The sequence below is a fragment of the Rhinatrema bivittatum genome, chromosome 11 (assembly GCF_901001135.1).
Source record: "Rhinatrema bivittatum chromosome 11, aRhiBiv1.1, whole genome shotgun sequence".
NCBI classification, from domain to species: Eukaryota; Metazoa; Chordata; class Amphibia; order Gymnophiona; family Rhinatrematidae; genus Rhinatrema; species Rhinatrema bivittatum.
Genome location: NC_042625.1, coordinates 96,691,440 through 96,947,737, shown reverse-complemented (window position 1 = coordinate 96,947,737; position 256,298 = coordinate 96,691,440). Strand labels below are relative to the sequence as shown.

General features: G+C 46.4%; 2 protein-coding genes across 7 annotated transcripts; both read right to left on the bottom strand.

Annotated features, from left to right (window-relative positions):
- Nucleotides 1-28,258: 28,258 nt before the first annotated feature.
- On the bottom strand, nucleotides 28,259-30,600 carry SMIM12 (small integral membrane protein 12). 4 transcript variants are annotated; one of them, XM_029571720.1, is made up of 2 exons: nucleotides 30,295-30,316; nucleotides 28,259-29,546 (listed from the first exon to the last, which is right to left on the bottom strand). In XM_029571720.1, exon 2 carries the CDS (start codon nucleotides 29,539-29,541, stop codon nucleotides 29,266-29,268), a length of 276 nt encoding a protein of 91 aa, XP_029427580.1. In that variant the 5' UTR covers nucleotides 29,542-29,546; nucleotides 30,295-30,316; the 3' UTR covers nucleotides 28,259-29,265. The 4 variants fall into 4 exon arrangements, with proteins under 4 accessions (XP_029427580.1, XP_029427579.1, XP_029427577.1 ...); XM_029571719.1 differs by lacking the exon at nucleotides 30,295-30,316 and adding an exon at nucleotides 29,939-30,245; XM_029571717.1 differs by lacking the exon at nucleotides 30,295-30,316 and adding an exon at nucleotides 30,470-30,600 and having other exon boundaries at nucleotides 28,260-29,546.
- An 8,958-nt stretch (nucleotides 30,601-39,558) lies between these two features.
- Nucleotides 39,559-253,793, bottom strand: DLGAP3 (DLG associated protein 3). 3 transcript variants are annotated; one of them, XM_029571884.1, is made up of 13 exons: nucleotides 253,264-253,793; nucleotides 131,066-131,207; nucleotides 98,564-98,657; nucleotides 91,788-92,855; nucleotides 73,779-73,984; nucleotides 73,056-73,170; nucleotides 65,376-65,598; nucleotides 50,843-51,183; nucleotides 49,291-49,376; nucleotides 46,481-46,908; nucleotides 44,982-45,073; nucleotides 41,909-42,052; nucleotides 39,559-40,794 (listed from the first exon to the last, which is right to left on the bottom strand). In XM_029571884.1, the coding sequence occupies exons 4-13, from the start codon at nucleotides 92,796-92,798 to the stop codon at nucleotides 40,576-40,578; spliced, it is 2,865 nt and encodes a 954-aa protein (XP_029427744.1). In that variant the 5' UTR covers nucleotides 92,799-92,855; nucleotides 98,564-98,657; nucleotides 131,066-131,207; nucleotides 253,264-253,793; the 3' UTR covers nucleotides 39,559-40,575. The 3 variants fall into 3 exon arrangements, with proteins under 3 accessions (XP_029427744.1, XP_029427743.1, XP_029427745.1); XM_029571883.1 differs by lacking the exon at nucleotides 98,564-98,657; XM_029571885.1 differs by lacking the exons at nucleotides 39,559-40,794; nucleotides 41,909-42,052; nucleotides 44,982-45,073; ... (2 more) ...; nucleotides 50,843-51,183; nucleotides 98,564-98,657 and adding an exon at nucleotides 57,247-58,468 and having other exon boundaries at nucleotides 253,264-253,785.
- Between the last annotated feature and the right edge of the window lie 2,505 nt (nucleotides 253,794-256,298).

Below are 256,298 nucleotides of genomic sequence, written 5' to 3'. Positions count from 1 at the left end.
CACGGCTCACACTCCCATACTGATGATAGACGCCGTCCTTCAGGTGCCCGCAGCAGTATGAAGCAGGGCTCACACTCCCATACTGATGGTAGACGCCTTCCTTCAGGTGCCCGCAGCAGTATGAAGCAGGGCTCACACTCCCATACTGATGGTAGACGCCTTCCTTCAGGTGCCCGCAGCAGTATGAAGCACGGCTCACACTCCCATACTGATGGTAGACGCCTTCCTTCAGATGCCCGCAGCAGTATGAAGCACGGCTCACACTCCCATACTGATGGTAGACGCCTTCCTTCAGATGCCCGCAGCAGTATGAAGCACGGCTCACACTCCCATACTGATGATAGACGCCTTCCTTCAGGTGCCCGCAGCAGTATGAAGCACGGCTCACACTCCCATACTGATGGTAGACGCCTTCCTTCAGGTGCCCGCAGCAGTATGAAGCACGGCTCACACTCCCATACTGATGGTAGACGCCTTCCTTCAGATGCCCGCAGCAGTATGAAGCACGGCTCACACTCCCATACTGATGGTAGACGCCTTCCTTCAGATGCCCGCAGCAGTATGAAGCACGGCTCACACTCCCATACTGATGATAGACGCCTTCCTTCAGGTGCCCGCAGCAGTATGAAGCACGGCTCACACTCCCATACTGATGGTAGACGCCTTCCTTCAGGTGCCCGCAGCAGTATGAAGCACGGCTCACACTCCCATACTGATGATAGACGCCGTCCTTCAGGTGCCCGCAGCAGTATGAAGCAGGGCTCACACTCCCATACTGATGGTAGACGCCTTCCTTCAGGTGCCCGCAGCAGTATGAAGCAGGGCTCACACTCCCATACTGATGATAGACGCCGTCCTTCAGATGCCCGCAGCAGTATGAAGCACGGCTCACGCTCCCATACTGATGATAGACGCCGTCCTTCAGGTGCCCGCAGCAGTATGAAGCACGGCTCACACTCCCATACTGATGGTAGACGCCTTCCTTCAGGTGCCCGCAGCAGTATGAAGCAGGGCTCACGCTCCCATACTTATGATAGACGCCGTCCTTCAGATGCCCGCAGCAGTATGAAGCACGGCTCACGCTCCCATACTGATGATAGACGCCGTCCTTCAGGTGCCCGCAGCAGTATGAAGCACGGCTCACACTCCCATACTGATGATAGACGCCGTCCTTCAGGTGCCCGCAGCAGTATGAAGCACGGCTCACGCTCCCATACTGATGATAGACGCCGTCCTTCAGGTGCCCGCAGCAGTATGAAGCACGGCTCACACTCCCATACTGATGGTAGACGCCTTCCTTCAGGTGCCCGCAGCAGTATGAAGCACGGCTCACACTCCCATACTGATGATAGACGCCTTCCTTCAGGTGCCCGTAGCAGTATGAAGCACGGCTCACACTCCCATACTGATGGTAGACGCCTTCCTTCAGATGCCCCGCAGCAGTATGAAGCAGGGCGCAGAGCTAGCCATGGATGCTAGAACAGCCCCAAGGCTGCTTCTAAGGAAGGTGCTGGCTTGCAATTCTCCATAACTCTAGGATTTAATGTTCACATCGGGGATAGGGTATCACAGCAGCTGAATTTATTCTGTATAGTCTTCATTCTGAAGAGCACCCCCTACTGAGCTGCTTCCTGCAGCTCCCCATGCATCATCCTAGCCAGGCTTGGCTTCAGAGATGAGAAAGGCGCAGCGTCCAGGCTGCTGGGGCTCAGGCTACGATGTGACCCAAGTTCAGTCTCCAGTCCGTGCAGTCTTGCTTTTTCCTTGTGCAATGAATATTGCAGGTTCCACCAGGCTGGCAAGAAATCTTCCCTGCAGGAAGCAGCGCCATTGCTTCCGTGATATTCTCTTCATCTCTGGCTTCAGGACTGTTAGGGTTTCGGCTTCGTTTCACAGTCGTGCAGACGTGGGTTCTGGAGGGAGCTTTCATAGGAGCAATGCGTTGCCGTTCTCCATCTTTCTATCTAGGGCAACACAATTAAAGTTAATTTAGTGTCCTATGGTTGGGAAAGCCTTTGTTTCTGTTAGGAAGGGCCTTTCCCCTTCCAGATGCTTGTTACGCTGTTGCTTGAGAACTTGACGATCCACAGCTAATAAAGTACACATTGAGCAGATCTAGCACCTTTCCCAGTTCCTGTGATGGGGGTGGGAGGAATTTCTGACGAGGAGCCATTTGAAAGAAAATCCAGTCTTTCCATTGTGTTCAAGCGGAGACTCATTTGAGCTGTCTCCATAAGAAGTCTGCCCGTGCAGCCTGGAGAGCAGGAGTCAGATCTCCCCTGTCGCACTCCTAGCTCCCACTTTCTAAACATCCTTCCTGCTTCCATAGTGCAAATACTGAGGGTGGCAGGGACTCAGGGCTCCAGCTGCTGGATGCACAGCACGGAGCATCGGACTGCTGGCTTCTTGCAACAAGCCAGTGTTTAAAAATAAGAAAGCAAAACATGTGGCATCAGAAGGACTCAGTTTCCATTAGCGTCACCCATGGCATTTTCTTCTGTAGCTGAAACCCTACAGTAACCAGTGACAGCAAAGAAAAGGATTCAGTTTGTCTGTGTATCATTTCCTGTCCCTATCAGATTTAAAAAAAGATCATCAAAGTGCAAGAAGAGGCTAGAATGCAATTATTTTCCTTTTTAACAGGAAATGTGCTCTCATTCCAGTTAACTGCAGAGTTTGCATGGGAGATCCGTAGAGCACTCGCTGCAGAGGATGTGCTGTCAGTGCTCATCTGCAGGGCTAGATTAAGATATGAAGCTACGTCTAAAGGAGGTAGGAACAAATTCCTAAAACTGGCCTTGCTTCTCTGCCTAGGTCACCCAATGTCCCAGGACAGTGTTAGGGTGCGCAATACTGACCCAGAGCCCTAGCAAGGCACTAGGAGAATGCGCCGTTCTGAGCCAGAATTGACCCAACACAATCTTAGGGGACATGCTTCCCTCTGACCCAGTACTGACCCAGTGTCCAGCACGGTGTTAGGAGCACTCTCCCCTCCGAGCCAGCACGGACCCAGTGTCTAGCATGGTGTTAGGAGCACTCTCCCCTCCGAGCCAGCACTGACCCAGTGTCCAGCATGGTGTTAGAGGCATTCTCCCCTGTGAGCCAGCACTGACCCAGTGTCCAGCATGGTGTTAGGAGCACTCTCCCCTCCAAGCCAGCACTGACCCAGTGTCCAGCATGGTGTTAGGGGCCCTCTTCCCCTCCGAGCCTGCACTGACCCAGTATCCAGCATGTTGTTAGAGGCACTCTCCCCTCCGATTCAGCACTGACCCAGTGTCCAGAATGGTGTTAGGGGCACTCTCCCCTCTGAACCAGCACTGACCCAATGTTCCAGCATGGTGTTAGGGGACATTCTCCCCTCTGATCCAGCACTGACCCAGTGTCCAGAATGGTGTTAGGGGCACTCTCCCGTCCAAGCCAGCACTGACCCAGTGTCCAGAATGGTGTTAGGGGGGACATTCTCCCTCTGATCCAGCACTGACCCAGTGTCCAGAATGGTGTTAGGGGCACTCTCCCCTACCAGCCGGCACTGACCCAGTGTCCAGAATGGTGTTAGGGGGACATTCTCCCCTCTGATCCAGCACTGACCCAGTGTCCAGAATGGTGTTAGGGGCACTCTCCCCTCCGAGCCAGCACTGACCCAGTGTCCAGCATGGTGTTAGAGGCACTCTCCCCTCCGAGCCAGCACTGACCCAGTGTCCAGCATGGTGTTAGAGGCACTCTCCCCTCCGAGCCAGCACTGACCCAGTGTCCAGCATGTGTGTAGAGGCACTCTCCCCTCCGAGCCAGCACTGACCCAGATGTCCCAGCATGGTGTTAGGAAGCACTCTCCCCTCCGAGACAGCACTGACCCAGTGGTCCAGCATGGTGTTAGGAGCACTCTCCCCCTCCGAGCCAGCACTGACCCAGTGTCCAGCATGGTGTTAGGAGCACTCTCCCCTCCGAGCCAGCACTGACCCAGTGTCCAGCATGGTGTTAGGAGCACTCTCCCCTCCGAGCCAGCACTGACCCAGTGTCCAGCATGGTGTTAGAGGCACTCTCCACTCCGAGCCAGCACTGACCCAGTGTCCAGCATGGTGTTAGGGGCACTCTCCCCTCCGAGACAGCACTGACCCAGTGTCCAGCATGGTGTTAGGAGCACTCTCCCCCTCCGAGCCAGCACTGACCCAGTGTCCAGCATGGTGTTAGGAGCACTCTCCCCTCCGAGACAGCACTGACCCAGTGTCCAGCATGGTGTTAGGAGCACTCACCCCTCCGAGACAGCACTGACCCAGTGTCCAGCATGGTGTTAGGGGCCCTCTTCCCCTCCGAGCCTGCACTGACCCAGTATCCAGCATTTTGTTAGAGGCACTCTCCCCTCCGATTCAGCACTGACCCAGTGTCCAGAATGGTGTTAGGGGCACTCTCCCCTCTGAACCAGCACTGACCCAATGTTCCAGCATGGTGTTAGGGGACATTCTCCCCTCTGATCCAGCACTGACCCAGTGTCCAGAATGGTGTTAGGGGCACTCTCCCGTCCAAGCCAGCACTGACCCAGTGTCCAGAATGGTGTTAGGGGGACATTCTCCCCTCTGATCCAGCACTGACCCAGTGTCCAGAATGGTGTTAGGGGCACTCTCCCCTACCAGCCGGCACTGACCCAGTGTCCCAGAATGGTGTTAGGGGGACATTCTCCCCTCTGATCAGCACTGACCCAGTGTCCAGAATGGTGTAGGGCACTCTCCCTTCCAAGCCAGCACTGACCCAGTGTCCAGAATGGTGTTAGGGGGACATTCTCCCCTCTGATCCAGCACTGACCCAGTGTCCAGAATGGTGTTAGGGGCACTCTCCCGTCCAAGCCAGCACTGACCCAGTGTCCAGAATGGTGTTAGGGGGACATTCTCCCCTCTGATCCAGCACTGACCCAGTGTCCAGCATGGTGTTAGGAGCACTCTCCCCTCCGAGCCAGCACTGACCCAGTGTCCAGCATGGTGTTAGGAGCACTCTCCCCTCCGAGCCAGCACTGACCCAGTGTCCAGCATGGTGTTAGAGGCACTCTCCCCTCCGAGCCAGCACTGACCCAGTGTCCAGCATGGTGTTAGGGGCACTCTCCCCTCCGAGACAGCACTGACCCAGTGTCCAGCATGGTGTTTAGGAGCAACTCTCCCCTCCGACCCAGCACTGACCCAGTGTCCAGCATGGTGTTAGGGGGACATTCTCCCCTCTGATCCAGCATTGACCCAGTGTCCAGAATGGTGTTAGGGGCACTCTCCCCTCCGAGCCAGCACTGACCCAGTGTCCAGCATGGTGTTAGGGGGACATTCTCCCCTCTGATCCAGCACTGAGCCAGTGTCCAGAATGGTGTTAGGAGCGCCCGCACCTCTGAGCTGAAAGTGAAAAATGTCACCACATTGCATTACTGCCTGCAGCTGTCATATATTCATTCTTTTATTTTAGTATTCGATATGCTTGATTGAATATTGGTTAGGGTGCAGTAGACAATTTATTTTATAATAATGTAATGGGCTGCATGCGATTATACAGATGATGTGCTGGCTGGGTTTGTGTGATGATATTTTGGTGTTATTTTATAATTATTGTATTTCTTAATATTAAATTGTTGGGGGTGACTTTTTTTTTCACTATTTTTAACTTTTGTCAATTATATTATAATTGGCCTTTGAGTGGTTTTGGCTATGTAAGGGGGAATATAAATTGCTTAATTAAAATTAAATTATATCGCATTAATTGAAATGGTAATCATTTTCAAGTTAGTGCTTAGGATCCCCACAGCTGCCAGCAAGCTGGTGCTACTGGTGAAGGCCTGCAGCGCCTCACGTGTGACATAAAGGTGCTGGGATGGCAGGAGAGCTGCCCTTCCTTTGATTTAGTGCAGTCACAGGCAGCGTTGGAAGTACAAGGCCGCGAGGCGGTTTCTGTGCTCCGCCCACCGCTGCAAGCTCGGAGTCTTCTCTGCCTGCTGCTGCTAAACTCTTGGGCATCTCTTCATGGCCTTTCGTGATTACTGGAAACCTGTGTGCTGACCCTGAGCCGCCCTGTCCAGTTTACACAAGTCTCTTACAGATGGACCTCTGAAAGGTGCGAACACATTGTGGGGGACTGGGATGAGGAGGCCCAAACTCCAGTCATCTCCTCTGGGGTTGGAGGGCCTGATCTCCCATCCTGCCTACGAGTGCCCAGATCTGACGTGCAGCCCTGGGGACGGAGCTCGCCCTGAATCCCTACGTGGTGCGTTTGCTGTGTTTGCTCTCTGTCAGAGCTCCTCCAGGAGAGGAGCTTGGCTGTAAAAGTTGAAGAAACAGATGCTCCCTCACCTCATGGCCAGATCTCTTTCAAATGCTTATTTTGCAGTTTTCCTGGTGTTTTCAATACATCTCTCGCAGCAGAGCTAATATTTTCATTGGCGAAGTAGCTGTGGCCCCCTAATGCCTTCCCAAATCCCTCTGGCATGATAAAAGCACAGGAGGTCTGGGTAGCCTTCCTCTGGAAGCAGTCAGGGGCTGCCAGCTCATGCCAAGTTGCAATAACACTGCACTATTGTTTGGCTGTTTTTGTAAGATTGCCTCTCGCTGGCAGTGCAGGAGCCGGCGCTGTCCTGGGCTTCCTATTGTGCTTGGACAGCTGGAGGAAGCTGCCCTCTTGCCTCTCCAAGAACAACACACGCGATTCTCCGGAGCCTGCAGCGGAGCTGTAGGGCACAGGGGGCAATTCTTGCCCTGTAACCCCTCTGCTTCGAGAACTGCTGGCAAAGCAAAACCACTTGGCTTTCTTTTCCCAGGCGGAGGTCACAGAAGCGGCAGCCGTAGCCTTTATGCATTCAGTCCTGAGAGCTGCCGCCATTCTGTGCAAGCAATCAGGCCTCCTCCTTGCTAGCTGGAGCCACGTAACGGGCACCTGCTATAGGAATTCCCATAAGGATTATTTTCTTATCCGTATCCCTGTAGCAAAGGACAGTGACCACTCCCCCTACTGCAAGGCAAAAGAGTGGCCTGGGAATCCTTCTTCAGGCGCAGGTGGCAGCCATGGAAAAGGCTGAGAGTTAACTCTCAAACCTGGGTGAATAGGGAGATGTGGCTTCCCTTCCTGCTCCCTCTACCCTGGGCGCGAATATCTCCGTAAAGGATGTCCTATCAACCTTGGGGGGTCAATCAGATTCTAGATGTTTTGTCATTGGTGCCAAATTCCTTGTCTTCCTTGAGATTCATCGAAGAGTGAAGCCTTGCCTTGAAATGCAGGATGTTAGATTTACTGCCTCATCCTGCTTTAGCATTTGACGATTGGACTATAAATACTGCAATTCCTCTTACCTGGGTTTGCCTCTTAATCGGTTAAAATGGTTACGACTCCCCCAAGATACGGCTGCCGAATTCATCAATGGTTTGTGGAAAGTTGCTGGGATTTTGCAGGATTAAGCTGAACATTCTTTGCCTCCGAGATGTCCGAGAGGGGTGGGAGAGGAAGGTTTAAGCCTCGGTATCTGCCTGGTGTCCCCCGCAGAAAGAGCTGGAAGGCAAACAAAGGTTTGGACCCGAGGGATCTCTGGCCTTCTTTCAAGCTGATCTTCCGGTCGTCTATGAAAATAACTATTGGGTCGAACAGGACATGAAGAGAGATTCTGCTGCAAACTTAAAACAAAAACCCCTAAAAGAATATTTAGTCTTTATTAAAATTCTTCATTACTTAAATTGCTTGAAGGTATTTCTAATTGGCCTCTCATATTGTATTTTTAACCCTTATGTGGCCCAGGGGGTCCCCAACTAGAAATCATAGATTTTATGTAAAGCCTTGGTCTGATCATGGAGACCCTGTTCTTGAAGAACTGAAGGACTACAAGTCCCAGAATTCAGTGAGGTGGAAGCAGAATGGCACAGCTTTTCCTGCTGATCTGGAGCCAGGTTGTAACTTTACCCCAAATCCAACACACTTTGGCCTGCAATTATCACAAATAAACCAGAGATCCTTGTCTACCGTAAAGCAATGCACAGATATTATCAAACTCATTTCCTGAGCTCTAAGGGTTTCATTTAAAGAATATAAGGGGTATTCCCATGACTGCAGCTTCCCATAAGAAAAGAGCAGGTTTCCTGTGTCAGTGCAGCTGATGATCGCCAGACCAAAGGAAAACAATAGACTAATTAATCTGAGAAGTTCAGGAGACATAAATAATCCAAAGAAAAATGGATCATTAGACCCTACGTGGGATGTCACAAAACCATAATGCTACCTTCATCCCTCAGTATTTATGATCATGTTGTAAGAGTCTAACCTTTAAATTCCTATTTGCCATTTCTCAGACATTTTTGGCAGTATATAATTTACCACAATGTCTTCTCCTAATTAACCCGCCCGATCAGGGCTGCGAAACAGCTCGTCCTAGGCTATGCAGTTCCAATAAATGTCATCAGGATGGGCAGGGGAGAAAAGGGGGAGGGGAATTGTCCAGAGCCCAGTACTGGTGGCTCCCAGGAACTTGCAAGCTTCGTTATTCAGGAGGGAGGAGAAGAAAGCTTGAGGGTTAAGCTGGGCTACAACCATTCTTGGGCACTGTAGACAGGAATAACTGGGCAGACTGGATGGCCCAGTCGGTATTTTTCTTCCATCATCTACAACGTAACTATAATTAGTTTAGAAATTCTTTATTAAACTGTTGCACAGAGATAACACCAAACATTATGACAAAAAGAACATCTGGATTACATAGGCACAAGCAGCATATCCTTGTTAAGTTTATTACGTTAATTCTCTGCCCCTGGCTATTTCAGTTCACGAGTTCACACGACCTTGTTTTATTGTAACTTTGCTTCTTCCTCAATGTTAATGTTTTAACTCCCTCGTCCCATGTGAACCGATATGACGTGATCTGTAGCAGGAATGTCGGTATAGAAAAGAGTTACATAAATAAATAAATAGTATTAAACCTTATGCAAGAATAAATGGGTCACAGTATTTGAACATCGTAGCATTGCTCGTTTTTTACATATTTTCTACATATAGGACATCCTCAACATATTGGTAAGGATCTTAGGAACAAGAAGTCAAAGAATTGCCTCCTGACTGGCTGGTTCTGGTCCAGTCATCAAAACCAATATGGATCACCGCCAAAATGCCGGGCGAGCGCCCTCTCGCCACTGCAGAAGCATGTCGCCCTATTTCTGCTTGTGCTCTGGAGGCAGTGTGTGAGGACAGGGAGGCACAGCTTGAACTCAGACATAAGATGAAGGGCTGGGAGCAGCCTGGGCCAGGCCGAGCCAGGCCTGGGCTTATCCCAACGCCTGCACGGACCTGTAGTGTCTCAGAGGTTGAAGGAGAGCCGCACAGACAGAGCCTGCAGGCTGCCGTGCTTGAGGCTCCTTTCTCCTCTGAGAAGGAGGAAATACTCAGCCCAGGCCGGCTCAGCTTCCAGAGCACTGCATGTGCTTTCTTTTTATTAAGTACAACTGGCAACCCCTCCCCCACCAGGACGCCTTCACCCCCAAACTCGTTCCCCCCGGTCAGCAGCAATCCCCGGGCTGATAATAAATTCTCATTCATTCAGCCGAAGCTGGACCTTCGATAACGGCACCGCCCAGACACAATGGGGACCTCGGATCTTCTCCCCCATGAAGGAAAGAATAATACAGTGACATGGGGGCGGGGGGGCGAGCTTTCCTCCAAGGAGGATGACTTTTCTTTCTTTCTTTTTAGTTTTTTTTTCATTTTAAACAAAACAAACACAAAATGAAGCAAAATGTCAGGAAGGGAAGCCCAAAACGAAGAGAGGGCTGTGCAGGCCCGGATTTCAGTTTTTAGTCTGGCTTTTCTCGCTCTTTCTACTTTATTATGTTTACATTTTAGGATTTTGCATTCCTCCTAGAAAGTTCTCCTGCCGCAGCCCCGAGGGATCTGATTAAAGATGAGCGTTGCAGGCCCTCTCTCCTTTTCAGCCAGATTTAGCAGGCGGCATGTGCAGAAGTATTTTTCTTGCAACGATTGGACAATTATTTCTTGGGAATTGCAGGCCGATGTATTAGGACTGAAGGATGTGACCTCTGTTTTATTGTTGCCTCTTGATTTGGATGCTTTCTCGGCGGTGCAGCCGGGAAGCAGTGAGATGGCTGCACATTGCATTCTTATTTGCTGGGATAAAAGCTTGCTCTTCCCTCCTCAGCTTCTGGCCGGGTTTCCAGCGGCTCTTTTCCCTGTGGCCATTGGAATATGAAGGACTGTCTCCTGAGAGCATCTGACAGCTAAGTAAACAGAGCAGGGCAAGGAGGAGATGTCTTAGTTACTGCTGGGTCTCCCAGGCCCTCCTGCCACATGGGAAACATAATAAAAAAGTTAAAAAAAGAGACCATTGCCGGAGGAAGAGGAGCAGCTGCTGCAGCACATCGGGGACGCGCTGGGAACAGCGAGGAATCGGCCGGGCACGTCTGGGAAACACGCCCTCCTTCTTAATGTGCGGCCCGTGGGCCCTCGTCTTTCACACTGCTCCTTAAAATTCCTTTCCACACCAACATTGCAAAAGGAAGACACTTTCTGTTGTCAGAAACACGTGTGCACTTCCCAAGGCTATGGCCTTATTTGTCCGTATCCAGTTCACGGCCTTGGCCCATATTTACCCTGACAAAATTCCAGCCCCGGTCAGCAGTAAAGCGCGGTGGGCTGGCGGGGGATTGTTTTCTCTCCGCAGGGACAAACAAGCACCGTAGGGTAGGGTTCACAGAATAAGGAGAGGGTGCGTGCCAGGAACCCTCTGAAGGGTCACTGCATCTGTCAGACCCTTTTCAGATATAGCCGAGCTGATGATGGGATTTAATTCATGAAACATTTCCGGTAGTCCTGGGGACACTGAGCTCTGCACTTTCTCAGGCTGGCTGGGTCTCTCCGAGGAAGAGCGGGAAGGAGCAGTTTGTCCTCATCTCATTTTTCCTTTTATTGGTTCTTAATTATAAACTGATGTGACACTTCCACGAAGTTAGGACCCCATTCACTCAGCGTTTTCCCATACATACAAAGTAGGAGAAAAGCTTTCCGAAATAGGCTTCTGAGTTTGCAGATTTAGGTTTCTTTGAGGCTGCTCCTGCGCCTCTTATTCTTGTCCAGGTGCTGCGGCCTGGCAGACCATGATAGCTCTCCCCCAATCCTGAGAGGGACAAGTCATTTGTGTTCATTAACAAGGAGCCCTCCTATTAGGTTCTGGCTATCTGCAGTTGGGTGGTGGCCTGATGGCCTTTGTTCTTAGGGAAACAGAGGGATGGCAAAATACCAGAACGCATTGTGACAGGCTGGCATGCATTCTCTGCAGGATAATATTCTCAGATCCCTGACTTCTACATCAGGATGAGAGCTTCAATGGGATCCAAATCATTACCCGAAAGAGCAGGCATCTCACAGCTCGACAGCCTGACGTCAGCCAGGGACCATACAGTCAAAAGGAAACCGAAAATGGGCTCCAATTACTTTTGGACATGAAGAACACCTTGAGGGCATCAAAATCAGCCACACACAGGAGGCTGTTTGCATGTTGATGGAGAAAGTCGCAGAACAGCTGTCGATGCCAGGCTGGAATGGGCGGATCTGCTAAATGTTTACCAGTGGCACGGGCACAGAGGTTCACGCTGTGACGAGGCCTTAAAAGCAGAAGCCTAGCTCAGGACAGGGGAAAACAAAGCATGAAAAGCCAGTCTCTTCCTTCACAGAAGGAAGACAGAAGGCTGAGCCACTTGCAGGACAAAGAAATAGGGCTGTGCACGGAAAGATCTTCGCTTTGCTTTTTCATTGTGTTTTCTAGGTTTTTTTGTGTTGCGTTCCATTATTTTGTGCTTTTGTTCTTGTCTCTCTTTACTATAATTTCTCATGAGAAACAGCCTAAAAGTTAATGCCCTTCCTTTCCAAACTTACAATTCAGGTAGGACCCTTCCCAGAGAGGGCTTAAGATTTAAGTTGTTACCTGGGAGCAATGGAAGGCAAAGTGACTTGCCCAAAGTCACAAGGAGCATCAGCGAGAGAAGAGTACAAGAAGAGTACTGTGTGCAGTACTGGTCGCCACATCTAAAAAAAGGATATAGGTGCACTGGAGAAGGGCAACCAAAATAATAAGGGGCATGGAATGGGTGCCCTATGAGGAAAGGCTAAAGAGGTTAGGGCAGTTCAGCTTGGAGAAGAGATGATTATAGATCTTTAAAATCATGAGAGGTCTAGAATGGGTAAATGTGAATAGATTATTTGCTCTTTCGGATAATAAAAGGACTAGGATGAAGTTAGCACGTAGCACATTTAAGACTAATCGGAGAAAATTATTTTTCACTCAATGCACAATTAAACTTTGGAATTCATTGCCAGGGGATGTGGTTAGTGCAGTTAGCTGAGATGGGTTTAAAAAAGGTTTGGAAAAGTTCCTGGAGAAGTCCATCAACCAGTATTAGTCAAGTTGGTTTAGGGAATGGCCACTGCTATCAATGGCATTAGTAGCATGGGATCTGCTTAATGCTTGGGTACTTGCCAGGTATTTGTGACCTGGATTGGCCACTGATGCTGGGCTTGATGGACCCTTGATCTGACCCAAATGGCAACTTCTTATGTTCTTAAGAGGGATTTGAACCCTGGCTCTCAGGCAGCATTTCTAACCATTAGGCTGCTCCTTCACTCCTGCAGCACATGCCATGTAAATTACTCTCTTATTTCAGGGGATATTTGAAACTGCTGTAGGAAAATATGGAGGTTAAGAGGTTGTGAGGAAGCTGGTGCACAAGCCTGTTCTACCCAGAAAAATCCAAACTCTTCGGTGCACACATGATAATAACCATCACAATAGCCAGAAAGATTTTGCATTGTGCTGCGCACGGGCAGCTGTATACAATAAGATCCAAACATTGAAAAAGAACTTGCTTTTATCTGCGAACAATCCCCTGCTCTACAGCAGGAGTTTTATATAGCTCTCTGCTCAGAGCTTTCAAACAATGCCCCGTCTGTCCAGCACAGCCCCTCTGATAGCCGCTTACAGGCGTGTGTGAACCACTAAGCTGGAGGAAATGGCTTTCAATAGCCTCAATGGCTTCCTGCATCCTGACATTGTCAGTCACCTTGCCACACACTTCCTGCTGCTCTCTGGCCAGGGAATACGCTACTCTTCCACAACACTTTTGGGGTATGGGTGCAAATCATATGCGGTGACAAGGAGCAGATGGGTCCAATCTTCTTGGCTTTCATTTGGTTCTTGACTCCCATTCTGTTGCACTATTGGGGTCGGAACCTCCTTCCCTATGAAAAGCAGGCCTACAAGCCACAGACTGCATTGGGGGCCTGTGCAGAGAATAGTTTGCCACAGGACAGTATAAATCCATGGCAGCACCTCCAAGGACCCTACAGTGTAAATGTACAACGGTACCAAAATAATGCAAAACTAGCACACAGCGTACTCGTAACATCTCAGTAATGCGATTCCTAACGCTACTCCCACACTACTATATTCTAGGGTTACAATAAACTTCCAGCAGAGCTGAGCTTGCTTTAAGAAAGGACCTAAAAATGAGGCTATTTTAATTCCCTGCCACATTATCATGGATCGGAGATGCACAGAGATGTGCATCTCCGATTTTATATTTGACTTTGTACTTTGTGGTTGTTCTGCTGGTTTTACGTATTTTGTTGTTTTGTATGTATTAGGTTGGATGTTGCATCATTATTATTTTCTGGGCTAAATTTTGTTCCATGCCTTGCTGTGATTTTTAATTGGCAATGGTAAGTTACACTTTAAATTAAATTAAATCTAACACACACTCCAGGAAGTTCAGAGGATGAAGCACCTAAAGTCCCAATAAATCGCGCTTTCCTAAGAGATTCCTTGGCTTTACCAGTTCTCAGCTTTCTGGGCAATCACTGCAGGCATTTACTAAAACTTGCATTCCCAAGATTTTTGCTTTCATGCACATTTCACTCCCTGCTTTGTTTGCCTTTTCTTAGTAAGATTCTTATTGAATCTCCTTCTCAGGCAGGAATTGTTCTCGGGTTTCCATGCACAGTGGGTGCAGTCAGGATGGCCAGAGAAGAGACCCAGGCTAGACTGCCTGCATAGTCAGGAGCTTTCATTAATTCACAACAATTCCTGTCATTTATATTTTACTGTAATTGTTAGGTGGATGATGGATGATGGTGAAATAGAGTTTTCATCCTGTGAATATATGTTTTACTCTAACTGATTTGAGTGGAAAACCAGTTAAAACAGACAGATAAAAAATAGCAACCTGGTTTCTGTCTAAAACCTGCCAGGTATCTGATCTCTGCTTTCTCAGCGTGTCTTTTACTCCCTGGGTATGGCATACGGGTAAATTTTAAAAGGAATGCATGCAGCATACTGTTGGCACACATACATCAGAGAGAGAGAGATGGGGATAGGGAGGTGTTGTTACAGCAGATTCAGAGGCATTCATAGTAAAACTGACATCAGTAAAGAATTTTAGACCTTATAAGTGATGAAACGTCTAACAAGAGGAGTTGATTTGTACACTGCAGTGCTTTCAAGACTGACTCCACACAGAGTCTCTCTCACTCACTCTCCCACCCACCCAGGAACTGCCCCTTTTCTGTACGTGCACCTTTCCTGGCTTCTTAAATTTGCATATGTTTTGTGCGAGTAATGCTTTTAAGATCTGCCTCTTATAGCGCAGTCCATGCACCACTTCTTTGAACTGCTTCTGCCTTGTCGATGTCTTTTTGTAGATGTGGTCTCCAGAGCTGAATGTAGTTTTCAAGGTGGGGTTTCAGCAGAGACGTAATGCTGCTTCCCTATTTCTACTAGTGACGCCTCTCTTTGGGGGCTGCACTGACTCTAGCACAGGTTTTAACCCCCACATTTTACTGAAGATATTTTCATGCTAAAACAACCTCTATGTAATGGGGTCCATGGCACAGAAAAACCCCCACAATAGGATTAGCATGTCTGCATGCTAATTCCATGCCTAGGAGCTTCATTATTACCCTGCAGTGCAGGCAGGTGTGCTGGGGTCAGAAAGCTTTCTGTGCATTTCTCTAATGCCTGGCTCTGGGCAGGAATAAAACGTACCAAGATGCTTAAATGTGAGAAGAAGCCGGGAGCATTGGAAACTAGAGCAACTATTCCCCACCATCTACCAATACCGTCCAGTCTCCACGGTTAATAAAAAGGTGTAAAAGTTGTTTTTCTTTTCACTCGAAGGGCATTCGGCATCAGAAGAGCCAGGCTCATCTCCTCCCGTCCTCCCACGAATGCCGCTTTCTCCCTTTTGGTCGCCTACAGATGTCCCTCTTCTCGGCTCCTCTGCAGACAGTGCAGATAGGCAGTTTGATGGCATACGATGGCGTTGAGTAAAAGGAAATGTGCATTTTACTCATGGACCATTTGTAAGTCATTAGCTTACTGCATCCCAGAAGATCACAGATTTCTAATGCCGCCGGAGTAAAGTAAAACTCGCAGCAGGGATCCAACAGGGACCCCAAGCTATGCACACATGGGTTTCCTCTGCTGGATCCCAGTGCTACGGTCATTTCAGATTCTGATCGCAGGCCGTGCAAATGCCTCTGCTCATTGAAAACCATTGCTGTAATCTGCCTGGAAACCAACTTTGGGAAAAGATGCAACGTGAAATGTCTTCAGCAGGGGATTTATTACTTCAGCTCCTTTATCCCCCGAGCATACAATCAGCTTCCCAACTGCTCTGTTACAGTGGCAGCTTTTCTTCAGGTCACCAGAGATGATGCCCAGGTCTCCATCCTGCATGGTGAATGCTAGTGCTTTACCTCCAAGAAGGATTTCTGCACCCAAATGCAGGATTTTACATTTATGGATTAAAGCATAGATACCAAATATCAGTCAGTTTGATGCTTGCACTGCAAACTAAGCCAATGATGACTTTAGAAGCGAGGAATCTTACCCTCTGCAGGCCTTGAACAGCAAGTGAATGAGGTGCGACTTCCTTCAGGTTCCCCCCCCCCTGCCCTTCCTAGTCACTACAATCTTCAGCAAGTTAGCGGACACCTCGATAGATTCAGAAGCTGAGAGGGAAACTGTCCGCACACGTGCGGCTCTCCAGAGTGAAACCTGGCCTTCCTCGCTGCCTCTGCCTGAGTGACCAAGCACTCCCAGGCTGAGTGGGACAATAGGAGCCTGGCTCCTTCCTGCTCTTGTGCCAGCAGAAGGAAGGTTTCCCCTTCCCCGGGCTGAAGCAGATAGTACTCCAGAAAGTGGGATAAATCCTCGATAATTTGTGCGTCTCCGACACACTGCCAAGTGCCTGTAGCATCTCTCCCCCTATCCAAGGCGTCTGCCTGCTGCACCTGTGTAAACCCAAGGTTCACGGGTTCAGAGCTCAGCCTCTGGAGGATGAGAAAATGAGGTGCAGTTTAAACTGGGTAAATAAGGACTGCAGGATGTGTTTGAAGAGCAGTCCGAGCCACAAGGTTATGAAGTGCTGTGTAAATACAATATTATTATTCTACAAAACATTCTTAGCTCTTCATTTGTGTCACAGTACAGAGGGGGAAAAAAGTCTTCCTTGCGTCAGTAACTTTTAAGGAAGTGGTTTGAGCAGACGCCATGGGCCCCACAGCCCTTATCTGCTGTCAAGTTTGATGATTTTGAGGGTTTTTTTTAAGTCCTTCTTATCAATGCCCTTGGAGTTCTGGCTACATTTCCCCTTCCTTGGTTTCCTAAGAATATGCACAGGACCAGATAAAATGTTCTTCTAAGCAGAAGGATCTTACAGCAGGAAATACCGTGACGTACATTTATCTCTTGCTATAGGCATTCAATCTCCAGTCCATATGGAGAGAAAGAGAGGACTACAGGCCAAGAAAAGCCAGAGAGGAGAGGGAGACACTGACAGCTCCCATGATCTCAGCTCAATCATTCTGCCCTGTGGAAACAGCAGCATAGAAGCTGCAAACACTGGGCCAGCCTCACGGAAGCCCTGAATCTCTTGCCAGCAGTCACCTGACGTATTTATACCGTCTTCCTTAGGCTTAGACCCAACCAAAGCAGCTCACTAAACAAAATAACACAGTAAATAGTTCTACACCAACTAGAGGGATCCAGGCGTCTCCAGACGTTGTTGAGGCTTAACTTTCATTATATGTCTCAGGCTGGCAGGAACCCTAGGCAGAACTGTCTTTTGTAGGGTCCTGCGGGAGACCGAGCAGGGTTTCCCAGGCTGGAGGCACAAATTCAGACGGACTCCAGCCTTAAACTTTTATTTGTACAAAAAACCCAGCATAACTCTTGACTGCCTACCTTAGCAGTATTCAGGAACATACTGGGGTTGTAGACTGCCTTGCTTTTGGGCGTTTACTGCTATATTGAATAAATTTTCTTTCCAAGGCATCGGTCTTGTTTTTGTTTTTCTCACATCCGTGGCTACCCTCGACCGATTACCGCTTTGTTTTTTTGGTTGCTTCTGCTCAGTGCACACTTATTTCCTTCTGGTTTGGACAAAATGCTTTACAGGAGCTGCCTTCCTCCTGGAGGCGTAGGGGCCATCCGAATACAGCAGGTCTTACCCTCTCATGCTCCCCAGCTGGTCCCTCCCTCAGGACTCTCCGTGCCCCAGCAGGGTCCTGCCCACAGAGCTCTCTCCCTCTGTGGGATTTAAAGGAGACTAGGTCCCATGCCCGGACCCATGCAGGTTTAGAGGGGGAAAACAGGGTCACTCTGTCACAGGTCCATACACACATTCCAATCACTCCCATAAAACCCCGCAACCAACTTGCAAACGATTCATTAAAAAAAAGATTCCGCTCCACATTAGAGCCATCCATATTTACCAGTATCCCACCCCTCCCTTCCAGGTCAAACACAGATTTAGGAATAAGAAGGGGCAATGGTTTATGCACTCGTGTACATGTACCTCTACTTTTAGAATCGTAGGAGAAAACCAGCCAGCCTACTCATTCACACTTATGCTTAGGTTGCTCCAATTAGTCTACTGAAGTACTTCAACCTGGGTTTTCTGGATTTCAAGAAACTGAAAAGTTCCAAATTCTGTGGGAGTATTGAGAAGAGAATTTTGCTGCTGGCTGAAGAGGATTGGTGAGTACTGCTTTGAAAAATTTTAGAACTTAAAAATATGAAAGGATATCATAAGGGATTGAGTGGGTGGGTGGGGTATTACTATGAAGGAAGTGGCTTGTTTATTTTTAGAAATGTGGAGTAGGCGGGAGGTAACAAAAGATGGTGATATATCTCCTGGTTGTAATATGATTTAGGCAGGTGGTAATACAGAGGTAGTGATGAATATGTTGTATCAGAGTAGCTTGCTTGTTGCAGCGGTTACTACCCCAAACCAATTAAGCCTGATACTTCACTTGGAAAGCATATCCAGTGCAGCTCACTGCTTCAATGGCAAGGGGGGAATGAAAAAAAGAGGATTTATATTCAGACAACAACCAACAAGGACTGAATTACACAGGCTAGGTAAACAAATAAGCGTGGGAGTAGCTTGCTTATTGCGGTGGTTACTACCCCAAACCAATTAGGCTTGTTACTGCACTTTGATGCAGCTCCAGCACTGCTCTCTACATCAATGGCGGGGGTGGAAGGAAATTAGAACCAAAAAGTTACCAATAAGGACCCTAACCTCAGCGGTCAGAGTAACAGATAAGTATGAGAAAAATAAGTATGGGAGCTTGCTGGGCAGACTGGATGGGCCGTTTGGTCTTCTTCTGCCGTCATTTCTATGTTTCTATGGAGATGGAGTAGGTGGGTGGGAACATGAAGGTGGTTAGGTATTTATGTTTTGCTGTGTTTAATGTTCATTTTATTGTTTTTAATGTATGTACATCACTTTGAAAATTATTGTAAAAATTGGAAGGCGATTAACACATTTTTATAAATAAAGATATACGGTAGGCAATTGTTTGGAGTTTGTGTGTGCCTGAAATAAAAAGCTAGCATAAAAAAGGTAATTCTAGTGTCTGTCTTTCCCTCCCCCACCCCAGTTCATTCTTTGATTTATAGGCAAGAGACACTTTCATAGCAAAAATCAATCAGGATTTTATCTAAAACACGGGATTTCCCCAGCCCTTATCAAGATTATCCCCTCCCAGATAAATGTAAAGGACTCTAATTTACTCATCCCTACTCCCTTAGAAACTTAAATTTAACTAAGAACTCAACAATATTACGATAAAGGCAGCAGTCCAGCAGTAAGATAGGGGACTTCCAGTCTTCTGTACCAAGTCTCACATGTATGGTTTTTTACTTGCTGGTGAGAGGTTATATATGTGCACCCTGTGCAAAAAGCTCCTGACTCTCGGAGAAAGATTCCAGTCTCTGGAGTGGCAGACCTGGAGGAGCTGAGGCAGACAGAGAGGTATATAGAAGAGACCTTCAGGAACATAATAGCCAAATCCAAACTCCTGTCTGGCAGCCTCAGAGCTGCCTTGGAGGAGGAAAATCACCTGGTCAGAGATCATCACTCTGGTGTAGCAGGAAGTGATCCTGTAGGAAGGACCTGCTCTCCAGGTAATCTCGTAGGAAGGACCTGCTCTCCAGGTGATCCCATAGGAAGGACCTGCTCTCCGGGTGATCCTGTGGGAAGGACCTGCTCTCCAGGTGATGCATTATCCTTTTGCACCAAGGATGTGTCTCCCAGGAGGAAAAGGTTAGGTTGGCCATCATAGTTGGTGATTCTATTATTAGGAATGTAGATAGGTGGATGGCTGGTGGACGTAAGGATTGCTTGGTAATTTGCCTGCCTGGTGCGGAGGCGGATCTGACGTGCCACCTAGCTAGGATTTTAGACAGTGCTGGGGAGTAGCTGGCTACCATAGTACATGAGGACACCACCGACATAGGACGGTGTAGAAGGAAAGTTCTGGAAGCCAAATTTAGTCTTTTAGGTAGAAAGTTGAAATCCAGAACTTCCTGGGTAGCATTTTCTGAAATGCTCCCTGTTCTACGTGAAGACTGCAGAGGCAGGCAGAGCACCAGAGTCTTATAAGAACATAAGACTTGCCATATCGTGTCAGACCAAGGGTCCATCAAACCCAGTATTCTGTTTCCAACAGTGGCCAATCCAGATCACAAGTACTTAACAGGATCCCAAAAGGTAGATAGATTCCATGATGCTTATCCCAACAATAAGCAGTGAATATCTACAACTCCACCTTAATAATGGTTAATGGACTTTTCCTCCAGGAACTTGTCCAAACTGTTTTTAAACACAGCTACACTAATAGCTTTCACCACATCCTCTGGCATTGAATTCCAGAGATTAGTTATGCATTGAGTAAAAAAATATTTTCTCTTATTAGTTTTAAATGTATTACCCAGTAACCTCATTGTGTATCCCCTGGTCTTTGTACTTTTTGAAAACATAAACAACCGATTTACTCATTCCACTTGTTATTTTATATATCTCTATCATATCTCCCCTCAGCATCTTTTCTCTAAGCTGAAGAGTCCAAACCTCTTTAGCTTTTCCTCATAGGGGAATCATTCCATCCCCTTTATCATTTTAGTCGCCTGTTTCTGTACCTTTCCTAACTCTGCTATATCTTTCTTGAGATATGACCACAACTGCACACAGTACTCAAAATGAGGTCGCACCATAGAGCGATACAGAAGCATTATGATATTCTGTTTTATTTTCCATTCATTTCCTAATAATTCCTAGCATTATATTTGCTTTCTTGGCTGCTGCACACTGAGCAGAAGATTCCAATGTATTTATTTATTATTTATTTATTTTAATTTTTTATATACCGGCATTCGTGATGGGAGTCGCATCATGTCGGTTTACAATTAACAGGGTGTGACAAGAGGAGAAAAACTTAGAACATTAACATGTGATATAAGAAGAAATAGCAGTTACAATAAAACAGGGACATAAAGTAACTTGGAAAGTAAGGAAAGCGATAGAAAATTAACAATGTGATAAAAAGAGTAACAAGGTAATATACCGTATATAATAAATTTATATAATATAATAAAATATAATATATAATATATAACATACCGTATATATAATATACCGTATATAATATACCGTATATAATAAAAGCAACATGTACTATCAACGATCCTTTTCCTGAGTGGTGACTCCTAATGTGGAACCTCACATTGTGCAGCTATAATTGTGTTTCTCTTCCTTAAGTGCATTACTTTGCATTTGTCCACATTAAGGGGCGGATTTTAAGAGCCCTGCTCGCCGGTGAGCCTATTTTACATAGGCTCACCGGCGCGCACAGACCCCGGGACTCGCGTAAGTCCCGGGGTTCTCCGAGGGGGGCGTGTCGGGGGCGGGCCCGAACCGTGCGGCGTTTAGGGGGCGTGCCGGGAGCGTTTCGGGGGCGGACCCGGAGGCGTGGTTACGGCCCGGGGGCGGCCCGGGGGCGTGGCCGCACCCTCCGGACCCGCCCCCAGGTCGCGTCCCGGCGCGCAGGAGGCCCGCTGACGCGCGGGGATTTACGTCTCCCTCCGGGAGGCGTAAATCCCCCGACAAAGGTAAGGGGGGGGCTTAGACAGGGCCGGGTGGGTAGGTTAGGTAGGGGAAGGGAGGGGAAGGTGAGGTGAGGGGAGGGCAAAAGGAAGTTCCCTCCAAGGCCGCTCCGATTTCGGAGCGGCCTTGGAGGGAACGGGGGTAGGCTGCGCGGCTCGGCGCACGCCGGCTATACAGAATTGATAGCCTTGCGCGCGCCGATCCAGGATTTTAGTGGATACGCGCGGCTCCGCGCGTATCTACTAAAATCCAGCGTACTTTTGCTTGCGCCTGATGCGCCAGCAAAAGTAGGCCTATTCGCATAGTTTGAAAATCTACCCCTAAATTTTGCCATTTGCATGCCCAGTCTCCCAGTCTCCATGAATGGATGAGACGATGATGCAGGGAAAAGGAATTCAGCTTTGTAAGGAACTGGGCAACCATTTGGAGATAGAGGAGTATCTACCAAAAGGATGGGCTCCACCTTAACCAGGGTGGAACCAGGCTGCTGGCACTAACCTTTAAAAAGGAGATAGAGCAGCTTTTAAACTAGAACAAAGGGGAAAGTCGACAGTCGCTCAGCATCGCATGGTTCAGAGGGAGTTATCTTCAAAGGATACTAATGAAGCATTAGAGTTAGGGCACCCAACAGTGAGGTTCCAATAATAAGAAAAGTAGTCCAAGTGCCTGTAATTAAAAACTCACTTGAGCTAAAGGATTCCAAATTATCCCTATGAACTGAAAAGAAGTTTGATAATACAAACAAAAAACTCACTTTGAAATGTCTGTATGCTAAGAAGTAAGATGGGAGAGTTAGAGTGTATAGCAGCGAATGATGAGATTGACATAATTGACTTCACAGAGACTTGGTGGAAGGAGAATAGCCAATGGGATAGTGCTATACCAGGTTATAAATTATATCGCAATATTAGGGAGGAGCAACTTGGTGGGTGATAGGGGGTTGGTGCTTTATGTCTGGGATGGCATAGAGTCCAACAGGATAAAGAACCTGCAAGAGACTAAATGCACAATCAAATCTTTATGGGTGAAAATCCCATGTGTGTTGGGGAAGAGTATAGCAATAGGAGTATACTACCATTCACCTGGCCAAAATGATGAGGTGGACAATGAAATGTAAAAGAAATTAGGGAAGTTAACCAAACTGGCAGTGCAGTAAGAATGGGAGATTTCAATTACCACAATGTTGACTGGGTAAATGTATCACCAGTACATACTAGAGAGGTAAAAGTTCCTAGATGACAGCTTTATGGAGCAATTATTTCAGGAAACGACAAGAGAGGAAGCTATTCTAGATCTAATTCTTAGTGGAGAGTGGAAATGATGGTGGGGCCACTTGGTAATAGTGATCATAATATGATCAAATTTGAATTAATGACTGGAAGGGGGACAGTATGTAAATCCACAGCTCTAGCACTAAGCTTTGATAAAATGAGGAAACTAGTTAGAAAAAAACTGAAAGGTGCAGCTACAAAGGTTAATAGCGTACAACAGGCATGGATATTGTTTTAAAAATACCACAAGCGAAGGTACAAACTACCGAGGTTCAATATAAAAAAAACAAACCATTGAAAAATATAAATAAATTACAAAAATGTTTAATATATATAGAAAAATATATCAAATGGCTGTCAATACATTCACAATACCCAAGTTAAATACATTATGGAACTTTGTCCCCAGACTAATTCTAACTCACCAAAAGATGCTGTTACAACTCTGACCTCTTTACTAGAACTTGTCCCTCATATATCCAATGCAACAACATATATTAAAAACAACTGCTACACCACAATAACTGACTCAGCAGCAATTGCTGTTACAACACGGACCTAATACTGTGAAACATCCCTACATTCAAACCCCACACATAGATTTATATTAATTTAAAGATGGACCAAAAAAGGCCCCTAAATTTCTCATCCGTAGGAAAATCTCAAATTTCAAGCCCCTAACAATATACGGCTTTTTTGGGGGAAGTTCGCGAACACTTTTTTCAACGACGACGACATCACAACGCAAGCCTCCACTGATACCGGCTGAATTAGATGGGATCCTGCCAGGTACTTGTGACCTGGACTGGCCACTGTGGGAAAGAGGATGCTGGGCTCGATGGACCCTCAGTCTGACCCAGTACGGTAGCTTCTTATGTTCTTGCTCCTTCCACTGGTGACCCCGACATGGGGAGTGGTTTCGGAATCCTCCTTTTCGTTACGTCAGTGGAACACCGATTTCCTCTGCTGGTCAGCTGACCTTTGTCCTTGCTGTTTTGCTACTGTTTTATTTTTATGTGGCTTGTTGTGTGCATTTGCTATTGTTTTATGGATGAGCATTTTGTACACCACTTAGGGTTTTATATAAGCAGCTTATAAGAAATTTAAAAAAAATAAAAAAGTAAAACACACTAATGTCTTATCATTCTCTAAAAAGACTCCACATTTTGCCAGGTGTTTGAACCTTTATCCCCCAATGTTTTTCCTCACACATGTAATAACTGACTGGCACTATATTTCACAACAAAGCACAATCAGAAGTAGTGAAATTTCACCAGATTTTGTGAAAATTTGTCAAATAAATCACATATTAGGGAGCTAAGGGCAAATGCTGAGCTTGCATCAAGGCTTGGACTTTTACTGCCCCTTCTGCTGATTCCCAGAAAGCAGGCCTGCATCGGGATAAATGGACAGCCTTTGGAGCGGTGTCCAAGGAAGTGTACTGGGACCAGAAATGATCTGGAAAAGAGAGGTTGCAAAACCAAAGCGATGGTGAAGGGTTACAGAATACATGGATAGATGAGTTTAAATGACAGATGTAAAATAATTCATATCTTGAGCTTTTCAGACACAGAAAAAGGCTCCAGCACGGTGATCACTCATTCCAGGGTTTGAAAAATTCACTGGGTGAGGCCTCAATTAGAGGTCTTGAGCCCTAAGCAGGGCAGTGGGTTCCAGCAGGAACTCAAGGGAGTACGGAAGGAAATGCGAGAGGAATGCACGTGTGGGGTGGGGAGGATGGGAAGTGGAGGAGGAGAGAGATCTGCTGTGCTTCTGATAGGATCCTGGTCTCACCACCTCCACTGGGAGCTGTTCCATGCATCTACTCCCCCTTTCTGTAAAGAAATAGTTCCTAATATTACTCTTTTCACCCTCATCCCATGACCCCTGGTTCCATGGCCTCCCTTATGTGCATTCATTCCTTGGAGATATTTAAATGTCTCTATCATCCCCTTCCCCCTGGGGTTTACATGCTTAGATTTTTAAGTCTTCCCCATATACTTTCTGATGTAGACAGCCGACTATTTTAGAAGACTCCCCCCCTGGACTAACTCCATCTTGTTTATCTGCTTTTGAAGGTGCGGTCTCCAGAACTGCACAGTATTGCAAGTGAGGTCTCACCAGGGACTTACACTGGGGCATTATCACTTCCTTTTTCCTGCTGGTTATTCCTCTCCCTATGCTCCCAAGCAGCCTTACAGCTTTCGCCATCACTTTGGCACTTGGTTGACCACATTAAGATCATCAGATGATATCAACCTCAGATCCTGCTCTTGTTTTGTGCACAAAAGAACTTCATTGTATACTGTACCACTCCCTCCCCTGTTTTATTGTTAGCATTAAAGCTTAGCTGCCAGGCTCGAGACCATTTCTCAAGCTTCAGTAGATCTTTCATGTTCTCCATATCTTCCAAGGTGTCTACCTTGCTGCAGATTTTGGAATCATCCACAAAATGGCAAAGCTTTGCTGATAGCCCTTTTGCAATATCGCTGATGACAATGTTGAAGAGAACTGGACAGAGGCCGGATCCCTGTGGCACACCACTAACAACCCCTTTTCCTTGGAGTGAGCTCCACTTACCACTACCCTCTGGCATCTCCTACTCAACCAGTTTCTAGCCTAGGGTCTGTGCCTGAATCTCTATGGACTACAGGTCACTATATTTCCCAGGGAAATTTTCTTTTTTAAATAGAATGGCTAAGGACATGAGTTACTTATAATTTCCAGGTCTCAGCTTTCCTTGGGAGCTCACTAGCAAGAGGAAGAGCAGACTTGCAAACATGACCTGCTTTTTGGCTGTTTTCAGAAAACGCTCGAGTGAGTCAGGGTTTGAAACATTCCTCCAGGATTTGCCCTCCATATCCTCCTGCCACTGCTCCTTCAATAATTTGTTTTAGGTATAAAGGGGGCAGCAGCTGCAGTACATAATACACCCCCCCTCCTCCCATCTATTCTTGTATCAAAGGCTACACTTCCAGTTTTAGCTCAAGCTGGCTTACAATATGTTTGCATTTAACTGCCTTTCAGAACCCATGCTCAAGGTCAGTTACAATTCTTCAAGTACTGATCAAGCATGTCTAATTATCAAGAAAACAACAGGAGCAAGCTCTGTACAACAGAGGAGGGGACAAAAGGGACAGCTCTGTCCAAGATATTAGACTATTATTGTTACAATAAATGTCACAGCCAATAAGGGAGTAGATTGCAGAGGACAGAATATAAAGATGGATGTAACCAGACAACAGAGACAGCTATCTCCTCCCTAGACCAGACCCAGGAGACTGTCACTAAGAACGGAGAACAGTCCTATACTCAGATGCTAGAGAGTTTAGCAGAGCAGATAAAACACCAACTACAGATATTTGTAGAAGAAAGATTCTATCCCAGTGTCACTGGGTGCTCACACAAAGTAAAACAAAGGATTATAATGAGCCAGTACAGCAAATACATGAGAGAGAGATCTGCTTTAAGAGTAACCTGACAGCCTCAGCTTTACACAACTCATCACCTGAGGGATGCTTCAGGCCTAGAGTTGGAAATCCTGCCTGTGCTGCTAGCAGGACGACAGACACAGAAGCGCAGTGCACCTCTCACTGGTCCGATTGGAAAGCCGCTTCTTTACAGATTTAGACTTCACTGTCATTTTCAGTCTTTCATCTTCTGGTATTCTTAGCTAGCGATAGGATGCAGACTTTTAGGAAATCATTGGCATGCTCGGATGCACCCATGACTCTAGCAGCCCAATCTTCACCAGCAAACATCCTAATTTTTTCAGAGCTAACCTTCCAGCTTCATTTCACCAAATTTCTGCGGTGTGGGATAGGCAAACTAAAGGCCTTGAAGAGTCCCAGAATCAGAAAACGTCAGCTGATATTAACATATTTGGAGATAATTGCACGTTAGTAAGTTTATTGCCTTTTAAACTTTTCCTCCACTTACTTTCAAAATAACCTTACTGCATAAGATGAGGGTAAAGGTGATGGCCCTTAAGAACATAAGAATTGCCATCCTGGGTCAGACTAAGGTCCATTGAGCCAAGCTTCCTGTCTCCAACAGTGGCCAATCCAGGTGCCAAGTACCTGGCAGATCCCATAAAGCAGATCTAATTCCTGCTACTCACTCCCAGGGATAGCAGTGGCTTTCTTTAGTCTATCTGGCTAATAAAGTGTGATGGACGTCTCCTCCAGGAACTTCTCAAACCCCGCTATGTTAATCACCTTGACCACGTCCTCTGGCAACGGATTCCAGAGCTTGGCAGTGACAGGAGATCACCCCCGTCCCCTCCTGTCACCTCAGGGCTCCTGGAACTATTCTGTTTAGTCTTGGCTCCAGACACCAACAATAGGAAGTGTCACAGGCACCCAGTGCTGGATCAGAGCATTTCCTGCCAATGTCTAAAAGCCTTTATCTGATCAGAGCATGAAGAGTTTCCTGAATCCCTTCCTGACTACACATTTTCCCTTCCAAAGGCACCAAGGTCAAATTCATCGCCAGTTTCAGTCAAATTTCAAAACTAATCATGCTCTCTGAACACAGGCTTTGTCAATGCCCTGCCTGTTGTACAGATTCACACACACAGTGCATTACACAGCACACTAACTACTAACCTGACAGGAAAAGCTGCCCCGTTGGCCATGGTTACTTAGCTAAACTGAGCAGCATACGGGGAAATAAAGTGTAGTACTGTGTTACACCACATGGCGGCAGCAGCAGCATGCAGTACATAAAAGGGAGCAGAGGGGGCTGACAGCTCACTGTGCTGCCGGGTTTTTCACACAATCAGGTAATAATTTAACTAAAGTTAATGCTTGATAAGTAAAATGAGTTCACAGGCCCGTAGCGGCCCCTCACCTATGGAACAACCTTCCAACTGCTCTCAGAACTGTCTCATCCACCCCTACCTTCCGAAAAAACCTCGAGACCTGGCTCTTCCGGAAAGCTTTCGCACGAGACAATTAATTCCACCACAGTCCCTTCATCCCCATTGTTTCCCTACCCTGCCACTGTACATAGTTAATTAAACTCTTAATAGATTCTGTAATAAGTTATGGTAATACTATCTTGTAAAACAGTTATATGTACGGAGCCAGTTACTCAGTTAAGCTGTTACAAGGTACCAGGTCATTATAAGCTTCGCCTTAGACATCTTGTTATATGTAAACCGATGTGATATGTCAAATCGAATGTCGGTATAGAAAAATAAATAAATAAATGACAAAAGCTGTCATGTCCCAAGAAGAGAGAGCTCCTTCTGTCCACCAGGACTCTGTTGGTAATAGAGTCTCTCTGAGGACATCATTCTGTCCAACAAACGTTGTTACCTCAACATTATCACTGTCCTAGTTTTCTATTAAATTATTTCATTTTAATATACATTATGCAATATTTTATTTTACATGCTCGATTCAGGTATGCCTGGTACTGAAATTCTTCCTACATAGAGACCCAGAGGAAGGAACTCGGCAACAGAGTACGTTATCCTCATAAAGCATCAGAGTTCTGTTAACCATAATGCTTAGAATCCACCACAGAAAAAACAGACTACATAGTTACTGTGAAAACATCTTTACTGGGAACTGAAAGCATCTCAGAGGTTACAGCTCCAGAACAAAAAGTTGCATTATGGACATATTTACAGTGTGACAAGACCCCAGCCCAAGCACGCTGCAGCATGCAGGATCAATGCTTTCACACAGCTAGAAGGGCCAGCTCTACACCAGCATCACATTTATGGGAGAAGCTGGAGTGGGGAAAGTGCTGGCAAGATTGCTTAATTTGAAAGGGACTCCAAATTAATTCTTCTGAAGAGAGGAAAAATGAATGCATGTATGAAAGTCTGAATCTTGGAAAGAGAAGTAATGACAACCTGGAATAAATTGAGCAGGATCTATGCAATGTCTCTGGAAAGCAGTTTCCCCAATACATGTAAAACACTGCAAAGGTCTTATGCACACATGTACAGTATGGCCCCACCCTGGCAGTCTTCCAGAGCAAAATATTGCACATGGTATTAAAGGTAAGATGCTGGAACCCAATCATCTTCTCATTATGTATACAACAATCCAAGTACATTTCCAACTTTCTTTGCCACAGTCCTGCTGTATGTGCACTGGCAATGGCAATCACTTTATCTACCCAGTTCCCTCTGCTGTCTGCGGAAAGCATTATTAGATTTCAGCCTTCTATGAGTTACAGACAAGAATATGCATCTGGTGCAGATCAGCTCAATGAGGCAGAGCCCTTGCCACTCTCCCAGCCTGCTCAAAGTTACAGTTCAGCTTGACAGAACAGCAATGGAAACAGATCTTCTATTGGTCTGGGCACTGTTAGAAAATATAAGGATCATGCTGCAAGATATTGCCCTTTCCTGTTTGTTGTGAGGTGTGCAACACAGCAGTGTGAGATCTTGCATAACTACAGATTCTGAATTTAGGCTGAGAAGAAAAAGATGTCTAAAGAACAGGCCAAATGTCATCATATAAGAAGCTGTAGGAAGAGGTCTCTGCCAAGATTACTGCCCATGAGCCCCTGGATTGCCTCCCTCCTTAGTTTTTCTCAGGTCGATTCCTGTTCAGCACAGCTTTTGGGGTGAACTCTAGTTTCTCTTTCAAGCTGGTTACTTGTGTCAGGTCCTTTCCCATTAGCTCTTTCAGCTTCCGCTCCTCCCGCTGCTCCACAATGCTTTTCTCCTCCACAGCTTGGGGTTGTTCCCCTCGGATAAACCACTCCAAATGGTAGCCTACTGCCCCTACTACAAAGGCTACAGGAAAAGTGATGTAAGGGGCATAGGTACGCACGGCTGTCCAGATCACAGGCCACATGATGCCTAAAAGTCAAAAAGCAGAGTAAGATCCTTTATGATGGGAATGATCAGAAACACTTAGCTCCTTAACCATTACTTAGTTATATCTGAAGGAATAGAATATGATGCCTCATTTTCTTTCAGACCACCAGCCCAAAGAGATAAGTATTTACAATACAGTAACAATTGTCAGATACTATGCCAATTTCTGCAGGCATTGCACCTTGTGTAAGATTTTTGAATTGGACCAATGTCAGGGTAGAAGATCTGTACAGTTCCCACTCCCTCTCCTGAAATGAATGCAGTATTCTGCAGCCAGAATTCAAGGACATACTAAAGTTCTGCAGCCATCGGAGATTTAAAATATCTGTGGAACTCTTGTCATGAGGTTTTATGTCAAACGCCAAATAAATCACCTTCATATTGAACACAAACGTAAGCGTCAGTTATTCGTTTCTATTTATAATTGCAAAAATGAAAAAGCTACAAACTCTGACTGTACGGACAGTGCAGTTTATATGCCCGAAAGGCTTCTGGAAAGCAATGGCGTGGCCCAGCGTGGACGACCATAATGTTTAAACCCAAGCCATGTGTCAATTTCTGGAGCATGGCAGCAAAAAGAGAGCAGACATCGCCCGGCTTTGGAGCTCGGAACCGGGTCGCATGATTTTTTTTGTTTGTTTATCTTAGGTAAAACTGCAACGTTCAAGCTCGCAGACGCCATTGCCCTTCAGAGTTACAGCAGCCAACTGTCCTGCCTCCGGACACGCACACGCCCTCGGGTCAGTAAATGGCGTGGGAGCGGGACTCGACCCCGCAGCGGGGCCAGGTTTTTCACTCCAGCGCCTCCCCGGAGGCTCCGGGATAAAGCCCAGCGCGGCCCCCACCCCATATCCCGCCTACCGGGGGCCCGACGGAGTGCACTGCTGGGGGAGGACGCTTCTTACCCCCTCGGCCTACGCGCACTACCCACGCCTTCCTCTTCCGGCCTGCGCCTGCGTGATTGCGTCACTGCAACGCGACTCGGCGGCTCCCACTCCGATTGGCCGCTTACACCGCGCAGACCGGAAGTGGCAGCTGCCAAAGATGGTGCGCGACTTCCCGGCACTCCCCGCTCACAGGGCGACACCTAGTGGCAGTGAGGAGTTGATCCGCCGCCCAGGAGCAGAGCAGTGGGTTGTGTTTTTATTGGGGGGGGCTCATGCCTCATGGAATTGCAGAGTGGGTTGGGATGCAGAGCAGCAGTGCGGTGCATGGCTCGTGCGTGTGAAGGTCCCAGTACTGGAATAGTAAGGGAGTGCTACAGGGCAGGAGTGAGGTGCAATGGCACAGCTGTATATGAGAGGTCCCAGTACTGGAATAGTAAGGGAGTGCTACAGGGCAGGAGTGAGGTGCAAGGGCACAGCTGTATATGAGAGGTCCCAGTACTGGAATAGTAAGGGAGTGCTACAGGGCAGGAGTGAGGTGCAATGGCACAGCTGTATATGAGAGGTCCCAGTACTGGAATAGTAAGGGAGTGCTACAGGGCAGGAGTGAGGTGCAATGGCACAGCTGTATATGAGACGTCCCAGTACTGGAATAGTAAGGGAGTGCTACAGGGCAGGAGTGAGGTGCAATGGCACAGCTGTATAGGAGAGGTCCCAGTACTGGAATAGTAAGGGAGTGCTACAGGGCAGGAGTGAGGTGCAATGGCACAGCTGTATAGGAGAGGTCCCAGTACTGGAATAGTAAGGGAGTGCTACAGGGCAGGAGTGAGGTGCAATGGCACAGCTGTATAGGAGAGGTCCCAGTACTGGAATAGTAAGGGAGTGCTACAGGGCAGGAGTGAGGTGCAATGGCACAGCTGTATATGAGAGGTCCCAGTACTGGAATAGTAAGGGAGTGCTACAGGGCAGGAGTGAGGTGCAATGGCACAGCTGTATATGAGAGGTCCCAGTACTGGAATAGTAAGGGAGTGCTACAGGGCAGGAGTGAGGTGCAATGGCACAGCTGTATATGAGAGGTCCCAGTACTGGAATAGTAAGGGAGTGCTACAGGGCAGGAGTGAGGTGCAATGGCACAGCTGTATATGAGAGGTCCCAGTACTGGAATAGTAAGGGAGTGCTACAGGGCAGGAGTGAGGTGCAATGGCACAGCTGTATATGAGACGTCCCAGTACTGGAATAGTAAGGGAGTGCTACAGGGCAGGAGTGAGGTGCAATGGCACAGCTGTATATGAGAGGTCCCAGTACTGGAATAGTAAGGGAGTGCTACAGGGCAGGAGTGAGGTGCAATGGCACAGCTGTATATGAGAGGTCCCAGTACTGGAATAGTAAGGGAGTGCTACAGGGCAGGAGTGAGGTGCAATGGCACAGCTGTATATGAGAGGTCCCAGTACTGGAATAGTAAGGGAGTGCTACAGGGCAGGAGTGAGGTGCAATGGCACAGCTGTATATGAGACGTCCCAGTACTGGAATAATAAGGGAGTGCTACAGGGCAGGAGTGAGGTGCAATGGCACAGCTGTATATGAGAGGTCCCAGTACTGGAGTAGTAAGGGAGTGCTACAGGGCAGGAGTGAGGTGCAATGGCACAGCTGTATATGAGAGGTCCCAGTACTGGAATAGTAAGGGAGTGCTACAGGGCAGGAGTGAGGTGCAATGGCACAGCTGTATATGAGACGTCCCAGTACTGGAGTAGTAAGGGAGTGCTACAGGGCAGGAGTGAGGTGCAATGGCACAGCTGTATATGAGAGGTCCCAGTACTGGAATAGTAAGGGAGTGCTACAGGGCAGGAGTGAGGTGCAATGGCACAGCTGTATATGAGAGGTCCCAGTACTGGAATAGTAAGGGAGTGCTACAGGGCAGGAGTGAGGTGCAATGGCACAGCTGTATAGGAGAGGTCCCAGTACTGGAATAGTAAGGGAGTGCTACAGGGCAGGAGTGAGGTGCAATGGCACAGCTGTATATGAGAGGTCCCAGTACTGGAATAGTAAGGGAGTGCTACAGGGCAGGAGTGAGGTGCAATGGCACAGCTGTATATGAGACGTCCCAGTACTGGAATAGTAAGGGAGTGCTACAGGGCAGGAGTGAGGTGCAATGGCACAGCTGTATATGAGAGGTCCCAGTACTGGAATAGTAAGGGAGTGCTACAGGGCAGGAGTGAGGTGCAATGGCACAGCTGTATATGAGAGGTCCCAGTACTGGAATAGTAAGGGAGTGCTACAGGGCAGGAGTGAGGTGCAATGGCACAGCTGTATATGAGAGGTCCCAGTACTGGAATAGTAAGGGAGTGCTACAGGGCAGGAGTGAGGTGCAATGGCACAGCTGTATATGAGAGGTCCCAGTACTGGAATAGTAAGGGAGTGCTACAGGGCAGGAGTGAGGTGCAATGGCACAGCTGTATATGAGACGTCCCAGTACTGGAATAGTAAGGGAGTGCTACAGGGCAGGAGTGAGGTGCAATGGCACAGCTGTATATGAGACGTCCCAGTACTGGAATAGTAAGGGAGTGCTACAGGGCAGGAGTGAGGTGCAATGGCACAGCTGTATATGAGAGGTCCCAGTACTGGAATAGTAAGGGAGTGCTACAGGGCAGGAGTGAGGTGCAATGGCACAGCTGTATATGAGAGGTCCCAGTACTGGAATAGTAAGGGAGTGCTACAGGGCAGGAGTGAGGTGCAATGGCACAGCTGTATAGGAGAGGTCTCAGTACTGGAACTGCAGGGGCTCCTGCAGGGCAGGATCGCAGTGAATGAGCAGTGTAAATTCAAATTCTATTCATCTCATGGAAATCTGACAGCAGAATAAAACAGTATGGTCTATCTCTTCTGCCCATCCACCCATCTAACTCAGTTTTACAACCCCTACCACTCTCACAGAGATTATCTCTGTATATCTCCTGCTTTTTTGAGTTCATGTACTGTCATCATCTTCACCGGAAGGCTGTTCCACTCCTCCATCACCCACTCTGTAAAGAAATATTTCCTTAGATTACTCCTGAGTCTACCCCCTTTCATCCTCATGCCAAGACCCCCTTATTCTATCTAGAGCCTTCTTTCCTTTGAAAGAGACTGTGCATGGAAACTTTGGCAGTATTTAAATGTCTCTATCATATCTCTGCTATACCACTTTTCTTCTACAGCAGTGTTTCCCAACACAAACCAGTTGGGGTTTCAGAATATCCATAATGAATATGCATGAGATAGCTTTGCATATACTGGAGACCTAGGGTATGCAAATATATCTCATGCATATGTTATTATGCAAATCCTGAAAGTGCTGTCTCCAGGAGTGTACACATTATTTCAAATGTGGTCTCACCGAGGACTTATACAGGAGCAGTATCACCTCATTTTTTTTCTGCTGATCATTGCTGTGCCTTTGCAGTCAATGCATCTTTCTGGCTTTTTTGCTTCACCTTATCCACCTATTTGACCACTTTAAACTCATCAGATATGATCACCCCCAGTTCCTGCACTCCTTTTGTGCTTTGAAGAATTTCCTGCCCCATCTTGTACTGCTCCCTGGGGTTTTTGCATCCCAGATGCATGACTCTGCATTTTTCTAACATTAAATCTTTACTGCCAGACTCTAGACCATTTCCTGAGCTTTGCTAGATTCCTTCTCAAGTTTTTTACACTTTTCTGGTTGTCTACCCTGTTGCAAATTATGGTATCATCTGCAAAAAGACAAACCTTTCCCAGCTATTCTTGCACGTCACTTACAAAAATGTTGAAAAGAGCTGGTCCAAGGATCAATTTCCTCGGCATGAACTCCATTTACCAACACCGTTTGTCTCTTCCCACTCAACCAATTTTTAACCCAGTCAGGGCCCATTCCATGGATGCTCAATGTAATTATAGGCTGCCTATGCTGAATCCTGCCCTTTCTAATCACCCAATCAAAGAAATTCATCAGGTTCATCTGACAAGACCTATCTCTGGTAAAATCATGCTGCCTTGAATCTTGTAATCTCTTAGTGATACCTTCTAATTAGTTCTTTCTTCCCCCCACCCTGCCATAACTGTAGTCTGCTTTCCATCTAAGAGATAGGTGACTCTTTCTGCATCATGCAGAGAGATGGGAGGCAGTATAGTAGGGATCTTGTAACTATGGGCTTTGTTTTATACAGTGATAGTATTCTGTAAATAATAAACTTCTGAGCATCACATTTTGCTCAAGATCTTCTTACATGAAAAGACAAGTTCAAACATGAAATCAATGTTCTCCCTTCCATGGGGAACAGTGTGCTTCAGTAATCAAAGAATTGTTTTTATTCCATTACAGCTAAGTCAGAATAATATAAACAGTGGCACATGTCACAGTCACTGTACAGTACTGTCTTACAGATCCTACAGGTGGAAGAAGGTCTCCAGGCACACTGCTAAGTACTGACGAGCGGAGACAGGCAGAGAGGAGGTGAAGACTTTACTGCAATGACAGTAAGAGACCATGGCTAAATGATAAAATGAGGGGGAAAGTCCCTGGCTATGCTGCCTGGACACAGGCTGAATGTGAATGTTTATTCTCTTCTTCAGAGGACTAAACTTGAGTGGTTTTGTTTGGTTTTTCTTTATGCTAAAGAACTACCCTCACACCAAGGAAATTTGTGTAACCCTCAGCATAGCAATGGTTCACATCATGATTTCATCCCAAATCAATTCTAAACAGTGACCAGAAGGAATGGCGGGGATGCTGCTGTCACAGCAGAACTGAGATTGGTCTACATGTGGGTGAAAAGTCCACAACGGAGAAATGCACAAGTTCCTTTATTGGCAAAGTCAAAGTTTTCCCCCTCCCCCCACACTTTCTGCTGCTTCCTCCTTCTCTCAGCAAGTCCCTGCAGGAATGTCCCACTAATACCACTGGCAGGATGTTCTGCTTGCTGCCGGCTTCCTTCCTCTTTCATTCCTTGTCTCGCTCTCTGGTTCATTATATCTTTCCATCTTTTCTTGTGTCAGGAGCCATTCTGGCTTGCAATTGAAGAGGTGGCACGGCAGGGATAAATCCTCCGAGGACTTCACAGTGTTTTAGTAGGAAACAATGGCTCTAGTGAATGAAAATACAATCACGTGAACAGCATTTCTAGAAAACATTTTGGCTACTTCTGGCACCAACCTGTCATACGTCTACACGGGCTCAGAAACCATTCTCTCCTTCAGTATGAGCTCCTGCCCTCGGCAGCAGACAGAGGAGATTCTGCCGCCTGAGCCGAGTCAAGCTTTCCAGCAATCCATGGGTGCACCTTTCTAGAGCCTCTCCCATTGTAGTCTGGTAGGAATGATCTCAGCAATGGAGTGTGAAAGCATCAGGATGCATCTTCATGGTAGTGATAGAGGTGGGATGGGGGCAGGGAGCTGAAGGATGAAGGAGAAGATGGAATGGGTATTTCATGGGGAGCCCTGACAAACACCGGGACAGAGCTCATCATTGGCAGGGCTCAGACCTCCGGCTGATATGGACTCGGTGAAGAACAGTGGCCTAGTTTGTTGCTCCACTCTGTAGAACCTGTGAAAAGAAAAAAAGGGCTTTTTTTGGGGAGTCTGTCATAGTTCTGTGTTTCTGTCCAATTGCATTCAGCCTCTTGTCTTGCTTGAGATCCCAGGGATGGAAGCTCCCCGGGATCTCACAAACCGGCTTGGGAGCAGCTATCTCTTGGGTCCTGTGGCCAGCTGGGCACCCTCACGAATCTGACACATAAACCTAACCCTGACACTCTGGGATGGAGAGGGAGTGCTCTGCCTGCTGCAATGGGATGGATGAGTTTTAGGCATTTTGCCAGTGCCGGGGGCTTATTTGCTTTTGTCTTGTCTGTATACATAGATTTAGAGGCCTTCCCTTTACAGCTATGCCTGACATTTTGTAGGCAGGTCCATAGCCGGGATTCCAGCTCGCCTCCTAACTTTCAGCCAGATGTTTGCATAGGAAGGGCTCCACTTAGCTGCTTTAGGCAGCGGCACCAAGAAAACTCTGAAATGCACCTCCTTTGTTTTAGGCAGGAAGCGTGCGCTTCTCTTGCTTATTGAAGGCATTTCTTTTAGCAGATGGAGAGATGGCCCAGATGCATCTTTTGAGTGCCGGTGCGTTATGGGGGGGAGATCCCCTCCAAGAATGGGGAAAGGGGTGACTCCTCTGCATGGACAGAGGGGGCTGAACCTTTCTCCAAATATGCCCCCCTCAGCCTGAGCGACAGCCTCCTGTTGACCCCTCCCTGGTGCTGATTCTGTTTTACAATGCTCTGAATGCCTCCAGCCCCTGCTCCTTTAAGGGGACCCCTTTCACCACTGTTTTGCACATTACACAAGCCCCACCCTTTGGCACCCCTTGATCCTCAAGGGCTGAAAAGTGGTCGGGCTTTCAGGATACCCCTCTTGAATATACATGAGATAGATTTGCATGCAGTATTGTACATGGATACAAATCTGTTTCATGCATATTCATTAGGGAGGTAATGGAAGCCCGGCTGGTTCCCCACCACTGTACTAAGGTTAAAATTGGCTTCACTTTTTCAGGACATGCTGATATGGGCCTGGTTTTACTCCACTCTGTCTATTATGTTGTAGTCCAGACAGGACTGCAAATGTCATAATGAACTGGAATAAAACATTTTAGAAAAACATGGGGCCGACCTCTTTCTGTGAGGATGTGGGACCATCAGTAGAATACCCTGCCTTGGAAATTTAAGAAAGCAGGTGTCTGTCTGTCCCTAGCCACCCATCTTCTGTGGTACAGACTTGTCAGCAGGTGGGCTGGTAGTCACAGCTCAGCTGCAGGGCAGATACTGAAGAAACGAAGAAAGCAGGAAGTGAAACAGAGAAGGAAAAGCGAGGCTCTAAGTCCTGCCAGAGGCTTCTGTGACTCCTCAGCAGTCGGATAACTCTCCTTGGTCCATGCTGAGACTCCTGTGCTTGCTGTAAAGATCAATGCTGTTGCCACCAACCAAACCCCACTTCATCCTGAAGCCTTGGCCTAGTTGTCCATGGTTACCTGCCATGCTTGTCACTCTGCAAAGAGAGCAGGGGTCCAGGAGGTGAAAATCGCTGTCTGCTTTTCTTTCCATTCCTTAAATTTCCTGCTGCAAAGAGGTTTTCTATCCAGGACTGTACAAAAACATTCCAGGCTGCAGTACGGACTTAGAGTGGACATTAGGCATTCAAAAGTACAGACGTTCCACAGGTCAGAGAAGTGCAAGCAAAAGAGACTGCTGCCTTAATCTCTCACTGAGACACCCTGGCACACAGAAACCTTTAAGGGAGAAAAAGTGAAATAATTCTACATTTTTTGTCAATACAAGGGACTCTATACGGAGGAAGAGTTGGCAACTCTGGACATCGCTTCTCTAGCACCCTAAAATGTTTCATTTCATGGATCATTTGGATCTCTTCAACTCTACAAGTTTCTGTACAAGTGCAGTAAACATCCTTAGCAGAAGTCTTATTTTTCTGGGATGCTGGAGCTGTGGTTTTCTATCGTAATCAGCTTGCGCATGCTCTTGTTACCACTTATTCTGTAATTGCAGAGCTCCCCACATTTCACAGCTTCCTAACTGGTGATCGGCATCCAAGACTGATTTAAAAAACCCACAGAGCGTGGGGATTGTGCTCTTGTAAAGAACAGGATAACCAGAGCAACCAGGCTGACAAAATCAAATGCACTCAAACCATGGCAAACAAGCCAGAGTAGTAAATGACTCTTTTATCGTTTGAGCATCTCTAGTGTCGCTGGCTTGACTTTGAGCAATCAAGGCAGGCAAAGAGATGCTCTGCCTTGTTTTTAAGGGATTTGGCTGGTATAAAATCTTAATAAAGTTTGTACAAAAGCAGGAGTGCAGGCAAGTCTTATGATGACATAGAGTCGCAATGGCGACCTTCCCGAAGTTAGTACTGGGAGATGAAGAAATAGCGATAGCACACTTAAAAGTGTTACCAAGACCCATTCCCTTCCGTGAATGTAAATGATTAAGACTGGCACATGGCACCAAAAGTCAGGTGTGTTATACCACAGATGCAGTATAACCTGCTACAATGCAGCTAAACGCAGTAAATACAACATTAGGATTGGCTGGCTACATCTCTGTGCGGCTGGGATTTTGGGAAGGTGGGGGACAAGCAACCCAGTGCCAGATAATTCCAAGGATTATAAAAGCTTTAGTCAGTCTTTGAAAAAAATGTGTCTAAAAATAGAAGGTAACCCTGGCATTGGGTGGAGGGGGTGGTTATGGTGCACCACGCACTCATGATGTGCAGAAGCAGTGTGGGGGCTGGCGGTTGGGATTGTACAAGAAACAAACAAGGTTACAGAGCAAAACCTGGAGCTGTCGCATCACAGCAGAGAACGCCCAGGCCAGGAGGGGGCCCTCCCTTTTGGGCACCATCTCCACAATAACCACAGAGTTATCATGTCAGGGGGATCATCAAAATCAGGACTGGCTTCCTTTCCCCATCCTTCTCAGCCACTCTTTTATAGGGACTGGGATAAAACTCCCGTGATCTGGAAGCAGAGCTAATGGGATTCAGGAAACATCAAAGGATCAGCAATAAAGTCTCTGACAACACAGGCTGGGTGATTATTATTTATCTCCCCCCACCACCCCCCAAATTCCAGGGGACTCATTTTTGAGATCTGGCATCTATGAATCCCCGCTGAATTGCCCAGGGCAGGGTCTATGATAATTATTTAGTGAATACAATTTGCATAGCTAAGCAATAGCCTCCTTGATTGCCGAGTCTAAAGCTCTGAATCCACCTCACAGTTTGAAGAGGGGACCTGCTAGCAAACAGCACTCTAATAAGCTGGAAGATGATATTGGCTTTAGGAACCCAAAATGCATTCTGTAGACTAGGGGTGGTCAACTCTGACCCTCAAGAGCCACAACCAGGTCTGGTTTTTAGGCTATCCCTAATCAATATACATGAGATAGATTTGCATATCATGGCGGTAGTGCATGCAGATCTATCTCATGCATATTCATTTTGGATAGCCTGAAAACCACACACAGTTGTGGGTCTTGAGGACTGGAATTGGTTACCCCTGCTCTAGAAGAGAGAGAAGGATATGATGAAAAATTCCAGTATTTATCAGCCTTGAATAAATTACTGAAAGGACAGTGGATGCCTCATGTGGCCACCAGCAGAGGCGGTGCCAGAAATTCAGATACAGAGGGCAGTGTAATGGTCAGTATGGGAGATGACCAAAAGTGAAGTAGGACCTGCTGTGACACAGTTATATTACTATGTTGTATAATTAATAAATATAATTATTATCGACCCATCACTGATCTTCGTCTATGAGTTTCCTGGGCTTGATGGATCACCCTGCCTGCTTTAATGCCCCTGAAACGGGCTGAGTGGGCATTGGAGAGGAGAACTTCCCACTCACATGCAAGCCCACAGGTCAAGGTTTCAGAGATAACTGAATCCCAAAAGCCTACAGCGGAGTCTCTTAAAATCTGAGCAGCAGTCTTCCCTTCACTTTCCCTCAGGACAAAATAAGTCATTCCGCCTCCAAACATCTGACTCAGGATAAGGTCCGATTTTGATGGTGCCCCTCCTCTTCTCGCTACTTCCTCCCTTCCAACAAAGTCTATGACCTGAGCAACAAAAGAAATAAGAAATAAAGTATTTCACATTCCCCAAGGCCTAAGTTTGAGTACACCATAGCAAAGAATAAAAATGTTTAACCTTTCAAGGCCAGTAAAATAAATACATAAATAAATAGAGCAAAGCAAAACTTCAAGACATTTGTTGATTGCGCTTCGGAGAAGCAACGTGTTTCAGTAGGTTTGGCTATTAAGTTTTTTGAGGGGCAGGGATGATGGTAGAGCTGAACACTTAGGCGCTATGGTTGGTTGCTACAGTTTCTAGTGATGCACTAGGCTGTCCTAAGCCTTGGATTCCAGGTCCTGCTTCTTCCCAGCTCAGTGCGCAAACTTAAAAAAATATCTATGCTATACATGAGGAAGGATAATGAGGGAGACCTGGAGCTGGGGGACAGATGTTCCTGGCAGAGTCAGAACATCTGGGGGAAACACAGCTGTGGTCATGTGTCGTTATGTACAGGGCTTGATTGTCCTTATTTACAGTCTGGTTTGCGCCTCTGGGATGTAGATCTCAATGCTATCGGCACTCTCGGTGGCAGAGTTTTGACGGTAGGATGCAGCTCTTTTTGCAGCCAAGAGCCTCTTCCTGGCTTCCTGCCTCTGCCTGTCCACTGAATCCAAGGAGCGCTCCTTCACAGGGTGCACTTTCGCTCGGGGCGCTTTCTTTGGTATGGGCGGAGGAACCTTCTTCTCGTCCTAGAGGACACAAAGGCACAGGGGTTATTCCCTGAGATACCAGTTGCCACGGAAACTAAAGCAAGCCAGTCTGGGAACAATCTGTGTTTTGTGCAATTTTCAAAAGCCATGACCCTGGTAAATCCACAGACTGAGCATGGCACGCCCTATCTGTAGGTAAAAGTATTCCCAGGAATTAGCAACATGCATCCTTTTACCTGCAGAGGTTTAGAGGCAGGGTTAGGACGGAAGAGACATTATGGAAAAAGGATCCACGGCAACAGCAGGCGTCTACCTCTGCAGGTCCTTGCTCCTAGGGCACAATGACCCTTTGCAAACTGGTGGACAGTCTGCAGGGAAACTCGCTCATGAGCTTTGCAACAATGTGGCAAGTTGCACTTTTGAAAACTGACTCTTAACAGAAGGAGGAGAAAGGTCTGCAACACAGTAGCCATAACCTGAAATACAGCATTGTTTCCTTTAGCCCGTGTCTGAGAGCCTCTGTTCTATCTTTAACCAAGGGATGGAGCCACACTCTCAAATGCTATCACCCACATAATAAGAACTGCAGGAGATGGGGTATTACTATGGCAACCATACGGATATAAAAAAAAAATAAATCCCAAGGCAATAAGCCCGAAATGGGAACATGCAGTCATGGTCTCTGCATCGAAAACCCAAGTATTGTACCTTTATGACAGCCACTGAAAAGATGGCAGTAGTAAGCAGGCTGCTTTGCATAAACATCCCTAGACAAACTTAGCAACCCGTAACCATGGCAACCAGCCCCTTCCCCACATTCCACATCCTGCTGCAGCATCTGAGGATATCAGCATGCAGAAGCACCCGGTGACTGGCAGCCAGCCACGTTAGCCAAGGAGACATTCGATGGGGGGGGGGAAGGCTCAGGAAGACTGCAGAAAGAATTGCCCAAGCTGAGTCTACCAGGCGAGGACCAGCACCCAGAAAAGGAACCTGCTAAAAGGAAGATACTGTGAACAGAAAACAATACTTTGCTGCTGTTTCTAGTGACAGAAATATTCTGCAAGATGAAACATTTTGATCCTTCCTTACAGCCTGCATGCACTATAGATAAACGCTCTAAAAACTAGGAATCCTCCTCCTCCTCCTCTACCTTCAGCTCTGGGAGTTTCCACCCATTGTTCTTGATTTGCTGAAGCTCTGCAAACTTCATGCCAACATCCTCAAAAGAGAGCTGTAAGAGGTCCCAGAAGCCAGCCAGGTCCTGGGAAGTGGGGAGCGGGAATGCACCGGGGTCCTGAGGAAGGAGGACAGCAGAAAACAATTCAGCAGTTGGACTGGAGACGTAGCACATTCTACACTAAATCCATTGCTTTCTGTTAGCAGCACACGGTGGGCACCTGTGCCATTCGCTTCACATTCTCAAAGTTCATTTTGACATGGGAATTACAAGACAGGCCCTAACCTAGGTGTAGATCACTTTGCACACTCTGGGCTCCTTCCTGTCTAGTGTTAGCAGCTGAAGGATGGCTCCTTTGAATAGTAGGTGCTGTGTAGATAAGATTTTAACAAGCAACAAGCGTGATCCATACAATCATCTAATTGAGGACCTACCGCTAATGTAGACATGGAGTGCTATGACATTCAAACCAAGCTATGACTCACCAGCTTAGCCATCTTATTGTATAATGGTTGTTGCTACATTAGTTTTGTTGGTCATTCAGTCAGTCATGCTCCAAAACCCATATTTGCACTGACATTTAGTGATTAATTTGATATCCCACTAAAAATTCTCTCTTAAGAATCTTAATTTAACACAACATAATGCCAATTTTTAAAAAGGGTTCCAGGAGTGATTCAGGAAACTACAGACAGGTGAGCCTGAAGTCTGTGCCAGGAAAAATGACTGAAGCTATTATAAAGAACAAAATTGCTGAACATATAGACAGGTGCAGTTTAATGGGTCAAACCCAACATGGATTTAGCCAAGGGAAGTCTTGCCTCACCAATCTGCTACATTTTTTAAAGGGATAAATAAACCTGTGGATAAAGGTGAGCCAGCTGATATAGTGAATCTGGATGTCCAGAAAGCATTTGACAAAGTCCCTCATGCGAGACTTCTTAGGAAATTAGAAAGTCATGGGATAGGGGGCAGTGTCCTATTGTGGGTTGGGAACTGGTTAAAAGATAAGAGAACAGATCTGAGCCCAATAAAGTCACCATAGGCCACCTAGCCAAATAAGAAGCAACTTATCCAGCTACACTCAGTGGCCACCATAAGTAGTTAGCCAGATAAGTTATGGGTAGGCAGTGGATGGATCAGGGTAAGCACTACTTATTCAGCTAATGTAGCCAAATAAATAGCAATATTCATACTTATCTAGTTAAGTTAATCAGTTAAGTTAGAGCTGCCCTACAGCATCCAAATGGCAAATTAAATTTAATATAGACAAGTGCAAAGTGATACACATAGGGAAGAGTAACCCAAATTATAGCTACACAATGTGAGGTTCCACATTAGGGGTTCCCACTCGGGAAAAGGATCGAGGTGTCATTGTTGATAATGCATTGAAATCTTCTGCTCAATGTGCAGCAGCAGCCAAGGAAGCAAACAAAATGCTTGGGATTATTAGGGGTAAACTGAACTCTCACAGGAGTGTCTCAAGTCTTGAGACACTCCTGTGAGACCATACGTCCTGCTCTGAACACTAACAGTCGCAGTGGATTATACATTTCATTTTACCCCTGAGAAAGCTATCCTTAGTGAAACACCGGCCATGCTGTTGGGTTCCCTATACATTAACAGGTTGGACTGTTATGCCTATTTGTTTTATATGCTTTTCTAAATAACTCTTTAAAAAATTATTTTGAAGGTGGATGGTTGAATTGTCCGGGCAGTCCTAGCAGGACACCTTTCTTTAGTTGTGAGTAGATTAAAGTTTTTGTGATTGACCAGAACCTGCTGAATTTAGCTCATCTTGTACCCATTTATATATTGGAAAAGTCCATAGATTGGATGATTATTAAGGTGGTTTTATGGAAATCCACTTCTTATCCCTGGAATTTGACTACCCCTTGGGATCCTGTCAGGTTCTTGTGACCTAGCTTGGCCACTGAGGGAAACAGGATGCTGGGCTTGATGGACCATTGATCTGATCCAGGATGGCAAATCTTATCATAAAGAAGCCATTTCATGCAGGTGAAAACAAACTTACACATGTCAAATGGGTTCAGAACATTGCCCAGGCTCTGCATTTGTATTTTTATTTTCTGCAAACAGTGCCTGCTGTCTTTCTGGCACCTGTGGACAGTAGGAGGTGAGGGAAGAGACTGTGCATGCTAATGCTTTATATCCCCATCCTTTCTGAAGCACTCTTACACAATGCACCCAACATGAGAGGGAGCAGGAGGCGTGTACCATGCAGTGTCTACTTACGAGAAGCCTACAGGACTTCCTAACCACCTAAAACGTGCTGCCTGTGAAGCTGAGTTCACTGCAATGACTTCTTGTTCTGTAATGGCAGTTTAACTTACTCTCTGATGCTCTGTTTTTGCTTATAGGTTTCTCATGTAAGCTCTAGCTTGTTTTATAGGGCAGTGGATTATCTGAGCTGGCGTGAGAAAGTGCTTTGTAGTGGACAGATAGTCTGCTCCTTCCTAGAATCCCTCCCTCCCTCACCCTCAGCTACCCATCCCTTTTCCTGTTTTTCATGCATAGTTTTTGGAGGCAAAGATTCAATTCCTACAGCTTTACCCAATTAAATAAATATTCCCTGTTTTCAATTCCACTGCACCTATTAACCCATCATGAGACTTTAAAGAGTTTCCCCGCTTCTCACCAAATGCTTATTTGTCTTGTCTGATTGTCTTGGTATGTGCAGTGCTGTACGAAAGAGATCGTCCCTGCTGTGTGAAGCTTTATTGACAACAGAGGCTGCAGACAGCAGGTGCAATTGATGCCACCACACTAGGTCCCATGGCGGCAGGGCCTGTAGCTTGGAAAGGAAGCAAGGGATGCAGCTCTCTCTCAAAGTGAAGGCGGCCGGGCCCATTTCCTGGCCCAGTTAGTAGGAGATCTGTATCAGGCCCAGTCCAGACTGCCGAGCAGAAACGTTTGGGCACCAACATTTGTTCATATTAGAGCTATTTCAAGTCAGGGTTATCAACCAGTGACTTTCAGCAGCCTCTCAGCTCATGACAATCGCAGGACTGGAAGAAACACTCACCATGTTTTGCTGACAAAGTCGGAAAAATTGTTGCACTTTCTGTGACATGAGGAGCTGAGCGCTGCCAACCGCACTGCGGATCCTTTCTAAGACTGGCAAAACACAGAAAGAAAAAGCAAGCTCACATCAGATGAGGTCTGTGTTAAATGGTGGGGTGGATGCCCAGAGAGCTCCATACCCACTGGGGCATCAGTTTTTACCAACCCTTCTTTAAAAAGTCTTCATCCCAAGGCATGCTAGGGTTTTTAAGCACAGATTCCCATACTAATGGGCATATGCCATCATTTGGGCATCTGAGACCAGAAGATGATGTTTTCTATTAACTATGCACAGTTATTGTGGAGTAAACAAGAGCACACAGATAACATGTAAATGAAGGTAAAGTTCGAAAGCTTCCAAGCAATGTATAACAAGAATGCACACCCCCTACATGGCCATAAGGGCTGATGGGAAGGGACCCACAAAAACAGATTCACTGGACCTGCGCTTGGCACCTTTGCTTTGGAAGCCAGTCTTGAAGTTTGCTTGGACCTCTTATCTTACCTATAAGACCCCCTAGTAAAACTGGAGTTGGGGTCTTTCTCTGACCTGTTTAAACTCACACTATGGCGCTTGGACACCTTAGTGGCCAAATCTATAACTTAAAAAATTAATTTTGTGAACCAATAATTGATGTGAATCCACTTTTGTGGGTCCCTCCCAATGCAGCTCCTATGGCAAAACATGACTGTATCGGGGGACTGCATTTTCGTTATATTTTGCTTGGAAGCTTAAAAATAAATGCTGTCTTGAATGAACAATTTGGACATTACCCTGTCTACTTGGGACGGCTATTCACATTGCACACACACCTTGCCTTCAATTAATTTCTATTAAACTATAACCAGGTGGGATATCGGAGGCAAGCATTGCAGCCTCACTGGAAGTCCGATACACAAAGCTTGTACTGATATAACATGGGGCCAGCAGAGCACAAGCAGGGCCTGGATTTCGGACTGATTTTCACTTACTTGCTTTAAACACATCTGTGGCAAGGTGGCCCTGGTCTGCCTGCAGTTGCCTGAATACAGATTACTTTTCAGTATTACCTCTGGGATACTGCGGAGAGAGAGGAGCAAGCAATACCAGCTCTCCGGGAGTGTAGTAAGTAGGGAACATGACCTGGAAGCCTTTATCTAATATAACATCTGCCGCTCCATGCAGGTTACACCTAACGTTAACACGGGTTATCCCATTCCTTCATCTCCACCCTCGTTTCAGCCACTGCCCAATCTCCTCTGCCCGACTTTCTGAAGCTACTCGGTGGGACATTTTGCTACATATGTGGTAAGAACTAAAAACTTGTCAAAAAACCCCTTCAAAACTGAAATAAACTGCATAAATTCTTGGCCATTTCTTTAATCAAAAATGTGGGACCAGCCCTTATAACTCAGGCTGCTAATCACTCCATTCTTTTCCCTTTCTATGCAATCCAAAAGAGCATCATCACTTGCACTCACTCTCCTCTGGGAGGTCATAATCCTCTGCCTCTCGTTCCATCTGCTGGCACCAGCTCTCCATCCTGTCCACCTCAGCCTGCAGCATTTTGATGAACCACTCTCCATCTCGGTGGCAAGGGGAGGCCCTGCCCGAATCTGGCAGGCTTCGGGAGGTCCTGTCCATCCAGGATTCCTGCGGAGGGACTTCCACGGTGTCGTACTGCATCTGGTAGTCTTCCCGGTAAGCCCACTGCCCCTGCGTGTGCACGGTCTTGTACACAGAGTACTGCCGAGGTGATTCCGTGGGCTCCGAGGAGTGCCTCTGGAAGGAGCGGCCAAACTGCAGCGCTTTGTCCTCTGTGGGCACTGAGAGCCCAGGGAAGCCCTCCAGTTCCAGGTCAGCCTGAACTCCAGCCGTCACACTGTTAGAGCGTTTGAAGCGGGCACGCCTGCCGAGAGAAACAGAAGGCAATCATGTTTCCACGCAGGAGTGCACTCCCCCCATCGCTATCATAAGAACATAAGAACAGGCCATACTGGGTCAGACCAAGGGTCCATCAAGCCCAGCATCCTGTTTCCAACAGTGGCCAATCCAGGCCATAAGAACCTGGCAGGTACCCAAAAACTAAGTCTATTCCATGTAACCATTGCTAATGGCAGTGGCTATTCTCTAAGTGAACTTAATAGCAGGTAATGGACTTCTCCTCCAAGAACTTATCCAATCCTTTTTTAAACACAGCTATACTAACTGCACTAACCACATCCTCTGGCAACAAATTCCCAGAGTTTAATTGTGCGTTGAGTAAATCTTACAGATATCCCCCGAAGTGCAGTCATCCTCAGTGCTGGTACAGTCTTGAGCTCTCTCCTGGATGGGGTATGAGGACTGAATGTGGCCTCTCCTCAGAGCTCCTGCGTGGCCCTGTACTACACACTGGGGTGCTTGAAGGGGGCAGGGATGCAGGTTAGTTTATCTGCTTCCTCTGGATTATGCACTACTCAAGGTTACGTGGATGCTTTCAGGACCACCCAGTTTCCTTCTCTGGGAGGCAGGAGGGCTAACACACTACTCCTTTTCCGTTTACAGTAGCTCCCCCTAGCGCCAGGGTGTTGCAACTCAGTGCTGTCAGTCTGGCACTTATCGCCAGCACTGAAAAACCATTTGTGAAGCAGTACAGAGTCAAGGGAGAGCGGATAGAAAGGCTGAGAGAAAGGACTGCTGTGCTCCCAATGGATAAATGCAGACACACTCACTCCCCAGTCCCCACCTCTACCTGGGATCAGCTATTTGGATCTCATTCGGACTCTTAAGGAAATCTAAATGCCACTTGTAGGGCAGAAGGTGAAAATATGATAACGTGAGGCTTCCCCGCCACCAGAAATGCAGGGTCTATGAATAGATTCTGTAGAAATTACCTGAGGCGTTTCTAATTCCACCTCAGCCCCCGTGCATTCTGGTATTTGTAGTCCTGTGTATTGTTAGATAGCGGATTGTGCTGGAGAAGGACTGGGCAGAGCATCTTACTCAGAAAGCTGACAGCTACTTTCTTGCTCTATAGTTTCATCAGAATAAATACATTTCAGTCCCAGCTTGAAATAAATGAGCCCTGTGAGAAACTGCCTTTCTAAAGCAGGAAGCAAACTGAAAGGACAGATTTTGTGTTCCCTCTTCTTATTTTCTCCAGTTCCTTCTCCCCTCCGCATGTGCTGACAGTGGAACACTCCAGTCTCCCTGCCCGTGGATTTCCATGCTAGGTGGACATAGGTAAGGGCACGCGGGCATTCACAGGTAAACTGGCGGGATGATTTATACTAGAAATTAAATAAATCAAGTGCCTGGGAGGGCCAAAATCCCTTGCTAGGTTCTGAATGGGCTGCAGTCTGTATCCTCCAGGGCTCCCCTCCCAGTTCGAGGGGAGCACTGAGCCAGGCTGCTTTTCAGGATGTGCACAAAGAACCGGTTTTAGTTTTACTGTGCACATTTGGATGACAATACATCAAGCCTGTGGTGCTTGGAGTCAGGATATCCTTGGTGCAAAGTAAACTCGAACGCAGAGCCAGCAGGTGTGGCAGGAAAGATGAGAGAGCCAGGGCCAGGGCCAGCACTGCCTACTCCAGGCTCTGTTACCATGGTGACCGGAACCCCATGGACCTTCCCAGATTGGAGGAGGCGTGAGGCAAGCGTGAACGAGGACCATGTCCCCATGGGAAAATGAGGGATGTCAAAGGAAAGAAGAGAGACTGGTGGATGCTTCTGTGGCTGTCTGCATCCTGCCCTCACCCTCGGTGTCTGAGTCTGTGTCCTGCTGTCAATCTGGGTGTCTGCACTGCCTCCTACCCTCACTCTCAGAATCCATACCCTGCTGTCCCTCTCTCTGTTATGTTCTTTCTCGGTGGCCTACTGTCACTGTCAGTATCTCCGTCTGCATCCTATTGTCACCGTGTCTTCTCCCTCACTGTCTCTGTAGTCGGTTGTCGCTTTCTGCATTCAGATGTCTCTGTGGTGGGTCCTGCTGTCTCCCCACACAGATTTATCCTTCTGTGTATCTGCAGGCCTGCTAATATTGTCCTGTTTGTCTGCTTGCTGTCCTCTTTTAAGAATTAAAAGCTAAGCAACAGGTGAAAGTTGCTACATGCATTTTATCAAGCTCAAATATCAGTTGTCATGGATAGGCTGAGTGTGAGTACGGACCTGTGTGTGTGTGTGTGTTCTACACATCTGCACCACTGCACACTTCTTATGGAGGGAGCGATGGTGAACACTGAATCAAAAGGGCCCACCCTATAATGACATCAACTGCTCCTCCTGCCCAGTTCAAAGCCAGGATTACCTTTTACCGTCCTCCACCTGTACCCCAATGGAGTGAAACTCCCGCTGTCTCTTGCTTTCTGCATCAGAGTCTGAGATGGTCTCAACCTAGAAGTGACATAAGAGAGAAGAAATCATCCCAGGGCTACTCTTTAACAACAAGAGTCTTGCTGCTTCTCTGAATTTAGCAATAAAGACAGACACAGATGGTGTTATTAGGAAGATAAGAACCATAAAGACTAGTGAAAGGTCAATATATATGTGTATAAATATGTATACACCCATGTGCGCATGGGTGTATACATATTTATACACAACAGATAGCAAACCTGGCCAGAGCAGTTCACAAATACAAAATATTATTATAAAAATGATAATCAATGTAACAACCGTTCTCAGCCATAGAATTACCCCCCAAACATATACCCCCACACAGATTACTGATATAAAGTAGGGACCCAGGGTTCAGATGGTTATTCTAAGACAAATTCCACAATGAAGAAGAATGCCAGGAAAGGCAATCTGGCTCCAGTTCCAGTCTCTGGATGTTATCAGGGGGATAATACTCTTGTGAGCAAGTCAGTAGCCAGTCAGGACTGGGGGTTCCCTTCTCTAACAATTTACTTAAGTTTGGGAACTCCCAGTAAAACCCAAGCTGCTATGATGGGTCCCAAAGCTGGTTCACTATTAGTCTGAAAAGAATTAGCCAATGCCACCTTGTCAGGACGCTCTATTGCCAGGTGAGAATTATTGGTCCAGGAGAAAAGCAGAGGTTTTGTGGACTGTCCTACCTTTAGGACCATTGAAACCATTGGAAAAAAAAAAAGATTGTAGTGCAAGAACTTTTGAGAGCGCACAGGTCATGATCCTATGAAGAAGAGGCCTGTGAGATCTGTGAGTTCAGCTGCTACAATGTCTTTTTAGTTGCTTTAATAAAAAGGTGTCAGAGCGTAACAATAGTGCTTACTGTTTGGTGGATTATGGTTTTACTTTCAGGTCTTGTAACTGTTATTTCCTAAAAACTGCATTTATCCATGACTGAAAGTCAACTCTGGGATGCCGACAATAAGAAGAAGTTAAGAGGTTCGGATTGGTCCTCTTTACATACCTAGCTATTGCATCTATTCTGGGTCAAGGTACTGGTATCAATAATTTCTTACAATGATGTAAGAAAGGCTGCCCACAGGGCAGAGTTGTATCTGAGATTTCATAGCTGCAATCCAGGTTCATGTTCTATCGTTAGTAACCTTTCATAACTGAATCGCACCCAAAGTCATTTGAAATCCCTGCTTGTCTTGATGCTAACTCCATATTCAGTTCTCCCCTTCTCTATCCTTACAGGATCACTAGGTATCAGTTTCTTCATTATATAAGTCTTGAATACTTTGGGGATTATTTTTGCTCTCCTTTGTAAATTATTATTTCATTTAATATAATGTTGCTCATTTGATTTACATCTGTCGGGGTACTAATGACAAGTTTGTACCAGGATAATGTAACACAGCTACAATAACACATGTTCTAACCGAGTTAGTGTTCAGAAAATCAGTCTCAAGCGTTTCACAGTAACATACCTGGACGCCAACAGATGGTCGCCACTTCTTCTGCCTTACTTCAACCTTCTGGTCTTCTCGCAATGGGACAGCTTTGGGGATCACAGTGATAGGCTTGGGGGAAGCTCTGTGCTTGACAGAAGACAGATCCAAGGACATTCCCCTCACTTTCGTGTTCTCCAAGCTCTCGGTGGAGTTGCAGTGCCCTTTAGCCTCTGTGGACCAGGAGTGCAGCCTGGTGGCCTCCTTGTGCAGGTACGTTTCATGGGTGGATTCTGTGCTGCTCTGAGCAGTGACTGAGATCAGAGGCTTGGATAAGATTCGTGGTGGAATGGGTGGCGGTGCTTTTCTGTAACTGAAGGCTGTTATGAAAAAGTTGCATGATATTGGATATTATATACATTCTCTTTCTCTAATGTGCAAATCAACAGAGCTACAGAACAATGTCACAAGTTTTCCACTACAGATAGGCACGCCAGTGCAAGAACACACACAGTTGCCGAGTAGAAGGCCTGAGTGTGTTGAGCAGAAGCAATATGAGGATGATCATTGGTAGAGGGATGAATTTGGAAGGCAGAGTTGTCATAGCCATGTTAGGACTGGAGAACAACAGGCGTCCTTTCAGGCCGCAACACCAAAGGGCTGTTGTAGAACAGGAGGTTTTGAGGCCCATATAGTTCCCTTCACATCTGAAGAAGGGATCTGTGTGACCTCCAACGCACATGTAGGACAACAGAATGATAGGCGCCACAGCCCAGAGAGACCCTAGACATCTGGACTTTAATTTCACAGGCCACAATGTCTACAGATATGGAAATCAGAATGGGCTGGAGATTTTCCAAGTGGGTCTGTTTCTTGTGAAAGTTTTTTTAAGTGTAATAAATCTCTATTGATGCATAAAATCCTCCAGAAATTGCTTATTCCATCTTGCAGTACTTATTATGCAATTTTACTGTCCCCTCCAGGATTCTACACATACCTATGGATTTTTCTTAGGTGGGGAGCGGGGTTGCAATGAATTTTTATTAGCCTATCTAAAAGTCTCAGATAGATCAGAGAGTTCTCGAAAAGTCATTATTCATAAGCTTATCAAAATGTCCTGAATGTCATCACCACCATAACACCAGTAATGAAACCTGAGCCCTTCATCCTCTGAAGAGCAGTAATGGACACCAGAGCCTTCAGTATACCATTCTCCAGGGAAGCAATGCTTTTAGTGATGCAAACACATTCTGGGCATCTTGTGGTACTGCCTGCTACGCATGGTGATCACCATAGCACCTCTGGAGGCAGAAGTAACATGACAGCTTTGCCTAGCGTTGGTTACCTGCTGGTTTGTTGTCATTCCAAGAGAACAGCTTTTGCAAGGCAGAGGCACGAAATGAATTGTTTCTCCATCCCTAGATCTCTCAGGAGAGAGGAAAGATGAAAAAGAATCCCCCTGATGATCTTGTACAATTCGTAGGACTGCGTAACTGGCTTGATGGCAAACATTGCCCAGACTTCTGCATTGGTTTACCTCCTCACCATGTGTGGTGCTTTGTGCTGGTCATTGGGGCAGAGGATGCACATTTCTCATGGATGCTCTAATGTCCATGGGACTGCAAGGGAATCTCTTCCTGACCTCTGGGTTCCCTAATTATTGTGCAGGACGTAAGGAGCTCTTTTTTTTTTTTTACAGATTGTGGCACCATCCATATCCTGCCCCATGTGGAACGCGGCTGTGCAAAGCAGCAGGAAGGTAAGATCAGAGCACAATTCTCATAGTGCAGGCGGAGGCCTCAGATATGCTGGGAAAGCAAGTTTCTCTTTTACACCGGGAAGCTTGCAGACGTGTCCTAATGGGCACAGTTTTGTAAAAAGGACTACATTTTCAAAAGTGGAGAAACTTCTTAAATCCAATACCAGTAAATAAGTTGGATGCATACAAAATCTATAGCCAGGACAGGGAGGGAGAAACTTAATTGCCCACCCCTTGCAGTTTCTTTTTTATACCAACAGAATCTGATTTGCTTTCATTGCATTTGGAGAAGGTAGTGCTATTCGCTTTCAGCTACAAAAAGTGAGGTAATTAACGCTGGCATGAACCGTTTATTACCTGCCCCATAGCCTTTCCCACGCTGCTTGCATTTTTTAACCCTGATTTCCTTTCCATTTGCGTGCTGTTATTGCAATTTTCCCTTCTGAATGTCCCATACTATTGTGTATGACAGCTGAAGCTGAACAGACCACGAGGAAGGATTTCAGCCATGGAGGCCAGGAGTCTCAGAGAAATTCTGCAAGGAACCTCCGTGGTTTCCTAGTGCCACTGATGAAAGCCTTAAGCCACACCCCCTTCTAGGGACCCTTTCCTAGTGCCACTGATTAAAGCCTTAAGCCACACCCCCTTCTAGGGACCCTTTCCTAGTGCCACTGATGAAAGCCTTAAGCCACACCCCCTTCTAGGGACCCTTTCCTAGTGCCACTGATGAAAGCCTTAAGCCACACCCCCTTCTAGGGACCCTTTCCTAGTGCCACTGATGAAAGCCTTAAGCCACACCCCCTTCTCGATTATCCCTGTACCTGAAATTCTATAAGGTGCCCAGCAAAAGAACTGCAGGACTCAGCTTGTAAAACGTTTCAGCATTTAAGAATAGATTTTTTTTTAACCTGCTCCCCCACCATGGCAGAGGATCTCAAGTTTAACATATGTAATATGTCCCTGTAATTTTTCAGTGCTATGCTGGGGTCTGCCTTACACTGCCAGCACAAGAGTTAACCTCTGAATGGAAGACAAGGGCTTGAAATAAATTGCAAAGGACCATCCATGTCAGCCAAGAATGCCTGTGAGGCAACAAATGATCACTGACAGAAAAGGTCCCCACTGATAGTGAGATCAGGGGCCGGACAGAAGTCCCGCTGTGCCACACAGGGTGGGAGTGGTAGAGGTAGCAGGGGGCTCTGTTTGTAGTTTCTTTAGCTGGCAGCAAGTGAAGGCCTGGGAACAAGAACTGCCCTACAATGACAATTGCACAGGGAAACTGACGTTCATGTTTAGAATGGTGTTTTCTTGTAAACTTTTGAATGCACGCTCCTAGTTCATATTGGGGGTAGCTGCAAAGTACACGGCCCTTTAATAGGGACCCTATAGTTCATTTTGCAAGAGACATTACCTGTGTAGTTTCCTTCCAGATCTGAGTATGAGCTGCAAACCTACAACATGTCCAGGTACATTTGCACCTCTTGTTTCCATGGGCAGCGGATCAGGGATAAAACAGTGCAGAAATACTGAAAATCCCAAAGGACATGCAGGGGCCCTTTGCTGCCTCCAGGAAGGAGTCTCTGCAACCCCACTAAAAGTACACCCACTGTGAAAGCTGGCACAGAGGGGCCCATTGTACACCCACTGTACACCCACTGTGAAAGCTGGCACAGAGGGGCCCATTGTACACCCATTGTACACCCACTGTGAAAGCTGGCACAGAGGGGCCCATTGTACACCCACTGTACACCCACGGTGAAAGCTGGCACAGAGGGGCCCATTGTACACCCACTGTACACCCACTGTGAAAGCTGGCACAGAGGAGCCCATTGTATACCCACTGTGAAAGCTGGCACAGAGGGGCCCATTGTACACCCACTGTACACCCACGGTGAAAGCTGGCACAGAGGGGCCCATTGTACACCCACTGTACACCCACTGTGAAAGCTGGCACAGAGGGGCCCATTGTACACACACTGTACACCCACTGTGAAAGCTGGCACAGAGGGGCCCATTGTACACCCACGGTGAAAGCTGGCACAGAGGGGCCCATTTTTCAGCCAGCGCAAACTCCCCACTGAGGGTAACTTTCCCGGTGGGCACAGCCTGGCTACTCTAAATGTGGGCGCTCCCTGACCGTAATTTCATCAGGGTAGAAAACCCCTGCCGGACCCCAGTTACAGACAGAACAGCCAGTCTGGAGGGAAACCACTTGGATAATGCAGAACACCAACCCCGACCCAACAGCAGGGGCTGCGCTGCTGGAAAGTACCCCGAAGATTTCAAGGAGAAGCTGGATGGGGGGGGGGGGGGGGGGCAGAGATTTATGCTTGGGGCAAAAGAGCTTAGCCACCAGAAGTTTGCCTTTTTTGCTGCATTGAAGCTGGGGAATTGGACAGTTCTGTAAGCAAAAAACTATGAATTTTTCACTTTTTATTTATATTTGCACTCTGAATCATCTGAGAAGAAGAAAGACTGACGATTTATTATTAACAATTTTAATCTTTTCTTTTTATCTATTAACCCTAGGATTTTAAAACACCAAAACTGGTGAGATTGGTAATGTAGAAGTAGCAACCAGATGTAAATTACTAATACATCCTCTAGAAAGACAGCAAAATGCGATTTACAGGGGGAAGTCATAGTTTTGCTGGCTTTCACTGAAGGAGGAGTGCTTTTTCTCCAAGCTAGATGAACATGAAGTCTTCACTCGTAACAGCGCCCAGCCTGCAGCACTCTGAGGAGAACCAGGGGTCCACCAGGGCTGGGAGCCAGGGCTTGGATTTGGCCCCTGGAGCCCTCATTTGCAACCATCCTGGGATATTTCTCCCCCAACATCATTTTTTAGTCCTGCTATAGCAGGACCTGTCCTTGGCCAGGACCCTGAAGTCATGGGCCAGGCGCCCCCCCCCGGGAATATCAAAGCTGCCTCCGTAGCATCCACAACCCTCCATTGCCTTGCCCTGCCCAATCTGGGGAGCAGAAGAGACAGCAATGTTCCCTCTGCAGGGCCAATTTCATTTTGCCCTTACAACTTGTGGTCCAGTTCTTCATCTGACCATTGCCATATGGTTAGGGCATGTACAGAGCAAATGTTTAATGTTTTGTGTGCAGTTTATGAGTCACTTTTTCACCTCCTCTGTGAGAAGTCACTGGCCACTCTGGGCAGATATTCCTGCATTGCCAACAGCAGGCATATTCATGTACAGCAAATCCTCCTTTAAGGAAAAGCAGCTCATGGCTAAAGTGGTGGGGATTTTCAACCGGCTTGACAAAAGAGCCATCTTGAATGCGGACTGTGTACAGGCAGAGTGAGAGTGACTGTATACATGGGACGTTATAGAGGACATGAGGTGCCTTTGGCTCTTCTTGCATTCTTGGGACCGGATCACTCTCACAGACCTGCAAGGTAGTTTACAAGTTGGTAACTGACGTGAGGCCTTAAGTGCACATACAAAATGGCTTCTCTCCACATTAACTGGATTGTAAATTCAAGCACCAAAGGAACTGCTTGATGTGCTGACAAAGAAGTAGGGCTTGCCCAGATACACAATCAGGAAGAATACGTTATTATCATCTGAAAATGTTGTTGCAATTAAAAAAAGTCCTCACAAAATTCCTTTGCCTTGCCAGTGAAAGGTTAATAGCGATGTTGACAATGACAATGCAATGATGGCATTATTGGCCATCAAAATATTCCTCTCCATGTCCAGCAGACTGGAAAATAAAATCTGTCTCAATTTTGAAAAGTGGAAGAGAGTGTAATTGGACAGCACAGCTGTGCCCCTCTGCCTTACGCTGAGCAGAAATGCAGCTTCTCCTGTAAACGTGAGTACGATGCCCAGTGGGCAGAAAAACAGGAGCTGCTTACATTGAGTCCAAAATCAGACTTGAAACAGAAAGAGGGATTGGTTTGTCTTTGTCTTTTGTGGATTTATCAGACGCATATTCTCAGACACTGCAAAGTCTGACTCTGCTTTGCCCATAAAATAGGGCACCTGGAGGTGGCCAACTCTGGTTCTCGAGAGACACAAACAGACCTGGTTTTCAGGATCTCCACAATGAATTTGCTTACAGTGGAGGCAGTGCATGCAAATCTATCTCATGCATATTCATTACGGATATCCTGAAAGCCAGGCTGGCTGTGGCTCTCAAGGACGGGAGTTGGTCACCCCTGCTTTAGTGCATTGTCACTATAATTATTCCTGTACTAAAGGATCTAGCTGGGTAATTTTGGTGTTGCACCCTCAGAGTGACCTGATCTAGCTAGAACTGCAACACAGACAGGCTGTCCCAGGAGTGGGGCTGGGCCAGAGGAGGAAAAATGCATGCAGACATTTCCTTTTCAGCTCTAGAGTTTCTGCTGACCTGCCGAGGGGCCCCAGGTACTTCTGCACTCCCACATATGGGGTAGAAACTACCTGAGTATATGGGGGTACAAACATACTCGGGGATATTGCACCCGGTCAGGCTACTGAACATTGGCCCTAGAGTGTTATCCAAGTCAAGGCAATGCCAAGCAGAGGTCCTTCCACAGCCCTTTTATTCCACACATCCTTTGGGGGGTATTCAGGCTTCTTTGAAGACCTTCCATGCTGAAGTAACTCTCAGCACTCTTGTCATGCACCAGTCCTGCATCTGGAAGTCAAACATTCCACCTAATGATGGAGCACACACAAGGACATCTCTTCAAAGCCTCTTTTATTGTTAAAACATGAAAAAAAGAAACTTAACGATTTATGGATGGATGTCACCCACAACTGGCTTTGGGTGCACACGAGGTCTACCACGAGGATGACCTCGTCTTCGCAGTGGACCTATCAGACGGCTTCCTGCCCATGTGGGTGTATCTGTGTTGCCCCTACCCATTGTACTTGGCATAGAAGAACCTGTTCTGGGGTCCTGCAGAAAAAATTGAGCAAATGAACATGGGAGAGTCGCTGAGACGGAAGAGACACGGGTCCCACGAGGGCGAGTCAAGCCACCCCGCCCTCTTCTAGAGCTCCCAGCTCCCCCTTGTGGTCCCCTCGGTGCAGAGTTGGGATTATCTTGGCTAGACACCCGCTCCTGTCTCCTCCGCCTCAGTTCATCTCGAATGTCCCCAAGGACACCCAGCAGCTGGCAATGAAGCTCCCTATCCCTGGCCCTTTCTTCTCGCTGACGTGTCATCTCCTCTTCCTTCATTGCCAGTTCCTGACGGTACAGCTGATCCCTTAGCTTCTCCAGTTGCAGGAGCCGATGGAGACTCGCCCTCCAACGTGTTTTTCTATCCTCTTTGGCACGAGGGCGCCCACCTCTTCGGGGCATTGCTGCACCCGAAGCTTGGTCACCATCGGGGTACTCAGAAGACAGCAGAGACTCATTTCCACTCCGCTCACTGCGCTGGGATGATGCAAGCTGGCGCTCGAGCTGATGGTCCTCATCCCCCTCCTCCTCCTCCTTCCGCTGGTCCTGCATCAGGGGCCACATAAGCCCCCCTGGCAATGACCCTAATTCTGTCTGCTGGCTCCCTCCATCTCTCCCAGACTGCGAGGACTCAGCAGACTCAGGCACCCTGTCTGAAGGAAGGATGTCCGAGTCACTTTCCTCCCCCCATCCCGTGTGAGCAGACAAGTAACAAAGAGGATCCTCTGAGGATGAAGCTAAGGGACCGGGGGAAATACGCCTGAAAAATTGTTTAGTCTGCCTTCCCACAGTCAGGGAAATCCTGGCATCGTCTTTGGCACTCGTGGACCAGGGTTCCAGGTAGGGGTTGATGATCATCCCTTGGCAGCGTCGACCTTCCAGCTCTTGGTCCTCTGTATCCCCCTCCACGGATGTGGTGCTGTAGGTAACAAGGGTGCCACTTCTCTGCGGAGGGGACAGTGCTGACCTCACTGGTGATCTTTGATCAGGCAATGACGAAGCTGTAGAGACAAAAACTGTCATTTAAAAGGAATATGGACTGAGCCACCTCACGCAGAAAAGCTTCCTCTCTAAGTCAAATCTACCAAGCTACTGCTCCCAAATTTCTTCTCCAACCAACTGTGACCATCTCTGAATCTCATCAGTCTCCTGGGAGTTTGCACAGTGGAGAAATGCCCTCTACTGACTGATTCTCTGAGGTCCTCATCCAACTTAAAGATTGAAAAATATATCATGTAAGCATGTGACGTTAGTTAGTGACTGCTCAATCTACCCTTTATTGAAATAGAAGTCCGCAGCAGGAGTGCCTCTTGCATGCAGAGTTCACGAGGAATATGCATAGTCCAGCCTTCAGCATGCCTGCTGTGGACTTAAATCTCAGCAAAGGACCATGGAACTGCTCTGCCTTTTGCCTCTGCTGTGTTCACAGATTCCAGAGGGGCCTCGGCTATGGATCTGAAGCCTAGAGGTAGCAGAACCTTCAGCAGAAGGTAAAGAGGAAGGCTGCCTGGAGTCACGGTGGTTGATATCGCACGACTGATGTTCTTGCAGTAGCTGGGAGAAAACAGTGTTAGCATAACAAAGAGACACGGATAATCGTGTTGCACACACTGAACATTACTGAGCAATGGAGGCTATATATGCTTCATGTATCCAGACAGTGACATGCATGTAATCCAAACACTGCAAAGCATGAATTACATAAAGTGAAATTCCAGGCAGGACTATGCAGCATTGCAAACCCTCCTAATCTGAGAGGACCCCATGAGGTGTACAATGGCTGGTGTAGTGTTAAGTACAGTGCAGTATTATTAATTCCTTTGGACTTACCTGGATCTGCTTTGATGCTTTCCTTCCTCCCCCTCAATGCAGGCAAATGCAAGAGTGAAGGCCACCCTTTTCCTCTTTAGATATGCAAGGAATGTCCTGGGGTGGTCCTCCACCTGTACCAGTGACGGCAGCCCCCTCCGAGGACTTCCTCTTTACATCCTGGCGAAGGTCCTGCCACTTAGGCTTCAGGCGTGCGCTGTTACATGGAGTATAGCCAAGGCAGTTGATATTCCTCTGGATCTGTGTCCACAGCTGTTTTATTATTATGATTATTTTGGAGGGGGTGTAAGAAGAATTCTTTTTTCAAGGGGCAGAGTCAGTTCTCACAGGCTTCGGGCCCATCTAAGACACTAGAATGCCAAACTGCATTCCAGATCAGAAGCTGAAGTCTCCTGCTAGGAGACTTTGAGCTTTTCTCTTGCTGCAAGGCGTTGTCACCACCCAGCTAAAACGTGCTGGGGAGAGACCTCCCCCTCCCCTCGATTCTGGAGGCAAAAGCTTCTCTCTGGCTGCTGAGAAGCAACCAAAGGAGAAGGAATGGGAAGACGAGTGGCGAAGCCGGATGGTCTTCCCTAGTGTCAAACATCTCTCAGACACGTTTGCAGTGCAGATAAACAGGCAGGAGGAAGGCAGTGGGGATGGCGGGAGGAAGGGCTGAGCATTGCATTCCACATCCATTCAAAAAACAAGCACAGCTGATGCCGAGATATTAGCACAGAGCCGCCCTGGAGCCTCATCTAACAGGACAGGTTTGCAGCATATCCACAATGAATATGCCTGTGATATACTGTGTGTGCTTGCATTGCAGATCCACTATATATATCTCAGTTATGTTCATTGTAAACAACCTGAACTGTTAAGAAAGGGTCCGAGAGTAGGCTGGGAAAACCTGCCACAGACAGAGATGATTGACGTCAATCTGCTACAATATTTGTATTGCACGTATAACCTTATTAATCCATTCTACACCTTATTCAGTATTTCTACATTCAGGAAAAACTGGGTTTAAACAGAGACAGATGGAGGAACATTGAAGACAACACCTGGCTCTTGAGAGGAGTCGTGTAGTGCACAAAAACTACAAAGATTAAATGTAAATGTGCATTCTGTTATTTCCTGTGAGGCAAATACAAAGAAGACTTGAGCTGCTTCGGGTTTTAGGGAATTCCCCCCAATTAGTTTTGGTGACTGACTCGAAACTCCCTCCACCCTCGACCTTGCTGTACAAATCAAGGTTTCAAGAGGCGTCAGCTGTGAATGCGTTTAATCTCAGACCAATTCTGAAACCCAGTGTTAGAGTTTAAGGCCAATCAATCATCTACAGTGTTCTTGACTATCAGTCCTTCTGTTAGCAATGAGATTTTCCATAAGCCAATGTCTCTTTTTTTCTCGTGTCCTTGGTACAGATCTGAGGAGAGCAGAAGATGCTGGATTCTCATCAAAGGAGGGGAGCAATACTGTGCCCTGGTACTTATGAGCACCAGAGATCATCCAACCAAGGTGGGGAGGAGACAGAGAACGCTAAAGTCTTGGATTGCTAACATGGAAAAGAACTTTAAGGAGGCACTGGCAAGGTGGAAGGAGGTAGGTGAGGTGGAACAACGTGGATTAAAGTCAAAGTAGCTAGAGAAAGAGCAGCAAATATTTATGTTAAGAAAAGAAATAAAAGTAAGTGAAAAAAGAGCCCAATCTGTCTTTCAAAGAAGGTGACTGAAAAAGCAAGGGCAAAAAGATTAACGTTCAAAATGCAGAAAGGATCTCTGGACGACTAATATCTGGTAATGCCAAAAATGCAGGGAAGGTAGTCAGGATGGCAATGGCACAAGCTGAAGGTAAAGTGAGCGACCAGATGTTTTCAGATTTGTCGGTGAAGGAGACAATGAGAAATGTTGTGTTCGTGAGGAGAGGATACAAGGGAAAACCAGAAGTGCTAAACAAATACTTCTATTCCTTTTCACTGAAGGAAGAAGGGTTGGAGAAGGACCGTGGATAGTGGGAGAGATCGCACCCTGTTTATGGACGACAGCATGCACTTGGAATTTGAAAATCTGAAAGAGGGCAAAGCCCCGGGGCTGGATGAGATCCATCCTTGGATACTAAGGAGGCTGAAGGAACAGTGCCGGGTTGGCTCTTTTCAATATCTTTGTGAACAATATTGCAGAGCAGTTAGGAGGAAAGGTTTGTCTTTTTGCAGATGGTGGACACACCTGAGGGAGTAGATGGTAGGAGAAGTGATCTAAGGAAGCTTGTGGGGAGGTCAGGTGTGCAGAATGAATGCATGGGACTACACAGAAGGTGTTGAAATGCCAATGGCGCCAAAACAGGAAATAGAGCGCAGGCCTCTGTTGGCTGAAGATTTTAAGGTAAGAAGGTAGTGGCTGGAAGCAAAGAATGATAGGACAGACCTAACGAATAGAAAAAAACCACTATGTAGGGAAATTATTAGGCTATTCTATAAGGTATTGGTGAGACCTCACCTTGAGTTGTGTGTCCATGTCTGGAGAAGGATTTTGCAGAGTGGAGACAGTCCAGAGAAAGCTTACCAAAATGGTGAGGGGTCTGCACCAAAAGTCCTACAAAATAAGACTTAAGGATATGCTGGGTTCATTCTCTGAAGGGATGGCACGCGAAAAGGGACTTTTCGCGTGCAATACCTAAATCGGGGTGGAGTTTGCCCCGGAAGAGGAGTCGTCGGGGCGGCACTGGGGCCGACGCTGCGGAGATATCACTGGCGGCGAAAGGTAAGGACCCTTATCGCCGCCAGTTTCGCACCGAATAACTACACCTTTTATGGTGTAGTTGTTCGGTGCAAAAGCCGGCAGCCAGCGCACCGCAGTGGTGCGATGGTTGCCGGCTTTCCGCAGGCCCACCTCCCCGCTTCACCCTCCCGCCCCTCAGTACCGCGCGATTCACTATTCTAAATATGAATTTCAGAGGTGAGGAGAGACAGAGGATCAATGACAAGAACTTTCAGTTCTCAATGATGCATAGGAGGGGAATGAAGTTCTAGAACAAGGGGTCATGGTCTGAGGCTCCCATCAGTAGGCTCAGGAGCGATGTTGGGGAATGTTTTTTCATGAAAATGGTGAAGGGTGTGTGGTACTCCCTCTCAGAGCGGGTGGTGAGGGCTGCAACAGGTCCTGGGATAAGCACAGAGGATGTGAAAAATGAAGAGAGCCCCCTGCAAGAAGAAATGGATTACAAAAAATTGGGAAGCAGAGGACTGGTCATCACCTGCTTTAGTGGCTTGGATGGGACCTCCTTAACCTTACGGTAACCTGCATGGAGCAGCAGTTACAGCCCTAAACATCTTGGAGGGCAGATTGTACAGACCATTTTGGTGTTTATCTGGCAACATTGACTAAGTTCCTATGGCCTAGTAACCTGTGCTTGTGTGTTTGATGATTCAATAAGTGTTGCCAGAATGAATGGCAAAGTGGGCCACATGAAAGAGAAGAATTCTTAACAGAAACAGAGGCAAGCACACGGCCAGACAGACGTGATGACCGAATTAACTAACTGCTGTGCCTGTCTGGCAGGCTGCAAGTGGAGGAAGAGCTAGAAGTCCTGTTGGAAATGCGGGCACCGGTGGAGCCTATGCAGGGCACCTAGGATGCCAGATGTTCGGGCAAGAGCCACTTCAGTGGGCAGCTACTTCGATCTCTTAATTTATTTTGAGTTATATTCCAACTAGACAGGAGGGTTCTGGATGTGAATGGAGGGATCTTCTATGTTCATGAGGTGCCTAAGATGGCAGGATAAAAATAAGAAAGGTGGTCAAAAGTGTCCTGGATAAGGAGAGGGATCTTTATCTTACAACTGGCAGCTGGGATACGTGTGTGGACAGGAAGGGAGGGGGCAGTGGCCTTTTTCTGCTGTCAAGCCAGCCAATGACCTTGTGGTCATTTATGACTTTGGAAAAGGCAGGGGTGATGTTGGCGCTTGGGTCCATCTCACAGTGGTTGAGAAACAGGATGAGGTTTTTCACCTTTGGGGTAATTTGGTGGCAGAAGTGTGGCCTTCTTCTTCCAGCAAATACGTGACCCAGGGACTTAAGCACAGAGGAGCTACAAGCAGCAAACATTGTGACAGAGGATGAGGGGCATTTGATAGGAATCTTTTCCAGCAAGTCAATATATTGATTTCTGCTAACAAAAATAAACAAGAAACCTTAATCTGCTGTTGGGGGTTTCTTTCTTTTTTTTTTCCAGCATTTCCTCCACATTGCTGGATGATACCAGACCAAAGGAACCATCATCTCTGTCTTAGTAATGTTTGCCAGGTATAAACATATATCAACATAAATACTCCCAAGGATAATATGTTTATAAGTTCCCAAGTATTTGTCTGGTTTGCTGATGAATAATATGGATGAAATCAAGTACCTTAAACAAAAAGTGATTAATTCTGAATCTCATGCTGATTAGGAAACTTAATATGCACAAAAGAGATATCTGCAGTACAATTATCAATGTTACATTCCTGGCATTTCTGGATTACAATCTTTTTTTTCAAGTTGAATCGAGTTCTCCCATGCTAGCAGGGCATCGGTTCTGCACACTGCCCAGGCAGCACGAGGAATCTCTGGCCAATCATTGACTGAAAACTAACCCCCTGACCGGCCTGGCACAAAGGTGCCCAGGGTGCTGCTGAGCTCTTCCAACCAGCCTTGGCCAGACCCTCAATCACATCTCCTGGCAAACATGGATACCACATCCAAGATCAAGAGTGCAAGGGAACTCGCATCTGCAAAATTTCACATCGACCTTCTGACGTGTTGCCCTCTTTGAAATACAGAACATGCCCTTCCCTGGGGGAAAGCAGAGTTTGGGTTTCACTAAATCAGATCTGCTCAGGATGACCAGGATTGTGCTGCAGCTAGGGGTTACTTTATGTTCCCATTTCTCTAGCTCCAGACAGCAGAAGTGTGCGTACAAGACATTTACACAAAAAGTAGTGCAAGGTGAGTATAGGAGAGACCATGTTTGATACATGAAGAAAACAATGGAGGCAGAGAGCAGAGAAATAATACAGCATTCGATGCACAAAGAGTGCAGTATGTAAGCATGGTAAAGACTGATGGGCATTTATAGAGAGGACAGACACACACACACACACACACACACACACACACTGACACACACACACACTGACACACACACACACACACACACACACACTCACACACACACTCACACACACACACACACACACACACTCTCACACACACACACTGACACACACACACACACACACATAGTTCTATATCTATATCTATACAGAGAGAGGGAGAGTAATTTTCAACAGGGTTAGAAACGTCCTTGCATGGATTGCTCGATTGCCAGGTGGATATATTTTAGGTATTTTAGGAGGTGGGATTGAGTTGGGGGAGGAAATGTGGCACACATTTGGAATTTTCAGAGTTCACAGTGCATAGGGTCCCCTGCCCCAGCTCAGACACTGGGAAAGCAGGCATGATTTTAGTGAATTTTCAAAGATAAACTATTCCGGTTTCAAACTTCCCTCAAGTTAATTGGGTTTAAGAGTAGCCATGTGTCCTGCTGCTAGGCATCCCCATTCTCTCTATCTGTATGCAGGGCCTGATTCAATAACAGTTTTAGCATAGGCACAGAATGGCTCATAGAAAGAGAATGTATATATGTGTGTGAATATATAAATATAGGCAGATTATAAACTAAAAAGAGATTAAATCATAGATCTGTTAAGAGGGAGCTAAGCAACAGATAGACTTATAGGCATATGGTAATAGACGAAAATTCTATACAGATAGATTGCTCTACATAAAAACAATAGAAATTCATGAATGAGTGCATTAATATATAGCATGAACAGGATGTTGGGTGGATGCATGTAGATAAGTGAGAAAGACAGAGATGAAGAAACTTCCACAGCTGGAAATGCAAAGCTAAGGGCCTGATATTCTAATGTTTTATCCCCGTTCTGTGTCTATGGGTAACTCAGACCCCAAGAGAGAGAATTGCACTGGGCCTTCTTGCATTATTAAGCCCAGGAAAGCGTGCATTTATTTTCCATACTTGGTAGGAAAAGAGTACTCACAGGTGCTTGGTTTCAGAATGCTGCCAACCAGGGCAGGTACTGGAGGAGCAGACATAGAGAAGACCGAGATGCAGTCATCGTCCTGGGAGCAGCCTGCCTGAATGGCACGGAGGTAGCTGTGGCTGCGCATTCGGAAGCAGCCAGGGAGGTCAAGGGCCTCCACGGCCTGCGACTCCACCTCCCCGAACACCGACTCAAACTGATGGTTGAGGTCATCGCCGATCTGCAATGCCAAAAGCCACAGGGTGACACCAGCACAGAAGACTATCTTGGAAGAAATGACGTGGATGAACCAAGCAAGGTGGTGGGATGAGTGTTATCAGCAACACATATGGATGGCAAGAATAGCAAGCAAAGCATTAAGGGTAATGCATCTGCCCATGGTCTGCGGTGGCTCTTCCAGCAATGCCATGCAACAATGGAATACTTGTCTGCTGTGGCTCTTCCAGCAATGCCATGCAACAATGGAATACTTGTCTGCTGTGGCTCTTCCAGCAATGCCATGCAACAATGGAATACTTTCTCAGAGAAAACACCTAACATTAAATAGCTTCAAAGAACATTGGCCCCAAGAGGAAATTTCATTTTCATTTCAGTTTATTTTCCCCCTTTATATCGCATACAAGGTGGATAACATAATATTAGGGAGAAAAGTGGATTGCAGTATAAACGCATAAAAAAATTAAAAAACTTTTGCACACAATGCAAAATAAACACAGAATCCAAACTATAACCAACTATCCAAATGAAAAACCCAGGTTACCAGTCAATAACAGTTCAAGAATGCCACGAAAACTAGGCCAGCAATACTTTGAACCACAGGGGCATTTGGAACAAATTAAGTCATCTAAACATTTTACCAGATTAGTGTTAGATTAAAACACCCAACAGTGCATAATTTCCCACCTTTAAATGACCCTCAATCCCCAAGATCTAAGGATCAAGGCCTTCCCCCCCATCCCTATAAGGAGGCTATTTTGGGGTAACTGTCCTATCAAAATCCTTAAATAAGGCTGAGCAGTCCTAATCCTGCCATAAATCTTCAGCAGTTTTCCGAAGCTTTGGTACTCAGTACAGAGGGCATCTCACCCGCCCTAGGAGCACTGAGCTGGGCTCATCCCTACGCGCTGGCGGCAAAGGGAAGGGCTTTGCCCTCAGACTTGAGCATCAAGAGGGTGGTTTTACCCTTTACTCTAGAAAAGTTCTAAGGTAATGCGAAGAAATGGCGAAAGAGCAGGGAAAAAGCTGCTTCTTCTCATCTTTCCGAGGCTGAAGGGGAAAACTGTACCAGTGGAGCCGATAATATCCTTTCCTGCCCAGAGCCCGGGGATTGTTTGTGGAGGAGAATTTCTCCGGCTCCCTGCCGACTCCTGCAAAGGCCTCAATCGTTACTGCTGTATCCAGATTTCAGCAACAATGGGAACCAAAGCTTTAGCGGAGGCGGCCATGAAACAGCGAACGTCGGGACGTCATTAGTGAGCAAGACGCAGAGAATGCGAGGCACTGCAGCTCCCGCTGCTGGGACCTTGTCTCGCTTACAAATGGGCAGCTGTGGCCCGGCCCTGTACGGGGGTCATTTGCGAGACGTTTTACGTGGGTAGAGAAGGTGCTTACCCACACAGCCCTGGGAGGGAGGTCACTGCTTTCAGTTAAGGATTTTACTCTCTTGGGTGGGGAGAGAAGTTATGATATTCTTAATAAAGGAATTTGCAAACTCACACCAATCTGAGAAACAGGAGGGGGCAAGGCATGGGGTTAATAACATCTGTTCTCGGAAGGCAAATCGCTTCAGAATATTTAGTAAGTGAGTGACATGGTACTGCATCAGCCTGAATGTGTCTCCTGCCTGGGAGAGAATGATAGGGATGGGCAGGAGAGTCCCTTCCCCTCCCCTTCCCCTCCCCCTCCCCCCACGCACCTACCCAGCAGTGTGAACTGAGAATCAATTACACTCTGTCCAGTTAATGCACCTTGTGGTTAACAGCTCAGCAAAGCCATTCTTCCCTGCTAATGAACGAGGCACCTACATTACTGATGCTAGGAGAAAGAGTAGGCATTTGTTAATGTGCCTGGGATACTGAAGGAGCATCATTAAGGGCCTCAGTCAGCAAGGATGTTCTCTCACATCGAAAGTGTAAAAGGCTTCCCAGTAAATCTGTCCCGCGGTAAGGTAATCAACAGGGAGTCTAACATACAGCAAGGAGGGATTAGCAGGAGCAGAGGCTTCTGCATTTTGTGTAGAATGAGGTGAGGCACTGCGGTGGCAGCACACGTGAGAAAAATTACTGCCCAGAGCAGAGCAGCTGAAAATAATGCAGAAAGGAGGTATGAGTGTGTGTATAATGAGGAGGGGTGAGCATGTATAAAGGAGGTATGACTGTGTGTATAATGAGGAAGGGGTGAGCGTGTATAAAGGATGTATGAGTGTGTGTATAATGAGGAAGGGGTGAGCGTGTATAAAGGATGTATGAGTGTGTGTATAATGAGGAAGGGGTGAGCGTGTATAAAGGAGGTATGAGTGTGTGTATAATGAGGAACGGGTGAGCGTGTATAAAGGAGGTATGAGTGTGTGTATAATGAGGAAGGGGTGAGCGTGTATAAAGGAGGTATGAGTGTGTGTATAATGAGGAAGGGGTGAGCGTGTATAAAGGAGGCATGAGTGTGTGTATAACGAGGAACGGGTGAGCGTGTATAAAGGAGGTATGAGTGTGTGTATAATGAGGAAGGGGTGAGCGTGTATAAAGGAGAATGAATGTGCATAATGAGGAAGGGGTGAGCGTGTATAAAGGAGGTATGACTGTGTGTATGAGGAAGTGGTGAGAGTGTATAAAGGAGGTATGACAGTGTGTATAATGAGGAAGGGGTGAGCGTGTATAAAGGAGGTATGAGTGTGTGTATAATGAGGAAGGGGTGAGCGTGTATAAAGGAGGTATGACAGTGTGTATAATGAGGAAGGGGTGAGCGTGTATAAAGGAGGTATGAGTGTGTGTATAATGAGATGGGGAGTGAGTGTGTATACAGGAGGTATGAGTGTGTGTATAATGAGGAGGCAGTTAGTGTGTATACAGGAGGTATGACTGTGTGTATAATGAGGAAGGGGTGAGCGTCTATAAAGGAGGTATGAGTGTGTATAATGAGGAAGGGGTGAGCGTGTATAAAGGAGGTATGAGTGTGTGTATAATGAGGAAGGGGTGAGCGTGTATACAGGAGGTATGAGTGTGTGTATAACGAGATGGGAAGTGAGTGTGTATACAGGAGGTATGAGTGGGTATACAGGAGGTATGAGTGTGTGTATAATGAGGAAGGGGTGAGCGTGTATAAAGGAGGTATGAGTGTGTGTATAATGAGGAAGGGTTGAGCGTGTATAAAGGAGGTATGAGTGTGTGTATAATGAGGAAGGGGTGAGCGTGTATACAGGAGGTATGAGTGTGTGTATAACGAGATGGGAAGTGAGTGTGTATACAGGAGGTATGAGGGTGTATAATGAGATGGGGAGTGAGTGTGTATACAGGAGGTATGAGTGTGTGTATAATGAGATGGGGAGTGAGTGTGTATACAGGAGGTATGAGTGAGTGTATAATGAGGCAGTTATTGTGTATACAGGAGGTATGAGTGTGTGTATAATGAGGAGGCAGTGTGTATACAAGAGGTATGAGTGAGTGTATAATGAGGCAGTTAGTGTGTATACAGGAGGTATGAGTGTGTGTATAATGAGGAGGCAGTGTGTATACAAGAGGTATGAGTGTGTGTATAATGAGGAGGCAGTGTGTATACAGGAGGTATGAGTGGGTATACAGGAGGTATGAGTGTGTGTATAATGAGGAAGGGGTGAGCGTGTATACAGGAGGTATGAGTGTGTGTATAATGAGATAGGGAGTGAGTGTGTATACAGGAGGTATGAGTGAATGTATAATGAGGCTGTTAGTTTGTATACAGAAGGTATGAGTGTGTGTATAATGAGGAGGCAGTTAGTGTGTATACAGGAGGTATGAGTGTGTGTATAATGAGATGGGGAGTGAGTGTGTATACAGGAGGTATGAGGGTGTATAATGAGATGGGGAGTGAGTGTGTATACAGGAGGTATGAGTGTGTGTATAATGAGATGGGGAGTGAGTGTGTATACAGGAGGTATGAGTGTGTGTATAATGAGGAGGCAGTTAGTGTGTATACAGGAGGTATGAGTGTGTGTATAATGAGATGGGGAGTGAGTGTGTATACAGGAGGTATGAGTGTGTGTATAGTGAGATGGGGAGTGAGTGTGTATACAGGAGGTATGAGTGTGTGTATAATGAGATGGGGAGTGAGTGTGTATACAGGAGTTATGAGTGTGTGTATAATAAGATGGGGAGTGAGTGTGTATACAGGAGGTATGAGTGTGTGTATAATGAGATGGGGAGTGATTGTGTATACAGGAGGTATGAGTGTGTATATAATAAGATGGGGAGTGAGTGTGTATACAGGAGGTATGAGTGTGTGTATAATAAGATGGGGAGTGAGTGTGTATACAGGAGGTATGAGTGTGTGTATAATGAGGAGGTGGTTAGTGTGTATACAGGAGGTATGAGTGTGTGTATAATGAGATGGGGAGTGAGTGTGTATACAGGAGGTATGAGTGTGTGTATAATAAGATGGGGAGTGAGTGTGTATACAGGAGGTATGAGTGTGTGTATAATAAGATGGGGAGTGAGTGTGTATACAGGAGGTATGAGTGTGTGTCTAATGAGGAGGTGGTTAGTGTGTATACAGGAGGTATGAGTGTGTGTATAATGAGATGGGGAATGAGTGTGTATACAGGAGGTATGAGTGTGCGTATAATAAGATGGGGAGTGAGTGTGTATACAGGAGGTATGAGTGTGTGTATAATGAGGAGGTGGTTATAGTGTGTATACAGGAGGTATGAGTGTGTGTATAATGAGGAGGTGGTTAGCGTGTATAAAGGAGGTATGAGTGTGTGTATAATGAGATGGGGAGTGAGTGTGTATACAGGAGGTATGAGTGAGTGTATAATGAGGAGGTGGTTAGTGTGTATACAGGAGGTATGAGTGTGTGTATAATGAGGAGGTGGTTAGTGTGTATACAGGAGGTATGAGTGTGTGTATAATGAGATGGGGAGTGAGTGTGTATACAGGAGGTATGAGTGAGTGTATAATGAGGAGGTGGTTAGTGTGTATACAGGAGGTATGAGTGTAGTGTGTGTCTAATGAGGAGGTGGTTAGTGTGTATACAGGAGGTATGAGTGTGTGTATAATGAGATGGGGAGTGAGTGTGTATACAGGAGGTATGAGTGTGTGTATAATAAGATGGGGAGTGAGTGTGTATACAGGAGGTATGAGTGTGTGTATAATGAGATGGGGAGTGAGTGTGTATACAGGAGGTATGAGTGTGTGTATAATGAGGAGGTGGTTAGTGTGTATACAGGAGGTATGAGTGTGTGTATAATGAGATGGGGAGTGAGTGTGTATACAGGAGGTATGAGTGAGTGTATAATGAGGAGGTGGTTAGTGTGTATACAGGAGGTATGAGTGTGTGTCTAATGAGGAGGTGGTTAGTGTGTATACAGGAGGTATGAGTGTGTGTATAATGAGATGGGGAGTGAGTGTGTATACAGGAGGTATGAGTGAGTGTATAATGAGGAGGTGGTTAGTGTGTATACAGGAGGTATGAGTGTGTGTATAATGAGGAGGTGGTTAGTGTGTATACAGGAGGTATGAGTGTGTGTATAATGAGGAGGTGGTTAGTGTGTATACAGGAGGTATGAGTATGTGTATAATGAGGAGGTGGTTAGTGTGTATACAGGAGGTATGAGTGTGTGTATAATGAGGAGGTGGTTAGTGTGTATACAGGAGGTATGAGTGTGTGTATAATGAGATGGGGAGTGAGTGTGTATACAGGAGGTATGAGTGAGTGTATAATGAGGAGGTGGTTAGTGTGTATACAGGAGGTATGAGTGTGTGTCTAATGAGGAGGTGGTTAGTGTGTATACAGGAGGTATGAGTGTGTGTATAATGAGATGGGGAGTGAGTGTGTATACAGGAGGTATGAGTGTGTGTATAATAAGATGGGGAGTGAGTGTGTATACAGGAGGTATGAGTGTGTGTATAATGAGATGGGGAGTGAGTGTGTATACAGGAGGTATGAGTGAGTGTATAATGAGGAGGTGGTTAGTGTGTATACAGGAGGTATGAGTGTGTGTATAATGAGGAGGCTGTTAGTGTGTATACAGGAGGTATGAGTGTGTGTATAATGAGGAGGTGGTTAGTGTGTATACAGGAGGTATGAGTGTGTGTATAATGAGGAGGCTGTTAGTGTGTATACAGGAGGTGTGAGTGTGTGTATAATGAGATGGGGAGTGAGTGTGTATACAGGAGGTATGAGTGTGTGTATAATGAGATGGGGAGTGAGTGTGTATACAGGAGGTATGAGTGTGTGTATAATGAGATGGGGAGTGAGTGTGTATACAGGAGGTATGAGTGTGTGTATAATGAGATGGGGAGTGAGTGTGTATACAGGAGGTACGAGTGTGTGTATAATGAGGAGGTGGTTAGTGTGTATCTAATGAGGAGGGGGAGGCAGTGTGAGCATATTGAGAGGAGGAGAGTTGAATGCTTATGTTATTCGGGTTTGATGGGCAGACTTCTGGGAGAGGAGCGGAGGGTCACGTAACAGTATGGAAGATGTGAGATTTGCAGGGCTGGAGCCTTACACATGGTTATGGGGCAGATAGGGAAGAGTGTGTGGGAAGCAGGTTTTTTCAGCCTATATTTATGCTGATGATATCCAGATATTGACACCATTGGGCTCAGATCTGGAGGAAACCTCTTCACTTATAAATCAATGCTTGCAAAAATTAGCTGAATAGGTAGGGGCTAGTAATTTACTTTTGAATACCAATAAGACAGAGGGTCTTATGGCTGAGGTCGGGAAGTTTGGTAAAGGGCATTAAACTACAGGAGATGGGATCTGAAACAATAGAGAAGGTGAAGTCGTTGTGTCACATCTGAGATTAGAGGGTGGTATCTCTCAAATGGCTCCTAACATCTATTTGAAAGTGAAACTGGTGCAACAAGTTTGATCCTATTCGGATTTGGCTTTCTCACATGAACTACTGGAATGCTCTCATCCAAACTGATAGGAAAGCTTCAGGTAACTGAGAACAGCACAGCTTGCACCATTACAGGGCGTGGAGGAACCACCTGTGGGCTACATTGGCTCCCAGTGAGGGACGGCTGTAGGTTGAAGCTGCTGTTCAAGGCGTTTAAGATGAGGTAAATTTAAATGAAACAGGTAGTAACTTGAGGTCGAACAAACATTTGCTACAACTCCCCGAGGTAAAAATGTTCCGGTAGCGGCAGATAGCAAATAGATCATTCTCCTTTATAGTTCCAGTTACGTGGAACAATCTAGCACAAGATCTTAGGGAATAAAAGGAAATGTTGAGGTTTTTAAAGGAATTAGGAACGTGGCTCATATCAGTGGCCTGGTGAGTAATTAGAAAACCTATAGTCTGGCAATATTGGTGTGTTTTATTGTTTTATTGTAATCGCTTTGAGAGGTGGAGGCAGGAAGGTGATTAAATGCATACAGCAGGTTTCATGCAGGATGCCTTGCTCCCTCCTGCTGGGCCGTGCTGCATGCTTCAGGAGCCACGGAAAAGGGTTTGCTTTGCAGATAAAGACATACCTGACTGGATGCCAGGACATTCCTGTAGCCCGATCCCCGAGGGTGGATTTTGGGTTGAGTGGAGCAACTGGGACAGTTACAGATGTGCGAATCAGAATAACGTTTACAGGAAAATCTGGTGAAAAATGGAGGGGGGGGAGAGAGAAGGGAGGAAGAATGTTATATATATATATGTGAAACTTTCTTTATAAGAACAAATCTATCGACCTCCCAGGCTGTTATATAAAGGGCTTACTGGATGAGAATATGAGCTACAGTAACAGATGTGCTAACGTCTGACAGTCCCCTCACAAGGCGGATTCTCCCATTCCAGGTCTATGGCAAAAGAGCGTTCATGAATCGGACCCTAAATGCATTTTCATTATCATTCTTTCCTCCTAAATTTGTGATCTCATTAATAAAACCCTCTCTCAGAGTAATTGTGGAAGAAGAGTCACATGTGCATTGTTAGTAGGAGGAAAAGCCTTGTAGAGAGAGAGAGAGAGAGAGAAAGGCTGCAATAGAAACAGTGTATTATCCTCTATGTATCCATAGACTCCTTTAAGCACCTTAGAAGGAGGGGTCCCTGTGCACGTGTTCAGGCCCCGCTGGACACACGCGCGCATAAAGCGGGAACAAAGGTCGCAGGGGCTTTCGGTCAGCTTCCATTACAGCCCAGAGAGGCAGAGACAGAAACACAAGAGAAAGAGAGAGAGAGATGGCCAGTCAGAGCCTCCGGCTTACTTGGTGTGGGGCTGGTCCACGCTGGAGGATCGGCGGTAGCCATCTCGCCGGCACACTCCCTTGGCTGAGATCTTGATGCTGGTGTCCGAGTCTCCACTGTCATCGTCCCCCATGGCTTTAATATAACTGCCACTCCGCATCCTACGGCAGGGGATTTCCCCTTCCTTCCCCGCTCCTGGGTACCCGCTCCATTCGTCCTGTGGCACCTACACAAGAAAAGGGCAGTGGGTCCAGCTTGCAGAACGTGCAAGGTACCGCGTGCGCAGCGGGAGCCACTCATGCAGAGACGCGCAGGGCTCGCCTGATCATTGGAACTGCGCACCTCGCCCGGAATGAAACCTGTAAGCAAGCAGTTTATAAAGAGGGACCTTCGCTTTCAGGGGTTTTTTTTAATTTTATTTTGCCTGGAAATTTAAATGTTAGAACAAAAAACAAATCACTGGAAAAATGACTTGCCCGCTGATTTTTCTCCTGTGTGTTATAATAAAGTCATTTTTTTCCACTGAAATAACAAAAACTGAAAATAAAGGTCCCTATTTATAAAGCTGTACTCTACTTCGGAAAATACTGGGGATTACCAATCCACCCCGACCTCTCATCAAAAAGCTAGAAATGTGATGTCCCTGCTGCGAGTGCAGCAGGGACATCACAGGGTGAACGTGCAGCCATATCCCACACGAGGAAAATCTGAACCCAAGCACAGAACACCCCTTAACAAAACTGCAAGTCCATGCACTGAGGCCAGGTTTACAGATAGCACACTCCTTCCAGGCATATCTGCCACGTTTCCACCTGCCAGAGGGTACCGGAAGGTCAGGCTCAATGGTCCCTCATCTCATATTTATTATAAAAGGCTTCTATTGCTTTCTTATGTAATAAAAGTTGAAGTTTTATTTTAAGAATATTTCTCTCTGTAACAGCCAGACAATTAAGATAGTAACATGGTAGATAACAGTCCATCCAGGCTGTCTAATTCAATTAATCAGAGAGTTTAGGTAGGTCAGACACATGGAGGCCAGCCTCTGTGCTTTACTCCTGGGGGAATTTTGTGTCTAAAAATGTGAAATTCTGCAAAATTCTGCATACTTTATATTGGTCAAAATAACACAATATAAATCACAATTTTTGAGCAATTTATTATTTTAAATTGGGGAAAAGTTATTACTTAAAGATGCAGAGTTTTAAATATTTTGAGCAGAATTTCCTTAAAAGTACACCATAAGAGTGTCCCTTCCACCCTCTCTTCCTACTTCACTGGCCAGACCCCTTTCACTTTGCCTTTTCAGGCCCCAACTCCTCCACCCTCCACTCTCTCTCCTCTCCCCCTCTAAGCTCAACCCTTTCCACTCTACCTTCACTCCTCAGCCCTCCACTCTCAGAGTTTGACGCCCTCTCTTGCACACACACCTACACAAGCTCCTTCTCTCACACCACACCCCTTCTCACAGGCTTCCTCTCTCAAACACACACCCCTTCACACAGGCTCCCTCTCTCACACACACCCCTTCACACAGGCTCCCTCTCTCACACCACACCCCTTCACACAGGTTTCCTCTCTCACACACACACCCCTTCACACAGGCTTCCTCTCTCACTCACACACACCCCTTCACACAGGCTTCCTCTCTCACACACACACCCCTTCACACAGGCTCCTTCTCTCACACACACCCCTTCACACAGGCTCCCTCTCTCACACACACACCCCTTCACACATGCTCCCTCTCTCACACTACCTCCCTCTCTCACACACACATGCCTTCACACAGGCTCCCTCTCTCACACCACACTCCTTCACACAGGCTCCTTCTCTCACACACACACACCCCTTCACACAGGCTCCCTCTCTCACACCACACCCCTTCACACAGGCTCCCTCTCTTACACACACACACACCCCTTCACACAGGCTCCTTCTCTCTCTCTCACACACACACACACACACACACCTTCACACAGGCTCCCTCTCTCACACCACACCCCTTCACACAGGCTTCCTCTCTCTCAAACAAGCATGCACCCTCATTCCCTCATACACACACACCAGCAACCTATTATCTCCTCACATTCACTCACACCCCCATGACATGCACCCTCACACAGGCTCCCTTTCTCGCTCTCTCTCACACACACACACACACAGACCCTTACACACAGGCCTCCTCTCTCACAAACTTGCACCCTCACTCTCTCTCCCCTCACATTTACACACATACCCATGGCATGCACCCTCACACAGGCTCTCTCTCTCTGTCACACACACATATACCTCTGCACACAGCCTCTCTCTCACTGAGTCTCTCATCCAATAGAGCATGTCACATCTTCACCATGGCCACCGGATGGGGGTTCTTGTGTGGCTGCAAGGCCTGCCAGGCCTCCTCTTTGCCGTGAATGGGATGGTCTCTGCTCACAGCCCGCTGCCACTCTTGTCAAATTCTGTGCAAACAATTGGAATTCTGCACAAATTCTGTATCATGCAGTAGCTTTTACTACCCTGGCCTGAACAGGGCTTTTTAATATTTGTGCTCTGGAAACCCATGGCTCACATACAGAGGATGGCACATTTCTGCCTGGCCAGTTTTCCATTGGTAAATCACTGTTCACCCAAGTAAAAAGCTTTGAAACCTGTTCTGGAAGTGACTTACGCAAGGCTGCAAAGTGAGGGCTCAATTCTCAGCTACACTGCACAAGTTGCAGTGAAATAAGAAGCCCTGGAAGATGATTTGGGTAGGTGATCATTCAACTAATGACAGACACTTTAGAGGTCCATATTCAAAAGCATTTAGCCAGCTAAATAAACATTTGGGCACATATCTGTCTAAATTCTTGCTGGCTAATAAGTTAGGAAGCCAGCATTTAGCTGCATAAGTTAGGGGTGTAACTGGGAGTTGATTTAGTCGGCCAAGTCTGGTTGGGCTGAAGAGCTGTCCTAAGGCTAGTTGGCTAACTTTAAGATAGCCGGCTATATAAAATAGTGCAGCTGCACTCTTGAATATGCCTCCCAAGTTACCAAATAAGTTTATCCAGCTAACTGTATTATCTGGACTGTCTGAATATGGCCCTCAGTCCATAAATTGGTTCTTAAGAAGGGTCAAAGACACAGTTTTGTTATTTAACATCTGAACTGCCTTGCTTTATTCATCACCTTTCAGGAGATTTAACTTGTTCCCGTGCCTGAAATAAACTCTGTAATGATGTAAGCACAATTTGGGATGTGCCAAACTGTTCGGACACATACAGCTGGAAACGGAGGTAAGCCAAAGTCATTTTATCTGCTCATTGGCCAACAGGAGAAGGTGCCGTGATCTGAAAACACCACAGAGCTGATTGTCTCTCATTTATGATTTGAATGTACTTACTACTGCCAATAGAATACACTGGAAGGAATTCCATACAATGGTTGGAAGGCTTCAAGCACTGTGATAAAAAGCTGAGTATTTTTTTGGCTTCAGAGTGATTTGCAAACAGAGTCACATGCAGTCATGTGCATTACAAGATGCTGAAGGTACTTTTGCTATTTGCCTCAGAACGTCCCCACCTCCATGTGTCCTGTTGGGCATCCACATTTATCTTGGCTGCTTATGCCAACAGCTGCGGCTTTAATAAGGAGAAAGGAAGGTGCTCTGCTGATTCCAGGCACTTTGGCCTTAAAACCTATTCCCAGCCTCCTTCAAGTTATGCTTTACATGGTTAATGAATTACTCACTTTGTTTCATGGAGTGAATTCGAATCTACCTCCTCTAGAGAACTGAATCTACTCATTTCTAAGCTAAATCCATCTTATTGCACACCTTGAAGAGCATTAAAGATGTTGTAATTTCCTCCATTGTGATCTTAGTAAATCTTACTTATCTAAGGGAATTTTTCAAAGTCTTTGAAGAAAACTTTGATCAAACCTCTTCTAAAAAAAACCCCCAGTCTCGATGCCTCAGATCTTAACCATTTGTTGCGACCGTCGCTGCCCGACGTCTCCACTCCTCCCTCTTTACCTCTGTGGCGACTCCCTCCAGGTCTGAAGGACGGCTGGCTGCCGCGGCGTCTCCCTGCCATCTCTCTCCGGCATCCCCGGACTGGCTCGACGTTGCAGATCCGCCATGTTGCCTGAAGCCTAGGGCGTGTGCACACGTTCCGAGTGAAGTACCAGCAAGAGCGCGAACCTCAGGGGCGTCCCCCTGAGATGACGTCATCCGCTTCCGATATTTAAAGGTCTCTGATATCGCTGACAAACCGAGTTAGCAACGGACGGCTTAGGACAAGGTTTACTCAGGTTACCCTGCCTATGTCTCTCTGCCTCCTCGGACTTACCAGAGGTACCCGCTCCTCGGGGGCCTCGCTCTCTCTTTACTTTTCAGGTTACAGACAGGAACCGGTACTCGCTCCTCGAGGGCCCTCGTTCCTGACTATCTGCTGATTCTCTTCTACCTGGAAGCCATCACTGTCTACATCATTGTGAGTTACCATCGCTCTCTCAGAGCTTTCCCTGGAACCAGGTACTCGCTCCTCGAGGGCCTATCCTTTCCAGCTCCTGAGCTCCCTGAGACCAACATGCGAGTGTTGTCATCTAAGTTCTGTTCATGAATTCTGCATACCCTGCCTACTCACTGTCTACAGTTTCTCAACAGCTCAGCTATCCAGGGATCGCTGTTCCAGTATCTGAGGGACTTCAGCCCTGCCGGGCACTTCAGCTCACTACTGCCACCTCTGGTGGTTTCAAGACCTGTTTAATAAAAGAACTAGTGTGTGTCTGTCTCTATACTCTAAGCCTAGCCGGTGGTCCCTCTCGGGATCTTTCCCCGGGGGCGTGGTCATCTGCCACCAGCCCAATGATCCACCCACTACTATCTCCAGCAGTCTATAACAACAGATTGCTACTCCGCCTACGGAATACATCAGATTGCTACTCCTATCTGATTGCTCCTCCCATCAACATAGCGGATTATGACACCATTATAGAGGCCAATTTCAGTTGATAGAAAATGTTGTTCTTATCCAATTAAATGATTTCATTGAATCCAAGGAAATATTTGATCCACATTCAGTACAGATTTCGAAAGTCTCTCGGTGCTGAACGCCTTCTTCTATCATTGATTGATATTATCAGACAAGGCCTTGATTCAGGTAATGCCTATATCTTAGTTTCTTTAGATGTCACAGCACCTTTGACACATTAGACCACTCCATCTTCCTTAACTGCTTAATTGAGTGTGGCATTTCTGGAACAGTGTTAAATTGATTTCATTCCTTCTTTTCTGATCGACTTCAACTTGTCGAGTATAATCGTAAATACTCTCACTGGTCATGACCAGCGTAGTAATATTATGAGATCTGGTTTCTAAAACTCTTGAGTTCTGTGTGGTCTTAAATACTTTTTGGTCAAATCCAATTTCAGGACTGTAGTCCAAACTTCAGTCCTCCCTCTTGTTGACTATTGCAACTCTATGCTTTTGGAACTACCCATCATAACTTTAAGACTTCTGCAATTATTACTTAATGCTGCTGCTCGTCTTATCTCTGGCAGTAGAAGACATGAGCATATCACCCCAGTATTGATAGATCTACATTGGCTACCTATAAACTGATTTCAGACTCCGTCTCTCCACGGTGCAATGCATTATTACATCTTTATTATCCAACATGACAACTGCACTATTCACAACGAGCTTTACTCAACGTACCCTCTCCAGTCCCTGCCAGAGTATGTACCACTAGGAACAGCTCTTGCTCTGTTGTGGCCCCCATGTTATGGCATTCCTTACCAGGTGAACTGCGTCTAGCTGACAGTCTAAAAGCTTTTAAGACCCTGTTAAAAACGTTGTTTAAGCAGGCTTTTTATTAGGCCATTGTACCACTGCAAGCATTCCCCATTCAGCTTATGTAGGTCTTTGTTTTGTTGAATGATTTATTTTATGTGTTTATAATATTTTATGTATATTTTATTTTGAACATTGCCTAGTTTTATTTATAATTTTTTATATACCGAAGTTTTCATGCAAGCATATCAAACCGGTTTATTTAGGAGATTAATACATTTTAACGAAAGATAAAGATAAAAGCTCGAAATAAAGATAATGCCGCTTCACTCGATGTGCCCCCTCTTGCTTTTCACAGCTGGAGCTGCAATAGGTTCACCTATTTATTTATTTAAAGTCTTTTCTATACCGTCGCTAAGTTATATACCATTGCAACGGCTTACATGTAGGCACATAAGTTTGGAGTAAGCGTACTGTAGTACATTCTCACAGGTGCCATTAAGTTTTGGTTACATTAAATCATAAAAATACGTACAAATGTTTAGTGATGTAGGTTCTGGCCAGGTGTACCTAGAAGGTACTTTTTCAGGTAAAAAAAAATCACATTTACTGTGTTATCTTATTACATTCATTGTGTACTCAATATGTTAAAATATTGTAATGCACATTTATGAGAATAGTGCTGTGTGCCGGTGCTCTTCTGTTTATTCCAGTGTATTTTCTGTTCTCTGGTCTCTTTATAAAAGGCTTGTTTAAGAAGCCATGTCTTTAGACTTCTCTTGAATGTTTTGGGGTCTCTCTGTAATCTGATCTCCAAAGGCATTGTGTTCCAGAGTGTGGGTCCTGCTAAAGGCAATGCCCTCTCTTACCTGGGTTAGTCTCGCTGTCTTGACTGAGGGAATGGTTAAGAGAGCTTTGTTTGCTGAACGAAGGTTCCTGTGTGGTACGTGTACCCGTAGTGCAGTGTTTAGCCAGTCCGATTTCTCATCATGTATTAGTTAATGTATGGTGCATAGTGCTTTGTATTTTATTCTTTGTTCTATGGGTAGCCAGTGAAGTTTCAGTTATAGGGTCTCTTCTTCTTTTTCCAGTTAGTATTCTTGCTGCTGTGTTTTGTTGAATTTGAAGTGGTCTTATTGTTGTATTTGGGAGTCCTAAAAAAAAGTGCATTACAGCCCTGGGCTAGGGTTGCTAGATGACTTCAGACCAATTCAGTCCTGGTCCTACCCCACAGTCTCTATGGACATGTCTTGCCCCCTTTTTTTTTTTTTTTCCCCACAGCCTGTAATGGGAAAATCAGAACTACAAATCCCAGCATGAAATAGGGAAAACCAGGCCTGGATCGATCTGTCCTAAAACTCTGGAGCCAGTTGATAACCCTAGGTCTATCTGCAGGGGATGATGTGGAAGGAGGAAGCAAGAGATAGGGAAAGGTTTCACAGGCAACTACAGGCATTGCCTTGGCAACGGTGAACAGAGTGGGAGACACACACAGAGCGAAGAGTGAGCAAAGCCTGGCAGAGGCAGTGCAGGGGAGAACTGCCCATTCCTGAGCAGAAAATGGTGTAAAAGCAGCCATTCACGGAACCCGTGAGGGAGGAGAAGAATTCACTTCTGCCAAGCAAGCGGCGCCCTGCAGATTCTGCGCGCCCTGCTGGCACCGTGCTGATGGACCAGAGACGGTTAGTCATTAATGGGCCAGCTTGTAAGTGAGCGGATTTGTATGAATTCCTGGCTCTGCACAGAAACGCGTCAGCTTTCTTCCCAGCAGCAGAAGACGGATTCGCTCTGGAACAGAAGCACATTCACTTTGCAAATTGCTGTGTCCCTATTGCCAGCTCTTTAGTAAAAATCAGTGGGAAGGTCTGGTTTTTTTTTATTTCAGAGAGAGCTAAAATGTCCCTAAAATTGGATGCAAGGAACTGATTTGCAAACACACGTGGCGGGCAACTCTCAGAATGATCTAACCGCTTAATTAAGGAGTGAGCCAACTAGACCAAAGGGTTTAAAAATGCCTTGCCTAGAGTGACTCAACAAGTTGATGTTTCAGGAGGTGAGCTGGGGCTGGCAAAGCCTCCAGATTTTTCACAAGCCACAGATAGGGGGGAATAACGTGGAAAACTGCTCACATGTACCCTGTGTTATGTCATCCCAAAGTTATATGTAAACTGAAGTGATTGGTAACATTGTTACCAGAACCTCGGTATATAAAAAATGTTAAATAGATAAATAAATAAATAAATAAATAAATAAATAAATAAATGCATTTGGGCGCACGGTAATTTACTACTGCATTTTATAGCCTGCATGCAAATGATATGCACAGGTTATAAAATATGAGTACATATGCGTGCAAACATGCTTACATCCGTAAAAACCAAGAGCCATGCAAGTCTGGCTTATCTGGAAAAGTAACATCACTTATCCGGACAAGTTCTGATTTATGCGGCAAAGTAGCGCCAATTAGCTGGAGAAGTCTGAAAAGCGGTACTTGTTCATCTAAGTAGCACTTTTTCACTAAAGTCTAAATAAAAGCACCATTTAGCCGGATAAGTTCACATTTGTCAGTCTAAGTAGTGGCAAAGGCACCTCTTAGCTAGATAAGTCAGAAATTAGCTAGATAAGTGTGCACAAAAGATACACCCAGGTAATTGTACTTTGAGTTTTGAAGGGCTGCACCAATAGATTTTACTTGCATTACTTGGATGCATTTTCCCCCATAAATCAGCATGTACCTGCATAAATCAGGGGATTTTACAGCCTGCACACAGCAATGAAATTATCAGTTTTACCAATTAGTCCACCAGCTCGCCCATTCCATCTGCAGCTCATGAGAACTCTTCAGCCTGAAGTGCCCCCATGTCACCCAGGCTCCCCAGCCTGTCCTTTTTTCACTTGTAAGATGTTAACGATCACTTACTCCTAATTAATAAGCAACAGTAGCATGGAATAGACTTAGTTTTTGGGTACTTTCCAGGTACTTGTGACTTGGATTGGTCACTGTTGGAAACAGGATGCTGGGCTTTGATGGACCCTTGGTCTGACCCAGTATGGCATGTTCTTATGTTCTTATGTAATATGAAGCAGGAGTAGAGATACAGGAGTAAAAGATGTACATGTGTCACTTTGGCAGATGTTGGCCCCTCCCTGTAATGCCTCTGGCCCACCCCTTTTTCATACATGCAAATGTACTCATGGTCCTTGATTTATGTGCCTATGTTGCAGTTTTTAAAAATAGCCTTTCCTTGCTCATGAACCATTCTACACATGCACGGGACCTTTTTTTTACAAGTATAATTTTTGAAAGTTCACCTCATTACAGGGGCACAGCCTTAGTGAATTTTCAATGTGAAACTACCAGGCTAGCTTCTCTTTAAAAATTCATTAAAGGGTCACAAAAAGCACAAAAGCCCCTGTGTATCTCTGCTACGAGGCAACTTAGCGGAATGTACCCCAGAGCTGGTTTCCCCTAAAAAGCTCAACATCTAAACTCAAAGGAAGGCTTCGGCATCGCACACCCAGAATTAGGTTTTGGTTTCTAAGGTGTAAACGTTGATGTGATGCCCTGCATTAAGAACCTGAGATGCTGGACACAAAGGGGCAGATCTTAAAACATTCGCGCGGGCGTAGATTCGTTCACGCAACCCGGCGCGAACAAATCTACGCCCGATTTTATAGCATACGCGCGCTGCCACACGCATGTTATAAACTCCGGGGTCGGCGCGCGCAATGGGGGTGCACAATTGTGCAACCTGCGCGTGCCGAGCCGAGCAGCCTGCCTCCGTTCCCTCCGAGGCAGCTCCAAAATCGGCCTTGAAGGGAACTTTTTTTCCGGCTCCCCCCGGCTTCCCCTCCCTTCCCCTATCTAACCCACCCCCCATCCCTAACTAAACCCCCCCCCCACCTTTGTCGAAAACGTTATGCCTGCCCCCGGAATGCCCCCGGGCCGGCACCATGCCCACGGCCCCGCCCCCGGAATGCCCCCAAATGCCACGCTGCCCCCGACATGCCCCCCCAAGCAAAGCCCCAGGACTTACGCGCTTCCTGGGGCTTTGCTCGCGCCGGCGCGCCTATGCAACATAGGCGCGCAAGTCCCCTGCGTACGTAAATCCGGCTGGATTTATACGCGCAGGGCTTTTAAAATTTACCCCCAAACATAGCCTGTCATTCCCTCCATATGCATGCAGTGAATAGAGGCTCTCACAGCTTGTCACAAGAGCCAAGCTTAGCTGCTGCTGAGACCAATGGCAAAGCCTCGACAAGGTTTGCCCCTCATCCGCTGCTGTGTTCAGGTGTTGGGCATGGGGTAACCTGCAGTACCTGCATAATAAGGGGACCTTCTCTTGCTCACAGTTTTATTTCTCTCTCGTGTTGGAAGTATGACTGGAGTAATATAGAGAGAGGGGCATTCCCATCTGGAAATGCTCATTTCACATTGTGGCTTGAGGTTGAGCCTCTTAGACACCGAGGTCCCCATGTACCGAGCTTTTCATTGGGAAAAGCCTTGGGCTCATCTGGCCCAGCGTTCCCTTGTTCCAGGGGACTCTATGCACATCTTCAAAGGTAGGAAGAGCCTGGCTCCCTGGGTGTAGCACCATGGAGTGGTGCATCTGGAGGACGGCTTGACCAGTGGCAATTTTCTTAGTGAAATGGTAGCCGGGCAGAAGGGAAAAGGAAACAAGTTCAAAAGCCGGGCTGAATGTCCGTTCTGGGGTTGGAGCTGTTTATTATTATTATTCATCTGCCCGGCCGGATGAATTCTCCGGGGACTTTCAGCACAAGTAACTAGAGGAGCCTTTCCTTCGTGCATGCTGAAGTCCGGCTCCAGGGCTGGGCCATCCTCTGGGGCCACTGGTTTTCTGCAGGCCGGGAAAGGGCTGCTGCATCCTGCCTTCCTCGCTGAACCCCCTCCTCATCCTCGGAGAGCAGGCTGTTGCAAACGGTTCGGTGGAAGGGACTTGCCTCCCAGTGGCGGCAGGAGGGGAGGAAGCTTCTAATCTATCCCTCAATTAAACTATGGCACAGCAAGCAATGAGGGGCAGTCACGCAGTAGGGAAGGCTTTGTAGATTCAACCTGGGTCGGAAATAAGGCATTTCCTTTCCCTCCACTCAAATTGGTGGGTGCCCTTTACAGGAAAGAGAGCCATTCCTGGATTTTACCTGCTTTCAGAGTGATCCGGAAAGAAGGCCATGCAAAACTCCGGGAGATCTGGGGACAGGAGCAGGCAGATGGGCAGGACTCTCCCTGCACGGTATCCGGGCCCGGGAAGGCCAGAGAAAGGGCCGAAAACCTGCACCCCCCGCTCCCTCTCAGTCTAGACAACTCTGACACTAAAAACTGCTGACTGATCCAACACCTGGAAGAGGCCCAGAATGCCCCGATGAAGGTGAAGGTAAAATGTTGATTAGATCATTAGGAAACAGGTAATTTACATTTTTCCAATTTGTGGCAGCTGGTGTGAGACGAGCGAGCACTGGAGCTGACTGGGAGGTGGTGAAGGTGCCCAGCAGAGGGAGACTACTCCCAGTAACTAGAGGAGACTGCTGCAGGGAGAGAACGGAGACACCATATTCCCAGAGAGAAAGAACGTGCAAATGATTGCACTTACTTAGCTTGCTTTCTTAATCGCCTCTCCCGAACACTCAGGCCTTGCTCAGCTCCGCGCACTTTGTGGAGCGCTTAGCTCAGGTGCCCAGTCCTCCGTCTCTGTGGACGGGCAAGGAGCTCTGCAGGACACTGTGAGGTGCAGGGGAGGGAGAACTGCGCCACTGCAACCGGGGAAGGAGGCGAGGAGCTCCCCAGAGCCAGGCAATGAGGTTGGTCTGCACGGTGCTGGCACAGGTCCGCAGTGTTAGGCTAAGCTCGCTGCTCCATGCGTGGCGGGTGTCTGGCACTGGAGTTAAAGCAGTTGTTTTGGTTTACAGCTACCATAGCAGGAAAAGGTCTATAAACCCAAATGCCTTCCTCTTAATTAAATTGCTTAAATTTAGCTCTGCAGTCTGTGGTCTCATGGAAAGCAGTGCCAATCAGCAATTCTTCTGAACATCCGAATTTCAGACTCAGAAACTGAGGCAGGAGGGAAGGCCTTTAACTCATCCTCTGTCTGTCTCCTCATTAAGCAACAGCCAGGTGAAATGGTTCATTTATTTGGGGTGTCTGGAAGCAGACACCAGGGAACAGTCTATTTCTGGCTCAAAAGTTCCCTGGGAGGGGGATTTGGAATTTTAGGAATGTGGAGCATGTAACACTGCAGTGAAACATTAATTCTTCATGCAGTGCACAGAGCGGTTTCATTAAATAATCTCATCAAGATCCAATTACATAGAAATTCTCTTTAAATACATTATCTGCAGAGGTGTACTTTTAAGAATTGACTATTTAATCACACTTTTGTGTCATTCTCTTTCCGCTCAGAATTCCTCCCCGTCATTTACCTAAAACAGAAGCAGATCCGGAAGACCCTCCGGTCAGCCACATCCAGTTTGTCTGAGACCAAGTGCTGCAGAGATGCTTATTTAGATTGGACCTTTCCCCCTCATGGCTTACTGCAGATTATTGATTATTTAATTAAAACTGAACCAGGGTCAGCTTGCAAACAAAAGGACATCAACAGATTACTGCATCAGTGGCATAACATTTGCTTTCATATCATTTCTCCACTTCTCTGGCCGTTGTTAGGGTCAACCAGATGGACAGGCATTATGGAAAACAAGATAAGAAGAGAGGTAATTAAATAATATAATAATAAGTTTCATTTTAGCCTGCCTTTTCAAAGGATGCACGATATGTTTTTGATGTTTTTTGCCTATGCGTGAAATTATGTGTCCCTGCAGAGGCTGCTGAGTTGGAGAACATATTTATTACCCAAGCTTGCAAATTTTGTCTATTTCTCAACATTTGTATGTGGTTTTATTTCAGTAGGGAACAGTCCCCAGAACAGTGAAAATGAGGCATAGGTAGGTGCTCTAAACAGATATTCAAATCAACACTTGGTTGATGGCTGCCAACAGAAAATATTAGAGACTGGCAGAAAGCACTGAAACGTTTAAACTCCAAAGTGAGAAATTGCAAAACAACAGTGGAACTATAGAACATGACAGCAGAAATAGAGCATCTGAGCCATCCACTTGGTCCCTTTTTTGCCCTGTGTTTATCCCGGGCTTTCTTGATTTCAGACCCTGTTTTTTGCCTCCAGCACCTCCCCCCTGGGAGGCCGTTCTATGCATCCGCCACCCTTCTCTGTAAAGAAATGTTTCCTGTGATTACTTTCACCCTTCCAGAGCCTCCTGTGCATTTATTCCTTGGAGGTATTTATGGTGATTGTTTTATACTGTTGTGCTATAATTGTTGTTTGTTTTATGTTTGAACAATGTAAGCAGCTGTTATATTCTTCCAATCTGCTGAAAAAGGCAGAGTGAAAGAATGTAACAAAATTAATTACTCCGAGGTCTCTCTCCCATCTCCCCATTCCCTCCTTTCCACCAGGGTTACAAGTTGAGATCTTTCAGTCGGTCCCCACTAGGGATGTGCACTGAACATTTTTTACATTCCATTTCATTCTGGTTTTTTTTTCTTTTCTTTGAATATTTAGAACAAAATGTTGGGGTCTGCCCTGGTCCCTTTCCCACTGCCGCTCCAAACCCCGGGCTAAGAAGGATTGAGCCCACCGGGTGTCCATTTGTAACAGGTGCCAGTGAGACCTGAGGCCAGCACCATTTTATTCTACTGTGGTATTTCACTGGCTCTTTAAATAGAAAGAGCTTTTCTTATATAAGGCTAGCTCCATTTACTGGCTGATCCAGTCCTGCTTTTACTCCATTGCATGCAAAACTTGTATTTCTGATTCCCAAATCCATGGTGAAACCAGGACTGGATCAGCCTAATCTGACAGAAAGCCCATCGTAGTGCTGGAATACTTTCCCATCATTTGCATTCTTCACAGTGTAAGAGAAGCATCTTTTTTATTGCTGTTTAATTTCTGTGACAGCTCAAGTTAATGAAGAATGCCACCCACGCAAATGCAAAGCTGCAATTAAAGACTTCCCTGACTGCAGCGCCTTTGAAGTGAAAGGCATCAGACAGGCACAGCGTAGATGGCTTCTTTCTTTCGGGGGGGGGGGGGGTCTGGAGGGCTGGAGGAGGGTGGAAAGAGCTATTAGATGCTGGCTGGGGCACAGCAGGCTTCTCTCTCACACATGCAAGGTGCATGCTCCTTTACTCCTGGGGCTGCCGCCATATTAAAGGCAGGATGGACTGTACCTTGGCAGTTCTCAGAACATGGGCTGGGATCCTGAAAATGACCAGGCAAGATTTGCAAGCCACATACAGAAAGAAGCACCAGTAGAACATATGTGAGTCAAACTCAAGACGGTCAAGCTCTTTAAATTGCAAGCTAAAGGAAATGAGTGTTTATTTAGCACCACACCTACAACAACCTGCCCAGAGCAGGGTCCAACATCATCAAAAGCACCAAATAATAAACATACACAAAACTAAACGAAACAATTGGAACCGCTTTCTACCAATCTCTTCAGCCCCAGCATCCCACAATTAGCCATAATTCCTGTTCAGTGCTCATTAACTACCAGCCAACTTCACAGTACAAAACTTTAATTAAAAAGAAGTTGACCCTAAGGTAGCCCGTCAATTTAATAAAGTAACTGAGAAAGCAAACAATTTGCTTGGTAGCATCTGTCTCTATGTACTGTGTTTCTAGGTAGGAAACAGTAAGTAAGACTGGTTCTCAAAGGCATTGCCTTGAATACTGCACCTTCCTAGGGACTGACAGGCTGATACAGTACAGTGCGCTTGGCTGGAAGGGGTAATAGCGCCTTGAAAACGCATGGCCAACCTCGCGAAAACTAATAGTGCTCATCACATGCAAATGCACGTTGATGAGCCTATTAGTCGCCCGGAATACTGAAAGTAAAATGTGCGGCCAAGCCGCACATTTTACTTTCAGAAATTTACGCCTGCCCAAAGGAAGGTGTTAACCATAGAAAGCACCGGGAAAGTGTACAGAAAAGCAGAAAAAACTGCTTTTCTGTACACCCTCCTGCTTAATATCATAGCGATATTAAATCTGAGCCCCAAAAATAAAAAAATCAAAAAAAAAAATTCTGCCCGCTGGTCGGCGGGTTCCAAAAGGGACACTCAGTTTTGCCGGCGTCCATTTTCTGAACCCATGGCTGTCAGTGGGTTTGAGAACCGACACCGGTAAAATTAAGTGTCTGTTGTCGGACCCACTGACAGCTGCCACTTCCGCACTATTGTCCCTAGGGCCTCCTTATTAGCACAGGCTCTAATTTAAATACAAAACCGCTCGCCCAGGAGAGGTGCTTGGGCGCGCGTCGGAAGAGCTGGCGCTCAACATGGAGCGCCGGCTCTCCCGCACCTTTTAATGAATTGGCCTGATAGAGAGGATGGAGAAAGACTGCTAGAATGATGCAAGTCTGGGGCACAAACTTACAACAAAAGCCTTAAGCTGTTCAAAATGTTCTTGCTGGAAGATAAACGATAGAAAAGTTCAAATATCTGACAAAGCTTCCATAGAAGAATTAGTTTAAGGGCAAGGGTTCAGATATGAAGTTGCAAGGAGAAAAGCTTAGAGGAAATATCAGAAAACAGTTTTTTTTTATATACGAACAGTGGTTGAGGCCTGGAAAACCCTTCTGGCAGAAGAGACGGCAACCCAAGCAAGAAGGAATTTAGAAACACTTGGGACTGGCACATAAGATGGAGGTAAAGAGCAGGTGAGGGGTACCTGGCAGAAGGACAGAAGTGGAGGGTGGTGGGAGACCAGGGTTGAGAGGATGGGTGGGGAGGGACTTGGTTTGGGCAGTGGGAATTTATGTGCTTATCTGTCCAAGGTGGAAGAGTAGCAGAGTTTCAATCTGGCCAAACTGGATTGGGCAATTGCTCTTTCTCTGCCATCATTACTATGTTTCTATATCGATCTGGTTTTACCGCTTTGCCGTTGTTCTGTCCCTGTGCAGGTGCCAGCCCCCCAATGATGGCATTAAGCCCCAACATTTAGCTGAGGACTCCCCCAGAGTGGGGTTGACCCCTTGGGAGCTCCTTCAGTCATGGCCAGGATCCCTGGGATTTTGTTGTTAAGCTACTGATTGTTACGTTTTTATGTTGTGGGAGTGTATTTATTGGCTTTATTTGTTGGGTGTTGTAAATTGTATAGGATGTCCTTCAATTGCGAGAGTATTTTATGTGGTTTTGGGATGGAGACTTTGATGTGTAGCATTTAGAGTGTAAGGGAAGTAGCTGTTTTCCCAGTGAAGGTGGGGATAGAAACTGAGTGCCTCAAGGGATTTATGTGTTTATATATATATATATATATATATATATATATATATATATTGTACTTTTGTTGTTTTTAATTTTGTAAACCACGTGGGGGTTTTTTGTTAAGAAAGAGGTGTATGTGTGTGTGTGTGTATATATATATATATATATATATATACACACACACACACACACACACACACAGACACACAAACACAATAAAAGAGAGTAATAGAAAACTGGCAGACAAAAAATGTCTGAAAGCTGTGAACATGGCTGGATTAGACTCTTTCTAGGTGGTGTGGGGTGTGGATACTTCTGCTCTCATGCTGGGCGTTGGTACCATGAACCCTCATTCTCAGCTGTCTGGGTGTTTTACCCTTTTCCCTCATGTGGGCCCGACATCACAGTGAAGGCCAGGAGTCTCACAGCCTCACACGTTCATGGGATCCTCTGCATGGGAGCACACAGCGTTATTGCTGCACCACCGGGAGGCTCTGGTTGCATTTTATGCTGGCTCTGCAATGTTCTCCAAGTTCTTTAAGTGGAACCAACGTAAATAAAAAAACAAAAGAAACATTATATAATAATTTAATATTAATCCAAAGGCCCAGAAATCAGTCCTCTGCAAATACTACACCAGTTTAAGAGACTCTGAGGGACATCCCAAGGTCACTGATGGGGTGCATGACCCTGAAATCATGTGGGAAGAGCTGACATCTGGTGTTAGAGGCTACATCAGGCTTATGTTGTCAGGTTTTAATGATCCAAAAAAGACGTTTGGGTGAAGCTGGTGCAGAGCCTCCAGTGAACAGGATACTGGGAAATCTCTCATATCACTTCATCCACTAAGCCCATTTTACATAACATATTTTTTATAGTGATTACACATCCTAAAATACAATTAAGCTCTAGATTTTTTTGCAATGGCATTTAACTAAAGAACTATCATTTGCATCCCTACCTACCTCTTTCTGTAAGCCAATGGAAAGCCAGCACACCTATTTTAATTTTGAGAATGGACCTTATTCCTCGCTATCAATAGTTCCCCATGGATGACGACAGAGTGTTTACAAAAAACAAACTATGATATCGTTGGTTAAGCAACAACCTGTTCCACCACTATTTATAGCTAAAGCTTAGCGATGAAGTTTTGTTGAATATATTCATAATGTAAATTTGATTTTGCAAGCAGAGAGAGCAGGGGCCTGTGTAGACAAAACGTATGCAGGAAGCTTTACTCCTGCATAAGCCATAAAAATGAAGTACAACAAAGTTGGAAAAGGCTTAAATAATGTTTTATTTTAGAACAGTTGTATGTCTGTCTGAAATATGCCTATCCCTTCACTTTCCCCATAATGATCATTTCCTGCCTATGGAAGACTGAGGCCTCTAGCACCTGCTCCCTTCTCCTCTTATATCTCCCTCTTTACCCCTCCTCATAGTTCTGTTCTTATTTTATCCCTAAAATCCTCCTCCGACTTCAGCCCCAGGTCCAACTCTTTCTCTGTTATAGCAGGATATGGCATCTGGCTGCTGTGATTGCTGTGGAAACAGAGTCTGAGAACCCATGGACAAAATCCATCCCTCTTACATGCTCTTTGCACATGAGAAGGCAAGAGATCTGCCAAAAAGTCCCAGGTCAGATCTAAGAGCAGCAGAAAGTTCAAGCCAGAGACAAAATGGGATCCAATGCAAGACCCTGTTTGCAAGTTCTTAGTGTCATGAAACTCCAGCTTTTAATGCTTTCGGACACCCCACGTCTGTTATAAGTGAAAAGGTGGAGCTCCTTCCCAATGAAACTGGATTCAGATCCAGTCTTAACTGCATTCCAGAAGGATGGAAGACCATCATCTGCTTTGCAGTTTCACGGGTTTTGAAACCAGTTTGTGAGAGCTCTACCACCCCTGCAGACTTTCCAAGACAGGAAGCAGTCAGGGCAGTCATTTCTTGCCTTACCTGAAGGTAGTGATAAGCTCGCTCTTTGGCCTTCGCCTCCTGGAGCATCAGCACCTTGTCCTGGTTTCCTGAGCCTGGATAAGCTTCCCTGGCCTGGCTTACAGTCATGGTGTGCCATGCGCTTCTCTTAAGAGTCTGCCCGTCCAGTGACAGTGACATTCCCGCACAGGCCAAGCACTTCCCCTCCCCGCCGCCCTTCAAACTCTTCAAGGTTAAGTCTCTGAAGGCACTTTCAGGGGTGTCCACACAGTACTGGGTGCTCTGGTCCATTGCGTGTCTGCCCGAGATCATGAAGCTGCTGTCACTATCCAGATTGTCGTCAGAGCTCCACCATCCTGTTATCTTGGCCCTGTGCTTGGAAACCACTTTCCGGTCTTTGCTTTTGCTCCTCTTGCTGTGCTTGGACGGGTGGTGATGGTGATGGTATCCATCACTGCCTCGGGCCTCCAGTCTGGTGCCATTGTATTCCCTTTTCGTGGGGGCCTCCAAGGAATGAGACTTGGCAAAGAGTTTTTGGACAGAATGGACCAGGTGCCGAATTCTGCTGGGGCTCTCGCTCCGCTGCTCGGAGGCAGTGGTCCTCTGGTACTGCAAGGTATGGAACCCATCATGGTGAAGAGGGAGTTGCTTTTCAAACTGGTCCAGTAGGTTGGGGGGCAGGCGGTTGATTTTGCTGGACGTATGGGCTGCTGCTGCCATACATTCATCACATGAGTCGTACTGCTGCTGGTTGTGGTGCATTCTGGGGAAAGTGCTGCTGCTGGCGGACAGTGGCTCGGGCATGCTCATTGGCCCACCTGGGCACTCAGGGGGGATTCCACTATTCCTAGAAGAATAATAATGATGGTCCATAGAACAAGACTTGGTGGGGCTGAAGCGATAGGTTGGCCGAGGATCCTGGCTATGGTGATGCACGTTGTCCAAAGGTCTGTTACAGTCTTCAGGGATGCAGCGACAAGGATGCCCTGTGGAATGCTGTGATTGGCTGCGTTCGCCATGATATCCTTTCATGGTGTCAGTACTGGAAGCCCGACATCTTTCTTGCTCCACAATCCATCCCCAGATTACCTACAGGAAGGCAAGACACAGAGCCAAGAACGATTAGAACAAGCACGTTCCATTTTTAAACTACAGCCAGCATCGTATCTTTTCCATGTGTGAATGTACAGCAGAAAATTAAAACAGTCCACGAAGGGCACAAACTGGGGGAAGCGAATTCTTTACTAGCACATGGTAGGAATAGCCACATGAGAATCACATGCAGTAATGGCTGCAAGCCTCACACATTTGCCCACAATGGCCAGCAGCTGCTTATCGAGGAGGTGCATTAAGTGATTAACTGCACTCAGAGTTAAACATTTACTCTGAACGTGGCCTAATAGTGTGGCAATAAAGCACCTGCAGCACTCGGATGAAGGACTGGCCACACACTATATACAACTGTGGCCAAAACAATCAGGTGAAAAGCTTCCAAAAATAACTATATATGGACACAAGATGGGCAGAAATGCAAAATAACCTTGGAAAGGAGAGATATAAAGCACTGTGCTATATGCCAAATAATCCAACAATAGCTAACGGGTCTGCATGTATCTTATTCCTGTGATAAAGGTATCCTACCAGCAGCTAAAGAGTGTATCCTGATGTAACAACCAAACAGTCTCCTAACACATAGAAAGAGGCAGAGTATGATGGGATTTACCCATCTAGACAAGCAAGGAATGGCCCAGTTGTGCATTTCATGGGCAGTTTTTATTGTACAGTAAATGGCGCTCCCATATTATTTATTTATTTATTTTTTAGATTCCACTTTTTTTTTTAAGCACTTCAAAGTGGACTACATTCAGGTACTATAGGTATTTCCCATATCACCTGAGTGTGCCTGTGAGAGAAGGGAGAATGAAAATGTCAAGAGAGGATTTGTTTCTGTGGTCTTTACTCATGCGAGTTTGCTCTCATCATGCAACTTGTCAAAGGTCCTGATGGTATTCCCTCCTCCGCTCCTGCGTACACACTGGGAGGATGCCAGGGTCACTGGAAGAGCCCAACACAGTCCATCTCTCCAAGAACACTGAATTCCACTCAGCCCACTTTACTTTGATGGATCACAGTCAGAACACCGTTAACTCTCAATGAATCCCTATCACTACTATTTGTGATCCTCTCACCAAAAACTTACATAAAGTAATGAAATATTATACAATAAGTTTCTATCTCCAGCAAAACATGAAAAAATAGAAGTCAACATTCAGCATCATTTAAACAAATAACTTGCAAATTATCCTGCTACATGCCAACTTTTGAATATTTCTCCCATTTATCCAGCTAAGTTTTAGATGGATAACTTATCTAAAACTTAGCCATATCATGCAGGGCATTCCAAAGTGGAATTAAGTTAGCTAGTTTACTCAGATACCTAGAATTATCCAGATAACTTATCTGGCTAACTGGCTTTGCCATACAATAGTCCTAAATATGGCTGGATATACTTATCTGGCTCTCTGTAAGATAGCCGGCTGTATTCATTTATCCAGCTAACATTGCATTCCAGCCAGTGACTGAATATTAGCCATCTTAGCTTTTGCCTATGAGTTGAAATGTGCCAGCTTTTTAAAAGTTTACTTCATGTGATGAGAAACTGAAATAAGTGTTAATTTTCACTGATATTTACTTTATTTAAAATCATTTTTATTCCACCTTGACCAAGATAATAAGCAGTTTACAATAAATGCATACATTATAGATGTACTGATATAGTAAAAATAAAAAAAAGCAATGAACACGAAACGCACAGCAATACCATATACCAAGGGTCAGCTTAAGCAAGAGACAAACTAGGCCCAGCCTTGGGGATGGGCAGAGAACAGCAGCAGTGACAGCCACAGAAACTCAAAGAGGCATCAGGAGTTTTGCTTAACTTTATCTTCACATCTTGCATGTGCACAAATAAAAAGCCACACCAGTGCCTCTGTTTGTATGACTGAAGCTGGGATATATCCTTAGCTAAGTGGATTAGAATAACTGGGCAGACTGGAAGGATAGATCGGTCCTTTTCTACCATCATCTACTTAAGCTGCAATCAGTATCATGTTCTCCTTTTAATGTAAAATAAATGTGTATTTGTATTCCTGATAATGCAGAATAGTTAGCTGGAGTGTGTGTGAGGGAAGGAGAATGGCAGGCTGAAGGCCGGCCTACGGTGCTAATTCCCAGAAGTCCCTGCTGCGTGTGCCAGCCAGATCTGTTAACAAGCTGTGTTCAGACTGGCGTATCACTGTAAGATATTTCAGGAAAAGACAAGGGCTTTGAAACCCTTGATAGAATATCTGTCAGGTTTACAACTTTCTATTTCAAGGTTACCATAAAAAACACCGGCAGTAATCTGACAAGCTCATTTTTTCCCTGCTGTACAGAATATATATATATATATATTTTTAACTCTTCTATCATGTGGAACAGAATCTCATAAAACACGAATCACAACGAAAAGCCATAACAATGAGCAGCAGCTCTGAGAATAAACAGTTGCAGAGTTTCTGACTGAGTGAACAGGATTTTTGCTCCAACTTTCATTTACCTTCCATTGGATGAGTTAAAGCTGGGAGACAAAACAAATGGACTAGAGGCAATATAATGCAGGCAGGGTGTGTACCCATCGCAGCTCATGTACTCACTCCTGCCCTGCAGCACCCCCTGCTATTCCAGTACTGAGACCCCCACACAACTCTGCCAATGCACCTCACTCCTGCCCTGCAGCACCCCCTGCTATTCCAGTACTGAGACCCCCACACAACTCTGCCAATGCACCTCACTCCTGCCCTGCAGCACCTCCTGCTATTCCAGTACTGAGACCCCCACACAACTCTGCCAATGCACCTCACTCCTGCCCTGCAGCACCTCCTGCTATTCCAGTACTGAGACCCCCACACACAGCTCTGCCAATGCACCTCACTCCTGCCCTGCAGCACCTCCTGCTATTCCAGTACTGAGACCCCCACACAACTCTGCCAATGCGCCTCACTCCTGCCCTGCCACAGATCCTGCTATTCCAGTACTGAGACCCCCACACAACTCTGCCAATGCACCTCACTCCTGCCCTGCCACAGATCCTGCTATTCCAGTACTGAGACCCCCACACAACTCTGCCAATGCACCTCACTCCTGCCCTGCAGCACCCCCTGCTATTCCAGTACTGAGACCCCCACACAACTCTGCCAATGCACCTCACTCCTGCCCTGCAGCACCCCCTGCTATTCCAGTACTGAGACCCCACACATAGCTCTGCCAGTGCACCTCACTCCTGCCCTGCAGCACCCCCTGCTATTCCAGTACTGAGACCCTCACACATAGCTCTGCCAATGCACCTCACTCCTGCCCTGCAGCACCCCCTGCTATTCCAGTACTGAGACCCTCACACAGCTCTGCCAATGCATCTTACTCCTGCTTTCTAGCACCCCTGCTATTCCAGTATGGAGACCCCACACACAGCTCTGCCAATGCACCTCACTCCTGCCCTGCAGCACCTCCTGCTATTCCAGTACTGAGACCCCACACACAGCTCTGCCAATGCACCTCACTCCTGCCCTGCAGCACCCCCTGCTATTCCAGTACTGAGACCCTCACACAGCTCTGCCAATGCACCTCACTCCTGCCCTGCAGCACCCCCTGCTATTCCAGTACTGAGACCCTCACACAGCTCTGCCAATGCATCTCACTCCTGCCCTGCAGCACCCCCTGCTATTCCAGTACTGAGACCCTCACACAGCTCTGCCAATGCACCTCACTCCTGCCCTGCAGCACCCCCTGCTATTCCAGTACTGAGACCCTCACACACAGCTCTGCCAATGCACCTCACTCCTGCCCTGCAGCACCCCCTGCTATTCCAGTACTGAGACCCTCACACAGCTCTGCCAATGCACCTCACTCCTGCCCTGCAGCACCCCCTGCTATTCCAGTACTGAGACCCTCACACAGCTCTGCCAATGCATCTCACTCCTGCCCTGCAGCACCCCCTGCTATTCCAGTACTGAGACCCTCACACAGCTCTGCCAATGCACCTCACTCCTGCCCTGCAGCACCCCCTGCTATTCCAGTACTGAGACCCTCACACACAGCTCTGCCAATGCACCTCACTCCTGCCCTGCAGCACCCCCTGCTATTCCAGTACTGAGACCCCCACACAACTCTGCCAATGCGCCTCACTCCTGCCCTGCCACAGATCCTGCTATTCCAGTACTGAGACCCCCACACAGCTCTGCCAATGCACCTCACTCCTGCCCTGCAGCACCCCCTGCTATTCCAATACAGAGACCCTCACACAGCTCTGCCAGTGCACCTCACTCCTGCCCTGCAGCACCCCCTGCTATTCCAGTACTGAGATCCTCACACAGCTCTGCCAATGCACCTCACTCCTGCCCTGCAGCACCCCCTGCTATTCCAGTACTGAGATCCTCACACAGCTCTGCCAATGCATCTCACTCCTGCCCTGCAGCACCCCCTGCTATTCCAGTACTGAGACCCCACACACAGCTCTGCCAATGCACCTCACTCCTGCCCTGCAGCACCCCCTGCTATTCCAGTACTGAGACCCTCACACAGCTCTGCCAATGCATCTTACTCCTGCTTTCTAGCACCCCTGCTATTCCAGTATGGAGACCCCACACACAGCTCTGCCAATGCACCTCACTCCTGCCCTGCAGCACCCCCTGCTATTCCAATACTGAGACCCTCACACACAGCTCTACCAATGCACCTCACTCCTGCCCTGCAGCACCCCCTGCTATTCCAGTACTGAGACCCCCACACAACTCTGCCAATGCGCCTCACTCCTGCCCTGCCACAGATCCTGCTATTCCAATACAGAGATCACATGTATTGCTCTGAAGATGCCAGGGAAAGGGATCCCAGAAACTCAGAAATCTGCATTTTTAATCATTTGTTAATTTAGTAAATGCATCACATCTGCCCACATATTTCCTTGGGTGTAGAGAGAGAGAGTGAAGCAGACACGAACTAAACAGAACCTGAGTAAACCATTAACTAGCTACCTTACCACTGCCCTCTACCAGTGCCAGGTAACTGGAAGCTTAGTCATAGTTTACACTTTCTGTATGACCTGGCACTGCTGCATTATTTGAGTTCTGGGTGTTTGTGCTGGTTTGCTACAGCAGATTTGCTCCAGAGATGCTGAGTGTGGTTTTTGCGGTGTTTTGTGTCACTTAGTGCCTGGGACTGATGGGAGTTTGTGACACTCACTGAAGTAATATCAAAATCTGAATATTCCTTTTTGTACGGTGAGTAGTACGGGCAAGCATCTCTGTGGTCAGACTTTGCAGTAGGAGAGCGCTCCTACAGTGGGGCATCTCTTCAGACACAGGCAGCACTCGCCAAAGCGCATTGACTAATTGTACTGCACAGGGAAACCTGCTCCTTGAGTCACTCTGCTAATCTCTCCCTTGTTACAGCCTGTCACAAACACTGCCATTGTTCCCACTATAAATGAGGAAACTACTTATTCTCCAGCTTTGCTTGGCTAATTAGCAATCTTGTTAGCATATTTCATTAATGCGGCTCAGCTAGGATGCCTGCAAATTCATGCACTGATGGATGAGGCTTGAGAAGCCCTACTCTTAAAGGGAAGTGACAGCATTTTGAGAGTAAGATCCTACAACATCCCCCAGATTTCGTCAACATTAGATGAACCGTTGCAGGTGGGTGCTTTTCTTTTAAAAGGGAGCTCAGAGCGCAGGAGTAAAGATCCTTACACAAAGGTTTACCTGTGATTCTCTGACAGTTCATTGGAGGGGAAGATCAACTGAGGACAGCTTGGCACATGCTAGTACAGGGTTTCCCAAAGGGTCTTCGGGATATCTATGATGAATAGACAGAAGGTAAATGTGCATATATGGGAGACTCGATGTATGCAAATTTATTCATTGCAGATATCCTGTGGAGTTCTCAGAACAGATTTGAGGAGCCCTGTGCTAGCATCAGTTTTCCATTAAGCATCCAAAGTCAGCTCAGCTTAAAAGTTCCTCTACAGGTCTACAGCCCTAACATGCAGTCACTTATACTCACTCATCTCCCCACCCCCACCTCTCCCAAAATAAGCATTCAATAAAATAACCATCTTCTCCATAACTCTAACAGGGAATTGCTACACAGGAGCCTCTGGTCCTTGCTGGCAGTCACATAGTCCTATCAAAAAACAAGTGCCCGAAGAATAACCAAAAGAACAGCACTAAAATTATGGATAAAGTACATTTTGGGTAGAAAAAGAACTAATATGATTTGCTTTCCCTCTCTCAATGTACTGCCAACAAAATTCTGAAACCCCACTTCCCAGAATTGGAATAAACCATCACATTGTAAATCATCATCCTTGTTTCCTTGTTTTACTGAAGGGAATCCAATGCAGGAAAGATGGTTATGTGGGAACTAGCACAGAGATCTTGTTTGTAATAGAGGTTCATTCTTAAAGGTATTAAACAGGGATAAGAATACAAGAACTGTGAATCTGCATCAGCCCAGCAACCTGTCTGGGACGGCGGGGAGCAGTAGATGCCTACAGGACAGTTTCTAGCTGCTATGGTTTAGAGATGTACTTTCTATGGGTTTTGTTTCACAAGGCAAGAAGAGGTTTATCTGAAGCTGTCAGTAAAGAAAGAAATGATACAAACACTCAGAGCATCTCTCATTCTTCCCATGGTAGAAAAGCCTTTGGTGTGTGTCAGAGGCCATGTCTCCTACAATGGAAGGTATCTATTAGAGATGTGAATCGTGTCCTCGATCGTCTTAACGATTGATTTCGGCTGGGAGGGGGAGGGAATCGTATTGTTGCCGTTTGGGTTTTAAAAATATCGTGAAAAATCGTTAAAATCGTGAGCCAACCCCCTAAAACCCACCCCCGACCCTTTAAATTAAATCCCCCACCCTCCCGAACCCCCCCCCCCCCCCAATGCTTTAAATTACCTGGGGATCCAGCGGTGGTCCAGAACGGCGGCGGTCCGGAACAGCCCCCTCAATTGAATCCTTTTGTCTTCAGCCGGTGCCATTTTGCAAAATGGCCGCCGCAAAATGGCGGCGGCCATAGACAAAAACGATTCGACGCAGGAGGTCGTTCCGGACCCCCGCTGGACTTTTGGCAAGTCTGGTGGGGGTCAGGAGGCCCCCCCAAGCTGGCCAAAAGTTTCTGGGAGTCCAGCGGGGTTCAGGAAGCGATTTCTTGCCGCGAATCGTTTTCCGTACGGAAAATGGCGCCGGCAGGAGATCGACTGCAGGAGGTCGTTCAGCGGCGGTCCGGAACCCCCGCTGAACGACCTCCTGCAGTCGATCTCCTGCCGGCGCCATTTTCCTTTCGGAAAACGATTCGCGGCAAGAAATCGCTTCCTGAACCCCGCTGGACTCCCAGAAACTTTTGGCCAGCTTGGGGGGGCCTCCTGACCCCCACAAGACTTGCCAAAAGTCCAGCGGGGGTCCGGAACGACCTCCTGCGTCGAATCGTTTTTGTCTATGGCCGCCACCATTTTGCGGCGGCCATTTTGCAAAATGGCGCCGGCTGAAGACAAAAGGATTCAATTGAGGGGGCCGTTCCGGACCGCCGCCGTTCTGGACCACCGCTGGATCCCCAGGTAATTTAAAGCATTTGGGGGGGGTTCGGGAGGGTGGGGGATTTAGTGTGCCGGTTTTCCTGCCCTCCCCCTTCCCCCGATTTACGATTTTTTAACGATAAATCGGGGGAATTGGTATTGTATCGTGGCCCTAACGATTTTTGACGATTTAAAATATATCGGACGATATTTTAAATCGTCAAAAAACGATTCACATCCCTAGTATCTATGGGCTCACACGGATGCATTAGATCTGAATTCACATGATACCCAAGGTAAGGCTGGGAAAATGAGGTCTGTCCTGATCAAAGAGGAAACCTTTGTAGACTGCAGTGAGAACATTATATGCTCACCAATGGAATGGCCCCCAAAAAAACATTTCATGGCTTTCAAGCCATGGAGCATGCAAATATAACTTTATCCATCATTTGTCTGTCTGCTGTGGAGACTGTGTGTGCCAAAGACAGTGAGAAATTAAAAAGAGAAGCAGATTTCAGGTAACATTAAAAAAAAATGCGGGGAGTAGCTTGCTTGTTATGGCAGTTACTACCCCAAACCAAACAAGCCTGATGCTTCACTTTCAATGCATATCCAGTGTTGCTCTCTGCTTCAATGGCAGGGGGAATGAAGAAAAGATAATTTTTATATTCCGACAACAACCAACAAGGACTGAATTGCACAGGCTGGGTAAACAAATAAGCATGGGACTAACTTGCTTATTGCGGCGGTTACTACCCCGAATCAATTAAGCATGATACTTCAATTTCAATACATATTCAGAGAATATCCCTGCTTCAATGGCAAGGGAAAATAAAGAAAAGTGGATTTATATTCGGATAACAACGAAGGACTGAATGGCATAGGCTGGGTAAACAAATAAGCATGGGAGTAGCTTGCTTATTGCGGCAGTTACTACCCCAAATCAATTAAGCCTGATACTTCACTTTCAATACATATCCAGAGAAGCTCTCTGCTTCAATGGCAGGGGGAAATGAAGAAAAGTGGATTTATATTCAGATAACAACTAACAAGGAATGAATTACATAGTCTGGGTAAACAAATAAGCATGGGTGCAGCTTGCTTGTTACGGCTTTTACTACCCCGAATCAATTAAGCCTGATACTTCACTTTCAATACATATCCAGATAAGCTCTCTGCTTCAACAGCAGGGGGAAATGAAGAAAAGTGGATTTATATTCAGATAACAACCAACAAGGAATGAATTACATAATCTAGGTAAACAAATAAGCGTGGGAGTAGCTTGCATGTTGTGGCAATTACTACCCCGCATCAATTAAGCCTGATATTTCACTTTCAATACATATCCAGAGAAGCTCTCTGCTTCAATGGAAGGGGGAAATGAAGAAAAGTGGATTTATATTCAGATAACAACCAACAAGGAATGAATTACATAGTCTGGGTAAACAAATAAGCATGGGTGTAGCTTACTTGTTATGGTGGTTACTACCCCGAATCAATTAAGCCTGATACTTCACTTTCAATACATATCCATAGAAGCTCTCTGCTTTAACAGCAGGGGGAAATGAAGAAAAGTGGATTTATATTCAGATAACAACCAATAAGGACTAAATTGCACAGGCTGGGTAAACAAATATGCGGGGAATAACTTGCTTATTGCGGCGGTTACTACCCCTAACCAATTAAGCTAGAATCTTCACTTAGAAGCAGTTCCAGCACTGCTCTCTACATTAAAGGCGGGGATGGAAGGGAAATAGAACTAAAAGGTTACATTATCAGCGGGGGTGGAAGGGAAATAGAACCAAAAGGTTACTAAAGGCCAAGAGTAACAGATAAGTATGAGAGAGAGAGAGAAAAGTGTGGAAGCTTGCTGGGCAGACTGGATGGGCCATTTGGTCTTCTTCTGCCATCATTTCTGTTTCTACATCTAAGAGTTCTGTGTATAAGCCAGTTGGGTTTAAACCAAATTCCTGGCTGATTCAGCTGCTCTGTTCTTGGGGTTATAAGGGCTAAAAGCTGTGCAAAGAGCAGTCAAGATCCCAAGTAGCAGCAGCCACAGTCCACAATGACCACGTTCAAGAAGTGACCTCAGAAAAGCCTTTGAATAATCAGAGGAAACTATGCCACATTACATGATGCTACACTTAACTTGCAAAAAGCATCTGAGATTCCCATCTCAAAAGTAAAAAGACTCTCCACCCCCAAATCAAATCCATGCAAACAACATTAAGTGATTCAATTCATCTTCCCTGGTCCTTCCTTCTCTTCCTTACACTAACGTCCGGAATAAGCCTCTCTCTGGGTTGTACTTGCTTTACAGAGTTAGGCAATGCATTCCTCTCCAAAGGTCCTTCGCATTGCTTAAAATAATGTGATTGGCAGTTCCAGTCTTTCTTAATGGGCTGAGTTAGACAGTAAGCAGCATGCCGCCAAGTCTCAGATTCTGGGAAGGCAGAAAGTCAGGATATGGTTTTTAAAAATGTACTTTACAGAATCATTCCAAAAACTTTTCAATCTATATAGCAGGGCTCTCCCCAGAGCTTAGTGAAAGATCTCAGCTATGGACATGCCAATGCTTGGATATTTTATGGAAATAAACAGTAAGTGCTGCGTACTAGCATTAGTCCTGGTCGTTAACAGCAAGTGTTCATTTAGAGTGCAGGCTTTAAAAGGAAATTAGATCCCCATTGAACTAAATGGAGTCTTGCTCCCATTCATGTCAATGAGCAAAGATTTATAAAGGCAGAAAACACGAAGGGATGTTACCAAAGCAAATGATCTCTGATGTGCTTAATGCTTCTGAAGAGAACACTGCTTAAGTTACGGCTACATTTTACAGCCCTAATCAATATTCTGTAGCTACAAGATATGTCATAGAGAAGTATCCCCCTCAAACCTCAGATTATATATGAAGATGACTTTCTTCTAGCATTTCCAGACCCTCACAACCATTTTTCCATGAAAGAAACAAAGCACATGGCTGCAATGCTTCTCTATTTGTTCTTAAGAGACTCAAGGTGATCTCTGGGTTTTTTTGTTTGTTTGTTTGTTTGTTTTCCGGCTCGGCGTAACAGTTTGAAAATTGTTTAAACCCTGTCTTAAATAAAGTCTATTGAGAGTAGCAAAATAAGAGCAAGCTGAGGAAAGAAGCCTGAATCAATTAAAAAAAAAAAAAGCCAGCATTTGTAGGGAGTTCAGGATGGGTCGTCCGAGCTTCAGAGAAAAGAACATTTTGTCTTCATTAGGAAGAACTAATGAAAAAAAGGCACAGGATTTATCTTATGGACAATAAGGAAACAGATTGCAATACATATGTATTGTATGATATTCTGAAACCTTGACCTCTCCATCTTTGATGTTCCCCTATAGAATATATATGAATCATTACCATAGATAGAGCTTCCTGCTTTTATACCTTTAGGGCAAACCCACTCTGACAAGCAAAAATAAAATGTTACCCAGTTATGACAATGGGGATTTTTTAAGATTCATTTTCATACATTCAAACTAATCAGCTATCTGAAGGTTTATAATAATAATTATTATTAGAAAAAGAAAAAGATGATCTCATTCTCCAGCTGATAGAATCGCTCAGGACTCTAAACTCAACCACTTCAAGTCCCTACAAATTTATTTATATATTTATATAGCTCTGATATTCCACCTTTTACCAAGAATGTCCTCAAGGTGGATTACAACAATTTAAAGTCAGACAATTACAGCTAGAGTAGAGTGGAGTCCTTAATTGGAAGTTCAGGCAATGATAACAGAAGTCAACATGATGAAAAGCAGTTGCTCTGATTTTGACTGGAAACCAGATAGAGACCCGCATGAACAAGGTCATTTTGAAAACAAGAGCAGAAAGAGAAATTGTCATACAGTAGATGGAATAATACATGTAAATTAGGAGGCTGATATTCAGCGCCACTTAGCTGGATAAGTTCAGACTTATCCAACTAAGCAGCAGTGTATATCTATCCAGCTGCTTTCAGCAGCCACTCCATAGCCGGATAACTATTTATCTGGCTAAATGGTGGGCAGGCTAGAGCATTCTGGGAGGAGCAACTTATCAGGCTTGCTTAGCTGGAGAAGTGGCAATATATAGCTAAGGCCTGGATTCTCTAAGGCAGAGCTGTCCAAACTTTTCATGTTGGTGACACACTTTTTAGACAAACATAATTTCACGACACGGTAATTCAGTCTACTAGTAAACCAGAGGTTAAAGGTTAAACGAACGAAACATATTTCGACAATTTATGTATGTTTCCTTAAATATATACATAAATAAAATGTTTCACGACACAACCTATCTCATGAAAACCTTAAATTTATATTAAAAATATATATTCCAAGATTCATGTTATTGTTATAATTTATGAGAAACAATAATAAAACAAATTGTCTGTCCCCCACACACTCATCTCTCTCCTCCCCCCAGCACGTGTCTGGCCCCCACACACTCATATCTCTCCCCCTCAAGCACATGTCTGTCCCCCCAGCACGTTTGCCCCCCACTCACTCATCTCTCTCCCCCCAGCACATGTCTGGCCCCCACACTCATGTACCTCGTCTTTTTGATTGTTGCCAGTTAAGTGCTTCACTCCCTTCCATCATCACCAGACACTGCTGCTTGCAGTCAGTACTCCTCATGGCCAGACCTCATCGGCAGCAGCAGCCAATGCAAGGATGGCTGGGCTCGTTCCACCCACCAAGCCCCCCCAAAAAACGCGATTGACAGCAAAAATCACCCAAGAATAAGCAACCCATAAACTGAAAAAAAAAAAGTGAATCTCTAGGGAAAAAAAAGCCCAAACTCGCATCAGAGTTGACCGGGCTTGCGCGACACACCTGCACACTGCAGGCGACACACTAACGTGTCACGACACACAGTTTGGAAAGCTCTGCTCTAAGGTCACAGTAAAGGGGGGCGGGGGGGGGCAAAGCGGGAGTGGGCCTGCACCTCAGCAGTGCGATCGCTGCTGGCTTTCGCAACCAATAGCACCATCATAAAAGGTGGTGCTATTGGGCGCGCTACTGGCAGCGAAAAGGGTTCTTACCTTTTCACAGCCAGCGATCTTTCCACCGCGTCTGCCCCGACAATGCCCCGACTCCTCCCCAAGCTAGCTATCACACGCGAAAAGTCCCTTTTCATGTGCGATACGCTACGAAAATGACCCCCTAAATTAGCTGCTTAAGTTAGACTTCTAAAGTTAGCTGGAAAACCTTACTTACCCAAAGTTATCTGGGTATATTCAGCAGTACAACCACACTACTAAATGAGCCAGATCTATTTATCTGGCTAACTTTCCTAGCCAGATGTTTCAGTATCTACTTTATGGCATTTAGCCCAGCCTACATTCCCAGGCCAATGCAATTAAGTGCATTCAGCTGAACGCACAGTTTTACCTATTCAATGCACATTTTGTGCAGGAAAACATTAGTGCAGGAATGAATTTTATCTGCACAAAATGTGCATTCAACAAAGCCGCTCGCATAGAAATTCCATGCAAATGAGGGCATTTAACATTCCCTCCCAATGCTGGCTGAGCATACATTTTCTTAACACTAAATTTTACTCCTGTTCAGAGGTGGAGTAAAGTTTCTAATGTGGTATTCACCTCCAGGACTCCTCCCCTATCCACGAGGACAAGCAGCAGTGGCTCAATAGTGCATTTATTTTTTAATCTTAACAGCAACCAGTTAAGCCAGATAAATTGTGATCTTTTGGAACAACGGTATATAAAATTCCTAAATAAATAAATTAGGTGCACAACGAAAGTTATGTTCCTATAGGTGCACTCCCTTTGGCCTGTAGGTAGCTGTCCAAGGTTCTGAATTGTTAGCTATATTGTGAAATCAGGACATTTTACAGCTAATCTCTGGCGAGACACAGTTCAGGACCTTGAACAGCAACTACAAAGATGGTTAAAGTCCGGGCAATGTGTTAAACTGCTTAGGAAGAACACAGACAATCTAAAGAGCATTTCAGCCATTAACCTGAAGTTTACAAGGCAATCTCTTCAACATCATTTAGAAGATGTAACAGACCAGAGAAACATTTATGGAGCATATATTGCATAGGGACAGGTCAAGATACTTTCATCAGTTTGTGCAAGAGACCCTCTTATTTCTGTTAGATGATATCGTATTCAAATTTATGACTCTCTAATTGAGCAAGAAATGTGAAAAAGTCCATATTCAGGAAAGGTTTTGTTTTTTTTAAAATATTTCACTCTTGTTTAAGTTAAAATGATTTAATTTGGTTTTAGTGGGTTTCACATAAAAAGAATGCAGATCAGATCCTTCTTAATCATAAAATACCCTTGTAGACACTCAGCTAGTCTCAGAATGTTCAGTCAGTCGTCTAAACTATGCATTCAAAACTGCTTTATGCTGACTAGCAGATAGCTTTCAAACTCAGAATAATATAAAGAAATGATTAATTAACAGTAAATTAAAGACAACAAACAAATCTAAATATTGTAAACATTCCAGAGAAAGGAGTCACAATAATTGGGCTACTCGTGTGTTTTGCATGCATTTGAACTCTGGAATTAGATGTGTTAAACAAAACCATGCAATATCTTTGTAAAGTGCATGACAGCCATGTAATTATCTCAAAGATTCAGGCACAGAACAGTTATTCATAGAAAGCAGCCCAGAGCATAAAGATCATGCAGTAAAGACAGGAAACTCCAGGAGTTAGCCTTGATCCAAAGGAACTGCCTCTGAACACTCTGCATGCATGTGATTCTGTCTAGTGGCATTCAGCCTTTGGCAACGAGTCAGCTTAGCAACAGGCAGAGCCTCAATAACCTATCTTCATGCAACCTTAAAATATTTTCCAAACCTTGATAGTACCATACAGCCATCACTGTAGCTGTCCTCATCCTTTCAGCCCACTTCCTTCAATGACACAATGAACTTAATAGAATGAAAGAGGAACAATGTGACAGAGAAAAGAAGAGGGATAGAAGCAGAGATGGGCTGCGAAAAATGTAAATAAAGAACAATAAATGGTTTGGCAAGTCCCATGAGATGTGCTATCATTTAAAGCATGAACAGCAGCAAAGACATCTCTAGGGGAGGTAAGCATTATTGTGAATATAAAAAATGAAAAGTCAAAGGATGGGGAACTGCATAAACAGATTACCGAGATACGCCATGTGAGATGAGATATAATAGGGAAGACAATGATTCAGGAAGGGCTTCTGTGTATCTGAGGTTCAGGCTTAATGAGCAGGTGACTGAAGCTCCTGCACATTGTGCAATGTCAGGGGTCACCACTACTCGGACAGTCCAGTGCCCGCAATATCTCATTGGAATGTGGCTTATCCATAAAAGGAGATGAGAAAAACCTTTATTACAGCTTTGCATGGAAATTGCTGGAATGGTTTCTTTTTTAAAATGTGATTCATCAACACATTTAAGTAGAAATAACTGCTGTCAATCGTCTGTCCAAGACAAGGTCAAGCGGTGAGTGGGAGATTATGGGATGAGAATAAAACCAAGTCCTGGTTCTTCAAGTGACTTTTCTATATACTTCTGGCTGAGCAACTTTGGTGAAGAGGCATGGCAATTGGCAACTTCATGCTAATGTGGCATCTCATTATAATGTGCATTGTTCTCATTGGGAAATTGGGAGTAAGCATTCCTGTTCAGCTTGACACTTCATCTAGCAGCAGCTTTGTCACAAGAGCTTCTATGGAACCTTCTATGCCTCTTTCCTATCCAACTATAACTGGCTAACATGAGGGGATCATAAATATGAGAAAAAAGGTCTCAAAATGCCCAATTGCTGACATTAAATGCTGTGATAGCTACTAAAGAAGTGGTTGCATTTACATTTCTCATATCCTATGACTGACAAACCCTCTGCTATCAGAGGGTTCATCACATGGTAGTGAAGATGACAATCAAAGCTTTCTCCTGAGAGTGAAGACAATATGATCAGACTCTGGCTGCAAACCTTGCAACAGCCAACTTCATGAGAGGAAGGGCTCTACTCATCCCCAACTGGATCAGCTAAGTGTCAGGAGTGTAAGGCACAGCAGATCCACACAAGCTGCACCAGGAGTCATGACTTTCATGAAATATTTTCTCAGCCCTGCTTCTTTACCTGTGGACTGACTTTTCAAATCACTGCATCACTCTGACATTAAAGGCAACAATAGTCATAATAATTTCATGTATCTTTACAGCCTTCTCCTTCATAACCCACTTCATGTCTGCACCAACTTCACAGGAAAGCAGTCCTATTATCCTGCCACTATTGAAGTTCTAGGATGAACCCTCTCTCCTGTACTCTATCCAGCTTCTGACATTTCTTCCTTTGTTCATCCCTGCATGGTCTGCTTATAATAAGGTTGTTTAAAGGTTAACTGTCAATGGAGGTGCATGGGACAAATTTGGCAATAACCTCTGGCATGTGAAGAAGCAGAATTGCTGGGGGAGGGGAGTCAAGATGTTAAAGCACAGAAGGCAAAGAAGAAACTCTTATCAATAGGGACTTAAAAACTGTCACAGTGCAACTGAGAAGAACCAGAGAGGACTGAGTGTCAAATTAATGTTTTCCAGATGGATCTGTGAAGGTCTCCCTTCTTTCCTTCCTTGTTAAGCTCCCCAGTGCCCCTATTGGTTAGCAAATAGGACCTACAAATGAGGAAACAAAGCCAGAATGTATAAAATGAAAAGGCATGACTACATAATGAGCACACCTTTAACAAACACCTATAACTTTCCCTCAAGAATGAAAGCTGCACTGTGCTGAGTCAGACCAAAGGTCCATGAAGCCCAGTATTCTATCTACAACAGTGGCTATTCTGGGTCCCATCCATTCCCTGTTGCTCATTCCTAAAGGTAAGTAATAGCTGCCAAGTCTACTTTAACAACTATTTATAGGCTTTTCCTCCAGGAAATTGTCCACACCCTTTTAAAACCCTATTATGCTATTTGCCTTGACCACATCCTCTAGCAACAAAGTCCACAGTTAATGGTGTGTTGACTGAAGAGAATACTTTCTCCCATTTACTTTAAATCTGTTAGTTTCATCCTTGCACTGTCTGATATGGTACATAAATATATCTGTATCAATCCATGGTGCGACCATACCTTGAGTATTGCGTGCAATTCTTGTTGCCCCATCTCAAGAAAAATGTTGCAGAACTAGGAGCTAAAGAGGATAGCTGGCTCCCCTATGAAGAGAGGCTATACAGGTTAGGGCTGCTCAGCTTGGAGAAGAAGCAAATGAGAAGGGAAAGTCTTTAAAACCATGAGTGGAGAGGAACAGATAAATAGGGAAGAATAGGATATGCTGGGTTTCATTCTCCATTCCTTTTTCACTGCCACTGTGCACGGAGCTGAGGATTTCAATGTGTGGTCCACAAGGACTGCAAGCTTTCTTTACTGAGAGGTGACTCTGAATAGGAAGCCCAGCACCATGCACTTGTTTTTTCCTGTGTGCATCACTTTGCACTTGACGACTCAGAGTGCACAGAAACATTTTTCATTTGCATTGTATTTAAAATTTAAAAAAAATGAAAAACTAAACAAGTGTCAAGTCTGCAGCCAAAATCCCCCCACACGCAGTCTCAGGCCCTGGTCTGTCTTCTTTCCAGGACAGTAGCTATTGCAGACTGCAGCCAGTGCCGCCATACAAAATGGTGCTGGCCAGGCCTTGCCTCAGGTTGGCAAAAATGAACAAATGGTGCCAGCCTTGGTCTGCCAGTGTCATTCCCAATAGCAGCAGTGGTGGGGCAGGAGCAACCTAAGGGTAAGAGAGTCTAGGGGTCGGAGCTGAGAGTGGCTTCTTTTTTTTTGTGACAGTGACTGCATTAATTTTGTATAAAAATTAAACAAATGAAAAGGAAGTTTAATTTGTTTTCTCTTTTGCTTTAAAAAGTAATGGACATGAAACAGGAAATTTCATTCAAGTTTCACAAAAACACAGATCCCCATTGTTCCCATTAAATCTAATTTGTCACTTAAATGCCCAATTCCCCATCTCACAAGGTCCTTCTGCATTTCCCTGCAATCCCTTCCTGTTTTAACAGCTTTGAATAATTTTGTATCATCTGCACATTTGATCACCTCCTTTTCCAGATGTTATACACTGGTCCCAGTACCAATCCCTGGTGCATGCCACCATTTCATTTTGTCATTATGAAAGCTAACCATTTAGTCCTACTTTCCATTTCTTATCTTTTCAACAGTTACTAATCTACAGTAAGTCATCGCTTCCTATCCTGTGACTTTTTAATTTCCTGGGGAACCTCATGAGGGACTTTGTCAAATGCCTTCTGAAAATCTCAATATAGCATATAGACCAACTCACCTTTACCTGCGTGTTTATTAACAACTTCAGAAAAAGTTCACTTGATTGGTAAGGCAAGACTTCCTTTGGCAAACAATGATTTAGCAATGGTTTATGGATATACGCAATCAGTTCACACCAATACTCATGAACACAAGATAGAAACATAGAAATGATGGCAGAAAAGGTCCAAATGGGACATCCAGTTTGTCCAGCAAGCTTATGGTAGTATCTGCCACACCATACAAGTCATACTTATCATATTTATCAGTTTCCCAGTCCATCAAAGTTAGAGCCCTTGTTGGTTGCTGTCTGAGTTCAATTCCCCATAACCTCTTGCCATTGAAGCAGAGAGCAATGTTGGAGTTGCATCAATAGTTTCAGGCTTATTGATCAAGGGTAGTAACCACCACTCCATCAAGTTCCTCCATGCACTCTTTTCTTCATTTCCATCCTTTAGCCTTTAGGGATCCACAGTATTTATCCCATGCCCTTTTGAAATCTTTCACTGTTTTGGTTTTCACCACCTCCTCCAGAAGGGCATTCCAGGCATCCACTACCCTTTCCATGAAGAAATATTTTCTGACATTGGTTCTGAAGCATCCTCCTTGGAGTTTCACTTTGTGACCCTTAGTTCTACTGATTTCTTTCCAACCAAAAAGGTTTGTTGTCGATTGTTCATCATTAAAACCTTTCAGGTATCTGAAGGTCTGCAGCATGTATCCCCTGCATCTCCTCTCCTCTAGAGTACACATATTTAGGTCCTTCAACCTCTCAAGTCATTTGATGGAGATCACCCACCATTTTGGTCACCCTTCTCTGGACCGCCACCATCCTGTCTCTGTCCCTTTTGAGATATGGTCTCGAGAACTGAACTCAGTACTCCAGCCCAGCATTCTTCTGGCTTTAGCTATCACCTTGTCACATTGCTTCACTATCTTCAAATCGCTAGACACTATCACCCTAAGGTTCCTCTCTTGCTCCATGCACAACAGCCCTTCACCCCTCATCACATACAGCTCTTTCAGATTACCGCACCCCAGATACATGACTCTTCACTTCTTGGCATTGAATCGCAGTTGCCATATCTTTGACTACTGTTCAAGTTTCCTTAAATCATGTCTCATTCTCTCTACTCCTACCAGTGTGTCCACTCTATTGCAGATCTTAGTATCATCCTCAAATAGACAAACATTACCTTCTATCCCTTCCACAATGTCACTCACAAAGATATTGAGCAGAACCAGTCCCAACACCAATCCTTGTGGCACTCTGCTTAACACTGTTCTCTCTTCAGAGAAGGTTCATTTACCATCACACTCTGTCTTCTATCTGTCAACCGGTTTGTAATCCACGCCACCACCTTGGTGCTCACTCCCAAGCTTCTCATTTTAGTCACAAGCCTCCTATGTGGGACCGTATCAAACGTTTTGCTGAAATCCAAGTAGATGATGTCAAACATTCTTCCTCGATCCAATTCTTTAGTACCCAATCAAAAAAATCAATCAGATTTGTTTGATATAACCTTCCCCTAGTGAATCCATGTTGTCTCGGGTTCAGCAATCCTCCTGACTGTAGATATGGTAGTTCACTATCCTTTCTTTCAGCAGAGTCTCCATTAATTTTCCCACCACCAAGGTGAGGCTAACTGGCCTGTAGTTTCCAGCTTCCTCTCTGCTATCATTCTTGTGGAGCGGGACCACCACCACTCTTCTCCAATCACTCGGCACCACTCCCATTTCCAAGGATCTACTAAACATGTTATCCAGTGGACCTGCCAGCACATTTCTGAGCTCCTTCAGTATCCTGGGATGAACCAACCATACCACCCCCCACACACACACCCCCCGCACACCTACTTTTTCCACCTTCTAGCACTATTTACAAAGCTTGAGGATTTCTCCTCTCCCTTCTCTTGTACAATTCTGAAAAGTTGTTTCACCGTGTTTATGACTTTAAGGTATCTTTGTATTTTCTTAAGGAGAAAACTGCATAAAATCTTGTGGGCACTAGAAACACTCACAACCCTTCCTCCCCCTACTCCACAGGATTTAAAACTACTTGACAGATCCACAGTAAGCCTCAAAACAGCTTTTCTTTCCCACCTTCCAACACTTACTGCAAACAGAGGCCCATAAACTGTGGAATGAAAAATGCAGAATCCACCCTCCTCCCCTGAAGCTGCTCTTCAGGATTGCAGATGTTCTGGGGCCATGTCACTACTTGCTGAGATTAATAAGGCCTCAATTTGAGTAAGGAGGTGAGGAAGTCACATAGCTGCCCAGTAACCCAATTTCTGAAGGGAGATTGGTAATAGTAATGGTAATTTATTTTGATAAACTGATTTTTTAAATTACATCAAAACAGTGTTTAAAACAAACATAATACAATCTCATAAATCATTATAAAAAACATTAAAATCATCAGTATTAAAACCAATAAAACCAAAACAACAAATTACACAAATCAAAAATATATTTTATCTGTAAATTCAATTAAGCCAAACTTGCTAGAATTTAATAAAAAAAACTTTGAGAAAAAACAGGTTTTCACCAATTTTCTGAATTTTAAATAATTACCCTCCAAATGGATATTGAGAGGCAGAGAGTTTCAAAGTACAGGTGATTGATATTGAAATAAAGATTGTCAGGTGCCCTCTAAGTACATTTCCTTTGGAGAAAGCAACCTAAGGAAACCTTTTAGGGATGATCTCAGACATTGCAATGGTTGGTAAGGAATCAACAAGTTCAGGAAGATCCTTGGAAAGTCCTTTGTGGGCCAAACAGAGTATTTTGAACAAAATTTGACAGCGCACAGGAAGCCAATGTAGGTTTTTGAGAACAGGAGAGATACGGTCAAATCTTTGATGATCCAAGCTGAAGTGTTCTGTAACAACTGTAATGTTTTTAATTTGCATTTAGTAATTCCTAAATACAAAGAATTACAGTAATCAATTTTAGAATGTATGAATGCACAAGATAGCAGGGTAAGATCAGATACCGACAAATAAGATTTTAATCGCAAATCATTCGAAGGTTGAAAAAAAACTGACCTAGAAAGTGTAGACATCTGTTTATTCATGTACAAAGTTTGATCCAAATATATCCCAAGAATCTTAATGTCCTCCATCAGAGATATAATGCAATTATTCATGGAGAGTGACAGCTTAATGTTGAACTTATGGTGACCAAACCAGATGGCGTCAGATTTTTGCAGGTTCACCAGTAATTTATGTTAACTCAACCAGTCAGCAATCATGTTCAAACAATCCTTGAACCTAGACATATCCAAAACTGAAACAGAGTTAAACAAAGCAACGACTTGCATGTATCTGCACAGGCATAGCAGCTGTAACTGTGCTCATGAATAATTTTGGGAAGAGAAGCCAAAAATGGTGATAAAATAGACCCCTTGGGACACCACTAGTCACATCCATTAGCCCATTTAACCATGAATTGACAATTCTTCAAAAAAAGATATGAACCATTGCCAAATGGGCCCTGATATTCCCAAATCAGACAAACAAGATAGCAAAATATCATGATTGATAGGATCAAAAGCTGCATTGATGCCAATAGAAACCACTACCACTTCATTTCTCTTATCAATCTTAAGCCTGATGTTGTTCAAAAGTGTCAAAAGAGAAGTTTCAGTACTAAAATTGTGATGGAAACCTGATTGTAAATAAAGTTAATGCTCTTCACCCAACTCAAAGTCGCTAAGTTGAGTGGAAACAACTTTTTCTATTGCTTTCATCTCAAATGGAATATTCAAAACTGGGCGATAATTCTTGGGGGTCACAACATACAAATTATTCTTTTTTAAAATTGGAGATACCGATTAACTTTAGGATAGCTGGAATTTGGCCAGTGGTCAGACTAGAATTGACCAAAGACATTAAGTATTGAGCTAATCCCAATTCTTTGTCTTTAATCAAATATGAGGGCATAGGCTCCAAATCTGAAGTCAAATTATTTAAAGATGCCAACGTCTTTTCCATGCCCTATAGAACCACTGGATTAAAAGTTTTCCAGACTGTACATCCTCAATACAGATTCTCACAACCCACTATAAGATCATTACTAGTTGATTCAGACAACATAGTTCGATCCTCTGCACAATAAGCAGATACTTGGAAAGAATTTTGTATTGACTGGATTTTTGCTGAAAAAAGTCTGCCAACTTATCAGCAAAGAAGAAACTACAGAAGGGCCAGATGTAGACAAACCTGACATTTGGCAAACAAATGAAAAAAGTTGTTTGGTCTATTTTCCGCTAATCTCAATTTTCTTGCAATATAATCACTTTTTGCTATTTTAATCTCATGCTTATATGATGAAATAGAAGCTTTGCAAATATTTCTATTTTCTGAGGTCTTCTCCTTACGCCATTGCCTTTCACGGTGGTGGGCCCATCTTTTCATAACTATAAGTACAGAGTGAAATCCAACGTTGGAAGATCCAAAGATTTACTTAAAATAGAATTCCAAGTCATCACTCGCTGAGCCAAAGTCATATTGCGAAACTGGAGAATGCTAATTTATCAATATTGTGCAAATTGTAACATAATCTGGCTACCAGATGTACTTCAGTGACCTTAGGCACATTTTTATTAAAGAAAATCAAAGAAGAGCCTGATTGGTCCAAGATAGAAGCGTATTAGTGGAAGGGACCAGAGAATTGAATCTCCCCTAAGTAAAATCCAAATCCAAAGTCTTGTGGGACCAATAACAACGAGATCAGACATAACTTGTGAAAAATCCAGTTTGTCCAGATTACTAGGCTTACAGAATCAGAGAAATGATGGCAGAAAAGGACCCAGTGATCCACCCAGTCTGCCCAGCAAGCTTGTGCCAGTATCAGTTTCCTAGACCGTAAAAGTCAGGGTCCTCGGATGCTGTTTGAATCCAATTTCCCTAACCCCTGCCATGGAAGCAGAGAGCAATGATGGAGCTGCAACAAAAGTACCAGGCTTAGTGATTAAGGGTAGCAAAAGTCGCATCAGCAAGTTATCCCCATGTTTATTTGTTCCCCAAACCATAAACGTTGGGACCCTCATTGCTTGCTGTCTGAGTCCAATTCCCCTGATCTACATGAACATTAAAACCCCCTAATACGATAAGGGAATCATATTTAGAAGCACATTCCACTAAAAGTCATAGAGTTTCAGCGAAAGAGGGCTAAAGTATTCAGGAAATCCACAAAGGAGGATCAAACACGACTTTTACCAACAAGGCCTCCAAGCTCAATGTGACTGGTATGAAGCGAATTTGAAATGATCAAAGCCGCACCACCACCCTATCTACCCTATTCTTAGCATAAAAAGAGTAATCGTTAGGACAGGCAGCCTGAAGAGAAAGGTTTTCACCATCATGCAGCCAAGTTTCAGACTGGGCGCTCAGTGTCACGCGCCTTCTCTCCCAACGCGCGCCCAGCCATCTCTCCTGGGCGTGTGACACCGTATTTAAATGAGGAGTCGTGCTGAAAAGGAGGCGCTAGGGACAATTACAGCGGACGCCCAGGAGAGGTGGCTGTCAGCGGGTTTGCAGAACGGAAGCTAGTAAAATTGAACGCCAGTTTTCCTAACCTGACCCGCCGGCACACTTTCTTTTTAACCTTTTGGTTCTTCCGACTCAATATCGCCACAATACTAAGTCGGAGGATGTACAGAAAATCAGTATTTTCTGCTTTTCTGTACACTTTTCTAGGCTGCTCAGAAATTAACGCCCGCCCTTGGGCAGGCGCTAATTTCTGAGCATAAAATGTACGGATTGTGTGCACATTATTTTTTGTGTATCCCATGCAAATGACTAATAACCTCATCAACATGTATTTTCATGTGATGAGCGCTATTAGTTTTGGGGTGGGGGGTTGAATGCACGTTTTGATGCGGTAAACCCCTTACTGTATAAGGGGTAGTGGACGCGCATCCAACCGCAGGTAAAACAGTGTCTCAGCTGCGCGCTCTTTAGTGTATCTGCCTGTAAGGGACAGGCCCTTTGGCGGTGGCCTGCCTACAGGCCTACGGGCCTTCCCCTTTTGAGGGAGCCTGTCGACATCATAGGAGAATCGCAGACATCAGGAGGAGGAGTTGAGAGCAGGGGACGGAACCAGCCGGCGTGTGGTCTGCAGAAAATGGTAAAGTGCAGGGGCAGAAAGCCATTGCCAAAAACATTTCCTTCACAAGTGCTCGTCCTGTTTTTTTTTTATCTCCCTCCCCTCTCCTGCTCATTGGAAGAAGCAGGGCCGCTCATACCACAATACAAATGGAAGCTGAAAGGCACGGCACCTGGGTCACTGAGCAGCTCTGCAGAGGATAAGAAGTCAGAAATGAGAGGGAAAACAAGCCTACTGCCCAGGAGGGAAGGGTTAGGTCGGCCGTCATAGTTGGTGATTCGATTATTAGGAATGTAGATAGCTGGGTGGCTGGTGGGCGTGAGGATCGCCTGGTAACATGCCTACCTGGTGCGAAGGTGGTGGACCTCATGCGTCACCTAGATAGGATTATAGACAGTGCTGGGGAGGAGCTGGCTGTCGTGGTACACGTGGGCACCAACGACATAGGAAAATGTGGGAGGGAGGTTCTGGAAGCCAAATTTAGGCTCTTAGGTAGAAAGCTTAAATCCAGAACCTCCAGGGTAGCATTCTCTGAAATGCTCCCTGTTCCACGCGCAGGTCACCAGAGGCAGGCAGAGCTCCGGAGTCTCAATGCGTGGATGAGACGATGGTGCAAGGAAGAGGGATTCAGTTTTGTTAGGAACTGGGGAACCTTTTGGGGAAGGGGGAGTCTCTTCCGAAGGGATGGGCTCAACCTTAACCAGGGTGGAACCAGACTGCTGGCGCTAACCTTTAAAAAGGAGATAGAGCAGCTTTTAAACTAGAACAAGGGGGAAAGCCGACAGTCGCTCAGCAGCGCATGGTTTGGAGAAATGTATCCTTGAAGGATACTAATGATGCATTAGAATTAGGGCATCCCGACAGTGAGGTTCCAATTATAAGAAAAGTATTCCAAGTGCCTGTAACTAAAACTCAGCTGAGCTAAAATATCCTAACTTATCCCTATCAATTAAAAAGCAGAATGATAATACAAACAAAAAACAAACTTTGAAATGTTTGTATGCTAATGCCAGAAGTCTAAGAAGTAAGATGGGAGAATTAGAATGTATAGCAGTGAATGATGACATAGACTTAATTGGCATCTCAGAGACACGGTGGAAAGAGGATAACCAATGGGACAGTGCTATACCGGGGTACAAATTATATCGCAATGACAGAGAGGAGCACCCGGGAGACGGTGTAGTGCTTTATGTCCGGGATGGCATAGAGTCCAACAGGATAAACATCTTGCATGAGACTAAATGCACAATTGAATCTTTATGGGTAGAAATCCCTTGTGTGTCGGGGAAGACTATAGTGATAGGGGTATACTACCGTCCACCTGGTCAAGATGGTGAGATGGACAGTGAAATGCTAAGAGAAATTACGGAAGCTAACCAAATTGGTAGTGCGGTAATAATGGGAGATTTCAATTACCCCAATATAGACTGGGTAAATGTATCATCGGGTCACGCTAGAGATATAAAGTTCCTAGATGGAATAAATGACATTTTTATGGAGCAATGGGTCCAGGAACCGACGAGAGAGGGAGCAATTTTAGATCTAATTCCCAGTGGAGCACAGGATTTGGTGAGAGAGGTAACGGTGGTGGGGCCGCTTGGCAATAGTGATCATAATATGATCAAATTTGATTTAATGACTGGAAAAGGAACAGTGTGCAAATCCAAGGCTCTCGTGCTAAACTTTCAAAAGGGAAACTTTGAGAAAATGAGAAAAATTGTTAGAAAAAAACTGAAAGGAGCAGCTACAAAGGTAAAAAGTGTGCAAGAGGCATGGTCATTGTTAAAAAATACCATTCTAGAAGCACAGTCCAGATGTATTCCACACATTAAGAAAGGTGGAAAGAAGGCAAAACTATTACCGGCGTGGTTAAAAGGGGAGGTGAAAGAAGCTATTTTAGCCAAAAGATCTTCATTCAAAAATTGGAAGAAGGATCCAACAGAAGAAAATAGGATAATGCATAAACATTGGCAAGTTAAATGTAAGACATTGATAAGACAGGCTAAGAGAGAATTTGAAAAGAAGTTGGCCTTAGAGGCAAAAACTCACAATAAAAACGTTTTTAAATATATCCAAAACAGAAAGGGGCGGATTTTAAAACGAGCGCGAATAGCCTACTTTTGTTTGCGCTCCAGGCGCAAACAAAAGTACGCTGGATTTTAGTAGATACGCGCGGAGCCGCGCGTATCTGCTAAAATCCTGGATCGGCGCGCGCAAGGCTATCGATTTCGTATAGCCGGTGCGCGCCGAGCCGCGCAGCCTACCCCCGTTCCCTCCAAGGCCGCTCCGAAATCGGAGCGGCCTCGGAGGGAACTTTCCTTTGCCCTCCCCCCACCTTCCCCTCCCTTCCCCTACCTAACCCACCCGCCCGGCCCTGTCTAAACCCCCCCCCCTTACCTTTGTCGGGGGATTTACGCCTCCCAGAGGGAGGCGTAAATCCCCGCGCGTCAGCGGGCCTCCTGCGCGCCAGGACGCGACCTGGGGGCGGGTACGGAGGGCGCGGCCACGCCCCCGGGCTGTAGCCACGCCCCCGTACCCGCCCCCAAAACGCTGCCGACACGCCCCCGAAACGCCGCGATGACCGGGCCCGCCCCCGACACGCCCCCCTCGGAGAACCCCGGGACTTACGCGAGTCCCGGGGCTCTGCGCGCGCCGGGAGGCCTATGTAAAATAGGCTTCCCGGCGAGCAGGGCCCTGCTCGCGTAAATCCGCCCGGTTTTGGGCGGATTTACGCGAGCAGGGCTCTGAAAATCCGCCCCAAAGCCTGTGAGGGAGAAGGTTGGACCGTTAGATGATTGAGGGGTTAAAGGGGCACTTAGAGAAGATAAGGCCATCACGGAAAGATTAAATTATTTCTTTGCTTCGGTGTTTACTGAAGAGGATGTTGGGGAGATACCAGTTCCGAAGAAGGTTTTCATGGGTAATGATTCAGATGGACTGAACCAAATCATGGTGAACCTAGAAGATGTGGTAGGCCTGATTGACAAACTGAAGAGTATTAAATCACCTGAACCAGATGGTATACACCCCAGGGTTTTAAAGGGACTCAAAAATGAAATTTCAGACCTATTAGTAAAAATTTGTAACCTATCATTAAAATCATCCATTGTACCTGAAGACTGGAGGATAGCTAATGTAACCCCAATATTTAAAAAGGGCTCCAGGGGCGATCCGGGAAACTACAGACTGGTTAGCCTGACTTCAGTGCCAGGAAAAATAGTGGAAAAAGTAAAAAGTGTGCAAGAGGCATGGTCATTTTATCAAAATCACAGAACATATAGAAAGACATGGTTTAATGGAACAAAGTCAGCATGGCTTTACCCAAGGCAAGTCTTGCCTCACAAATCTGCTTCACTTTTTTGAAGGAGTTAATAAACATGTGGATAAAGGTGAACCGGTAGATATAGTATACTTGGATTTTCAGAAGGCGTTTGACAAAGTTCCTCATGAGAGGCTTCTAGGAAAAGTAAAAAGTCATGGGATAGGAGGTGATGTCCTTTCGTGGATTGCAAACTGGCTAAAAGACAGGAAACAGAGAGTAGGATTAAATGGACAATTTTCTCAGTGGTAGGGAGTGGACAGTGGAGTGCCTCAGGGATCTGTATTGGGACCCTTACTGTTCAATATATTTATAAATGATCTGGAAAGAAATATGACGAGTGAGATAATCAAATTTACAGATGATACAAAATTGTTCAGAGTAGTTAAATCACAAGCAGATTGTGATAAATTGCAGGAGTCTGGAAGATTGGGCATCCAAATGGCAGATGAAATTTAATGTGGATGAGTGCAAGGTGATGCATATAGGGAAAAATAACATTGGTATTTGTTTTCAGAGCTGTAAGGAGTTCTAAAGCAAAAAGGGGGGGCAGATGATGGGTTTGAGAGAGTGGAGGAGCAGTCTCATGCTTAGGACAGGGTTCAAATCCCACTGCTGCCCCCTGTGACCTTGGACAAGTCACTTTACCAACCATTGCCTCAGGTGCAAACTTAAATTGTGAGCTCTCTGGAGAGAGGGAAATACCCACAGTGGGGCCCATGAAATATTTGTGTGTAGAAAACGGGTAACTCAATGTGGAGCCCCCATTTTCCTAACGTGCGCCCAGCCACCTCTCCTGGGCGCGAGATGCATTATTTAAATGAGGGGTTGCACTAAAAAGGAGGCGCCAGGGAAATGTGTGCGTCCCTAGTTCCTCGTCAGCATGGGGCGCACGGGAGAGGTGGCTGTCAGTGCGGCTTAGGAATACGAGCGTCCGTTTTCTCCCGCTACCGGCACCACCTGGACCGTCTGTCTTCTGCGTTTATATTGGTTGCCCAGAATTAGTTATTTTTTTTACCGGAATCTGTTTTCTGTGGTTCTTCCTACTTAGTATCGAGACAATACTAATAGGAGGAATCCCAGAAAGCAGGATTTTTTGTTTTATCAATGAGCCCTTGAGCATGGCAGACCTTTATGCCAGCCCTGGGCTGGCAGAGAATTTGCTGCATTGCAAGAATTTGCTGCAATGCATTGCATTGGCTGTGTGGGAAATTTTTGTATCGCGGAGGAATAGCTGATAACCTCATCTACATGGAATTTACATGTGATGAGTGCTATTAGCTACACGGCGGTTTGGACGCTCGTTGTGGACGTACTAATCCCTGTATTGCACCGGGGTGATGGACACACATCCAAAATGCGTTAAGCCAAGCGCGAGCCGCGGTGCGCGGTATTGTATCAGCCCCAGTATCTGAATGTAATCCGCCTTGAAGTCCCAAAAAGAAGAATGAATATTAAAAAAAGGGCTGAGTGAGGAAGCGCAACAGGCAAAGAGCAGAATTTACAGCTCTGGGAAGACAATGCCTGGAAGGAAGCAAAAGTCTCCATTAAGTTGCTTTGTGCTTATTTTAGTGTTTAATCATTTTAATTCCAAAGTCTGAACTTCCTGTTGAGTATCCTGGAGACAGGATTCCCCGAGGAGCATCACCTTGCTCTTCCTGGTGTCTGTGCAGCTCTCTTCCTCCTGCATGATGTATGAGAAGCATTAGCTAAGCACGAATGCATTTCCCACGTGAAGATCCCTGTGATATGCGATGATAAGACCACCTCATTTTGACAGTGTGACCCGTTTTCCTCAATTGGGATGTTCTAAAGGCCCGAGCCTTGATGCTCTCATGGAAGGAAGCGGAGCCTCTGAATCAGCCACTGCTTAATAAAAGATCTTTATCTTGACCTTGGCTGGCAAGCGACGTTTAATTCCAGAATTATAATCATCCCGTGGACAGCAGGAAAGCAGAGCACATTCCAAATCTAGCAGGTGTCAGTTGCAAATCTTTTCTTCTCCTCTCTATTTTATTTTTCATAAGCTTTCTCATATCAAAAGGGAGCTGGGAAATTGGCTGCTTTTTCCAATTTTCTGCTGTTAAGCATGCCCGGCACAGCCTCAGCCCTGAGAGATGAAAGGAGACGTTTCAAGGGGAGCCGACTGCAGAAGCCAGCAAAGAATGTCTGACGTCAAGAGGCTGACAGAGGCCCTGCAGCTGCCAGGGATCTTCCTGGCTAATGGCCATTAATAGCACCACCCCCCGATCACCACACGCCTGTCTCTGACCCGCTGGTGGTCACCCCCCATCACCACTCGCCTGTCTCTGACCCGCTGGTGGGCAGGCGTCCTGCAGCTGATGAGACAGTGAAGTCAGTTTTCAAAAGCTTGGAGAATTAGCTTCCTAACTTGGCCCTTTTGAACATTTTCTAGAGCCGAGTGCCAAAATGTAGGCTCCTAGTTTCATTGGATGCCTAAACTTGGGACACTAAGAAAAGTAGGTGACTAAGGGAGGAGGGCGGGGAAGTTAGGAGTTTAGCACCAATTTTCAGCTTTCTGGACAGCAGGATGGCCGCTTCTCTCAGGCTCGCTGCTGGACCCGGGCTTTCTGGACAGCACGGTGGCCGCTCCTCTCAGGCACGCTGCCGTAGCCGGGCTTTCTGGACAGCACGGTGGCCGCTCCTCTCAGGCACGCTGCTGGACCCGGGCTTTCTGGACAGCACGGTGGACGCTTCTCTCAGGCTCGCTGCCGTACCCGGGCTTTCTGGACAGCACGGTGGCCGCTTCTCTCAGGCACGCTGCCGTACCCGGGCTTTCTGGACAGCACGGTGGCCGCTTCTCTCAGGCACGCTGCCGTACCCGGGCTTTCTGGACAGCATGGTGGCCGCTTCTCTCAGGCTCGCTGCCGGACCCGGGCTTTCTGGACAGCATGGTGGCCGCTTCTCTCAGGCACGCTGCCGGACCCGGGCTTTCTGGACAGCACGGTGGCCGCTTCTCTCAGGCACGCTGCCGAAGCCGGGCTTTCTGGACAGCACGGTGGCCGCTTCTCTCAGGAACACTGCTGTACCCGGGCTTTCTGGACAGCACGGTGGCCGCTTCTCTCAGGCACGCTGCCGTAGCCAGGATTTCTGGACAGCACGGTGGCCGCTTCTCTCAGGCTCGCTGCCATACCCGGGCTTTCTGGACAGCATGGTGGCCGCTTCTCTCAGGCACGCTGCCGTACCCGGGCTTTCTGGAAAGCACGGTGGCCGCTTCTCTCAGGCACGCTGCCGTACCAGGGCTTTCTGGACAGCATGGTGGCCGCTTCTCTCAGGCACGCTGCCGGACCCGGGCTTTCTGGACAGCACGGTGGCCGCTTCTCTCAGGCACGCTGCCGGACCCGGGCTTTCTGGACAGCACGGTGGCCGCTTCTCTCAGGCACGCTGCCGAAGCCGGGCTTTCTGGACAGCACGGTGGCCGCTTCTCTCAGGAACACTGCTGTACCCGGGCTTTCTGGACAGCACGGTGGCCGCTTCTCTCAGGCACGCTGCCGTAGCCAGGCTTTCTGGACAGCACGGTGGCCGCTTCTCTCAGGCTCGCTGCCATACCCGGGCTTTCTGGACAGCATGGTGGCCGCTTCTCTCAGGCACGCTGCCGTACCCGGGCTTTCTGGACAGCACGGTGGCCGCTTCTCTCAGGCACGCTGCCATAGCCGGGCTTTCTGGACAGCATGGTGGCCGCTTCTCTCAGGCACGCTGCCGTAGCCAGGCTTTCTGGACAGCACGGTGGCCGCTTCTCTCAGGCACGCTGCCATAGCCGGGCTTTCTGGACAGCATGGTGGCCGCTTCTCTCAGGCACGCTGCCGTACCCGGGCTTTCTGGACAGCACGGTGGCCGCTTCTCTCAGGCACGCTGCCGTACCCGGGCTTTCTGGACAGCACGGTGGCCGCTTCTCTCAGGCTCGCTGCCGGACCCGGGCTTTCTGGACAGCATGGTGGCCGCTTCTCTCAGGCACGCTGCCGGACCCGGGCTTTCTGGACAGCACGGTGGCCGCTTCTCTCAGGCACGCTGCCGAAGCCGGGCTTTCTGGACAGCACGGTGGCCGCTTCTCTCAGGAACACTGCTGTACCCGGGCTTTCTGGACAGCACGGTGGCCGCTTCTCTCAGGCACGCTGCCGTAGCCAGGATTTCTGGACAGCACGGTGGCCGCTTCTCTCAGGCTCGCTGCCATACCCGGGCTTTCTGGACAGCATGGTGGCCGCTTCTCTCAGGCACGCTGCCGTACCCGGGCTTTCTGGACAGCACGGTGGCTGCTTCTCTCAGGCACGCTGCCATAGCCGGGCTTTCTGGACAGCATGGTGGCCGCTTCTCTCAGGCACGCTGCCGTAGCCAGGCTTTCTGGACAGCACGGTGGCCGCTTCTCTCAGGCACGCTGCCATAGCCGGGCTTTCTGGACAGCATGGTGGCCGCTTCTCTCAGGCACGCTGCCGTACCCGGGCTTTCTGGACAGCACGGTGGCCGCTTCTCTCAGGCACGCTGCCGTACCCGGGCTTTCTGGACAGCACGGTGGCCGCTTCTCTCAGGCTCGCTGCCGGACCCGGGCTTTCTGGACAGCATGGTGGCCGCTTCTCTCAGGCACGCTGCCGGACCCGGGCTTTCTGGACAGCATGGTGGCCGCTTCTCTCAGGCTCGCTGCCGGACCCGGGCTTTCTGGACAGCACAGTGGCCACTTCTCTCAGGCTCGCTGCCGGACCCGGGCTTTCTGGACAGCAGGGTGGCCGCTTCTCTTAAGAGAAACTCAAACCCATGGGCCTGCAGATAACGGGGTAAAAGCAGGTTGTCCTGACGAACCCAGAGCCAGTTAGCACTATCCATGCTATATTAACAGCAGCAGACATTTCAAACCAGCCATCAGAGGCTTATGTTAATTATCCAGTGATGCAGCAGCCAGGGGAGTTCCTGACACCATGGACTCTGCTTAACCCCTCATGCATTCCAAACATTTAGCAAAGTAAATACCACTAGAAAAGCTCATTCATAAAACTGTTTCTAAATCTTCCCTTCAATAACACAGGTGTAATTACATCTTTCTTGCAATTAACCACAGTCGTTCTGAGTTAATCACTGCCCCATCTGAACGTGCCATTTTTTGGTGTGTAATAAGCCTGGATGCATGAGCTCTTTAAATGTTTTTTTTCCTGATGTGCTCCGCTTACAGAGCAGCGGCCGGTCGGCCTTATTAAGCAGGGACCTCGGGATTTGCCGGTGCCCCTTTTGTGCTGTTGGCAGGAGTCAAATCAAAGACAGCAGATGTCAGTTTTCTGGGTAGCATAGGAGCCGTGTCTGGCTGTCAGATTTCTTAATTATCTTCTCTAGTTTGCAACAATAAGAATCTGGGTCATTTCTCTTGAGAGGCTTCGGACGCAGGCCCTGTGCACCAGGCCTCTCTCAGTAACAGACTCTGAAACATTGAAATCAAAGTGTTCCAGATTGAAAGGTCCCAAATGGTTCTGATTCATTATCAAAGGAAGCCCTGGGACGCTCAGGAAAGCACTGATGGATGAACCTGCACCAGAGATGGGGAAGAATTTGCTCAATTTTGAAATGATCTTACTACTTACCTTTCCAAGTCTGGTGGTTAGATCAGCCTCATTACAAGGGGAGGGGTGCAGCAGGTGAGGACAGGACCTGCAGACAAGGTGCAGCCCTGTGCTTGGTTTGCAGCACAGGGAGTTTTCCTTTTGAAACCTGTTTGCAGGCCCCTAGGATACAGAGTACCTGTGGGACAGGCCAGCTGCCTGCAGGGTTTAAAGTCACCCCCTGTATTAATTAGGTTAGGAAGGAGAGGGAAGCTGGGGTGCTCTGCAGTCACAGGATTGTAGTAGAAGATTTTATTTATTTTTCTTTATTTAAACTCTTTTCTATACCGTCGTTAAGCTAGAGCCGTCACAATGGTTAACAACAAGGCACTTAAAAATGTAGCTTTATTTTAACATCTAGGCAGATCCGGTCAGTCCTGCTCACACTGCCAGCTGCCCTGCTCACACTGCCAGCTGCTGGCCAGAGCACGGGACTGCTCATAAGATGCCCTGTCATAGCCTCAGCCTCAAATGTGCTCGATCATTTGGAAAGATGGACACACAGATTCCCTGCTTGGTTCACACCCACCCTGTCTGTCCCACATCTGACCATTAAGCTTTATAATGGTTTTCAGCACCAGGTTCCTAACCCCAGCAGGCAGCCAGGTCGGGCACTTGCTCCTCACTCCACTGGCTGAGCACATCTCCTCTGAGCAGGCTGCAGCATTTTAAATTCAGGCCAGTTGTATCGGTTGTCCCCGAGCAGCCCTTAATTCAAGGGCACATTGTTACTAGCATGCTTTGTGGAGTTCAGAAAATGTCCTAGGGGTTAGCGTTGTGAGCTGAGAACTAGTGAAGCTGGGGTTCAGATCCCACCTCACCTGGTGACACCCCTTGTGTAAGATCACTGAAAACTATAGGTGAAAGGTATGTATGCTGTTCATTAGCCATGCCTGTGTGGGACAAATGAGGGTAGGGTCTAAAAATTCCCCACCCCTTTATTTTCAAGGCACGGCTCAGTCTCTGTCCTGTGACTCATGATGATTGGTCATATTAGTTTGAGGATTGGGGTCAACTACTAACTGTGTGTCACCGAGAGATATGCAGGAGGAGAATGAGTGTGTCAGCGAGTGGTACACAGGAGGAGAGAGTGAGTCTGTGTCAGCAAGTGGTACGCAGGAGGAGAGAATGAGTCTGTGTCAGCGAGTGGTACACAGGAGGAGAGAATGAGTCTGTCAGCGAGTGATACAGGAGGAGAGAGTGAGTCTGTGTCAGCGAGTGATACCCAGGAGGAGCGAGTGAGTCTGTGTCAGCGAGTGATACCCAGGAGGAGAGAGTGAGTCTGTGAAAGCGAATGATACGCAGGAGGAAAGTGTGTTAGAGAGAGATATGCAGGAGGAGAGAATGAGTCTGTGTCAGCGAGTGGTGCACAGGAGGAGAGAGTGAGTCTGTGTCAGCGAGTGATACACAGGAGGAGAGAGTGAGTCTGTGTCAGCGAGTGATACAGGAGGAGAGAGTGAGTCTGTGTCAGCGAATGATACACAGGAGGAGAGAGTGAGTCTGTGTCAGCGAGTGATACAGGAGGAGAGGGTCTGTCAGCGAGTGATACAGGAGGAGAGAGTCTGTCAGCGAGTGATACACAGGAGGTGAGAGTGAGTGTGTCAGCGAGTGATACAGGAGGATAGAGTCTGTCAGTGAGTGATACAGGAGGAGAGAATGAGTCTGTGTCAGCGAGTGATACAGGAGGAGAGAGTCTGTCAGCAAGTGATACGCAGGAGGAGAGAGTGTGTTTGTGTGTGAGAGCAATGGGAGGTGAAGTGCTGGTATCATGTTGCTTTACTCTGTTCAGTGTCTCTAATGATTAGATGAGCTATAATAAACTGTACAGAAATGTTCACAAACCATCATGCTGTAGATCTGGTCATTGAGAAGGCAATTTTTAGTCACTTACCCAAGAGAATTGGCCTCCTCTGCCCAGCTTAAAGTGCACGTGGCGTCCACGGCAGGCACACTTTTCATCAGGTTTAAAAAAGGATGTTCCCACGGATGTGTTTAGGAAAGCAGTACAGGTACACTTGATTTTAAATTGTTTGTGTGCAATTTTGATCCCACTCAGCTATGCACATCGATAGCAGGTGCCACATGATTTGCTACTTTAGTGCACGGACTTTGTGGCTGCTGCTAAATGTCACAGGGAAACAATGTATGTGCTTTCTGCTTCAGAAACGGACTGCAAGATGCACAGGCTAAAAGCAGGCATGTGGAAATGAGGTGGAGAGGTCAAGCTGGCTCTTGCAAGCCCACCAGGGAGCCTGGAGCTTCCAGCACTCTCTCTCGCTCTTATAAGACTCATCTTCACCTTCATTCATAAACTTGAGGGATTTACTGCATTGTGATCATGGATCAAATTATTTAGATGGCAGGGAAAATATGACAAAATCCCAGAAGATATTGCTGAAGCAGGAATGAGACTAACAACTGGCACTGCTGATCAGAAGTGCTAAGCGTTTAATGTGGCTTTTCCACTCTCTCCTTCCAAAATGTTCCAATCCACCACTGCATTTCAATGGAAGATAAAAAGATATACTTTCCTTCTTCCTCCTCAAAATCTCCCTCCAGGGAGCTATAAATCTTGGCATGCACAGACAGGGAGCGAGGGGAGAGGGCTGGTAACCAAGGCATTGCAGCTGTTCCTTAGCTTCCTCGCATGCTGCTGCTGCTCTGCGTCTACTGCACTGCACAGGCGAGCTTCAGACAGTGCACGCCAATTAATGCAAGCATGAAACAATGCGAAGCAACGGTATAACAGGAACAACAAGGATTATTTCTGTCATTTCACTTTCCCTGCAGCTTTAACAGGTACTGGCAAAGTGAACCCCCTCCCTCCAGCCCCGCAGCTATGGGGGGCTTCTCCTGATTTCCGAGGATAGCAGCTGTCCCTTATCTAAAATCCCACTGCTCTTATTCTGGTTCTGATAGGTTTGGAGAGTTTGTAGGAGCCTTTTTCAGGCATACAGGGCGTTATAGGACAGGCATGAAGTGCAGTGACAGAACTGTGGGGGAGGGGGATCTCGATAGTGGAGTCGCTGAGGTGCATTAATAGTAAAGTTGTATAGGAGAATCATACAATAGACCCGCTCTTGATAGTTTTCCTAATAAAACGTTATTTGTTGTGGGCTAAATGCAGCTCTTAGGTTCCTGTCTCAGCTACAAATAGGGGATGTCATTTGTGTGAATTCCACTGGGGATCCAGATCATCCGCGGTCATCTCTAGAGAGAGTGAACTTCTTTCTCAAACACTTACGGGCTCGTGCAAAAATGCCCACATACACGCGTATGTCTGTCGCATGCGAGCAATGCGGATTTTAAAAAGCCACAAAATACGTGCGCATGCACCCGTGCACATGGGGAATGGGCGGGGCCAAGACCTAGACGTGTAATTCGAAATTTTAAAAACGAAACCCGCAGCGTGTGTACAGTAGATATCCGCGTAACCGTTCTGCCTCTCCTTATGAGGAACAAGGCTGTAGATCTCGTGTTGTAGGACTTAGAGGACAGGGCGTGGGGTGCAGGATGAAGAACCAGAGAGGTCTGAAAGACCTCACTATTAACTGGGCTAACTGGTGGACTAGTTGGAAACTGGGAATGTGCTTTGCGTGAGCAGGTTTTAAAATCCGCTTACATATGCATGCAATTGCTGCCAAGGTCCTATGGACGACACATGCAAGCTCTCGTTAAAATAAGGAGCTTACTTCCACACGGTCAGTGCATCTTAAAACATACTCGTGTAAGTGCGCACACGATTACAAATTCTAGCATATTCTCATTCACACGCCGCTACGCACGTGTATGGGCACACACAGGCTCATTTTCAAAAGGACGCGATAGAGCTTTTCTTCCATTCTGCGTCCACAGGAAGAAAGGTTGGTGGATCAGCCCTTAAGAAATCCCCGTGGCTCCTTCTTGACCTGCAGGCAGCCTCCTATTAGGGTGGAACCAACTTCAGAGTGAATATTCTGTTTCACTGCAACCGGGGCGGCCAGGCAAACTGCAGAGGAGCAGCAGAGGATGAGGCTCAGAGCAGGAGGTTCCACGACATAAGGCAAGCGAGGAAGGAGAATAATGGAAGAGGACCCAAGCATGGAGAATGGGAAAGCATCACCTAGCCAGAAAGGCTGAATGAGAGGCGGAGGCTCAGGCTGCTGGAAGAACTGGAGAGGAGAGGGATTCAAGCCGAGCTACAGAAATAGATTTCTTCCCACAGACTCAGAATGAGTGTGTGTGTGTGTGAGATGGACCGCGACGCAGGTAGGATTCAGCGAGCCACCGGCAGTCAAGGCAGATCTCACGTCGGTTTAATCTTCAGAGGTAAAAGAATTTCATGTGTTCCGATCATGAAAGTAGCAAAAAAAAAAACAAATATATATATATATATATATGTATATCACAGGGCTTCAGTTATTAAAAGAAAGATCCCTTGCCCTACAAAATGAAGTAAACAGCAGCCTTTCCTCCCGAAGGGTTGCCAAGCTCCCCCAGGTCCCTCAGAGTAGCACAGTAACGTATTAGGTAATGACAGATCCCCTAATTAATTCACCCCTTCCTATGTCTAAGCACAAAGGTTTATAATCATCCTACAGGAGCTCATTTGAGTAGCCCTGCTGCCCTCACCTACGTCGCCACATTCATCCCGAGGGGCCTGAGGTGCTGGCCTGATGGTTTACCACAGGGGTGTCCCAGGGGGCCTTTTCCCCATGCCCCCCCCCCCTTCCCATACACACACTGGTGGTAATGGGAAGGTTTATGGTGCCAGGATGACAGCACCGACCCCTGCACTCTGCACACGACACATCCTCTGCCTGGCAATGCTGCCTTTCCCTCTGCATCTTCAGACGTCAGAAGGAGACGGTAAACCCCGGAGCCTCTCAGCCTGTATTTACGGGCATGGATCCGGTCATGAGAACAGGAAAGTGCTGGCTTGTCCAGATCTAGGGGCAGATCCTCTTATTCCCATTACAGGCAGAAGGCAGCAGTCAGTAATTACACCAATCTTTCAGAAATATGGTAATAACCATTTGTCTGAGCTGCCAGTTTCTCTCTGCTCAAATCAGAACCAAGGCAAATGAGCCTTCATTCACAACCACCGGGCAATTTTATCTCCCTTCCCCCCAACTGGCCCAGTCAACCAAGGGAATCAAACCCAGGTCCCTCAACTGAGCCACAGGGCTGACCCCCATGACCTGCCTCACTTAGCTAATATACCCTGGATCCCCATTACGGCCCAGCCTCCTGAGGTCGCGGCTCATTTCAATCTATTTTAATACAAAGACAGCACCATGGAGGCACCAGACCCATCCTGCTCACGGTTTTCCCTGGTCTTTAATACAGAGGTCTCTTCCTTACCGCTCCTGCATCTTTCTAGGATCCTTCTGGTTTCATGTTCTCAGCTGGCTGGGCTGCTCTCATCCAGAGACCACCTCCTTCGCTCCCTGCCCGTCAGAGCAGCAGCCTCCAAACTCTGCTGCAAACACACATGAGAAAGTTTCTGAAACACAGGTGAAAAAAACACAGAAAACAGAATGAATGCCTCGGCGAGATTAAGTCGGAGGCCCCAAAAGTTAAAAAAAAGTAAAAAATTTAAAAAATAAATATTTAAAATGGGCCCGCGGCTCGCGGGTTGAAACCCGGACGCTCAATTTTGCAGGCGTCCGGTTTCCGAACCCGTGGCTGTCAGCGGACTCGAGAACAGGCGCCGGCAAAATTGAGCGTCGGCTGTCAAACTCGCTGACAGCCGCCGCTCCTGTCAAAAAAGAGGCGCTAGGGAAGCGCTAGTGTCCCTAGCGCCTCTTTTTGCTGAGGACCCTAATTTAAATAAAGGAATTTACTGAATCGCGCGCACAGGAGAGTGACCTGGACGCTCGCCCGCGCTCTCCCGCGATTTTTACTGTACCGGCCCATTAAAGAGGATCTTTTCTTCCACCTTCTACTATAATGTTTTGGTTTGGGAGACGAGCGAGGGCATCAGAGAGGGGTCCTGGGAGGGGCTGAAGATTCCACGGCTGCCCCCCTGCTGTCCTCCCAGCTTTGCTTTTGAAGGTCGGGGGCTCCTGTGTCCTTTTACACCTCATCCACCTCTACCTCATCACCTCTTGCAGATGAGGATTTTATAGTCCTTTGGGTAAAGCTTACCAAACAGATAGGGGTTTCCAATTCAATTAAACCATTGTTGTGTGTCCTGATGAAGAGATGACAACACTTGGAGGTGCAGAGTAATTGGAAGACCTTCTCAGCCCATATGATAAAAGAGCTTCTCTCCCTCACTAGAAGTGCTACAGGGAAGCCCTGCTGTCTGCATCCTGTGCAGGGCATACAGCCGCTACTACTCACACAGACTCACGGAACTCAGAACCCCACAAGTCCTCCTCCAGTCTCCTGCAATCCCAGCTCGCCGCACACTCACTGAGTGGCATGGGCCCATGTTGGCAAGTGACCTCACACACACGTGGCCTCACACACACACGACCTCACACACACGTGGCCTCACACACACACACACGTGACCTCACACACACACGTGACCTCACACACACACACACACGTGACCTCACACACACACATGACCTCACACACACACACACACACGTGACCTCACACACATGTGGCCTCTCACACACACGTGGCCTCACACACACACACGTGACCTCACACACGCGCACAAAGTGTGCCTGAAGCAATCTCGTGGAGATGCCCTTTGAGCTGGTGAGTAACTCGGCCCCCAGAATCCACAACGTAGCCTCCCCCAGAGACTTCATTGCTGGGAGTGAAGGTTTCACTGCTTGTTGTGTATTCCTCTGACCTTCCATCTGAGCCAAACCAGGCAATGGCTCGGAAAACTTTCTGTTTTATGAGCATCAGAGAGGGCGAGAGGCGAGGGAAAATCAGAGAAAAGTAGGCGCGGGAAGGGGGAATTCTTTCACTACTATACAGGGCCTTACTCAATCACTTTTCTTTTTGTCTACAGGGTACAAGTCCCATCTGAAGAAGGCCCTAAGAAGATAAAAGACAGGCGTTATTTTAGAGCTAAATTACTGCATATCCATGGCTCAATGACTCGTGTCAAACTTTAGACAAGACCCCATTCCTGCAAAAAATATACAGAAGAATATAAATGTAACCACTTAAGTAGGAGAATGCATGGAGAGCCAGGCTCCATCACCACCTGGGAGCCAACCAGGCAGCCTGGGGGAGCCAATTGCTCCTTTCCTGCTGTCATCCACTATCTTACTACCTGATTATAGCTCCACAGGCACAAACACACTTACCCCATGAATTAGATTATTCTGTTTAAAAAAACACTACACCCCTGTCAGGTTCTCTTGTCAGTAGAATATCACCATGGGATTGAAAGCTGCAATGTAACTTTCAAGATGACAAGAACCGGGCTGCTTTAGACCATCTTAAGTCTCTGAAGAAGCTGGGACATGAGAGAATGTCACTGGTGCAGTGAGGATACCTTACATCTCTGGCCCAGAGAGGCTCTGTGCCTGCTCTCGCTGCAGGTGTGTCTAACTCCTAAAAATATCCCCAGACACTGCAGGCAGTCGTACAGTGATCAGAGGCAGTCTCACATACTGTCTGCTCCGTTTGCTGCGCTGGGAGACCCAGGCCATAAATAACACACAGACATCTGCCATCTGGAAGAGCCCATTCGCTGAGGAAACAGTTACAGCCTGAGCCAATGTTGTCCTTTGCTGAAGCAAGACACGCCAATCTCTTCTCAATTACCCTCAGTGCGCCCTGCCAGCACAGTCCCCGGCACTGCCTGTTGCCCTGCCTCCAGGCTCATTGTGGCTGAAATCAGCAGCTACCCTGGAGCAGGGATTTCTTTAAACACAGCTCGGTGGCATCTGATTACAGTCTCAAAAGGAGCCATAATTTATAGTTAGATTATAAAATGGATGGTATAAGTGATTTGAATGAGAAAGCTTCTCCTTGATTAAATGAAAGACACGACTGCCATGTTTTTATACATTTCATGCACAATTTATGTAGAAAACAAATTCCTAAATTCCCCTCCATCCTCACGAAGACGCTAGCAGCTCTAGAGGTTAATGGGGACTTGCCTTCATCCCACACGCAGAAAGGAGGATAACCAATGCACAACACGTCTCAGGCATCCCTCGGTCTGAGAAGGCCCTCCTTCTAGAGACAGTCACCTTTCTAACCCCTCCTAAAAGGCTGCCACCACTGGAGGTCATGGTGAAAGGAGCAGGCCCACCATTACACCCGTAACACACCCCAGGACTGGGTGCTGGGTCCCAGGGGGGAATGTATACGTGCAGCTACCCTAAGCAGACTGCAGCACTGCTCGACAGACCGAATATCTGCCATCATTACCTCGGAACAATTATAAATTTCAATGAGCTGTAGAACTTCTCTTTTTTAGACCTTTAGCCTGCTTCAAAGCTCTTTTACTGGTTTTCCTCAGAGCTAGACACGCAGGGGCCGGTAACTCCTCCAGAGCTCAATAAGGGTGAATGAAGGCACAAGATTTCAGGCAGCCCACAGCACTCCCAGTCCCGGCCAGCCAGCAGTAAGGGCTTATTGGGAGAATGAATTAAAAAAAAAAAGAGTTATGCTACACTTCCAGCAAGAGGATCAAGTGTCACTATCTTCCCTGTGTATATCAAGCAATGACCCCGAAACTAAACTGAAACCCTGTGCCAGGTCACCAGACAAACAGACAGACTCCACTCAAATGCATTGTGGAATTAAGATGTAATGTACATTACTAGGAAGCAGCAGGACTGCAAGTTCCAGAGTGCACTGTGCCTTTGCAATCCCAGCCCACATGCACCTGTACCTGCTTCCTCTCTGTATGTCCACAGCAGACGAGTGGATTTCTCTGCTATAGCACAGCCTGCACTGTTATTTATTCCTCCAGCAGTCATGAGGAGAACCCACCCAGTCTGTTAAGGGCTTTCTGTAAGGGAAGATGTTACACCAAACCCGTGAAGGGAAAACAATTGCAGTCGTGACACTGAGGCATGCAGCAGAGATGACCAATGCAATTCTACTTACTACTATGCATAGGAAGTAAATCTTTGCCTAAGCTTTAACAACATGCTTCGCACTGTAAATACACACTGGCGTATGGTTCGGTAGCATGAATTCCCTTCACTTAAACCCATGCTTCTCCCACAGACGGCAGCATCAGGGACCTGCATGTGTGTCACACAAAGATGCAGCATCAGGGAACTGCATGTGTGTCGCACACAGACGGCAGCATCAGGGACCTGCATGTGTATCGCACACAGACGGCAGCATCAGGGACCTGCATGTGTATCGCACACAGACGGCAGCATCAGGGACCTGCATGTGTATTGCACACAGACGGCAGCATCAGTGACCTGCATGTGTGTCGCACACAGACGGCAGCATCAGTGACCTGCATGTGTATCACACAAAGATGCAGCATCAGGGACCTGCATGTGTATCGCACACAGACGGCAGCATCAGTGACCTGCATGTGTGTCGCACACAGACGGCAGCATCAGGGACCTGCATGTGTGTCGCACACAGACGGCAGCATCAGGGACCTGCATGTGTGTCGCACACAGACGGCAGCATCAGGGACCTGCGTGTGTGTCGCACACAGACGGCAGCATCAGGGACCTGCATGTGTGTCGCACACAGACGGCAGCATCAGTGACCTGCGTGTGTGTCGCACACAGACGGCAGCATCAGTGACCTGCGTGTGTATCGCACACAGACGGCAGCATCAGGGACCTGCATGTGTATCGCACACAGACGGCAGCATCAGGGACCTGCGTGTGTGTCGCACACAGACGGCAGCATCAGGGACCTGCATGTGTATCACACACAGACGGCAGCATCAGTGACCTGCGTGTGTGTCGCACACAGAAGGCAGCATCAGTGACCTGCGTGTGTGTCGCACACAGAAGGCAGCATCAGGGACCTGCATGTGTATCACACACAGACGGCAGCATCAGTGACCTGCATGTGTGTCGCACACAGAAGGCAGCATCAGTGACCTGCGTGTGTGTCGCACACAGACGGCAGCATCAGTGACCTGCGTGTGTATCACACACAGATGGCAGCATCAGTGACTTGCATGTGTGTTGCACACAGACACCCTAAGCTGGGGCTCGCCAGATCAGGGCCAGAAATTTCTTTTCATTCTCCTTGTCCATCTTTTATAGACCTCCGGTTAGCCGAGATGTTCTAGAGTTTGAGGCTTGGAAGGCAAGTGCAATCTGCAGGAGTAGCAGGGATGGGGGGAACCAGTTGTGATTCGGTCTATATCCCACCCCCAACTTTAGTTAGCTGGTAGAAAAATGGCTGTGGCATTTAGCAGGTTGAAAGGTCAAACTGTGGGACCCTAGTTACATGCAGCAATGAATCTGGTAGACAATGTGGGCGATACTCATGACTGGTCAGTCACAAATAGTAAGAAAACATGGGGTACGCCAGTGAGTAAGGCCAGCCAGAAAGCATCTTCAGCCACCATGGACTCCCAAAATGTAAAAGGAACATATTTTCCATTCAATTTGTTAAACAATCCAGGAGAATAGTGAAGCCTCATGAGAAGGCCAGAAGTTGTGCAAGATGGGTTTTCACTGGTGGGCTACACCCATGGAGCTGGTGCCTCTGGGTCAATGCCTGGCAAGGCTTTAGCAGTCCTACAGAAACTGGGCAAGTTATATAATCCTCCTGTAAGGTAATTTTATCCAGGCGGTGTATAGCGTCTAATAAATAATAAACCAGTTAAAATGAGTGGGAAGGGCTGCAGTCAACAACCGCTGTGTGCTTAGCACATCCCTTACATCAAACTCTTCTGCAACACTAATACAACCAGAAAGGAACAACCGTTCTTTGTGCTTCCTCTACAACCTGTGACTAACAGGTGAGGAACAATCCAATCAAAAACTAATTTCCTCCAGCATCAAATTCCACAACTTAACCATAGGCCAAGTGAAAAAAAAACTCAGAAATTTGTTTTAAATCTGCTGCCAGTTAGCATCAGCTTAATTCTAAACTCTCTGTGGCTCCCTATATCTCTCCGTCCCCTTCATCCACCATTACATCGCTATGATCTGAGCACATGCTTTTGTGATTTTGAGAATTAACTATTCCAGCTCTCTTCTTCTTGGCCTACCCTTCCAACACAGCCCGGCTGCTAGGGTAAGAGGGAATTCAATCATGGGACTCCTGTCTTACAACTTCCCCACTACTGTTCTGTAATTTTCCGTGTCCTTCCCATTATCTCTCGCTAAACTCCTGACCCCTTCTGTGCGCTCTTCCCAAAAGAGATTTCTCCCTCTCCCCCTCCTTCTGATAGGAGGGAATCTTCTGTGAGCCATCAGGCCCCACCTTTTGGGATTCTCTTCTCTCAGATATCTGTGTGGAACTACATTTCCTAGAATGTAAAGCGGCAGTAAAATCCTGGCTTTTAATCAAGCATTTCATTGGTAGAGATTGTTGGCATAGGGAGCAGGTTTCTGCCATCACGGCAAACCAGTCCGTTTTATGGATGCCTGCTTCTTTTATTTGTGCTTGGTTTTTCTCTGTTCGGCTAGGTTATTAGGCATATCATTTTATTTTAAAGCCACTTAGCTAATGTTTTACAGGCGGGATATTAAATTTTAAGAAATAAAATAAATATCAAGGCACATTCCCTAGTCCTAGTATCATTTGAAAGGGTAAATAACTGTTTGCTATTAACTTACTTACACACAAACCAGGAAGCAGGAGGCATAATACAAACAGAGCCCGCTCTCTGCACCTGAGCGTAGGGAGGCAGGAGAGCAGCAAGATGTACAAAGGCAATTTAGAAACTCGTTAGGAGGAAAGAGGCAGAATGAGGCCACAAGACCCGGGGACTTTATCAAACCTGTCAACTCTATCAAGAAGGCCTTCTAGGACCTTCCACTTGGTACATAGCAAATGCAACAACAAAGCTTCTCGGGGGAGGGGGCAGGGGGGGGGCATTCATGTTTTACATTTCTTTCATAATAGAAACAGCGAAATTCTGAAATCCACATCAGAGCTTGGAAAGTCCATAGTGAAATCTTTTCCCAAAAACAGCCAGGAGAGGCAAGAGGAAGTCAAGGGCCGCATCTATTCATAAACCCCATTTTGAGAACATTGCACTTCCCCATTTTGATGGCCCCATGGTTTGTAAGCTCCGTGGAGAAGGGACATCAGACCTGAAACATGTGTAAACCCCTAAAAAGTTGCACAAATTGGAAAAGGTGGTTTAAAAATAGAAAAGATTGTGTTAGGATGATTATTATTTTGAAATATTCAGGACACATCTTCCATCGATGGTCTCTGTAGGTGTCCAGAGAACATTTTGCAATCTGAGTAACTGAACAGGGGAAACCCCTTCTGCTGCTCAACCTGGCTCATTTTAGTGGTCCAAGGTCCTGTGAATGAATAAGTTTCCTCTTCTGGGGGCTGAAGGTGTCCCATAAGCTTGTGAAAGGAGGCGCAGGGATGGGGAAGCCTAGAGAGGGTGAGAGACGCACATGCAGTGAGCGGAAGAGCGCGGTTGTAAATGAGAGCGAGAATATGCAAGCCTTCAGCTGAAACTCTTCCACGGATTCACCACCTCTCCCCATTGACTCTCATACTCAGCTACGTACTTCAACCTCCCCGTGGGAATCCCCTAGATTATATTATATTGGCTTCTACCAATCCTGTTATAATGTCTCTGGTCAAAACTACAAGGTCTACTTATATTATCAAGCTTCCTTATCCTCATTATTTATCAAATTTATTAATCGCCTAACACTGTTAGGCCTAAGCGATATACAAGATATACACACATAATAAAAGCAAAACAAACAAGGTACACATACAGACAAGACGTTTCTTAGATACTAAATACAAATAAAAAAAACCACCAAAATTAAATAAATAAATAAATAAATAAATAAAACAGTACATGTTGTCTGAGAAAAGAACAATTAAAGTCTCATCCAAAATTCAAAACCAAAAGCATTGAATTAATCAGAGAATTTGCATTAACAGTTATATATACGTTTGAGTAAAAATTCCTTAAAAGAACATTACTTTAAATCATAGGCAATGTTACCTTATATTTAACTAACTCTACCATTCCCTCGTTCCCCTATATCCTAATTCTTACCTTAGCTACTGTTACATAATATTTCTGGCATTGTTATATAATCCTTCTCTTACAAACATTATATGTTTTAATCTCTGTTCCTTGTAAAGCCAGGTTACGCTACATTAATGTTCCATGTAAGCCGATAGGATGTTTCCAACGAATGTCGGTCTATAAAAATGTAAAATAAAATAAAATAAATAAATATTACAGCTTTTTGGTGTAATTTACCCGTCTGAAGGTTTCATTCTGTTCAGGGCAGCTACAGCAAGCATCCCCCCCACACACACACACCTCCCACTGCAAGAAATGCCTGGGGATTCTCCTCTCATTTCCCCAGGCTGTCAAAACCACCCTAAGGAGTTCTCGTAAATTCAAGGTCCTTGCAGGTCTCATCCCAGAAACATCTAATTAACACTGCCTCATTTTCATTAAGAGAGGAGCCGTGGTATTTATCAAGCACAGCTCTCACACGTTTTGCCTGCAATTAATGTAGTCCTATATCAGCACAGGATGAACATCTGTCATCTTCTTATCCCATGATCACAGTAGGCCTGTGCTATCAGCAGGCATATTAAATGTAATACTGTGATGCTGGCTTTCATCTCAAGTCATCGCTGGTTGAGTACGTCCTGCAGGGAACTTTGTACTGATTTATCAGAAGGAGCCAAAAACATGATCAGGGGCAGCGGAAAACCTTTTTGCTTTTGTGGGGGCAACCAAGCTCCACTCCTAGCTCTACCCTAACTCCTACGTGCACTATCAACTTCTTATGTTTACAGTTAATGTCATTCTATCTCACAAAGATGTTTATGTTTATTCTTACTTGATTAATCACAATTAATTACAAATGTAAAACAAAGCAATGTACAAATAAAATTAACAAAACTAACAATTTAAAACTAGCAAAAACAAAGCATAGAATATAAAAAAAAAATGAATAAGGCAAAACATAATATAACAAAATATTAAAATCAACCCAAAAGTCAGATCAATATACATAAATAAAATGAGTAAAACAATACAAAAGAATAAAATATAACCAGAAAAGCAGAAACTCAGATCAAGGGTAAACAGAACGTGGGAAGGCAGGTTCAAGCAAGTTCACATATTACTCAGATGTGGAAAAGCTCGTACAAACAAGATTTAAGTGCTTTCCTAAATTTTAAGAACTTTCTCCAGACGAACATTGAGAGGTAAGGAGTTCCAAAGACAAGGGGATAAATAAGAAAAGCAAATAGCTCTAGAACTTTCAAAATGCTTTCAAATAGAAGGCAGCATTAGACGTTCTTGTTGCGAAGACCATAGCAGACAAGAAGGAAGACAAGGAAACATAGAAACATAGAAATGACGGCAGAAGAAGACCAAACGACCCATCCAGTCTGCCCAGCAAGCCTCACACATTTTTTCTCTCATACTTATCTGTTTCTCTTAGCTCTTGGTTCTATTTCCCTTCCACCCCCACCTTTAATGTAGAGAGCAGTGATGGAGCTGCTCTCTAATAATAATAAGGCATAATAATAAGGCATAGTGGATAAGGAGAAATAACAAAGGCAAGATAAGATGGAGTGTTCCAAATCACAGATTATAATTATTCATTCCCAGGTCAACCGATAAAATGCTTGATGCTAGATAACCCCAGGGGTCTTCTTTCTGCCTGTGGGCAGGATGGCTTGCCCCTGAGAAAAACAGCATTACTAATAGAAGTGTCAGTACCAAGCGACTATTCTGTACTATGTATGGAGAGAGAGAAGACCATTGAGTACCAAGGGATGTAACCAGAGACCAAGAAAATGTGGTTTAAAGACGCAAACAGTCCTGATTGATTGGGAAGCACTGGCCTGATTGAGAATAGTCAAGCTCACCTCGACCTGTCGCCCCAGCATTTGCCACCTGGAGAAGTGGGAGATGAGTGAATGGTGAGGGTTTGTGGGTGGTGAATTCTCGAGGGTTGGTGCAAGGCTATAGGGCACCCTAGGTGAATCTTACAGTCTTGTGGGCCCTCCGCCCTCAACACACACAATTAATTATGCAATAACAGATTTTACATGAAAGGGGCATTCAAAGTATAGAGGTAAAAGGATCACTTAAAACTTGTATATTTTATTTAGGACAAAAAGGAGAAAATATATTTTTTACACACTGCATAATTAGGCTCTGGAATTCATTGCTAGAGGATGTAATAAAAGCTGATAGTGTAGCTGGGTTTAAAATAAGGAATGGGCAAGTTCCTAGAAGAAAAGTCCAAAAACCATTATTAAGGTGTAGTTGGGGAAATTCACTGCATATCCCTGGGATAAGCAGCAGGGAATCTATCCAGCCCTTGGGATGCCTGCCAGGTACCTGTGACCTGGCTTGGCCACTGTTGGAGACAGAATGCTGGGCTTGCTGGACCTTTGGTCTGACCCAGTATGGCAAGTCTTATGCTCTTGTGTTTGTATACGCTGCTGTGGCGCCCTTGAGGAAACCCTGCAAAAAAGATACTTGGAACGGATATGGTATTAGGCTTATTGTAGAGGGTATTGAGTTTCTGCTTGGCCCTCAAAAAGCCATAAGTAAATGGAATTACAATCACAATATAGTAAACCTCCCACACCAAAACAGCACTAACTGCCAGCACTCAAACAGTAAGAATCCTAGCTATGAAAATGCAACACCACAAATATTACTCCAGGCCCTAAAACACCAGACATATCATATTAGGAAAACAGAATAAGTCAGGCTGCAATAGATCACTACACAGAAACTACTAGGAATGTACGTTCAGCAGATCTGTTTCAGTGGGTACACACATACCTTGCCAACTTTCTAATACACGTGGGAAACAGAGTATGCGTGTATTTTTAATAATGTGATACACGCATACACTCCATTTTCCTACCTGTACTAGACAGTCGGCAAGGTATGTGTGTACCTACTGATATGAATGTGACAAATGCAGCTCCCTAGAAACTACAGAGTAGCAGATTATCTCACCTTGGTCACACATGCAGTGCACAGACAGACCCTCATCAAACACAGAATAAAGTACAAATAGAAACATGCAGATAAAAACTGAACCAGAAACTGCAACAAACCAGACTCTATATGTAGTGCAACAAAGGAAAAACAGAAACATCACCAATCGTCATAAAAACATCAAACAATAAAATCAAGAAATACAAATCATAATAGTAAAACCATTCTAGTAAAAAATATATTTCAAAACAGCTGACAAACAGAATAACGTTCTATAATTAAATTCATGAAAACATGTTTAAAGATACCCAAAATTCAATAAAATATTTCAAAACACCTAACAATAATTGAAACTAATATGGATAAAAAATTCCCCATGCTCCATTCCTTTTGATTTCCAGTTATCCGGAGATTTTGTCCATTATCTCTCATACACACACAACCACACTCACTCTTCTCCTCCTAGAGCATGCACAAGCAGCAGCAGTCTCCAGCTTCAGCCCACTCCTGCACCTTCCACCTGCACAGGCTCATATGGGAGGGAATAACAAGGAGTCAATCATTGCCGTCTTGCCACTGATGAGCCATCCCCAATTGCCTAGTGCTTCCATGGCCCTGCACACTCTTCCACTCACCCCCACCTACAATGTCATTCCTACCCTGTCCCTCTTATCCCACCTCACTCCCACTCCTTCCCACACTCACACCCACTTCCTGCTCCTTCTCTCCCTTCTCATTCACTCACCCCTTCTCTATCCTTCTCCCATTCCTTCACCCTTTTCCTGCATCCCATCCTATTCATCCTCTCTCTCACTGACCAATTCCATCCCTTGTTCTCTCACACACACACACACACACTCTCTCTCTCCTTTCCTTTTCATACCCCATCTATCTGGCCTTCTTCAGTGCCATGGGGGTCCTCTTCCTGCCCATGGGGATGGGAACCCTGCTTCTATCCTCTGCTGCCATGGGTCCTCTTCATGGGCACAAGGGGGAACCCCATGGTTGTATCTTGTGCCACCATGAACTCTCTTCCTGTCTGTGCAAGTAAGTCATTACTGGCAGCAGCTCAAGTCCATGGCCCCTGAGGCTCCCCTCACCCCATTCCCATGCCTAGGACAACAATTATCTGAAACATGCGCCAGAGCGGTTTCTGCTGTGGCCCTTGAACTCTGGCATAATTGGGCTGTTTAGTGTCTCATAATAAGGATTTTCTTTCGGTCTTCTTAAGTCCTTTTTATTTATTTTCTGCCTGATTATTCTGTATGCTGAGCAGGCAGTTGATGCATATGGCCTGATTATCTTGTTGTCTAGCTATAGGACTGAAATGAAATGGTGAGTTGATTTATGACATGACAGTTTATGTTGGTGTGGACTTGTGATGCTCAAGGTTTTTATTGTTTTGGAATGTTTATGTATTACTAAAACATTTCATGTTGCCTTTGCAGTGGCATCTCCGGCACCCAGGGGCCAATATATTTGTGTTGTCTAGCCAGGAAGGAGGGGGGAGGCATCCCTGATAGGCCTCCAACACTTACCTGGACAATTACTGACTTATCCGGCTATCTGGCTGCAAGGAGCAGCTGCCAGATATCCACATAAGTCAGTACTTATTAACGGGCCAATACAGAAAACCGCGCGGGACAGCAGGCAAGCGCCCGCTCTCCCAATGCGCACACACAGGCCACTCTCCTGGGCACACGATTCAGGAAGCCCAGATATGCTAATTAGGGCCCTAGCGCCTCCTTTTTGACAGAAGCAGCAGCTGTCAGCAGGTTTGACAGCCGACGCTCAATTTTAGCAGTGTTGGTTCTCACACCCGCTGACAGCCACGGGTTCGGAAAACGGACGCCGGCTAAATTGAGCATCCATCTTCCTACCTGCGGGCAGATTTTAAATTTTTTTTTTACTTTTGGGGCCTCTGACTTAATATCGCTATGATATTAAGTCGGAGGGTGTACAGAAAAGCATTTTTTTCTGCTTTTCTGTACACTTTCCCAGGTGCTGGCTGAATTAACGCCTTTGGGCAGGCGTTAATTTCTGAGAGTAAAATGTGTGGCTTGGCTGCACATTGTACTTTCTGGATCGCGCGGGAATGACTAATAGGGCCATCAACGTGCATTTGCATGTTGCGGGCGCTATTAGTTTTGGGGGGGTTGGTCGCGTGTTTTCAACACGCTATTATCCCTTACTGTATTAGGGGTAAAGCTAGCACATCGAAAACACGTGGCCAAACGCGGGCTAACAGTACGCTCCACCAGAGCGCACTTTACCGTATCGGCCTGATAGTGACAGCCGCGGCTTATCCAGATAGTGTGCTGGACGTTTTTTCACTTTTTCCTCCAGTTTTAAAGGGTCTTAACTCCAGTTCTGACTCAGGGGTTAAGTTTCCGGTGCTAAGAAAGATGCACTGGCCAAAAGCAGTCTCTGCATGGAGGAGCATTGCTTAATGCCCTCATTTGCATGGGATTTCCATGCGAGGGCGCTAAGCATTGCTCACATTTATAGAACGCGCATTCTCTGTGCGCAGAACTCCTCGCTAGATCGGCAGTAAGTTTTGCGCCCTCAGATGAACACACCTTTCTGCATCGGCCTGTCAGAGAGCAGGTGCACCACCTACTGAAGGTGCCCTCAGCATTAAATGCCGAGACAGGCGGGTGCCCAGAGAGCAAGGTGGATTCCTCTGATCCCTGGCAGCATCTGCTGACAAGAGCAGGAGCAAAGGATTCCCTGCCACGGTCTCTCCTACAGCCCAGGGCATGAAAGATCCGAGCTTCAGGTGCTGCCCTGGCACTCGGTCCTGCGCTTAGGGCAGCGGCTTCTCATCTACCTGAGCAGCAGCCGACGGGATCCGACTTTCCCCAGCAATGATTGAGCCTGGTGTAGACAGTAACCGGACGCGGGAGAGGAGAACAAGGAGGCAGCACTTCCACGCAGGGACCCCCCGCAGCTCTGCATTTTAAAGGGTGAGAGCGGCTGATTAATACCTGATTAATTTCATCGGAGCCTCCAGCTGCCTGACAGAAGAGGAAAGGTGATTCTGCTGATGCTAAGAAAACGCCTGCAATGCAGCACAGCCCCTAATGAGAGCCTCCTCTCCCGGGCTCATTAACATTCAGACAGAGGAGCCAGCGTCCAGCAGCAAAGCCCAGACAATCATGAATTCTCCTCGCCCTTCCCCCATCCCCTCTCACCTCCAGGGGAAAGACAGCACCTGAGAAAAGCAAGAGCTAAAGCCAGGACTGACTGCACCTGTTCTGGGAACCGAAAGCAGCCTGGCTTGGAAGTTGTGCTATGGCACAATGAGCTCTGTTCTGGGCACTTATCACTGCTGTACGCTTGTTCACTAATATCACTATATCTCCCTGCATGCAGTGAGGCAGGCAGGACTGGGCCAGATCGCTCTTACAGGGTCTGTGCATGTCTTTGAAAGAGTGCTCTTCAATTCAAGGCACCTGGTGTCTGAGCACTGTCACAGAATGGGGACCCTTGCAAGGTCCTGAGTACAAATACAAATAAAAAATGTCTGAATGGGAATGCCAGAAGCCTGAAGAGTTAGAATGAATGGTATACTATGAGAATATAGACATTTTAGGCATTTCAGAGACATGGTGGAAGGATAAGCAATGGGGACCACCGTGATACCAGGGTATTGGCAGAGGGGTGACACTATATGTAAAGGGTGGCATAGAGTCAGGCAGGATAAGAGCCCTGCAGGCAACAAAGTGCAGGGTGCAATCCTTAGGGACAGAAAGGGTAAGAGTACAGCAGTGGGTGTACACTTCTATCCACCTGGACAAGGTGAGAAAAGACTGTGGAATACTAGCCAAAATTTAAAAAATAATAATGTAATAATGGGAGATTTCAAGTACTCCAGTATTGATTGGAACAGGGTCTCATCAGCACATAAATGCCATACTGAGTCAGAACAAGGGTCCATTAAGCCCAGCATCCTCTCTCTAATAGCAGCCAATCCAGGTCACAAATACCCGGCAGAATCCCAAAGAACAGATCCAATCCTTCTCGCTCATAATCAGGGATAAGCAGTGACTTTCCCACTAATAATGGTTAATATACTGTTCCTCCAGGAAGTTATCTTAACTCTTTTTAAACCATGTTACGCTAACTGCTTTTACCACATTATCTGACAACAAGTTCCAGAGATATGCAAGAGTGGTTAAGTTTTTAGATGCCTTAAATGACTGCTTCGTGGAGCAGCTGGTCCAAGAACAAATGGGAGGGGCAGTTATTTTAGATTTAACCCTCACCTGAATGCATGACCTGCTTCAGGAAATTACTATTGTAAGGCCACTAAGCAATCACATTTGACATAATCACTGGAGAGAGGACATTAAGTAAAACTACTGCATATAAATTTAGAAAGGGAGACTATTATAAAATGAGAAAATTAGAAAAAAACTAAAAGGAGCAGTTGCAAAGATTAAAAGTTGACAGGAGGCATGGACATTATTTTAAAATACCATCCTAGAAGCCCAGAAAGAATGTATTCCATTACTTTAAAGATTGAAGAAAGACCAAATGACTGTCTGCATGCTTTAATTGTGAGGTAAAGGAGGCAGTTAAAACCAAAAAGGCATTGTTAAAAAAATAGAAAGCACACTCAAATGAAGAAAATAGGTAAGAGTATAAGCACTGACAAGTCAGATGTAAAACAGTAGTAAGATAGACCAAGAGAGAATTTGAGAAGACACTTGCCAGACAGGCAGAAACTAATAATGGATTTCAAGTATATCCGTAAGTAAAAGCCTGAGAGGAAGTTAGTTGGGCTGCTAGATAATCGAGGGGGTAAAAGGGGTGCTCAGGGAGGTAAGGAAATAGCGAAAAACAGAATGAATTCTTTGTATCCAAATTAATGAGGAGATGTTGGGAACATATTCATACCTGAAGCATTTTTTGATGGTGAGGAGTCTGAGAAACTAAAACAAATCTCTGTGATAATGGAGGATGTGATAGATTAAATTGATTAAAGAATAACAAATCACCAGGCCCTGATGACATCCATCCCAGGTCCTAAAAGAACTCCAATACGAAACTGCAAACTTGTTACTAGTAATCTGTAGCCTATTATTGAAACTGGCTAGAGAGTGGCCAATGTGATGCTGATTTTTAGTGATTCGGGGATTAGTGAGCCTGCTATCTGTGCTGAGAAAAGTGATAAAAGTTATTAACAACAAAATCAGTGTCATATAAAAAGAAAAGGCTTAACAGGGAAGTCTTCTCCTACCAATATTTTAGATTTTTCTTTAAAGGTGTAAATAAATGTGGATAAAGGTGAGCCTGTTTATATAGGCCCGGATTTTCAAAAGCCTATGGGCGCTGGGCCTATTTTAAAAAAGCCCGGCCTGCACATAAGTCCCGGGGTTTCAGAAAAGGGGTGGGGTCAGAGGCTACCGGCACAGCAGCCATTTGCCGCTGTGCCGGGGGAGCGCGTGCTGGCATATAAACAGGCCAAGGATGCTGCCATTGTGGTGCCCATAGCTGTCCCTTAACCTGTTTATAAAATCAATCACCAAACTTGAAAAAATGATGTTTAAGGGCTATTGAGGCCAATTTCATGATGAAACCACTTAGGCCTTCTGAGTGACCATTAGTCACTAGTGTCTCAAATACCAAATTAACAGTGGCCTCTTGGGGGATGGTAGTATAGAGAGACGTAATGTCCGCTGTTGTTAACAGCCAGGTACCCTCTATAGAGGATAAAGACTGAGTCTTTATGATAAAATCAGTAGAATCTCGAATGTATTACCCAATAGAAGGAACAATGGGACGCAGAAAGTGATCAACATATTTGGAAAGAGGTTCAAGAATTTAATCTATGCCAGAAACAATAGGACGACCAGGTGGAGAAATTAGTGGCTTGTAAATTTTTGGTACAAGATAGAAGAATGGAGTCTGAGGGAGGGCTCAAATAAAAACTGATAGTCTTTCTCAGAGATGTATTTGACTCGCAGCCCCCTCATCTAATAGGATCTTAATATGTTCTAGTAGATCAGGTGTTGGTTTGTTGTCCAAGGGAAGATAAAATTGTCAGATAATTGTTGAAGAGCCTCCGTGTTGTAATCAATAGTGTCTTGGAGAACAATATCAACACCCTTATCTGCTGGATGTATAGTAATATTCGTGTCTGACCTAAGAGTGTTTCAAGCTAACTTTTCATATTGTGTAAGATTATTAGAAAATGGAGAACATGTAGTCTCCAACCTAGTAAGATCTTTGAGAACCAATTGTTCCAGTGTTTAATAACTGGATCAGGAGGGCCTGGAGGATTCCATTTGGATGTTCTAAATAATCCTGCAGACGGAGTGGATCCAGGATTAGAAAAGAAATCCATGATCTTCAATTTTCTAATGAATTTAAACAAATGTACACGTGTTTGGAAAGAATGATATCTGTTTGTGGGTACGAAGGATAAGCCTTTCTGAAGCAATGTAAACTCATGATTAGACATCACCTGCCGACGTGATCTGGTGATTATCCTGTCTCGCTACAGGTCCTGATTGCGCGAGTGGTGGTTGTAATTCACATGTCTGTATTGTGTTTCTCTGTGCTGCACCAGTGCCATTAAAAAATCATTAGATTAAACTTGCAATAGTAGGTTTAAACGGTTCTGATTTCAGTGTTTTTTTTTATTGGCACCAGATCTACTGTGGGAATCATCATCAGAAGAATCACTAGATGAACGGGTTTTCCTAGGTGTTCTGTTAGAAGTTATCCATGGATAGACATAACCCCGGGTGCAATCATTGACATCTCTATGAAATTTACATATTTTGAATGCCTTAAGTTCACTCCGGAATTTTTCCATGGATTCCTTATATTGAGAAAACTGAATACTGAAAGATTCCTCAGATGACTCTGATTTTAAAATACTCAATTGTGTATCGATTTCCTCGTGAATAGCTACCGATGATGCATGGGCTGTTTCAATTATAAGTAGCATGACTTCATGAGAGCATTTGTTGAGAATGGCATTTCATTTGTTAAAACATTGGTCATTTTGTGGCTACAAAAAAGGTTCCTTATTAATACGAAGACCCCTAGGGATACATTTGACCCGGCATCTGAAGCCAAGTGCAATTCCGTACGAATAAGATGCTTGTGGTTCTTAATGATGGAAGACCAATCAATAGGGCTAGAAGTGTCACTTCTGTCCGACTCAAACAATCTAATGCCAGATAACACTGCTGACTCTGCAGAATAACTAAATGTCAGGTCAATACAGTAAAGTGCGGCCGCGGTTACCCTGCTTCTAACCCGCTTTCTACTCACTTTTCGGCCGCGTTAGTCCAACCCGCGATACACTATCCCCTTTAACCCATTCTTACCGCCTCTTTAAATCACCGGGTAACCCCTTCCGCCCGCGGCATGTATATTATTTATTTATTTATTTATTTTATTTAAAGTCTCTTCTATACCGATGTTCGTTCGCACATCGCATCGGTTCACAATAAACAAGAACTTTTAGGCAGAGCCCTTACATAAAACAGAAAATATACAGTTAACTATAGGGTGGAGCCCTTACATATAACCAGAGAAAACAAAAACCAGGGGAAGGGTCAAGGGTAGGGGAAGGGTCATGGGTAGAGAAAGCAATAATAATGATTTAAAAACTATATGTTAAATAAGATAACTAAAAACATAACTTCAAAAAAGTACAATGTACAAAATGAGGGACATAACGTATTCCGTATTCAAACCGTTTCCATATCGTATTAGATGTAAACGATCGAATTAGCTATTCCCTCCCATCCAGTAACGCGCGCCCCAACTATCGCTTTTTTAACCTGCAGTTTTGCCGCGCGTTTAACCTGCTAACTTACTGCCTACCCTTACCCCTGCATTAGATGGCCCCTGTGCGTGCAATTTGGCCGCTCAAGGCGTGACGTCACGACGTTTGGCATCACGGCATGTGACGTCACGTCTTGAGCAGCCAAATTGCACGCACAGGGGCCGCTTTCGCCCGTGCAGGCATCCATCTTCACTGGCGGGGCCGCTTTCGCTGCCGGCTGCCCCCCCCGGGAGGCAGGGGAGCCGCGGTCCGTCTCCGGAGGAGGGGCTGCAAGAAAAGTAAGTCGCTTCGTTGCTTTACACTTTACAGGTCGTTTCACCAGTCCTCTCTCCCCCCCTCCCTGCGCCTTGCTTCGGGAGGAGAGGAGAGAGGACTGGCAATCCCGAGCGTAGGAGAACCGTCCACTTCCTGGTACCTGTCATTTCAAATGTCATTTGAAATGACATTTGTCATGCAAATGCAGCTTGCATTTGCATGACATTTCAATACGGTATCGAGCGGTAGGTGAGCCGGACTGTGCGCCCGGTACTACCGCAGCTCTTCCTACCCCTCCTTACTGTAACGGCCTGTAGGTAAGTGTTACTACCATTGTCCGTGGTGTCTAGTATACAAAATGACCTAGTTATAGTAGAAAAAGGTACCAGACAAACTCACTAAATGTAGTGCTGTACTAATATATAAATATACTGATCCCTAAGGGAAACAGCGCTACAAAAAATTGTTGTAAACAAAACTGTAACTTTATTGAAAAAAAATTTAGAATAGTGTATGACTAAAAGACTATTAACAGTAATAGTATATATTCTTTATACAAAATTTGAATTTAATACATTCAATCAAAAACCTTCTTAGAAACATTACAAAAAATATTGAAAATACAAAAATACACAAAATACTCCCATATACTGCACTCATACTCCAACAATATTGGAATTAATATATGTTCAATGAACAAGTCGACTGACATCAAATGAAGCCAAGTAAACGTGATTACATTTCAGTAGTTTTAATCCTAAAACCCAGAGTTGAAATTCAAACTTGGAGAACCCTGGCAAGGATCCTTGTTTTACCTGAAAGGCTTCTTCAGGGGGAATTTCAACACGGGCCAATACAAGACAAATCTGTAATCATATATCAGAAAACTTGATATGTGTCAGGCAAAGTAGCATATGTGTACACAGGTATAAGAACATAAGAACATGCCATGCTGGGTCAGACCAAGGGTCCATCAAGCCCAGCATCCTGTTTCCAACAGAGGCCAAAAACCAGGCCACAAGAACCTGGCAATTACCCAAACACTAAGTAGATCCCATGCTACTGATGCAATTAATAGCAGTGGCTATTCCCTAAGTATAATTGATTAATAGCCATTCATGGACTTCTCCTCCAAGAACTTATCCAAACCTTTTTTGAACCCAGCTACACTAACTGCACTAACCACATCCTCTGGCAACAAATTCCAGAGCTTTATTGTGCGTTGAGTGAAAAAGAATTTTCTCCGATTAGTCTTAAATGTGCTACTTGCTAACTTCATGGAATGCCCTCTTTTATGATTTGAAAGTGTAAATAACCAATTCACATCTACCCGTTCTAGACCTCTCATGATCTTAAAGACCTCTATCATATCCCCCCTCAGCCGTCTCTTCTCCAAGCTGAACAGCCCTAACCTCTTTAGTCTTTCCTCATAGGGGAGCTGTTCCATCCCCTTTATTATTTTGTTCGCCCTTCTCTGTACCTTCTCCATCGCAACTATATCTTTTTTGAGATGCGGCAACCAGAAATGTACACAGTATTCAAGGTGCAGTCTCACCATGGATAATATAATATGGTAAAGATTATTGAAGCAAATTACCTGTAGAACTTGGAAAAATATTTTCTGTGTTGAAAAACTACACTGTTTTGAAATTCCTGAAGGTATGAATGGGGAGTCTTTCTAAAATCAAAAATAATTTTTTGAAAGATTTATAGCTTCTACTTAATAAGAAAAATGCATGAACACAAAAGGAAAACATAGTGAAAACAACAAAGCTAACCTTCCAATGATGTGCAATATATGTGCTTGTTATGAAAATAAATCTTCATCTGCCAAAAGCAGACTTCAAGACCAATAGCTCTAAAAATGAATCATGTGTGTATACATTCACATATATATGCATTCATATACACACACACCATGCGTGCACTGTACGTAATGGCATCACTCAGCTGTATGCCGAAGGAGACTCAGAACAAGCTTTGCAGGCAGCAACGGGATGGGCTGCAGTAATGCAGTGTTTATCAAGCAGGTCCCACTCTAGATTTTATGCTCTCCATAATGAATATGCATGAGATAGATTTGCATGCAATTTCTCATGCATATTCATTGTGGATATCCTGAAAAGCAGACTGGCTAGGGGGTACTCCAGGACTGGCTTGAAAACATAAGTAATTGACAGAAAACTCTTTAAAATGATTGAAGTGTCCTGCTCCTTAGAGAAATAGTCTGCAAAGTTGAGATACTGCAAAATAATCAACACTAAACTACTGTCTGCTATAGGAATGAGTGGCTGTGAATGATATGCAAAGCTGTGCATGGGATGAAGCTAAAGCTCGGCCTGAAATGGAGTCGAGCAGGACTTGGCAAAGAATCAATGCAGAGCATCTGCCTGCAGCCTGAGTTACAAGTCCTCTATGATCGACTAGGACTGTCAGCTGCCTCCATGCTACCAGGAGCAAACAAGTCCGGTCCTGGTTTTACCCCGTGCATACAGGGATTTCCCTTTCTGGCTCTCTTAGGGAATTAATCGGACAATCAGAATTGCAAGCCCCTGCAAGGAATAGGGACTGGATCCACCCCAAGGCACAAAAAGCTGCCAGGGCTGAGCCTGCCTGAGGGACTGCAGCTTTCCTTCCGCCCCTCCCCACAGCAGATTTTGTTTATGCCACAGTTTTATTACTTTTAAAAGTGATTGTGTACATATTTATATATTTGTGCTATTGTAGGCGATGAGAAACACCAAAATAAATCTGTTATTTGCCTGAGCTGGAGAAAGTCTGGGGAGGAATTTATGTCTGTCTAGGAGCAGCTTCTCCAGTCTGGAACAAGAGAGAAAAGGCAGAAGCTCAGAGCCCAGGCGGCCAGCCTTCCCCAGTGCTCCTCTCTGCCCAGGCACTTCCCTTTGCACCAGCCTTCCCCAGTGCTCCTCTCTGCCCGGGCACTTCCCTTTGCACCAGCCTTCTCCAGTGCTCCTCTCTGCCCGGGCACTTCCCTTTGCACCAGCCTTCCCCAGTGCTCCTCTCTGCCCGGGCACTTCCCTTTGCACCAGCCTTCCCCAGTGCTCCTCTCTGCCCGGGCACTTCCCCTTTGCACCAGCCTCCCCAGTGCTCCTCTCTGCCCGGGCACTTCCCTTTGCACCAGCCTTCCCCAGTGCTCCTCTCTGCCCGGGCACTTCCCTTTGCACCAGCCTTCCCCAGTGCTCCTCTCTGCCCGGGCACTTCCCTTTGCACCAGCCTTCCCCAGTGCTCCTCTCTGCCCGGGCACTTCCCTTTGCACCAGCCTTCCCCAGTGCTCCTCTCTGCCCGGGCACTTCCCTTTGCACCAGCCTTCCCCAGTGCTCCTCTCTGCCCGGGCACTTCCCTTTGCACCAGCCTTCCCCGGTGCTCCTCTCTGCCCGGGGCACTTCCCTTTGCACCAGCCTTCCCCGGTGCTCCTCTCTGCCCGGGGCACTTCCCTTTGCACCAGCCTTCCCCAGTGCTTCTCTCTGCCCGGGCACTTCCCTTTGCACCAGCCTTCTCCAGTGCTCCTCTCTGCCCGGGCACTTCCCTTTGCACCAGCCTTCTCCAGTGCTCCTCTCTGCCCGGGGCACTTCCCTTTGCACCAGCCTTCCCCAGTGCTCCTCTCTGCCCGGGCACTTCCCTTTGCACCAGCCTTCCCCAGTGCTCCTCTCTGCCCGGGCACTTCCCTTTGCACCAGCCTTCTCCAGTGCTCCTCTCTGCCCGGGGCACTTCCCCTTTGCACCAGCCTTCCCCAGTGCTCCTCTCTGCCCGGGCACTTCCCTTTGCACCAGCCTTCCCAGTGCTCCTCTCTGCCCGGCACTTCCCTTTGCACCAGCCTTCCCCGTGCTCCTCTCTGCCCGGGGCACTTCCCTTTGCACCAGCCTTCCCCGGTGCTCCTCTCTGCCCGGGCACTTCCCTTTGCACCAGCCTTCCCCGGTGCTCCTCTCTGCCCGGGGCACTTCCCTTTGCACCAGCCTTCCCCAGTGCTCCTCTCTGCCCGGGCACTTCCCTTTGCACCAGCCTTCCCCAGTGCTCCTCTCTGCCCGGGCACTTCCCTTTGCACCAGCCTTCCCCAGTGCTCCTCTCTGCCGGGGCACTTCCCTTTGCACCAGTCTTCCCCAGTGCTCCTCTCTGCCCGGGCACTTCCCTTTGCACCAGCCTTCCCCAGTGCTCCTCTCTGCCCGGGGCACTTCCCTTTGCACCAGCCTTCCCCAGTGCTCCTCTCTGCCCGGGCACTTCCCTTTGCACCAGCCTTCCCAGTGCTCCTCTCTGCCGGGGCACTTCCCTTTGCACCAGCCTTCCCCAGTGCTCCTCTCTGCCCGGGCACTTCCCTTTGCACCAGCCTTCCCCGGTGCTCCTCTCTGCCCGGGGCACTTCCCTTTGCACCAGCCTTCCCCAGTGCTCCTCTCTGCCCGGGGCACTTCCCTTTGCACCAGCCTTCCCCGGTGCTCCTCTCTGCCCGGGGCACTTCCCTTTGCAGCAGCCTTCCCCGGTGCTCCTCTCTGCCCGGGCACTTCCCTTTGCACCAGCCTTCCCCAGTGCTCCTCTCTGCCCGGGCACTTCCCTTTGCACCAGCCTTCTCCAGTGCTCCTCTCTGCCCGGGGCACTTCCCTTTGCACCAGCCTTCCCCAGTGCTCCTCTCTGCCCGGGCACTTCCCTTTGCACCAGCCTTCCCCAGTGCTCCTCTCTGCCCGGGCACTTCCCTTTGCACCTCGTTTCTGGCCTGGCTTTCACGTTTGCTGTTTCAAGCACGAGCCAAAAGCCCTGACAGCAGCACCGTGATTGTTTCCTAATAAAGCCCACACCACTGAGTTATACGTGCAAATCTCTGCCCTGCCCTCATGGGTAAAGGGGGAGAATAAGCCAAGAGCAGCCTGTTCATGTCCTTTTAAGAGATGCCAAAGGCTGCCACCATGGCTCGCGGTCTCTCCCAGTGCCATGCTGATGCCAGCTGCAGCTGAACGCAGTGATGTGGCAGACTCAGGACACACCCATCCATTCAGCTTTCCAAGATATCCGGAATGAATATGCATGAAATATGCATTGTTGAAACTGTTTTCTTGTGCATTTTTATGAATGGGCTTTTATGTAATCTGCTTTTGACAACATGCTGGAAATATATAAATAAAACAGGCAGCACCCACACATTATGGATATCCTGAAAATCTGACTGGTTTGAGAAGTTAGATAAAGTGTTGTGGTTCTGTGGTTGATCTAACGAGGATCTTGTTTTATGCAGGCACTGGTTATCCATCCACGTTTGCAGTCCCTGTCACTCAGTAGTGGCAGAGAAAGATTCACACCCACAGAGGCCATCTGAGAGCTGTCCCTGTGAGAATTGCTGGCAGCTCCTCTCAGTGACGCAACGGCTGCTCAGACAATCCAAGCGTGCTGTGCACGTTCTCAATGTCAACTAAACGTCCAACGCATGGCTCGGAGCCTACAGTTGGACCTCATCCAAAAAGGTTGGGAACCCATGCACCAAAGATGACTGTGCTGCTTGCAGACCAGGACTGGATTTAGGCAAAGGCATCGCAGGCACTGGGCTTCCCCTGCTACTCGAGGAGAAGGAGGGAACGCCTTGTCCCCATGACCTCGTTCCTGACCTCATCACTATCCGGTAATGCTTCTTCCCGTTAGAAGCAACGAGGGAAGGAAAGCACAATCTATCCAGAAGGGTACACGTGCTGCTTCGTATGTGAGTGTAAGTGCATGCAAGTATCCGTGAGCTACCCGTCTCAAGAAGAGGCCTACACGGTCTCAAAAGCTCATGGGCCACAACATTTATTAGTCCCCTTCCAGAAGCTGAGATGCTGATAACATGAGTACAGTGCTAGCAGGGCTGCACATGCAGCACAAGGTGTCACAGCCTGCAGAGGCTTCAGGATCTCCAGGATCAAGCTCAGCCTCAGAGCACTTTTTCTTTTTACCGGGGTTTGCTTTTTTATAACTCCCTACTTGTCTTTAAACCAAGTATTGTCCAGAGATCCAGCACAGAGTTACGAAGCCCTAGAGAACAAGCCGAAGACGTCCCAGTGTCCAGAGCTGCCTGCTCACCTTCAGTTCAAAGGATGATTTTTCTGGCCAGCATTTTATTTTAATTCTGAAAGACAGCAGCAGCATGATGGGGACATTAAGGCTCAGATCCCCACCCAAGAAACAAATCATTGCAGGGCTGGATCTCACATCGTATGCAAGACCCTGCATGGTTCTGTCCCATCCCAGGTATCGCGTTCACGGTGCTTTGGTCTTTATTGTCCAATCAGCACCGAGTCTCTTACCTGACCTCCCCTCCCTCCCCAGGGCATCTCTAATGCACTTCAAACTCCCAGGGCCTGGGAACGCACTTCCCAACCCATTAGCCTGAAAGTTTAAATAAGACAGACAGGGGAGCAGGTGGCCTCAGTTACTGGGGAAATGCTGCTGCTGCAGTTCTCTCTTGTTCATTTGTCCAAGCCCTGCTCATTAACCAGCTAATTAACTGAAGAACCGAAGACGAAGCCTGGCTCAGCACTGCTGGCAGCGGTAAGGATGCGGGAGGTTACAATCTGAGCAGCCACAGACGGGGTTGCTCACTCCACAGCTCTCTGCACAGGTCCCCCAGGTTCTCTTCTGCTCCTTTCGGGTTTCCAGGTTCAATGAGCCTTCATCAGCAACTATCCAGGGATTTTGTACTTCCTCCCTCCCTTTGGTGCAGTCACTGCAGCGAGAGTCCTGGTCCAGGGTCAAGAAATCCACAATCACAGTCCCTAGGTGTCGCCCTTGCACGACGGCTATGACTCCCCCTCCCCAGGGGTTGTGAATGAACAGGAGGGCACTTTTAAGTGCAACTATTGTTTTCCTATCTCCTTGAAGCTGGGTGCAGGCAGCCTTTCTGCTTACAGTCAGGAAATCCCCATTCCACTCCTTCTCTGGGTGCTGAATGAAGCCGACAGCATTCAGCACGGGATCCTGAATTATTAATATTAGATTATTCACCTAAAAATCTATTAACGTCTGGGAAAAGGAGCAGCTGGGCGCATCAGGGGCAATCAATTGCCGCACACAATACCTGGCAATCATTAAGCCGCATGAAATTAATTATTGCAATAGAATGTGATTGCTGTGCATTTAAATCGAAGCCATGCACAATGAAATGGATGATTGCACCTTCAGGGCTGAACGGCAGAGCGAACGGTTCTTCTTCGGGTGAGAGACAGACTTAATTAGTTGGAGGAATGGTGGACAAAGGGCAGAATGCATCCAAATTAATGGTTTCCCTACTAGAGCCCAGTAAAGCGAGTGAGATGGCTAAGTATCACAGAGGAAGTGTAGACCTATGGGTGTAGATTAGAGATATGAAACCCAAAGTCAACCCAACTCCAAGCTCAATGCTGCCGCTTGCTCACCGTGTGACCCTACGTCCATTAGTGTACCATGCTTCTACACCAACCCTAACAGCCCTGGTACCTTTAGAGCTAGGACATCTCCCTTGTCCTAATTGGTGGCTGTACTCAAGGTCCTTTGGCCTAGTGAGTCAGACCTGAAGCAGATGAGGGAGCTCAGAGAAAAGTTGTGAATTTTGACTGTGCAAATCAGCACGATGAAGCATCTAGCGAGAGACCATTGCAAGATAATCAAAGAAAAATTCAAAACAATCCAGGAACGCAAGGCCTATGAAGTCAAAATGTTTGGACACTTTGCAACTGACCAAAAAAAAGGACCCAGTAAAGACCTAGGATTCCTAGCACATTATGAACTATAAAATTATACAGCCTGTCACCTTCTGATCACCCATCAAACTCCCACCCCTTTCTCGTCACCCTACTGTTGTAATTGCTTTTATGATTCATTTATTGCAGCTGCCATGTTCAGCTGGTTGTGAGGTAGGCCTGAGACCAGCTGCACTCACTGTCAAAGCTCTGGACATCTGGCGGCAGCACCATGTTGCCGGGATGCCACCATGACGCTGCTTCTCCATTTTTCGACGTGCATCTTAAAGGCCCTATGGTGAGAAGAGCCCAACCAGCTGATGGAGTCATTTTTTGTTACTTTGGCTGAGGATGTATATATATATATAGAGAGAGAGAGAGAGAGAGAGAGAGAGTAGGCCGTATGGATTCAGAGTTTTCACCCAGACACAGACTAGTTTGAAGGCCACAGGCCAACCTCTGAGTGAACTCCTGTTTACTGTCTTGCTCTGTGAAATGTTTATTTAGTTATTCCACTAAGTCTATGATGAGAAGCAGTTGTTATTAACTTATACTAAAGCCTGAGAGAGAGATTGAAAGCCACACAGCTGCGCCTGAGATTTGATAAGCAAACAGAGGGAGGGAACATCACAGCTTTCACAAACATTTTTGAGTATATAAGGAGAGACAGCGAGAGGGAGAGAGCTCTGGATGTGATGACACAGGCTGATCCTTTGGAAACATGGAAGCTTTTATATATATATATATATATAAAACAATTGTTATTATCTACCATTACCTCTTCTGTACGATCTGATTTTATTTGTTCCATCATCTTTTGCTCAAATAAACTTTCATAAGTTCTTGGAACCGTGATGTACTGAATCAAAGTGTGTGTGTGGCTCTTTGTATAGAGGGTAAGCTCCTGGGTTCAGGCCCCGGGATAATCCCAGTAATTGTGTGTTTATATGGGATAAGCCCCTCAGGTAGCCCCAGTATAGACCTCAGTAAGATTAGCCCCCCTCCCCCCCCAGGTCAGACCCCCTGGGCAGAATGCCAGTGTGCACGGTCTGAACCCGTAATACCAGCACGCCATGACGACATCACGTGGCTGGGTATTTAAACCCAGCCGCGACTCCAGTAACTTTCCTTCGCAACAGGTCTCCTGTCTTCGCAGTACGTGCTGCAGCATTCCTGGGGCTGCTGCTAGCTTTTTTGCTGCCCTGTGCAAACAATTAACGGACCTCCTACACCCCCCCACATTCATTCATTCTCTGTCCCGGGCTCACCAAAAAACCACCCAGCTCCCTTCACTGTTACAAATTTAAAAAACCCACCCCACCCTCCCCTTCCCTGATCCCATGGCTGCTGCAAGGGTAGGAGGTGCCCTCGGCGAACCTTATAGCCTTGCACATCGCCCCCCGCCCCATTCCACACACAGTTAAGAGTTATGCCTTTATATTTTACATGAAAAATATCAAAGTACAGCATTCTGCGATAAAAATATCCCTTCCATTATATTTCCATGCACTGCTGTGATGCCAACCAGAAATCCCTGCAAAAAACACTTGGAACCCATATGGTATTAGGCCTATTGTGATGTGAGTGGGGTGTGGGTTTGACCCTCCGAAAGCCCTAAAACACTAATATACTTACTATTAGGAGAATGCCTCACCTCAGTCACACATGCAGAACATAAACGGACCCTCACCAAATACAGAATAGCGCAACCATAAAGTAGCAATATAAACACACAGACAAAAACTGAACTGGAAACCGCAAGAAGCCAGACACACTGTGCAGTGCAACAATGAAAAAACAGAACCATCACCATTCCTCAAACATCAAACAATAAAATCAAGAAATAAAATAAATACATAATCATAATACTAAAACATATTAAAAATAATATTATTAGTAAGCTGATGAATAAAAGATCAAATCATTAAAAACTCATATACAAGTTTTTTTTAAATGTCCCAAACACCAATAAAATATTTCAAAACAGCAGACACAGCAAATAAATTCTGAAAAATAAAACTAAAAGATTTTTAAAATTCACATTCTCTATTCCTGGAACTTTGATTTCCTGTCACCCTGAGATTGTCATTGATTAGTGGGAGAGGGATGCACAAACTTTCTCTTCTCTTTCTTATATAGACACACAAGCTCATACACACATACGCTCCCTCTCAGACAAACCCAGACATCTCCAAATCTTTGGTTGGAATCTACCAGCAGCGTCAGGCCCTCATCTTCATTTCAGCTGCTGGAGGGTTGGAATCCACCTGCAGCACCCATTCTCCCTCTCTCTCTCACATGCTGTTTCACACAAGCACACAGGCTCTATCACTCTTCACATGCTGTCTCACACAAACTCACAGGCTCTCATTCTCACCTGTTGTCTCTCATACACACACACACACACAGGTTTTCACATGCTGTCTCTCCGATCATACAGACTCTCACTCCCACACACAGTCTCTCAACTCATTCTCTCTCACACACACTCTATCTCTCAACTAACTCTCATACACACACACACACACACTCTACAGGGCCTCAGCCTCTCTCTCACTTCTGGGCCTCCCCTTCTCAGGCCGCTGTGAGGCGGGATCCCACCTCGCAGTGCCCTGACACAAATGCTGCTCCTCTTCAATGTGCGCCCAATGCTCCTCCTCCTTCCTGTCTGCATGGCTCTGGCAATGTTTTTCTTCTAGGCCGTGCAGACAGGAAAGAGGAGGAGCACCTGGATGTGACTTTTTCATCTGCTGCCAGTGGACCTGATCTCACCAGTAGCACCACAGGCCTCCAGTTCTTCCGCCAGTGGGAACGGGTCCACCAGTGGCAACATGGGCCTCTCCCTGCTACCAATGCCGTCACTGGGTGTGCTGCCCCGTGCAATTGCATGGTTTGTACACCTGGTGGCATCAGGCTTGAGCATTTCTGTCCTTGCCTCATCCCGCCTTCCCTTGTCCCTGCCTCATCCTCTCCCTTGGCCTGATCTCCTAGTATCAACCTCTTGCTTTGGACTTGGACCTGACCACTCTTGCTTGACGCGTGGATCTGACCCTTGCGTTGGACCTGACTATGCCTGCTTGCTGCCTATCCAGACTCTTGGCCAGTTCCTGGTACCGCCTGCCTGCCGCCTGTCCTGATCTTGCCTTGTTCTTGGATTCTTGCTCGCTTGACTGCCCTAGGGACTTGGCTAAGCCCTGCTGGCCACCAGAATCCAGGGGCTCAACCTGCGGAGGAAGCGGCTGGTATAGGTGAAGCTCCAGTCTGTCATGCTCCAGGGTGCAGTTGCCAGCTGTTGGCTTAGGCCTCGTAGGTTCGCCTAGTACACCACAGCACTAAGGACTCACAGGAAACACGCCCATCACAGCAAGCTTACTAGTTTTTATTTCCTGGTAATGCTATCTTTAGCTCATTTGAATTCTGCCCCAAAGGCAGAAGAATTAGCTCTCTAAAGCTCGTCAAGAACTGTATTGTTAGTCCAATGAAAAAGGTCTCACCTTCTATAATTTTTTGGTTTTGTTTGTTAACAAACAGGGCAGCCAAACTTTCCTCATGAATGTCACCTTAAGAGATGCCAACGTCCATCTGCTTCCATGCAATTTGAATTTGCTGAAGACTCAAGGCCGCGCAGTCTCTGAGCCCTTTCTACTGATGCCAAATTCCTTCTTCTGCTCACCTCCCCCCTTTCAGAGTCTTCCCTTAGAGGGATGCACCTGGTTTTATTCTGCATTGTTTCCAGCCCCAGCATCATGGGATGCAGTCTCTCAATTGGTTTCTCTTTGCCTTTCCACTATTGAAACCCGACTTTCTCATAACCGTTTGCTGTTGAACATCTCTAAAACAGAACTCGTGATTTTTGACCGATTCCTTTGGATAGAATACCCTTTCCAATTCATGGTCAAAGCCTCTGAAATCCTTATTTCTTTAAAAATAGAGAGCTTGGGAGTTATCTTAGATCTACAGTGAGACCTTCGCCCGCAAATAAATGTGCTGGCAAAGGCCACATTTTTCAAGCTTAAATTATTGCAAAATTTAAAACCTCTGCTTGAGCATTCAGCCTTTCGGACATTTCTGCAAGCTCTGATGTTCACTACAATGGATTTTTGGGAGATTATCTCAAGCCGCATTGTGGGCCCTAGGGCTGCACAAAACTTCTTACTAGCAGAAACCACATTATGTAAGTCATGCGTGACTTACATTGGCTCCCTTTATTGTTTCCATCATTCACAAATTGCTGGACAGTGTGGCTTATCCATGGATCTGTGTGCCATCCAGAATACACCCTCTGTTCACCTTTATCGCGTCTGTTAACTATCTCCCCTGTTAGATCTGCAGGATTAGATGAGACCACAGCAAGTCCTACACTCTGGAAGAGTTTCCCAGAAGAGTTGGGTTTGACATCTTGCACCAAGGCTCTCAGGAAGGACCCGAGGACTTTGTTTAAGTAACTGAGGAGCATCTGAATATAGAACGAGGTGGCTCATTTTTCTTTGTCATCCTGTTTGCTCCATTTTATTAACTTGCTTTTATAAGAGATACTTTGTGTAGGCAGTATATACTTTTAAATAAACACAATAAACAAACATGTAACAGTAAAAGAAAGGGGGAAGAGAAGAAAAATGTATTAAACGAGCAATGGGAGTGATGGAGCTGCTTGATTAACAAGCTTGATATGCCTCGGGTTGTCAAGGAATCGGCTTCTTTTTTGAACACCAGGTACTGGGAGGATCTGCATGGAGGGACCCCCATTTGTAGACTCCCAAATGTCAAGGCATTGTTTGAAAAGGCTTCTGGAAAACATTTTTACAATTCTCATAACAAATGATGAGAGAAAAGGTCAGAGGGATAGTTCAGTGCATCATGAAATAATTGGACCATGGCAGGGCCGTATTTACGCACAGGCGACATAGGCACATGCCTAAAGCAACAGATTCTGTGGGCAACCAAGGACAGACTCCCCCTGCTGCTCCTTGATTTCCAGGAACAACCCCCCTCCCACGCCTATGGGCGTCATAAGCACCATGGATAGAGACTCGCTGCTCAAACTAGCTGGCCCAAGGGCCAATGGCTAAGTTCTGAACCTCTGTAGGTGGACCCATTGGTGGCCAGAGCCAGGCTGTGGTTTTCAAGCCAATTCAGGTGAGAGGTTCATGGTGAGGGTGAAGCCATTGAATACTTTCTGAGAATGAGATGCTTGAACCTCGGCGCAATGCATCCCCATGCCCAACACTCAGAGACTTTGATGGGCATGGGTTAATCCACTGAGCAAGGATAGCAGGAGCCAGAATAACACAAGTGATGGCATTTCAGCTGTTCACCAGCCGTCTAGCTCTGCTCCTCCATAAAGCTCAGAGCTCCTTTTGCTTCAAGACCTGAGGAAGCTTTTTCCTGGTTGTGTGGCAAACTCCCGTGCAGCCGGTCTTGCTGTCTTGCCTGTCCTGCCTGTCTTGCTGCCTTTGCAGAGCCATGACTTCATAGTGAAGTCAAAATGCCAGTCATCAGCCGGCAGGAAACGGATGCACTCTTCAGTCAGTGGCACTGTACCTTAAAGTTGAAACATTTTGCAAAACATTTGTAATTTGCACACTGTATGTGTATTATCTTGCAAACCAGCCCTGGTGGGAGGTTAATGCATTCTGCTGCTGGCAGCGGGGCCAGTGCTTATAAGCATTTTAAAGTCAGATATTGTGAGTGAGTAGAGGAGAGTCGGGGTAACCATGGGGGCCCCACCACGGAGTGTGATATTTTTGTGCAACACTGGAGTTGGCAGTACAGCGCATGATTCCCTAGCCCAGGAAGAAATGGGAATTCGAATTGGGTCATGGCTGAAATAGATTCTGGGTGACCTGGTCATGCAAGTCCCAGGCCCTTGGATCAGAAAGTGGGCAGCCTGGACCTGGGACTCTGAAACACCCCCCCCCCCCCCCCCCCAGGTGCTAATACAAAGCAATATTGTTACTTTTCTTCCTCTGAAAAGTTCAGCTGATCCTGACCAGTGACAAGCTCCAGGAGAAAATTGGGCCATCTGATACCTTGTATTGGCCCAACATCAGAATTATCCAATGATGAAGTATACAAGGCTTCAAGACCACAAAAGAAAAGACCAATTTAAGATTCTCAAAAAGCTCATATACATCATCTTTGGATAATTAAAAAAGTATCACACACTGGAAAAAATCCTGTGACCTTAGTTTGTGCTTTGCAGGATTTGTATAAATGAAAATGAAAATGGAACAAAAGAGAGGGCTGGAGCCCTCGAGCTTCTCCCACTGCTCTCTGGTTCCTGCTCCACAGAGACCAATTACACCATGAACATGCTCTCCCTATTAAAACCACTGTGCAGTAATTACACCCCACCTACTGCACCACCAAAACCACTGTGCAGTAATTACACCCCCACCTATTGCACCACCAAAACCACTGTGCAGTAATTACATCCCACCTATTGCACCACCAAAACCACTGTGCAGTAATTACACCCCACCTATTGCACCACCAAAACCACTGTGCAGTAATTACATCCCACTTATTGCACCACCAAAACCACTGTGCAGTAATTACACCCCACCTATTGCACCACCAAAACCACTGTGCAGTAATTACATCCCACCTATTGCACCAACAAAACCACTGTGCAGTAATTACACCCCACCTATTGCACCACCAAAACCACTGTGCAGTAATTACACCCCACCTATTGCACCACCAAAACCACTGTACAGTAATTACATCCCACCTACATCACAAGTCTCTGCTGGCAGGCTCTGCTTCTCCTCGGCTGTTCCACTTTATTGCACCATCAAGGCTGAAAAGATGCACAGAGTAACAGAAATCCCTTTTTTGGGGTACATAAGAATATAAGAATTGCCATACTGGGTCACATGGAGGGTACATCAAGCCCAGTATCTTGTTTCCAACAGTAGCCAATCCAGGTCACAATTAAGATCCCAAGCTGGTAGCATCCAGGATAAGCAGTGGTTTTCCCCAAGTTACCTGGTTAATAACAGTTTATGGATTTCTCCTCCAGAAATGTGTCCAAACTTTATAAACCCAGCTACATTAACTGCCTTTTATCAAATCCGCCAGCCAGCATTTTTTTCTGATTTGTTTTAAATGTGCTACTTACTAACTTCATGGAGTGTCCCTAGTCTTTTCATTTTTTGAAAGAGTAAATAAGCAATTCACATTTATCCATTCTATTCCACTTATGATTTTATAGATCCCTATCATATTTCCACTGAGCCATCTTTTCTCCAAGCTAACTTCTTCAGCCTTTCCTCATAGGAGAGCCATTCCATCCCCTTTATCATTTTAGTCATCCTTCACTGTACCTTTTCCAGTTCAGTTATATCTTTTTTGAGATGCAGGGTCCAGAATTGCACACAGGTGTGGTCTCACTATAGAGGGATACAGAGGCATGATATTCTCTGTTTTATTCTCTATACCTTTCCTAATAATTCCTAATATTCTGTTTGCTTTTTTGACCACTGCCACAAACTGATCCAATGATTTCAATGTATTACCCACTATGATGCCTAGATCTCTTTCCTGGGTGGTAACTCCTAATAGGGAACCTAACATCGTGTAACTACAGCTTGGGTTATTTTTCCCTATATGCATCACCTTGCACTTGTCCACATTAAATTTCATCTGCCAATTGGAAGCCCAGTTTTCCAGTCTCACAAGGTCCTCCTGTAATGTATCACAATCCGCTTGTGATTTAACTACTCTGCATAATTTTGTATCATCCGCAAATTTGATTACTTCACTCGTCGTATTCCTTTCCAGATCATTTATATATATATTGAAAAGCACCGGTCCAAGTACAGATCCCTGAGGCACTCCACTGTTTACCCTTTTCCACTGAGAAAACTGACCATTTAATCCTACTCTCTGTTTCCTGTCTTTTAACCAGTTTGTAATCCACAAAAGGATATCACCTCCTATCCCATGAATTTTTACTTTTCTCAGGACTTTTTTAAACACTTTCTCAAAATCCAAATACACTACATCCTCTGGCTCTCACCATTATTCATGTTTATTAACCCCTTAAAAAAATGTAGCAGCTGGATGAGGCAAAATTTCCCTTGGGTAAATCCATGCTGGCTGTGTCTATCTAAATGTTCTGTGATTTTGTTCTTTAGAATAATTTCTATGATTTTTTTTTCAGCATTGAAGTCAGATTCACCAGGCTATAGTTTCCCAGACCAGCCCTCCCGAGCCCTTTTTAAAGATTGGCATTACACTGGTCACACTCCAATCTTCAGGTACAATTTTGGATTTTAATGATAGAATTTGTAACCTAAGTAAAAGATCTGCAATTTCATGTTTTCGTTCTTTCAGTACTCCGTTACTGTTCCATCAGGGGTTCTCAGCAAGCTTCGCTCACGGCTGCACAAGTTATCTTCTCGTTGATCATATAACGCCTCAATTCCAGCCTGTCCAGTCCCTCCTTGCCTCTTCATTGAGTCACCTCAGCTCCTTGACCTGGCCTCCTGCCTTACCATGTAGCCTCTCTCAGCTTTCTGCCTTGCTTTGTGGCTTACTTCGGCCTCCTGCCTTGCTCTGTGCCTTTCCAGGCTTTCTGGCCTTGCTCTGTGGCCTCAGGACCACATGCCAAGTTCAGTGCCCTCTTGGACTTTTCTGTCTTACCTTGTGGCCTTCGGGCCTTCTAGTATCGCAATGCTAGCCTTATGTCTTGTTGGGCCTTTCTGTTTATTGCTGTATGTTCTTTCTAGTCCTCTTTAGTTTAAAAAAAGGTCTGGATAAGTTCCTAGAGGAAAAATCCATAAATTGCTAGTATGGTAATTAATAAGCAATAGTAGCTTGTGATTTATCTAATATTTAGGTATTTGCCAGGTACTTGTGACTTGGATTGCCCACTGTTGGAAACGGGATACTGGGCTTGATGGACCCTTGGTCTGACCCAATATAGCATATCTTATGTTTTTTTTGTTCTTATTGTCTAGTCCTTGTCTTGTCCAATTCAGTCCAGCCTGTACCATGTTCCAGCTGCCAGTCTGTATCCAGCTTCTGCCACCCACAGTACCAACCATGCTTCAGCCCTGCCTATATCCAGCTCCTATCTGCCCTCAATACAAGTCCAGCCTCCAGCCCTGCCTGTACCAGCTCCTGCCTGCCATTTTTTCCAGTCATGCCTCCAGCCCTCTCTATCCTGCACCAGCCATGATGTTCACTAGAAACAAGTCCTACTGGCCGCCAGAACCCAAGGACTCAACCTGCAGAGGAAGGAGCTGGTTAGACAGAAGAGCAGCTCCAGTCCTGACATGCAAACCCTGTGCCACTTCTGTGGGGGTGTTCCTTCCCTCCAGCCCACTGAACCGTGACACTCTGGAGTGTAAACCATTTGGTCCAGACGATTTTCTACTCTTTAGTTTGTCAATCTGTGCTTTTGCACCTTCCAGATTCACTGTGATTTATTTTAGTTCTTTCAAATCATAACCATTAAATACCATTTCTGGCACAGGTATCTCCTCAAGCTCATCAGTAAATACTGAAGCAAAGAATTCATTTAGTCTTTCCACTATGGTGTTGCCTTCCCTAGGTGTTCCTCCAACCCCTCAATCATCTAACGGTCCAACCGACTCCCTCACAAGCTTTCTGCTTTTGATATATTTTTTAAAGTTATTTTATTATGAGTTTTTGCCTCCATGTCCAGCTTCTTTCCAAATTATTTTTTTGCTTGTCTTATCAATGTTTCACATCTAACTTTCCAGTGCTTATGCTTTTCCCTATCTTCTTCAGATGGATCCTTCTTCCAATTTTTGAAAGAAGATCTTTTGGCTAAAACAGCCTCTTTCACCTCACCTTTTAACCATGCCAGCAGTTATTTGGCCTGTCTTCCACCTATTTTAATGCATGGAATACATCTGGTTTGAGCTTCTAAGATGGGATTTTTAAACAATGTCCATGTCTGATGTAAACTCATCACTTTTGTAGCTGCACCTTTTAGATTTTTTCCTCATTTTATCAAAGTCTCCCATTTGTTAGTTAAATGCTAAAGCAGTAGATTTACTTAATGTCCTCCCTCTAGTCATTAAGTCTAATTTGATTGCATTATGATTACAGTTGCTGAATGGCCCCACTACTGTGACCTCTTGCATCAAATCCTGTGTTACACTACAAATTAGGAGTAAAATGTCTTCCCATCTCTTCAGTTCCTGGACCACCTGCTCCATGAAGCAAACATTTATTTCATCTGGAAACTTTACCTCCCTAGCATGTTGTGATGTGACGTTTCCAGTCAATGCTGGGGTAACTGAAATCTCCCATTATTACTGTGCTGCCAAATTTGTTAGCTTCCCTAATTTCTGTTAGCATTTCATCGTCTGTCTAATCATTTTGTCTAGGCAGATGGTAGTATACCCCCACTGCTATACTCTTCCCATCACACATGGAATTTCCACCCTTGAAGATTCTACTGTGCATTTAGTCTCCTGCAAGTTGATCCACCTTCATTGCAATATAATTTGTAGCCTGGTATAGCAGAATCTCATTTGTTATCTTCCTTCCACCGGGTCTCTGGGATGCCAATTAAGTCTCTCTCATCATTCACTGCTATACACTCTAACTCTCCTATCTTAATTCTTAGACTTCTGGCAGTGGCATACAAAGCATTTCAAGGTATGTTTTTTTTATTTGTATATTCAACTTTCTTAGTAGTAGAGAGGGATAATTTGGAATCTTATAACTCAATCTGTTTTTTACTTACAGGCACAAGGGTTATGTTTGCTTTTATTGGAACCTCACTGTTGGGATGTTGTAACTCTAATGCTTCATTAGTATCCTTCGAAGATACCTCCATCCGAACCCTGTGCTGCTGAGCGACTGTCGGCTTTCCCCCTTGTTCCATTTAAAAGTTGCTCTATCTCCTTTTTAAAAAAGGGTAGCATCAGCAGCCTGGTTCCACCCTCATTAAGGTGCAATTCATTTTGTAAATATTGCAGCACTCTATCCAAATACCCCAATTAACTAAAAACTTGCTGATTATTGTGCTATAGAGGAAAATTTGTTAGAATATTAAGGCTTATCTATTAAAAAAAAAAAAAAGAGTCGTAAGGTAAAGTTAATCTTCCAGCCATGCAATATCTGTTTGCGAACCATTATCAGGTTTAAGGAGTGTTAGGAGAACTCTAGCAGCCCTGGAATCTGCTATTTCATGGTCTCCGCCCAGACTCCAAATGAAGCAGGACTAAGCCAGGGCACTCTCAGCCTGGCTCTGATGGATCCCTGTGTTCTTTATAGAGCCTCCTGCGTCTAGCAATTCAGGGCACAGGTGAATGCCAGGAGATGAGGCTGCTACAGTGTATTTCTATGTGTACTCAGACTGAGCTCCAGAAATATGGAAAAGTGGTCAGTGGTCTTCAACCCAGTCCTCAGGTACCACCTGAGGACTGGGTTGAAGACCCAGTCCTCAGGTGGTACCTGCATGCAGGTACCTGCATGCAAATAACTTACATATTCCCTAAGGAATATGTAAGTTATTTGCATGCATTGCCTCCATGCATATTTATTAGAGATATTCTGAAAAGCAGACAGGCCAGTTGGTTCCTGAGGATCAGGTTGAGATTCACTGGACTAGATAAGGCTCCCAGAATATTGAGGAGTTGCAGGTCAGTTCTGCAAGCATGGTAGGTGTATTCATCTCCGAATCCTGACCAGGATGTCTCTCAGGGATCATGACAGACAGTAGGTGTGCAGGGGAAGAGTTGCCCTAATACCATCAGAAAAATATTTTCTTATTCCCATTGCCAAGTGTCATGAAAATTAGTTTTGCCAGGGCTGAGCTTAGGCGGGTGTGAGGCTCAAGAAAAATCAACTGGATTGCGGCTCTGGAAAGCTGAAATTCTAGAGCTGTGGATGGGGGCTACCATTCCTGTAATGGGACGTACGAAGCAAGCCCAAGAGAAGAAGGAACAAGGCTCTGTCTGTTTCTTTTAGGCTAGAAAAGACTCCGACGCTAAAACATCTTTTATTTACAGTGGTGCGCAGAGAGTATAATCCAGACAGTGCCAACATGCTCTTTCTCAAACTGATAGCAGGAGAGCTGCAGGAGAAGCATCTGCTCAGAGCTCAGGGCTCACTGCTTCTCTCCGCTGAAGGCATCAGAATGCTTTACCAAATCAAGTCTAACATAGTAACATAGTATTGTCAGCAGAAAAAGACCAAATGGTCCCTCCACTGTGCCCAGCAAGTTTTCTATGGTAGCAAATGCCGCTCCATGCAGATTAACCCCATGTTACTGTTAAGGGTAGTAACTACTGCGCCGTGCAGGTTACCCCATGTTACTGTTAAGGGTAGTAACTTCTGCTCCGTATGTTACTGTTAAGGGTAGTAACTACTGCTCCGTGCAGGTTACCCCATTTTACTTTTAAGAGTAGTAACTGCCGCTCCATGCAGGTCACCCCCATGTTTCTGTTAAGGGTAGCAAATGCCGCTCCATGCAGGTTACCCCCATGTTTCTGTTAAGGGTAGCAAATGCCGCTCCATGCAGGTTACCCCCATGTTACTGTTAAGGGCAGTAACTACTGCTCCGTATGTTCCTGTTAAGGGTAGTAACTGCCGCTCTGTGCAGGTCACCCTCATGTTTCTGTTAAGGGTAGCAAATGCCACTCCATGCAGGTTACCCCCATGTAACTACTGCTCTGTGCGGGTTACCCCCATGTTACTGTTAAGGGTAGTAACTACTGCTCTGTGCGGGTTACCCTATGTTACTGTTAAGGGTAGTAACTACTGGTCCATGCAGGTTACCCCATGTTACTATTTAGGATAGTAACTACCATGCCATGCAGGTTATTCCCAAGTTTCTCTAAAGGGTAGTAACTACTGTTCTGTGCAGGTTATCCCCATGTTACTGTTAAGGGTAGTAACTACTGCTTCATGCAGGTTACCCCCATGTTACTGTTAAGGGTAGTAACTACCATGCCATGCAGGTTACCCCCATGTTACTGTTAAGGGTAGTAACTACTGCTCCATGCAGGTTACCCCATGTTACTGTTAAGGGTAGTAATTGCTGCTCCGTGCAGGTTACCCCCATGTTACTATTTAGGATAGTAACTACCATGCCATGCAGATTACCCCCATGTTTCTGTTAAGGGCAGTAACTGCTGCTCCATGCAGGTTACCCCCATGTTTCTGTTAAGGGTAGTAACTGCCGCTCCATGCAGGTTACCCCCATGTTTCTGTTAAGGGTAGTAACTGCCGCTCCAAGCAGGTTACCCCCATGTTTCTGTTAAGGGTAGTAACTACTGCTCCATGCAGGTTACACCATGTTACTGTTAAGGGTAGTAACTGCCGCTCCGTGCAGGTTACCCCCATGTTTCTGTTAAGGGCAGTAACTGCCGCTCCGTGCAGGTTTCCCCCCTGTTTCTGTTAAGGGTAGTAACTGCCGCTCCATGCAGGTTACCCCCCTGTTTCTGTTAAGGGTAGTAATTGCCGCTCCGTGCAGGTTACCCCCCTGTTTCTGTTAAGGGTAGTAACTGCCGCTCCGTGCATGTTACCCCCCTGTTTCTGTTAAGGGCAGTAACTGCTGCTCCGTGCAGGTTATCCCCATGTTTCTGTTAAGGGTAGTAACTGCCGCTCCGTGCAGGTTACCCCCCTGTTTCTGTTAAGGGCAGTAACTGCTGCTCTGTGCAGGTTACCCCCATGTTTCTGTTAAGGGCAGTAACTGCTGCTCTGTGCAGGTAATCCCCATGTTTCTGTTAAGGGCAGTAACTGCCGCTCCGTGCAGGTTACCCCCATTTTCTGTTAAGGGCAGTAACCACTGCTCTGTGCAGGTTACCCCCCTGTTTCTGTTAAGGGCAGTAACTGCTGCTCTGTGCAGGTAATCCCCATGCTTTATATTAAGGATAGTTATGCTTAACAAGCAAAACCAAGCAACTGTCAAACCCATAGCAAAATTATTGCCACATTTTTACAGGATGAGCATCCTTCCTGATAATGCAGACATGTTCCTTGCTTCTGGACTTGTCCGTAGAAGCTTTATCCTCATTGCCAGGTTATCAGTACCCCAGACTGTAAAAAGTCAGGGCCCAGCATTGGCTGACTTCAGAATCCAATATCCTTTTTTCCCTACCCTGCCATCAAAGTGAAGGACGATGTTGCAGTTTTGTCAAAAATCAAGACTAATTGGTTAAGGGTAGTAATTGCCCATGCCTTCTGGTTAAGGGTAATAACTGCAACTCCATGCAGGTTAACCCAGGCACCCTTTTCTTCATTATCATTCTCACCCCATCAGGTGCCGAAAGGATAAATGCCCAGGGATAGCATCAGAATTCCATCAATTGGGTCCCATGCAAGAGCAGATGCCCTCACATGACCCTGCGACATGTAAGCCTTTCAGACCCTTCCATGGTGGGAGGGCCGCAGACATCCTCCCTAGCTAGGGCTTTGTAATATACGAGGTAACAAACACTATCCTGACCCATCCCATTCTCTCAGACAGGCACACTCCTTATCCATGGCTTTTTGGGATGCCAATGCACATCGCTGACACCACAAGGCCAGCCACCTGCTCATCACCTCAAGCGTCCGAGCTGCCTGCATACAGTTTTTCACTACTTTCAGGACCCATTCTCTGCTCTTCCTTCAGCAGATGCAATTACAAAAATCTCAGGCTGCTGACCCAACCCATGAATTTCTCCACGTCAACAGAATATGTCCTCCAGTACCCCTCAACGGATGAGATCCTGCATGTGAACACAGACCAGCGTGTCCGTGAAAGATACTGCAGGCAGTGTCCTGTGTGCAGCGTTTCTGTTCTGTAATGATTATGAAGCCTTTAGTCTCCTGAAGTTTGATTTAAGTAAATTGAATCAGGCCATTTCTACAGCATCAATGGCAAAGCCGTGAGTGGCAGGGAAGGTTTATATCTTCTCCCAGGCAGTCTCCAACCCCTGACTCCTTGTACAGCTCCTGCTGTCTCGAGTACGCGGCACGTAAGCACATTAAAGAGCTGGTGTCCTACATCACGTCTCCTCCCTCCCAGGCTTGCTGTTCAGTGCCAGGAAGAGAAGGAGCCTGCTGTTTCCTGAAATATTAAAGAGCCTTGTCTTACGCTGAGAAAGAGCAGAACAGGCCTGGTCTGAGTCTGAGGGGGACCGGAGGCTGCTCGCACTCATCAGAATATCAGACCAGCGGTCCAGCGAGCTCAGGATCCTGTCCCAGAATGTAGGTCCAAATTCTTCTTGTTCACTTGCAGTGACACATGGTCTGTTTATGGACTTTTCTCACAGAAACCGATCCCAACCCTTTCTAAATCCCGCTATGCTCGGGGCCTTGGATCACAAAGTCCTCGGCTTGCTTATGCATTGAGCATCCCCTAGTCCTAATGTTGCTTGAGAGAGTAAATAACCCTTTCATATTTATCTGTTCCACCCCACTCATGATTTTCTTAGCCCCTCAATCGTCTCTACTCCAGCTCTAACCCATTTAACCATTTGTGCTGACCTTCTCTGTCCTTTTCTACCTCGACTAAAGATGGGGAAAGCAGAACTGCAGCCAAACCTTGAGCATCGTGTGCGGTTCTGGGGAGGAAACGACCGCCCGGTTCATTTGGATGATCCGCTCAACGTGGGCAGCGGCAGCGACCTGTGGAACCTTGGAGGTCTCAGAGGTCAGCAGAGTGACCGCCAGAGTGTCTGAGAGTCACAGCATCCCGTGCAGAAAGGCAGACTCCCTGCACAGGACAGCAAGCATGGGAGTCGTCATAGTGCTGCGAGCCTAACCTAGTGCCAGCAGGTGCAGAAGGCAGGCGAACGTTTCCCAGAACCGCGGGGAAGACTGATTTCCAGGATTCTGGGGGGGGGGGAGAGGCCTAGGTCATCCACAATCCTCACACAAAGATTTTCCTTCTCTTATGCTATTATATTTGTGGTCCTGCTGGCACTAATCTGCTTCATTTCCAGATGAGCTATGAGTCTGAGATAAAATCAGGTAATTCCTGCAAGATTAATGCCAGCTGCAGATCTCGGGATTAATGACCCCGTTCGTTAGCTACTGCTAGGCTCGGCCATTTAAAGGCCAACTGCCCTGTGGCAGGGTCCGTGCACTGCCAGAGTTATGTAAGATGGTCCTCCCTCTCCAAGGGTCCCTGGAGAAACCTCTGCGTGCCTGGGACAGCCTGACATCTCACCCCTCATTACCAGCACCATCGCAATGACCCTGAAGGGCATGCTCCCAGAACATTCATTTCTGCACTAATGCCAAAAAGAAGCCATCAGGAAGCCACCCAGGGGCGTCTGACTGCATTTTGCTCCCTTAGGAGAATATGCAAAACCTTTTCAGGTATACATAACATAGTAACATAGTAATGATGGCAGAAAAGCATCAAATGGTCCATCCAGTCTGCCCTGCAAGTTTCTTATGGCAGTAACGGCTGCTCCATTCAAGTTACCCCCATGTTTCTGTTAAGGATAGTAACTGCCGCTCCGTGCAGCTTACCCCCATGTTTCTGTTAAGGGCAGTAACTGCCGCTCCGTGCAGGTTACCCCCATGTTTCTGTTAAGGGTAATAGCTGCCGCTCCATGCAGGTTACCCTCATGTTTCTGTTAAGGGTAGTAACTCCTGCTCTGTGTAGGATACCCCCATGTTTCTGTTAAGGGCAGTAACTGCCGCTCCGTGCAGGTTACCCTCATGTTTCTGTTAAGTGTAGTAACTCCTGCTCTGTGTAGGATACCCCCATGTTTCTGTTAAGGGCAGTAACTGCCGCTCCGTGCAGGTAACCCCCATGTTTCTGTTAAGGGCAGTAACTGCCGCTCCGTGCAGGTTACCCCCATGTTTCTGTTAAGGGCAGTAACTGCCGCTCCGTGCAGGTTACCCCCATGTTTCTGTTAAGGGTAGTAACTGCCGCTCCGTGCAGGTTACCCCCATGTTTCTGTTAAGGGTAGTAACTGCCGCTCCGTGCAGGTTACCCCCATGTTTCTGTTAAGGGTAGTAACTGCCGCTCCGTGCATGTTACCCCCATATTTCTGTTAAGGGCAGTAACTGCCGCTCCGTGTAGGATACCCCCATGTTTCTGTTAAGGGCAGTAACTGCCGCTCCGTGCAGGTTACCCCCATGTTTCTGTTAAGGGTAGTAACTGCCGCTCCATGCAGGTTACCCCCATGTTTCTGTTTAGGATAGTAACTGCCGCTCTGTACAGGTTACCCCCATGTTTCTGTTAAGGGTAGTAACTGCTGCTCCGTACAGGTTACCCCCATGTTTCTGTTAAGGGCAGTAACTGCCTCTCTGTGCAGGTTACCCCCATGTTTCTGTTAAGGGCAGTAACTGCCGCTCCATGCAGGTTACCCCCATGATTCTGTTAAGGGCAATAACTGCCGCTCTGTGCAGGTCACCCCCATGTTTATGTTAAGGGCAATAACTGCTGCTCCGTGCAGGTTACCCCCATGTTTCTGTTAAGGGCAGTAACTGCCGCTCCGTGCAGGTTACCCCCATGTTTCTGTTAAGGGTAGTAACTGCCGCTCCATGCAGGTTACCCCCATGTTTCTGTTTAGGATAGTAACTGCCGCTCTGTACAGGTTACCCCCATGTTTCTGTTAAGGGTAGTAACTGCTGCTCCGTACAGGTTACCCCCATGTTTCTGTTAAGGGCAGTAACTGCCACTCCATGCAGGTTACCCCCATGTTTCTGTTAAGGGCAATAACTGCTGCTCTGTGCAGGTTACTCCCATGTTTCTGTTAAGGGCAATAACTGCTGCTCTGTGTAGGATACCCCCATGTTCAGCTGGGAGGTAGAAGTGCAATACTGTTCACACATCGCATTTGTACCTCCCAGCATCCAGGGGTGCAGATCCATGATCCAGAGGGAGTGGAAAAAGCTGGTGTGGGAAGGTTTGTGGCCTGCATGTTTTCCAGCTGAAGAAGTTTTACAACTTGTGCCGGCAGCTTCAAGATGGCAAAGGCTGCCTGAGAAGAAATTCAGTGGCCACAGAGACGGCCGTGGCGCACCTGAGTGCCTGACAGAAGCTGAGCTGTTACTCTCTGTGAATGGTCCGATGAGAAAGCTGGCAAGACTTTTCCTTGGGAACCACTTTGATAGCACTAATGGAGTCGTGATAATGAAGTAAAACAATATGTCCTTTCTTCCTACACGGAGATGTCAAGGCCTTTCACCAGCTCTTACAGGAAGCTGTGGCCTCATTTATTGGCTCTCACTATGAAGGAGGGATGGCTCGTCTGAAGTACAGAACAGCAGGCCAGGCAAAGGCAGCCAGGGGACCCCTCACATCCTCCTCTGGGCGCACTAAGGACGCAGGCTCGCTCTGCACCACCTCGAGCTCGGACCAGAGCACAGGAACCACAGGACAGTGCAAGCCATGAGGGAATCCCATGCGAAAAGCCAGTTTATCAATGGCCAGACTGGTGCACTCCATGCCCTGCCGTACGGGATCAGATCACTCAGAGCTGCAGACATGGAAGCTGAACTTGGGGATTCCTTAAATCTTTTGGCACTTACCACCCTGCCTGTAAGTGAGATTCAGTAGCCAGCTGAAGTAGTAGAGGATGTAATTGCTAATCAGGTGGCTAAAAAGAGAGGAGATTCTGCTGTCATCCTCTGAGACGTTCCAGAGACCTGGAGTTAAGAGGAGGTGCCCGGCCAGCCGAACTCTGCCAAAGGTGCGGTGCTGGTGGTAGCCACTGGCGAGAGACTGTCCTAGCCGATGGAAGATACAGCAGTGAAACTCCACCAGTGGCAGCTATTAGGATGGGCCGTGTGAAAAGTTACTTACCTGGCACTATCGGCAGCGGGAAGACCAGGATGCTATTGGATTCACGTTTGGAAATTAGTCTCATACATGAAGACCACCCAGTGCTAAAAGGGAAGGAGCTTTGTACAGCAGAAATCAGATTGCTGACCATTGACCATTCAAATAATTTGGGGGCCGCTCCGGACTAAATGTACTTTTGTGGTCGTGACCGATTTTTCCAGTTCGGTTGTAAAAGAAGCTGATTTTATCAGAACTCCTGGGTGTGACACAAGACAGTTTCTTCCTGGACAATATCCACCTACCAGGGGGCGTGGGATCCAGGGATCAGTGGGATGCAATCTCATTTCTGGAAAAGGCCAGTGTGGGGAGTCTATGTCTTGCATGTATTTCAGCTGGGACAGATGCAGTGAATTCTGAATAAAGCTTTTCTTAAACTAAAGGTGGTTTACAATACCAGCTGTCCTCAGAGGGAGATGGATCCAGGATCCAGCGTGCGTCAGCCCATGCTAGACAGCATTAAGAATATTTCGGAGTAGGGCAGCATATATACTGAATAGTGACATTGGCTGGTTCAGGAAACCCTCTCTGGGGATTCACGAGAATATGCCAGGTATATTCCTGTAACGGTCCATGTCACCCATCCTTCAAATGCTTCAGAAACATCCAGTCAGAAGATCTTTCTAGAAACACGATTTCGTGCCTTTGGATGCCCCATGCTCACCTGCAGAAGGCACATTCATTCATCGCTACTTCTATTCACCCACGGGTGGAAACTGTTTTTAACTAGCAGTCAGGGGAACCTTTGACAGCTGGCCTGAGATATTACCCTGCAATGAAAGCTGTCCTCACTTTAGGATGTTGCTTTCTCTTCCTGTCCTGCAGCTTATCAGACATTATTCAGTAATGCTAAGCATTTAAAAAACACCCTTTTCCTTCTCCCCTTTCCCCTACCGCAGGCACTCCAAGTGCCAGCAATGCGCGGCCAAGCTTTGCACCCAAAAGGGGCTGCAGGAACTCTTCTGATCTGTGCATTGAATGAAGTCCAAGAAAGCTAACTCCTTCCACACCCATTCGTTCCTCCCAACCCGTGCGCTTGCAGAAGGCGCTGGCAGCAGCGCAACGTTATATGTTTCTCCTCTAATTGGTACAAACTGCACTGCTTACTGCTGACTGGGCACAACCCCTGCACGAGAGGAAAAGAAAAGATGAAATGAAGTCTAATAGAACATTACAGATCCAATGTGCATCTCGGAAAATCAATTGTGTAATCCTTTAATCCGCGACCTCTGCCGAGGGGAAGCCAGGGGAGGTGGTGCCAGGCGGTAATGAGCCCCCAGCAGGACCTGGAGAGCTGGGAAAGGTCAGCGAAGCCGCCGTGGAGGGTCTGTGGCTCTGTCCTCACCAGAGGCGCTGGGCAGTGCATAGACTGGCCCGGGGCTTTCAGAAAAGAGAGGTGTGTGGGGCAGCAGAGAGGAGCCAGGCAGTTACTTAGCACTAACAGGACACAGCCCTGCCAGGGACTCACCCAACACCCACAGACCTTAATGTAAGAGGGAAGTAAAAGCAAAAGGCAAAACACTGCGGCAGTTTGAGCTGTAAAAGGGGACACCTTTATGTTCCCGTCTTTGTTCCACTGCCAAGGGACAGCATAAGTGTGAATTTACTCTCCATGCCTCCCGGATGAATCCCGATCCCTAGCCCAGAGAACTCCACCAGCTCCTGGAGTCCATTTCAATAGCCCTTCCTGTTTGTAAAACATTTCCCATGGATTACTTCCTGCCTGCTCCCATCCCCCAGGAGCATAAGAACATAAGAACATGCCATACTGGGTCAGACCAAGGGTCCATCAAGCCCAGCATCCTGTTTCCAACAGAGGCCAAAACCAGGCCACAAGAACCTGGCAAGTACCCAAACACTAAGAAGATCCCATGCTACTGATGCAATTAATAGCAGTGGCTATTCCCTAAGTAAATTTGATTAATAGCCATTAATGGACTTCTCCTCCAAGAACTTATCCAATCCTTTTTTGAACCCAGCTACACTAACTGCACTAACCACATTCTCTGGCAACAAATTCCAGAGCTTTATTGTGCGTTGAGTGAAAAAGAATTTTCTCTGATTAGTCTTAAATGTGCTACTTGCTAACTTCATGGAGTGCCCCCTAGTCCTTCTGAAAGAATAAATAACCATAAGAACATAAGAAACCAATAAGAAACCGATTCACATCTACCCATTCAAGTCCTTTCATGATTTTGTAGATCTCTGTCATATCGCCCCTCGGCTCCAAACTGAACAGCCCTAACCTCTTCAGCCTTTCCTCATAGGGGAGCTGTTCCATCCCCTTTATCATTTTGGTTGCCCTTCTCTGTACCTTCTCCATCACAATTATATCTTTTTTGAGATGCGGCGACCAGAATTCTACACAGTATTAAGAACATAAGAAGTTGCCATACTGGGTCAGACCAAGGGTCCATCAAGCCCAGCATCCTGTTTCCAACAGTGGCCAATCCAGGCCATAAGAACCTGGCAAGTACCCATGGAGCAATATAGAGGCATTATGACATTTTCCATTTTATTAACCATTCCCTTTCTAATAATTCCTAACATACTGTTTGCTTTTTTGACTGCCACAGCACACTGAGCCGACGATTTCAATGTGTTATCCACTATGATGCTGAGATCTCTTTCCTGGGTGATACCTCCTAATATGGAACCCAACATTGTGTAACTACAGCAAGGAGAAATTACTACTTACCTGATAATTTCCTTTCCTCTAATGAGGGCAGGCCAATCTCCACCAGTGGGCCATGAAATTAAAATTCAATCCATTGGCCAGTCCTCCCTCCATCACTGCACATTACCTACTCACAGATCTCCATTGGTGTCCCTGCCATCTCAACACACTGCTCGCCTCCCGTGCCTGGAAGTATAAATGTGAACTTGATCTGTTTGAATGTAAAGATGGAACTTCGGGCTATAGGATATTGAAATACTTGCACATGAAAGATGCTGGACAAATCAGGGCTGGCTGTGTTGTCATCAGAGCCTAACACAAGCCTAGCCCGACGTGTTCACCGTATGATTGCAGCATGAAGACCTGAAACAGGACCTCAGGGAAGCTGCAGGACTGGCCCTGCCATGTGACAGACCTGGAGAGAGAGTTCCCGGATCAGGTCTTCTGCTCCCAGGACCTGTCCAGGCTGAGGATGCCTCAGTTCACCAACGGCAGGGGGTGGGGAGGGAGCCAAGTCAGTGCACAGTGCTCACATTTAGGGCAAATTCCAGAAAAGGGCCTGCTGCCCGGCCCCCGCCGAGGGAAAACATCCCCTGGGAAGTGGCAAATGAAGGCTTCCGGCAGCAGATGCAAGGAGAAGAGCAATCACCCCCCTTGGACTTTGCACTTGCTGTGTGCGGGCAGTAGAGGCAGGCAGGCCCTTTCACACCCAGCCTAAGTGTGCCCACAGCTATGACGCAACGAAACCTACAGACAGCTAAGTCCCTACTTTCACAGGTAAATGCCTTTGAAAATTGCTTCTCCACTTCTATTACCGTAGCCTGGCAGAGCGACCCAGCCTCTGACATTTCAGATCTGGCAACCCCAAAACCTCATTCCACATCTTGCAATAAAATGTGTACAGTGGGGATTTCAAAAGCCTGCATACGTTAGAGAATAACAAAACTGCAAAGGCACTTTAAACACGAGCTCTTACTCTCTCTCTCTCTCTTCACTTTTTGGATTTTAGCTTTTAATTACTCTCCTTTCCTGCCCAAACCTGAGAAAGATCCTCTGTGCTTAGCCCAGGCCCGCAAAGTCTACTACACTTCTAGCTTCCAGCACCCGTTCTGGGAGAGCGTTTCCTGCATCCATCAGCCTTTTCCGGAAAAAATCTCTCCTCGTGTGGCCCCTAATTCAGAGGTGGTCAAGTTTGATCCTTGAGAGCCACAAACAAGCCAGGTTTTCAGGATATCCACAATGAATATGCATGAGAGAGATTTGCAAGCACTGCCTCCATAGTATGCAAATCTATCTCATGCATATTCATTGTGGAGCTCCTGATAACCGGGCCTGTGCATGGCCTCTCCAGAACTGGAGTTGGCCGCGCCTATTCTAGATGTTCCCTTCCATCCTAAAAGATTTCCCTACTGGGCAGCATTGATATCTTTTAGGTTCTGCAATGTTCTTGCTCCTGTCTCTCCTCTCATCTGTACTCATATTTAGGTTCAGCTTTTGGTACGGATTCGGCACCACTTTGCTAATGCTTCTTTGGACTGCCTGCACTATCTGTCCGCCTCAGGAAGCGAGGTCTTGCAATATAATCCCCTCCGCTTTTCTACTAGCCTTGCCTCTCCCTATGCACCCTCGCACTACCTTGCCATATTGTTTGGCTACCTTGAAATCGTCAGGTGGCCACCCGTGTCTCAGCCCTCAGATTTCTGCACCGGGTTTCATATTTTGTGATTAAAGTATTTCCTGCTCTATGTACTTTGGTAGTAAAGAGAGGAAGACATTTTATAACTCTGTGTTTTTTAGCACTAAAGATTAATTGTCAACCTTTCTTGGATCACTCCTCATTCTGTCTGTACGATCAGAGTGTCACCATGCAAGGGCGTGGACATGGCCGTCTAAGAAAGTCACTTACATGGGAAAACACTCTCTGTGCAAAGAGGAAGGCTCGCCAGGGCTCAGATTCGTCAGCACACAGAGAGTTCATGTCTCCACACGGCTTTCGCTTCCTGCCAGGTTGACCTGATTACACACATTGTGATTTTTCATCAATAGCAAACGTTTGTTTAAAAGGTAAGACCTTAGATATTTCCCTGGGTGAGCTTCAAAGGCGCTTAACTAATCTAAATTTGCTTCCGTTGCTTTATACCATGCTTAACATTAATTAAGATGCAAGAGTGCACAGCATGTAGTGCGATAACTACACACCTCTAATTCAGACCAGCGATTGCCTGCAACAGAAAGCACTTAGAAGCAAACTGTACCCACTTTGTGAAAATTAGTATTACCCACCCCACTTAAAGAGCCACTCTCCCGCAGCACCAGGGGAACCACAAGTGCGACATCATAGGCAATTAACCAATGGGGACGCACATTCCTTGCTCCAGGATACATGGCGGTGTGCATGTGTCTCGCAAGCAGAAAGTAGGCCCGCAAAACCGATGGTGCACGCATACAGGAGCCAAGCTTCTTGTACTGTGCAGGTTACCCCCAAGTTTCTCTTAAGGGTAGTAATATTTACAATCAAAATGCAAGAAACTGTCAAACCCATAACAAAATGACTGCTGGCAACATTTTTACGGGGTGAGCAGCCTTCATGATCATTCAGACCCTGCTGCTTGAAGGTGCTTTGCTTTTGGATTTGGCCATAGAAGCAGTCCTGTGCTTTTTCCCCTATGTCTGCCTATCAATACTCCTAGACCGTAAAAAGTCAGTGTCGTCTGAATCCAATTCCCCCTCCTGCCCCCTCCCACTGCCAAAGCAGAGTGTTAGGATCATGGACCCTTGGGCCGGCTGAGATGGCAGCTGTAGGGCTGTGGAATCCCACAGCGGGCGGCGTAGCCGGGAGGCGGCGCTGAGGAGAGACTTCGAAGAGGTCTTCACCACTGGAAGCCCGAGGTCCCTCCAGAAGGAGCCCATAGGGACCTGGGCCTCTTGGTCTTTGGTGGATCCTATGCGACCAAGGATCGGAAGAGCAGCCTGCAGAGGTATCTGATGATGAGATGTCGCCCAGGAGGTCAGGAGAGAATTCACCCTTGGAAGCCCGCGATCCCCCCGGGAGGAGCCCGTGAGGACCCGAGCCGCTGGGGCTTAGGAGAAACCTCTGGGCGGGTGAAGAACAAGTACCTGTGGCAGTAGAGGGAGTCGAAACCGAAGTCCAGGAGCAAGCCAAGGTCGGAGCCAGAAGTCGGATGTCAAAACCAGGGACGGATGCTGAAGCCGGAGTCAAAGAACGAAGCAAGGTCAGGAGCCAGGAATCAGACGTCAGGAACAAGCAGGGACCGGGAAGCAGGAAGCACAACTAGCTACTCCGAAGAGTGAACCTCGTTGCAAGGCACTGGCGTCTGACGTCAGCAGGGGGCTGTCCTCCTGTTTCCCGCGCTGGCCCCTTTAAATCAGAAGCCCCTGTGTGCGCCTAGGGGGCGGGGCCAGCCGCGGATCGGCGTCGGCGTCTCCCTCGCCGGGAGAAGACCGCGGTAGGCCGCGTTTCAGGCCTGGGTGGCCGAGGAGGAGCTCCTGCGGCTGGACCGGGCCGCCTGGTGAGTGAAGGTCCCGGGGCACGGCCCGGGACCGCAACACAGAGAGTGATAGTGCAGTTGTGTCAAAAGCATCAAGGCTTATTGTTAAGGGCAGCAATCCCTGTGCCTTCGTGTAAGGGTAGTGACTGCTGCTCCATGCAAGTTACCTTCATTTCCACCTCTAGCCCTTAGGGATCCTCAGGAGGAGGAGGTGGAGACAAAAACAGTCAAAGAATTCAGAGGGGCATGGAATAAACCAGGGCTGGTGCAACCCCCTGTATAAGCCCTGCATTTGCACAGGTGGCGACCTCAGGGCCATGACCAAGTTGAGTCAGCTGCTGGCGCCGCCAGGCCGAAAGGAAAAGAAGGAGCTGCAGGCTGCAGCAATGAAGAGGAGGCACTTACAGGGTCCCATGGTGGTTCCCAACCCGCCTCCCAGCGAAGATGAGGTAACGGCGGAGTACGTGCAACGATACCGCTCCTCCTCTTCTTCACCGCGTGGTGAAGAAAAGCCCTAGGGCCACGCAGTGGTTCGCAACCCGCCATGTGGCAAAGATGAGAGATTTACAGGGCTGTGCGGCGAAGCAGAGAAAGAGCGAAGCGCCACGCAGAAAACAAGAGGCGCCTTAGGGCCACATGGAGGTTTCCAACCTGCCACGTGGTGAAGAAGAAGAAGAGGAGGAGTCCTAGGGCCACGCGATGGTTCCCAACCTGCCCCGTGGTGAAGAAGAGGAGGAGGAGGAGTCCTAGGGCTGCGCGACGGTTCCCAACCTGCCACGTGGTGAAGAAGAAGAGGAGGAGCCCTAGGGCCACGCGACGGTTCCCAACCTGCCCCGTGGTGAAGAAGAGGAGGAGGAGGAGTCCTAGGGCTGCGCGACGGTTCCCAACCTGCCACGTGGTGAAGAAGAAGAGGAGGAGCCCTAGGGCTGCGCGACGGTTCCCAACCTGCCACGTGGTGAAGAAGAAAAGGAGGAGCCCTAGGGCCACGCAACGATTTCCAACCTGCCACGTGGTGAAGAGTTGCAGAGCTGCAAGGTCAGGATGAGCTGTAGGACCACGAGCTGGGTGGCCAGAAGAAAAAAACAAGCCATAAGGCAGATCCTAACCTGCCCCGCCGAAGAAGTGAAGGGCCAAGGCTGCTGGGAGAGGACTTGGTGTATGTATGAGCAGGAGGAAACCTGTGTGTGTCTGAGCAAAAGTGGAGTGTGTGGGTATATGAGCATGTGAGAGGAGGCATGTGTGTGTGTGTGTGTGTGTGTGAGTGAGTGAGTGAGTGAGTGAGAGAGAGAGCGAGTGAGCCACTGAGACAGATGCAAGCTCTAGGGATGATGGAATAAGAGGTCTACATAGTAGTAAGTTCTTTTTGAGCAGTAAATTCTTCAATTTATATAAGGAAAGGTTGAGGTATTGAAGCATAGGGTGTTCTCTTTGTGTGTGTCTGAGCAGGTATATGTGTGAAAGAGAGGGATCTTGTGTGTGTGTGTGTATCTGTATGTAAGAGGGAACATGTGCATGCATGATGGAGAGAGCATGTGTATGTAAGTGTATGTATAGATATACATCTATGAGAGAGAGAGGAGAAAGTTTATGCATCTCTCTCACTAATCTATGACAAAATACTGCTAGCAACATTTTTACCGAGTGAGCAGTCTTCTTGAAAATTCAGACCCTGCTGCTTGAAGGTGCTTTGCTTTTGGATTTGGCCGTAGAAGCAGTCCTGTGCTTTCCTTATACAAGGAATGTAAGCCCCCATTGAGTGACTAGAAATCAAAAGTTTCCAGATATGGAGAGTGTGAATTATTTTATCCTTATTAGTTTTAATTTTTGGTTGCTGTTTGTGTCTGCTGTTTTGAAATATTTTATTGGTGTTTGAAAAATTTAAAACAAATTGTTTGAGTTTTTAATTACTGGATCTTCCATTCACCAGCTGTTTTGAAATATTCTTTTTATTAGTATGTTTATACTATTATGATTAATGTATTTATTCTATTTCTTGATTTTAATGTTTAATGGCTGAGGATTGGTGATTTCTGTTTTTCCATTGTTGCACTGCATACAGTCTGCCTTGTTGCGGTTTTCCTACTCAGTTTTTGCCTGCATGTTTCTATTTATATTTTATGGAGTCTTTTTCCTGTTCTTGGTGAGGGTTTGCCTGTATTCTGCATGTGTGATTGAGAAGGGGTATTCTGCTAGTGTGTAGGAATCTACAGCAGCTTGGTTTCTTCTGTTTTCCTTATAGGAGGTGTATTGGTGTTTTAGGGCCTGTTGTAGGGTTGTTACTTTTTTAAGTGCTGGCAGTTAGTGCTGTTTTGGTGCGGGAGGTTTATTATATTGTAATTTACTCATGGCTTTCTGAGGGTCAAACCCACTCCGAGCATGCATTACAGTAGACCTAATGCCTTATGGCTCCAAGTGTTTTGTTTTTTTTGTAGGATTTTCGGGTTGGCACCAAAGAAGTGCATGCAAATACTTATGATATTTTGTTTACCTCAGAAGACTGTCCTTTGAATATTCTTTTTCATGTAAAATCTGTCATAATTGCATAATTTGTAACCGTGTACATGGAGAGAGCAGGAGGCGGGGGTGCAAGGGTATGAGATTTGCTTAGGGCACCGAATACTCCTGGACCTGGAAGGGGGGAAGATCTGGAGGGTAGAGGGTGACAGTTTTCAAAGTTTAAGTTGCTGAAGGGAGCTGGGCTTTATTTGGCAGGCCCGAGGCAGAGAATGAATGAAGTGTGGTGGGGGGGGGGGGGGGGGCAGCAAAAAAAGTAGCACCGGCCCTGGAATAAGCACCGAGGATCCCTAAAGGCTGGAGGTGGAAATGAGGAAAAGCGTGCATGGGGGTAACTTGCATGGCGCAGCGGTCACTGCCCTTAACCAATAAGCCTTGATGCAACTGCAGCATCGCTCTCTGCTGTGACGGCAGGGGGAAAACAGTAAAACACTTTTAAAGAAAGCGCAAGGCGGATATGGATCAATGTGTAAAATATTTCACTTTGGTCCTCTTCCCTTTTCCCTGCTTCCCAGAAACTCCACAGCAGATGGACAGATCCAGAGGCAGCTCAAAAAGATAAAAATCAGGCAGTGAATATTACAGAGCACGAGAAAAGCCATTACCGGCGTTCTGCAGCAGCTGCCCAGAGATTGTGATGGACCCTCCATCATCCCAGTGTATCCCCGTGCCCCTTTCCTCATCTCCTCCTCCCTGGCATCCCTGCTGCAGCCATGGAGCACCTTAACCATCCCTAGCTGCTTTGTAGCCTTCCCCTCCGTCTAATATATGTCTGCCAGTCTCATGAAGAAATCTCCTCTCTTCTGCGTCCTCATTCGTCCTGCATTTGGCAGGGATGTCACTATATGAAGTGCTGCTCCCTGGTTTTATTAGGAAAAAGAGGAGATGGGGCTTGTAGTGCAAACTTTCTGGATTCCCAGAACGAATGAGAAAAGGCCTCAGAGAGATGCCCTGGCGTTTAATGATCTTGGAACCCGGTTTTATGCTTTGCATATTATTAACCGGGTAATCTGAAATTAATGCTCAAGTCAGCTTTCACATCTGAGTGATGTCTGCAGATCATTTCAGAGATAACAAAGCACGGCAACAAAAAACAAGGACTTATGCAGGAAAGGAAACCTCCGCTGTACAACTTGGCAGGTGTTGTGGGAGATGCCCCTGAGGTAAGACTAGAAGAGAATCGCTTTAATGCAAGACAATCACAGACAAAGCTGCAAAGTTACACTGCAGTCCTCAGTTCAATATTTGTATCCACAAATTCATCAGAAACCAATTACCAGTTTTCAACTCACACAGTAAAGAAAGCTGCAGAAGGACCTTACAATAGTTTCAGCTCAGATTTGCACAAGATGACCAGAGAGGTTAAGAAACTTGCTTAAAGTCATAAAGTGAGCCGGGCAACTAAGCCAACATGGTCATGTTTCTAGCTACCTGGTTAACATGTCAATCCCGATCAAGATGTGCAATGCGGAAAAGGACCGAATACGAAGCGAAGTAACCGAGCAGAGAGTGTCTGATCATGTTTTATGCAGATCATTCCCAACTGCTGCAGTACCAGCAGGGTCTTTTCCAGGGATGCATCCCTGACTCTCAAACAGCAGGAAATCTCTCGCTAGGTTGTGCTCCTTGGAGTAATATTGCAAAGCAAGGCTGAAGATAGAATGACAGAAAACAAGACAGACGCCTTGGAAAGAAGATGTATTCATAAAAAGGAACCCGCCCGACTCTGGCCGAGTTTCGCCTTTGCGGCTGCATCAGGGGCTCTTGAAATTGATATAAAGAGTAGAATATACTCGGGCACAATGTATGGTTTTTTGAGGTGTCCACTGTTATGGTTATTTATAGTGTGGATATATGAATTAATCTGAGGTCATCTCTTGGAGAGTAATCCTCAGAAAATCCGCAGTTTAGAGCGCTATAGTATACGGTGAAATGTGCCATCGTATGCACTATACTATAGCGCTCTAAACTGCGGATTTTCTGAGGATTACTCTCCAAGAGATGACCTCAGATTAATTCATATATCCACACTATAAATAACCATAACAGTGGACACCTCAAAAAACCATACATTGTGCCCGAGTATATTCTACTCTTTATATCAATTTCAAGAGCCCCTGATGCAGCCGCAAAGGCGAAACTCGGCCAGAGTCGGGCGGGTTCCTTTCTATGAATACATCTTCTTTCCAAGGCATTGCTCTTGTTTTCTGTTTTTCTCACATCCGTGGCTACCCTAGACCGACTACCGCTTTGCTTTTTGGGTCCTTCCCTATGAAGACAGAATGATGCAGACCTAAGGTGAAGAGAAAGCAAGAGCAGCCATGCATGGCATCTCAATAGCTCAACTGTTTACATGTCTGTGAAACAGTTTTATGGAAATTGATTCTTAGCAAGGAGTCAAGAAATTTTAAGCCAAAACAAACTTGATCCAACCCAGTCAGGGAAGAGAGGCAGTAAGGTGAGGAAAAGGAGAAAGGAAAGAATGATACTAAAACAAGCAAATAACTGCACTAAACCAACCAGAGCAAAATTACCTCCAGTCCTTGTAAAAGCTCTTGTAATACTGCCTGTACAATCATAGTGTGTCTTACTGTATGCAAGGGCTTCACCAAGCTGTTCCTTCCTATTGTCCCTGGATGTATGATGGCAGGAAGTAGGAGGGCACAGTGTACACTAGAGAATGGAGGGTAGAAGAAACCCCTTACATGTGCATATTTGTCCGAGGCAGTGATTTCCGAACCGTTTGGTTTTTGGACTCTTTGCCTTATTTTTCTGCATGGATTATACCAGGAGAAAATGCACTGTAGTGTATGCCAGATCATTCATTTACACCAAGATAGAATGTAAAATGATTTAGTTTGTGAATAACTCCAAATTGATATGCAAGGTTTTTTTCCTTGCATAGGGATTTGACCAGAGGACCTCCTAAGCAGGAGGGTCTTGAAAGGTGATTTATTTTGTCCCTTTCACTGTTGGCAATATTTAATGGAGCACGGGGAGACAAATGTGCCCCGCAGCTCTAGCAGTTGGCAGAACAAGGGTCACACATACGCACAATTCTGCAAAGTGCACAACAGTTTGGTAATCTAATGATTGGACTCATTTTAAGTTGTAGAATGTTGTTTTGGTAATCAAATGGTTCAAGTGATGGCACATTCTGCGTCTCATCCGTCATTGCCTATAGGCAATGACAGATTTAGGATTTGGCAACGCTAGGCACTGTTGGTGCCGACACCCCCTGCCACTCCCCCACCCCCCCCCCCCCCCACTTCCCTTCTTCCACCCCCTGAGGTTGGACAAGAGGGAGCAGAAAAGTCTGAAGCAAACTGGCAAACATTTCCATCTTTTATAATATATTATAAAAACTGTCCTACACTATAATTAGTAGTATGTATAATTGCATTTTTATTTGGTGAACAAATGTGATCTCAAGTATCAGTACAAGTCAGAATCCTTAGGGATGGGGAGAGGAAGGGAGGAGGATCAGGAATGGGGTGAGAAGAAAGGAGGAGAGTGAGCAAGAGAGGATGGGAGAAGGGGAATAAGAGAGAGAGAGAAGCTCTTGGATCTGGGAAGAAGGGAGGTTCCAGGATCTGATGGACAGATCCAAGATCAATTGCATTGGGTGGGGAACGGAGGAGGGAGGTATCTTGACCTTGCTCTGGTTGTGCTCCTCCTTGCATCTATGACACACACAGCATGGATCACTCCTCTCTCACACTCGTGAACGCTGCCCCCTACTCTTGCTCCCCTCTCTCTCACACATGGACATATGGCCCCCCCCCCCCCCAGCCTATCCCCCTCTCATCCCACCCTCCAATGATCTCTACTCAGGCCCTCCTATGTCCCCAAAGTGATCCCCCTTTGCTGTGTCTCTTCCCTGTATGCTGCCTGGAGGGGAGGGACTGAATCAGGAGAGAACTGTTCTCTGCTGAGATTCGGCACAGCTGAAATCTTCAGCCAGCCTGCTGCCCCCCCAGTGCATCTATTGACAAATCCAGGCGCATGCCTCAGGCGGGACAGTGGCTGTTTGGCATTCAGCCTCCACCAGTCAGCAGGAAGCTATTTTTTACTTTCAATAAACTACATAACAAATAAAAACAGGTTTATAAGCCTCGTGAGGTTCTCTGTGAGTGCATTACAAAGATTATTTTACCATTTGGTTCCAAGATAAGTCCAGCTCAGCTTTTCTTGTCTTTATATTGCCTTAAGCAGAAAACTGGAATTATACAGATGGATGAGGAACTTTGGGAACAGCCCTACACCCATAAAGCTTGCCAGTGGGATGCCTCAGGCAATTGAGTTACTGTGTTTAAGAACCATTTTCAATAACCACAACCAAAAAATTATCAAACCATGGTTTATTAATTCTAAGTACAGTTCAAACTCAAAGTCATATGATGGTGAATATATCCCAATGTTCTGGGCAGCCTGGTGTCAACCTGGGCTAGGCAACTCCAGTCCTCAAATGGTATCAGTAGTTTTAGTTTTCAGGCTACCCCCTAATGACTGTATTTGCATAAACTGTCTCCACAGAATGCAAAGGCATCTCATGCATATTCATTGTGGATATTATGAAAACCAGACCCATCTATGGCACTCAAGGACTGGAGTTGCCTGCCGTTGGTATAAACTACTGGGGATGTGTTAACCCAGGCTAAAGTTTTATTGGCCGGTAATGTCATATGATGTTGGTAATTGGTTTGTTTGGTTTGGAATTTTATGTTTTACTGATTTTATTTGATTATTGGGGGAGCAGTACTAAGAGGATTGGTTGCACCTGTTTTTTGTTTTGATTTGATTCTCATATGTATTTGATGCTGTGGTTTTGTGTTTTCCCTTTTTGGGTTGGGTAATTTAAGCATATAATATTTTATATTCATAAATACCTATCAGCCTCTGTCTCTTGCTGCCTACGTCAAGGCAGAAGAATTTCATTGTGCTCTGCAGATCAGAATTAACTTGTGTAGCGTTCTCTGACCATTAACGGGAAACCCTGACAGAAATCAATCTTTGGGAAGGAAAGAGAAATACATTTTTATTGATGGATTTGCAAAAATGACAAAAAGATTACATATTTCAAAACATAATTATGGATAAAGAGCTCTTCACATCAGCTCAATTGAAGAAAAGGGAGTGTGTGGAAGCGGGACAGGACAGGGAGGGGATGAGGGGTCCATGCTAGCAGAATTCCTGATGGCATTCAACAGATTCTGCTCTGCTATCAACTTTCTCTACTCTTGGCACTTCTGTTGCTGCCAGGGCTCTTGGACAGGGCTGGGGAGAGGAGCAGCAAAGACTCAGCTGGTGTTCTATCTAAAAAGTATTATTAAATCTTTCCTGGGTCTCAGGGGCATCACTGTTCTAAATTAGAAGTATTTATCATTAGTGCTGGGCAAGCACTGCAGTTCATATATATACTGTAGATAAGACCCAACGCAAAGTGGTGGAAATAGGGAGCAACCGGTACCTTTCATGAGGCCTCAGAACAGCAGACAGTGAGAGGAAGGTTACTATAGATCCTGATCTTTTGTTCATATTGCTGATTTGTGAGGCCAGTCCAATCAGCTAATGGCATAGCCCTAATAGGAGACAGGGGTTCAATGCCTAGTCTAAACACCTTCTCCTTGGACTGAGAGTGCTGCCAAAGCTGTAAAGCTAAGTTCTGCTTATGGCAACACCTAGTTGTCAACCAAAGAGCAGCACTGGAAGCAGCTCATGAGGAAGCTGCATCCACCTCTTCTGGCTATAGAAGGTCACTTCAGTGTTGCAAACACAGGTGAGTGTGGTCACTTGCTCAAGAGAGTGAGCCCTTGAACCATGGCACAACCTCAGGGCGAAGCTTCAAAATACGTATCTTGGGAGGCGAGTGAATCCAGGCATGGGCTGGACTTGACACAGAGCTTGGACTTGGAACGTAGCTTGCACTAGAAACTAGGCTGCATGCACCAAAAGTGAGACCCAACAATACAATGCTGGTCTCTGCGGTAGCCCTCCAGCCACTCAATAGCCTTTTCAGACCTGCCACTTGGGAACGGCTAGTGCTTCAGGACAGATGGAGGTTGAGGACACAAGTCATGACATCACAAAGGCTTGAAGATGATTCTGAAGACTTAGAACAGATGAAGGCACTGAGGGAACCCTGTGCCATAGTGCGCTACACAGCCCATGGGCAGGTTGTGGACCACGATGAAGGCGGCGCAGACTCAAGCTTGGAACATGACTCTGAAGATGTGGACAAATCAAGGCTGAAGACTCTGTAAACTCTTGACAGAACAAAGCTCAGGGAGAGCCCTGCATTGCAGCATGCCCCACACAGCTCATGGGCTAGTCACAGAACTTGTCGATGGCGGTGCAGACTCTGGACTTGGAACCAGCTGAAGACAAGGAATCCCTGCAAGATGGGAGACCAGGTGAAGACTGAAGGCAGGGTTTCCTCCAACTGGAACAAGCTCTCCGAAGACTAGGAACAGGAACTCTGAAACCAGGAACTCAGGAACAAGACTCAGAAGCTTAGAACAAGATTCAGGAACTCAGACTAAAAGCAAGGACGAGGACTCCAAAGACTTGAACCAGCTGAGGTTTGTTCATTGCCTATGGAAGTCCTTTATGTGTTAGGCGATTCATAAATAGATAAAATGTAAATGTAAATGAGGACTCGGACTGTGGGCTGAAAAACTCAGAAGACAAAGGCAGGGCACCAGACTTGGACCTCAGGCAACAAAGATAGGAACACCAAAGCAGGAACAAGAACAAGAGACCGAGAATATCCAACAAAAAACAAGGAGACCAGGAACATGGAACAGGCAACAGGGAGACCATCATGACAGGAGCAGACTATGGAAGACCTTGAAGGCCCAAGACACCATGGACAACTATGAAGATCCTTGCGAAGGTAAAGAACAGTAGACTGAAGAGTCCTTTTATAGGGGCAAGCAGGCTGATGTCACCTGAAAGGGCCGCAGAGCTGTTCCCACCATAGGCCCCTTAAATATGGAGGAGAGGAGTGTGCACACACCTAGGGACACAAAGCAGGAGTGGCATGTTGGCAGTGTTCAGGCCACAAACATCAGTGGCAGCGTCAGTGGCACTCCAAGCTGTATAGATGCAGGAGATGGCAGCATCGGGAGCTAAATGGCTGTGAAGATCGGTGGCAACTCAAAGCCATGACAAGGCAGGAGTGGCAATGGGAGGAGGAGAGGCCACACAGGGAAACAAGTCCGCACCAGGAGGTGAATGTGTTGTATAGGGGGGGTGTGCTGGAGGTTAGCATGCCACTCTATGGGCCTGTCCCGAGGGCGGCATCGCAACATGCAGTACTTGTATGGACAAAAATGTGGAGAAATCTGTGGAATGCATTCTTGTTTCGACTCAAAAGTCAAAATGCTTGGAAAGATAAGTCAATCAAGATGGTAGAAAGAGGTCATTCAATGACCATAAGAACATGCCATACTGGGTCAGACCAAGGGTCCATCAAGCCCAGCATCCTGTTTCCAACAGTGGCCAATCCAGGCCATAAGAACCTGGCAAGTACCCAAAAACTAAGTCTATTCCATGTTACCACTGCTAGTAATAGCAGTGACTATTTTCTAAGTCAACTTAATTAATAGCAGGTAATGGACTTCTCCTCCAAGAACTTATCCAATCCTTTTTTAAACACAGCTATACTAACTGCACTAACCACGTCCTCTGGCAATAAATTCCAGAGTATAATTGTGCGTTGAGTAAAAAAGAACTTTCTCCGATTAGTTTTAAATGTGCCCCATGCTAACTTCATGGAGTGCCCCCTAGTCTTTCTATTATCTGAAAGAGTAAATAACCGATTCACATCTACCCGTTCTAGACCTCTCATGATTTTAAACACCTCTATCATATCCCCCCCTCAGCCGAATCTTCTCCAAGCTGAAAAGTCCTAACCTCTTTAGTCTTTCCTCATAGGGGAGCTGTTCCATTCCCCTTATCATTTTGGTCGCCCTTCTCTGTACCTTCTCCATCGCAGTTATATCTTTTTTGAGATGCGGCGACCAGAATTGTACACAGTATTCAAGGTGCGGTCTCACCATGGAGCGATACAGAGGCATTATGACATTTTTCGTTTTATTCACCATTCCCTTCCTAATAATTCCCAACATTCTGTTTGCTGTTTTGACTGCTGCAGCACACTGAGCCGACTATTTCAATGTGTTATCCACACACATGGCTCTTCAGAAAATCCTTCCCGCCAGACACCTAACCCCACCACCCAGCCTCATCGCTAACTCAGACTCATCCCCCACCAAAATGAATCCCCAATCCAAGTCCAGACCATCTTTTCCCACCCAAATCCCTCCCCAGCTGCAATGTCATTTTTCCTAAATACCCTACATAAGAAACAACCTATACAAGTTTCCATGTTACTATATTTATTTTAATCAAGTTACATTATTTTATACAAGTTACATTGTTTATGTTATACAAGTTACCATGTTTTCCACGTTACCCTGTTACAATGTAAAAAAATGTTTCCATGTTACATTGTTACAATGTAAAATAAGCAGTTCTGGTCTTATTTGTTTAGTTATATGTAAACCGATGTGATATCTCGATCGAATGTCGGTATATAAAAGCAATTAAATAAATAAAATAAAATAAATATTACGCCTAGATCTCTTTCTTGGGTTGTAGCACCTAATATGGAACCCAACATTGTGTAACTACAGCAAGGGTTATTTTTCCCTATATGCATCACCTTGCACTTATCCACATTAAATTTCATCTGCCATTTGGATGCCCAATTTTCCAGTCTCACAAGGTCTTCCTGCAGTTTATCACAATATGCTTGTGATTTAACTACTCTGAACAATTTTGTATCATCTGCAAATTTGATTATCTCACTCGTCGTATTTCTTTCCAGATCATTTATAAATATATTGAAAAGTAAGGGTCCCAATACAGATCCCTGAGGCACTCCACTGCCCACTCCCTTCCACTGAGAAAATTGTCCATTTAATCCTCTCTCTGTTTCCTGTCTTTTAGCCAGTTTGTAATCCACGAAAGGACATCGCCACCTATCCCATGACTTTTTACTTTTTCTAGAAGCCTCTCATGCGGGACTTTGTCAAACGCCTTCTGAAAATCCAAGTACACTACATCTACCAGTTCACCTTTATCCACATGTTTATTAACTCCTTCAAAAAAGTGAAGCAGATTTGTGAGGCAAGACTTGCCTTGGGTAAAGTCATGCTGACCTTGTTTTATTAAACCATGTCTTTCTATATGTTCTGTGATTTTGATGGTTTAGAACACTTTCCACTATTTTTCCTGGCACTGAAGTCAGGCTAACCGGTCTGTAGTTTCCCAGATCACCCCTGGAACCCTTTTTAAATATTGGGGTTACATTTGCTATCCTCCAGTCTTCAGGTACCATGGATGATTTTGATGATAGGTTACAAATTTTTACTAGTAGGTCTGAAATTTCATTTTTTAGTTCCTTCAGAACTCTAGGGTGTATACCATCTGGTCCAGGTGATTTACTACTCTTCAGTTTGTCAATCAGGCCTACCACATCTTCTAGGTTCACCGTGATTTGATTCAGTCCATCTGAATCATTACCCATGAAAACCTTCTCCAGTACGGGTACCTCCCCAACATCCTCTTCAGTAAACACCGAAGCAAAGAAATCATTTAATCTTTCCACGATGGCTTTATCTTCTCTAAGTGACCCTTTAACCCCTTGAACATCTGACTTCCTCACAGGCTTTCTGCTTCAGATATATTTAAAAAGGTTTTTACTGTGAGTTTTTGCCTCTATGGCCAATTTCTTTTCAAATTCTCTCTTAGCCTGTCTTATCAATGTCTTACATTTAACTTGCCAATGCTTATGCATTATCCTATTTTCTTCTGTTGGATCCTTCTTCCAATATTTGAATGAAGATCTTTTGTCTAAAATAGCTTCTTTCACCTCCTCTTTTAACCATGCCGGTAATCGTTTTGCCTTCTTTCCACCTTTCTTAATGTGTGGAATACATCTGGACTGTGCTTCTAGAATGGTATTTTTTAACAATGACCACGCCTCTTGGACATTTTTTACTTTTGTAGCTGCTCCTTTCAGTTTTTTTCTAACAATTTTTCTCATTTTATCAAAGTTTCCCTTTTGAAAGTTTAGCACAAGAGCCGTGGATTTGCACACTGTTCCCCTTCCAGTCATTAAATCAAATTTGATCATATTATGATCACTATTGCCAAGCGGCCCCACCACCGTTACCTCTCTCACCAAATCCTGTGCTCCATTGAGAATTAGATCTAAAATTGCTCCCTCTCTTGTCAATTCCTGAACCAATTGCTCCATAAAAATGTCATTTATTCCATCTAGGAATTTTATATCTGTAGCATGTACCGATGATACATTTACCCAGTCAATATTGGGGTAATTGAAGTCTCCCATTATTACCGCACTACCAATTTGGTTAGCTTCCCTAATTTTTCTTAGCATTTCACTGTCAGTCTCACCATCTTGACCAGGTGGATGGTAGTATACTCCTATCACTATAGTCTTCCCCGACACACAAGGGATTTCTACCCATAAAGGAGATAGAGCAGTTTCTAAACTAGAACAAAGGGGAAAGCCGACAATCTCTCAGCAGCGCATGGTTCAGAGAGAGGTATCTTCAAAGGATACTAATGATGCATTAGAATTAGGGCATCCCGACAGTGAGTTTCCAATAATAAGAAAAGTAGTCCAAGTGCCTGTAACTAAAAACTCAGCTGAACTAAAAAAAATTCTAACTTATCCCTATCAATTAAAAAGCAGAATGAAAATACAAACAAAAAACAAACTTTGAAATGTTTGTATGCTAATGCCAGAAGTCTAAGAAGTAAGATGGGAGAATTAGAATGTATAGCAGTGAATGCTGACAGACTTAATTGGCATCTCAGAGACATGGTGGAAGGAGAAGAGGAAGATTACTCAAAATGGCCAATGGGAAGGAGACAGCAGAGTAGAGCAAGATCATGCCTGATTTTCATAGTCTGGATCCACTGGAAAGTAATCAAGGGAGACATCCATGATGACTTAAGGCAAAGACAGCCATATAAAGAAGGATATTGTTCAATCAGATTCTTGATCTGGAACTTAGCAGAAGAGATGAGACTGGACAGTGGTCAACAGACAGTGTTGTAGCTATCGGTGCTACTTTGTGGTGCTGCTGAAGGAGGAGTGCACATGCACAGCTCTCCCACTTCAGAAAGTGATAGGGAGCAAAAGATGGCATCAGCAGCAACCGTGAAGCATGGGAGATGGCCAAAGAGAAGCCAGACGAGGAGGTGGCTGGAACCCATGTGAGGGGTGGGACATCGCAGGGTCCATCGGCCTGTGAGGGCTGCTGAAGGCCCCATGCTGATTTTTCATCATCTTTAGGTGCTGTGACTTGGAGGTAAGGAGGAAGAGAGAAGGGGTTTGCATAGGCAGAATTGTCCCCACCCATCCCCACGGGGGGAGGATAATTCCCTCCCCCACTACCTGTGGGCACATGTGCCTTGATCCGGCGCTGAGAGGAGGTGCTTGATAGGGAAGGAGAGATGCACCTAATGGAGAAGGGGTAGGTAGGGACGGGGGAGGGGCAGGAGAAACCTATAAGGAGTCTACCAGCTAGTATTATTTATTTATTTATTTATAACTTTTTTTATACCGAAGTTCAGGTAACAGAATTACTTATCACTCTGGTTTACATGATAACAAGTAGAAAACAATGACAACATATGTCTTACAATGAACAAGGGAGTGAACAACTTGGATAATATAACATAACATAACTAGGAACAGTAGCAGTATGCACTATTAGAGCGAGACTAGCACATGGGGGGGAGGGGGAAGGAAGGTTGTTCGTGGAGGGGGGGAGAAGGGAGAAATTTCTTATTGATGAGTAAAAACAGGAGCATAGGTTCTGGACGTCAACAGTATGAAAACAGTGTATGGGAGCTGTGGAAGACTAAGTTAAGGGAATGCTTGACCGAATAGCCATTTGTGCGTCCTGTACTGTAGTGTTTTCTGCAATGAATAGCATGGAAGAGATTTGCATACAAATAGGGGCAGCGCTTGCAAATCCCTCTCTCCTGCATATTCATTGTGGATATCCGTTAGAAGGTGCTCCATTCCTTTTGTTCCTTTTTATTTATTTAAAATGAAATCAAAACTAAGTTTCAGAAAAGAAACAACAAGAAAAAATAATACCAACTCTGCCCAACAATCAGGCCGATACAGAACGGTGCGCTCAGCCCAGCGCACCCTTACCCCCGTTTCTGATGCGCTATTATTACCCCTTATATTGTAAGGGGTAGTAATAGCGCATGGAAAACGTGCGACCAACCCCCCCGAAACTAATGGCGCTCATCACATGCAAATGCATGTGATGAGCCTATTAGTTAGTTACGCAAAATACAGAAAGTAAAATGTGCACCCAAGCCGCACATTTTACTCTCAGAAATTAACGCCTGCCAAAGGCACCGGGCAAATGTACAGAAAAAACTGCTTTTCTGTGCACCCTCCGACTTAATATCATAGCGATATTAAGTCGGAGGCCCCAAAAAATTTTTTTTTTAATCTACCCGCGGCCCGCGGGTTGGAAAACGCACACTCAACTTTGCTGGCGTCCATTTTCCGAACCCTTGACTGCCGACGCTTAATTTTACCGGCGTCGGTTGTCAAACCCGCTGACAGCCACCGCTTCTGCCAATAAGGAGGCGCTAGGGACGCGCTAGTGTCCGCAGCACCTCCCTATTAGCGCGGTCCCTAATTTAAATAAAGAACTGCGCACCCAGGAGAGGGGCCTGGGCGTGCATCGGGAGAGCGGGCACTCGCCTCGGAGCGCCGGCTCTCCCGCGGACCTTATCGAATGGGCCTGAATGATTCCCCTCCCTTCCCTAACCCTCTTCCTGCATTCATGCTCTTTCCGGGACAGGATCAGTCCTAGCAGTGCTGTGATAAAAATGATGCTGGCAGCGCCAAGGCCGGTGCCACTTTAAAGTGCCAGCCTGGGTGGTGCCATTATCTATGGCATAATTAGCAACGGCAGCAGCGGAGCTAGGCTGGCACCGTGGTTCATTCTGCTGCCCCGCCAGGCCCGAGCTGGTGCAGAAATTCAGAACGGTGTCAATCACAGTAGCAGCGGGGCAGGAGCGAGCCGGCAGGAAGATTCAGGGGCAGGGCCATGGCTTCCTCCTTTGGAGAGAAGCTTTGTTCATTTTTCTTTAAAAGCAAAATGAAATGAGAACATTTGGTTTAAAGTTCCCCATTTCCTTTCCAAGGAATGTGCATCCCTGGTACTGCAGGACCGGCTTGAGAAAAGGCCAGTGCGCAGCATTTTCACCTGGCCGGAGGCTGGTGAAAAATGCAGACCTTGCTCAGCGAGAAAATGACCAAATTCTGCTGCCCACGCGAGACCTCAAACAGGAGCTGAGCTGTGCCCGGAGCATCCACCGGCTGCCAAACTCTTTCACAGACTTTCCTGCCAGCCAATCGCCCTCTCCAGCACAGCCCCCCACTCGTCTGCCGACAAACGAAGCAAAAAAAGGCCACAGGAAGGCAAGCAGCAAGGTGGTGGCATTTTTAGAAGCACATTTCAGCAGAGCCTCTCTGTGCTATTGTCTGTAGCAAGGAAGAGGCCTTTTCATGTGCATTTTCTATTGTACTGAATTGTTAATCTGCTGGCAATGAATCATCCCTCACCCAGAAGCCTGGAGAGTCCCATATTAAAAAGAAAATCCGCCTGCGACTCTGAAATCCCCATAAATCAGGCCTCTCCGTCAGGCTGGGCCCCGGCGCTCCAACAGCAGGTGAATCCCTGGCGCTGCTGCAGTGGAGGATGGGAGCGAGGTTACCGACGTGTCGGAGATCCAAGTGAGGGGAAAGGGGATTTTCAGACCCTCGACTTTGAAGCGTCATGAAAGGCGGCGTAGAAATAAGCAGGATGGCAGCAAGGGTATGGATTTGACAATGAAATCCCCACAGGAAAGCCTCCCCTCAGTGCGCCTACGAGCCCTCGCGTGCTTTCAGCCTGGGGAAGGGAGGGAGGACAGCGTTCCCAGGGGCCCCTTGACCCTGCTCCTGCCTAACATTTCTATAGCGCTGCCCAACATCCCTTTCAGCCAGAGAAGTAGCCATGGTCTTCTCATGGTCGCCAACCGCACACCCGCCTCTTCCCTTTCACATCGGTGCCAGCATTGATCCTTCACCACATGGCGGAAGTTACCACGGGCAACGTGCAATCCACTCTGGAAAGAAAGGAGGATGCTCCTAAAGAAGAATAAAAGGATGGTGGGGAACTGGTGAGCCCAGCTGTGAGCTTGGCTTTAATGAACTCATAGCTCGAGCGAAAACTGAGAAATGGACCCTGATTATTTTTATTCCTTCTGGGCCGACATCTGCTTTCTGTGGGCAAACTTGGTGTCAGGGATGCTCGTTGCTGCCTCACCCGGATTTTATACAATTAAAAGTGATCCTCCAGCTGTAAGGCACATCCACCATCTGCCAGCAGAGACGATTGCTGTAAGGGGAGGTGCGAGCACTGCAGCTAACCCTCATCCTATCACTTACCGAGCTTGCGAACGTGGAGAGAATGCTCAGGAAGGCAGCAGGATTCCAGGGCTTCGTTTCCAAGTTTAATAATCTTCAGAGAAAGGGATGGAGCGGGAGTGCACGTGAAGTGCGGCTGCAATACCTGCTCAGTGAGAGCAGAGGCCATGGGTGTGAGCGGCAGCAGGGGCCACTGAAGCCCAGGCAAAGGCAGTCAGGAGGGGTTCAGGGCTCTGCCACCCGCTGGGCGGTGTTAGGGCTCTCACACCCCCCCCCCTCCCCCTCGGTACAGCCCAACACCTTCCTGGGGCAGCCCAGAAGTACATTTTCTGGCATGAATTAGAAAATTATGAAGCACATTGGCAAACATTTCTATTTTTTATATTAAATTATAAAAATTAAGTCATTTTCTAGCCCTGCCTGTGTCTGTATAATTTGCTTTGTTTTTACTGGGTGACGATAAGGACAGGATGAGAGGACCAGAGATGGGAGAGGAAGATTATCAGGGATTGAGAAGAGGGAGGAGGAATGGTGAGAGGACAAGTGGGAGGGGAGGAGAGGAAGAGAGGATGGGAAGAATCAGGAATCTGATGAGAGAAAGCAGAGAGAGAGAGTGTCTGGGATTGAGAAAGGAAAAAGAGGGAATGGGGAGAGGCATCAGATAAGGGAGGAAGGAAGGGATCTGGGGACAGAATCCAAGCTCAAAGAAGGGAGAACATAAATTGTGGTGAGAGGGGGAGGGGAGGAAGATGTTCCAGTAATGCATCCCCATCTCCTCTCTAATCTCTCATGCAATCTGACGCACCCTCCCCCCCAGCATCAGTTCCCTTTTTCTCTCACACAGACACACACACGGGTTCTCCTCTGCTCCCCTCTCTCACACACGCACGGGTTCTCCTCTGCTCCCCTCTCACACACGCACGGGTTCTCCTCTGCTCCCCTCTCACACACACACACACACACACAGGTTCTCCTCTGCTCCCCTCTCACACACACAGACACACACACAGGTTCTCCTCTGCTCCCCTCTCACACACGCACGAGTTCTCCTCTGCTCCCCTCTCACACACACACGGGTTCTCCTCTGCTCCCCTCTCTCACACACACACGGGTTCTCCTCTGCTCCCCTCTCACACACACAGACACACACACGGGTTCTCCTCTGCTCCCCTCTCACACACACAGACACACACACAGGTTCTCCTCTGCTCCCCTCTCACACACACAGACACACACACAGGTTCTCCTCTGCTCCCCTCTCACACACGCACGGGTTCTCCTCTGCTCCCCTCTCACACACACACACGGGTTCTCCTCTGCTCCCCTCTCACACACACATGGGTTCTCCTCTGCTCCCCTCTCTCACACACACACGGGTTCTCCTCTGCTCCCCTCTCTCACACACACACGGGTTCTCCTCTGCTCCCCTCTCACACACAGACACACACACAGGTTCTCCTCTGCTCCCCTCTCATAGACACACACACACGGGTTCTCCTCTGCTCCCTTCTCTCACACACACACGGGTTCTCCTCTGCTCCCCTCTCACACATGCACGGGTTCTCCTCTGCTCCCCTCTCTCACACACACACACGGGTTCTCCTCTGCTCCCCTCTCACACACGCACGGGTTCTCCTCTGCTCCCCTCTCACACACACACAGACACACGGGTTCTCCTCTGCTCCCCTCTCACACACACACAGGTTCTCCTCTGCTCCCCTCTCACACACACAGACACACACACGGGTTCTCCTCTGCTCCCCTCTCACACACACAGACACACACACGGGTTCTCCTCTGCTCCCCTCTCACACACACACAGACACACACACACAGACACACACACAGGTTCTCCTCTGCTCCCCTCTCACACACACACACACACACACACAGGTTCTCCTCTGCTCCCCTCTCACACACACACACACACACAGACACACACACACACACACACAGGTTCTCCTCTGCTCCCCTCTCACACACACACAGACACACACACGGGTTCTCCTCTGCTCCCCTCTCTCACACACACACACAAACGGGTTCTCTGCTCCCCTCTCTCACACACACACAGGTTTCTCCTCTGCTCCTCCCTCTCTCTCTCACACAGACACACACAGGGGTTCTCCACTGCTCCCCTCTCTCTCTCACACACACACACAGACACACAGACACAGGTTCTCCTCTGCTCCCCTCTCTCACACACACACAGACACACACGGGTTCTCCTCTGCTCCCCTCTCTCACACACAGACACACACACACGGGTTGTCCTCTGCTCCCCTCTCACACACACACACACACAGGTTCTCCTCTGCTCCCCTCTCTCACATACAGACACACACACACGGGTTCTCCTCTGCTCCCCTCTCTCACACACAGACACACACACACACGGGTTCTCCTCTGCTCCCCTCTCACACACAAACAGACACACACACAGGTTCTCCTCTGCTTCCCTCTCACACACACACAGACACACACACACACAGGTTCTCCTCTGCTCCCCTCTCTCACACACAGACACACACACACGGCTTCTCCTCTGCTCCCCTCTCTCACACACACACACACACGGGTTCTCCTCTGCTCCCCTCTCACACACACACACACACACACACACAGGTTCTCCTCTGCTCCTCCCTCTCTCTCTCACACAGACACACACAGGGGTTCTCCACTGCTCCCCTCTCTCTCTCACACACACAGATTCTCCTCTGCTCCCCTCTTTCACACACACACAGACACAGGTTCTCCTCTGCTCCCCTCTCTCACACACAGACACACACACACGGGTTCTCCTCTGCTCCCCTCTCTCACACACAGACACACACACGGGTTCTCCTCTGCTCCCCTCTCTCATACACAGACACACACACCCAGGTTCTCCTCTGCTCCCCTCTCACACACACACACCCAGGTTCTCCTCTGCTCCCCTCTCTCACACACACACAGACACACACACACACACAGGTTCTCCTCTGCTCCCCTCTCACACACACAGACACACACACACACAGGTTCTCCTCTGCTCCCCTCTCACACACACACAGACACACACACACAGGTTATCCTCTGCTCCCCTCTCTCACACACAGACACACACACGGGTTCTCCTCTGCTCCCCTCTCTCACACACAGACACACACACGGGTACTCCTCTGCTCCCCTTTCTCACACACAGACACACACACCCAGGTTCTCCTCTGCTCCCCTCTCACACACACACAGACACACACACACACACAGGTTCTCCTCTGCTCCCCTCTCACACACACACAGACACACACACACAGACACACACACACACACAGGTTCTCCTCTGCTCCCCTCTCACACACACACACACACACACAGGTTCTCCTCTGCTCCCCTCTCACACACAAACACACACACAGGTTCTCCTCTGCTCCCCTCTCACACACACACACACACACACACACACAGGTTCTCCTCTGCTCCCCTCTCACACACACACAGACACACACACGGGTTCTCCTCTGCTCCCCTCTCTCACACACAGACACACACACGGGTTCTCCTCTGCTCCCCTCTCTCACACACTGACACACACACACGGGTTCTCCTCTGCTCCCCTCTCTCACACACAGACACACACACAGGTTATCCTCTGCTCCCCTCTCTCACACAGACACACACACGGGTTCTCCTCTGCTCCCCTCTCTCACACACTGACACACACACGGGTTCTCCTCTGCTCCCCTCTCTCACACACAGACACACTCTTCTGAGCTAATCCCATTTCACTGTAAGCTCCATTATATGTGGTGTACAAATGATTAATAATAAAAATAATCCCCTACGCCTATCCTCACCATCCAATGATCCCCTTCTTAGACCCTCCTAACCTCCCAAAATGATCTTCTTTGCTCTTTCAGCTCCATTCAGCCCTTGCCCTCCTGTCCCTAAATTACAGGAGGGGAGGGGCTGGATTAGAAAGTAAATTGCTCTGTCCTCTCCAGCCTCTCCCTTAACTTTCCTCTCCCCTGTACATTGCCTGGGAGGGGAAGGGGCTAGAGGAAGAAGTAGAGGTCTGGTGAATGAGATTCAGCACAGCAGAGAAGCAGCAAGACTTTATCCTGTCTGCCGCCTCCATACTTTTGCCACCCTAGGCACAGACTTGGCTCAAATGTAAGATGGACTCAGTCAGGTTTTGGGAGCCGGTCCTAAACCTCACATTCCACATTTTTTTGTTTTACATGTGAGCTAAAGATTTAGTGTGCATGCTAAAATGTCCCATACATTTCATGTTAGCACGTATCTGAAATAGATCACAAAATCCCCATGCTAGCTGACTAAGTGATAGGGATTCCCTCACCAAGATTGACCCTGAACCTCCCATCAGTGCTTTGCCTCCCCCTCTCCAACTGGTTCAGGCTCTGATGTCCCACGTCAAAGGACCCCTAGCATGAATTCCTGACCCCCAACCTGAAAATCAGTATAAGAGCATAAAAGAACATGCCATACCGGGTCAGACCAAAGGTCCATCAAGCCCAGCATCCTGTTTCCAACAGTGGTCAATCCAGGTCACAAGAACCTGGCAGGATCCCAAGGGGTGGAGAGATTCCCAGCTGCTTATCCCAAGAATAAGCAGTGGATTTCTGCAACTCTACCTTAATTGTTAATGGACTTTTCATCCAGGAACTTGTGCAAACCTTTTTTAAATGCAGCAACACTAACAGCTTTCACCACATCTTCTCATTATGCGCTGAGTAAAAAAACTATTTTCTCTTATTAATTTTAAATGTATTACCCAGCAACTTCATTGTGTGTGTCCTCTGGTCTTTGTACTTTTTGAAAGAGTAAACAACTGATTAATGTTTCCTCGTTCCATTCCACTCATTTTATAACCTCTATCACATGTCCCCTCAGCCATCTCTTCTCCAAGCTGAAGAGTCCCAACCTCTTCAGCCTTTCCTCATAGGGAAATTGTTCCAAGTTATAGCCACCAAATGACAGTCCCTAGGGGATCTTCACCACTCTGTGGTGCGGCACCGATATTCTGTGGCTGCGGTGGTGCCAGCAGGAGGACTCTCACATCTCTCCTACCAATGACGATCAGGATCAAAGAGTGGTAAAGGATTCATTCTGGAAGGGTGGAGAGCTGGAACGTCTCGCAAGAGGAGAGGGGTCTGACCTTCATGGAAGGGTCAACTCTTCATGTAGAGGGAAGGGGACGCCTTCATGTTGGGGGTAGGACTTGCTGTGGGCTTGGAGCCTTTATGTTGGGGTAGGTCCTAGTTCAGGTCTCAGGGCCTTTGTGGGGGTGGGGAGTGCATGATTGAAGGGGAAGATGGGGTAGAGATGAAATCCTTCTGCTAAATGCTCTTTTCGCTTCGGGAGGCATTTTTAACACACAGCACACGCATTCAATATTTCACACCTGCTCTGAGGCTGGTGTTAAACTATAAGCCTTTGTGGGCAGCCATGAAATAGCATGAGGAGCCGAGCTAAAGCCTGCCTGGCCCTGGAGACTCTTGTTTAAATGCAGGTGTGTGCTGATTTTTACATGTCAGGAACTGATTTGGCATGCACACTAAGCTCGTTTTACATTACAGCTTTAATATGCCTGATAATCTAAGAAAGGGCCATAGAGTCATGGCCACCCTTGAGATGGGGAGGCAAATTGGGCAACTGCCCAGGCCCTGTGCTGCTGTGATAGCCCCAGACCAACATCTGAGATCACTCAGGTGTGTCTCAGTATCTCAAGGGGGGGGGGGGTCTGCTCTGGCGTGCAGGGTGCATTACCTCTCCCCAGGAAGGGTGCATTACCTCTCCCCAGGAATGCTGCATTACCTCTCCCCAGGAAGGGTGCATTACCTCTCCCCAGGAAGGGTGCATTACCTCTCCCCAGGAATGCTGCATTACCTCTCCCCAGGAAGGGTGCATTACCTCTCCCCAGGAATGCTGCATTACCTCTCCCCAGGAAGGGTGCATTACCTCTCCCCAGGAATGCTGCATTACCTCTCCCCAGGAAGGGTGCATTACCTCTCCCCAGGAAGGGTGCATTACCTCTCCCCAGGAAGGCTGCATTACCTCGGGTGCATTACCTCTCCCCAGGAATGCTGCATTACCTCTCCCCAGGAAGGGTGCATTACCTCTCCCCAGGAAGGCTGCATTACCTCTCCCCAGGAAGGCTGCATTACCTCTCCCCAGGAATGGTGCATTACCTCTCCCCAGGAATGGTGCATTACCTCTCCCCAGGAAGGGTGCATTACCTCTCCCCAGGAATGCTGCATTACCTCTCCCCAGGAAGGGTGCATTACCTCTCCCCAGGAAGGGTGCATTACCTCTCCCCAGGAATGCTGCATTACCTCTCCCCAGGAAGGGTGCATTACCTCTCCCCAGGAAGGGTGCATTACCTCTCCCCAGGAAGGGTGCATTACCTCTCCCAGGAAGGGTGCATTACCTCTCCCCAGGAATGCTGCATTACCTCTCCCCAGGAAGGGTGCATTACCTCTCCCCAGGAAGGGTGCATTACCTCTCCCCAGGAAGGGTGCATTACCTCTCCCAGGAAGGGTGCATTACCTGTCCCCAGGAAGGGTGCATTACCTCTCCCCAGGAAGGCTGCATTACCTCTCCCCAGGAAGGCTGCATTACCTCTCCCCAGGAAGGGTGCATTACCTCTCCCCAGGAAGGGTGCATTACCTCTCCCCAGGAAGGCTGCATTACCTCTCCCCAGGAAGGGTGCATTACCTCTCCCCAGGAAGGGTGCATTACCTCTCCCCAGGAAGGGTGCATTACCTCTCCCCAGGAATGCTGCATTACCTCTCCCCAGGAATGGTGCATTACCTCTCCCCAGGAAGGGTGCATTACCTCTCCCCAGGAATGCTGCATTACCTCTCCCAGGAAGGGTGCATTACCTGTCCCCAGGAAGGGTGCATTACCTCTCCCCAGGAATGCTGCATTACCTCTCCCCAGGAAGGGTGCATTACCTCTCCCCAGGAAGGGTGCATTACCTCTCCCCAGGAAGGGTGCATTACCTCTCCCAGGAAGGGTGCATTACCTCTCCCCAGGAATGCTGCATTACCTCTCCCCAGGAAGGGTGCATTACCTCTCCCCAGGAATGCTGCATTACCTCTCCCCAGGAAGGGTGCATTACCTCTCCCCAGGAAGGGTGCATTACCTCTCCCCAGGAAGGGTGCATTACCTCTCCCCAGGAAGGGTGCATTACCTCTCCCCAGGAAGGGTGCATTACCTCTCCCCAGGAAGGGTGCATTACCCTCTCCCCAGGAATGCTGCATTACCTCTCCCCAGGAAGGGTGCATTACCTCTCCCCAGGAAGGGTGCATTACCTCTCCCCAGGAATGCTGCATTACCTCTCCCCAGGAAGGGTGCATTACCTCTCCCCAGGAAGGCTGCATTACCTCTCCCCAGGAAGGGTGCATTACCTCTCCCCAGGAAGGCTGCATTACCTCTCCCCAGGAAGGGTGCATTACCTCTCCCCAGGAAGGCTGCATTACCTCTCCCCAGGAAGGGTGCATTACCTCTCCCCAGGAAGGGTGCATTACCTCTCCCCAGGAATGCTGCATAGGCTGTGCTTGGGAAGCGTTATTCATACGCATCATTTAAGCTTGCCCTAAACTGCAAGAGTTTGGCAAAAGCAGCCAGGGTGTTGCCAATAAGGATCCTGAGGGAAGCGAGCTGGGCTCTGTTAGGGGCTGAAATGGGAGCCAGGAATAGGGAGGCTACGCAGCAGAACGGCAGCCGAGAGAATGATCCTGAGGACTGGAAAGGGTTATGCTCAGACTTGATGGTGCTTCCCTCCTGCATCGCACCTCACATGAGAAGTAAACTCAGATCTGGAGCGAAGGGGAATAAGAGAATCTTGGAGGAAGATGTGCGAGGCTAAGAGGCACCCGACTCGGGCACTGGGTTTTACCTTTAATTAAAGTATTTCCTGACACCCATCTAGTTTTGTTTTGGTTGCAGAGATGAAGATGTAAGTTTGGGTGGGGAAGGATTACATGGGGGTGGGATGGAAGGGCAGGGTCACTTTAGCTACATAGCAGATGTATCTTGGGCTGTTTCTGTGGTGGGAATTTGTAATCAGTTTTATTCAGTGCCCAGGCTGCTGTTGATGGTTAATGATAAATCTGTAGGTTTGTAACGTTTTATAAAAATAAATACTTTTGAGGAAAAGAAAAAAAAAAAAAGCACAGAGCTGGAAACCCCGATTCAATTCTTCTCCTGGCATAAAATCTTTCCTCTGCCCTGCCTGTCTGGCTCCAGGGTCCCCGCACTGGTGGCAATGACACAGATGCTTGAGTGCAAAGAGACGTGAAGTCACCCTGTCACAATGACATGGATCGAAAGCCCCCCCTGGAAGGGAAGGTTCAGCGAAGGTGGTCCTGGACTGGAGAGGCCTCCACCTTCTCCTTCAGCTCTTCAGGTCTGCTCCTCCCCAGCTTTAACCCGTCGCCTCTCCCTCCTTCTCTGTCCTTCCTGCTTTCCCAGGCTCTCTCTGGTGCTGGGGGAAAGGCCAACTTTCAAATGTTGTTCTGAGGGACGTTTTGGAGAGATGGTGCGAGGTGGCAATGAGGGATGCAGCATAAAAATTCGTATTGAAGTGCATTGGGCTGAATTAATTACTTTTTTGCATGACGGAGTGGAAAAAGGGTCTCCTTTGTTTCACCACCTGCTTCAGCTCTGGAAGATCCCAACACGGTAGGTACAAGGCCAAGGGGAGAAAGTGAATCAGTATTCAAAGAGCCAGAACAGGTGGCATCACATTTCAAGGCTGGGAAACCTTTATATGGACCATAAACTGGAAGTTTAATTTTACCTAGCAGGACTATTGGAAGAGCTTCTCTTCCCAGGATCTCCAGCGCTGCTTCCTACCACCTCACCCCCAATTCAACAGCAAGGTAGCCCCTTCTCTCAAAAAATAAAATCCCTCCTGCCCGTTTCATAATTAAGGCTGAATTTGGCCTGCAATAAATTATAGGAACTCACACTAATGCTTTTGCCTGAACAATAAGCCAAATATCATGAGACAAAGTCTTCTAATTACATTTCCAGCCAGCGGCCACCTTCCCTCCCCTCCCCAGAAGCTTTGGCAGACACCAGAGGGCTTATTCAGTACGGAAATGCCACTAAGGACACATTAAATATGATTTTCTCGCCTTTGCTTTTGCATAATTTTGGGACTTCAGTTTCTGAAAGGCCTTTCTTTTTAAAAGGCGATGACAGGGAATAATATTAATAAATCTCTTCCTGCCTAAGGATTTGCTTGTGTTTTGTGAGATTTATGTCCCATTAGCACATAATTTGCTAATCACAGCAGTGCTGTAAAATGACATCCATAGCCCCAGTTCTAACGGGTTTTGCAAGTGGACCAGCCCGTGATTTCCCCAGTGGCAGAGCCCTGGCCGACTGGGTGAATGCAGTCTCTCACCCGAAGGCAGCAGGTTTTCCTTGGGCTGCCTCCAGACAGAGGCAGGAAGAGAATAAAGGTGGATGAGTGGAAAATGGGTCCCTGTGCCCATGGAGAATCAGAAGCATTGGCATGATGGCTCCGTAAGATTCTTGACTAAAAGGGGCATTTCCATAGGGGAACAAAAAGTGCTGTTCAATTCTGTCATGAATCAAAATCCTGCCTTATCATTAAAGATTTTGTGTATGTGCACACACCTCACTCCTGCCCTGCAGCATCAAAACCCCCACACACAGCTCTTCCACTGCAGGGCAGGAGTGAGGTGCATCGTCAGAGCTATGTGAGGTGGGGTCTCGATAATGCACCTCACTCCTGCCCTGCAGCATCCCCTGCTATTCCAGTACTGAGACCCCACACACAGCTCTGCCAATGCACCTCACTCCTGCCCTGCAGCACCCCCTGCTATTCCAGTACTGAGACCCTCACACACAGCTCTGACAGTGTACCTCACTTCTGCCCTGCAGCATCCCCTGCTATTCCAGTACTGAGACCCTCACACACAGCTCTGACAGTGCACCTCACTCCTGCCCTGCAGCATCCCCTGCTATTCCAGTACTGAGACCCTCACACACAGCTCTGCCAATGCACCTCACTCCTGCCCTGCAGCACCCCCTGCTATTCCAGTACTGAGACCCCACACACAGCTCTGACAGTGCACCTCACTCCTGCCCTGCAGCATCCCCTGCTATTCCAGTACTGAGACCCTCACACAGAGCTCTGCCAATGTACCTCACTCCTGCCCTGCAGCACCCCCTGCTATTCCAGTACTGAGACCCTCACACAGCTCTGCCAATGCACCTCACTCCTGCCCTGCAGCACCCCCTGCTATTCCAGTACTGAGACCCTCACACAGCTCTGCCAGTGCACCTCACTCCGCCCTGCAGCACCCCCTGCTATTCCAGTACTGAAACCCGCACATAGCTCTGCCAGTGCGCCTCACTCCTGCCCTGCAGCACCTCCTGCTATTCCAGTACTGAGACCCTCACACCCACAGCTCTGCCAGTGCGCCTCACTCCTGCCCTGCAGCACCCCCTCTATTTTCATAGTACTCTACAGTTCAGTTTTCTAGACAAGTTCTCAAAGTCTGGAGTGGGAAGGATGCATTCCTATCATTACTATCATCGCTATCACAATCATAAAAACATAAGAAGTGCAATGCTGGGTCCATCAAGCCCAGCATCCGGTCTCTGATGGTGGCCAGCCGGGGTCGTAAATACCTGCCAGATCCCAAAAAGTAGATCACCGAGCTCTCACTGTCACTATCATTATCAAGCTGTTTCTTTCACTTTCTAGCACTGTGTGCTGTTGTCCAGAAACTGCAGAGTAAGTAACAGACAGAAACACCAGGCCGATGTAGTAATCTGGGCGTTAAACTGGGCGCTGCTTTTCACCACATATTTTTAATGCCCAGATTTTAAAAAAAATTTTTTTAACTCCTGATACATTCAGCTAATGCATCGGGAGTTTAAAAAGCACATTCTGTGGTAAAACATGCACTTGGCACAGAACGAACGGACATTTTAACTTGGGAAGGGGTGAGGGAGGCTATAAGTGACCACAAATGCCACCAAATGGCGCGAGTGAGTAAACATTTTTCCCCTTTTATAGGGGTTTTAAGTGCCAGTGCAGTTACACTGGAAACTTAACTGTAGCTCTGACCCAGAGTTAAGTTTTCATTGTACCTGGAGGGTGGCTAATGTAACCCCAATATTTAAAAATGGATCCAGGGGTGATCCGAGAAACTACAGACCAGTTAGCCTGACTTCAGTGCCAGGACAAATTGTGGAAACTATTATAAAGAATAAAATAAAACATTTAGAAAGACCTGGTTTAATGGGACACAGACAGCATGGATTTACCCAAGGGAAGTCTTGCCTCACAAATCTCCTACATTTTTTTGAAGGGGTTAATAAACTTGTGGCTAAAGGTGAACCGGAAGATGTAGTGTATCTGAATTCTCAGAAGGTGTTTGACAAAGTCCGCATGAGAGCCTTCTAAGAAAACTAAAAAGTCATGGATAGGAGGCGATGTCCTTTCGTGGATTACAAACTGGTTAAAAGACAGGAAACAGAGAGTAGGATTAAATGGTCAGTTTTCTCAGTGGAAAAGGGTAAACAGTGGAGTGCCTCAGGGATCTGTACTTGGACCGGTGCTTTTCAATATATTTATAAATGATCTGGAAAGGAATACGACGAGTGAGGTTATCAAATTTGCGGATGATACAAAATTATTCAGAGTAGTTAAATCACAAGCGGATTGTGATACATTACAGGAGGACCTTGTGAGACTGGAAGATTGGGCATCCAAATGGCAGATGAAATTTAATGTGGACAAGTGCAAGGTGATGCATATAGGGAAAAATAACCCTTGCTGTAGTTACACGAAGTTAGGTTCTATCTTACCACCCAGGAAAGAGATCTAGGATTCCTAATGGATAACGCATTGAAATCGCCGGCTCAGTGTGCTGCGGCAGTCAAAAAAGCAAACAGAATGTTGGGAATTATTAGAACGGGAATGGTGAAAAAAATGGAAAATGTCATAATGCCTCTGCATCGCTCCATGGTGAGGCTGCACCTTGAATACTGTGTACAATTCTGGTCGCCGCATCTCAAAAAAGATATAATTGCGATGGAGAAGGTACAGAGAAGTGTGACCAAAATAAGGGGCATGGAACGGCTGCCCTATGAGGAAAGGCTAAAGAGGTTAGGGCTGTTCAATTTGGAGAAGAGATGACGGAGGGTGGATATGATAGAGGTCTACAAAATCATGAAAGGGCTTGGACAGGTTAATGTAAATCGATTATTTACTCTTTCAGACAATAAAAGGACTAGGGGGCACTCCATGAAGTTAGCAAGTAGCTCATTTAAAACAAATCAAAGAAAGTTATTTTTCCACTCAGTGCATAGTTAAGCTCTGTAATTCACTGCCAGAGGATGTGGTTATGGAAGTTAGTGTTATGGAGTCACTGTTGAAAGAGAGAATAGTGAAATATCTACAGTCCGGAGAATTGATGGACCAGAGGCAGCATGGATTCACCAGGGGAAGATCCTGTCAGACAAATCTGATTGACTTTTTCGACTGGGTAACCAAGGAATTGGATCAAGGAAGAGCGCTAGATGTCATCTACTTGGATTTCAGCAAAGCTTTTGATACGGTTCCGCACAGGAGACTGGTGAATAAAACAAAAAGCTTGGGAGTGAGTGCCGAAGTGGTGACCTGGATTGCAAACTGGTTGACGGACAGAAGACAATGCGTGATGGTAAATGGAACTTTCTCTGAAGAGAGAGCGGTTTTAAGTGGTGTACCGCAAGGATCGGTGTTGGGACCGGTCCTGTTCAATATCTTTGTGAGCGACATTGCGGACGGGATAGAAGGTAAGGTTTGTCTTTTTGCGGACGACACTAAGATCTGCAACAGAGTGGACACGCCGGAAGGAGTGGAGAGAATGAGACGGGATTTAAGGAAGCTGGAAGAGTGGTCGAAGATATGGCAGCTGAAATTCAATGCCAAAGAAGTGCAAAGTCATGCATTTGGGGAGTGGAAATCCGAATGAACTGTATTCGATGGGGGGGGAAAGGCTGATGTGCACGGAGCAGGAGAGAGACCTTGGGGTGATAGTGTCTAATAATATGAAGTCGGCGAAACAATGCGACAAGGCGATTGCAAAAGCCAGAAGAATGCTGGGATGCATAGAGAGAGGAATATCGAGTAAGAAAAGGGAAGTGATAATCCCCTTGTACAGGTCCTTGGTGAGGCCTCACCTGGAGTACTGTGTTCAGTTCTGGAGACCGTATCTACAAAGAGACAAGGACAAGTTGGAGGCGGTACAGAGAAGGGCGACCAGGAAGGTGGAGGGTCTTCATCGGTTGACATACGAGGAGAAGATTGAAGAATCTAAATATGTACACCCTGGAGGAAAGGAGGAGCAGGGGTGATATGATTCAAACTTTCAGATACTTGAAAAACTTTAACGATCCAAAGACAATGACAAACCTTTTCCAACAGAAAAAAATCAGCAGAACCAGAGGTCACGAGCTGAGGCTCCAAGGAGGAAGACTAAGAACCAATGTCAGGAAGAATTTCTTCACGGAGAGAGTGGTGGATGCCTGGAATGCCCTTCCGGAGGAAGTGGTGAAGTCCAAAACTGTGAAGCACTTCAAAGGGGCATGGGATAAATATTGTGGATCCATCAGGTCCAGAGGACGCATATAAAGAGCAGGTAGTAAAATACTGCACGGAGCGGCAGTAGCCACAGAGGCATTCACGGAGCGGGATGCCAGTGGCCAGTGGTAGGTGTCCACCTTCATGGAGCGGAAGGATGTAGGGCTGTCATCTCCCAATTAAATAAAAAACAAAAACAAAAAACAAAACAGGGATGGGATCCATCAGGTCTAGAGGACACATATAAAGAGCAGGTAGTAAAATACTGCACGGAGCGGCAGTAGCCACAGAGGCATTCACGGAGCGGGATGCCAGTGGCCAGTGGTAGGTGTCCATATAAAGAGCAGGTAGTAAAATACTGCACAGAGCGGCAGTAGCCACAGAGGCATTCACGGAGCGGGATGCCAGTGGCCAGTGGTAGGTGTCCACCTTCACGGAGCGGAAGGATGGAGGGCTGTCATCTCCCAATTAAATAAATAATAAAAAAACCCAGGGATGGGATCCATCAGTTCTAGAGGACGCATATAAAGAGCAGGTAGTAAAACACTGCATGGAGCGGCAGTAGCCACAGAGGCATTAACGGAGCGGGATGCCAGTGGCCGGTGGTAGGTGTCCACCTTCACAGAGTAGAAGGATGAAGGGCATCCATCTCCCAATTAAAAAAAGAAAAGAAAAAAAGAAAAAAAAACAGGGATGGGTTCATGGGCTTATAGGTATTACCAATTATTAGGCTTTTCAATATTTGATGATAGTTAATGTGACTTTCAAGGCATTCTTCACTTTCGGTGCATGTCCGGCATGACTCCTTGCTTCAATGACAGGGGAAAAGAAAAACTGATACTTCACACATTTCCAGCATTGCCCTCTGCTTCATGGCAGAGAGCTATGCTGCCGCTTACCCAACTAATCAAACTTAATATTTCGCTTGGAGGCAGCTCCAGCACTGCTCTCTACATTAATGGTGGGGGTGAAAAGGGAATTAGAACATAAGGTTACTAGGAGCCGGGAGAAACAGTTAAGTATGAGAACAGATGTGTGGGGCTTGCTGGGCAGACTGGATGGACCGGTTGGTCTTCTTCTGCCGTCATTTCTATGTTTCTATGTTTCTATGGGTTTAAAAAAGGTTTGGATAAGTTCCTAAAGGATAAATCCATAACCTGCTATGATGGTAATTAATAAGCAATACTAGCTTGTGATCTATCTAATGTTTGGGTACTTGCCAGGTACTTATGACTTGGATTGACCACTGTTGGAAACAGGATGCTGGGCTTGATGGACCCTTGGTCTGACCCAGCATGGCATATCTTACGTTCTTAGGTTGTAGTGCTAAGAAAGATGCACTGGCCAGGTACAGTCTCTCTGCATCGGGGAGCAGTGCTTGATGCTCTCATTTGCATGGGTGCTAAGCAGTGCTCCGAACAGGTACACACATGACATGGGGACCATACATTGTGGCTCGAGGAGCAAGACTAGGGGGTGTTCTCAATCAGGTCAGTGGTCATCAGCACTCACCCCAGAGATCGTCGGTTGAGGAAGTTCTTTTTTAGTGCTCTGTCTAAACCATCTTGTAACTTGCCTTTATACCTATCACCAGTCCCGTACATGTAATCTGCTGCAAGGGGGAGAGGAGGGAGGGGTGGGAAACTTACAGTCGAGAATTAGAGTAAAAACTCTAAAGGGATCGTATGTAATTAGTTGCCATGCATAGCACACTGTTGAGGCTTATGTACTAAATTTGTTTCTTTGCCAATTGATGTGACTGTTACTCTGGAATGGCTTAATAAAAACGTTTAAACACAAAAAAAAAAATGGAAAATGCGTGTTCAAGTGCAGGCAGAAAGGTGAGTTTGACTGAATGTACCTTTCTGCATAAGTTTGTGTCAAGGGAATCCCCCTGAGCTTTTAATTATTTGATATCATTATGTGATACGCCTGTGCTCATTTGCTCTGACCTAGAACCAAGAAAAACATTCTTAACTGCTCCAAACATTGCCAAGAAGCACTGAGCTGTTACTGTGACATACATACTGCTGCCCCGTCTTGTAAACACCCTCAGTGAAGGATTGTCCGTGCTGAACACATAAATTCCTTCCATTCCTTGCACGTCTCGGTGCTCTACGGATCTCTGGCTCTGGAATTCATTGCTAATTTATAGTAACCTTGTAGATGATGGCACAAAAAGATCAACTGCCCCTTCCTGTCTTTTCAGTTATTCTGTCCACAGGACTAAGGATCACTCTCAGCCGTCAGACCCAGAGTGCGACCGGACTGCCTACAAGACCTCTTATTTCAAATACACTAAGTGCCTCTCCCAAGAAGACTACAGGAAAACATAAATAAAATGATGGACAAAACAATCCAAACATCATATCGTAAAATCTTCCAGGATAGTTTCTTGTGTTCCTCATTTCTACTGCTCCATCTTTGGTGGAGAAATCATGCAGTCATATCTGATGCATTACCTGTGCATCCACCAATCAGGAACGCAGACCTCAACCTCTGTTCTCGATCAGTGTCCAGGCCTTCCTAATAAAAGCTCTGGATTGTGGCCCGAGTCAGGCTGTGTTTGCCTTCCCATTACAACGTTAAAGGCCCTGCAGCTAACCCGGAATGCCGAGAACATATTACCCCTGTCCTGCAGCCCCTACATTGCCTCCCAAAAACTGAGTGGATTCAATTTTAAATTCTGCTATTAGTCTTTAAGGTGCTGCATGGTCAGGTGCCTCTTTGCATGAGTTCAGTCTTTAAAATTCGTGTTCCAACTGGCCAGCCGAGATCACAAGGGAGACATTTATTGGAGATACTGTCATTTCGGCAGTCGAGATGACACAGGTCCTACAATGTGGAATTCACCACCAAAGGGGTTGAGGGCTGAAGCTAACTTTAAATCATTTAGAGAAAAGTTGGCACTGGCATTCTGAGACTAATGGCTTTGCTTGGACTATGATTAGCCAGCCTTACATTGTATTTAGTGAAGCTGATGGACCATCCCAATGGTTGTAGGTTTGATCCTTAGTCATGTCAACGGCAGGTATTTTTATAGTTCTCCTGTATTTGTATATGTTTTATCCTGCCTAGATTTATAGACAGGGCAGGCTAGAAATATTTTGAAAATTTATTATTGAATTTTGTAGGTAAGCATACAAGATCCCTTCATAGTTCCCTCCAGCACCACCACCTTCCCCATGTCTGTCTGTCTACAAAACTCCATAATAATGTAATTATGGTCATTGCCCAAACATCAGACCTAATTCCCCTGCAAAAATTCAGCCAGCCAGCCAGATCTGGCTACTAGAGCATTACAGAACTTGAAGCTTGCCAGACAGACTGGAGTAAACCTTCACACTGGTGAATACCACCTTCAGCATACGGTTATGGAAAGGTGGCTTGAAGGGATTATGACTAAAATAAATTATCTATTTTTATATTGCCATGTCTTTGGGGAGATACCCAACCTGGTTTTCCACCTTCTGCATCTATGGACTCTTAGTTTCTGATTTTTAAGAAAGTGTGGCTATGAGAGCAAGAGCAGGGCCTCTCCCTACTTCTGATTCCTAAGTCCCATTAGTACAGGATATCGGTCTCCTCATAAGTACCGGCCAGGTGTTGCATAACCTTTGACTTATTTATTTTTTAGATTTATATTCCGCTTTTTGCACTTTTCTTTCAGTGCTACCTGAATGTAATCCACTTTGAAGCACTTTTTGACTTCCCCCTCCACCAAGCGTCCCACTGGATTATCATGCGGATTCAATTTTTGTACCATTTTGTAGTCATTCAATTTGGAACAGTACCTGTCACATTGCTTAAATGTATTCTTTATGGCCCAAATGTACGATAGTACATGCCAATGATGCACAAATCATTGTTCCTTCTTACTGGGATACCTCAAGTACTATTGTCAACCTTGAAAATTGTTTGGCTGCCATTAGTTCTTGGTTAAAATGAAATTCATTGGTTTTTATTTCAAATAAGACAGAAATTTAACAAATAGGTAACAAACTCAAGACATTTTTTATATCTATTGATGGACGTAGAGTTTCCTCTACCAGAGAAGTGAAGTCTCTAGGAATCAAATTGGATCTGAAGTGGTCGATGGAAATTCATGTAAACTCTGTTCTGCGCAAGACTTTCTCTGCTTTGAAGTCTATGGTGTATGTGCTCGTCATCTCTGTTTTAGTCTATTGTACTGCAATTTATTGGGAACTTTCAAGTTGTTTGATTAGAAAGCTTCAAATGGTACAAAATACGGCTACACTGATGGTAATAGGTAGATCTAGATGAATGTCAGCTGCCCCTTTGTTATTGAAATTACATTGGCTCCCAATTAGACTTAGAAGTAAATTTAAGCTGTTGGTACTTACTTTTAAAATTTTACATGGTCACGGCCAACCTCATATGTCTGCTCGATTTTGTTGGAAGTCTTTCAGCCAGGGCCTCACATTCACAGGAGCCCTGCGAATGTCTTATCTTGCCTTGGTGATTTCTCCCTATCTTCCTTGGTCTTCACAACAAAGAAAGACCTTTTTCTATGATCATGATCATGTTGTGGAATGAACTCCCATTATTTTTACGGGGAGAAACTGATTTATTATGGTTTCATAGGAACTTGAAGGCTTGGCTAATGACTACAGATTTATGAATGAACTTACTTTTGACCAGCAACATTGTGGTTTATGACTCCTTATGCTGTGTTTTATTTTTATTGTTTTAATACAATTTTATTGTATGTATGTATTACTCTGTTGTACATCGCTTAGACAGATCTTTGGTAAGATCTATGAAGTGATTCATAAATGTTATAAATAAATAAATGCCTTAAGTCAGATTAGCAAGATTAAATGTTACCAGTCGTAGAGCTTTTTCTGTAGCTGGGCCTATACATTGGAATGCTCTACCAAATGCCCTATGCCAAATTTCAAATACTAGGGAATTTAAAAAATCATTAAAAACATACTTCTTTAGAGAAGCATTTAGAATTACTGAATAAAAGATTAAGTAGATCCATTTTCTTAAGTAGATCCATTATGATGTTATTTTAATTTTCCATCTTTATGTTTTGTTAAATTTAAAGTTCATTTTATTTTATTTTAATTTCTTTTAGGATAAAGATATTTAGTAATATTGATAATGATAAGTTACTATGTAATTTTTATTCATACTTTTTATTTTTATTTTATTTTTACTTTCACTTTATGAAAGAATAGTATTTATTATTTTGCTTATTATTGTAAACCGTTTTTGTTCAAATCTAATTTGCTACAGATGGTATATAAAAAGTCTTAAATAAATAAAATAAATAAATAAAATTGGGATGAAGAGAATTTCCTTTATTTACTGACTTCTGACAAATTTTTCATTTGGTCAATACAAAAACTAAATTTTCCAAGTGATCGAGTTTGGTCAAAAACTTTGAATGAAATTAGCAACAAGGATCATTTTCACCAAATTGTCAAGTTCACAGCAAAGAAAATGTTGTGGGTAAGCGAAGAACATAGGGAATCTTGAGATGGCGTCTATTTTCAGAATACGATTTTAGCTGAAAATGTTATCCCATTTTTGAGTGATCTGGAAAACGTTTTGGTAGTAGGCTAAGCTACTTTTGTCCATGATGAGGTGCAATGCATGCGAGCCAATGCCACTCAACAGTTGCTTAAAGAAAATGCATTGATTTTTGGGGTAACGACGTTTGGCCAGGGAGCTCTCCAAAAACATAGGTGTCATTCTTAAGGATGAGGTGGAGAGTTTAAAGTTGAAGGAAAGTGGACAGGGACATTATTCCACTGAAACTTTGCACTGAAATTTGGAATTGGTCTTATAAATTTTGGAAAATGATTCCAATTTATTTCAAAATTCATTTTGTTCATACTCTGCTCGTTTTAAAGCCATTTTGCAAGCTAACGGTGGGCACACCAAGTATTAATTATATATTGTTTAATTATGTTTTGAATGCTGATTAAAATAGTTATATTGCATGTTTCTATCAGATTTCTGGTTGCTGCTACAATGGGAGAGGCAAAGGTTATGCTTGAATTGGAGCTCACCTTCAACCCAGATCTGGAAAAAGTTGCGTAATTAAATGTAAATCCACATCCACTCATTTCTGTCCTGCATCATTCCCTGTTATTCCAGTATGATGCTCCCCCTTCCACCCCTATCAGCACCAGCACCACACACACACACCTCGCCTCAGGTGACTGAATGGTAACTAGGAGCAATCAGGGCATACCTTGGGGACTCGGCAGTGTAGCAGACTATCAAACTATTTTTCACATTCCTCACATTCAGAAAAGTAATTACACCACCCGTTTCTCATTAATCGCAAAGCCTGGAGTGAAGAGCTGTGGGAAGCAGTCAAGATAGCTATAAAGCAACTCCTTTCTAACTTGGTCTTTGGGAAATCTCCTTTTCCTGTTTTCTGCTGCTTTACATAAGAAAATGCCATACTGGGTCAGACAGACCAAGGGTCCATCAAGCCCAGCATCCTGTTTCCAACAGTGGCCAATCCAGGCCATAAGAACCTGGCAAGTACCCAAAAACTAAGTCTATTCCATGTAACCGTTGCTAGTAATAGCAGTGGCTATTCTCTAAGTGAACTTAATAGCAGGTAATGGACTTCTCCTCCAAGAACTTATCCAATCCTTTTTTAAACACAGCTATACTAACTGCACTAACCACATCCTCTGGCAACAAATTCCAGAGTTTAATTGTGCGTTGAGTAAAAAAGAACTTTCTCCGATTAGTTTTAAATGTGCTACATGCTAACTTCATGGAGTGCCCCCTAGTCTTTCTACTATCCGAAAGAGTAAATAACCGATTCACATCTACCCATTCTAGACCTCTCATGATTTTAAACATCTCTATCATATCCCCCCTCAGCCGTCTCTTCTCCAAGCGGAAAAGTCCTAACCTCTTTAGTCTTTCCTCATAGGGGAGCTGTTCCATTCCCCTTATCATTTTGGTAGCCCTTCTCTGTACCTTCTCCATTGCAATTATTTATTTATTTATTTTTCTATACCAAATTTCGATATGGTATATCACATCAGTTTACATATAACAGAATGTCTAAGGCTGGCCTTGATGACAAGATACAGTATAACATATTAAATTGAGAACCTAGCTAACTATATATATAGCAGGTTAACTGATAGGTTAACAAGCATGTTATTTTATTATACTAACTTATTACAGAATATATTCAGGTTTAGGTTAATTATGTACAAATTATATCTTTTTTGAGATGCGGTGACCAGAATTGTACACAGTATTCAAGGTGCGGTCTCACCATGGAGCGATACAGAGGCATTATGACATTTTCCGTTTTATTCATCATTCCTTTTCTAATAATTCCCAACATTCTGTTTGCTTTTTTGACTGCTGCAGCACACTGAGCCGACGATTTCAATGTGTTATCCACTATGACACCTAGATCTCTTTCTTGGGTTGTAGCACCTAATAGGGAACCCAACATTGTGTAATTATAGCATGGGTTATTTTTCCCTATATGCATCACCTTGAACTTATCCACATTAAATTTCATCTGCCATTTGGATGCCCAATTTTTCAGTCTCACAAGGTCTTCCTGCAATTTATCACAATCTGCTTGTGATTTAACTACTCTGAACAATTTTGTGTCATCTGCAAATTTGATTATCTCACTTGTAGTATTTCTTTCCAGATCATTTATAAATATATTGAAAAGTAAGGGTCCCAATACAGATCCCTGAGGCACTCCACTGTCCACTCCCTTCCACTTCTCAGTACCTGTCAGCTCAGAACTTTTGCCCGTTTCTTGGGAGTTCATCCTCCGTCCCCTATTTGATGCACACTGCTGATCCTTGAGAACTGGATGTAGATTTCTGGGCTGGATTAATGCACCCCTACTACTGGTTTCTAACTATTTTCATACAAGTTTTTGAATACCCCACATCAGTGGAGTAGCGGGCTGTACCATGGTTCAAATTCCACTTCTGCTGCTTGTGATCTTAGGAAGTCACTTTTTCTTAGGTACAAACATAGGCCCTGATTTACTAAGCATTTTCCCATAACTCTTTACTTCTAGGTCTTCCAGCAAGTCACTTAAAACCACTACAACGTAAACATAGAAACATAGAAATGATGCTGAAGAAGACCAAACGGCCCATCCAGTCTGCCCAGCAAGTTTCGCACTTTTTTTTTCCTCATACTTATCTGTTACTCTTGGCTCTTAGTAACCTTTTGGTTCTATTTCCCTTCCACCCCCACCATTAATGTAGAGAGCAGTGTTGGAACTGCATCTAAGTGAAATATCTAGCTTAATTAGTTAGGGGTAGTAACCGCCGCAATAAGCAAGCTACACCCATGCTTATTTGTTTACCCAGACTATGTAATTCAGTCCTTGTTGGTTGTTATCTGTATATAGATCCACTTTTCTTCATTCCCCCCTGCAATTGAAGCAGAGAACTATGCTGGATATGCATTGAAAGTGAAGTATCAGACTTTCTCCCCTGCTGCAGCAAGACTATTAACAGGATCCAGGAAATATGATCAGATTACACCCTTGCTGATGGCACTGCATTGGTTACCAGTATAATTCAGAATCTACTATAAAGTAAGAACATGCCATACTGGGTCAGACCAAGGGTCCATCAAGCCCAGCATCCTGTTTCCAACAGTGGCCAATCCAGGCCACAAGAACCTGGCAAGTACCCAAAAACTAAGTCTATTCCATGTTCCTGCTGCTAGTAATATCAGTGGCTATTTTCTAAGTCAACTTGATTAATAGCAGGTAATGGACTTCTCCTCCAAGAACTTATCCAATCCTTTTTTAAACACAGCTATACTAACTGCACTAACCACATCCTCTGGCAACAAATTCCAGAGTTTAATTGTGCATCGAGTGAAAAAGAACTTTCACCATTTAGTTTTAAATGTGCTACATTCTAACTTCATGGAGTGCCCCCTAGTCTTTCTATTATCCGAAAAAGTAAATAACCGATTCACATCTACCCGTTCTAGACCTCTCATGATTTTAAACACCTCTATCATATCCCCCCTCAGCAGTCTCTTCTCCAAGCTGAAAAGTCCTAACCTCTTTAGTCTTTCCTCATAGGGGAGCTGTTCCATTCCCCTTATCATTTTGGTAGCCCTTCTCTGTACCTTCTCCATCACAATTATATCTTTTTTGAGATGCGGCGACCAGAATTGTACACAGTATTCAAGGTCTGATCACACCATGGAGCGATACAGAGGCATTATGACATTTTCCGTTTTATTCACCATTCCCTCTCTAATAATTCCTAACATTCTGTTTGCTTTTTTGACTGCTGCAGCACACTGAACCGACGATTTCAATGTGTTATCCACTATGACGCCTAGATCTCTTTCTTGGGTGGTAGCACCTAATATGGAATCTAACATTGTGTAACTATAGCATAATAACGATAATATTCAAAATCATTCATTCTAATAACACCGGACTGCTAGGAGTGACACTACAACCACACAATCCTAAACGAACACTAAAATCCCAAAATAAAGGACTACTGAATATTCCTACTATACAGAACACAAGAGATCGAGTATTCTCCATAGCAGGTCCAAAGCTCTGGAACTCTCTACCGGAAACACTGCATACATTACCAGATAAAAAGAAATTTAAAACTGAATTAAAAACATGGCTATTCATAAACGCATATAATTTAACCAAAAAACTCAGAATATACAGTGCCACAAAGACAAGAAGGACAAATGATAATTGTATCATGAAGAATAAATCAAAAGAGAGAATGCATGATTCTCAAACAACCCACAGACTAAGTAAGTTTTGAAAACTACCATTTTATTTGTGATTATCCACACTCCTTGCCCTATGTACAGTCTGTAATTCCATATGTCCCAGAAACTGTCTTAAGATATATGGAAATTAATACCTACATATGAATACCAACAATGTAAACAATCGCTTTGTTTTTGTTTATGTCTGTCAGTTCAATTTATAACTATGAATGTCATCTTCTAAACCGTTGTGGTCTATACATGGAACAACGGTATATAAAATGTCTAAATAAATAAATAGACAGATACAAATGAGAGGAAAGCCTTAGTAAATCAGGCCCTTAGATCAGCAATTCTCAACCAGTGTGTGGTGACACACATGCACCAGCAGGTGTGTCGTGTGCTACCCACAGCCAGTGGGGCTGAATACGCAAAGACTGGCATTGCTGGCCACCGCCGGAGACCAGGCCAGTGAGGCCGAAGACGAGCTGTTCATCTGGGGGCCAGTGTGTGTGGTGTGTATGTGAGACAGGGAGGGTGCTTGTGTGTGTGTGTGTGTGTGTGTGTGTGTGTGTGTGTGTGTGCATGCATGGTGTGTATGTGAGACAGGGAGGGTGCTTCTGTGTGTGTGTGTATGTAAGACAGGGAGGGTGCTTCTGTGTGTGTATTTGGTGTGTATGTGAGACAGGGAGGGTGCTTATATGTGTCAATGTGAGTGAAGGAGGGTGCTTGTGTGTGTGTGTGTGTGTGTGTGTGTGGTGCGTATGTGAGACAGGGAGAGTGCTTCTGTGTGTGTGTGTGTGTGTGTGTATGTGAGACAGGGAGGGTGCTTCTGTGTGTGTGTATTTGGTGTGTATTGAGACAGGGAGGGTGCGTGTATGTGTCAATGTGAGTGAAGGAGGGTGCTTCTGTGTGTGTGTATGTGTGCGAGAGAGAGATGGAGCATGTTTCTGGCTGGCTGTGGCTGTGTGAGAGAGAGAGAGAGAGAGGGCATGTGTGTGATTGAAAGCCAGTGTGTAAGTAAGAGAGAGCGAGAGCATTGTGTGATTGAGAGAGACTAGTCAAAGAGGTGACGCTCTCTTGTGCGTGCGATACAGTAAATTAATTTATTTAAATTAGGGTCCTCGGCATAAAGAGGCGTCCCTAGCACCTCTTTTTGGACAGGAGTGGCAGCTGTCAGCGGGTTTGCCAGCCGACGCTCAATTTTGCCGGCGTCGGTTCTTGAGCCCGCTGACAGCCACGGGTTTAGAAACCGGACGCTGGCAAAATTGAGTGTCCGGTTTTCAACCCGCGAGCCACAGGCCCATTATTTTTTGCTTTTTTTTTTTAAACTTTTGGGGCCTCCAACATAATATCACCATGATATTAAGTCGAGGGTGCACAGAAAAGCAGTTTTTACTGCTTTTCTGTGTACTTCCCTGACGCCGGCAGAAATTAACGTCTACCTTTGGGTAGGAGCTAATTTCTTAAAGTAAAATGTGTGGCTTGGCTGCACATTTTACTTAATGTATCGCACAGGAATACCTAATAGGGCTATCAATATGCATTTGCATTACTGAATAAGGGGTAAAGCTAGCGCGTCGAAAACATGCATCCAATCGCGGGTTAACAATGCGCTCCACCGGAGCGCACTGTACTGTATTGACCTGCTTATTTGTTGTGTTTTCTCAATAGGACATGCATTGGTGGTGAACTGCTGACTTTTTATATAAACAGGGCTATTGCGCCTGGTAGTGGAGGGAGTTTGTGTTGCTGTTATTGAGACAACACCAGAATATCTTTTTCGTATGGTGAGTTCTGCAGGGAATGTCCATTGCTGAGGGTCGGGGTGGGGTTAGCCCTGTGACTGTCATGTGTTCAGTGTGTCTCGCATGTGGGAACTGTCCATCAGGTGTGACCAGACAGAAAAAAGGTTGAGAACCACTGCCTTAGATTGTGGGCTCTCTGGGAACAGTGCCATACCTACAGTACCTGAATGTAATCTGCTTGAAGTGCCTGACCAGGACCAGAGTTGGCCAGCATGGCACTAATGCGTTTCATCCCAAACAGAAACTGAACTGTACAGATCAATCATTAAAGCCATAAGACACAACAGGCAAGGTCTGAGGTATTCAATCGCCTGATATTAGCGTGCCTTACTGCAGACATTACAGCTCAGCTGCTTGGTATCGCCTCTCCCCCCTCCTCTTTTGCAGATAAATGCCGGCTTCCTCTTCCTCCAGCCGAGAAGCCAACTTTTACAATTCTTCTCCGGGCGCCCTATGCGCCACCGGTCCTTTGGCGATCAATAACTCGGCCCCCACACAGCCAAGAAATGAGAAACAGGAATCTCTGGGAGGCTGGCAGGGCAGAGCCTACGTAGGCATCAAATCGGAAAAGGTCATCTCCAAGAAGAAACTCTGACCTTCCTGTCTGGCAGTCAAGTTATCTAACTCTAAAGCGCTCCCAATATCTAAATCTATATACACGCACACACTCTCACTCTCACACACACTCGCACGCACACTCTGAGAGGTTTCTTTGCTTCCATTCATTGTGAGTATGACTTTGTAATCCTTTTCTCCATGTAAGGCCCCCCCCCCCCCCTTTCCCCCAGTACAACAATTAAGGGCTCCGAGGAGGAAGTTTTCAATTGATTTAGTAATTGCAGTGGTCAAACTTTTCAATCCAGCAGATGAAGGAAGGTTGGGGGAGCCTTCCTGCCATCCTCATGATCATTAAAGAGTTTCTTAAAATAAAAAGACTACTACAAACCACATTTCAGGCCATAGTGATATTTAAAATGGAGACTCTTTAGCTATTTTAAAAATCTCTGGCTCTTTCCCTTCCTGGCCTACTTCTAGAGGAAAAGTTACCCTTTATCCTTTGTCCTCATCCCCTGAAGCAATTAAGGTTTGAAGACTTAGACCAAAAGCATGGAAAATCCAGACTTTGCACCAATAGACGGTATTTTGATTAGGCAAATAGGGACTTGGGTAGCCATAATGAGATGTTCCCATGGCAACCAAAAACAGGGGCGGCAAACAATTCATTTCATCCACTTGAAGTCGGTTCTCTTCTCTCTCATCCTTCTTTCAGTCCATCAGCCCTCGTCCCCACCCCACTCCCTTTCCAACCTGAAAAGTCTGGCCAGGGCAGGCTCCTGGGCAGAGGTCACTTCTAAGGGTCAACATGGGTCAGTCATTTCCAGTCAGTGCAGGTCCCCACTATCCACACTGAGAAATCCACCCGAATAGGACGAGAACCCAAGCCCCATGTTAAACAGCCTTCCAAGCACAGAGGCATCTCTCAGGTGACCAACAAGAAAGAGAAGCAATGAAGGAGAGAATGTGCCCGAGGACACAGAGAGAAGAGAGGGGAAGGCCCAGATTCTAAAGGTTTGTGGACAGGAGTAAAGGTGGTCAGGTCTGGGCTGCTTCTCTGCCTGCCTCTCACCCACCCTCAGGGCACCTATGGGAAGGAATTAGTACACCTGAGCCTTAGTATCTCTGTTTCCTGAGCACCTTCACAAAATGAAATGAAGCCAACGCTGACCAACAAGCAAGGGACTATCAGAGAGCAGACCGTCAGCTTGACCACCAGCCGTTTCTGCAAAGCCCAGGCACTTGGGAAGTTTTGATGCGGCTTCCGTGTAACTACAACAAAGCCAAGCCAACAAGAGGCGCACAGGCTGCAGGCACCAGGTAGCCGCTCTCTGTTTCACATTCATCCCTGGGATGCTATGAGGTAAGGGCACAAAGAGAGGAAATGGCATCTCTTGGAAGAAGAAAAATAGCAAAATGACAAGAACAGGCAACAACTACAGAAGGAAAGCATCAACATAGAGCAATTATGTAATCAAAGATAGGGAAATGTGACCAGGGGTGGTTAAAAGAGGTTTGCTAAGTCTCTATAGAAAAAGTCCATTCAAACCTATTGGCTAGATAGCCTAGGAAGAGCCTGGGAGTGGAGGCAGAAGAAAACTCTGACCCAGACAGGCCACTGCCAGAGACAAGATGCTGGGCTCCATGGATGCATCACTTATGTAAAGCAGATTCGGATTCCTAACTTATAGACAATTGATAAATTACTCACTCTGTACCTTTTTCTCATCCACATTAATAGAGAACACAGTCCTCTTGGGGCAGGCCTAAAATGTGATGAATGAACCTTTTCTGTACTTCTCTTGTAAAATTTGTGCAATTAACCTTTAGAATGAAGGGTTACATCAAATATCTGGGGGCAAACACACCGCAGAACTAATCCTACAGGTAACCGCAATATTTCTTGAAGAAATCAAGCTAGATAAGTGCTTTCCATGCAAAGCATTGATGGAATAGATCCTTGCTGTAAACTTGCTCACTTGAGGCACGCAACCTGCGTGTGAAATGGTCATACAATCAGAACACAGATCTGCGAAACAAACACAGACCAGGGTTGGTCAATGAGCGTCTTCAGCAATAAATCACACCCCTTGGGTCCAGCAACACTATACATAGATAGTAGAGTAACAATATTTATGGCTGAAAAACTGCACTCTTCCCAACCAGTCAGACATTATGGACCACAAATACACTAAGAAAATCAAATCTGTAAGAATGGGCTCTGCAGTTATGGCTGCTGTCCACTTGTAGACTAAACGAGTATGCATGACCAGCGGCCGTTCACATTAAATCAGACCTCATTGCTTATGTACTACGCTCCACATTGTAGCATGGGTGAACTGTACACTCCCTAAACCATTTTGTACAGTCACCTAGCATCTTGCACCAGTTACTTCGAGCAGCAACGAGGGAAGCTCAACGCAAGTTTCCAGGAGACTGCATGCTCGTTGTGATCCATTGCCATAAGGTTAGCGTCTAGACCATTGCTCAGAAGGAGAGAAATCGGTTAAGAACGAGCTGAGACAGGGTTTGCAATAAAAATTAAAAAAAAAAACCTATCAAAAGTGTAGTCTTCCTGTAAAAAAATGAAATTTGAAAAGCAAAGCTAAAATATTAACCCAATGTCCAGGATTCTGTAAGTGCATGAAATATCATCCCTGAAATGCACTGAAATCATAACCACCCTTGCTGCCGTGTGCAAGGAGCTTGCACTTCTAAATCAAATTGAAGAAACAAGGCCTAATTTGGGGATATGTTTTATAACGAGATGAGATCTTAACTCTCCCTGCGAGTGATGCGGACCATGACTGCGCCTTCACAGGCTTAAACTTCTGACAGTGCTCATCACACACACAGGCAGAGTAAGGGAGTGAGAAGAAAAAGACAGCAAGAGACAAACATATACAGACACGGCATGAGAGAGACAAGCAGAGGAAGAGCAAGTACCACACAGCAAAAGAGAAAGGCAGAGCAAAAGAGGTATTTTTTTCCTCAGTTACATTTGGAGGTGGAACTGAGCCACCTGGAGAGGCAGCTCTCATCCTGGCTATCCCTTCACGTTAGTCTTTTGAAAAAAAAATCTGTCACTGAAGCGCGGCAACCTGACAAAAGCTTTCTTCTGATTCACAACTGCATTTCACAGACCCCACTACGTCTATAAATGTTTAATAAACCAAGAATCTCCGTTGGCAACATCCAAAGCCTCCTAAATGGGAGCGATGTCTCAGTCTCACTGCTCGTCAGGGACTGCAGAGAAACGGTGATGCTCATTAAATCCATGCCTGAGTAAATGAGGGGCACTTTTGAAAATGAATCTGATTTCATAGACCCCCCCAAGACTTGACAGACTGGGCTTCTCTCCAGTCCAGCCCCAGACCTTCCTGACACCTTGGCTCCAGCTCATGCTTTTCACTACTACAATGAATTTAATGTGCCAAGGCCCACCCAGGACACCCCCTTCCCCCTCAACTGTTTGGAAGTCCCAGTTTGTGTTCAGTAAATGTAAGTGAAGGTTGATATCATTCGGTTCTGCTCAACCTTGAGGTTCTTCACAATGTCCCACCTGAAACTACAGCCCAACGCTTCTCCCTAGGATTTCAAAAGTCATAGTCTGGTAATGAAGAGCATTCAACTTCCCACCAAGCTTTGCTTCTCTAGAACAGTGGTTCTCAGCCCAATCAGGGTTTCAGGATCTCCAGAATGAATATGCATGAGGCAGTGCATGCAGATTTACCTCATACATATTCATTGTGGCTATCCTAAAAACCTGACCTGTTCATGGTTCTCCAGACCCCTGACTGTGCCAGTACTCAGTGAATTCCATTCTGCAAGGATCTAATACAGCATACGACTCCAAAAAAGATAACACTTAGAAAGTTATTTGGTTTCTACCGCTCTTTGATAACAATTTAGTCTAAAATGTCTTGATGGTCTCAGCTCAGTTATCTCTGGAGAGATGTTCACATCATCCAATGTCACCATTACAATCAGTCCCACATGACGGCAGAACTTCCATCTCACCCCTGAACAGTGGTATCTGGCACAAAGAGATGGGAGAAGGGTCCCAGGTTCTGCACACTCCCAGACAGACTCTCTCATCTCCTGAGCAATCCATGCAGAGTCCCAGGATCCCTGTATATGAAAGTAATTCCTCCTAGAAGCATGCCATGTCCCCAATGTGCTCCTCATACAATAGTCCTTTTATTAGCCCAGATAACCTTTGACTGCCTGAACAACCAAAGGCAGGTGGTGCCACATGGTGCGGCCCAGAGAGAATGTGAGCCTGACGTAGAGCAGTGGTGCTCACGTCCAGTCCTCAGGGGCCACAATCATGAACGGTTTCTGGCCCCTGAGGACATTTGCAGGGGGTATGGAGTTCTCCCTAATGAATATGCCTGAGACAGATTTGCATAGAATTAGGGCTATCCTGAAATACCTCGAGGCTGGAAGTGGATCTGTCTAATCTAAAGGGAGTGTGGGGTGCGAGATCCCGGGGGATGGCTGGAAACAGAATTGCAGTTTGCTGGGAAGTGCCCCTGACTGGTTTATCTTTTATTGACGATGTTTGTATTCATCTCAGTCACTCCCATGGGACTGGAGGAGTGGTATAGAATTTATTTTTAAGTAATCAAAATATGCCCTGGGAAGACCACAGACCGCCAGGATGAAGAACGAGTCAAAGTGGATCCTCCTAGGAGGTCCCAAGACCCTTCTCTACGGTGCTTGTAAGAAAGGGTAGCACTTGGGACAGAGAGAGTCGGAAATCCTTTTCTTGGATAAAACTAGGGAGAAGCAGAGCCCTTCAGCAGCACAACTGAAATGTAAGGAGGGCGCGTCGGCGACGAGGGCAGTGATCGCAAGCCTCAAGTTAAGCCAATAGTAGGAGAAAGGGTTTGGGAAACCTGTGTGCTTTGGAATGGAGCTCGTCAGAGCCTGCGAATAAGAGTCAGAGCAGCTGCAATCGCTTCGTGGGACTTCAGTGTCACCGCACCACTGAGAGCGAGGGTGATCAGTGGTGACACTGATACCACACCACTGATCAGTGGTGTGGTGACACTGATATCAGTATCAGTGGTGTGGTATCAGTGTCACCACTGATCACCCTCGCTCTCAGTGTCACCACTGATCACTCTCGCACTCATGGTACCAGGAGTGCGAGGGTGATCAGTGGTGACACTGAGAGCGAGGGTGATCAGTGGTGACACTGATACCACACCACTGATGTGGTGTGGTATCAGTGTCACCACACCACTGATCAGTGGTGTGGTGACTCTGATATCAGTATCAGTGGTGTGGTATCAGTGTCACCACACCACTGATCACCCTCGCTCTCATGGTACCAGGAGAGCGAGGGTGATCAGTGGTGACACTGAGAGCGAGGGTGATCAGTGGTGACACTGATACCACACCACTGATGTGGTGTGGTACCAGTGTCACCACACCACTGATCACCCTCGCACTCATGGTACCAGGAGAGCATTTGTTAGCTAGAAATTGTCCTCCCCTTCTGCGAGAAAGGGGACTTTACCCTTGCTGCAAAGGGGCATGGCCAGGGCAAAGGGTAGGTGCAACTGGCCAGCAAATGCACTGGGATTTCATTTCACAGCCTCCGTGCACGATTTATAGTGCAGATGCAGAGCCCTGAATTTCCGAGGGAAAAGTCTTTGCTAATGGCAGCACCGATATGAAGCATTGCTGTTACTGCCCTTCCTGCCGTAAGACTTCAGGAATAAAAGTCTAGGGAGCTGCAGACGTCTCAGAGCTGGGCTCTCTTCCCCATGTCAGTGCAGTAACTAACAGGACATTAAATATCCTCAGTCTCTGCCACCCTCAATGCATCCCCGCTATTAATAGCAGTCATGTTTTTTCAAAGTATCTTATTTAAATATTTGATTACACCCTCAATGGGGGGTTTAAATGCAATCATAATTCACCCTGGGATCTCTAATTGAAGCAGGTTTTACATAGGTTGACATTCTGAATTTAACCCTGGAGAGGACACAATCAAACCAAGCCCGCAGTTTATTATGGACAGAACGCCGCCTGACATTCTCGAGGTCCCACAATCCAAAGATTAACCTTGACTTTCAGCAATCTGACTGGTTGAACTATGGGTTTAGCGCTCCAGAAAGGCTATTTCACATCAGAAAAAAACACAGCAAGAATTGTTCAGCCAGCAGCAGTGTCCTCGGATCAAAAGGATAACAACTGGGTCACGTCTCCTGGGTCAGCCCAGAACACAGGAGCATCTTAGAAAAAAAAGATAGCAAAGCTGCCACCAATCCACTGGCATCACTTACTCCTCCCTATGCACAGCCTCCATGGCATGCCCAGTCACCAGCCCTGATGTGCGGGTCTTACACACAACCACTACTGCCAGACAACCAAGCCCAGACTTGCTACAGTCATTTTTCTAGTTTAACGCATACTGTCTATGTAAAAAGAACATAAGAACATGCCATATTGGGTCAGACCAAGGGTCCATCAAGCCCAGCGTCCTGTTTCCAACAGGACGCCAATCCAGGCCATAAGAACCTGGCAATTACCCAAACACTAAGTCTATTCAATGCTACTGATGCCAATAATAGCAGTGGCTATTTTCTAAGTCAACTTAATTAATAGCAGGTAATGGACTCCTCTTCCAAGAATGTATCCAATCCATTTTTAAACACAGCTATACTAACTGCACTAATCACATCCTCTGGCAACAAATTGCTGACTTTAATTGTGCGTTGAGTGAAAAATAACTTTCTCCAATTAGTTTTAAATGTGCCATATGCTAATTCATGGAGTGCCCCCTAGTCTTTCTATTATCCGAAAGAGTAAATAACCGATTCACCTCTACCCGTTCTAGACCTCTCATGATTTTAAACACCTCTATCATATCCCCCCTCAGCCGTCTCTTCTCCCAGCTGAAAAGCCCTAACCTCTTTAGCCTTTCCTCATAGGGGAGCTGTTCCATTCCCCTTATCATTTTGGTAGCCCTTCTCTGTACCATCTCCATCGCAATTATATCTTTTTTGAGATTTGGTGACCAGAGTTGTACACAGTATTCAAGGTGCGGTCTCACCATGGAGCGATACAGAGGCATTATGACATTTTCCGTTTTATTCACCATTCCCTTCCTAATAATTCCTAACATTCTGTTTGCTTTTTTGACTGCCGCAGCACACTGAGCAGAGGATTTCAATGTGTTATCCACTATGACACCTAGATCTCTGTCTTGGGTTGTAGCACCTAATATGGAACCCAACATTGTGTAATTATAGCATGGGTTATTTTTCCCTATATGCATCACCTTGCACTTATCCACATTAAATTTCATCTGCCATTTGGATGCCCAATTTTCCAATCTCGCAAGGTCCTCCTGCAATTTATCACAATCTGCTTGTGATTTAACTACTCTGAGCAATTTTGTGTCATCTGCAAATTTGATTACCTCACTCGTCGTATTTCTTTCCAGATCATTTATAAATATATTGAAAAGTAAGGATCCCAATACAGATCCCTGAGGCACTCCACCTCCCACTCCCTTCCACTGAGAAAATTGCCCATTTAATCCTACTCTCTGTTTCCTGTCTTTTAGCCAGTTTGCAATCCACGAAAGGACATCGCCTCCTATCCCATGGCTTTTTACTTTTCCTAGAAGCCTCTCATGAGGAACTTTGTCAAACGCCTTCTGAAAATCCAAGTATACTACATCTACCGGTTCACCTTTATCCATTTAATCCTAGTCAACATTTTGGAGGCTGCCATCCAGAAGGATCCGAATTTGACTCTGTGACTTGGTTTTTGCAAGGACTGTTGGCTGGGATGACCTGCCGAGGATACCATTTACCATTCACAGCTGGTGAAGGAATCACGCTGATTTTCAAGAAGAGATGTCAAAATACTGATCAGATGAACTGATGATTGCAAACTTGACCTTGTACCCTACCTTCAGCTCTCTTCTCCTCCACTTTTCAGCCATCTCTGCTGCAAACACAGTTGGCTTCCTCTTAAGGGGATCAGGCCAGGGGGAGGGGTTTCAACCCTATTTCACCTGGGATCCGGCAGTCATTCATTCATATTTTCACATCTCTGCTACTCTAGTGTTTTACTGACCCAGAAAACATGTTCTATTAACTCTCTTTCTAGGCCTGTTCACACATCAAATTAAACCCACTTAGAAGTTAATTTTATGAGGAAAGACCAATGAAAGCCTAGGAGAGGAGTGCCAGGTCGTGTCTCCTGGGTTCCAGTCCTGGCACTGCTTCTGACTCTTATTTCCCTATGCTCACTATATGAAAGTCCAGGAGGGATGACTCGTAACCATCAGGAAATATTTCTTCACAGAGAGGGTGGTGGATGACTGGAATGACTTTCCAGAAGAGGTGGAAACAGTAAATAAATTCAAAAGGACATGGGATAAGAACTGTGGATCCCTAAAGACTAGAGGATGAAAATGAACAAAAGAAAAGGATTCATGGAAGGAACCTGCACAGAGTGGCAGTTACTGCCCTTAACAGAAAGCATGGGGGTAACCTGCACAGAGCGGCAGTCAGTACCCTTAACAGAAACATGGGGGTAACCAGCACAGAGCGGCAGTCAGTACCCTTAACAGAAACACGGGGAGCATAAGTTACTACTCCTAATAGAAACATGAGGGTAACCTGCACGGAGAGGCAGTTACTGCCCTTAACAGAAAGCATGGGGGTAACCTGCATGGAGATGAAGTTACTAACCTTAACAGAAACATGGGGGTAACCAGCACAGAGCGGCAGTCAGTACCCTTAACAGAAACATGGGGAGCATAAGTTACTACTCTTAATAGAAACATGAGGGTAACCTGCACGGAGAGGCAGTTACTGCCCTTAACAGAAAGCATGGGGGTAACCTGCATGGAGATGAAGTTACTAACCTTAACAGAAACATGGGGGTAACCTGCACAGAGCGGCAGTTACTACCGTTAACAGAAACATGGGGTTTCCTTCACAGAGTGGCAGTTACTACCCTTAACAGAAACATGGGGGTAACCTGCATGGAGCGGCAGTTACTACCCTTAACAGAAACATGGGGGTATCCTGCACGGAGCGGCAGTTACTACCCTTAACAGAAACATGGGGGGTATCCTGCATGGAGCGGCAGTTACTACCCTTAACAGAAACATGGGGGTAATCTGCACGGAGCAGCAGTTACTACCCTTAACAGAAACATGGGGGTATCCTGCACAGAGCGGCAGTTACTACCCTTAACAGAAACATGGGGGTAACCTGCACGGAGCGGCAGTTACTACCAGAAACATGGGGGTAACCTGCACGGAGCAGCGGTTACCGCCCTTAACAGAAACACGGGGGTAACCCGCACGGAGCGGCAGTTACCGCCCTTAGCAGAAACACGGGGGTAACCCGCACGGAGCGGCAGTCACTGCCCTTAAAAGAAACATGGGGGTGTCCTGCATGGAGCGGCAGTTACTACCCTTAACAGAAACATGGGGGTAACCTGCACGGAACGGCAGTTACTACCCTTAACAGAAAGCATGGGGGTAACCTGCATGGAGATGAAGTTACTAACCTTAACAGAAACATGGGGGTAACCAGCACAGAGCGGCAGTCAGTACCCTTAACAGAAACATGGGGAGCATAAGTTACTACTCTTAATAGAAACATGAGGGTAACCTGCACGGAGAGGCAGTTACTGCCCTTAACAGAAAGCATGGGGGTAACCTGCATGGAGATGAAGTTACTAACCTTAACAGAAACATGGGGGTAACCTGCACAGAGTGGCAGTTACTACCGTTAACAGAAACATGGGGTTTCCTTCACAGAGTGGCAGTTACTACCCTTAACAGAAACATGGGGGTAACCTGCATGGAGCGGCAGTTACTACCCTTAACAGAAACATGGGGTATCCTGCACGGAGCGGCAGTTACTACCCTTAACAGAAACATGGGGGGTATCCTGCATGGAGCGGCAGTTACTACCCTTAACAGAAACATGGGGGTAATCTGCACGGAGCAGCAGTTATTACCCTTAACAGAAACATAGGGGGTATCCTGCACAGAGCGGCAGTTACTACCCTTAACAGAAACATGGGGGTATCCTGCACAGAGCGGCAGTTACTACCCTTAACAGAAACATGGGGGTAACCTGCACGGAGCGGCAGTTACTACCCTTAACAGAAACATGGGGGTAACCTGCACGGAGCAGCGGTTACCGCCCTTAACAGAAACACGGGGGTAACCTGCACAGAGCAGCAGTTACCGCCCTTAGCAGAAACACGGGGGTAACCCGCACGGAGCGGCAGTCACTGCCCTTAAAAGAAACATGGGGGTGTCCTGCATGGAGCGGCAGTTACTACCCTTAACAGAAACATGGGGGTAACCTGCACGGAACGGCAGTTACTACCCTTAACAGAAACATGGGGGTGTCCTGCATGGAGCGGCAGTTACTACCCTTAACAGAAACATGGGGGTAACCTGCACGGAACGGCAGTTACTACCCTTAACAGAATACACGGGGATTACTTCCCTTAACCAATTAGCCTTGATGCTTGTGAATCAACTGCAACATCACTCTCTGATTTGACAGCCTGGAAAAGGGGGAATTGGATTCAGACAGCCAATGCTGGGCCCCAGCTCTTACAGTTCAGGGTGCTGATAGGCAGACAGTAGGGAAAAAGCACAGGACTGCTTCTACGGCCAAGTCCAAAAGCAAAGCAGGTCAAGCAGCAGGGTCTGAATGATCATGAAGGCTGCTGACCCCCATAAAAATGTTGCTAGCAGTAATTTTGTTATGGGTTTGACAGTTGCTTGGTTTTGATTGTAAATATTACTACCCTTATCACAAAGCTTGGGGTAACCTGCATGGAGCGGCAGTTACCACTATACGAAACTTGCTGGGCAGACTGGATAGACCATTTGGTCTGCCATCAGACCTATGTTATTTGTCTACACCCGGAAAACTGGAAGTGAAGGACAGATTCTTAGCCTCTGAGGTTCTCCTGCAGTGTGCATATAACCACCTACCACAGAGGTGGCTGCATCTGCAGTTTTGATCTCTTCTGACTATGAAGCATAAAACAATCCTGTTTGCAGGAAACATTATCTACATCTATAAACCCAAATTATTATTATTAGTGAGGTAAAGGTTATTGCCTGCCATATTAATAACAGCGATAAAAGAAATGTAAGCGCTGAAACATTAAGTATATTTGCTTCCTTCTAACAATGATGCTAATTATTATTGTGATCATTTACAAGTCCCTTCTGTATGATGAAGTGGCCTAGTTATTGAAAAGGTTTCTCTCTCTCTCCTGCGCGAGGCAGGGTAGAAGGGCAGAGGTCTGAATGGCTGACTTTTCAACCTTCCTAAGGGACGCACATCTGAGGACATTGCTGCCAGGGGCAGCGGAGCTCCTGAGCATCAAACATCGTCTGCCTCCGTTCCTTGGCGACTGAATTCCTGGAGGGAGCTATCCCATCGGCTATCTTGCATTTCTTTGGGAGGAGAGGAATTCAGCCATGTCACACACTTTCAGGTGAATTTTCAAAGGAGTTACACGTGCAAATTTCACTGACCACGGCGAAGTGCATTTAATGCAGGTAAAACCTAAGGACAAGTCAATGGCAGAGACTGAGCAATTTCCAAAAGTTCACTTACAGGGATAAAGTGCATTTACACATGTAAACCCCAGTTTTAAGAATGCAAATCATTTTGAAAATCAGGGCCTAAGTGTGTATGTGTCTGCTGCTTCTTTTTACTCCTGATAGTTAGTGAGACCCTTGGTTTAGAAATCTGAAAAGAATTGACTTCACTTAAGCAACGACGCAGCCAAGAGGCGACAGCAGCTCCTTGGTCAATGCTACTGCCTTCCAAGTTCTAGGCGAAAAAGATTTTTTTTTAAAAGGAGGAATGGGTCATGCACTCATGAGGAGGCATGATTTAACGGGGCATGGGATAACCTGAAAACACCTCCATGCGGCATGCGTCTGCATGGCTCGACTCGAATAAAATGGCAAGTTAGAAGTCCGAGGGCAAACTGCTGCTTGTGACGATTAACTGCAGCCTGCTAGAGAGCTGGAAGTAATTAAATACAAAGTTCCTGTAGAAATGCAAGGCAGGTGAGTCTGACGGGCTAGGAGGAGACTGCATGGGATGCTTGGACAATGATCTGTGGGTACATATGGGGTGCTGAGAGTGCAGCAAGTGGATGATTTTGAGTGTCATCGCTTATCTGTCCAGGATGGTAAAATACAGCTGAGGAAGATGGGAAAGTGCGGGTAAAATAATTCTCCTGACCCAGGACAGCTGGGATAGATCCTTGCAGTGTGTAGAGGGATAACTGGGAAGCTTGGATGGGCCAGTTAGGCTTTTTCTGCTTCATAGTCTGTTACCGTGTGATGATGGGATTGCCCCATCGGCAGTGTGCGGTGCATTGCTCAGGATGAAAGGCGAGAGGCTGCTAGCCTGCCGCTCTTTCTCCAGGATAGGGCTTGAATGCGGGCTGCTTTCATGTCTCGCCTGCTTAGAAGCACCTGAGAGGGCCGTGGACTGTGAAATCTCTGCCACGGCAGTGCTGCTGTAAGGGACACACGTGGAGAGCAGAAGGGATGCATTTTAAATGTCCCAGTGAGGGCACCGGACAGAAACCTTACCCTCTCCCCTTCAAGGCCTCTTCTGGCCTCGCGCTTCCAGCACTGCTGCCAGCTGTATTCAGCACTGAGCAGCAGCAGAAGTTGCAAAGCTGCTTCGGGAATATTTTCAGCATCTTCCTCCTTCCGGGCCCATCTCTCCACCCTTTTCTGAGGATGTACTTGTGCTGCTCTTGGGAGCCCCTTGGAAACTCCGCAGCAGATGAATTGGAAGAGAAGCCACTCAGCAGTCCAAACATTAAGTGGACCCTCAGGTTGCTCCTCCCTGCCCCCTCAGTGCCAGAGTCTGATATTACTGACTCTCTACCCACGTAGCGCATCATTTATTCAGCAGTACAAATGCCGGGGGAGGAGATCGGGGGATGCGTGGAGAATCCCCTTTCAGGTTCATTCTTTTTCCAAGCTTTCCCTTCTCCTCAAGAACATGCCTTTTAAATATTTTATCACAGGCATGGAAAAAAAAACCCGAAAAGGGAAAGCAGATTAGAAATTAAAGTCAGGCAATTCCACCGAGGTCTCCTCCTGCATTTGCGTTTCCTCCAGATCTTCGTCTTCTATGGCAAGGGATAGAAAGGGTGGAGAGAGCCCTAACCTTGCCCTATTCAGGTGAAAGAGAAGGGAAGATGGCAAAGATGGAGAGTAAGGAGAGGCTAGAGAAGAAGGAAAGGGAGTGAGGAGAGAGGGAGAAAAGACAAGATAGAAAGAAGGAGAGGTGAGGGAAGAGAGAAAGCAGAGGGAGAAGAGAAGGAGAGCAGCAAGGCAGTGAATTAGCCAAGGAGCACACCCTGCACCAATAACACCAAGAAGGTGTTTGAGAGCCGGGTCCACCGTCTCCCATTCCTCCCTGAGCTCTGAAGGCTGCGTCACTCATTCTGACGGCAGAATTTAATCAAATATACTCACTCATAAACGAAGCATTTGTGGCCCCAGGAGAAGAGATGCGCGCTGTCTCTTGGATAAACAGTGCTGCTTGCCGCTCCTTGGGAAATGGATGTAAACACCATCCATCATGTCGCAGGGCTGCACAATATTAGCACCTTCCAGGGGTCGCCTGCAGTTCCACCAACCAAGAAGTGGAAGAGACGGGGAACTCAGAGACAGGACCACAGGGCCCCTGCTTACCCAGCCAAGGTTCCCCCTCCCCCACCCCCCCTGTTTCCAAGAAAGCCAAGGGCTTCCTGCGATGCAAACGCCAGTGCCAGGTTTGTACAGGAACAAGACTAGGGCAAACCTTCTGCTTCCCTAGAGTTTGAGTTCTGGGCAAGTCGGAAACCAATTGCTATTCAAAGATGGAGCAGAGTCTGAGCAGGAGGCCGAATAGGAGCGCCTGGGGAGATGAGGCTGCCTCAGGTCCCTTATCGGACTCACATCCCCCTGTCCCTTCATCAGATTCTTGAATAAATTGTAAGCTCTACGGAGCAGGGAATTCTCTTATAAAGTTTTGATTTATATTTTGCCTTTCGTAGCTGGTCAGGCACTTCAATGTGGATTGCATTCAGGCACTGTAGAAATTCCCCTGTCCCCAAAGAGCTTATAATCTAAGAGCCTCATTTATTAAGGCTTTTCTTCCATTCTGTGTCTATTGGAAAAAAAAAAAAAAAGCTTAGTCTTTGTAAATGGGACGGTGAGGCAATGTGTGGTGAAGTGGTTTTCCCTAAGGTCACAAGGTGTGTCGGCAGAATTTGGCCAGCACCTCCCAGGGTTTGCAGTCTGCTGCTCCAGCCACTGCAATACTCCTCCATGCCATGGCTTGTATGTGTTTTGCTACAATGCTGCATGTGTCAGGTAGCGCTAGAAGAGGGATTGGTAGTAGTCGAGCCGACCACACTGAGCATGCTCAGTCTGACATCAGCTGGATCCAAGGGCAAAAGGCCAAAAACAAGAGATATTTGGGAAAAACTGGTATCCGGCTTCTTGTCTGGCTCCTGAGTCAAAACCACCGGAGGTCAATCATCCCCACGTAGAGACCACGAAATGCAAGCAACGATTAGCAATGGGGAAGTTTCCAAAAAATGGGTTTCTTATGTTTTTTGGCTGAGCACTGAGCAGGTGTGACCCAGCAACAAAGCCCACGCATCTGCTCTTTTACGAAGTCAAGGTCCCAACTCAGAGATGCTGGAAACGGAAACCCTCGGGGGTCTCTTCTCTTCAGATGGGGAAGCCCTTTGGGCAGTAGAGCCGTTCTCCCGTGGGCAGGGAGGAGCTGCAGCAATTCTGCCTTTAACTTGTTACATTGCCTTGGCGGGCGACATTTAGTTAGTTTATTTGTTAATCAAATCCACATTACAGCGGCTTGGCAGCAAAGCTCCTGACTGGCAGAGCTGGGCTTCTTTCCGGCAGACTGCAAGCGCGATCACACCAAAGGCTGTACAGGACAGCAAGGATTGACCAATCCTCCAGAAGAGGAGCACGGTCTTGCTGGCCAGATTGTAATAAAAGGGGCCATTTCTGGAGACAGAGATGGATTCATGATTGTGCTGTTGCCCCATCAACCCTCGCTCCCCACTAGGTTGGACAGCAGGTGGTCTAAGGCAGAAAATGTAAAAATTCAGAAGCAAATTGGCAAACATTTCCATCTTTTATATTACATTATAAAAATAAAGCCGTTTCACACTAGGATTAGTATCATTTTATATTCATTTTTTGGATGAAGAAAAGTGATCTCAAGTATCAGTACAGGGAGGAGACCTCCGGGATGGGGGCAGGAAGGGAGGGAGATCAGGAATGGGGTGAGGAGAAAGGGGAAGGAGTGTGAGAAGGAAAGAGGAAGGTTGGGGAGTGGGTTTCAGGATCTGGAGGGAAGGAAGGGAGATTCCAGGATCTGGGGGAGAGAATCCAATTTCAAGGGAGGGAGGATTTGAATTGCAGTGGGTGAGGGAGGTGTCCCTGTCATGCTCCCGTTCTGCTCCTCCTTGCATCCCCTTTCTAACATCCCACCCAATATGACAGATACATGCAGTACACACAGCTGGCACCAATCCCTTCTCCCTCATACACAGACATGCACTCCCCAGTCAATCCCCCAGCCTTCAATGACCTCTACCCAGTCCTTCTTAATCTCCCCAAAATGATCCCCTTTTGCTCACTCCCCCTCCTCTCCTGTCCTCTGCATGGGGCTGGATCAGGAAGTAGAGGTTCAGCGGATCTGAAAGGCATTAAATCTTCCGCCAGCCTGCTGGTCCCCAGATTATTGCTGCCCTAGGCACAGGCCTGGTGTGCACGTAGCTCGCTGACGTTCTATTACACGCAGGAAATGGAGAGAATGAGTGCATTTTTAATAATGAGAAACACGTATACTATCCATCTTCCCGCGTGTACTAGAAATTCGGCAAGCTACATGCGAACCCAGCGAAATGGATGTGACAAATGCACATCCTAAGTGTCCTGTGTGTGCACAGGAAAGCACTCCCAGCACCTGACAGAACGTACTCCCAGCACCTGACAAAACGTTCTCCCAGCACCTGACAAAACGTTCTCCCAGCACCTGACAAAACGTTCTCCCAGCACCTGACAGAACGTTCTCCCAGCACCTGACAGAACGTACTCCCAGCACCTGACAGAACATACGCCCAGCACCTGACAGAACGTACGCTCAGCACCTGACAGAACGTGCTCCCAGCACCTGACAGAACGTACTCCCAGCACCTGACAGAACGTACTCCCAGCACCTGACAGAACGTGCTCCCAGCACCTGACAGAACATACGCTCAGCACCTGACAGAACGTGCTCCCAGCACCTGACAGAACGTGCTCCCAGCACCTGACAGAACGTACTCCCAGCACCTGACAGAACGTGCGCTCAGCACCTGACAGAACGTGCTCCCAGCACCTGACAGAACGTTCTCCCAGCACCTGACAGAACGTTCTCCCAGCACCTGACAGAACGTACGCTCAGCACCTGACAGAACGTTCTCCCAGCACCTGACAGAACGTACGCTCAGCACCTGACAGAACGTTCTCCCAGCACCTGACAGAACGTACGCTCAGCACCTGACAGAACGTACGCTCAGCACCTGACAGAACGTACGCTCAGCACCTGACAGAACGTGCTCCCAGCACCTGACAGAACGTGCTCCCAGCACCTGACAAAACGTTCTCCCAGCACCTGAGAGAACGTGCTCCCAGCACCTGAGAGAACGTGCTCCCAGCACCTGAGAGAACGTGCTCCCAGCACCTGACAGAACGTACGCTCAGCACCTGACAGAACGTACGCTCAGCACCTGACAGAACGTGCTCCCAGCACCTGACAGAACGTGCTCCCAGCACCTGACAGAACGTACTCCCAGCACCTGACAGAACGTACGCTCAGCACCTGACAGAACGTGCTCCCAGCACCTGACAGAACGTTCTCCCAGCACCTGACAGAACGTTCTCTCCCAGCACCTGACAGAACGTGCTCCCAGCACCTGACAGAACGTACGCTCAGCACCTGACAGAACGTGCTCCCAGCACCTGACAGAACGTGCTCCCAGCACCTGACAGAACGTTCTCCCAACACCTGACAGAACGTACTCCCAGCACCTGACAGAACGTGCTCCCAGCACCTGACAGAACGTGCTCCCAGCACCTGACAGAACGTGCTCCCAGCACCTGACAGAACGTTCTCCCAGCACCTGACAGAACGTGCTCCCAGCACCTGACAGAACGTGCTCCCAGCACCTGACAGAACGTGCTCCCCAGCACCTGACAGAACGTACACTCAGCACCTGACAGAACGTGCTCCCAGCACCTGACAGAACGTGCTCCCAGCACCTGACAGAACGTTCTCCCAGCACCTGACAGAACGTTCTCCCAGCACCTGACAGAACGTACTCCCAGCACCTGACAGAACGTACTCCCAGCACCTGACAGAACGTACTCCCAGCACCTGACAGAACGTGCTCCCAGCAGTAAGCGGCAGCCTCCATGGCCTCAGTCCCTGCCCCTTCTTCCTTCTAAACACAGCAGCAGGGACAACAAAATGGAGCCAACCACCCCTTCCCTCTCTCTATTCCCATGTCCCCTCCCCATCTCTTTCTCCCCCTTGCCCCCACAAGCCCCTCTGTTCTTTTTTCTCTGGGGGGGCATTGATTTCAGTCATAGCGTCTGGGAAGAACAAGAAGTACAAAGAATAGAGGGGAGGAAGGGAAGAAGAGAAAGGGATAGGAGGAAGGATAGAGGAATGAAGAATAGGAGGAGGAGCAGAGGGAAGTAGGATGGGGAAAGGAGAAGGATCCAATCACACCTGCCCTCCGAATGCCAATCCCCAATCCCTTCCCTTATACCTCCTCCTCCCCTCCCCCCCCCCTCCCGTCAGATTCCCTCACTCCTCTCACAATACTTCCTATTAAGAACATAAGAACATGCCATGCTGGGTCAGACCAAGGGTCCATCAAGCCCAGCATCTTGTTTCCAACAGAGGCCAATCCAGGCCATAAGAACCTGGCAAGTACCCAAAAACTAAGTCTATTCCATGTTACCGTTGCTAGTAATAGCAGTGGCTATTCCCTAAGTAAACCTGATTAATAGCCGTTAATGGACTTCTCCTCCAAGAACTTGTCCAAACCTTTTTTGAACCCAGCTCCACTAACTGCACTAACCACATCCTCTGGCAACAAATTCCAGAGCTTTATTGTGCATTGAATGAAAAAGAATTTTCTCCGATTAGTCTTAAATGTGCTACTTGCTAACTTCATGGAATGCCCCCCAGTCCTTCTATTATTCGAAAGTGTAAATAACTGATTCACATTTACCCATTCAAGACCTCTCAGGATCTTAAAGACCTCTATCATATCCCCCCTCAGCCGTCTCTTCTCCAAGCTGAACAGCCCTAACCTCTTCAGCCTTTCCTCATAGGGGAGCTGTTCCATCCCCTTTATCATTTTGGTTGCCCTTCTCTGCACCTTCTCCATCGCAATTATATCTTTTTTGAGATGCGGCGACCAGAACTGTACACAGTATTCAAGGTGCGGTCTCACCATAGAGCGATACAGAGGCATTATGACGTTTTCCGTTTTATTAACCATTCCCTTCCTAATAATTCCTGTCTGCTTTTTTGACTGCTACAGCACACTGAGCTGACATAGAAACATAGAAATGATGGCAGAAGACCAAACGGCCCATCCAGTCTGCCCAGCAAGCTTCACACATCTTTTTTCTCATACTTATCTGTTTCTCTTAGCTCTTTGGTTCTATTTCCCTTCCACCCCCACCATTAATGTAGAGAGCAGTGATGGAGCTGCATCCGAGTGAAATATCTAGCTTGATTAGTTAGGGGTAGTAACCGCCGCAATAAGCAAGCTACACCCATGCTTATTTGTTTTACCCAGACTATGTTATTCAGCCCTTATTGGTTGTTTTTCTTCTCCCCTGCCGTTGAAGCAGGGAGCTATGCTGGATATGCGTGTAGTATCAGTTTTTCTTCTCCCCTGCCGTTGAAGCAGAGAGCTATGCTGGATATGCGTGAAGTATCAGTTTTTCTTCTCCCCTGCCGTTGAAGCAGAGAGCTATGCTGGATAAGCGTGAAGTATCAGTTTTTCTTCTCCCCTGCCATTGAAGCAGAGAGCTATGCTGGATAAGCGTGAAGTATCAGTTTTTCTTCTCCCCTGCCGTTGAAGCTGACGATTTTAAAGTATTATCCACTATGATGCCTAGATCTTTTTCCTGGGTGGTAGCTCCTAATATGGAACCTAACATCGTGTAACTACAGCATGGGTTATTTTTCCCTTTATGCAACACCTTGCACTTGTCCACATTAAATTTCATCTGCCATTTGGATGCCCAATCTTCCAGTCTTGCAAGATCCTACTGTAATGTATCACAATCTGCTTGTGATTTAACTACTCTGCATAATTTTGTATCATCCGCAAATTTGATAACCTCACTCATCGTATTCCTTTCCAGATCATTTATATATATATATTGAAAAGCACCGGTCCAAGTACAGATCCCTGAGGCACTCCACTGTTTACCCTTTTCCACTGAGAAAATTGACCATTTAATCCTATTCTCTGTTTCCTGTCTTTTAACCACTTTGTAATCCACAAAAGGACATCGCCTCCTATCCCATGACTTTTTAGTTTTCTTAGAAACCTCTCATGAGGGACTTTCTCAAACACCTTCTGAAAATCCAAATACACTACATCTACCGGTTCACCTTTATCCCCTTCAAAAAAATGAAGCAGATTTGTTAGGCAAGACTTCCCTTGGGTAAATCCATGTTGACTGTGTTCCATTAAACCATGTCTTTCTATATGCTCTACGATTTTGATCTTGAGAATATTTTCTATGATTTTTCCTGGCACTGAAGTCAGGCTCACTGGTCTATAGTTACCCAGATCGCCCCTGGAGCCTTTTTTAAATATTGGGGTTACATTGGCCACCCTCCAGTCTTCGGGTACAATAGATGATTTTAATGATAGGTTACAAATTCCCTCAGTCCCACTTCAGTTGTGGGCTGTGGTGGGAGGTGGGGAAGAGTTCAGAGTGACAAAATACCATCTTACTGGCAATCACCTATTCCCACCCTTTTTGATTCATTAGCTGGAGGTGCTGACCATTTGCTGCAGCCCGTCCAGCTAAGTCCCAAATAAACCTTCAGAATATGGACTCCACAATCAGTTGCCTTGAGTCCCCCATGAATCCTGACCACTGTATTTGCGACCACCTGTACTCTAATTGGGGAAGACTCAATTATACAGAATTACAGAAGTCTAATCTTGATATAAGCAAACCAGACACACCATTGCCAAATCTGTAGTGGATAAATATGCCCACAGCTGGCAGACAACTTCTAGGTAGCCAAAGGTCAGCCTCACCACCCAGGAAATACAGGCATCAAGGATAGACAGGTGCTTAGTTAGATACCAAAACTCCATATCTCATATCATAATGGTACTGTGACCCCTTCCAGTCCCATTTTATTATTCACAATTTAATTACATGCCTTTCCTATTAGCACCAAGGAGAGTTACAATAAGATAGCAAAACGCATCATAATTAAAAAATACTCAATCCACATACACGAGTAAATAAAAACAATATAATTCATACATAGGTAAACCACACACCCATGACAGACAACATAAAAACATACCTCAATTAAAAAATTAACAACCCCACAAAGGAAACCCCCAGGAGAAGGGTCCAAACCACTCGACCCCCAAAATAACCTCTGCAGCCACCAATCCAGTACAATCTACCAGCACTCCACAAAAAATGACACCCCCAGAAATACCCAATCCTAGAGCCAGTCTTTTCCCATGCTTCTAAACTTTAATTAGTCCAACCCTATCCATAAATCATAAGGATTGGCATTCCACAGCTGTGGAGCAGCACAACTACAGGTTCTGCTTCTAGCCATAGCGAAATCTAGCAAGAGCCAGCGATGGAGTCACAAGTAATAGCTGTTAAAAAGAAGTCTGCATGAGGGTCCTCATCTTACTGATCCTAAACCGCCTTCAAAATAGTTAGCACCATTCATTACTCATTGGTAAAATTATCCACAGAAATATCCTATAAAGCCTGTTAATAAAACAGTCTGTATCATTAACCAGTGTCCCTTCATATAGCTCATTGACATTAATCGCTCAGTGCAATGCACTTAATTAGTTAATACGCCACTATGCCACTGTTTACTTTTTAATGATTTCAATTATGTAATTTCTATTGGAGAAAGTTATTGAAAGGTAATTAAATAGTTGTAGAACAAATGAATATTAGTTGGTTGTTATTTAAGCAGATTTAGTGGTGAGTGAGAAGGAGGGGTATTGCAGAAATTTATACGCAGCTGGTGAAGGACTTCAGAACGAGGTCAGCAGCCAAGGACCACTTGGGCCACCCATGAAGCCGCGGAAGAGCCAACTTTCCAGCCAATGTGTGCGCAAGGCAAAGGTCGCTCTCTCCTCTTCAGGTTAGTAAAAGTTATCCTGAGGATGGGGAATCACAAGGGCCCCCATGGTGCCTGCTGTTTGCTAAAGAGGAGATTGTGCTCTGGGCAGAGGGAGATCTGGACGGGTAGGTACAATCAGGGCAACCATCCTGGCCACCAAGCTGGGGGAGGGAGGAATGTGCTCTCCCACCCTCCTGAGTCCCTCTGAGTCTGCCTGAGAGGAAGAGGGGGCACTGACTGCTCTGGGTGCAAGGCACGGAAGGACAGCTGAGTGGAAGGAAGACAGAGCTTGAGGTGGGAAAGTTCATTGATGGAAAGCAAGAAAACTGGAGAGAATGAGGTGCAGAGAGTTGATTTGGGGGCAGAGGGAGGGGAAGCAACAATAAATCCAAGCAGATCTCTTGCTGGAGAGACACCAGAGTGAAGGGCATGGAGTTACTCTGGGAGCTCTCAAGAGCTAATCACAGTTGTAATACGTTTTTCCAATAAAAAGGTCATTTGTTGACACTTATTTCAAGTGCACTAACACGGCAACCATGATACTTACCTGTAAGAAGGGAATCCTGGCCCGGTTAAAAGCGAAGGCATTCAAGACAGTAATAAGACCAGTCCTAGTCAACGGAGTATGAGAAAGGAGGAAATGGTTGTGACAGATGATGAGACCACAACGGATGCTTGGGGTGACACAAAGTGACAAGGTCAAGAATGAAGGTTGGAGGTGGCCAAAAGATCACAGAGGAGACGTGGAAAAGTTGGATGGTGTGGTCGGGATACATGAAAAGAAGAGACAAAACATATTTTATAGTATGAATAGTTCTGATGTATGCTACCTAAACCTTTGGCAGTAGGTGGTTTATAAATGTTCAAATAAACATTGGCAGAAAGGTACTGGAAATGGAGGTGGAAGGGAAAAGGCCCAGAGGAAGACAAAAAAAAGTGATCAAGCTTGGTACAAAGCCTACTGAGGCCCACAGCTCAAGCACAAGCTCTGCACCAGGCCATGTAGCATGTGGAGGGTGGCTTGGACTGCTGACCCCAGATGAGAGGAAGAGCAACTGCTGTTTAATGCTGTATTGGCACCATGGACAGGGTTATGCTCTGCTCCTAGCCAGGCTGCACCCGTTCTTGATGATGCACTGCTTGTGTGTCTGTCTGTGGAAAGACTGCACTGCTAATGCCTGGGAGAGAGACTGTGTATGTATGTGTGTGTGTCTCTCATAAGAACAAAAGAAATTGCCAAACTGGGTCAGTCTAAGGGTCCATCAAGCCCAGCAGCCTGTTTCCAACTGTGGCCAATCCAAGCTAAAAGTACCTGGCAAGTACCCAAAAACTAAGGGGCAGATTTTCAAAGGGTTACGTGCGTAACCCCGAAAACCTGTCCCTACGCGCGCCGAGCCTATTTTGTATAGGATCAGCAACGCGCGCAAGCCCCGGGACCCGTGTATGTCCCGGGGCTTTGAAAAAGGGGTGGGAAGGGGCGAGGATGTGGGCGGGGCACCGGTCCGGGGTGGGACTGAGGCCTCCAGCACAGCAGCCGTGCCAGGGGTTCGTGTGCCGGCACTCGGCCGGCAGGCGTAAATAACAAAATAAAGGTAGGGGGGAGGGGAAGATGGGGGATGGTGGAAGGAAAGTTCGCTCCAAGGCCGCTCCAATTTCGGAGCGGCCTCGGAGGGAACAGGGAAAGCCATTGGGGCTCCCCTAGGGCTCGGCGCGCGCAAGGTGCACAAGTGTGCACCCCCTTGTGCGCCGAGCCCGGATTTTATAACATACACACGGCTGCGCGTTTGTTATAAAATTGGGCGTAGATTTGTGCACGCCGGGTTGCACGCACAAATCTACACCCGCGTGCATGTTATAAAATCTGGCCCTAAGTAGATCCCATGCTACTGATGCCAGTAATAGCAGTGGCTATTCCCTAAATCATCTTGATTAATAGCAGTTAATGGACTTCTTCTCCAAGAACTTATCCAAACCTTTTAAACCCAGCTACACTAACTGCATTAACCACATCCTCTGGCAACAAATTCCAGAGCTTAGTTGTGCATTGAGAGACAAAGATTTTTCTCAGATTAGTCTTAAATGTGCTACTTGCTAACTTCATGGAGTGCCCCCTAGTCCTTCTACTATCCGAAAGAGTAAATAACTGATTCACATCTACTCATTCTAGACCTCTCATGATTTTAAACACCTCTATCATATCCCCCCTCAGTCGTCTCTTCTCCAAGCTGAAGAGCCCTAACCTCTTTAGCCTTTCCTTATAGGAGAGCTGTTCCATCCCCTTTATCATTTTGATTTCCCTTCTCTGTACCTTCTCATCGCAACTATATCTTTTTTGAGATGCAGTGACCAGAATTGTATACAATACTCAATGCGGTCTCACCATGGAGCGATATAGAGGCATTATGACATTTTCCATATTATTTACCATTCCCTTCCTAATAATTCCTAACATTGTTTACTTTTTTGACTGCCGCAGCACACTGAGCAGATGATTTCAATGTATTACCCACTATGACGCCTAGATATATTTCCTGGGTGGTAACTCCTAATATGGAACCTAACATCCTGTAACTACAGCATGGATTATTTTTCCCTATATTCAACACCTTGCACTTGTCCACATTAAGTTTCATCTGCCATTTGGATGCCCAATCTTCCAGACTCGCAAGATCCTCCTGCAATTTATCACAATCCGCTTGTGATTGAATAATTTTGTATTATCTGCAAATTTGATTACCTCACTCATTGTATTCCTTTACATATCATTTATAAATTGAAAAGCACCATCCCTGAGGCACTCCACTGTTTACCCTTTTCCACTGAGAAAATTGACCATTTAATCCTACTCTCTGTTTCCTGTCTTTTAACCAGTTTGTAATCCACGAAAGGACATCGCCTACTATCCCATGACTTTTTAGTTTTCTTAGAAGCCTCTTATGAGGGACTTTGTCAAATGCCTTCTGAAAATCCAAATACACTACATCTACCGGTTCACCTTTATCCACATGTTTATTAACCCCTTCAAAAAAATGAAGCAGATTTGTGAGACAAGATTTCCCTTGGGTAAATCTATGTTGACTGTGTTCCATTAAACCATGTCTTTCTATATGTTCTGTGATTTTGATCTTGAGAATAGTTTTCACTATTTTTCCTGGCACCGAAGTCAGGCTCGCTGGTCTCTAGTTTCTCTGATCACCCCTGGAGCCCTTTTTAAATATTGGAGTTACATTGGCCACCCTCCAGTCTTCAGGCACAATGGGTGATTTTAATGATAGGTTACAAATTGTAACTAATAGGTCTGAAATTTCATTGTTTAGTTCGTTCAGAACCCTGGGATGCATACCATCCGGTCCAGGTGATTTGCTACTCTTTAATTTGTCAATCTGGCCTACTACATCTTCCAGGATCATAGTGATTTGGTTCGATTCATCTGACTAATCACCCTTGAAAACCATCTCCGGAACTGGTATCTCCCCAACATCCTCAGTAGTAAACACAGAAGCAAAGAATTAATTTAGTCTTTCTGCAATGGCCTTAGCTTCCCTAAGAACCCCTTTAACCCCTCGGTCATCTAACGGTCCAACTGACTCCCTCACAGGTTTCTTGCTTCGGATATATTTTAAAAAGTTTTTATTATGAGTTTTTGCCTCTATGTCCAACTTCATTTCAAATTCTCTCTTAGCCTGCCTTATCAATATTTTACACTTAACTTGACAATGCTTATGCTTTTTCCTACTTTCTTCAGATGGATCCTTCTTCCTTACAATTTTTGGATAAAATAGCCTCTTTCACCTCACCTTTTAGCAATGCCTTCCTTCCACCTTTCTTAATGCGTGGAATACATCTGGACTATGCTTCTAAGATTGTATTTTTAAACAATGTCCACACCTGTTGTACACTTTTAACCTTTGCAGCTGCGCCTTTCAGTTTCTTTCTATTTTCCTCAATTATCAAAGTTTCCCTTTTGAAAATGTAGTGCTAGAGCTGCAGATTTACACATTGTTCCCCTTCGGTCATTAGTTAGGTGCGTGCTGGGGCTGTGGAGTTCAAAGCCTGGATTGCTCGCTGTGACCTGTCCTGGGGGATGCTGGGAGCAGTATGCAGATGAGCCTTCCGGTCCTCCTCTACTGTCTCTGGAAAGGCTGCACTGCTGTTGCTTGTGTGTGCGTATGTATGGGAAGCTTGCACCGTCACTGGGCATACCGTATGTCTTCAGTGTATCCCAACCCAGAGAAGATTATTTTTAGGTATCATCTGATGTGCTGCGACTTCAGCCCACAGAATATTAACTGCTTGCCCATATCAGCACACCATATACACATTTTCAGACATTACAAGTTGTGTGGTCACCCAGAGGGAATGAGACAGATTATTCAAGAGCTGACAGCCTGCACATGTCTCTTACACAGACACGGAGGCAGAGTTGCAGCAGCACTCGCATACAGTCTGTCCTCGGCTAGAATACATCGGATGCCACCTAATGACTGGAGCTGATATTCACATGCTAAGCTGAATACAGGGCCACCATGCACACAGATGCAAATACATACATGTAAATACACACATATATGTCTACACGCAACGATTCTCTCATGCTTCATTTTTTAGATGAAAGAAACTTCCGAGGATGAGCAGCAGCACCCTACGGTGCTTTCTGTGCAAATAGTTACCATGGTTACCAGCACTTTACTTCTCTCCCACAAACAGGCATATGGATAACCCCTAGTATTAATGAAACCCATCTATGCAACCTGGAGTGATTGGATGGCATTACTGCAGCCCTTGAAGGCTCTCTCCTTGTCTTGGCTAGATAGAGCATCACAATTCTGACCCTAAGAGGGCCAGCTATGACCCTGCTATATCAGCAGACAGAGCCACACTGTACAAAGACCTTATGACGAGGTCTCTAGAGTGGGCAGGCTGGGGCATCTAGGCCCTGCCAGGAATCTTAACTTAGAGGCCCACTGATGGGAGAGTGCAAGACCCAGTGGCTATTTGGGATACAGGAGAAAGCAGACTAGAAATGCTGCAGCCATATGCTCGCTGAGACCTTTGGAAGTGCTCAGCTCAGCTTAAAATGAAGACAGCAAGAAGCTGCACTAGTCCCGAGCTGCTCCAGCTAGTTCAGTGTTTGAACAAGGCATCTGACGCCCACTGCCAGAAAAGCCACTACCACCAGGGCCCACTGGGATCCCTCTCCCTTTCCCTGAATGCCAGGTAAAGCCTAGAGCACAGTTTTGAATGGCTTTAAAACAGTACAAAGGAATCTTGAAATATCCTCACAAATGTATCAAGAATACAGTCCAAAAGCGCACGAGGCATTTGAGCTCAGGTGCGTCGTAAGACAGGCAATGGGACTGGTGGCGTCATCAGTGTCCACTTACACCAGACCCACCTCAGAGGATCATCTGAGGTGGGTCTGGTGTAACAGAGAAACATCTCGAGAATGGCCACAAGGACCCCAAACCTTGCCAAAGAATAACAATTCTCTAGTGTTTTCTTTGTTAGAATAATAAAAGTGATCATATGTTACTGGGACCAACATGGCACTGACTCCTCTGGTGTGAGGACAAATGAAGCTCACTCCAGCATCCTCCCACTGCGAGGCCTGCCATACGCCCGACCCCTCCAGGCATTATGGATGCACAAGCAGGAGACTGCCCAGCACGGTCAGTACGATGGTTACAGTATCTTACACCGCTGAGTGATGGCAACCTCATGGCATAGATCTCCACAAACTGAGGCGTCCCTCCTCCTAGGATCAGCCATTTAAACATACTGGGCCACTACACGTCTCCCTTTCCACTGACACAATCTCAGCCCTGTCCAGAGCATTAACTTCCAGCTGCCAAGATCTACCTGTGGGCAGGCAATGAACTTACAGCAGCCATTGCAGGTCCCTCTAATGCAGGCGCCAAATGACAGGAAATAATCCGTTCCTTGCACTCACCGGTTGTCAGATGCCTCTAGAACCCTAAAAAGCATCATCTGTGCCCATGTTCGGGGCACTACCCTGAATCCTGGTGCCAGGAATAGCCAGCCCACTGATTTGGGAAATAAACTTCATAATTCGGGTAATTGGGCTGCCATGTACCTGCCTAAATGTCACTTTCTGTACTGTACTGCTCCACTAGCCCCTTGCTAGGGCCTGCTAGCCCAGGGTATATTTGCAATCCTGAATGCTGTTGGGCTGCCTCGTGCATGGACTCTGCCTGCCCTGCTCTCAGCATCGGGTTCCCGGGCGCCAGCTACAGAGAGGAAAGCTCCGAGCGTCCTTCCGGGCAGAGCCCAGCCTGCTCCAGCCTCCCCCCGTGTGCCAGGCTGGAGGCCGAGCCTCCAGACAGCAGGGCAGGGCAGGGGGCAGCACTGTGGGACCCCGGGAGCACTCGTCCCCAGGGGCTGCGGCTGGGAGTGCCCGCTGCCTGCAGACCCTGCTGCTAACTGTTGCTCGATCGCCCGGCTCCTTACCTGGGCTGCTCCAGCCTCATCCTGCGCTCCGGGCTGCAGCGCCCCTGCCCAGCCGGGCAGCAAAGTTCAGCGTCCCGGGCTCCGCACTGCAGCTCGGCGGCTTCCAGCGCCTCGCTCGGCTCCCTACTTCGTACGATAGCGCCCGGGCGGCAGGCAAAAGCCGGCGCTGGAGCCTCCGGGCAGCGCTCCCGTCCCTCGTCCTCCTCCTGCACTTCCCAGCCGTCTTTGCTTTAGTCGGGGAGGGGGGGGAGAGAGCTCGCTGGAGGATGGGGGAGTCCCTGCGAGCGGAAACGCAGATCTCGTCCTGGTTTTTCCTGCAGCCCCTGGATCACTCCGTGGCTGTGCGGGGAGGTGCAGGACAGAATAGCGCGCACGGCACTAACGGAGGCAGGGAAAAGTCAAGCACACGCCACATCTGCTGGCGCTGCAGTCTGGCACTCACAGCCCAGGCCCCTGCACGCTTCCAGTCCCACTGCTGCCACCAAGTCACCGTCTGACCTCAGTACATCCCTCCTCGTCCCTGAAGGCCAGGCACACACCTCTGCCCCCCAGGCACCCCTGATGTGACCAGTAGGGAAGCCTCCGCTAAAATGGAGGATTGCGCATTGAAAGTTCAGTTCACTGCATGACCTCCCTGTGAATGATAATATCCACAGCACAGCTGTATGAGGAGTGCACCCCTCACTGCGTGTCCTCCCTGCGAATGATAATATCCACAGCACAGCTGTATGAGGAGTGAACCCCTCACTGCGTGACCTCCCTGCGAATGATAATATCCACAGCACGGCTGTATGAGGAGTGCACCCCTCACTGCGTGACCTCCCGGCGAATGATAATATCCACAGCAAAGCTGTATGAGGAGTGCACCCCTCACTGCGTGACCTCCCTGCGAATGATAATATCCACAGCACAGCTGTATGAGGAATGCACCCCTCACTGCGTGACCTCCCTGCGAATGATAATATCCACAGCACAGCTGTATGAGGAGTGCACCCCTCACTGCGTGACCTCCCTGCGAATGATAATATCCACAGCACGGCTGTATGAGGAGTGCACCCCTCACTGCGTGACCTCCCTGCGAATGATAATATCCACAGCACGGCTGTATGAGGAGTGCACCCCTCACTGCGTGTCCTCCCTGCGAATGATAATATCCACAGCACGGCTGTATGAGGAGTGCACCCCTCACTGCGTGACCTCCCTGCGAATGATAATATCCACAGCACGGCTGTATGAGGAGTGCACCCCTCACTGCGTGACCTCCCTGCGAATGATAATATCCACAGCACGGCTGTATGAGGAGTGCACCCCTCACTGCGTGACCTCCCTGCGAATGATAATATCCACAGCACGGCTGTATGAGGAGTGCACCCCTCACTGCGTGACCTCCCTGCGAATGATAATATCCACAGCACGGCTGTATGAGGAATGCACCCCTCACTGCGTGACCTCCCTGCGAATGATAATATCCACAGCACGGCTGTATGAGGAGTGCCCCCCTCACTGCGTGACCTCCCTGCGAATGATAATATCCACAGCACGGCTGTATGAGGAGTGCACCCCTCACTGCGTGACCTCCCTGCGAATGATAATATCCACAGCACGGCTGTATGAGGAGTGCACCCCTCACTGCGTGACCTCCCTGCGAATGATAATATCCACAGCACGGCTGTATGAGGAATGCACCCCTCACTGCGTGACCTCCCTGCAAATGATAATATCCACAGCACGGCTGTATGAGGAATGCACCTCTCACTGCGTGACCTCCCTGCGAATGATAATATCCACAGCACAGCTGTATGAGGAGTGCACCCCTCACTGCGTGACCTCCCTGCGAATGATAATATCCACAGCATAGCTGTATGAGGAATGCACCCCTCACTGCGTGACCTCCCTGCGAATGATAATATCCACAGCACAGCTGTATGAGGAATGCACCCCTCACTGCGTGACCTCCCTGCGAATGATAATATCCACAGCACAGCTGTATGAGGAATGCACCCCTCACTGCGTGACCTCCCTGCGAATGATAATATCCACAGCACAGCTGTATGAGGAATGCACCCCTCACTGCATGACCTCCCTGCGAATGATAATATCCACAGCACAGCTGTATGAGGAGTGCACCCCATTATTGAGTGCATGCTACCCCTTTCTTAGGCATCCTATTGCACCTTCTCAGCTTCCATTGGTCACCTTGAGGCACAGTTTCCCTTAATGATTAAGTAAAACGCTCCATGCTCATTCTCTTTTCCCACTATTCAGGGAGGGCTAACTGCTGCCGGAATTAATGGACTATTTACCAATGCGTCTCTTAGACTGGAGACTTTAGCACTGACCTGCTCTCTGAACTGTCATCCTCGGTAAAAGGGAGCCCCAGCACCACGGGGCAGACCCATCCGAGCCTAGCGAGGGTGAAGGACTACTGACCTAGGTCAAGGAGCCAAAGAATGACTTCAGACTGGTGATCGAGGAAGCTGACACGGTGCCACTAACTATCAATGATTCAGATAAGGGCTTCCTGGGTCTTCCTTAAAGCTGAATTACTGTATAAGAATATAAGAAGTGCCAGGCTGGGTCAGCACAAAGATGCTAAGGGCGAGATGCAGACCCTGTTATGCACTCCTAGCCTTAAGAGGATACCTTCATTAAGCAGAAACCTTTTTCATCAATAAACAAAGCAAGGAAACTCTGGGATCTGCGTCAGCAACCCAAACAGGCTTCCCTCAGAGATCTGGAAGAACCTGGAGGGTGAGAGTCTAGAGATGAGGGAAGGTGGGCAGGAGGCCAGAAGACTTGGAAGCCAGTTCTGGCTGCCTGTGAGTTGGATCAGGGCACGATCTGATGGCAGTCCAGAGACTAGTCAGGAGTTTCTGATCCATGATGTGATTGCAGTTGTCACTGTGCCCAGCCCTTCCCTCCACAGGTGGGCATAGTAACGCTCATCCTCATCCTCTCCATGATGAGCGCGCTATTCGCTTTTCAGGCGCTGTTTGATCATTGACATTTTGTGACAGGGCAGCAGGGTCAGAGCC

Excerpts from the sequence above, each read along its gene's own strand:
- SMIM12 (XM_029571717.1), bottom strand. The coding sequence starts at position 29,541 with ATGTGGCCTGTGATCTGGACAGCCGTGCGTACCTATGCCCCTTACATC.
- DLGAP3 (XM_029571884.1), bottom strand. The coding sequence starts at position 92,798 with ATGAAAGGATATCATGGCGAACGCAGCCAATCACAGCATTCCACAGGG. Across the intron at positions 73,985-91,787 it reads GAGCTTATCACTACCTTCAG|GTGCCACAGGACGAATGGAG; the intron begins GTAAGGCAAGAA and ends TTTCTTGTGTAG. Across the intron at positions 65,599-73,055 it reads ATGTCCTGGCATCCAGTCAG|ATCGGCGATGACCTCAACCA; the intron begins GTATGTCTTTAT and ends TTGGCATTGCAG.